The 288,358-nt window shown below is 47.6% G+C and overlaps 3 protein-coding genes and 1 long non-coding RNA gene across 9 annotated transcripts; 2 read left to right on the top strand and 2 right to left on the bottom strand.

Moving 5' to 3' along the window:
* The first annotated feature begins 116,255 nt into the window (after window positions 1–116,255).
* On the top strand, window positions 116,256–151,357 carry KDF1 (keratinocyte differentiation factor 1). 5 transcript variants are annotated; one of them, XM_073563941.1, is made up of 5 exons: window positions 116,459–116,584; window positions 127,171–128,109; window positions 129,876–129,953; window positions 138,189–138,237; window positions 150,527–151,357. In XM_073563941.1, exons 2-4 carry the CDS (start codon window positions 127,188–127,190, stop codon window positions 138,224–138,226), a joined length of 1,038 nt encoding a protein of 345 aa, XP_073420042.1. In that variant the 5' UTR covers window positions 116,459–116,584; window positions 127,171–127,187; the 3' UTR covers window positions 138,227–138,237; window positions 150,527–151,357. The 5 variants fall into 5 exon arrangements, with proteins under 5 accessions (XP_073420022.1, XP_073420042.1, XP_073420013.1 ...); XM_073563921.1 differs by lacking the exons at window positions 116,459–116,584; window positions 138,189–138,237 and adding an exon at window positions 116,256–116,452; XM_073563912.1 differs by lacking the exon at window positions 138,189–138,237.
* Window positions 151,358–151,607: 250 nt separating this feature from the next.
* On the bottom strand, window positions 151,608–225,572 carry NUDC (nuclear distribution C, dynein complex regulator). 2 transcript variants are annotated; one of them, XM_073563954.1, is made up of 9 exons: window positions 225,434–225,572; window positions 219,939–220,016; window positions 219,657–219,857; window positions 218,836–218,895; window positions 195,496–195,618; window positions 190,696–190,890; window positions 166,165–166,248; window positions 165,959–166,077; window positions 151,608–151,898 (listed from the first exon to the last, which is right to left on the bottom strand). In XM_073563954.1, exons 1-9 carry the CDS (start codon window positions 225,509–225,511, stop codon window positions 151,847–151,849), a joined length of 990 nt encoding a protein of 329 aa, XP_073420055.1. In that variant the 5' UTR covers window positions 225,512–225,572; the 3' UTR covers window positions 151,608–151,846. The 2 variants fall into 2 exon arrangements, with proteins under 2 accessions (XP_073420055.1, XP_073420062.1); XM_073563961.1 differs by lacking the exon at window positions 151,608–151,898 and having other exon boundaries at window positions 165,955–166,077.
* Window positions 225,573–225,906: 334 nt separating this feature from the next.
* Window positions 225,907–241,755, top strand: GPATCH3 (G-patch domain containing 3). Its single transcript, XM_073563899.1, has 6 exons — window positions 225,907–226,319; window positions 235,409–235,827; window positions 237,246–237,420; window positions 237,752–237,930; window positions 240,550–240,677; window positions 240,814–241,755. The coding sequence occupies exons 1-6, from the start codon at window positions 225,920–225,922 to the stop codon at window positions 240,980–240,982; spliced, it is 1,470 nt and encodes a 489-aa protein (XP_073420000.1). The 5' UTR covers window positions 225,907–225,919; the 3' UTR covers window positions 240,983–241,755.
* Window positions 241,756–266,285: 24,530 nt separating this feature from the next.
* On the bottom strand, window positions 266,286–288,147 carry LOC141076430 (uncharacterized). Its single transcript, XR_012227483.1, has 3 exons — window positions 288,091–288,147; window positions 269,981–270,116; window positions 266,286–266,448 (listed from the first exon to the last, which is right to left on the bottom strand). It is a non-coding gene; the product is annotated as an uncharacterized lncRNA (long non-coding RNA).
* Between the last annotated feature and the right edge of the window lie 211 nt (window positions 288,148–288,358).

The following is a 288,358-nucleotide window of genomic DNA, read 5'->3' as shown; positions in this document are numbered from 1 at the left end:
CACATATCCTCCTCCATGCCGCCTCTTTTCGGGCCCGGTCCGCATAATTGGCGTCCCTCTGATCCCATAGTTCTGGCCTCTCTTGGACCAGAACTATCAGCATCTCCACATTTATGTATATAGACATACTGGACTCCGTGGAGGCGTTCTTCCAGGATGTGTGGAGCGCTTTCAAAGCTAATTAGCATGGAAAGCTTCCTGATAATGGATGATTCAATTTCCTGTCACCTGGAGAAGTCTTGCGTATTTCACGCAAGTCACACATATGGTACGTGTGTAATCCATCGTTTTCTCACACCATAGACTTGTATTGAGTTTTTTGGGCGTAATATGGTGACAATCACAGCATGCTGCAATTTCCTCTGCACATATAATACGGCTGAGAAAATAGCGCATTATGCGAACTGCCCCATAGATTAACAGCGGTCCGAATGCTATGCGATTTATTCGCCCATAGCACTTGTCCGTATTTCTCACTAGTGTGACTCCGGCCTAAGGGATTAATCAGTTCTTTTGTTTTCCTTACCACAGGATTACATTACCTCACTTGAGTTAATAAGGAATTGCACTCATATGCACTATGTTTTGTTTTAATTTTCTTATTGCTGTATACGGCTGGTTTCACATTTGCGTCTGTGTGCGCAACGTTTTATCCGCAAAGAGCCGCATGCGTCATGCATACATATATTCAACATGGTGTACGCAGGGACCTGCGTTTGCATGCATTCGCATGCTTTTGCGTACGTATGCGTCATTTCGTGGTGTGCGACGGGGCACGGCTAGCGTAACATGATGCATTTTTTGTGGCGGCAAAGATCCGTCAAATATGCGCAACGATGCGCATGTGGAAGAGTGCGTAAAAAAAAACGCATTACTGTCTATGGGAACGTATGCGTACTTCAGAATGAGCAGGTCCAGGAAATGGTTTCATCCACCCCCAAAACAAAGCTGTATATAAAAAAGTGTGAAAACTGCAAGGCTATTACTTTCAAGACTCTGGATCTGACAACAACACTGGCCATGTAAGTATAGAACCTTTGATAATGTCTGTCTCTCTCACTGTAGTCTGTACTTTGTACTCATTTTTTTTCTGTTCCTTTTAGACTGGTTGTCTCCTGGTACTGGCGTCTCTACTGGTACTGGCGTCTCTCCTGGTACTGACGTCTCTCCTGGTGCAGGCGTCTCTCCTGGTGCTGGCGTCCTGGTGAGGACAACACTGTGTATGTAAATACAGAAGGTTTGAAAATGTCTGTCTCTAATTTTTTTATGTTCCTTTATGACTGGTTATTTCCTGGTGCTGCCATCTGTCCTGGTGCTGCCGTCTGTCTTGGTGCTTATCTATCAAAATGAGGAAATGGTTGCACTCAATTGCATTAAGTCATATCAATGTGAAATACAAGAAGTGTGAATGGCGTAATGACTTTTGAAATGTAGGAAAAACACATGAGATGCTTAGCAGAAAATTTGGCCAAAAAATGTGAGCCCATTCACCAACGTCAAGGTGATCTCATTGAATGGGTCCCTGACCTGACTGCCTAATGTGAACACTTACCTCCGGCTAATAACTTGGTAAAGCCTGTATATTTATAGGAAAGTCGGAACCAAATGTGATTGGATGGAATTAAAATCACACCATGGTGAAGGGTGGAGTGCTCAGTCAGAAAGCTAGTGCTGGTGCTGCCATCCTGGTGATGACAACACTTTCTATGTAAGTAGAGAAGCTTTGAAAATGTCTGTCTCTCTTAATTTTTTTTGCTCCTTTTAGACTGGTTGTCTCCCAGTGCTGCCGTACGTCCTGGTGCTGCCGTCTGTCCTGGTGCTGCCGTCTGTCCTGGTGCTGTGCTGACTGCTGTGTTGTTGGACTACTACCTGTAATGTAAGTATTGGGGTCCATTGTTCATTTTTTTGGGGCTACATTGTGTTTGGCTCTTAACAAGTTTAATTTTTGTTATCTTCTTTTTTCTGTAGTGTTTCACTTGACTGCTGCCTGCTCTTCAACCATGTCCTCAAGTGAAGAACTGACTTCTTCCCAGGGTGGACCTGACAAATATTATGTAATCACATTTGCTATACTGATTGGTGTTACGGTTCTAAGTAGGAACCAGAGAGTGGACCCTCTGGGTCGTGGCTCCAGAGCCCCCGATGGCGAGCTGCCCAGGTGATGACCACCCCCTATACAGGGAGTGTTAGGGGCAGGCCCAAGGGGGGTGAGACCACGACAGCCGGAACCAAAGGGACGACCCAGGGAGTGTACAGAGGGAAAGGCCAAAGGATACTGACTAGAGTAGACCCGGAGCAGGAGGGAACAGAATGTAGGGAACCAGGACAGATCAGGATGGAGCCAGAGCAGGAACGCTGGAAGAAAGAAGGAAGGAAGGTTAGGGGGAACTGACCTAGGGGTACAGACGGAACCCTAGCTAAGGGGCTACCGATGACAGCAGCAGGGAAGGACCAGGCGAGGGTAAGGCACGGAGGCAGCAGAGGGAACTGAGCGGGGGTCCAGACGGGGCTATGGAGCGGAGAGCAGAGCGCAGACTAGGAGAGAGGGGGGACCTGAGAGTCGGGGCGACGCTGCGCAGGAACGCTAAGCGCCACAGAGAAAGACAAACAGGCGTCTTACCATTCAAGACGCCAGACAGAAATACCCGGTGGGCGCCGCCATGTTGGGGCGGAGCCACCGGGTCACGTGCTCCCAGGATGCCCCGCGGTCAGAAACGAGCGAGTGCGCATGTGCGTGCCTCTGACGCGCCATGACCCTGCAAAGCCAGACAGGGCACGGTGCGAGGATGAAGGAGGGATGCACCGGGAGGAGGGGGACCCCAGGTGAGCATCGGGGCGCGTAATAGTACCCCCTCTCTTACTCCCCTCCTTCTTCAGGCGGGATAGAAACCTTCTCATGATATGAGGAGCATTGATGTTCTCCCGGGGCTCCCATGACCTTTCCTCAGGACCGAATCCTTCCCAATCTACCAGAAAGAAGGTTCTACCTCGGACGGTCCTCTTTGCCAGGATGTCCCTGACATCAAAGACGTCCCCAGCGGAGCTAGGTTGCGGAGCGTAGGACGAGGCTGGCTGAAAGCGATTAAACACTGTGGGTTTGAGAAGCGAGACATGGAAAGTGTTGGGGATCCGCAGGGAGGCAGGCAATTTTAGTTTATAGGTTACATCATTGATGCGAGTCAAAACCTCAAAGGGGCCAACGTAACGTGGACCTAACTTATAAGAGGGGATTTTAAGTCGGAGGAAGCGCGAGGACAGCCAGACCTTATCGCCTGGATGATAAGGAGGGGTGTCCAGGCGCCTCTTGTCGGCGTATCTTTTCATCCGATCGCTAGCTCTCTCAAGGGACCTTTTAGTCTCCTCCCAAATTTTAGAGAATTCTGAGGACAAGGAGTCCGCCGCCGGCACACCCGAGGTGGGGGACACGGGAAGGGGAATGCCCGGATGCTGCCCAAAAACTACAAAAAAGGGAGATTTGGAAGAGGACTCGTTGGGGTGATTGTTGTGAGCAAATTCCGCCCAGGGAAGCAGTGAGACCCAGTTACTTTGGTGTGCATTAGAAAAATGTCGAAGATAAGTGGTTAACACCTGATTGATCGGCTCCACTTGGCCGTTGGATTGTGGATGATAGGCGGAGGAGAAATCCAGGACTACCCCCATTGAGCTAGAGAGAGCTCTCCAGAAACGAGAGGTGAATTGAACACCACGGTCAGACACGATGTGCTGGGGAAAACCATGAAGTCGGAAAACATGATGCACGAAGATCTTCGCCAACTCGGGCGCAGAAGGCAGACCAGGTAGCGGGATGAAATGAGCCATTTTGGAAAAACGGTCTACCACCACCAAAATGACAGAGCAGCCGGAAGATGGAGGTAGATCCGTGACGAAATCCATGGCGATGTGGCTCCAGGGAACTGATGGAACCGGCAAAGGATGTAAGAGACCAGAGGGTAGCTGTCGTGGAATCTTATTCCGGGCGCAGGATGAGCAAGAAGCGGTAAATTCCAGGACGTCCTGGCGGAGTGAAGGCCACCAATAATGGCGGGAGATGAGGGATAGAGTCCTCTTGGCTCCGACATGCCCGGCGACCTTAGAAGAGTGTCCCCAGTGCAGAACCCTTACTCTGTCATGGTCCAATACCAAGGTCTTGCCTGGTGGTGGGTTGACCAAACTTAGAGGGGCTAGGGTGACGATCTTTGCTGGATCGATGATGTGAGCGGGGCTCTCCTCTTCATCGGTCGGGAGAAATGATCTTGATAGGGCATCAGCTCTGATGTTCTTATTACCCGGACGAAAGCGGAGCTCGAAATCAAAGCGTCAAAAAAATAGGGACCATCGGGCTTGCCGGGGATTGAGCCTTTGGGCAGACTGAACATAGGCTCAAGATAAACCACGACACAGGAGTAAAGGAGATCCCGAAAAATATCGTTAACGAGCTCCTGGAATACCGCTGGTGCGTTACAGAGGCCAAACGGCATCACCAGGTATTCATAGTGACCGTCACGGGTGTTGAATGCGGTCTTCCACTCATCCCCAGCGCGAATTCGGACCAAGTTATAGGCTCCTCGAAGATCAAGTTTGGTAAATATTTGCGCCCCTCTCAGGCGATCAAAGAGTTCGGGGATGAGGGGTAACGGGTACTTGTTCTTAATCGTGATGCTGTTCAGACCTCTGTAATCAATGCACGGGCGGAGCGACCCGTCCTTCTTCTTGACAAAAAAGAAGCCTGCGCCCGCAGGAGAGGAAGACTTCCGTATGAAACCCTTGGCTAAGTTCTCTTGAACGTATTCCGACATGGCTTGCGTCTCTGCCGGCGAGAGCGGATAAATCCTACCCCGCGGAGGGGTGGCTCCAGGGACGAGCTCGATGGGGCAATCATAGGGTCGGTGAGGCGGAAGGTTCTCGGCCTCCCTCTTGTCAAAAACATCCGAAAAAGAGCTGTAAGCAATGGGCAACCCGGAGGGTAAGGAGGGGGAAGGAGAACCACCCACGGGACGCACCGGCAGCAGACACCCAGACCTACAGGACTCCCCCCAGCGCAGGATATTACCCTTATGCCAGTCTAAGGTAGGGCCGTGGGCTTGTAACCAGGGAAGGCCTAGAAGGATAGGGTGAGAGATGCTCGCTAGGACATAAAAAGCAATCCTCTCCTTGTGTAGGGCCCCTACCTGGAGTTCTACCTCATGGGTGACCAAGGTAATGGTCTCTTGGAGAGGTTTACCGTCCACGGAAGCAAGGATCCGTGGAGTTTCTAAGGTCTTGACCGGGACCGAAAATTTAAGAACCTCTTTGAGCCTAATAAAATTTCCCGCTGCGCCGGAATCCACATAGGCTGCCAGAGAAAAACGTTTTCCACCAACGTGCAACAAGACAGACAGAGTGAGGGGTAGAGAGGTATCATACACACCTAGGGAGGCCTCTCTTACCTGACCTAGGCGGAGGAGTTTTCCGGACGTTCCGGGCAGGTACGGACCAGATGGGAGTCACTACCACAGTAGAAGCAGAGACCGTGAGTGCGTCTTTCCTCCCGGCGTTGTCCAGATACCTTAAGCCGGTCTACTTGCATGGGTTCAGGCATGGAAGCAGAAGCGGATATTCCGGGCCGGAGACAGGGTAGACCGCGGATGGTTGGGGGAAGCACGGGGAAGTCTCCTCTCGCGAGCACGTTCCTGGAACCGAAGGTCGATACGTGTGGCTAGCGAAATGAGATCTTCTAAGGCAGTGGGAGTATCCCGCCCAGCTAACTCATCCTTAATTCGACCCGCGAGGCCTCGCCAAAAGGCCCCTACCAAGGCCTCGTTATTCCATCCCAAATCAGAAGATAAGGTTCGGAATCGGATGGCATACTGACCCACGGTTTGGGACCCTTGGTGGAGGTTAAATAAAGATTCCGTAGTAGAGGCCAGGCGACCCGGCTCGTCGAACACTCGACGAAACGTCTCGAAGAAAGTACTTAGCTGGGAGACTACCGGATCATCACGTTCCCAGAGGGGGTTAACCCACGCTAAAGCGTCTCCCTCAAGATGGGAGACAATAAAAGCCACCTTAGCCCGCTCAGTGGGATATTGCAGGGGCAGGAGTTCGAAATGGAGGCGGCATTGATTCAGGAAACCTCGGCACAGCTTGGGATCCCCGTTATAGCGGGGCGGCTTAGCTAAACGGGGTGGCGGGTGAGGCGCCTGGGCTGGAACGGGGGCTGCAGCAGCCGACTGTAAGGAGAGTAGGCGGTCATCTATGGAGGCCATATAACTGAGGATATGGGTCTGGGTATCTCTTTGCTGGGCCAGTTCCTGCTGCAGTCCAGCCAGTTGGGAGGCATTCCCAGGGTCAGAGGACTGGAGCCCGGAAAGACGAGAATCCATGGATTTCATGAAAGCCATGATACGAGTTTGATTCTCCCGCAAAAACAGCAACTCCTTTTGAGCCGCAGCGGCTCCAGCGGGGTCCATGGCCTGTTTGTTCTGTTACGGTTCTAAGTAGGAACCAGAGAGTGGACCCTCTGGGTCGTGGCTCCAGAGCCCCCGAGGGCGAGCGGCCCAGGTGATGACCACCCCCTATACAGGGAGTGTTAGGGGCAGGCCCAAGGGGGGTGAGACCAGCCGGAACCAAAGGGACGACCCAGGGAGTGTACAGAGGGAAAGGCCAAAGGATACTGACTAGAGTAGACCCGGAGCAGGAGGGAACAGAACGTAGGGAACCAGGACCGATCAGGATGGAGCCAGAGCAGGAACGCTGGAAGAAAGAAGGAAGGAAGGTTAGGGGGAACTGACCTAGGGGTACAGACGGAACCCTAGCTAAGGGGCTACCGATGACAGCAGCAGGGAAGGACCAGGCGAGGGTCAGGCACGGAGGCAGCAGAGGGAACTGAGCGGGGGTCCAGACGGGGCTATGGAGCGGAGAGCAGAGCGCAGACTAGGAGAGAGGGGGGACCTGAGAGTCGGGGCGACGCTGCGCAGGAACGCTAAGCGCCACAGAGAAAGACAAACAGGCGTCTTACCATTCAAGACGCCAGACAGAAATACCCGGTGGGCGCCGCCATGTTGGGGCGGAGCCACCGGGTCACGTGCTCCCAGGATGCCCCACGGTCAGAAACGAGCGAGTGCGCATGTGCGTGCCTCTGACGCGCCGTGACCCTGCAAAGCCAGACAGGGCACGGCGCGAGGATGAAGGAGGGATGCACCGGGAGGAGGGGGACCCCAGGTGAGCATCGGGGCGCGTAATAATTGGTATGTAATGACTGGCAATATTATACCTGTGTTAAATCATGTAATTTCTTTACAGGTACCTTCCACTGATGAAGAGCAGGAGCAGTCAAGTGGAAATTATTCTTCCCAAGGTCGTCTGGCTCATGTGTCTCAGGAGGAAAGACGGGGTGTAAGCATTCTAAGTACTCTTTACATCAGAGTTGTAATTGATTTTTTTTTTCAGGTTTACTATATGTTCCACAATTGGAAGAAGCCAAACAGGACATTGACAACGATCAACTCATTAACCTTGTGCAAGAGTGAGTACCGTTGTGGGACACCTGTGATCGTCAGCACTCCCACACAGTTGTGATTCGACGACTCTTGGAAGAAGTGGCCAGATCGTTGTTGCATGATTGGGACCGTGCCACCCCACATACCAGAAATGATTTTTGTAAGTATTGCAATGTGGTGTGACGTGCCATTGAAACTGTAAATGGTGCATTGTTTTACAATTAATTTTTTCCTTTTTTTCACCCTTCACAGTGAAGAGAATAAGAGTCCGTTGGTGCTCGATGAAGGAGAACCAGGTTAAAAATGGTGCTGCTCAAAGGATATAAGGATATTTTTCAGCGCACGCACGGCCGGGGGTAGCTCCGCCCCCGAGCCGGCTCTCTGCCCGGCGTGCCCGCCCCTTGCTTGTAGCGCCGCCTACTAGCGGACAGCGGCGCCTGCGATCGGCGCACCCTATCTTTAGCATAGGGTGCGCAGATCGTGCGCAGGCCGTGCGCTAGTTGCGCTTTGACCTGCGCTGCGCACTTTTGACGGTGCGCCGTGCGCGCCAAAATCAGAAAAGTCCCCTCATCGACCAGACAACAAACAGACGCAGTCCCAATCATCCACCAGCGATGTAGCAACCTGTCAGGCTGAGGAACAGGCAGCCGCCGGTCCATCAGGTTTTCCCCTCTCCCAGCCCTCTGCCGCTGCTTTTGTTGGGTCTTCTCATCAGCGGCAGAGGGCCTGGGAGAGGTCACTCATGCCCGAGTTTATGCACTTAGGCTCGGTCTTCCAGGATGGGATTAAGGTGCTTGGTGACAGACAGAAGAGTGGGTTCAACCATGTGAACACACTTATACAGGATGGCAACAAATGCCTTGACTGCCTGGAAGCTGACCTTGAGAGACTGGCACAACATTTTTTTTCAGCAATAGAGTGGGAAGTGTCGGAAAACTTTACGCCTCAATTCCAGCTCAATGTAATGCAGGCCTGCCAGGCTGCTTACAGCCATGCATTGCAGCAGCAGCAGTTCCAAAGCTACAATCCACAGGCCGAAGGATATTACCAGCAGCCGAACATATGCTCTACAACTCACACGGCACCAAATTATCCTCCGCCTTCACTGCCTCCATTTCAGAGATCCACCACGCTCCCAAGTTCATCATCCCTGCAGCCAGCAGCATCCACCACGCTCCCAAGTTCAGCAGCCCTGCAGCCAGCAGCATCCACCATGCTGCCCAGTCCAGCAGCACACCAGAAGACTGCTACAGAGGCCACCACTCCCACTCAGCCAAGAAAACAAAGGACAAAAAACATTACCACCAGGACGAAGACCCGGAGGCAAAAACCCTGCCCAAATTTGACCCACCACCTCCACCCTCACCTAGCAATGTGTCTCTGTTGTCAAATGTGTCACTACCTTCCCTTGTGCCTGTACCTTCCAGTTTCTCTATCCATTTCCATGTGTAGTGAAACCTCCACCAGGGGGAGCTGGTGAGGGAAGAGAGGTTACACACTAAGCATAGTAAAATTGAGCAACCGCACAGGTGTCACAGGTAATGAGAGAATGGTCAGACGAACCGAGTCAGAAATGATCAAGAGCAGACATACCAGAATTAGCAGCAATACATGTAGTCAAAATACCAAGCCGAGGGTCTAAAAGCCAAACTTAAGCGTGGGGTCCAAAAACGTGAGACAGAAGACGTGGTCGGGGTACAAGCCGGGGAATTAAAAGCCAGACAGAGAGCATAGCAGCAGAGACAGATACCAAGAGACGGTGTCAGAGATCAGTCCGGGTCATACACGTGGATACAAGTCAAAGGCAGGAGGATCACCAAGGTACAAGGGTCAGAGGCTCTAAACTGGAAGCTTGAGCTATCACTAAGGCTACTTTCACACATCAGTTTTTTGCCGTCAGGCAGGATCCGGCTATTTTTAGAAAAAATGGATCCGGCATAAATTTTGGAGAACTGTAGAAACGGATCCGTTTTTTTGCTGGATCCGTCTAGCAGGTTATATCTGTTCCTGGGGGCTGGCCAATTGGATCTGAGCATGCGCAGACTTAAAAAAACCGTATCCGGTGGCTGGATCCGTCTTTTTCTGGATCCGGCGCATTCCGGCGCCCATAGACTTTCATTGTAGCAAAAAGCTTTTTCGCCGGAGACAAAAAACGTTACAGTAGCCGTTTTTTCCAGACGCCGGAATGAGACAAGTTGCCGGATCCGGCAAAAAACGGATGAAACGCAATGCCATCCGGCACGATCCGGCGCTAATGCAAGTCAATGGGGAAAAACTGGATCCGGCATTGCATTTTGCCGGATCCGGTTTTACAAAAAAAAGCCGGATCGCACCTGAAGGCAAAAAACTGATGTGTGAAAGAGGCCTAACACTGGTCAGCAGGCTGTGATGGACTGAAATAGCCCATCTAGCTCCAGAATGAGGCTGAGGAGATTAACCCTAACATGACCAGTCCAGAGGGAGGACAGCAGAAAATAAATTCCGGACTGGACCATGACAGTACCCCCCTTTCAATGGGGGGCCACAAGACCCCCAGTCTTCCCTGGATGACGAGCGTGAAAGGCCTAGACCAACCGATCCGTATAGACCGAACGCGCCGGCACTCATGACTGGTCCTCAGGACCGTAGCCTTTGCAATGGACCAAGTACTGAAGTGAGCGGCGGAGCATACGAGAATCCACCACCTGTTCCACTTCGTACTCGGTATGGCTAACTATCACAACAGGCGGCGAGTGTGAGGGAGACTCACCAGAGGAAGGCACCAATGTCTTCAGAAGCGCCTTATGGAACACATTGGGGATCCAAAACGATGGAGGCAAACGCAGGCGTAAGGCCACAGGATTAATCACCTTAAAATTTCATACGGACCAATAAACTTGGGACCCAACTTAGCAGAGGGAATTCTCAGCCTTATATTTTTGGTGGATAACCATATCTTATCCCCCACCGGACCCTGGTCTGAAAGTGATAGAAAACTGAAATCAGGAAAAAAAAGTGACCACCTTGCCTGTCTCGGAGATAAACATTTGGCGGATTTGATGTAAGACAGGTTCTTATGATCTGTAATGACAGTGATACGATGGACAGCCCCCTCCAAAAAATGCCTCCATTCTTCAAACGCCAATTTAATGGCCAACAACTCCCGGTTACCCACATCATAATTCCTCAAAGCAGAGGAAAATTTTTTTGAAAAAAAGGCACAGGGTCTTAAGTTAGTTAATGTGGTGGGCCCCTGGGTCAACACAGCCCCCACTCCCACCTCAGAGGTGTCCACCTCTATGATAAATGGTTTAGACAAATCAGGTTGAACCAGTACAGGGGCAGTCATTGTCACGCCATCTCTGCATACTCACCCTGCCACCGCTCCCACGCCACAGCCCCCCGCCACAGCCCCCCGCCGCACGACATCCACGGAGGTCTCCTCTGACAGGCTCGCAGCCGGCAGCGTCTCTGCATGCAATGCGCATGCACCATAGGCCGCGGCCGCGCCTCCCTCCTGCTTCTTGTGCTCCGGCTATGCCCTGACCCGGAAGCACCCTCCTGACCAATGGCAGACCAGACAGGGGCATATCAGACTGCTTCCCCCTGAGGGAGGCGCCTGATCGTTGTGCTTCCTAGCACACTGGGCCTCACTTCATCGTGTGCTCTCTGCAGTCCTGCAGTCCCGTTCTCGTCTGCTTCCTGCAGCAGCCTCTCAGTCCTGCTATCCATGTTCCCTGCTGTATCCCACAGTCCTGCCTCCGGTGTTCCTGTTCCATCCTGCTCCAGTCCTGCCATCCTACTCCAGTCCTGCCTCCAGTGTTCCTGTTCCATCCTGCTCCAGTCCTGCCATCCTACTCCAGTCCTGCCTCCAGTGTTCCTGTTCCATCCTGCTCCAGTCCTGCTGTCCTACTCCAGTCTTGCCTCCAGTGTTCCTGTTCCATACTGCTCCAGTCCTGCCGTCCTACTCCAGTCCTGCCTGCAGTGTTACTGTTCCTTCCTGCCCCAGTCCTTCCGTCCTACTCCAGTCCTGCCTCCGGTATTCCAGTTCCATCCTGCTCAAGTCCTTCCGTCCTCCTCTAATCCTGTCTCCTGTGGTCCTGCTCCAGCCATCCCTCCATGTTCCAGTCTATAGTCTTACTCCACTCCTGTCTCCTGTGTTCCAGCTCTGTTCTGTCATCTACACTTCAGTCCCACACCTACTCCAGTTCATCCTGAGCCGCCCCTCTTGGTACCGGCTACCGTGGTACTTGAACCCCTGGGCCTGCTCCTAACGGTCCCTGTATAGGGGTCGGTTCCACCTAGCAGCTCGCCCGGGGCCCCTCGGTGCCACGGTCCTGAGGGTCCACTCCTGGAGATTCCGGCTCCAGACCAGCCACGCTAACAGTCATGAAACGTTTTTTTAACGAAGAAAACACTGCCACAGCTGGAGCTGACCAGTTTTTGAGATCAGCCCCCTTTCGAGTGAGATCAGTGAGGGGTTTGTCTGTTATGAATGAGTCACCGGAGGAGGAAAAAACAAAAATGCAAGTCCAGAAAACCGGAGAGGTTGGTAGCTAGCGGATTGCAGACCCCTGATCCTATTCACAACAACTAACAGTAGCCGTGGAGCGTTCCTACGGTGGTCCTAGACGCCTCTTCACAGCCGGAGAACTAAATAAGCCTAAAGAAAGAAAGGGGAAATCTAAACTGCCCCAGAGCAGACCCCAAAGCAATAGACAGCCCCCAACATGTATTGTTGGTGAAAACAGATGAAAACACAAACACAGACAGAAAGACAGGCAGAGCAAATGATGGGGCCCAACTAACTAGATAGGAAAGGACAGAAAAGAGGCTGGCTGCAATCCGCAAAAACCCTACCAAAAATGTCCCAACGTCTGATAGGAAAAACGGCCCTGAAGTCACTAGACTTCAAAATCCCTATATCAGCACTCCGATATATTCTGAAGACAGAGCAAAAGAGATTTAACCGATCAGGGACAAAAATGGAAATTCAGCAGAGCCCCAGCCGGGGCTGGCAGAACACAAAACTAAGCAAATCAGACAAAATCTCATGGAACAATAACAGAGCAAAACTTAGCTTTAGAAGACAGGAACTGAACTGGAGGCCAGAGCTCAGAGCAGAGAAATCACCAGCAACCCTACAGGGCGTCGGCTGCCTTATATCCACTCAGAGATTCCGGATGTCCAATCGCAATCCACCTGTTCAGGTGACAGGTTTCTCCCATCCAAATGAGTTTCACCACCTCCTTTCACCAGCAGAGGGAGTTCATCGGACATCAAAGGTGAACGAGAAAATGAGCTCACAACATTTGTCCACTTGAGAAAAGCCCTTGATGAATTTCCTATAGTAATTGGCGAAACCCAGAAATCGCTGAAGACCCTTCAGATCTCTAGGTTGCACCCAATCCACAATGGCCTGTACCTTCCTAGGGTCCATACGAAACCCCGAAGCAGACAAAATGACCCCTAGAAAGAACAATTCTTGAGTAGAAAATGAACACTTCTCCAGTTTGTCAAAGAGTGAGTTTACCCTGAGCCTCTGGAAAACCGCACAAAGATGACCCATGTGACTTTGTCTATAAGATGAATATATGAGCATATCATCAAGATAGACTACCACAAAGCATCCAATAAAGTCAGAAAATACATGATTAATGAAATTCTGGAATACCGCTGGTGCGTTAGTTAAACCGAACGGCATAACCAAATTGTCAAACAGACCCTCAGAGGCGAGAAATGCAGTTTTCCACTCATCCCCCCTCCTGCATACAGATGAGATTGTATGCTCCCCTGAGGTTCAACTTAGAGAACCACCTGGCCCCTGACAATTGATATTACAAATCAGGTATCAGTGGGAGAGGATAAGTGTGTCTTTTGGTGATCTTATTCAGTCTCCAAAATCAAGACATGGGTGTAAACCACCATCCTTTTTTATTTTTACAAAAAAGAACCCCGCCACCACGGGAGAGACAGATGGCCGAATATGTCCTTTACGGAGGCTTTCAGAGATATACTCCTTCATAGCAGCCCACTCAGGGCGGAGAGATTGTACAGGCTTTGGGCAATTTGGCACCGGAAACAAGATCAATGGCACAATCGAATGGGCGGTGTGGTGGTAGAACCTCAGCCCCCTTTTCAGAGAACACATCCTCATAGTCCTTCAGGTACTCCGAAATACCCTCCAGACTGTCGGATGACATAGACACAGTAGCAAGACAATTTTCAGAACAAATAGGTCCCCATTTAACAATATCCCAGGACACCCAGTCAATAACCGGGTTATGCCGTTGCAACCAGGGAAACCCTATCACCAGGCCAGCAGGGAGGTTATCCAAAACAAAGCATGACATGTGCTCCTGGTATAGGGCCCCCACCCTGAGGGTGAATTCTTTAGAAATGAAATGGAGACCATCCTTAGTGAGAGGTGTAGAGTCAATAGCCACAATTTTTAAGGGAGTCTCCAACCTAACTGTCCCTAATCTACAGCGGGCCACCAGCTTAGAGTCAATCAGGTTCAGGAATGACCCACAGTCTACAAAAGCTGAAGTATGGAAAAAGCCGTTCTCAACACCAAGTTCCACCTTTAACAGTATCTTTGAAAATGAAGAAAAAGGTACCTGAGAGTCTGGGTGACCTCCACGATGATCACCCAGACTCAGCCACTTGTTAGTCGGTGGACTGGAGGGGCAGTCCTTTTTCCAATGTCCGGGATCTCCGCCGTAAAAACACAGCTTTTCATCACACCGCCATTTCCTCTCTTTCTCCTAGAGATTGGTAGCTCCCACCTCCATGATTTCCGACGGAAGCAAAACATCAGGATTCGCAGAGAACAACGGAATCCCTCGCTGTGTAACACCTCTCTCCTGTAGCCTTCGATCCATATGGATAGCCTGAGTCATTGCCTCCTCCAATGAGCTGGGAGGTGAATGGAAAGCCAGAGCGTCCTTCAAGCAATCCGACAGTCCCTTCCTGAACAGACATCTCAGTGCGGAGTGACCCCAGGACACCTCAATGGACCATTGACGGAATTCGGAGCTGAGTGCTTCCCCTGAACCAGACCCATAATGGTGTTCTCTGCCACCCTAAGTAAGGAGATAATAATCCCTACCTGCTGAGTCTCATCCCCAAACGAGCGGGGGTCTAAGAAAAAAACATAATTTACAACTCTCCCTGAATATGCAAAATTTATCTTTTTCGCTAGAAAACGTGTCAGGAAGTTTAACCGAGGGTTCAGGAGAGTGCAAAACAACATCTACAGAGTCACCAGGTAGACTAACAATATGAGAGGTGTTTCCCTGCACTGTCTTAATAATCTCAGTCAGTTTTTTCTGTAAGTGGGTATGAGACGTGACAAGGGACTGATCAGGGCCGGCGACAGCACCCGGGCAAGTGCCGGGGCCCTGGCGAGATGGGGGGGCCCACTCGGAACCTGAGTAAGGTTTTTCTTTTTTTATAAGTCCGGGGTCGGTCCCCCGCCCTCCGCCCTCCGCCTCACTCCGCAAGACATCAAACTCACCTCCTCCAGCGGTGCCTGCCGCTCCAATGGTCTCCAGCACCAGGATCCTCTCCCTGTGTGAGTGCGCGGTCACGTGGTACCGCTCATTAAGGTCATGAATATAGACACCACTCCACTCTCATAGGCGTGGCACCCATATTCATGACCTTAATGAGCGGTACCATGTGATCTCGCGCGCTCACTGGAAAAAGATACCGGATATGCGGCGTGCCCAGCCGGGGGGGGGGGGGAGAATGAGCCCCGGGGGGGGGAAATGAGCCGGTGTGGTGGGAGAATGAGCCGGGGGGGGAAATGAGCCGGGGATGGGGGGGGAATGAGCTGGGGGGGCAAATGAGCCAGGGGGAGAATGAGCCGGGGGTGGGGGCAAATGAGCCAGGGGTGAGGGCAAATGAGCCGGGGGTGGGGGGGAGAATGAGCCGGGGGTGGGGGGAGAATGAGTCGGGGGAGAATGAGCCCGGGGGGGAGAAATGAGCCGGGGGGTGGGGGGAGAATGAGTTGGGGGGAGAATGAGCTGGGGGGCAAATGAGTCAGAGGTGGGGGAAAGTGAGCGGGGGGCAAATGAGCCGGGGGTGGGGGAGAGAATGACCCATGGGGGCAAATGAGCCGGGGGTGGGGGAGAATGAGCCGGGGGGGAATGAGCCGGGGGCGAGAATGAGCCGGGGGCAAATGAGCCAGGGATGGGGGAGAGTGAGCCGTGGGTGGGGGGAGAGTGAGCCGGGGGGATAATGAGCCAGGGTGAGGGGAGTATGAGCCAGGGTGAATGAGCTGGGGGAGAGGGGGTGGAATGGCCCCCAACAGCCAGGCTCGGCATAAGCACCCTGCGCACCCGGTCAAGTGCCAGAGCCCTGAACAGATGGGGGGGTCCACTGGCTGTCAGGGACACCGGCATGCTATGAGTGCCTGGTGCCTGTGCCAGTGTCGGAGCCCACGAAAGGGCCACCTCCTTGCTCAGGGACCCAGCACTTGCGATACTTACTTCTCCCCGCTCTACCTCTGTGGCATCTTCCACATCTCCTGACTGCGACGTTCAGGTCAGAGGGCGCAATAATGTCAAGTCTGTACACCCTCGGCCTGAACACTCACAGTGCAGACAGCTGGAAGATGGCGGCGCTGAGGAGTCCAGACCAGCGGAAAGCGAGGAGAGCTGGGGACCATCATACACAGAGCATCATATATGTGGCCCACTATACACTGGAGCATCATACAGTATATGAGGCCTATTGTACATTGTATGGAGAAATATATGGGACTCACTATACTCTATGGGGCCCATCCTATACTATATGGCATATTATATGGGGCCTATTATATATGGGGCAATATATGGGGCTCATTATGGAGCATTATATAGGGCCCATTATACAGTCTGGAGCAATATATGGGGCTCATTATACTGTATAAAGCTTTATATGGGGTCTATATGGGGCCATTTAGTATTATATTAAAGGGAATCTGTCACCTATTTTTAGCCTTATCAGCTGTTGGCACTGCCATCAGGGGCTTATCTACAGCATTCTGTAATGCTGTAGATAAGCCCCAGATGCAACCTGAAAGAGAAGAAAAACGAGTTATATTATACTCACCCGGGGGTGGTCCGGGTCCAGTCATGGTCCGATGGGTGTTGCGGTCCGGCGCCTGTTGAGGGCAGAGCAGAGTCCTGCAGTGTGCAGGCGCCGGACCTCTCTCACCTTTCCTGGCACCTGCGCACTGCAGAACTCTGCTCTGCCCTCAACAGGGCAGAGCACTGTGCCTGTGCCAGAGCCGCGATGGGAAGCAAAGAAGAGGACATCACCGCTAGAAAATGGGAGGAGCCGGCCACAACACCCATCGGACCAAAACCGGACCCAGACTGCCCCTGGGTGAGTATAATATAATTTGTTTTTCTTCTCTTTCGGGTTACATTGGGGACTTATCTCCAGCATTACAGAATGCTGTAGATAAGCCCCTGATGGTGGTGCCGGCATCTGATAGTTGAAAAATAGGGTGACAGATTCCCTTTAAGCCCATTATTCTGTATGGAGCAATGTATGTGGTTCATGATACTGTAAGGAGCATTATATGGGGTCCATTATTCAGTATTGAGCAATTTATGGGGCTCATTATTCTGTATGAAGCAATATATAGGGCTCATTATACTGTATGGAGCACTATATGGTGCCAATAATACTGTATGGAGCAATATATGGGGCTCATCATTCTGTATGGAGCAATATATGGGGCTCATCATTCTGTATGGAGTGATATATGGGGCTCATTATACTGGATGGAGCAATTTATGGGGCTCATCATTCTGTATGGAGTAATATATGGGGCCCATTATACTGTATGGAGCACTATGTAGTGCCCATAATACTACATGGAGCAATATATGGGGCTCATTATTCTGTATGAAGCAATATATAAGGCTCATTATTCTGTATGAAGCAATTTATGGGGCCCATTTTACTGTATGGAGCATTGTAATGTATTATACCGAAAGTGAAAGTGAAAGTCCCATAAGGGACAAGGTAAAAAAAAACATTTTTAAAAAAAAATATGTAAAAAAAATAAAAAAATAATATAAAAATTCCCTAAAAAATCCCCTAAAAATTACACATTTTTATGTAAACAAATAAAATAAACAAAAAAATACACATGTTTGGTATCGCCACGTCCTTAAAAATCCCATCCATAAAAGTGTCACCCTAGTTAACCCGCTCAGTGAATGCCGTAAAAAAAAACACAAAAAAGTAGCAAATTATACTTTTTCCAAGCAGTATCATCATACCGCTTGGAAAAAGTGCAATAACACGCGATCGAAAAGATGGATATAAATAAACATGGTACCGCTGAAAACGTCATCTTGTCCCGCAAAAAACGAGCCACCATACAGCATCATCAGCAAAAAAATAAAAAAGTTATAGCTCGCAGAATAAAGTGATGCAAAAATATTTTTTCTATAAAAGTTTTTATTGTGTAAAATAACACCAAAACATAAAAAAAGATATAAATGAGGTATCGCTGTGATCGTAGTGACACGAAGAATAAAGCTGCCATACTAATTTTACCACATGCGGAACGGAGGGGGAAAAAAAAGCATTCCTAAATTGCTGGTTTTTGTTCATTCAGAAAATGAACAGAAAAATAAGAATAGAAAGCGATCAAAAAAGTTATGTGCCCGAAAATGGTACCAATAAAAACGTCAGCTCTTCCCGCAAAAATCAAGCCCACACATGACTCTGTTGGCCAAAATATGGAAAAATTATAGCTCATTGAAGATCATTTTTGTGGAAAAAATATGATTTTTTAATTTTACGGCTCTATGTTATAACCTTCTGTGAAGCCCTTGGGGGTTCAAAGTGCTCAACACACATTTAGATAAGTTCCTTGGGGGGGTCTAGTTTCCAAAATAGGGTCACTTGTGGGGGGTTTCCACTGTTTAGGTACATCAGGGGCTCTCCAAACAAGACATGGCGTCCGCTCTCGATTCCAGCCAATTTGACATTCAAAATCTCAAATGATGCTTCTTCCCTTCTGAGCACTGCCGTGCGCCTAAAGATTGGTCTTCCTCCACACATAGGGTATCAGTGTACTCAAGAGAAATGGCACAACAAATATTGTGGTTCATTTTCTCCTGATACCCTTGACAAAATAAAAAAAATTGTGTCCAAATAAAAAATTTTGGGAAAAAAAGTTAAATGTTCATTTTTTCCTTCCACATTGCTTCAATTCAAGGACTTCTTCCTTTCTAATTCTCTTAACCTCCTGGCTCTTACTGAAACCTGGATCCAGCAGTCAGATACTACCGCTGCTGCTGCTCTTTCATACGGGGGGCTACACTTCTCTCATACCCCAAGATCAGACAATAGAGCTGGTGGAGGCGTTGGTCTGCTCCTATCACCAAAATGTACCTTTCAGGTTATCCCTCAAGTACCCTCACTTGTCTTCCCTTCTTTTGAGGTCCATGCCGTCAGACTCTACACCCCCTTCTCCATGCGAGTGGCGGTGGTGTATCGTCCTCCCGGCCCCTCCCATCAGTTCCTGGATCATTTTGCCACTTGGCTTCCACATTTTCTCTCCTGTGACATCCCTACCCTCATCATGGGAGATTTCAACATCCCCATTGCTCTTCCCCTCTCCCCATCTGCTACTCACCTTTTATCTCTAACCTCCTCGTTTGGCCTTTCGCAGCTTACTAATTCTCCAACGCATGAAGACGGAAACTCCCTCGACTTGGTCTTCTCTCAGCTTTGTGCAGTGGATGATTTTGCAAACTCCCCTCTCCCGCTCTCTGACCACAATCTTCTTTCATTCTCTATAAAGAACTGCCAGGCTGCTCAGGTCACCCCCACTGTCCAGACTTATAGAAACATACAGGCCATTAACACCCAGAAACTTCTGAAGAACTTGCAGTCTTCATTGGCCCCTATCTCCTCCCTCTCATGTCCTGATTCTGCATTGAAGCATTACAATGAAACACTTCAAAGTGCCCTGGATGAATTTGCACCCCCTATAAATAGAACACCACAACGCAGACGGCGACAACCCTGGCACACGGTGCAAACACGTTTCCTGCAGCGGTGCTCCAGGTGCGCCGAACGTCTGTGGAGAAAATCCAATCTACACGAAGATTTCATCCATTTTAAGTTTATGCTTAGAACATACAACACTGCCCTTCACCTCTCCAAACAAACCTATTTCAACACCCTCATCATCTCACTGTCCAATAACCCGAAACGTCTCTTTGACACTTTTCATTCTCTACTCAATCCAAGAGTACAGGCCCCAACCACGGAGCTCCGAGCTGACGATCTGGCCAATTACTTCAAAGAAAAAATTGACCAGATCCGACAGGAAATTATCTCCAAATCCCCTCATACCATGTACTGTCCTCCCTCCCCCACTGCATCTAACTCACTCTCTGATTTTGAGCCAGTCACAGAAGAAGAAGTAAGCAGGCTCCTTGCATCTTCTCGCCCAACTACTTGCACCAGTGACCCATTTCCGTCACATCTCCTCCAGTCCCTTTCCCCTGCTGTCACCCCTCACCTAACTAAAATATTTAACCTCTCTCTCTCTTCTGGTATTTTTCCCTCCTCATTTAAGCATGCCATCATACATCCACTACTTAAAAAACCATCCCTCGACCAAAACTGTGCCGCTAACTATAGACCTGTCTCTAATCTTCCCTTCATCTCTAAACTCCTGGAACGCCTGGTCCACTCCCGTCTTATCCGCTATCTCTCAGAAAACTCTCTTCTCGACCCTCTCCAATCCGGTTTCCGCTCTTTACACTCCACTGAAACTGCCCTCACTAAAGTCTCTAATGATCTGCTAACAGCTAAATCAAATGGTCATTACTCCATGCTAATTCTCTTGGATCTCTCTGCAGCATTCGACACTGTGGATCATCAGCTCCTCCTCACTATGCTCCGTTCCATTGGCCTCAAGGACACCGTTCTCTCCTGGTTCTCCTCCTATCTCTCCGACCGCTCCTTTACTGTTTCTTTTGCCGGTTCCTCCTCCTCTCACCTTCCCCTTACTGTTGGGGTTCCTCAAGGATCGGTTCTAGGCCCCCTCCTCTTCTCCTTGTACACTGCCCCTATTGGTCAAACAATCAGTAGATTTGGTTTCCAGTACCATCTCTATGCTGATGACACCCAATTATACGCTTCTTCTCCTGACATCACGCCAGCCTTTCTAGAAAACACTGGCGATTGTCTAAACGCTGTGTCTAATATCATGTCCTCACTATATCTGAAACTGAACCTGTCAAAGACTGAACTCCTTGTGTTTCCTCCCGCTACTAATGTACCTACACCCGACATTGCCATTTCCGTGTGTGGTTCCACTATTACTCCCCAGCAACATGCCCGCTGTCTTGGGGTCATACTTGATTCCGAGCTTTCCTTTGTCCCCCACATTCGATCACTGGCTCGCTCTTGTCATCTGCACCTCAAAAACATTTCTAGAATTCGACCTTTTCTTACTTTTGACTCTGCAAAAACTCTTACTGTTTCTCTTATTCATTCTCGTCTCGACTATTGTAACTCTATTCTAATCGGTCTCCCTCTTGCCAAACTCTCCCCTCTCCAATCTGTCTTGAATGCTGCAGCCAGGATCATATTCCTCACCAATCGTTACACCGATGCCTCTACCTTGTGCCAGTCATTACACTGGCTACCCATCCACTCCAGAATTCAGTATAAACTTATTACCCTCAGCCACAAAGCCCTCCATGGCTCAGCACCACCCTACATCTCCTCCCTTGTTTCAGTATACCACCCTACCCGCGCCCTCCGTTCTGCTGATGACCTGAGGTTAGTATCCTCAATAGAACCTCCCACTCCCGTCTCCAAGACTTTACACGTGCCGCGCCAATTCTTTGGAATGCACTTCCCAGGTCAATACGATTAGTCCCCAATCCCCACAACTTTAAGCGTGTCCTGAAAACGCATTTATTCAGACTGGCCTATCGCCTCAACACATTAACCTAACCTATCCCTGTGTGGCAGAGCCAAAAGTTTTACCATAACCAGGTTCCCAGCATCATGTTCCCACATGCTTTATGCATCCATTAGCCCTCTGTGTCTGTACTGTTACACACTTAACATTATGGCTGGTCCATACAATCAGGGCAACTGTTACCACCCACCTTTCGTGTCTACCTCTTTCCTCATAGACTGTAAGCTTGCGAGCAGGGCCCTCACTCCTCTTGGTATGTTATAATCTACTGTATGTGATTATTGTTATGCTGTAATGTCTATTGTCTGTACAAATCCCCTCTGAAATGTAAAGTGCTGCGGAATATGTCGGCGCTATAAAAATAAAATTTATTATTATTATTATTTATTAATTCATTTGAAGTACCTAAACGGTTAATAAACCTCTTGAATGTGGTTTTGAACACCTTGAGGGGTGCAGTTTTTAGAATGGTGTCACTTTTGGGTATTTTCTGTTATATTGACCCCCCAAACTCACTTCAAATGTGAGGTGGTCCCTAAAAAAAAATGGTTTTGTAAATTTTGTTGGAAAAATGAGAAATCGCTGGTCAACTTCTAACCTTTATAACTTCCTAAGAAAAAAAAATTTTGGTTCCAAAATTGTGCTGATGTAAAGTACACATGTGGAAAATGTTATTTATTAACTATTTTTTGTGACATATCTCTCTGATTTAAGGGCATAAAAATTAAAAATTTGAAAATTGCAAAATTTTAAATTTTTTTGCCATATTTCCATTTTTTTCATAAATAAACGCAAGTCATATCCAAGAAATTTTACCACTAACATGAAGTACAATATATCACGAAAAAACAATCTCAGAATTAGTGGGATACATTGAAGCGTTCCAGAGTTATAACCATATAAACTGACACTGGTCCGATTTTCAAATTAAGGCCTGGTCTTTAACCTACAAAATGGCTTGGTCGTTAAGGGGTTAAGTGCCGCCGCCTCAAACACACATGTGTGTATTGTATTGTTGAGGGAACTTGTAACGGGCGTTTTATTATTTAATTCTGCAAACATTACAGGTACATTTTAACATTACAGGTACATTTTACTTAGCGGCTTAAACCATTCCGTTTTGCCATGCCACACATCCATTATCAGAAACAAAGTATGCAGCAAACTTATCCCTCATCTGGGCAACTTCCACTGTAGTTCTCAGAGGGTGATCTTGGTAATCATGCAATGTAACAGGTTCCTCAGGTTCTAAGTTGGGTCGCTCTTTTGCAAGGATGAAATTATGCATAACAACATACGCTTTCACAACCTCATAATTTTTCTTGATTTTTAGATTTATGGCTGTTCCCAAAATGTGCCATTTAGATACCAGCAAGCCAAATGCACACTCCACAGTTCTTTGTACCCTTGTCAGTCAGTAGTTGAAAATCCCTTTGGTGTGATTTAAGTCCCTACTTGAGTACGGTTTTATGAGGTTGGCACACATTTGAAAGGCCTCATCCCCAACCACAACAAACAGCATTGGTGGTCCATCAGTGTTGGGAAGAGGTTGTGGCTGTGGAAAATTGAAATTATTATGATATAAACGTTGGCCCATGTCAGAGTTTTTGAAAGTCTGAGAGTCATTTCCTAGTCCAAATGAGCCAACGTCCACGGCGACAAATCGACATTCAGCATCTGCAATTATCATTAGAACAGTCGAAAAGTATTTTTCGTAATTAAAATACTCGGTTCCACTTCCAGCAGGTTTCATTATCCAAATGTGTTTGCCGTCCACAGTCCCCACAGTGTTAGGACAATCGCAAATGTCCTTGAATTTCTCAACATTTAACAGTCAGAGTTCAACTGTGGGTTGGGGGAGGAATTCTTGACACAGAACATCACATAAAGCCCTGCAGGTGCCTCCAACAATCCCAGAAAGGGTGGACACTCCAATCCGGAACTGGAAATGGAGAGATGATAAGGTTTCTCCGGTAGCCAGGAATCTGCCAAACCGAAAATGGGAAAAAAAAAAATACATGGGTTTTTTCACAATAATACTATGAACATGTGTTTGCTTTACACAATTATGTACCTCAGGGTCACCAACAGATGTTCCTCAGCAGGAATTGCTTGCTGGAGTTGAGTGTCATGCCTGGTGATGGATCCTTAGACACATTGCAGCAAGTCATCGAAATTCCATTCGACATCCTCGTGTAGTCGAAAAATTTCTGAGGGTAGGCACGCAGCTTGGTGTACAAAGAGTGGTACCCTCCACGGCTCTCTCAGAGTTCAAGGATGGGGTGTTGCCAGTAGCGATGACGAGGTCTTCGCAGTCTTTGACTTCTTTCTTCTTGACAAGCAAAAGCAAAGGCAATAGCCAATTTCAATTGTAAATCCAGATTATCATAGAAGCTCTCCATGTCTAGATCCATCTTGCAGCACGATACAGCAGCCAAAGACGAGGATTTCCTCAGTGCAGTGTGTCTATATATATAGAAATGCCATGAGGCACACCCATTAGGTGTCTAATGTCAAGGAAAAGCTACTGCAAAACATTGGAAATATCGAACGCATGCACATTAATAATGCAAACGCATGCAAAGGCATGCACATGCAGCGTTTTTTTGCCGTCATGCGTAAGATGATGTGGATAAAAAACGCTGTGTATGCATGCGTTTTTGCATGCATTTGCGCTTGCGGCTGATACGCTGCAGACTCAAACGCAAATGTGAACCTAGCCTTAGACAGCACTTTTGGGCCCCTCCCACTTTAGAGCAACATCTCTTAGCAAATTTGCATACAGTCCTATTGTTTACAGTGGCAAGATATTCTTATTTAATGAGGGATACATTATTGTTGTATAGGATGTCTTTTGGTTATATATTATGGATAGAACGTCCCTGTGTCTCTCACACTAGAAGTACCTTATTTTAATTCCCATAATCAGTGTTTGTTATGTTCTTTATGTGCAAACAAAAATTCTATTTATAAATACTTTCTTCAAGTTGTCACTGTGTTCACCTGGTCTGTGTGGTATGACACCCTTCCAGATGATACACTCTTGATTTACATGATAGACTTAGTACAGATCCTCGCTTCAGCAACGTCGGTTTGGATGTATACGTTCCCTTGTCGATGGTTACAAAGTTCTGGGCAGTCATGTTTACCTGCATGTTCCATCAGAGCTGCACATACTGTATCAAAATAATTGAATCCATGGACACTTCAAGTCTCATAAACGCATTTTGACATTTCAATGCCATCCAAGGCTCAGTGAAGCACATTTGCTTTGATAGAGACACAAATTTTGTTGGAGCTGTAAATGAACTTCAAATTTCTTCCAACTTAAAAAAAGAAGAAAGACCAATACATATCAAATGTGCACACCTAATAGATCAATAAAAGTATGTTTTACTAACACCATTGGACAGACAGAACCATATAAAACCATTAAAAACTACATAAGGTGAATTATTGCCACACCCCTAAATGTACAAAATGATAGAGCAACCACAGTAGTATTGCAACACACGATGTTATAAATGATATAACGTAACAATACCAATCGGATAGATACTATGACAGTAACACTAGCAATGTCACGATCCAAAGAAATTCTAGAACAAATGAGAAACAAAGTAATTGAGATCTATCAGTCTGAAAAATGTTATAAAGCCATTTCTAAAGCTTTGGGACTCCAGGAACAACAGTGAGAGACATTATCCACAAATGGCAAAACCATGGAACAGTGGTGAAATTACCCCAAGAGCGCAGCGATAACTCATCCAAAAGGTCACAAAAGGCCCCACAACAACATCCATAGGACTGCAGGTGTCAAAACTCAATTGTTGGGCGACCTGCGACCAGGGGCTCCTTGCTTGTCCCTAACACTAGGGGGCGCCCTAGCTCGCCCTATTTCCCGGGTTACTTCTGAAGGTGAACATGCCGAGGCCACGTACCTTGACTTATCTCCTGAATCTGCCCTCCGTCTGTAGCTTTCCCCCATCCCGGGAAGAGGGGAGTAGTTGTGCATCGTAGTACACCAACCAGACAAACAAGGTAACATGAACAGGGGAAATGGAAAATACCAGCCATAGAAATATTCACTCACATATAACAGATGAATGCACCGGGGAGTGGAGGATGGGGTAAAATCAAAGTAGGAGAAGGAAAGGGAATTATCACACTTACTAAACCAAGCAGCAGTCACAGTTAAAACCCTCCATTTGTCTTCTCAAATAACCATTATCAACTTCCCTCCAAGCCATACAGCATAAGCTAACTCTGACAACGTGTGTCAATCAGGACCCATATTATATAGGGGATAGGAGTGGATAACAGAGCTCAGTTGAGAGCCATAGCTCCCAGAGCTCCCAACATGGCCAATTAACCTCTGTACCACAAAAAAATACTCCATTTTAAAAGAAGGTGACTAGCAGCAATCAGATGCTGCGGTCTTCTGGCTCCAATCTGTCACGGTAACCCCGTGCCAATACCCCCCCTTCTATGAGGGATCTCCGGAACCTCAGAACCGGGTTTATCTGGGTGTGTCCCATGAAAAGACTGGATTAGTCGGCTGTAAGGATGTCAGCAGCAGGTACCCACATCCTCTCTTCAGGACTGTAGCCCTTCCAATGTACCAGATACTGAAGCGAATGACAAATTCAGCAAAAATCCATGACTTTTGCTATCTGAAATTTTACATTTCCATCCACAATGACAGGAGATGGAGATAGCAGTGATGATACAGAAGACGCAACATATTTTTTGAGAAGAGATTGATAAAACACATTATGAATCCTAAAGGTAGGTGGCAAAGCAAGGCAGAATGTTACAGGACTGATGATGGCTACAATCTTATCAGGACCGATAAACCTGGGACACAGTTTCCAAGGTGGAACCTTCAACTTAATGTTCCTAGAGAACAACCACACCAAGACACAAACACACAGGTCCGGGACTCACCAATTGTCTCTGATCAGCCACACTCTTATACAGTGCTGTGTAAATTAATTGGGACAAAGCATTTTTTAAAGTAAAATCATAAGTTGGTTACCAGTCAGTGATTCAAACCAGTTTTAACTGCTTTGAACAGGTGTGAGTGCCTGTTCGAAGCAGTTAAATCTGGTTTGAATCACTGACTGGTAACCAACTTACAATATTACTTAAAAAAATGCTTTGTCCCAATTAATTTGCATAGCACTGTATTTGGAACCAATCTTCCTCAAATTATCAGCAATCCCCTGCCACACGAACATGATAGATGATGAAAACAGTTTTTCTCCAGAATAATGGTTCTTATTAAATGATCTGAATTGAGGATGCGACCCGTACCCCCTGAAGAATGGGGACTTACCAGTAGAATCATGGTAACAATTATTTACTGCGAATTCAGCTAGCGGTAAGTAGGTAACCCAATCCTCCTGATTCTCAGACACAAAACATCTAAGATAAGTCTCCAGATTCTGGTAACCTATTCACTTTGCCCATTAAACTGCGGGTGAAATTCAGAAGAGAACAACAGATAGATCCCCATACGAATGCAAATCGCCCTCGAAAACTTGGAAATAAACTGCACCTCTGGTCAGAAACAATATAGGTCGGGATGCCAAGTAATTTTACAATTTCCCTGATGAAAATCTGCACCAAGGTCTTGACGTTAGTTAAAGCTGGTAAGGCCTCTTTCACACTTCAGTTTTTTACAATCAGTCACAATCCGCCAGGTTTTGAAAAAAACGGATCCGCAATTTTCTTTTGAGGATCCGTTTTTTTCCCCATTGACTAGCATTAATGGCGGATTGTGACGGATTGCCGTCCGTTGCATCCGTTTTTTGTGAGGATCCGCCAAAAGTTGCTGTCCGTCACCATCCTCAAAGATTTCAAAACGGAGCTTGCAACGTTTTTTTCTGTGGCGGATCCTCCAGACACTTATTTAACCCGAAATTCTTTCTGGGTGCCGGAGAAAATTCTCTCTCTCTCTCTCTCTCTCTCTCTCTCAGTTCCTTTATATTTCCTCATTTTCAGGATCCGTCTGAAAAATGATCCTGCACCATCCGTTCGCATCAGTTCAGAACGGATCCGCTTGTCTGACTTTTTGGCGGATTTGAACTGATGCTAAAAAACTGAAGTGTGAAAGAGGCCTTAGCAATAAAATTAGACATCTTACTATATCTATCCACCACCACCAAAATTACAATATTCTCTGCTGACACGGGTAGATCCATGATAAAATCGACCAACAATGAGTCCAAGATCTTCTGGGAATCTTCAATGGTTGGAGAGACCCCGACGGACGAGTATGAGAGATCTTAGAACAAGCACAGACACTGCAGGCGGCTACATACTCCCGGACATCCTGATGAACCAGTGGCCACCAAAAACGCTGAGTAAGGCTAGGTTCACATTTGCATTTGATTCCACAGTGTATCATCCGCATTCCGAAACGCATGCAAGCGCATGTTTACGCAGTGTTTTTTTATCTGCATCATCTTACGCATAATGTCAAAAAACGTAGCATTCGCATGCGTTTGTATGCGTTTTTGCATGTGTTTGCGTTGTTTATGTGCGTTCGATATAACATCAGACAAAAATGAGCGTGTCTCATGGGATTTCTATTTACATATTGAAGAATGCATATGTATTAAACACATGCATATGCATGTCCTTGCGTACGCATGCATTCCCATATACAGTAATACGTTTATTTGATGCACTCATTCGCATGCGCATGAATGTGCATATTTGACGGATTTTTGCCGCTTCCAAAAATACAACATGATGCCTTTGCCTGACTCCGTCCCACACACGAAAAACGACGCATATGAACTGATGCAAATGCATGCCCCTGCGTATACCATGTTAAAGATAGGGAAACATGACGCAGACAGATTACTGTGGATGAAACGCTGCGCAAACAGACGCAAATGTGAAACCCGCCTAAGTAGATCAATGGTGGCTTTATTACCAGGATGTCCGGCCAAGATAGAATCATGATGTTCACTAAGGACTCTCAGACGAAGATTCACAGGCACAAACAGTTTACCTAACAGACAGGCAGCAGGGACGTCCCCCTGAGCGTCAACATCTTTTTCAAGATCGGATAATATAGATGCCATAACCACCCCTTTTTGTAGAATAACTACCAATTCACAATTATTTCCACACTAGGAAAACAACGAGATAAGGCATCTGCCTTAATGTTTTTGTTCCGAGCCTATATGTGACAAAAAAGTTAAACCTGGTAAAGAACAAAGCTCATTTTGCCTGTTGAGACGTTAAACGTTTTGCAGATTCTAAATATACAAAATTCTTATGATCCATGATTATCATATCCTGATGAACTGCTCCCTCCAGAAAATGATGCCACTCTTCAAAAGCCCACTTGATAGCCAAGACTTCCCTGTTACCTTATGTCATAATTTTTCTCTGCAGATGAAAGTTTTTTCAAAAAATTTGCACATGGATGCCATTTACCAGGAGATGCACCCTGTGACAATACAACCCCCACCTCAGACACGTTGTCATGATCCATGCTGGATCAGGACTGATAAAAAGCACAGGTAACCTTTTTTTTTTTTAAGCTGTGCTTAAGTTTGGTTTTTGCCCTCAGTGGCCATTAGGATTATTGCACTTTGGTGTCTTTTGTTCTAAATTTGCCCCCGGTGGTGGTGAGCGTCATTGCACTCTCTTTTCTTTAGTTAGTGCACATGACTATAATGCAGGTGTGATTGCTCTGGCTCTGCTATAAAAGAGTCACAGGTGTTGCAATCAGTGTTGGTGATAGTGTTCGTTTCAACCATCCTTAGTGGAGGAAGGAGCTGGAGAGCGTTCCTTGCAGCACTGTCTTAGCCCTGGTGTGTAAGGAGTCAGAGGGGATTTCCTTGTAGCTCTGACAGAGCTTTGTGGCACCTATACAGGAGGAGAGCTGCAATCTGGTGGTGGACTCTGTTGAAGGAGCAAGTGCAACAGAGTAAAGCTAAGTGGTGTTTCCCTGTTTGTGTTTTTCCTTAGTGTGTATTAATACAGCGGTGGGGCCAGTGCCTGCGCCACCCAGCTCCCTAGCAAGGGATAGGTGTAGGGTGTGCTAGGGCGACAGGTTCCTGATCGGCGCCCGGTGCGGAACCGGCATAGGGAACGTTAGGAGCATTAGGGACACTGACTCAGGGGAGTGGAGGAGGTCTCCACGTCCTCTTTCCCTATCGCAGGGCCCACCATTGTAACTGTTTCCCCTTTCTCCGTGTCTTGCTGTTGTAGTACCGGCCGGCTGGCCATGTCACACAGGACAGTATCACGTACCGCGTCTTGTAGTTTCAGTTACCGGCCTGCGGGTCGCGTCACACAGGACGGGTCATCGTGACATTATCACCAACCAACTTTTTTTTCTGCTGAGCCATGGACCCAGTTCAGCCCTTTGCCCAAATGCTGCAGATCCTTACTAATGAGATTAGGGGGCTGCGCGGAGAGTTGGTGTGGCAGCTGCGGCTGTTGGTAGGCTCTGGGGGCTTGGTTCAGGAACAGGCTCAGCCAGAACCCAAGATATCCCTCCCTGACAGATTTTCTGGAGGGAGAGATCAATTCTTGGTGTTTCAACAAGCCTGTAAATTATATTTCAGGCTGCGCCCTCGTTCATCATGGAGTAAAGAGCAATGGGTGGGAATCAGTATGTCCCTTCTTAAAGGGGATCCCCAATCCTGGGCCTTCACCCTACCGGATGATTCTCCATCATTGGTGTCTGTGGATGAGTTTTTAGCGGCTTTGGCGCTTGTGTATTGGGATCCTGATGGCGTCGCCCTGGCGGAATCCCGACTGCGTAGGTGTAAACAGGGAGCCCGGGTTGCTGAGGAGTACTGCTCAGAATTTAGGAGGTGGGCCACTAACACTCAGTGGAATGACCCTGCACTTAGGAGTCAATTTGTTACAGGGTTTGTCTCCAAAGTTGCAGGATACTCTGGTACAGTACGCTGCCCCCAGGTCGCTGGAGGCCGCCATATCCCTTGCCATTCGGGTAGATAGACGCCTCAGGGAAAGACATATACAAAAAGTGCCCCCTGATGTCCTCGCCAGGGAGGAGGACCCATCAGTGCGGACGGAGGAACCCAGACAGCCCGGTGTTGTTGATACAAAAAAAGGGGGTGTCTGCGGCTCGTCGTCGTGGGGGGGTATGCTTTTCCTGTGGGAAGCCTGGCCATTTTATGAGAGCCTGCCCAGTTCATGCCAAGTCTCCAGATGAACCTATGCAAGTAGGAGTAGCTAGTTTGTGTTCGGAGCTGCCTACGGTTCGGGGAATGGTGTCGGCATGTTTGTACTGTGGGCAGACTGGTCATGGCCTGAAGGCTTGCCCATTGCGCGCCAAATTTTGTGTGCCATCTGAGGAGCCGCATTCCCCTGGTCGCTTGGAGGGAGGCGACCAGGGAGTATACATTTCCTCCATTTTGCCCTCCCAAGGTACCATGTCGGCAGAGGTCTTGGCTGGCGGGGTACCGGAGGTGATACCGGTGCTTGTGGACAGCGGAGCAGGAGTCAGTCTGGTGGATGCTCGCTTTGTCCAGCCTCATAGTCTGAGGTGTAAGACGCTAGCCCAACCTATTAGCGTCCAGGCCATAAACTCTGTTCCACTGAGTCAGGGGAGCTTGACCCAAGTCATAGAGAATATCCATCTACGTATAGGACATCATGAGGAGTCCTTGTCGTGCTACGTCTTGGAGGGAATGCCAGTACCTATTGTTTTAGGCCTCCCTTGGCTGAAAAGACACAACCCGGTAATAGTTTGGCGGGCGAGGGAAGTGGTCAGCTGGGGGCAGTCGTGTGAGGGCTGCTGCCTAGGAACTACTGTCTCTGCCGTCTCTCCTCAACGGACCCCTTCCTCTCCGGTGAGAGCAGCAGATGTGCTGCAGGAGAGTAGGGGCAAGTCTCAACCCTCGCCATTCGTTAAACCCAGGGAGGCGCAGACCTCGTGGTGGAAGGGGTTGGAGGGTGGTGTACCCTTTGGTGAAGTGCAGGGGTGCGAGTGTGGTGACACAGGGGGACGCCTCTGTTGTCAATCCAATAAAGAGTTCTCCAAATGGTGACAAACGAACGAGTGGCAATAAACGTTCAGGTCTGGACCTGTGTGTGAACGAGCATTTATGGGTGGCCACCAAAAATCATCCAGTGGAAGTGTGTTGTGGAGTGTTACCAGCTCATACCAGACATACACATACACATCTCGTTCCCAAGGTCAGCGCTTCGGAGATGTGTGGTGCCTCCAGAACATACGTTGCCAATTCCAGCGGGCTCGTTTCTCATCAACCTGACGTGCAGGTAGTTGCTGGGGTGAACTCTGGGTCTGGGCGTCTCCGCTGTAGGCGGTTCCCTGATGAGGAATGGTCTTGACGGTCCCAAGGCCCCTCATTAAGGGGAGGGTACTGTCATGATCCATGCTGGATCAGGACTGATAAAAAGCACAGGTAACCTTTTTTTTTCTTAAGCTGTGCTTAAGTTTGTTTTTTGCCCCGGTGGCCATTAAGATTATTGCACTTTGGTGTCTTTTGTTCTAAATTTGCCCCCCGGTGGTGGTGAGCGTCATTGCACCCTGGTTTCTTTAGTTAGTGCACATGCTTATAATGCAGGTGTGATTGCTCTAGCTCTGCTATAAAAGAGTCACAGGTGTTGCAGGGTTTCTTTAGTTAGTCACAGGTGTTGCAGGGTTTCTTTAGTTAGTGCACATGCTTATAATGCTGGTGTGATTGCTCTAGCTCTGCTATAAAAGAGTCACAGGTGTTGCAATCAGTGTTGGTGATAGTGTTCATTTCAACCATCCTTGGTGGAGGAAGGAGCTGGAGAGCATTCCTTGCAGCACTGTCTTAGCCCTGGTGTGGAAGGAGTCAGAGGGGATTTCCTTGTAGCTCTGACAGAGCTTGGTGGCAGCGTTTCAGGAGGAGAGCTGCAATCTGGTGCTGGACTCTGTTGCCAGGAGCAAGTGCCACAGAGTAAAGCTAAGTGGTGTTTCCCTGTTTGTGTTTTTCCTTAGTGTGTATTAGTACAGCAGTGGGGCCAGTGCCTGTGCTACCCAGCTCCCTAGCAAGGGATAGGTGTAGGGTGTGCTAGGGCGACAGGTTCCTGATCAGTGCCCGGTGCGGAACCGGCATAGGGAACGTTAGGAGCATTAGGGACACTGACTCAGGGGAGTAGAGGAGGTCTCCACGTCCCCTTTCCCTATCGCAGGGCCCACCGTTGTAACTGTTTCCACTTTCCCCGTGTCTTGTTGTTGTAGTACCGGCCGACTGGCCGTGTCACACAGGACAGTATCACGTGCCGCGTCTTGTAGTTTCAGTTACCGGCCTGCGGGTCGCGTCACACAGGACAGGTCATCGTGACACACGTCAACCTCAACGATAAAAGGCTGAGTGACATCAGGCTGTATGAGAATCGTCGCAGATGCAAAACACTTCTTCAAGGTATTGAATGCCTCCCTGGCAAGACTGGACCACTTGGAAAAGTCCGTCCCCTTCCTAGTCATATCCGTCAGAGTTTTGGCTTCTACTAAAAAGTTCTTGATGAACTCGTGGTGACAGTTGGTGAAACCCAAAAACCTTTGTAACGCCTTCCAATCCTCAGGACGATCCCAATCCAGTATAGCCCGGACTTTTGCAGGATCCATGCGAAAATCGGTGGACGATAAAACATATCCTAGAAAAGGGATCTCCTCAGCTGAGAACATTTTTTCTCCAGTTTGACAAATAGCTTATTGTCTCTGAGTATTTGTAAGACCTGCCTGACATGTACCTTCTGTGACTCAAATAAATCAAACACATCCAGCCCATGAACGGCAGCGCTTCCCAGGACTCACATCCAAAGATGATATTTTCAATTTTTTCTTTTTATTATTTGATAAGAGAAGATACAACGTGTTTCAGATACAATAGATATCCCCTCTTCAGGTGTCATGATCCAGGACGGGGTTTTGTCTTTGGCCCGTCCTGGTCAGACAGGGGTTAATTGTTTCTGCCTCTCTCTGGCAGAGGGTGGCTATTTAGTTGCCACTCAACCTAGGTCCGGTGTCAGTTATACGCCTGCCCTCGGCTGAGTTAGTTGACCCCTTGCGTACGTGTGCCTTGTGCCTGATAACTTGTTGCTTCTTTGGTTTTGACCCGGTCCGTCTCTTCGTTGTGCGTTTGTCTGCTGTTTTGGTACTGTGTATTTGCCCGTTCTGCTTTACTGATTTCTTGCTACGTCCTGACTATCCGTTCTGTCTCATCCTTTGGTACTGTCATGCTATCTCGTGTTTTGACCCCGGCCTGATCTATTGACGTCTCTGTCTATGCCCCTTGGTAACTTTGCCCCGGAATTACCCTTCTAGGAGTTTTTCTACAGCTCCTAGCTCTCTGGAGCTTAGGCCATGCCCCCAGCAGTCACGTGCTTCAGGTCCTGTTGCTCTGAAGCAGGCATCTTCACCGCTGCTTCCCTGCTCCACAGGTATCTCTGAGCACAGTCTGTCTTACTCAGGACACGTGCACTGGCTCAGTGAGCAAGTGCAGTGCGGTGTCCATGACATTAGGTATCATAAAAACACAATACAATTCCTACTGGTAAAAATTCAATCACACATATATAGTGGCAAACCTTGCCTCAGGAACTTTATTGGGGTGTGGACCGGGTTCAGGAGCACACCCACTAAGTAGTCCAGCCTTTCAAACCACTTTCTGATCAACATGAATGCAAAAACACAGGAAAAAAAAAACCTTCTCAAAAAATCCCCCACCCAAAAAAAAAAATTAAAAAAAACAAAAACATTTAAACTCTCTTTATAATATCATTCAAAGATTTGGATGTAATGTTCCCAAACGATTTATCCAAAATGTTTCTTTTCGGTTTAAAAGAGCATTCCCGTTTGTAACACCAGAGGGTATCTGCTCCACGTTTAATTGGCAAATGCCTTCTGTGTCCATTAATGCGGTACCGCAATGTCTGCATGGTGCATCCCACGTATTGCAAACCGCAACTGATGACATAAACAACATAATCACTACTACATGTGAGTCTTTGTGGGATCTCAAAAACATCACCGGTGTTATTGCATGTAATAATTTTAGCCCCACGGTCTAGGATCCCACAGGTCAAACATTTTTTGGAGTTGCATTTAAAAACTCCAGTTCCTTGAAGAACACTACATAAAATTTGATTCTTATTTTTGTTTTTTCTTTTTAAATCAACGGGTTTTTCAATTTGGTAGGGGCCACCAAATTTTTCAAATTTTCCCCCTTCTATATGTAATCCCTGGTTTACCAGGGAGATGATTTCCCAAAACAGGGTCACGATTCAAAATGTACCAATATCTTGAAAGCACAGTTCTTATAACTTTATTTCCCCTATTGAATGTAGTCACAAAATTCAATTTCTAGCGGTCATTACTTTTATCTTTACCAATAGTCAAATTATCCCCTTGTGTCTTTATTTTGTTGTCCCTGCATGCACCATTTATCAAATTTTTTAGGTACCTTTTTTCCTTATATTTTCTTTTTAGGATTTTGGATTGAGACACATAATCAGATTCTCTCGTACAATTCTTTCTTATATGGGAAAATTGACTGCCGGGTATATTGACTTTACACTTTTTGTAATGTACACTATTGAAATCCAAAAAGCCATTTGAATCCACTTTTTTAAAATGGGTTTTTGTGATAATTTTTTTCCCACTATGGCTGCTCTCCAGATCAAGAAACACCATTTTTACTTTGTTGATTTGTGATGTGAAGGTGATCCCCCAGGTGTTATTATTAGGGTATGTGCACACGTTGCGGATTTGGCTGCGGATCTGCAGCAGATTTGACCCTGGGGAACCGCAGCAGTTTTCCATGCGGTGTACAGTACCATGTAAACCTTTGGAAGACCAAATCCGCTGTGCACATGCTGCGGAAAATTCCACGCAGATTTGCTGCGGTTTATTTTCCACAGCATGTCAATTCTTTGTGTGGATTCCGCAGTGTTTTTACCCCTCTTCCATTATAGGAATCTGCAGGTGTAAAAACGCAGCGAAATCCACACAAAATCTGCAGGAAATCTGCACTAAGTCCGCAGGTAAAACGCAGGTCATTTTACCTGCAGATTCAGCCAAATCCACGTGGAAAAATCCGCAGCCCAATCCGCAACGTGTGCACATACCCTAAAGCTCCTTTATTAATTGTTCTGCTTCCTCCTCTGTCCCCTTCCATATGATAATCAGATCATCTATGTAGTGCTTATAAAGCCTTATTTTGTTGTGGAAAATAGGCTTAGAGAGTGATGATGAGGACTCAAATCGCCCCATGAATAAATTTGCGAAACTTGATGCGACCTCAGTCCCCGCTGTGATGCCGAGCAACTGTAAATACAGTACTCCTTTAAAAATGAACACATTATGTTCAAGAATAAATTTCAGACCCCATAAAAAAAAAATACCTTTGTTCGGGAAGCATCTCTCTCCTTGTTAAATAAAAACCCACCGCATTTACCCCCATTTCATAATCTATGTTGGAATATAATGAATTTACATCCAATGAGATGAAAGAATAATTGTCTTCCCAATCAATATCCCTCAATTCCTCAATTAATTGTGTGGAATCTCGCAATTAAGAGGGAAGAGACTTTCCTAGATCTTGTAAAAACAAGTCAATATAATGAGAAAGATTAAAATATACTCAAGGAAACAGTGCAATACCAAGATGTTAGATCAGTATAAATAAGCACACATGGAATAAAAAGGACTCTCGGTAAAATAAGATAAAAACAACGAAAAACACCAAGAAAATGTCCACATTTTATTTATGGATAATTATATATATAAGTTAATAAAATATGTATAAAATAAAATATGGGGGCCAATGCCATGAAAGGCACTACCGGGGACCAAAATTTATGATAATACAAGAATATATATATATATACACACATATATATATATATATATATATACACACAGGTACAGTATATGAAAAAATAATTAAAATTAATAAATATAAATATATAGAGTGACCGTGTTATAATATACTCCCAAATTGATATTGATAAAGTGCATAATATATAAAAAATGCATGATATAGTTCAGCAAAAAGGTGAAGCAACAAAATATATAAAAATATAAAATATCATATATATAAAAATGAATAAATGGTGCAGCAATGCATATAATAGTGCAGCAAAAAAGATAGTGCAGCAAAATATATGTAAAGTTATATATATAAAATTAAATGATTAGTGCAACAAAGAATATAAAACATAATAGAACTATCTGTAGCTCTGGTGCACAGTAGTAACGTGGCACACAGTGAAAAATATTACAAAATCAAAAAAGTGAAAATGTACACTCAATGCTGCGTGCTGTACCTCTATACTGCAAGGGTCCCCGGGATGTGCCAGCCCCAACGTGCGTTTCGGCATACCTTCGTCAGGGGGTCAGCTTTTTCCAGCTAAAATAGAACATTTTCTTAAAAGTCGGGGGTCTTCTTATATGCCATGTGTCATCTTATATGCCGGGTGCGGGGGAGTGGTCCCGATGACAAAGGGAGGGTGTACATGCGAGACTCGGCCGTGTTTCTTGCATGTGTGATCCTGACCTAAATGTGATTACATTTTTACTAGCAGGAATTGTATTGTGTTTTTATGATACTTGAAGAAGGCTATATACTGTATCCGAAACGTGTTGTATCTCCTCTTATCAAATAATAAAAAAGAAAAAATTTAAAATATCATCTTTGGATGTGAGTCCTAGGAAGCGCTGCCGTTCATGGGCTGGATGTGTTAATTTCGATTCACTTGTCCTGTGTGAGCTCGTCTTTGGCTCTTTCACTTGGATCCATCCAATGCAAGCTGCAAGCCCTGCTACCCCCCGCGTCACACCCAGCATCCACCGCGCGCTTTTGCAATGAATGGGCGTGCGGTGGATGGTGGGTTTGACGTGGGGGATAACCCCGCCCACAGCCTCTAAGCCAGCGCGGAAGGAGGAAGAGGGACCCACGGCTGCTGCCAGCACTTGACGGGACGTCTGCGGAAGCAAAAGCCGGCTGCAGCCGGGGGTCACGTGCTGCCTGAGAGCGGCCAGCGATAGCGCAGCTCAAAGACAGTATAGGCAACATGAGGTATTTACAAAATTCATTAGGGGCCCCGCGGGGATACATTGGGGGTTAATTTAAAGTAGTGGACAACCCCTTTAATGACGCAGTCATAAGAATGATGGGGAGGAAGTTCTTGGCACCCCTGCTCCGAGAACACATCCCCAAAGTCAGACAGGTATTTAGGCACAGACTGGGTATCCACCCTAGCAAGCCGGGTACCCAAGCAGCGTCCTTGACAAAACTCACCCCACTTCCCGAGTCTACCAATCTTTCACAGGATTGTGCAGACTGAACCAAAGAAGTCCAATAACCACAGGAGAGGGAATACCCTCTAGTACATAACAGTCAAATACTTCAGAGAGCATGGCCCTTACCTGAAGATGTAACCTTCGGACGGCCTGAGTAAAATACCCCTGTCTCAAGTGAGTGAAGTCGATGGCGATTATGGGTGTGGGTCTAGACAGTGTATGTGGATTGAGGCTCTGGACCTGGACAAACCTAGCATCGGTCAAGTTAAACCAAGCCCCACTGTCCTGAAATGCAGACAGAACCACCTTAATTTCACTGAGATGAATCTCAGCTGGCAGAAAAATTGTGCCCTACCCACGGAGGTGATAAGTACACCCAAGTTGCTAACCTCCCTGCAACCCGGGCATCTTAGTTTTCCGGCGGCTGTCTTCTGTTAGATCAGGAAGGACAGGTGCCCACAAAATAGCCTTTTTTACCGCAATAAAAAAACACTCACCCCTTTGCACAAAGCAACAGACTGTTTTCCAAGATGAGATGCTGGTCACGACTGCATGGGTTCCTCAGATGACTCAGATCCGATCTCCCTTAGCCCTGGACCTCTCGCACATTGGGGTGTCTCCCTATGTCTCTGGTGAAGATGGCGATCAACACAGATAGCCAGAGACATGGCCCCTAAATGGAGACTGGAGTCACATACAGGGCTAAGGCATCCTTCACTCTTGCTGATAGTCCCTCACAGAACTGGCAACGGAATGCGGGGTCATTCCAGTTAGTGTCTGTGGACCACCTCCGAAACTCAGAACACTAGTCCTCCACTGATCAGTCTCCCTGCTGAAGCTGACACTGTATGGACTCAGACAAGGAGACATGATCAGGGTCATCGTATGTGAAACCCAACGCCAGAAAAAAATCCTCCACCATTTGAAGTGAATGGGAGTCAGATGGGAGAGAAAATGCCCATGCTTGGTGGTCCCCCTGAAGGAGCAAGATTATTATCCTCACATGGTGCTCCTCTGTTTCTGAGGAAACCAGGATGTAACCTAAAGTACAGTTTTCAGGCTCCCTGAAAACAATGAACTTGTCACGACCCCCAGAGAACCTGTCAGGCAAAGTGATCTTGGGCTCCACTAAGAGTTGCCTGGGAGTCATGATTCCAACATCTGATGGGTTGGGTGCTGCAAAATGACAGTACGTAAATCTGCCACCTCCAGGCTGTTGCAGTTGCCATGTCAGAGCAGTAATAGGATCCATAATGGATCAAAAACGGTTTTGGTCAGAGGTAATGTCACAACTCTACACTCGGGTGACCAGGGACCATGGGCTCCTTCCTTTTCCCTAACAATAGGGGGCGCCCTAGCTCACTCTGTTAGCAAGTTACTTCTGAAGGTGAACATGCCGAGGCCATGTATCTTCTTGCCTTATCTCCTCAATCTGCCCTCTGTCTGTACCCTCACCCTACCAAGGGAAGAGGCGAGTAGTTTTGCACCGTAGCACATCAACCAGACAAACAAGTTAACACGAACAGAGGAAACGGAAAATACCAGCTATACAAATATTCACTCACATGTAACAGATGAATGCACTGGGGAGTGGAGGATGGGGTAAAACCAAAGTAGAACAAGGAAAGAGAATTATCACAATTGCTAAACCAAGCAACAGTCACAGATAAACCCACCATTCGCCTTCTCAAATAACCACTATTAACTTCCCTCCAAGCCATACAGCTTAAGCAAACTCTGATGATGTGTGTCAGTGAGCACTCAGATTATATAGGGAATAGGAGTGGCTAACAGTACTTAGCTGAGAGCCCTAGCTACCAGAGCTCCCAACATGGACATGACCCCTTTTCATCGCAGGAGTAGGAGCAATCAGATTCTGCGGTCTTCTGGCTCCTCTCTGTCGAAGTAACCCCGTGACAGGGGGCCTAAATTGCCTCAGTTAAGGTCAGTGTTCATGACTTCGCCATAAGAAAGAGACTGGACAGAAATGGCCTGCACATCACCTGCTGCAGAACATCATACTTATGCACCTCGGCCGCTGCAGAACATCATAATACATCTCTGCTGCTACCGAACCTCATAATACATTTCAGCAGCTGCAGAACATCATAATACACACCTCAATGCTGCAGAACCTCATAATATACCTCAGCTGCTGAAGAATCTCAGCTTCTGCAGGACTTCAAATTACACAGCTCAGTTGCTGCATTTCAACATAAAATATAACTCAGCTGCTGTAGAATATGATACTGCACCTCGACTGCTGCTGAACCTCATAATACACACCTCAACTGCAAAAGAACCTCATGATACACCTCAGCTGCTTCAGATCCTCATAATGCACATTTCAGCTGCAGTAAAACCTCAGCACAAAGCCCTGCTAGCGCCGATGTTTACCTATCGTCGGTGGTCAGGAAGAGTTTAAAAGCTGTCCATGAACCAAGCCTCATAGTGGACTAATTGGAAAGACCGGTCTCAAGCGGCTTCTCCCAGCCTCGCTCCTTTTGAGCCTTTGAATGACCGGTATTTTCCTGCATGCATTTGTAGGGAGAGAAGCTCATAGGTCTTTCCCAACTAATCACTCATTAAACTTGGTCTCCAGTGGCTTTTAAAGTTTTTTTTTTCTCTGAAACGCTGCAGTGTTCCAGTTAAACATGATTAGCTGAAATCATACCGCCAGAGTCTGATACATGCTGTCAGCTGTCACATTCCCTTTAAATACCCATGATAGTTGGTGGTCCTGTATAAGATTTTGCAATATGGTCCACAAGGTTCATGTTATGCAACTGCCAATTAAACTATTTTCCCATAACACTTTAATCAGTATATTGACAGTATACTAAACAAAGATTTCTCCTTGCAGTGCTAATTGGCATAATAAAACTAAACAAAATCTGTTTCAGTATCTTGGTCTTGACTAAAATAAAATGGGTTCATTAAAAGCCTGATGTTCCACCCCCCGTCCGCTCAGGATTCCTTGCATGGTATTTTAGTGAGTAAGATAATTAATACTGCATATGCAACTGTGAGAGGAGCAGAGTGTTTATATTGTGCAGAATGACCCTTATATGGCTGCTCATGGATTGAATGAACAGCAGGTTTGGTATTTAATGGATAAAATTAATATTGATCTAACCTTCTAAATAAAGTTAGGTGAGACATTATTTTCATAAAAAGACTGAGTAATTTGTCACTGCTTTTATTATTTCATGCTTAAAAGTAGAACTCCAGTCAGCTTCCCCTTCTGTTTTACATTGTATTGAATATGAAGCACTTCAGAAGTATTTAGACAGCGACATAATATAATATTCTTAATGCAACTTCTGTACAGTATACCAGTACAAGGAACTTGAACCAAGGCCGTCAAGATATGAATTACGTGTTGTAGTGCAGCAGTAGCACACTAAGGCTAGTTTCACATGTGTGTCTTTGTGCGCAGCACATCGTGCGTTTTTTATGCGCATGCGTTTTCTAGGTGTCACATTTCACAGGAGAAAAATCCTTGAAAAATCCTTGAAACAGACTCCACCAATGGGACACCAGTGGGCGTGTGTCATGGGAAGGGGGTGGTTTAAACCAGTGTCTAGACATGTTTACTCTTAAAACGCATGCATACGCAAACGCAGGCGTACCCATGTCCATGCGCACGCCTGCATTCCCATAGACTGTAATGCGTTGTTTTGACGCATTCTGTGTGCAAGCGTATGCATGCGGTTTTTTTACGCCTTTGGGCGGACCCAAAAATGCAACATGTTGCATCCGGCGCGTCTAGACGCACACCTGGAAAAAACGAATGTGCATGAAAACGCAGAAGAACGCATTCAAACGCAAGACCATGCATGTGCCATGTTAAACATAGGTACGCATGACACATGCGCACGGATCCGCATGATGCGCTGTGCACAAAAACGCTATTGTAAAACCAGCCTTATGCAGTGATGAGGCAGTGACCCACAAAGTTCAAACACAAACACGAAGTATCTTTAATGTGTTACTTCACACACTAAATGTCCATTTCACACACAAGTACAAGTACACATAACGTTAGTGTCCATTTCATAGCATTACATATTACACAGCTTTAGATTGCAGTCCCTAAACACGCTGGGTCTCCCTTTGTCCAGTAACCGTGGGCGACTGCAGCGCCGTATTAAAGTCTCTTTACTCACAGCTTTCCACAACACATGATCTCCTTCAGTTTGCACAGTCACTAAACACGCTGGACCGCCCTTTTTCCAGTTTCCATGGGCGACTGCAGCTCCGTGTCTCTACTCACACAGCTTTACTCATTTAGTTTGCAATCACTACACATGCCAGTCTTTCTCTGACCAATTACCGTGGGTGACCGCACCACTGTGTCAGTGTATTTTTACTCACACAGCCATACACAGTCCTTGATATCCTGTGGGTCACAGCCGGGCACCATATCCACCTGTTTGCAGCCATTATGCACGCCAGTCCACCTCTGACAAGTTACCCTGGACGGCAGCACCACTGTGTATGCTGTGTGCCAGGCCTATTAGCTCTGCTCTGTCCTGTGTTGCCTCACACAGGCCGTGCTATGCACAGCAACAAGCACCAACTCGTTCTGGCCCTGATACTGGACCTGACACTGATACAACCATACGCTTCCCTGTGTCATGATCCCAGTGCAGGTTTTGACCTGCACATCAGGGGTTAATGTCTTGAGCCCAGTGCAGGCTTTAACCTGCACACCTGGGGTTAATTATTGTGGCCTCTCTTTGGTTCAGAGAGATCTTCTTATAGCCCTGAGAAACTCCAATCCCTGTCAGTTATACTTTTGCCTTTGGCAGAGTGTGTTGACCCCTGTGTGCCTGTGCCTGTTCGTTGTCTTCTAGCTTGCTTATATGGTTCTGACCTGGTTCTGTCCCCTGTTGTGAGTTTGCCTGTTGATTCTGTACTGCGCTACCCTCTCTGTGTATGGCTCCTTGCCTGTGACCTGACTATTCTTTGCTCACCTCTCTTGTACTTTGCAGCTATCTCCATGTATGACTCATTGGCTACGTCCTGACTCCCCGTTCTGTCTATCCTCTGGTTTTGTCGTGCTATCTCGTGCTTTGACCCCAGCCTGTCTATGCCCCTTGGTAACTTTGTCCCGTAGTTACCCTGCTAGGAGTTTTCCTGCAGCTCCTAGCTCTCTGAGGTTTAGGCCACGCTCCCCAGCAGTCACGTTCTTTAGGTCCTGCTGGTCTGAAGCACGCACCTTCTCTGCTGCTGCCCGCTCCACAGGTATTGCTGAGCACAGTTTATCTTACTCAGGACACGCGTACTGGTTCAGTGAGCAAGTGCAGTGCGGTGTTCCTGACATTATAACTGACCATGAACTTTTTTTTTTTCTTTCTCCTCACTTCTGCAGCATGGACCCAATGCTGCTTTATCTGAGCAGGTGAAATGCTTGACTCAGTCGCTGCAGAAGCTAAGTTTGGAACACCAAGCTCTGGCCCAGTCCCAACGGCATGTTGCGGACTCAGTTCAGGGGGTGCTTTCCGCAGGCTTTCAGCAGGTGGGGAATAGAGATGTCATATTAGTCCCACCCGAATCTCCAGTTAAGTTGCCAGATACGTTTGCTGGTAACAAAAATGAATTTAGAGCGTTAAAGGAGGGCTGTAAGCTCTTTTTCTCCTTGAGACCCCGCTCCTCTGGGGGTGGTTATGTCCCTGCTTAGGGGGGCCCCACAAGCCTGGGCATTTTCTCTTTCCTCTTCTGCCCCGGAGAGAATGACTGTGGATGCGTTTTTTGAGGCCTTAGGGCTTATTTACGATGAGCCCGATAGAGTGCGTTTGGCTGAGGACAAGGTGATGAGTGTCTGTCAGGGGAAGAACTCGGCCGAGTGGTTCTGTTCTGAATTTAGACATTGGACAGCTGAGATTTCTTGGAGTGATGCCGCCCTTCAGGGACTGTTCCGTAGAGGCCTGTGTGAACGTCTGAAGGATGCCCTGGCACGCCATCCTCCACCTGACTCCCTGGAGGATGCCATGACCCAAGCGGTTCGCATGGATCGCAGACTGCGGGCAAGAGGTGTTATGCAACTTGAAACCCCATTATTCTCCAGTGGAGGTGAGACCCAGACTCTTCCTGTGGCTATGGAGGTGAGCGCTGTCACCTGTGAGAAGGAAAGAAGACGCCGCCGGGAGAAGCAGTTGTGCTTCTATTGTGGGGAATCTGGACACTGGAAGCAGGACTGCCCCTCCTGTCCATCATCCTCCAAGATGGCGGGAAATGACTAGGTCTGGGTAGTAGTCGAGGAGGCTACCCAGACCTTCAGGTACAATTTTCTTCACGTGCAAAAATGGTGCTTCAGGTGGAACTGGAACTTGGCAATGGTACTGTTCAGACTACTGCTTTTGTTGACTGTGGTTCTGCTGTGAACCTGATTGATACCCGAATTGTGGCGCCCCTGAGGCTCAGTCGCCACAGAGGTACTGCACCTTCTTCTCTCCTAAGAGGTGGTACCCCACCATCCAGGTAAGTTGGGAGCTCCTGACCAACACTCGCACCCCACACAATAGAGTAGTTCAGCACAACCACATTGTGGCTCTTTGCTTAGAGAGTAGCAGAGCACCTTTGGTGGTTCCCTGCTTGGAACACTAGACGTGCTGGGAGGCGGGTGGAGTTTAGGATACATAAAAGAGTGGGATGGTTTAGGATTACAGGTCAGTCTGACAGGAGGTCAGTGAGGAAGGAAGCCACTCGGGGGGAGTGGGGATCCCTGGAGGAAGGGATGGAGCAAGGAGTGTTGCAGCTGCCTCATTGACCTGAGCCAGCTGGCACGGGAAAGGAAAGGAAAGAAGGAGAAAGACGTAGAACTGAAACCTGAGCTTCCATAGAAGGGAAAAGACAAGTACGGAATGTAGGAGTAAAAGGGAACTCAGAGGACGTGGGTTAGAGGAAGAACCCTGCCTAGAAGTTCTAAGCGCAAGGCCGGGGCCCGGTCCCCGAGGTTGTACGAACGCTAATGGTTCTGCAGCAGACACTGGTGGAGTAGCAGGCTGTAAATGCACTACTCCCATCTATGACTTGAGGGCACAACAGCAATACGGATAGAGAGCCGGGACTTAGGAGTAGAGAGTCCCCGAAGCAGGCTACAGCTGTCTGCCGTACAAGTAGAGTTCTTGGGAACATCTGTCAGGAGGAACTCCGGTGTACCACGGTACTGGAGATCTTCACACTTTAAGGCGCTATAGAGGAGACGTTCAGGAAAGGCACATAAGTTGGCGGAGTGTGGAAGGGAGCTTTCCATCTTGCCTGGAGGTTGACTGAGTCCCTGACCCGGAGGACATGGCACAGAAGCGGGCACTACAGACTGTGAGTAAAGCTTTGGAACTACATGCCCTGGTGTCCTCCATTCCTTAATGCGTCCGTCTGCCCAGCACTGCTACATCCCCTGCGCCAGACACTACATCACCTAAGTGTCTCCCCATGGCTTCAACGCCATAATCCCACCATTGATTGGGTGACAGGGGAGATCACACAATGGGGATGCACAGGTAAATGTTGTAACCTAGGACCTCTTGTTAACTCGGTTAAATCCGTATCTGTGTCGTCTGGAAGGTATTCCGGAGTACCTGAAGGATTTCTAAGACGTTTTTTCCAAAAGTGAGGCTGAGGTGCTGCCACCACATAGACCCTACTATTATGCCATTGAGTTAGTACCCGGAGCCAAGTTACCTAAGGCTCGGTTGTTCAATTTGTCCGGGCCTGAGCGCCAAGCCATGAAGGAGTACATAGCTGAGAGTCTCCACAAAGGGCATATCAGGCCTTCTGTGTAACTTGTGGCAGCAGGATTCTTCTGTGCGAAGAAGAAAGATGGTGGTTTGCGGCCGTGCCTCGACTTTCGGGAACTTAACAAGATAACGGTTAGGAATGCTTACCCGCTGCCCCTCATCCCAGACTTATGTAACCAGCTAGGTGGGGCCCAATGGTTCTCCAAGTTAGATCTCCGGGGGGCCTACAATCTGATAAGGGTACGGGAAGGGGACGAGTGGAAAACTGCGTTCCTCACATCTGAAGGACTCTTTGAAAACCTGGTAATGCCGTTTGGGTTAACTAATGCACCCGCTATCTTCCAGAACTTCATCAATGTTGTGTTTTCTGACCTGATAGGCCATTTTGTTATCATTTATTTGGATGACATTTTGGTGTATTCCCCAGACAGTCAGTCTCACTTGCAACACCTACGGACAGTTTTCCAGAGACTCAGGGAGAACCAATTGTTTGTTAAATTGGAAAAGTGTTCATTTTTCGTACAGGAACTGTCTTTTTTGGGGCTGATTGTGTCTTGTGAAGGGTTTCGTATGGATCCTAAGAAGGTGCTGGCGATCACTGACTGGGTTCAGCCTCGAGATCTCAAGGGGCTCCAGCGCTTCTTAGGATTTGCGAACTATTACCGGAGATTCATTGAAGGTTTCTCACAAGTGGTTAAACCACTCACAGATCTTACCCAGAAGGGGGCTGATGTAAAAAATTGGTCTGTACTCACTAAGGAGTCCTTCTTAGCTCTTAAGAGATGTTTCATGTCCGCCCCGGTGTTGGTCCAACCAGACCCGTCCAAACCATTCATTGTGGAGGTGAATGCTTCTGAAGTGGGGGTGGGGGCGGTGCTGTCCCAGGGTCCGGCCACTCTTACTAATCTCAAACCCTGTGCCTTCTCCATGAAGTTCTCTTCAGCTGAGAAAAACTATGATGTAGGCAATAGAGAACTTCTTGCGGTCAAGCTGGCATGCGAAGAATGGTGGCACTTTTTGGAAGGGGCGGCTCACCCTGTCACGGTTATCACGGATCACAAAAAATTGGCATACCTTGAATCTGCTAAGAGGCTTACTCCTAGACAAGCCCGTTGGTCACTTTTTTTTCACAATTTCAATTCTCCATTACTTTTCGACCAGGGGTGGTAGTGGTGGGGGTCTCATCAGAGTTGGAACAAGAAATTCTAAGGGCTCAGGCCCTAGCTCCGGCAACCAGGCCAGGGGATAAATTGTTTGTTCCAGATTTATTGCGGCCTAGACTTCTGCAGGAGTTTCATGAGTTTAGACTGAGTGCTCATCCCGGTATCATGGCCACTAGAGAGGCAGTAGCCAGGGCCGCAGCTATAATGAGGCAAGTTGAGCCAGGTGCTGAAGCGGCAGACAGCAGGGGGTGGCATTATGCGCTCCTCTACCCACAGCACCTACAATTTAGCCTTTGCATGCTGGTGCTGCGGTCGTGCAAGAGGCTGTAATTGATGAGATCACAGAAGGGAAGGAGTCAGGGCCCCCTGATCATGTGACCCCTGACTCCTCCCCTCCTGTGACCTCATCACAGGTCCTATAGTCGCTCCTCTCATCTGTAGCGTCTTCACTCCAGATATCATGTGACCCCTGACTCCTCCTCTCCTATGACCTCATCACAGGTCCTGTGCGCATCAGCCCTTGTTTTATGCAGGACTCTGCTGTCTATGCTGGCTGTCATCATCCTGGATGAGGGAAGCTTATTTGTGGGGTCAGGGGGGTTTACAGGGTGGATGTAGCAGAGCTGCGAGTGTGTAAGGTGTACAGAGCAGAGCTGCACGTGTACGAGGTTTACGGAGCAGAGATGTGTACGGAGTGGAACTGTGTGTGTGTTCGAGGTGTACGGATCAGAGATGTGTACGGAGTGGAGTTGTGTGTGTATGAGGTTTACGGAGCAGAGATGTGTACGGAGTGGAGCTGTGTGTGTGTACGAGGTGTACAGAGCAGAGATGTGTATGGAGAGGAGCTGTGTGTGTACACGGAGTGGAGCCGTGTGTGTGTACGAGGTGTACGGAGCAGAGCCGCTAGTGTGTGAGGTGTACAGAGCGGAGCAGTGTGTGTGCGAGGTGTACGGAGCAGAGCCGTGTGTGTACGAGGTGTAAGGAGCGGAGCTGCGTGTGTATGAGCTGTAAGGAGCCAAGCCGCGTGTGTACGAGGTGTAAGGAGCCGAGTCGCGTGTGTACGAGGTGTAAGGAGCCGAGCTGCGTATGTACGAGGACCGAGGTGTACGGAGCGGAGCCGCGTGTGTGGAAGGTGCACAGGGCAGAGCTGCATGTGTACGAGGTCTACGGAGTGGAGCCGTGTGTGTGGGAGGTGCACAGAGCAGAGCTGCACGTGTACGAGGTGTACAGAGCAGAGCCGCACGTGTACAAAGCCGTGTGTGTGTACAAGGTGTACAGCGCAGAGCCTCGAGTCTGTGAGGTGTAAGGAGTGGAGCCGCGTGTGTACGAGGTGTAAGGAGCGGAGCCGCATGAGTATGAGGTGTGCGGAGCGGAGCCGCGTGTGTACGAGGTGTACGGAGTGGAGCCGCGCGTGTGGGAGCTGCACGGAGCAGAGCTGCACGTGTACGAGGTGTACGGAGCAGAGATGTGTACGGAGTGGAGCTGTGTGTGTGTACGAGGTGTGTACACGGAGTGGAGCCATGTGTGTGTACGAGGTGTACAGAGCAGAGATGTGTACGGAGTGGAGCTGTGTGTGTACACGGAGTGGAGCCGTGTGTGTGTACGAGGTGTACAGCGCAGAGATGTGTACGGAGTGGAGCTGTGTGTGTACACGGAGTGGAGCTGTGTGTGTGTACGAGGTGTACGGAGCAGAGCCGCGAGTATGTGAGGTGTACAGAGCAGAGCGATGTGTGTACGAGGTGTAAGGAGCCGAGCCGCGTGTGTACGAGGTGTAAGGAGCCGAGCCGCGTGTGTACGAGGTGTAAGGAGCCGAGCCGCGTGTGTATGAGGACCGAGGTGTACGGAGCGGAGCCGCGTGTGTGGGAGGTGCACAGAGCAGAGCTGCATGTGTACGAGGTCTACGGAGTGGAGCCGTGTGTGTGGGAGGTGCACAGAGCAGAGCTGCACGTGTACGAGGTGTACAGAGTGGAGCCGGGTGTGTGTACAAGGTGTACAGAGCAGAGCCTCGAGTCTGTGAGGTGTAAGGAGCGGAGCCGTGTGTGTACGAGGTGTAAGGAGCGGAGCCGCGTGAGTATGAGGTGTACGGAGCGGAGCCGCGTGTGTACAAGGTGTACGGAGTGGAGCCGCGCGTGTGGGAGGTGCACGGAGCAGAGCTGCACGTGTACGAGGTGTACGGAGCAGAGATGTGTACGGAGTGGGGCTGTGTATGTGTTCGGAGAGGAGCCATGTGTGTGTACGGAGTAAACTGTGTGTGTACACAGAGTGGAGCTGTGTGTGTGTACGAGGTGTACGGACCAGAGCCGCGAGTATGTGAGGTGTACAGAGCAGAGCGATGTGTGTACGAGGTGTAAGGAGCCGAGCCTCGTGTGTACGAGGTGTAAGGAGCCGAGCCGCGTGTGTACGAGGTGTAAGGAGCCGAGCCGCGTGTGTATGAGGACCGAGGTGTACGGAGCAGAGCCGCGTGTGTGGGAGGTGCACAGAGCAGAGCTGCATGTGTACGAGGTCTACAGAGTGGAGCCGTGTGTGTGGGAGGTGCACAGAGCAGAGCTGCACGTGTACGAGGTGTACAGAGCAGAGCCGCACGTGTACAGAGTGGAGCCGGGTGTGTGTACAAGGTGTACAGAGCAGAGCCTCGAGTCTGTGAGGTGTAAGGAGCGGAGCCGCGTGTGTACGAGGTGTAAGGAGCGGAGCCGCGTGAGTATGAGGTGTACGGAGCGGAGCCGCGTGTGTACAAGGTGTACGGAGTGGAGCCACGCGTGTGGGAGGTGCACGGAGCAGAGCTGCACGTGTACGAGGTGTACGGAGCAGAGATGTGTACGGAGTGGGGCTGTGTATGTGTACGGAGCGGAGCCATGTGTGTGTACGGAGTAATCTGTGTGTGTACACAGAGTGGAGCCATGTGTGTGTGCGAGGTGTACCGAGCGGAGCCGCGTGTGTACGAAGTGTACGGAGCGGAGCCGTATGTGTGTACAAGGTGTACAGAGCGGAGCCGTGTGTGTACAAGGTGTACAGAGCGGAGTCGCGCGTGTGGGAGGTGCACGGAGCAGAGCTGCACGTGTACGAGGTGTACGGAGCAGAGATGTGTACGGAGTGGAGCTGTGTGTGTACGAGGTGTGTACACGGAGTGGAGCCATGTGTGTGTACGAGGTGTACAGAGCAGAGATGTGTACGGAGTGGAGCTGTGTGTGTACACGGAGTGGAGCCGTGTGTGTGTACGAGGTATACAGAGCAGAGATGTGTACGGAGTGGAGCTGTGTGTGTACACGGAGTGGAGCCCTGTGTGTGTACGAGGTGTACGGAGCAGAGCCGCGAGTGTGTGAGGTGTACAGAGCGGAGCGGTGTGTGTGTGAGGTGTACGGAGCGGAGCCTTGTGTGTACGAGGTGTAAGGAGCCGAGCCGCGTGTGTACGAGGTGTAAGGAGCCGAGCCGCGTGTGTACGAGGTGTAAGGAGCCGAGCCGCGTGTGTACGAGGACCGAGGTGTACGGAGCGGAGCCGCGTGTGTGGGAGGTGCACAGAGCAGGGCTGCATGTGTACGAGGTCTACGGAGTGGAGCCGTGTGTGTGGGAGGTGCACAGAGCAGAGCTGCACGTGTACGAGGTGTACAGAGCAGAGCCGCACGTGTACGAGTGGAGCCGTGTGTGTGTACGAGGTGTACAGAGCAAAGATGTGTACGGAGTGGAGCTGTGTGTGTACACGAAGTGGAGCCGTGTGTGTGTACGAGGTGTACGGAGCAGAGCCGCGAGTGTGGCGAGTGTGTGAGGTGTACAGAGCAGAGCGGTGTGTGTGCGAGGTGTACGGAGCGGAGCCGTGTGTGTGCGAGGTGTACGGAGCGGAGCCGTGTGTGTACGAGGTGTAAGGAGCCGAGCCGCGTGTGTACGAGGTGTAAGGAGCCGAGCCGCGTGTGTACGAGGTGTAAGGAGCCGAGCCGCGTGTGTACGAGGTGTAATGAGCCGAGCCGCGTGTGTACGAGGTGTAAGGAGCCGAGCCGCGTGTGTATGAGGTGTAAGGAGCCGAGCCGCGTGTTTACGAGGTGTAAGGAGCAGAGCCGCGTGTGTACGAGATGTAAGGAGCAGAGCCGCGTGTGTACGAGGTGTAAGAGCAGAGCCGTGTGTGTACGAGGACCGAGGTGTACGGAGCGGAGCCGCGTGTGTGGGAGGTGCACGGAGCAGAGCTGCATGTGTACGAGGTCTACGGAGTGGAGCCGTGTGTGTGTACAAGGTGTACAGAGCAGAGCCTCGAGTGTGTGAGGTGTATGGAGCGGAACCGCGTGTGTACGAGGTGTAAGGAGCGGAGCCGCGTGAGTACGAGGTGTACGGAGCGGAGCCGCGTGTATACAAGGTGTACAGAGTGGAGCCGCGCGTGTGGGAGGTGCACGGAGCAGAGCTGCATGTGTACGGAGTGGAGCTGTGTGTGTGTACGGAGTGGAGCCATGTGTGTGTATGGAGTAAACTGTGTGTGTACACGGAGCGGAGCCATGTGTGTGTACGAGGTGTACTGAGCAGAGACGCGAGTGTGTGGGGTGTACGGAGCGGAGCTGTGTGTGTGCGAGGTGTACGGAGCGGAGCCGCGTGTGTACGAAGTGTACGGAGCGGAGCCTTGTGTGTGTACAAGGTGTACAGAGCGGAGTTGCGCATGTGGGAGGTGCACGGAGCAGAGCTGCATGTGTACGAGGTGTACGGAGCAGAGATGTGTACGGAGTGGAGCTGTGTGTGTGTACGGAGCAGAGCCGTGTGTGTGTACGAGGTGTATGGAGCTGAGATGTGTACGGAGTGGAGCTGTGTGTATACGGAGCGGAGCCGTGTGTGCGTACGAGGTGTATGGAGCAGAGCCGCGAGTGTGTGGGGTGTACGGAGCGGAGCTGTGTGTGTGCGAGGTGTACGGAGCGGAGCTGCGTGTGTACGAGGTGTACGGAGCGGAGATGTGTACGGAGCGGAGCCGTGTGTGTGTACAGAGCGGAGCCGCGTGTGTACGCAGAGCGGAGCCATGTGTATGGAGCGGAGCAGCGCATGTGCGAGGTGTACAGAGCAGAGCAGCGCATGTGCGAGGTGTACGGAGCAGAGCCGCACGTGTACAAGGTGTATGGAGCAGAGCCGCACGTGTACAAGGTGTATGGAGCAGAGCCGCACGTGTACAAGATGTATGGAGCAGAGTCGTACGTGTGTGTATGGAGCTGAGCCGCGCGTGTGTGAGGTGTATGGAGCGGAACCGCATGTGTACGAGGTGTATGGAGCAAAGCCGCATGTGTACAAGGTTTATGGAGTGGAGCCATTTGTGTACAATGTTTACAGAGCGTGGCCACATGTGCACAAGGTGTATGGAGCAGAGCCGCATGTGTACGAGGCTTACAGAGTGGAGCCATGTGTGTACTGAGTGGAGCCGTGTGTGTGCGAGGTGTACAGAACGGAGCCGTGTGTGTACGAGGCATAAAAAGCGGAACCGTGTGTGTATGATGTATGCAGAGCCATACGTGTACAAGGTGTATGGTGAGGAGCATTCATACCTCCCAGCGGGACAGTCACGATTTTGAGAGAGATTCTGCCCCACTGCCCTGGCTGGGAGCTTACTTTTCCCATGGACACAGGAGTACACGGCGGAGCCCCGAGGAGCACTTTAAAATTCGCACATGACATTCCACTGGAAGTGACGTGCTAGACGCTGACTGGAAATGAGGTAATTTTGGGAGGAGATTGTGACAGAACCATGGAGGCACTAGAGGGAATGCTTCAGATCCATCACCATGTCCTCCCCCAACAGCGCGGACAGCAGGATTGTCTTGGACTCGGGGATGCCGGCCATGTGAGCGGATCATGATATGTCCTGCATCGGGAGGCTCAGGTGGGCACTACAGTGGGAGCCGGGCTGCTATAGTATCTTTATATCTTTATAGAATCTTTCTTTCTCTCTCTGTTTCTTTCCTTCTTCTTTCTTTCTCTGTTATTTCTTTCTTTCCCCTCTTTCTTTCTCTCTCTGTTCTTTATTTCTTTCTTTCTCTCTCTGTTTTCTTTTTCTCTCTGTTCTTTCTTTCTTTTCCTCAGTACCAGTCAGTGTGCCCACAGTACCAGTCGAATAAGAGGGGTAGGAAACTAGGTGGCACTGGTCACATTGAGCCTCTCATACTTTTTACTGGTGTATAATCATATGCCCTGAGCACCCCCATAAAGTGGGCCAGCGCCAGACAACAGGGTACAAACAAATCACTATTACTATCAGTCCAAGTTGACAATTATATAGGTAAAGTTATTGATGTCCCTGTGCCAAGCACTGTGGAGGATCAGAATACACTGAGGAGACCAGAACAGCAGGGTTTGGGTAGAAGAATTATATGGGGCCCATTACACTGTATGAAGTAATATATGGTGCCCATTATGCTGTATGAAGTAATATGTGGTGCCCATTATACTGTATGAAGTAATATATGGTGCCCATTATGCTGTATGAAGTAATATATGGTGCCCATTATGCTGTATGAAGTAATATATGGTGCCCATTATACTGTATGAAGTAATATATAGGGCCCATTATGCTGTATGAAATAATATTTGTGGCCCATTATACTGTATGAAGTAATATATGGTGCCCATTATACTGTATGCAGTAATATATGGTGCTCATAATACTGTATGAAGTAATATATAGGGCCCATTATACTGTATGAAGTAATATATGGGGCCCATTATAATGTATGAAGTAATATATGGGGCCCATTATACTGTATGAAATAATATATGGGGCCCATTATACTGTAAGAAGTAATATATGGGGCCCAGTATGCTGTATGAAATAATATTTGGGGCCCATTATACTGTATACAGTAATATATGGTGCTCATTATACTGTATGAAGTAATATATGGTGCCCATTATACTGTATGCAGTAATATATGGTGCCCATTATGCTGTACAAAGTAATATATGGTGCCCATTATGCTGTATGAAGTAATATATTGTGTACATTATACTGTATGAAGTCATATATGGGGCCCATTATACTGTATGAAGTAATATATGGGGCCCATTATGCTGGATGCAGTCATATATGGGGCCCATTATACTGTATGAAGTAATATATGGTGCCTATTATGCTGTATGAAGTAATATATGGGGCCCATTATACTGTATGAAGTAATATATTGGGCCCATTATACTGTATGAAGTCATATATGGGGCCCATTATACTGTTTTAAGTAATATATGGTGCCTATTATGCTGTATGAAGTAATATATGGGGCCCATTATACTGTATGAAGTAATATATGGGGCCCATTATACTGTATGAAGTCATATATGGGGCCCATTATACTGTATGAAGTCATATATGGGGCCCATTATACTGTATGAAGTCATATATGGGGCCCATTATACTGTATTAAGTAATATATGGTGCCTATTATGCTGTATGAAGCAATATATGGGGCCCATTATACTGTATGAAGTAATATATGGTGCCCATTATACTGTATGAAATAATATTTGGGGCTCAATATACTGTATGCAGTAATATATGGGGCCCATAATACTGTATGGAGCATTATATAGGGCCCATAATACTGTATAGACATTATGTGGGGATAGGGGATGACTTTCTGTTTGTTGTGGATCTGACCGCTGGGACCTCCATGATCCTAGGAAACGTAGCTTTGAAGAGCACCATGTAAATGGAGCTGTGGTCGATCATGCGCACTGTGGTGCCTTTCACATGTGGCTATTCAAATAACTCCTTAAAGAGAGTGATGAGGGGATGACAAAGTATAGCAAAAATTCACTGATCGGGGTGAGGAGTGCTATAGTTTGTGGGCTGGTGGGGTTTGTGTGGCAGGGCTGCATTTTTGTCCCAGTCCAGCCCTGTGCCAGGCCTACCATTGTCATTAATGACCCTTGTTCTGGATACTTCTGTGTTGTTCTTGTATGTGCGTGTGATGGCGCTGACATCCTTGTGTTTGGACACCTTTTTTTTCTATTTATCTAAATCAAAATGTCCACTATTGTACTCAGTTTTACAGGATAGATATGAAAATTTACTTTTTGTGCGGGGGGGGGGGGTGTCATTTTGCTGTTCGCCTCAGGCAGCAGATAGGCTAGGTTCACCCCTGCCAGTAGCCAGGGTTTTTTGGTGGCCTTCACTGAGGTCCGATGTGGAGAAATTCATTTCTGCTTGTGGTGTGTGTGCTCGTTCTAAAAGCTTGCATAACCGGCCGGCTGGGGAACTCATACCTTTACCAATTCCTGATAGGCCATGGACTCATCTCTCCATGGACTTCATTACCGACCTTCCACCTTCCAGGGGCAATACCGTGATCTGGGTGGTGGTGGATAGATTTTCTAAACAGGCCCATTTCATTCCCTTGGCAGCATTACCCTCAGCAGAAACATTGTCAAGGTTGTTTGTGCAGCATGTGGTCCGATTGCACGGGGTACCCCTGAATGTGGTGTCTGACAGAGGTGTGCAGTTTGTGGCCAAATTTTGGAGGGCATTCTGTATGAAATTGAGCATCTCGCTCTCTTTCTCGTCGGCATATCAACCGGAGAGTAATGGTCAGACGGAACGCACCAATCAATCCCTGGAACAAATTCTCAGGTGTCTGACCTCCGCTAGACAGGACGATTGGTGTGATGCGTTACCATTGGCGGAATTCGCTTTTAACAACAGGGTGAGTCAGTCCACCAACATGTCCCCATTCCTGATTAATTATGGGTTTAATTCTCATTTTGGGGAGTTTTCACATTTGGATTCCGGTTGTCCAGGGGCAGAGGGGTCCGTTCAACGGTTAAAAGACCTCTGGGCGGAAGTCCAGCGCAATATCTCTCGGGCCCAGGGGGAGAGGTACAAATATTTTGCTGACAAAAAGAGAGCCCCGGGACACATGTTTCAGGTGGGGGAGAAGGTTTGGCTTTCCACACGTAACATCAACTTGAAGGTACCATCAGCTAAATTGGGACCAAAGTTCATTGGTCCGTATGAGATTATGGAGCTAGTCAACCCAGTGGCATATAGGTTGTGTCTCCCCACCTCCTTAAAAATATCCAATGTGTTCCATAAATCCCTGTTGAAACCCGTAGGGTCTGTCAAGGATGATTCCGAGTCTGTTATCCCTCCAGTGTTGGTGGAGGGTCACTTGGAGTATGAGGTCGGGCATATTGTGGACTCTCGGCGGGTGCACCACTCTTTGCAGTACCTGGTCCACTGAAAGGGATATGGACCAGAGGATTGCTCATGGGTCCCTGCTCACTCTGTACATGCAGATCGCCTGGTTCGGGCTTTCCATACCAAATACCCGGGGAAGCCTGGGGGTCCAGAGAGGGGGGTACTGTCATGATCCCAGTGCAGGTTTTGACCTGCACATCAGGGGTTAATGTCTTGAGCCCAGTGCAGGCTTTAACCTGCACTCCTGGGGTTAATTACTGTGGCCTCTCTTTGCTTCAAGGAGAGCTTCTTATAGCCCTGAGAAACTTCAATCCCTGTCAGTTATACTTTTGCCTTTGGCCGAGTGTGTTGACCCCTGTGTGCCTGTGCCTGTTCGTTGTCTTCTAGCTTGCTTATACATTGTGGCCAAAAGTATTGACACCCCTGCAATTCTGTCACATAATACTCAGTTTCTTCCTGAAAATGATTGCAAACACAAATTCTTTGGTATTATAACCTTCATTTAATTTGTCTTAAATGAAAAAACACAAAAGAGAATGAAGCAAAAAGCAAAACATTGATCATTTCACACAAAACTCCAAAAATGGGCCAGACAAAAGTATTGGCACCCTCAGCCTAATACTTGGTTGCACAACCTTTAGCCAACATAACTGCGACCAACCGCTTCCGGTAACCATCAATGAGTTTCTTACAATGCTCTGCTGGAAATTTAGACCATTCTTCTTTGGCAAACTGCTCAAGGTCCCTGATATTTGAAGGGTGCCTTCTCCAAACTGCCATTTTTAGATCTATCCACAGGTGTTCTATGGGATTCAGGTCTGGACTCATTGCTGGCCACCTTAGAAGTCTCTAGTGCTTTCTCTCAAACCATTTTCTAGTGCTTTTTGAAGTGTGTTTTGGGTCATTGTCCTGCTGGAAGACCCATGACCTCTGAGGGAGACCCAGCTTTCTCACACTGGGCCCTACATTATGCTGCAAAATTTGTTGGTAGTCTTCAGACTTCATAATGCCATGCACACGGTCAAGCAGTCCAGTGCCAGAGGCAGAAAAGCAACCCCAAAACATCAGGGAACCTCCGCCATGTTTGACTGTAGGGACCGTGTTCATTTCTTTGAATGCCTCTTTTTTTCTCCTGTAAACTCTGTTGATGCCTTTGCCCAAAAAGCTCTACTTTTGTCTCATCTGACCAGAGAACATTCTTCCAAAACGTTTTAGGCTTTTTCAGGTAAGTTTTGGCAAACTCTAGCCTGGCTTTTTTATGTCTCGGGGTAAGAAGTGGGGTCTTCCTGGGTCTCCTACCATACAGTCCCTTTTCTTTCAGACGCCGACGGATAGTACGGGTTGACACTGTTGTACCCTCGGACTGCAGGGCAGCTTGAACTTGTTTGGATGTTAGTCGAGGTTCTTTATCCAACATCCGCACAATCTTGCATTGAAATCTCTTGTCAATTTTTCTTTTCCATCCACATCTAGAGAGGTTAGCCACAGTGCCATGGGCTTTAAACTTCTTGATGACACTGAGCACGGTAGACACAGGAACATTCAGGTCTTTGGAGATGGACTTGTAGCCTTGAGATTGCTCATGCTTCCTCACAATTTGGTTTCTCAAGTCCTCAGACAGTTCTTTGGTCTTCTTTCTTTACTCCATGCTCAATGTGGTACACACAAGGACACAGGACAGAGGTTGAGTCAACTTTAATCCATGTCAACTGGCTGCAAGTGTGATTTAGTTATTGCCAACACCTGTTAGGTGCCACAGGTAAGTTACAGGTGCTGTTAATTACACAAATTAGAGAAGCATCACATGATTTTTCGAACTGTGCCAATACTTTTGTCCACCCTCTTTTTTATGTTTGGTGTGGAATTATATCCAGTTTGGCTTTAGGACAATTCTTTTTGTGCTTTTTCATTTAAGACAAATTAAATGAAGATAATAATACCAAAGAATTTGTGTTTGCAATCATTTTCAGGAAGAAACTGAGTATTATCTGACAGAATTGCAGGGGTGTCAATACTTTTGGCCACAACTGTATGGTTCTGACCCTGTTCTGTCCCCTGTTGTGCGTTTGCCTGTTGATTCTGTACTGCGCTACCCTCTCTGTGTATGACTCCTTGCCTGTGACCTTACTATTCTTTGCTCGCCTCTCTTGTACTTTGCAGCTATCTCCGTGTATGACTCATTGGCTACATCCTGACTCCCCGTTCTGTCTATCCTCTGGTATTGTCGTGCTATCTTGTGCTTTGACCCCAGCCTGTCTGTGCCCCTTGGTAACTTTGTCCCATAGTTACCCTGTTAGGAGTTTTCCTGCAGCTCCTAGCTCTCTGAGGTTTAGGCCACGCCCCCCAGCAGTCACGTGCTTTAGGACCTGCTGGTCTGAAGCATGCACCTTCTCTGCTGCTGCCCGCTCCACAGGTATCGCTGAGCACAGTTTGTCTTACTCAGGACACGCGCACTGGTTCAGTGAGCAAGTGCAGTGCGGTGTTCCTGACACCCTGCAGGGCTTTTAACAAAAAAACCTGTAAACCTTTAGCCACATGGAAAACCTGGGCCTGGAGTGAAACGGACAGCACAACTACTATCCTGCAGGCTGCTTCACAACACAACATCCCAGAGCAGGTTTTCCCTACAACTACCTTGGAACCTAGCATGTCCAAGGCTAACACTTAGCTTATTTTTAGACTGCATTTCAGTCACCGCGATGCCCGTGACTGCCATGCACTTCTATGACCTTCATACACCTCCATGCACATCCTGGGGAGAGCATACAGTGACCCCTACCTGTGATATCAGTCACTGCTTTACCATTGCAATCACAACTCATGGCCTCAATACTATACCAAATCTCCAAACCATAGTTAATTACTTATTGGTAGCATAATTACCACATTTCTTAAGAGAAAGAAAATTACATAGCAGCAACGACTCATAGATAAATCATGAAAGTCTAAGCTAGTTTACAAAAGTACCAAATTTTATTAATCATAAAAAGTGACATAAAATGTCAATATATGCAAAAAGACACCATACACAATACATTTGTGAGCAGACAATATGAAAAGAGGGTACATGTATAATTTAAAGTGACCTCAATACCCTAGAACGTAGCATGAATAACCTACCATCACAGTTAGTACATGTGGGACAAAGAATGTGTGTATGTACTGCCACTAATCATAACAATCTCATATGAACAAAATAGTCCCAGATGTAACAAGCATGATGTTAGACCTCAGTGTCCAGGGTTCCCCCAGGTATAATCAATATTGTAGATATGTGAACCTAGTAACATCAAACAAAATGGAGGAGCACCAGACACTGCGGCATATTATAAGACTAAAGTTCAGTAATTACATGTAAAAATACATGGCAAAACAGTTGGAATAATTAAATCAGCAGAAATACATCGCTAATGTGTAATTACCCGTCATGCTTCCAGTCGTGAGGGCAGGAGAAACGGACCCCGACGTACGTTTCGATGTATTAACCTTCTTCAGGGGGCGTGGCTTTAATGTGCCTAGGTTCCCATTTAAATACCCTACTTGTTTGCCAAGTTGCCAATAAAAATCGCCATGATATAGTGACGCAGATGGGCGTCAATATATCCACCTATAAACGTCGCACTAGCCCAAATTAATCGTGCTAACCAATCCCCGAGGGCGGAAGAGACAATCCCACCAATGATAGCCCCAAACATCATCACTGATAAGCAGGAAGTAAAGGTGGCGATTTCATCTCCTGCCAGTTACCAATATGTAAGTTTGTTGACCATTACTTAAAACCATTGGCCCTGCCCTCCTATGCTCGGGACACAATGGACGTCCTGGCTAGAATTGATGGCATGACCCTTGACCATGACATGTTTCTAGTGACCGCAGATATAGAGTCACTGTACACGTGTATCCGCCATCAGGACGGCCTTGATGCATGTCGCTTCTATTTGTATAACAGCAACTGTGAGGGCCCACCTCATTTTAGAACTTTTAGATTACATATTGACTCATAACTTTCAGATCATTCATTGTGCAACACCCAAGTAGTGATCTCCGAGGCAGAGGTGATACGCATCCTAAAGGGACTTAAGGTCAAAAAGGCACCTGGCCCTGATGGTGTATCTCCAATGTGTCTGAAAGTATGTGCTACCCAGCTTGCCCCTATACTGACAAATATATACAATGTGTCACTGAAAGAGTGCGTTGTACCTCAGTGTTGGAAAAATTCCACAATTATCCCTGTCCCCAAGAAAGTGGGATCCTCTGAGTTGAACGACTATAGACCAGTAGCACTCACATCTGTAGCTATGAAAGTCTTCGAAAGAATTATGATGTCCCACCTGATAAAATTCACGCAGAAGCTATGGGACCCGCTTCAGTTTGCCTATAAGGAGAATCGTTCGGCAAACGACACTGTCAATCTGGCACTGAAGTACATTTTGGATCATACAGATGAACTGCACTCATATGTCCGGATTCTTTTCATGGACTTTAGCTCAGCGTTCAATACCATTGATCCAAATTTACTTCATAAGAAAATGGTAGCTCTTGGAGTCCCTCTTAACTGATGCTTGTGGATTTATAACTTCCTGACAGCCAGGATACAGAGTGTAAAAGTTGGACCATTCACTTCGGACACCTTGGTCACAAACATCGGGGCACCTCAGGGGTGTGTTTTGTCCCCGTTACTGTTTTCTCTCTATACGAATGATTGCATCTCTTCAGCAGACTCAGTAAAAATCTTGAAATTTGCCGATGATATGACACTGATTGGTCTCATCAGGGGAAATGCTGAAGACTTGTATCGGAGTGAGGTGGAAAGAATATGTGACTGGTGTAAAGCCAATAATCTTGTACTCAACACTAAAAAAACTGCTGAGATGGTTGTGGATTTTAGGAAAGATCAACATGAGATACTTCCAATCTACATCCATGACGAAGTGGTTCTTAAGGCCCTTTTACATTTAGCGATGCACCAGCGATCCAACCAGCGATCCGACCCGGTCAGGATCGCTGGTGCATCGCTAAATGATCGCTAGTGAGCTTTCATACAGAAAGATCTCACAGCGATGCAGCAGCGACGCAGCGCACGATACTTACCATTCACACACAGCGATCCTGCGTCCTCCCGCCCGCGTCCAGCGTCGCTCGTCGTCACAGCAGGAAGTCTCAGCAGGAAGCGCCCGACGAGAAATGGAGCCGGACATTCTCGCGCGATCAGCGATGGACAGCGGGGGAGCCGGTCGCTGGTAAGTATCACACATAGCGATATCGCTAGCAATATCGCTATAACGTCACAAAACCAGTGACGTTTTAGCGATATTGCTAGCGATATCGCTTAGTGTAAAACACCCTTAAGGGTCACAGAGACCAAATTCCTTGGTGTTATCATCTCTCATGATCTTAAATGGGGGAAAAACGTGGATGCTGTTATAAGAAAAGCACAACAGAGGATGTTCTTCCTGCGTCAGCTGAAAAGATATGGTTTGTCTAAGAATCTGCTGATCTTATTCTTTAATGCTGTCATCAGATCTGTGATTTGTTCCTCTCTGATAGTCTGGTATGGGGGAGCCACTGCGCATGACAAACTCCGCTTACAAAGGACTTTCAGAACAGCAGAGAGAATTATAGGTTCCCCCCTGCCTAAAATCCAGGATCTTTATGATGAGTATTCGATCCCACGCATTGAAAATTTCATCCGATCCCTCTCACCCGGGACACTCCTCATTCCAACTACTCCCTTCAGGACGTCGCTTCAGAGTCCCCAAATGCAGCACCAACCGCCATATGAACAGCTTCTATCCACTCTCTGTTCAACAATTAAATCGTCAAGTGTAGACTATATACTGTATCTGTCTTGTTAGATGTTACTTGTTGTATCTGTTGTTATATATTATGTTGCCTCTTTGCCACAAAGAATTCCTTGTATATACAGTGGGGAAAAAAAGTATTTAGTCAGTCAGCAATAGTGCAAGTTCCACCACTTAAAAAGATGAGAGGCGTCTGTAATTTACATCATAGGTAGACCTCAACTATGGAAGACAAACTGAGAACAAAAAATCCAGAAAATCACATTGTCTGTTTTTTTTTTCATTTTATTTGCATATTATGGTGGAAAATAAGTATTTGGTCAGAAACAAAATTTCATCTCAATACTTTGTGATATATCCTTTGTTGGCAAGGACAGAGGTCAAACTTTTTCTGTAAGTCTTCACAAGGTTGCCACACACTGTTGTTGGTATGTTGGCCCATTCCTCCATGCAGATCTCCTTTAGAGCAGTGATGTTTTTGGCTTTTCGCTTGGCAACACGGACTTTCAACTCCCTCCAAAGGTTTTCTATAGGGTTGAGATCTGGAGACTGGCTAGGCCACTCCAGGACCTTGAAATGCTTCTTACGAAGCCACTCCTTCGTTGCCCTGGCGGTGTGCTTTGGATCATTGTCATGTTGAAAGACCCAGCCACGTTTCATCTTCAATGCCCTTGCTGATGGAAGGAGGTTTGCACTCAAAATCTCACGATACATGGCCCCATTCATTCTTTCATGTACCCGGATCAGTCGTCCTGGCCCCTTTGCAGAGAAACAGCCCCAAAGCATGATGTTTCCACCACCATGCTTTACAGTAGGTATGGTGTTTGATGGATGCAACTCAGTATTCTTTTTCCTCCAAACACGACAAGTTGTGTTTCTACCAAACAGTTCCAGTTTGGTTTCATCAGACCATAGGACATTCTCCCAAAACTCCTCTGGATCATCCAAATGCTCTCTAGCAAACTTCAGACGGGCCCGGACATGTACAGGCTTAAGCAGTGGGACACGTCTGGCACTGCAGGATCTGAGTCCATGGTGGCATAGTATGTTACTTATGGTAGGCCTTGTTACATTGGTCCCAGCTCTCTGCAGTTCATTCACTAGGTCCCCCCGCGTGGTTCTGGGATTTTTGCTCACCGTTCTTGTGATCATTCTGACCCCACGGGGTGGGATTTTGCGTGGAGCACCAGATCGAGGGAGATTATCAGTGGTCTTGTATGTCTTCCATTTTCTAATTATTGCTCCCACAGTTGATTTCTTCACTCCAAGCTGGTTGGCTATTGCAGATTCAGTCTTCCCAGCCTGGTGCAGGGCTACAATTTTGTTTCTGGTGTCCTTTGACAGCTCTTTGGTCTTCACCATAGTGGAGTTTGGAGTCAGACTGTTTGAGGGTGTGCACAGGTGTCTTTTTATACTGATAACAAGTTTAAACAGGTGCCATTACTACAGGTAATGAGTGGAGGAAAGAGGAGACTCTTAAAGAAGAAGTTACAGGTCTGTGAGAGCCAGAAATCTTGATTGCTTGTTTCTGACCAAATACTTATTTTCCACCATAATATGCAAATAAAATGAAAAAAAACAGACAATGTGATTTTCTGGATTTTTTTTTTCTCAGTTTGTCTCCCATAGTTGAGGTCTACCTGTGATGTAAATTACAGACGCCTCACATCTTTTTAAGTGGTGGAACTTGCACTATTGCTGACTGACTAAATACTTTTTTTCCCCACTGTATGTAATATGTACTTGGCGATAATAAATTTGATTTGATTTGATTGATTGATTAATTGAACTTTTTCGTGTTCAGAGAATGCTTCTATTTGCAGCAGTGCGGCAATGCACTGGGTGCGGCCTGTGCGCCTTCCTTCGCCAACCTCTTTTTGGGTTTTTGGCAGAGGGAGGTTTTTTGGGGGGAGGGCGCCCAGACCGCTGACCATGTGCAGTGCTGGCTAAGATACATAGACGACGTGTTCATAGTCTGGCAGGGCACGGAACAACAACTACATGGGTTCATGGAAATGTTAAATCAAAATCCCTATAACATCAAACTGACGTACACTTACAGCAAGACCGAGGTGGATTTCCTAGATATTAAGATTCTGGTAGATGAACATCTACAGCTGCAAACTGATATATATCGAAAGCCCACCTCGGTAAATTCATTACTGCACGCCAGTTCCTGCTACCCAGAGGCCACTGTTAGGGCAATTCCTACAGGACAATTTTTAAGATTGAGAAGAGTATGCTCTTCTGACTCGAGGTTTGAAAATCAAGCCAGAGATCTTAAAAACAGATTTAAGATGCGCGGCTATAGTAATAGAAGTGTAAAACATGGATACACGAGGGCAAAGAGGAGTCAGCGTACGTCCCTTTTGCACTCCACGAATAGGATAAATAAACAAACTTAGGACCAAGTCAGATTTATTTTGAAATTCAATGGAGAATGGTTGACTATGAAACAGTGCCTACAGCGGCACTGGAATATTCTAAAAACTGACCTATCCCTAGCCCCCCTCTTACCTGAAAGGCCACTTATGACAGCTAGAAGAGGCTATAAGTTGTCAGATGCCCTTGTGCACAGTCACTATGCCCCACGGGTAAAAAATCCTTTTAATTCAAAGGGTCCACCACAAGGATGCTTCCCTTGTGGGAGCTGTGTGGCCTGCAAAAACATCATGCGAACCAATACCTTCACCTCAGCTGATGGTTCTCAGCAATTTTCAATAAGACAATATATCACCTGTACCACAACACAGGTGATATATTATGCCACTTGTGGCTGTCAGAAAATCTATATAGGCTTAACCTCTCTCCAACTTCGAACCTGTACAAGGGAGCATGTTCGTGACATCATGGCAGCAGCTGCCGTCACAGACCTCTCGACTCTAAAGACCATACCAAAACATTACAAACAATTCCACCAATGTAACCCCAAATCATTCATGGTTAGGGGCATCCAACACATTCTTAGTGGAATACAATCTGGTGACATACAAAGCCTATTAGCACAAAAAGAGTGTAGGTGGATTACCACCTTAGGAAAAATGTCCCCTCAAGGTTTAAACGAATCACAGGGATTCGCTTCTTTCCTATGAATGGTTTGGATTAACCCCTCTTGTTTGTTTTTTATAGTTCTGGTCTCTACTCATTTCCTAATGAGTTTTTTCTTCCACTTCCCACCATGATTTTAAATTGGCTTTTATTTATTTTTGTTGGTTTTTATCTTTGTTGTTCATTGTTTGTATTGTGATTTTTCCAGTGACGAACACCTTTAGCCTCGCTCAGGTGATCTCATTGATGAGTCTTCAGCATGTCCGCATAGTCTCTCCAGGTTCAGTGTCATCAAGATTCTTGGATAAGATGTCAAGATGAGGCACCTAGGATAACATGTCATCAAGGATACATTTGCATCATGAAAAATGGATCTGGACTGACTATTATATGGACTAATTTCAATTAAGCGAAGGACCAACATTTTGCCCCATGTTTGTACAAATATCATTTTTTGGCTTCTTTATAATCAATTTTCTGACAAGATATCCCCATACTCATAATGTACTGGTGTTTCATGTGTATATGTATGTGTGCATTAGTGTATGCATATGTATATATATGCATGGTATATTAATGTATCTTATCGATATATTTCCATATATGTGTTTTCATATACACATATTAGTATTTCACCAATGGTGCAGATTTATCACTATATACTGTTCTATTCTATTTTGTTCTTTTATTCAAATGTATTATTGTTACCATTGTGTTCTATTCAGGGGGATCTATTGATACATTGTATTAACATATATTTAAATGGATTTGTTTTTTTGCCAAACCCCATGATATATCCCCTATATTACTTTTCCTCCTGCCAGTCATCTCTGCAGCTGTTGCGCTTATGTGTCCCCGTTTTCCAGATGTTCTCAGTGCGTCCTCCCTGCTTTTTGTTTGGCTGCGTCGCCTGGTAATGGCTAGGCGCCGGCCGTCCCACGTGACACAGCAGCAGAGCGGTAGTGACGTGCGGGTTCATCAGAGGCAAGGGGTTAACGCCCGCCCTCCAGTACTGTCACGCTCTGTTCCACACTTAGGGTGGAAGTGACGTTTATGCACTTAACTGGCAGGAGATGAAATTGCCGCCTTTACTTCCTGCTTATCAGCGATGACGTTTGGGGCTATCATTGGTGGGATTGTCTCTTCCGCCCTCGGGGATTGGTTAGCACGATTAATTTGGGCTAGTGCGACGTTTATAGGTGGATATATTGACGCCCATCTGCGTCACTATATCATGGCAATTTTTATTGGCAACTTGGCAAACAAGTAGGGTATTTAAATGGGAACCTAGGCACATTAAAGCCACGCCCCCTGAAGAAGGTTAATACATCGAAACGTACGTCGGGGTCCGTTTCTCCTGCCCTCACGATTGGAAGCATGACGGGTAACTACACATTAGCGATGTATTTCTGCTGATTTAATTATTCCAACTGTTCTGCCATGTATTTTTACATGTAATTACTGAACTTTAGTCTTATAATATGCCGCAGTGTCTGGTGCTCCTCCATTTTGTTTGCTGTTACTAGGTTCACATATCTACAATATTGATTATACCTGGGGGAGCCCTGGACACTGAGGTCTAGCATCATGCTTGTTACATCTGGGACTATTTTGTTCATATGAGATTGTTATGATTAGTGGCAGTACATACACACATTCTTTGTCCCACATGTACTAACTGTGATGGTAGGTTATTCATGCTACGTTCTAGGGTATTGAGGTCACTTTAAATTATGCATGTACCCTCTTTTCATATTGTCTGCTCACAAATGTATTGTGTATGGTGTCTTTTTGCATATATTGACATTTTATGTCACTTTTTATGATTAATAAAATTTGGTACTTTTGTAAACTAGCTTAGACTTTATTCCTCCGGTTTTTCATCATGGCCTCAATACGCCTCTGTGCACATCCTGGGGAGAACAAACAGCGACCCCTACCTGTGACTCAGGTCACTCCCTCACATATCCCCCCTGTTCATACCTGTGGGGTTGAACACTTTTCACTCCATATGGGCGCGAGACAGGGCATCCGCATGACCCTGTGACATCCCCGCCCGACACTGTACTAAAGGAACCAAAGTAAGGACCGGAACCATCAATCTGCACATGCATCCCTTCCCTTTGTGTTTCTTCTCCATACTTCATTATGTGACCACCTACCACCCTGTTCTCCGTTGTAGACGACAGGCCCATTTGTCTGATTAACTGTACATTTGGGCCAGTTTTGGGTGATCTCGACCTTGTTTATTTTGGGTTCACTAACCCCGCAGCTCATCCTCTCACCTATGTACTTGCCTTCGAGCCCCTGGTACCGTTTCCTCCGTACCCTTACCCATGCCTCGGTGACTACGTCATGCTGAAATGCCGCATTCTGCGTCGGCAACTCCGAGGATACATCTATATTACATTGCACCCAAACCTGTGCCTCCCAACACTGCTGTCTAGCGAGCATGCTATCTATTTTAGCCTGACCCCTGGCCACATCCTTGGTCGGTGCCAGAAGGTTCCTCATGCGTACATCCCCAGTCACCTACATGACCACACACTCACAGGTTTTTCCGGCGTTCTTCTCATACCTGCGGTTTTTATTTCTGCGTTTCTGCGTAGGACCCTGGAACTGAGCTGTCCCCAACTTACCAGGGGACACCTCCAGCTCGAGGTTCAGTGGGGTCTTCATGACCTCTACTGCCACAACCTCTAGGGGGAGCCTATCAGGGTTACACTCTGTCCCTACGTTGGCGACCTCTGTGGCAGATGTCTCTGACTTGACATCTTCGGGTTCTGCGCCCGAAAGAACATTTTCATCCTCTAGGGGGGAACATATCGGGATTACACTCTTTCCCTAGGTTGGCGACCCCTATGGCAGGTATCTCAACATCTTCAGGTTCACTACTCCCACCACATGTTTAAGCCCCCACATGGTGTGGAAAATTTAACCTCCGCAGTTGGATATTTACGGATTTTCCCATTGATATCCATCACCTTCACTTTCTGTCTTTTGGGGTTGTCCCCAGCAACAAGGGACCTATGGACCAAAGTCACTTTGCTCCCCGTGTCCAGGAGAGCCTCTGTTCGGCACCTGTTCACAAGTACCTGGCACATTTGCATTTAGCTGCCGGCAGTGCCTGTAGTGGTGCTATAGCCTGCCTGAGCATAGATAGATACATGGCGAGTATTCCCGAGTCCATGGGCTCGGATGTCACAGAACAGTTAATAGCCCTGTGTCCGGGCTCTTGACCCTGCCAACACTCCACAACTGCAGCCTGACCGGACCTTGGAGCTGCTTTATGGGAAATGGGAGTTTTGTCACCCTCATTTTTAGGTCACTTCCACATCACGGGCATGGTCCTGGTTAGCCACAACAGTGATTTGTGGACTTTTCCCATGCTCTGGTACAATGTTCTGAGTGGGTTTATACCGTTCAATCAAACCTATCAGCAGGTCCAGGGTGCCTAGGTCCCTTAGCCTGACCCAACGCTGCATGGCGGCTGGCAGAGCTCGCACCATCTCTCTCTACCATCTCGGTCGGGGTCGGAAACTCAGGTCAGAGCCACTCCTCCACCAACTGCAACAAGTCATTTGCTTGAGACCTGGTGGGCCGAGACTCTACATAGGACCACTGGTACACCCACTGGTCACCCCTTACCTTTGGGGTCTCTTCATCAGACCACTGACCATCTGGTAGCAGCTGCTGCAGTGCCTATTGCTGCTGCCGCTGGAACTGCAACTGCCACGTCTCCTGCTGCTGCTGCTGCTGCCACTGCACAGCATCTTGCTCTTGCTGCTGCTGCATGAGGACCAACTCCTTCAACAGCTCCTCCATCTTTCCAGCAGACTTGCACAACAATATACAGCACACTTTGGGGTATGCCTCGGTTCACACTGCCCGCTTTCTCCACCATATGTAGTGCAGCGATAGTGTGGCGCCCCCAGGAGTATGGTCGCCACAGTGGCTTTGCCTTCCTCCAGGGGAGGGTAATGCCAGGCTTGGAGGCAATGATGGGTCTCTTTCGCAGTCAATCTATGCATGCAACACAGTTCCACTCCAGGCCAGCAGGGGGAACTCTGAACCGGGATTAAGGGGACGCGTGCTCTCTGAGGGCCAAGAGGAAGGAGTGGTCAGTTAGTCTGCGGAGGGAGAAGTGTGCAGACATGTGGAAGGAGCGCTGAGATAGAGCTGAGAGGAAGAGCTCATCTCTGGAGAGAGCGCATGGACTGGAGCCTGGTCTCCACGGTTGTACGGATACTAACGGTCCTGCAACAGACAATAGAGGAGTAGGAGGCTGTAAATACCCTACTCCCATCTAAGACTTGAGGGCATCACAGCAGCTTGGATAGTGAGCCGAGACTCAGGAGAGAGGAGTCCCCGAGATAGGCAACAGCTGTCTGCCGTGCAAGTGAGGTTCTTGAGAACATTTGACAGGAGGAACTTCAGTGTAACTTGGTACTGGAGATCCCGCAAACAAGCGCTAGTAAGGAGACTGCACAGCCCATCTGCTGAGAGAGAATCCCTGAATTGCTTTCAGGCTAGCCTGCTCCAATACTATCTGTAATCAGGACCTTGGACTGCAGTTATCAAGTAAAGGTACAGAAATTGCACCCCGCTGTGTCTTGTCTGCTTACTACCTTTCCGGCACCGCTACAGCCCCGTGCCAACCACATCTACACTGCCCTGGGACTATAGCTTCACCTGGGGGGAGCTTTTACATCGTTGCTGCACCATACCATCAGTCCCAGCGGATCTGCAAGCAGCGTCGGCTTAACACCTCCCTTGCCGAGCACCACAGGTGGCGTCACGAACTATTCATCTAATCACATTCCACCATTCACATCTTCCTATTACTTGGGCGCCCAGGGCCACGGTCCGGGTCGCTGCTGCTGAGACACATCCCACTGATACCGGCCCGATACCGAGTACCCCACAGCCCTGGGAGGGCAACCCAACTTGGCGTCACGAACAGGATTACGGAGCCCGGTACCCCCTGGGTCCTGTGTGCCATAGACTGTGTTTGTGTAAAAGACTGTGTGTGAAATTGGCGCCAATTGCCGCCATTGCCGCGCAGCTTGGTACGCGCGGGAAGAAAGAGGGGCAGGCCTTCGTGGGTGGAGCCTGCCACAGAGCACGAAGAAGTGAAGTGCCGTGCGGGAAGAGGGGACAGCGTGCGAGAAGAGGTGGAGCTGAGGCCTACAGCCCAGAGCGTCGGCCTGCGAAGCGGCCACCGGTGAGCTCACACAACCCCCCGGCCCTGGCTAACATTAACTAGGGGGAAGAGAATGTCCACGCCACACGACGATGCAGCGGCGGACGCCGCCGCCAACCCGGCCGCACCGCAAGGAGGAGCACCTGCCGCAGCGGTCCCCATAATGCCGCTGTCTATGCCCTACATACCGGGAGCGGCCTGGCTACCGCAGTACTCGGGTGAGTCACATACCCTGAGTGAATTTAAAGAGAGACTGTGCAGTTTGTTTAAAGTATACCCTCCGACTGAGAGCCAGATAGTGAATATCCTGATTGGACAGCTAACGGGTGCAGTGCAGAGAGAAGTGAAAGCCTGGCAGGACACTGATAAAGAGACTGTTGCAAAGATCCTGGCCAACCTGAGAAGCACCTTTGACACCCACACTGCAGCTGAAATTAAGATGAGGTTCTTTGGCTGTAAACAGAAGGCGCAGGACAGTATAAGGGACTATGCTCTCAACCTGCAGGAGGCACTGCGAGCAGTTAAGCAAGTTGATCCTGACAGTGTGTGAAGGAAGAAGATAAACTGTTAAAGGAGCAGTTAATTGAAGGACTCCTATCCAGTACCCACAAAGGACAGTTGCGTATCATAACCCTGCAAAACCCTGATCTGGACTTTGCTGATTTTAAGGACAGGGCTATTCGGGTACTGCAGGAATCAACTGACAGCCGTCCAGCGCTCCCTAGGTGCCCAGCGATCACCTACCATCAGGAAGCAACATCTTTCCTTCCATCCCTGTAGAGGCTGATGCACAGACTCTGGATAAAGATCCAACTGAGGAGTTGCGTCTTCAGGTCCAGGAGTTGACCAAAGGGATGGCTGCACTTACCAAAACGGTGCAGTCCCTGCAGGCGTCCTCCAAGGAAAAGATCCAGCTTGCTTCCAGTCCAGAGGATGTCCTGTTGTCGCTGCTACAAGGCCGGCCATCTTGCAAGATTTTGTCCTTTAAACGAGCAACCCCTGGGGCAGAGGGCCAACCCCCAGGAATAGGACCACAAGGCCCAGGGAACTGGCAAGCCAAGTATGTGGGAGGGAGACCAATCCTTCCTGTGGTGATTGACGGCATCCCCATGAATGCTTTGCTGGACACTGGCTCCCAGGTGACCACTATGCCGTACATTCTTTATAAGAGGTATTGGGCTGATTCAGAACTTACCCGTGGCTCAACTGATGAACTGACAGTAGTTGCCAGTAATGGTCAGTCTTTGCCGCAGATAGGATGTAAAGAAATTACTGTTAAAGTGGGTCGGGTAGAGCTAAAGTCTCAAGGTCTGATAGTTGTGGATATTGATCGACATGAATGTAATCCCATGATGACTCTTGGTACAAATGTAATTGAAAACTGTCTGTCCGAGGTTATTGTCTTGTTGCAACAGGTGGCTAAGACTGCTGGTTCCAGTGAACAATGAGTCCTGCAGAAGGAGATCAGAGCCCTGATGCAAAGACAACAGGTAGAACTCTCTGGTGGAGAAATTGGCAGTGTCAGAGTGAGTGACCCCTTCCCCATTGCAATACCCCCCAGATGTGAAATGTTGGTTTGGTGTCGGGCAGCTATAGGTCTTAGAGGGAGAGATTACCAGGCATTGGTAGAACCAGTATACTCCGATAGCAGGCCCACTGTCCTGACAGCCAGAGGGGTGGTTGATGTACGAAAGGGGAGAGTACCTGTACGCCTTTTGAATTGTGGGGAGGAGGAGGCCACGATACCCCGGTACGCCACAGTTGCTAAGCTGCTCACTGTCAATAACAACTATTTGCAGGCAGCAGAGCCTTTGGTCTCATCCGATCAGGTGGGGGACAATGGCTCTGTGAAGCAGATGGAGGAGTGGTGCCAGCAACTGCAGGTGGGAACTGACTCTACGCCCTCCTACCAGAAGAATGGGGTTTACAGAGTGACATGAGCGGGTATTCAGCAAACACCCACTAGATTTTGGGCAGGCAAAAGGGGTTCAACATCATATCCCCACTGGAGACCATCCACCCATAAAGGAGAGGTACAGACCTATACCCCCAACACAATACCAATGTGCTAAGAGTATGTTGAGGGAGATGAAGGAAGCTGGGGTTATCAGAGACAGTTGTAGCCCCTGGGCAGCTCCCATAGTTTTTGTAAAGAAAAGAAAAAGGATGGTACCATGCGAATGTGTGTTGATTACAGGAAAATTAACAGCATTACACATAAAGACACCTATCCACTACCTAGAATTGAGGAATCATTAGCTGCACTTAAAACTGCTAACTACTTTTCCACCTTAGATCTCACTAGTGGGTATTGGCAGGTTCCCGTGGCAGAGGCAGACAAGGAGAAAACAGCATTTACCACTCCAATGGGTCTCTGTGAGTTCAATTATATGCCATTCAGGCTCTGCTCAGCCCCAGGAACATTTCAACGGCTGATGGAGTGCTGCCTGGGACACATGAACTTTGAGACGGTCCTGTTGTATCTGGATGATGTCGTTGTTTTCTCCAAAACCTATGAAGATCATCTAGAACACCTGGCTGAAGTGTTTGAAGCTTTGTCCAATTTTGGCCTGAAGGTGAAGCCCTCCAAGTGCCACCTCCTGAAGCCCAAGGTGCAGTACCTCAGTCATGTGGTTAGTGCAGAAGGTGTGGCACCAGATCCTGATAAGGTCACAGTCATCCGGGACTGGCCGAAGCCCAGCAACCTTCACGAAGTCTGCCAATTCCTTGGACTGGTAGGCTACTACCGAAGATTCATCAAAGGCTTTACTGAAATAGCCACCCCTATGCAAAATCTTCTGGTGGGACAGTCCAAGAAGACCAAACAGAAAAATTTCACCTTTGAATGGACTGAAGAGTTGGAAAGGTCCTTCACCAGATTGAAGATGGCTCTCACAGGAGATGAAGTTCTGGCCTACCCAGATTATCACAAACCCTTTGTCTATCTCACTGGTGGGAGGGGTTGGGCCCTATGTAATGGAGGTTGGTAATTGTCACAGTGTGAGTGTGTTTCTGGAAGCTACAGGAACTTGTATGGACTCAGCCTGAAACTTGTATACAGGATTCCCGTGCTGCAGGACTATAGCAGCAAGACTCGGAAGAACCCCGGGAATGGCACTTGGCGGATGCCGCAGAACCTGGCAGCCGCTTAGTTACACCGGTCCCGTGCAAGGGGTGAGTCTGGGACCAGTGGTTCTCCAAGCTGGAGTATGTGTTTGATTTTTCTTATGTTTTGTTAAGCTGCTGGTTACTGAGTGACATTAAAACCACTGGAATTGTACTTTATGCTTGTGTGTTGCCTCGTTACTGCCGCCCAGCTATTGCCTACCAGAGCGAATCTCTACAATATGTACTGTTTTGCATGTGTTTCGTGAGCAATGGGAGTTATGCTTTCTCTGCTAGACAACACACACACAGTTTGCCTCACTCCCTCACTTGTCTGAAGCTAAGAGTTTTGCAGACATACCCTAACTGGGAGGGGCCAAGTTGTTGTTTCAGTAAAGAAGGAGGAAGGAGGCTCTGGAAAGCCATGCTAAGACATGCTCGATCCAGGAGTGAGAGCTAAGAAGCATCAGGGTGTCAGCCCCTAGACCATCCATGCTTCCAGAGCAGGGTGGTAAGCTGAGAGACTGTGTGGATTTATACAACCAACAGCATCGTGTTTTCCCCATGAAAACTGCAGCGAACTAGGATCAGTGAAGGATAGTGCAAGTGGGAACTTGAGCTGCTCACACACAGGATCCATGCTGCAAGTTGCCAAAGGAGAAATACACAGTGAGTAGAAGCTATACTGGAAGTTTAAGACTCCAGGAAACCTTGGTCCCAGAAGGGATTAGAATAGCAGGAAGCATACACTGAGTCACAGCAGCAGAGAGAAAGGATAACTCCCATTCTCCAGAGCAGACTGTAACCTGGTGAGAGTTGTAATATCTCCTCTGAACTGCACCTGAACTACAGTAAATGATAAAGTGACCTTCCTCGTCTCCTGCCTGATTACTCCGTGCCTTCTACTTCCATCACAATCTCTGAGGGTCTGCCCTGGTTGGAGAGGGTTTAACATCTGCAATGCCAACACCATCTACTCCCCCAGGGATCATCTGCAGTGCCGGCTATACTACAGTCGAACACTCCAACTGGCGTCACCAATCACTACATAAACTTTATCCCCATTCAATTCAACCCCTTTTACATGACTGCCACAGACCGGGTCACTGTCACTGTGACATTTCCCATTGAAGTTAATGGGCCTGGCGCCGAGTATCCCACGGCCTCTGGGGTGCGTCACATTAATTTCTCTCATGCACCCCACACCCCTCTATCTCATGCACCAACTCGCACCAATTTTTCCCACACACCCTGAACCCCCTTTCACCTATCTCAGCAGCCTGCTCCCCCCTATCTCACACATCCTGCACTTCTCTATCTCACAAAAGAAGAGAAAAAAGGAGAATACAAGTCCAAAGTGACTTAATAAAATATACAGCTTTATTAGTCAATACCATAAAAAAGTGTGGGGTAGAGGAAATGACAAGTAGAACAACGGACGCAATACCATGTGACACTCACATGCCAGAAAAATATGTATAAAATATATAAAAAAAATAGTGAACATCAAAGGATGAGAAAAATGTGTGTGGACTATCAATATGGATCAAAAGGGTATAATGAATAATGATTAAATAATCAATTTGATAAAGTGCAAAACAGTAAATATTCAATGAAATAGTAGCCACTCATCCAAGCTGAATTAAACACAGAAATATATCAATGCATATAAGTATTGTAGGAAACAGGACATATTTGTATTAGCAGCATAAATGGTTTGCTAAAGTGCATGTGCATATAAGTCCTGAAGACACAAAATGGTCACTATATAGTGGTGGATATAGGAGTAATTAGAAGTTGCAATCAGGCTATAAAAAAAATAAAGTAAGACCAAATAGAGAATGATTGCTATATACCTGTATGAGAGTGGGTCGATGGTGAGTTTGGCGAGGAAGTGTCCACCCCTTTTCTATCTCACACAACCTCTCGCACCCCTCTATCCCATGTACCCTGCACCCCCCTATCTCACACATCCTGCACTCCTTAAGACCTCTCTATCTCATGCACGTGTAAGGGGAGGCCAGGACTGTAGTCATGGCCAGAGACACTGAAGCATCTGTGTCCCGACCTTCCCTCACAGAAAACTGTATTTCACTTCTCTACGTACCTGCGTACTTCCCAGGCAGTGATGGCCTTTCTTCCAGGCGACCTCCAGTGATGTAGACACAGTCCAGGTTAACTTGAACATTTTCTTTACTTAGAACTTTTATACACACGTTATATCCACAGTTGGCACATCATGGAAATTCACATTCAACTTCACTCGTTTCCTCATCTTTTCCTACTTCGATAACGCTTCTGTGCGGCACTTGTCCGGACCTGACCGTCTTAGACTGCTCCTCAGATTCTTCCTAGCCTAAACTCGCCATGATGACAATTCCTTCTGCCTGTTTCGCCCCAGACTAGAAATCATCAGCCACCCGGTTTGGTTGCCTCTGGAAAAGCATCCAGCCCATCTGTACCTTTCCTTTTGAAGCTCCAACTTCCTTCAGTTCCTCACTCCAACCGACTCCCGCCCTAAAAGCATCCGCTCAGGCTATGAGTCACCACATCTTCCTTCTCCTGTACTGGACCACTGCAATGATGCCCAGTGGCCCATGGATAACATGGCCTGCAGCTACTTAACATTGTGTGTCAGCAGAGCCGTCCTGGGCTTAGAGCCCATGTGGACACTTCGGGCACCCTGGCTCCGTCTGACTAACTTCCCCTCTGCTCTAATCTTATCTCTCGGCAGCCCCTCCTACACTTAACACTATACTACCTTCTAATGATTCTATATGCTAGAGTGCCCCTTCTAGTGCCCAACCAAGATTACTACGCTGTCCCTATACTATACATGAAACATTACTACACTATCTACAATCAGGAACATGAAAACACAGTAATGATAATCAGGAACATGAAAACACAGTAATGATGATACCCAGAAGGGGTAGCAGTAGCATAACATGAAATAGGTAGTACATAAAACATGTAGCAATACCAGTAAGCAAAAAGACATAAATATTACAATGAACATTATTAAGCTAACCTCTTTACACACGCAGCACCTCCTCATAGCCTTCTATCTCACGCACCCTGCTATCTCATGCACACTGCACCTCCTGGCAACCCTCTATCTCACGCACCCTTCTCACCCTCGCAGCCCTCTATCTCATGTACCTTGCACCCCTTCACACCTTGTACCCCTCTATCTCACGCATTCTACACCACCTTGCACCCCTCTATCTCACGTACCCTGCACCCACCTGTCTCACGCACCCTGCACTCCCTCTATCTTACACACCCTGCACCACTTCGGACCACTCTCTCATGCACCTTGCACCTCCTTGGACCCCTCTATCTCACACACCTTGCACCCCCTTGAACCACTGTATCTCACGCACCCTTAACCTCCTTGCAGCCCTCTATCTCACGCATCCTGCACCCCTCTCTCTCACGTAACCTGTACCCCTCTATCTCTTGCATCCTGACACCCCTCGCACCCATTTTTCTTACACACCCTGCACCCCCTCGCACCTATCTCTGCGGCCTGCACCCCTCTATCTCACGCACTGTGAACCTCATCATACCCCTCTATTTCATGCAGCCTGCACCCCATCGCACCCCTCGATCTCACGCATCCTACACCTCCTCACACCCCTCTCCTATGCACCCTGCACCTCCCTATCTCACGCACCTTGCACCCTCTCTCACCCCTCTCTCATGTACCCTGCAACCCCTCGCAAACCCTCTATATGACGCAGCCTGCACCCCTCTGTTTGACACAACCTGCACCCCCTCGTATTAGTCTCTCATGCACCCTGCACCCTCTCACACTCCTCTATCTCATGCATCCAACACCCCCTCGCACCTTTCTCACACATCCTGCACCCTTCTATCTTACACACCCTGCACTCTCTTGCACCCCTCTCATGCACCCTGCAACCGCTCGCAGCCCTCTATATCATGCACCCTGCACCCTCTAGCACCCCTCTGTCTCATGCACCCTGCACGCCCTCGCACCTCTCTTTCTCATGCACTCTACACCCTCATGCACCCTTCTATCTCATGCACTCTGCACCCACTTGTACCCCTCTGTCACATGCCCCCTATACCCTTCTATTTCACATACCCTTCACCGCTTTATCTAAAACACTCTGCACCCTCTCACACCCCTTTGTATCTCACAAACCTTCAATCCAGGGCTGGGACAAAGTATTTTGGTGCCCTAGGCAGATGAAGCCAATGGCGCCCTCCTCCCCCCACTCCAAAGCAAAGTAATGCTTAGAGACTACGGTAACAGGAACACTAATGCACACCTGTAACGACACAGCATTTCTTCTTGATTATACCAGACGTAAATTGTATTCGCCCAGAATCTTAAACTGTTGTCTGATGTGTTGAATCTCCTTGTACAACGAATATTTTCCTCTAATATTATCTCCTACAGTTTATTTTCTGTTATCTTTGCAAAACAGTAATGCATGGCCACTGAACAAAGATGTTTGCTGATATGTTGATTATATACATTGCCCATGCTAGACAGTTTACTGACATTCCCAAACAGAGGAGGAAAAACTATGCAAATAGATTACATAATCAAAGAATGCAGGTTGGCCTCATTCACGTCTCTCTCTGATCTCTGGATGCTGGTAGAAGGCCAGTTGTGACCTATATAAATAGACTTTTTGTTCTGGTCCGTGTGACTCATCAGGATCTCAGATTAGGGGACTATGGCCACAGCTGGAAGAACACAGGACTGCTTCATTGGCCATCACTGAAACGCCAGAGAAGTCTTAAAAGAATCCAGGTTGGGACAATCTGGTCACCTGGCCACATACCTCACTTCTCTCTGTTAACTTCCTCCGCTTGACATTACCTCCTTGCTGTGGGGACCCGCCAAAAGCAGGGAGCCACTGGTGGGGTATTTGGCACTGGAAGCAGCTCTAATCCTGATGAGTCAGCGGAAGGCTTGGACTCTGTAGTTTGCACCATCTTGGGGATTTTCTGGGACTGTTCTGTATGCTATTGTGTGCTAATGGTTTAATAAATTAATACCACACTGTTTTACCCTTATCCTGTATTGTCTGAGTAGTGTTCTGCCCACGGGGAGAGAGCGCGGAAGTTCAGTAGTATGAGTTCTGGTCCATGTAGTCTTTCTAAAGACAGCTGGACCACGCTTGGTGGCAACAAATGGAATACTACTCAACCCATTGAAATTGGGAGAGCTTCAGAGGACTGGTGTTCGTAGACACTGTCAAGGGCTCCACAACCAGACAGGCATACAGACAGATCCAGCAGACCATTAATGAGGCATACGTACAATGGGTTTTGGAAACCAGCATGTCCAACCCCACAATAAGGGGTTTATAAAACACATCCGTGAAACCCGCGTCGGGGCGTCTGTGGTACCGTGGACAGGCATTTCACACAACATTATGGGTAAGCTATAAACATTATTTCCTTGTGTCTGGGTTCATGGCTGTTATTTTGTGACCACTATGGTCTGTACTTTATGCACTTTACTATCAGCCTGACAACTTAGGTCTTTCCATTTTGGGTCTTATTATTTAGCTACCATATAGTCTGTTACCACTCCACCCTACCACTCAGTGTACTGGAGTACTATCCTTTTTTTATTGTTTCCTCATAGATGCTTCATGTCTTCATTTTTCAATTTATGTATTTGATATTTGATGTATTGTGCTTTTAATATTAATAATAAAAATTATATTTTATTTATCTATATACTTCCTTTAGTAGAAAAAGAAAGCTTGGCCATAGTCTGAGCCCTAAAGAAATTGCAGCCCTACCGCTAAGGCAGGGGTGGGGAATCATTTTTCTGCCAAGGGCCATTTGGATATTTATACCATCCTTCAGGGGCGATACAAACTCCACCCACAAGTTACATCCTGACTCTGGCACTGGTGTCAGGACGTAATCTTTCATTGCATGCCCTTCAGTGTTCATTAGCGAACATTGGTGTGTGTGCTAACAGAGCAAGAAGAAATTAGTGAGTTTGTGGCAATCAAAATACAGCTCCCTGCCCAAGAATGCGGTCCCTGAGAATCTGCCCGAGGGCCTGATAAAAGGTCATTGAGGGCAGTAAATGGCCCTGGGGCCTGAGGTTCCCCATCCCTGCTCTAAGGCAAGGAACTCGCGGTCATAACCAACCATAATCCTTTAAGTTGGCTAAATCGGACTGCTGGGGACAATGGACGTTTACTCAGATGGAGCCTGGCTTTACAGTCCTTTAATTTTTCTGTCTCCCATAAAAAAGGCAAAGATTATGTAAATGCCTATGGACTGTCCCGACAAGTAGAGAAGGATGATCTATCACATCTGGAACCCCCGTCAACAGCGACCCACTACAGGATCCAACAGGCTAATTAAGAAGGTGGAGGAATGTGACGACACAGCAATTCTTCTTAATTATGCCAGACTTAAATTGTGTAGGCCCAGAATCTTAAACTGTTATCTGAAGTATTGACTCTTCTTGTAGGACGAATATTTACCTCAAATATTATCTCCTACAGTTTATTTTCGGTTATCTTTGCAAAACAGTAATGCATGGCCACTGAACAATGATGTTTGCTGATATGTTGATTACATACATTATCCATGCTAGACAGTTTGTTGGCATTCCCAAACAGAGGAGGAAAAACTATGCAAATAAGTTACATAATCAAACAATGCAGGTTGGCCTCATTCACTTTCTGACCTCTGGATGCTGGTTGAAGGTGTCACGGACATGGTTTGTGGAAACACTGTGCCCCGGACCGCAGAGAACCTGGAGGTGCATGACTAAGCAAGCACCTGACTGTCCATTAGAGCCTCTGATGGTGAGGTTAGACTTGGCTCCCGATGAATGCCAGGTGCCACTCCAGGACAGACCAATTGACGTGCAGCAGCTGGACCCAGAGGACAGACTGTATGGAGCAGCAGGCAGAGTTTGCATCAGAGTGCAGTAGGCAGAGTTTGAATCAGAGTGCAGCAGGCAGAGTTCACATCAGAGTGCAGCAGAGTTCACACCAGAGTGCAGTAGGCAGTCTTTGTATCAGAGTGCAGCAGGCAGGGTCTGCATCAGAGTGCAACAGGCAGGATTTGCACCAGAGTGCAGCAGGGACTGGTATGCAACCTTGCACAACATAAATTGCAAAACAGGAAGGTTGCTCAGGAAGCAATAGATACATAATGTCCCACAGCTATTGGCTTGGGAGGAAATAGCAAGTGCATGCTCTGGCCCTTTAAAAGGGCAGGAGCGTGTGTGTGCATGTCCTAAGGACATGGCTAGAAGCCCAGCTGGAAGCACACAGAGCATGGGGAAGGGAAGAACTGGCCGCAGTACGGGTGAGTGAAGTGACAAGCCGGAGACCCTGCCTGTCAGAGCAGGGATCTGGCGTCATGCTAACAGTACCCGCCATTTACGTCCTCTCCTCTTCAGGCCATCTAGAAAATTCTGTAGGAGAATCAGAGTGTGAATATTCTGTGGCGCCCCTGAGGGTTCAGTTGCCACAGAGGTACTGCACCTCCTCCTGAGGTGTGGTACCCCACCATCCAGGTGAGTTGGAGGCTCCTAACCACGCTCCAACACTCGCATCCCACACAACACGGTAGTTCAGCAAAGCCACATTGCAGCTCCCTGCTTGGAGTGTAGCAGAGCACCTTTGGTGGCTCCCTGCTTGGAACACGAAACGTGCTGGGAGGCGGGGGGAGTTTAGAATACATAAAAGAGGGGGAAGGTTTAGAATTTCAGTCAGTCAGGCAGTCGGAGAGTCACTCAGAGAGGAGTGAGGAAAGAAGATCCCTGGGAGAGGGATGGAGGAAGGAGGTGCTGCAGCAGATCTCAGTGACCTGGGTCTGCTGGCACGGGAAAGGAAAGAAAGAGAAGAAGGACATTGAACAGAAACCTGATCTTCCATAAGAAGGAAAGACTAGTACGGAACGTAGGAGTAAAAGGGAACAGAGGACGTGGGTTAGAGGAAGAACCCTGCCTAGAAGTTCTAAGCGCAAGGCCGGGGCCTGGTCCCAGAGGTTGTATGGACGCTAATGGTTCTGCAGCAGACACCGGTGGAGTAGTGGGCTGTAAATGCACTACTCCCATCTAAGACTTGGGGGCACAACAGCAACATTGATAGTGAGCCGGGATTCAAGAGAAGGAGTCCCCGAAGCAGGCTACAGCTGTCTGCCATACAAGTATAGTTCTTGGGAACATCTGTCAGGAGGAACTCCAGTGTAACTCAGTACTAGGAGATCTTCACACTTAAAGGCACTATAGAGGAGACGTTCAGAAAGGCACATGTTGGCGGAGTGTTGGAAGGGAGCGTCCTATCTTGCCTGGAGGTCAACTGAGTCCCTGACCCGGAGGACACAGCACGGAGGCAGGCAAAGTTTTGGAACTACAAGCCCTGGTGTCCTCCATTAATTCCCACGCCAACACACCTGGTACCACTGCATCTGGGTACCAGCTTCTACACTGCCTATGCCTCTCAGCTACCCCTCCATCTACACTGCCCTGGGACTACAGCTCCACCTGTGGGAGCTTCACCATCTTGGCTGCAACACATCACCAGTCCCAGAGGATCTGCATGCAGCGTCGGCTTAACATCTCCCTTGCCAAACACCACAGGTGGCGTCACGAACTATTCATCAATTCTATTTCATTGTTCTTTCACCCCCTTTTGCCATGGAGCCCCAGGGCCACGGACCGGGTCACAGCTTCCGTGACAACTCCCATTGAGATCAACAGGCCCGGTGCAGAGTACCCTGATAGCCCTGGCCGGGCGCTCCAATTCTCCTTAGGCTCCCAGGATCTCTCTTCGGGACCAAATCCCTTCCAGTCGACCAGGAAGGAGGTCTTGCCTCTCACCCTCTTCATGGCCTAGATGTTCTCCACTTCAAAAACATCATCTGAGGCAGTTGGCACGGGCTTGGTACTGGGATCCTTGAAGAAGGAGCTCAGGATGACCGGATTCAGCAGAGATAGATGGAAAGAATTCAGAATCTGTAATGTAGGAGACAACTTCAGTTTGTAGGAGACCTCGTTGATCCACTTCAGCACCTTGAAAAGCCTGATAAAATGAGGACCCAACTTGTAAGAGGGAACCTTCAGTTGTACGTACAGTCATGGCCAAAAGTATTGACACCCCTGCAATTCTGTCAGATAATATTCAGTTTCTTCCTGAAAATGATTGCAAACACAAATTCTTTGGTATTATTATCTTCATTTAATTTGTCTTAAATGAAAAAACACAAAAGAGAATGAAGCAAAAAGCAAAACATTGATCATTTCACACAAAACTCCAAAAATGGGCCGGACAAAAGTATTGGCACCCTCAGCCTAATACTTGGTTGCACAACCTTTAGCCAAAATAACTGCGACCAACCGCTTCCGGTAACCATCAATGAGTTTCTTACAATGCTCTGCTGGAATTTTAGACCATTCTTCTTTGGCAAACTACTCCAGGTCCCTGATATTTGAAGGGTGCCTTCTCCAAACTGCCATTTTTAGATCTCTCCACAGGTGTTCTATGGGATTCAGGTCTGGACTCATTGCTGGCCACCTTAGAAGTCTCCAGTGCCTTCTCTCAAACCATTTTCTAGTGCTTTTTGAAGTGTGTTTTGGCTTATTGTCCTGCTGGAAGACCCATGACCTCTGAGGTAGACCCAGCTTTCTCACACTGGGCCCTAAATTATGCTGCAAAATTTGTTGGTAGTCTTCTGACTTCATAATGCCATGCACACGGTCAAGCAGTCCAGTGCCAGAGGCAGAAAAGCAACCCCAAAACATCAGGGAACCTCCGCCATGTTTGACTGTAGGGACCGTGTACTTTTCTTTGAATGCCTCATTTTTCTCCTGTAAACTCTATGTTGATGCTTTTGCCCTAAAAGCTCTACTTTTGTCTCATCTGACCAAAGAACATTCTTCCAAAATGTTTTAGGCTTTTTCAGGTAAGTTTTGGCAAACTCCAGCCTGGCTTTTTTATGTCTCGGGGTAAGAAGTGGAGTCTTCCTGGGTCTCCTACCATACAGTCCCTTTTCATTCAGATGCCGACGGATAGTACGGGTTGACACCGTTGTACCCTCGGACTGCAGGGCAGCTTGAACTTGTTTGGATGTTACTGGAGGTTCTTTATCCAACATCTGCACAATCTTGCGTTGAAATCTCTTGTCAATTTTTCTTTTCCGGCCACATCTAGGGAAGTTAGCCACAGTTCCGTGGGCTTTAAACTTCTTGATGACACTGCGCACGGTAGACACAGGAACATTCAGGTCTTTGGAGATGGACTTGTAGCCTTGAGATTGCTCATGCTTCCTCACAATTTGGTTTCTCAAGTCCTCAGACAGTTCTTTGGTCTTCTTTCTTTTCTCCATGCTCAATGTGGTACACACAAGGACACAGGACAGAAGTAGATTCAACTTTAATCCATGTCAACTGGCTGCAAGTGTGATTTAGTTATTGCCAACACCTGTTAGGTGCCACAGGTAAGTTACAGGTGCTGTTAATTACACAAATTAGAGAAGCATCACATGATTTTTCGCACAGTGCCAATACTTTTGTCCACCCTCTTTTTTATGTTTGGTGTGGAATTATATCCAGTTTGGCTTTAGGACAATTCTTTTTGTGTTTTTTCATTTAAGACAAATTAAATGAAGATAATAATACCAAAGAATTTGTGTTTGCAATCATTTTCAGGAAGAAACTGAGTATTATCTGACAGAATTGCAGGGGTGTCAATACTTTTGGCCATGACTGTACCTGGACCAAGAGCCATACCTTGTCACCAGGGCGGAAGCACGGAGGATCCAGGTGCCTTTTGTCTGCATGTCTCTTCATACGGGCGGAGGACGCTTCTAAAGTGGCTGTGGTATCCTCCCACAACTTTACAAAATCCTTGGAGAGGACATCTGCCGCAGGAACATCACAAGGAACCGTCACCGGGGGTGGAACCTCGGGTTGCCGACGAAACACAATGTAGAACAGAGACTCTCCCAAGGCTTCACCAACGTGATTGTTGTATGAGAAATCAGCCCAGGGAAGTAATTTCAACTAATCATTATGGTGGGCATTGACAAAGTGTCGCAGGTAGTTGTCCAGGACCTGGTTGACACGCTCCACTTGCCCATTGGACTGAGGGTGATAGGCCGAGGAGAAATCCAAGACGATATCCAGATGTTTAGAGAGCTCGCCAGAATCTGGAAGTGAACTGCAATCCTCGATCGGACACAATGTGACAAGGAAATCCGTGCAGGTGGAAAATATGTCTGATGAAGACAACGGGGTAAAATGCGCCATTTTGCAGAAGTGATCCACGACTACCCAGATGACAGTGCCATCCTGGGATACTGGCAAATCTGTAATGAATTCCATTGCTATGTGCTACCATGGACCAGATGGTACGGGTAACAGCAGGAGAGAACTGGTAGGAAGTCGTCTGGGGACTCTATTGTGGGCACAAAACGGACAGGCAGCCACGTAAGCATAGATCTCCCTCCTCATGGATGGCCACCAGTATTGGCGAGAAATCAATTGTAATGTAAGGTTCTCAGTCTTTTTTTACATGTTTTTTGAAATTCACTTTTTTCCATCAGCCATTTTGCTTTCTGTCCTGCTGCAGCTATCTTGCCCTCAGCTAAGATGGAGTTTCCAGCTTTCATGTTCCCGCCCTGATTCTCTCCCTCTTGCCTCTTAAGCAGCCTCAGCTGATAAATCTGTGCATCAGAATCAAGTCTGCAGTTAGCCTGTGACCTGGCTCCTGAAGTCTTGGACTTGGTACTTCAGCCATCTCCTGCTGATGAACTTGGGAACACTTGTGGACACTGGAAACCTGCTGCCTGCTAAATCCACAGTTGCAAGGGAAGTAACAGAGAGAGACCATGAACCTGTTGTGGAAGTTCTGCTGTGCTTAAAGTTTACTCTGGCCTGCTGTGTCTCCTGCCTTGTATCTGCAAACTGTGTGAACTCTTTTGCTTGCTTGTATGAAATAATATAAGTCCTTCCTAATCACACCTGTGTATCCTGTGTTTTTCCTCGCACCCAAGCACAAGACGCTATATGAATCGTACACAGTACATCACAAGATTCTGAAGCCAACGTTGGTTTCTGCTGGGTCTGGGAAGGCTGTGTCTGCCGTGACAGTGGATGTCAGATATCCGTTTAAATCTTCTGTGATGACAGTGGTTGTGACTTCTCACAACCATTCCAGGTGAGCCCATTCCCTTCTTTTTACACTGGAGTGTTACCTCAGGTAAACACTAGTGTGCTTTTTTTTCCTTCCAGTACTTCTGCCTTAAAGGATCTGGAAGATGGAAGCTCGCATAAAGGAGCTGTGCGGAGTGACTGATACAATTCTTGCAGATATACAGACTTTAAAAACCCACTTTGCAAGCATGCAGGACCTTACTAATCACAATTTGCAGGTTTTTGGACAAACTACTCAGGATTTACGAGTCAGCATTGAGGCTCTAGAGGAACGAGTCCAGGCTCCAGCCATAACCCCGAGTTCTGGGATCCCCAAGCTACCCCCTTTTCATTTTGGCAGTGAACGTGAAAAAATCAGGGGATTTATTAACCAATGCAACCTGTTTTTCTCTGCACATGCTTCAAAATTTCCCACTGAACGATCCAAAGTGCTTACTATAATCATGCTGCTTACCAACAAGGCTCTGATATGGGCAAATCCTCTGATTGAGACTGAGGATGAATGTTTGAATCATCTTGATGCTTTCATTTCAGCCATGGGGCAGGTGTTTGATGACTCCAACCGAGGTGCAACAGCTGAAGCAGCCATGTTAACTTTGCGCCAATGTAAGCGCTCAGTAGCCGAATATGCCTTGGATTTCAGGAGATGGGCTCTCGATACCACTTGGGACAGTTCCGACAAAAAATCTATTTTTCGGAAAGGGTTGTCTCCTCTGATTAAGGATGAACTTGCTCAAGCAGACCCTCCCACTGTGTTAGGTGACTTTATTAACTACTGCATCCATATCGATGCTAGTCTTACTGAACGCAGACAGGAGAGATGGTTCGAAAGTAATCGCACTAACTTTTTCATATCTTCCTCCCCAGCTAAGGAACCTCTGAGTAGAATCACACGGGAACCAGAACCTGAACCCATGCAGGTGGACTCCGTACAGAGACTGGTTAGTGATGCACGCAAAGATCATCACCTAAAAGAAAATCCATATTTCTACTGCGGTAAGTCAGGGCACTTTATTATAAACTGTCCCAGCCGTTCTCGCAAGACTACTGCAGCAGTCATTCACTGTGAGTGTTGCGAAAGGAGGTCTGTCATGTCCAAGCCTCAGGCTCCAGAGAGATCGGCAGCCATAGATATTGATTTCTCGGACTTAAACTCCATTAGTTCTGAGGCCGATGACTGTGTAAACGCAGCAATTTTTCAAGTTTCCTCAGTGGTGTCCCAGCTGAGCTGTAAGAAGAACAATTCTCATTGCTTCCTTTCCATCAAACTCTGGTTTGACTCTGTCTGGGTGTCCAGCTCTGCTATGATCGACTCAGGGGCAAGCGGCAATTTTATGGATATTTCCTTTGCTCTGAAACACGGGAAACATTCAGTGAAGAAGGCTACTTCAGTACAGATGGAGACTGTGGATGGCTCCCTGCTGACTGCTGGACCAGTGGATCAGGAAAGGGAGCCTTTGGAGGTCCTTATGGGCAAAGATCAGCAGGAGAAACTGTCTTTTATGCTTATCTCTTCACCCCACTTTCCCATTATTCTAGGGCTACCATTGCTGCAGGCTCAGAACCCTACAATTAACTGGGAGACCAAGGAAATACACTTTCCGGAGAAACAGATGAGTCCAGAAGTTTCAGCTTGCTCTGTATCTAAAGTAACCATGTCAGTCCTGGAACTACCAGCTGTATACCAGGACTATGCGGATATGTGTGACAAGAAGAATGTTGACCAGCTTCCCCCTCACCGTCCATATGATTGTCCAATTGAATTATTGCCTGGAGCAGAGATACCTTTTGGTAAGATCTTCTCCCTGGCGGGGCCCGAGCTAAAGGCTTTGAAGGACTATATAGATGAAAATCTAGCCAAGGGCTTCATACGCCACTCTTTATCTCCTGCAGATCCTGGCTACACTACAGGGAACTCAATAAGGTTACAAACCGTTATCCATTGCCTTTGATCCCGGAGTTATTGGAGAGAGTGCCACAGATCAGTACAGCAGCACCCCCTGGCGCCTTGCTTACCCTCTGTTCCTTTTTTCTTATTATCTCTCCCTTTTTTTTTTTTTTTTTCCCCACAGCCCTTACTTTGGGACTCTGAAAAATTGTCCTCTTTCCATATACCTTGACACTCCTATTGAGGTTAGTATCTCATGTTTGCTATACTTTCCTGAGCCAGCCGCTCTCTCCACCCAGTGGCGTATCTAGGGGGGGGCAGCCGGGGCAGTTGCCCTGGGCGCAGCCAGCAGGGGGGCGCAGTCGGGCCGCCTAATGCAGCGGTCCGCAGTGTCCTCCCTGGCGGCTGCGTTCTGCCGCCCCCCGCCTGAGAGTCGGCGGTTCTCTGTCAGCTGTCAAGCTGACAGCCGGCGCAGAGAAGGAGCGTGTGCCGGCTCCCAGGGAACAATTGTACTGGCGTCTATACAGACGCCTGTACAATTGAAGCTCTTACCGCCGGGCCAGAGCGACGTCAGCAGCGTGATCAGGTCATGTGATCACGCTGCTGACGTCACTCCCCGGCGCCCAAAGCAAACGCTGGTGGTAAGTGTGCTCCACTGTGGAGCTGAAGAACCACCGAAGATGGGAGATGAGGGGGAGTTAATGAGTGGAGATGGGGGGGATTTGTAGAGGGGATGGCGGTTAATGTGTGGGGGTATTTAGAGTGGGGATGGGGGTTAATGAGTGGGGATGCCATGGGGTTAATGTGTGGGGGTATTTAGAGTGGGGATGGGGGTTAATGAGTGGGGATGCCATGGGGTTAATGTGTGGGGGTATTTAGAGTGGGGATGGGGGTTAATGAGTGGGGATGCCATGGCGTTAATGTGTGGGGGTATTTAGAGTGGGGATGGGGGTTAATGAGTGGGGATGCCATGGGGTTAATGTGTGGGGGTATTTAGAGTGGGGATGGGGGTTAATGAGTGGGGATGCCATGGGGTTAATGTGTGGGGGGATTTGGAGTGGAGATGGGGGTTATTTAATGTGATGGGGGTTAATGAGTGGGGATTGGGTTAATGTATGCGGGGGTTAATGAGTGGGGATTGGGTTAATGTGTGCGGGGGTTAATGAGTGGGGATTGGGTTAATGTGTGCGGGGGTTAATGAATGGGGATGGGGATTAATGTGTGGGGGTGTTAATGAGTGGGGATGGGGGTTAATGTGTGTGTGGGTTAATGAATGGGGATGGGGTTAATGTGTGGGGGTATTAGAGTGCAGATGGTTATTTAATGTGTGGGGGGATTTGGAGTGGGGATTGGGTTAATGTGTGCGGGGGTTAATGAATGGGGATGGGGGTTAATGTATGGGGGCGTTAATGAGTGGGGTTGGGGTTAATGTGTGGGGGTATTTGGAGTGCTGATGGGGGTTAATGAGTGGGGATTGGGTTATTGTGTGGGGGGATTTGGAATGGGGATGGGGGTACTTAATGTATGTGGGGGATTGGGGATGGGGGGATTTAATGTGTGGGGAGATTTGAGGACACAAAATAAAGAGTATGTATGAGGAAACAGTATGGGGGATTGGTGCAGACAGTATGGGGAACGAATGGGTTAATGTAAGTGGACACAGTATGGGGAGTCGGGGATATGTGTGAGCAGACAGTATAGAGAGTGAGGGGGTAAATATATGAGGAGACAGTATGGTGAACAGGTGGGATGTTAGAGGAGACAGTATGAGGAGGGAGGGGAATAGTGTGAGGGGACAGTATATTGCAGACATTTTTTATTTAGGAGCATTATAATGACACTTCTATCTTTAAGGGCGTCGTGTGGAGATTTGCTGCAGAAGACCGGAGAAGATGGAAGTCTACAGAGACAGCTGTGGATGAGAAAACTCATCATGGGGTCTAGAAGAAAAGGAGACTGACTGCAGAGACGACGTCATCTATAAGGTACCTGGATGTAAATGTTATTTGTGCTACTGACTAATTCTCATGTTTTTATTTGTTAGGAGCATTAAAGTGGTTGTCCAGGTTTGTGCTGAGTCTGCAGTCATTCTATGTGACTGCAGACTTCTGAATTCTCACAGTGCTCACTGCACGCTGTTAGGATTCTCTCATGCTGGTAATTTACATCCATGCGGTCACATGCTGACTAGACATGTGTGGCCTCACTCAATGAAAGTGAACGGAGCGAGGCCGGGCACGTCTAGTCGGAATGTGGCCAGAAGTATATAAATCACATACTTGTGCTGACATGACTGTACATCGGCAAGGGAGAATCCTAAATGTGTGCAGTGCATTCGTTGTGAGAATTCAGAAGCTGCAATGTCAGGATTCAGCGCTGCAGGTTCCAGTAGTCATCACACGGACACTTCACTCATATGCGATTTTCATACTTGACAACGAGCTTCTCTTCCTGCTTCTCTCAGTTTTTTACTGAACATTGAGAGCATTAGGGAGAGCAGCTCGTAGGTACATGGCTAAGTGTGCAAGTCGCATATGTACTTGGGGAGGGGGGGCGCCGAACCGGATTCTTGCCCCGGGTGCCAGAGAGCCTAGATACGCCTCTGTCTCCACCACCCAGCTTCACTTTCCATTTATCCAAGCACATTATGATTAGTATTGTATATTTGTTTGCCAATAGTCTGCAATATCTCCTATGACCATCTTCTTGTCTTACACTGCATTCCTGTTATTGCGCAGATCCATGTGTAGTCCTATGTGTGCTTACATAGATGTTTATATATTTTGTATCTATAGGGTTTTTCAGCATACACCCTTTTTAAATTTTATTAATTTTGTATATATTTATGTCCACTATGTCTCTAGCCTTTTGTACATTATCTTGATCACTTTGTTTAGTGTGGTAAATAATTTTTCTTTGCATTTTTATCTTGCAGTATGGTTTGAGAAAAACCTAGGTATAGGTCGAAACGTAACCGTGTAATACTCATGTTTGGAATCTGATCTCTGTTTGCGGTGTTTTTTCACTTTTCTTGATTTATTGAAAAAAATTAATAAAAATCATAATTCCTTTAATGACTCTGATGCAAGTGACATTCAATTTTGAGTGCGACTGTCTACCCGTTGACCATTGGAGAGAGTGTGGCATGCCAAAAATTTTTCTAAACTGGATCTCCGTGGGGCCTATAACTTGGTCCGTATTAGACCTGGGGATGAATGGAAGACTGCATTCAGGTCACGCTACGGACACTTTGAATATCTAGTCATGCCTTTTGGTCTGTGTAACGCCCCAGCCACTTTCCAACACTTGGTGAATGACATCTTCAGGGATCTCCTAGATACATTCGTGGTGATTTATCTGGATGATATTTTAATTTTTTTCTAACTCCACAGAGGAACACCATGGACATGTGAGAATGGTCTTAGAACGCCTAAGACAGAACTATCTTTACATCAAACTTAAAAAGTGTGAATTCCATAGGACCGAAATTCAATTTCTGGGGTATGTAATGTCTACACAAGGAATTAGTATGGATGGAAGCAAAACGCAAGCCATCAAAGATTGGCCAGTTCCTAGGTGTCACGTGGACCCGTCCTGTGTGACGTGACCCACAGGCCGGTAACTGTAAACAACAAGACACGGCACGTGATACAGTCCTGTGTGATACGGCCCGCAGGCGGGTAACTGTAAACAACAAGACAAGGGGAAGGGAAAACAGTTACAACGGTGGGCCCTGTGATAGGGAAAAGGGGACATGGAGACCTCCTGCACTCCCCTGAGTCAGTGTCCCTAACGCTTCTAACGTTCCTTATGTGGGTTCCGCACCAGGCGCCGCTCAGGATACCTGTCGCCCTAGCACACCCTACAGCTATCCCTTGCTAGGGAGCTGGGTGGCGCAGGCACTGGCCCCACCTCTGTACTAATACACACGAAGGAAAAACACAAACAGGGGAACACCACTTAGCTTTACTCCGTTGCATTTGCTCCTGGCAACAGAGTCCACCACCAGAATGCAGGTCTCCTCCTGAAACGTTGCCACCAAGCTCTGTCAGAGCTACAAGAAATCCCCTATGACTCCTTTCACACCAGGGCTAAGACAGTGCTGCAAGGAACGTTCTCCAGCTCCTTCCTCCACCAAGGATGGTTGAAATGAATACTATCACCAATGCTGATTGCAACACCTGTGACTCTTTTATAGCAGAGCCAGCAATCACACCTGCATTATAAATGTGCATTTAACTAAAGAAACAGAGTGCAATGATGCTCACCACCACCGGGGGGCAAACTTAGAAAAAATGACACCACAGTGCAATAATCCAAATGGCCACCGGGGGCAAAAACATCTCTAAGCACAGCTTGAGAAAAAAAAGGTTATCTGTGCTTTTATCTGTCCTGATCCCGCATGGATCATGACAGTACCCTCCCCTTAATGAGGGGCCTCTGGACCCTCAAGACCGCTCCCCATCAGGGAACCACCTACAGCGGGGACGCCCAGACCCAGAGTTCACCCCAGCAACTACCTGCATGTCAGGTTGATGACAAACGAGCCCGCTGGTATTGGCAACGTATGTTCTGGAGGCATCACACATCTCCGAAGCGCTGACCTGGGGAACGAGTTGTGTATGTGTATGTTTGGTATGAGCTGGTAACATTCCACAACACACTTCCACTGGATGTTTTTTGGTGGCCACCCATACACGCTCGTTCACACACAGGTCCGGACCTGAACGTTTATTGCCACTCGTTCGTTTGTCACCATTTGGAGAACTCTTTCTGGGATTGACAAACAGAGGTGTCCCCCTGTGTCACCACACTCACACTCCCGCACTTCACCAAGGGGTACACCACCCTCCAACCCCTTCCACCACGAGGTCTGCACCTCCCAGGGTTGGCCAATGGCGAGGGTTGAGATTTGCCCCTACTCTACTGCAGCACATCTGCTGCTCTCACCGGAGAGGAGGGGTCCGTGGAAGAGAGACGGCAGAGACAGTATTTCCTAGGCAGCAGCCCTTACACGAGTGCCCCCAGCTGACCACTTCCCTCGCCCGCCAATCCATCACCTCCGGTACGCCGCCAGCCAACACTTCTGCTGACATAGTACCTTGGGAGGGCAAAATGGAGGAAATGTATACTCCCTGGTCGCCTCCCTCCAAGCGATCAGGGGCATGCGGCATCTCAGATGGCACAGATAATTGGGCGCGCAATTGGCAAGCCTTCAAGACATGACCAGTCTGCCCACAGTACAAACATGCCGACACCACTCCCCAAGCCGTAGGCAGCTCCGAATACAACCTAGCTACTCCTACTTGCATGGGTTCGTCAGGAGACTTGGCATGAACTGGGCAGGCTCTCATAAAATGGCCAGGCTTCCCACAGGAAAAGCATACCCCACCACCACGACGAGCCGCAGACACCCCCTTTTTTGTATCAACAACACCGGGCTGTCTGGTTTCCTCCATCCGCACTGGTGGGTCCTCCTCCCTAGCGAGGACATCAGGGGGCACTTTTTGTATATGTCTTTCCCTACGGCGTCTATCCACCCGGATGGCAAGGGACATGGCGGCCTCCAGCAACCCTGGGGGGCGGCGTACTGCACCAGAGTATCCTGCAACTTTGGAGACAAACCCTGCACAAATTGACTCCTAAGTGCAGGGTCATTCCACTGAGTATTAGTGGACTCTGAGCAGTACTCCTCAGCAACCTGGGCTCCCTGTTTACACCTACGGAGTCGAGATTCCGCCAGGGCGATGCCATCAGGATCCCCATACACAAGCGCCAAAGCCGCAAAGAACTCGTCCACGGACACCAATGATGGAGAATCGTCCGGTAGGGAGAAGGCCCAGGATTGGGGATCCCCTTTAAGAAGGGACATAATGATTCCCACCCGTTGCTCCTCACTCCCTGATGAACGAGGACGCAGCCTGAAATACAATTTACAGGCTTGCTGGAATACTAAGAATTGATCTCTCCCTCCAGTAAATCTGTCAGGGAGGGATATCTTGGGTTCTGGCTGAGCCTGTCTCTGAACCAAGCCCCCAAAGCCCACCAACTGCTGCAGTTGCTGCACCAACTCACCGCGCAGCCCCCTAATCTCATCAGTAAGGGTCTGCAGCATTTGGGCAAAGATCTGAACTGGGTCCATGGCTCAGCAGGAAAAAAAAAAGTTATGGGTTGGTGATAATGTCACGTGGACCTGTCCTGTGTGACGCGACCCGCAGGCCGGTAACTGTAAACAACAAGACGTGGCACGTGATACAGTCCTGTGTGACATGGCCCGTAGGCCGGTAACTGTAAACAAGACAAGGAGAAGGGAAAACAGTTACAACGGTGGGCCCTGTGATAGGGAAAAGGGGACGTGGAGACCTCCTGCACTCCCCTGAGTCAGTGTCCCTAACGCTCCTAACGTTCCCTATGCCGGTTCCACACCGGACGCCGCTCAGGGTACCTGTCGCCCTAGCACACCCTACACCTATCCCCTACTAGGGAGCTGGGTGGTGCAGGCACTGGCCCCACCGCTGTACCAATACACACGAAGGAAAAACACAAACAGGGGAACACCACTTAGCTTTACTCCGTTGCACTTGCTCCTGGCAACAGAGTCCACCACCAGAATGCAGGTCTCCTCCTGAAACGCTGCCACCAAGCTCTGTCAGAGCTACAAGGAATTCCCCATTGACTCCTTCCAGGGCTAAGACAGTGCTGCAAGGAACGTTCTCCAGCTCCTTCCTCCACCAAGGATGGTTGAAATGAATACTATCACCAACGCTGATTGCAACATCTGTGACTCTTTTATAGCAGAGCCAGCAATCACACCTGCATTATAAATGTGCATTTAACTAAAGAAACAGAGTGCAATGACGCTCACCACCACCGGGGGGCAAACTTAGAAAAAACGACAACACAGTGCAATAATCCAAATGGCCACCGGGAGCAAAAACATCTCTAAGCACAGCTTGAGAAAAAAAAAGGTTACCTGTGCTTTTATCTGTCCTGATAACGCATGGATCATGACACTAGGAATGTGAAGGAGGTGCAGCGCTTCATCGGGTTTGCCAATTTCTACAGACGTTTTATTAGGAATTTCTCTGAGGTAGTGTCACCTATCACACAACTTACCCGGAAGGAGTCTAGGTTCTCCTGGACCCCTCAATACCAAGAAGCATTTTCCCATCTAAAGGATAAATTTACCACCGCACCTATCCTAGTGCATCCCAACCCCAACTTGCCTTCATAGTAGAGGTGGATGCTTCAGACTGTGCCATCGGAGCTATACTCTCTCAGAGAACAGGTGAGAAGAATGTCTTGCGTCCTTGTGCTTTCTTTTCCCAGCAGTTGTCTTGGCTGAGAGGAACTACGATGTGGGCAATAGAGAATTGTTGGCCATTATTGCCGCCTTCAAGGAATGGAAACCTTCTTCAGGGTGCTGCACAGCAAATAGTCGTCCTGACAGACCATCGCAACCTTGAATTTATGAGGTCGGCTGAGTGCCTGACTCCTCGCCAGGCTCGTTGGAAGCTTTTCCTAAACCAATTTAATTTTGTAATTTCTTATAGGCCAGGATCGCGCAATGGAAAGGCTGATGCACTCTCTAGGATTCATTCCACAGAGACCCGTCCACTTACTCCTCCTAAGACTATTCCTGACTCTAGATTCCTGGGAGTGATTCATAATCAAGACCTACTTAAGGACATTGTAAGCATCGTTCCTATTCTGCTGTGTTCCGGACCTTGCCCTTACTGTTGCCCTTAAGCCTGGCTTCGTTCGGCCATACTGGTTCCTGTGACATCACCGCCTGTTGGTCCCGCCCGCCGGGTTTAAATAGCTTTCCTGGACGTGACTACCTTGCTTGTATATCTCGTCCTGTACCTGATCTGCTAGCTGGGAGTTGCACGCTGTGCTACCTCCTTCCTTCCTGCTGAATCCACCTGGATTACCTGCTGCCTAACTGCCGCTGCCTGGACCTTCTGACGGGGTCGGCCTGAAGGCTCCTTCCAGCCCTGCCTCCACCGCTCACCGCTACTACAGCACTCACGGTATGCGCTGAAGATCTTGACTGCTGTGTGCGTTCCACCTGAGAGACTATCCCTGCTACCTTTGCACATCCAGTATCAATTACCTAGTGACTTTCTCTGCCACTGCACTGTGCCCGAAGATTCCCCTCCCGCAAGGGAGAGGGCTAAGTGACTGTCCTTGCCTGCATTCTTCAGACTGTGTCTGCTTACATCTACACAGTGCCGGTGTACAACTTGCTATCTACTGGACTGAGTTCTGCTGCTGTTACCACTGCTGTCATTATCTGGCTCCGCCAGCACCTGTGCTGTTCTGTGCTGCTTGTTTAATACAAACTACTTTCACGTATACCTGTGTCTGTGACTCTATCATCTAGCCACTGTCTTCATAGAAACCTACTATACATCATTACAGGATATACAAGCCACCAATATGGAGACCGCAGGTGTAGAGTCCCTGGAGAAACGTGTAAGCAAGCAGCTTGCTTTGATACGGCAGGATGTGGCAGGCATTAGGACCCAGCTGGACACGCTGGAGCAACGTATCGAACACAACGCCGGGGCAGCAGAGGCACAGTTGCAACGACTGGCAAATCGGATTACGGCGCTGGAACAAGCAGCTCCTCTTCAGGGTGATCGTGTTCTGGCGTTGGAGCAAGCGATTCCTATGCAGCTCGATCGGATTGCTGCTCTGGAACAGGCCCCAGCCGCGCAGGTAGCAGGTGTTGCCCGGGATACTACACCGACCTTCCCGAAGCTTCCACCCTTCCGGTTCGCTGGTGAGAGGGATAAATTCCGAGGATTTTTGAACCAGTGTCGGATCTTCTTTGCTGCTCATGCCCCACAGTTCACTACGGAACGCTCCAAAGTTCTGACCATAGTCATGCTGCTGTCTGGTAAGGCGCTCGCGTGGGCCAACCCTTTGATTGAGACCGACGACCCTCTGCTTAACTCTATGGACAATTTCATTGCCGCAATGACGCAGATGTTTGATGACCCGAACCGAGCTAATACTGCTGAGACAACGCTGCTGACCCTTCGGCAGGGGAAGCGTTCGGTGCTGGAGTATGCATTGGACTTCCGTAGATGGGCTTTAGACACCACCTGGAACGGGGCAGCCAAGCAGGCCATCTTCCGCAGGGGATTGTCTACGGCAGTTAAGGATGAACTGGCACGCGGGGACTCGCCCGTGCTTCTTGGGGACTTCATCAACCACTGCATCCGCATTGACAATCGACTCTCTGAGCGCAGACAGGAGCGCTGGTCTGATCTACGGTTTAATAACACTGTTCCGTTCTCTTCTCCCTCCAGAGATGTCACCAGCAGGAGGAATCCCGAGCCCGAGCCCGAACCGATGCAGGTGGATGCCGTACGTAGAAATCCTCCTGATGCCCGCAAGGAGCATCGCTTTAAGGAAAACCTGTGCTTCTACTGCGGGGGGACCGGTCACTTCATCTCCGAGTGTCCAGTCAGGAGACGTAAGACGGCTGCAGCTATCATTGATTGTAACTCTGAGGCGGGGGAGTCCTGCGTCCTAGATCTGAACAATTCGGGGGGCAGAGACAATCAGAGAGACCTGGACTTTGCCGATATGAATTCGCTGGCATCTCTTCCATTGAACGCAGTGGTGATCTCGATGACATCCGTCGTTTCCTCCTTCGCTACTAAGAAGAATTCCCACTATTACCTATCCTTGAGGGTCTGCTTCCAGGGTCGGTGTGTCGAGAGCGCCGCCATGTTGGACTCCGGGGCCAGTGGAAACTTCATGGATATCGCGTTTGCAAGGAAGCATGGAATCAGGGCAGTGAAGAGGGAGTCGTCAGTCTTGATGGAGACAGTAGACGGGTCACCACTTACATCGGGACCGGTAACCATGGAGACTGAGTCGGTGAAGGTATGCATTGGAGAGGAACATGTGGAACATTTGTCCTTTTTACTAATATCTTCTCCTCACTTTCCTATTATCCTGGGGTTACCTTGGCTCCAGGTTCAGAATCCTCGCATCAACTGGGAGACCAGGGAAGTGCAGTTCCCTCCAAGTTCTAACAGCAACCCCGCTATTCCTAAGGTCGCTGCTATCCCCAAGGTAGTAGCTACGACTGAGGGACAATTACCAATGGAGTATCAGGATCTGGCAGAGGTATGTGATAAGAAGAGGGCAGATATGTTACCTCCCCACCGGCCTTATGATTGCCCGATAGAACTGATATCTGGGGCGGAGATCCCATTCGGGCGTATTTACCCTTTGTCTGGTCCTGAATTAAAGGCCTTGAAGGACTTCATCGACGAGAATCTCGCCAAGGGCTTCATCCGACCGTCTACTTCTCCTGCGGGTGCACCAATCTTCTTCGTGAAGAAAAAGGACGGGGGTCTGCGTCCTTGCATGGACTACCGTGATTTAAACAAGGTAACGGTCATGAATCGGCACCCGCTACCCTTAATCTCTGAACTACTGGAGAGGGTGAAGCAGGCTAAGATATTCACCAAACTGGATCTTCGGGGAGCCTACAATCTCGTGAGAATTCGGTCTGGAGATGAGTGGAAGACGGCCTTCCGCTGCCGTTATGGACACTTCGAATCACGGGTCATGCCGTTCGGACTACGAAATGCTCCTGCAACCTTTCAGCATTTTGTTAATGACATTTTCCGAGATGTGCTTGATGTATTTATGGTTGTGTATCTCGATGACATTTTAATCTTTTCCAGTGATCTCGAGGAACATCGGCTCCACGTGAGGACAGTGCTGCAACGCCTGCTGCATAACCATCTTTACATCAAATTGGAGAAATGCGAGTTCCACAGGGCAACAGTGCAGTTCCTCGGTTATGTCATCTCTCCACAGGGTCTCCAGATGGACGATCAAAAGACCAGAGCGATCCAGGAGTGGCCAGCGCCAGGATCGGTGAAGGAAGTTCAGAGGTTTGTGGGATTCGCCAACTTCTATAGGCGCTTCATCCGTAACTTCTCTGAGATTGTGGCTCCCATCATCCAACTGACCAAGAAGGGGGTACCGTTCCGGTGGACTCCGCAAGCCCAGGAGGCGTTCACACGGCTGAAGGACAAATTTGTGTCGGCTCCCATCTTAAGACATCCAGACCCAGACCTGAGCTTTACTCTTGAGGTGGACGCATCGGATGTCGCCATCGGCGCAGTGTTGTCACAGAGAGGAGGTGAGAAGGCAGTTCTTCATCCTTGTGCCTTTCTTTCTCAGAAGCTATCCCCGGCGCAGAAGAACTATGACGTAGGGAACAAGGAGTTACTGGCGATTGTGACGGCATTCAAGGAGTGGAGACACTTGCTGCTGGGGTCCTCAACTCCGATTACAGTTCTTACCGACCACCGAAACCTGGAATTCATGCAGTCCGTAAGATGTTTGAACCCACGTCAGGCACGTTGGAGCTTGTTTCTAAACCAATTCAACTTCATCATCTCCTACAGGTCGGGGGCACGGAATGGTAAGGCAGATGCGCTATCTAGGATTGCTGCTCCTGAGGAAGTGATTAAGTCGTCTCCTAGTACTGTTGTGTCTCCCGCTCATTTCATCTCTGCAATCCATCATCAGGATCTTCTGTCTGAGATCAAAGCAGCATACGCAGCAGATCCGTTGCTAAGGCAACCTACCCCCGAAGTAAGCCTAAATTACAATGGAGGAGTGTGGTTACAGGAGAATCGGCTGTATGTACCAGAGGTGACAAGACTTGAAGTCCTCCGACTGATCCATGATTCTAAGATTGGGGGACATCGTGGAATAACGAAGACCCAAGAGTTCCTGGCTCGGTACTTCTGGTGGCCTTCGTACCGGAAGGACGTGGAGGGATACGTGTCATCCTGCGAGGTATGTGCTCGGTTCAAGACGCCTCGTGCGTCGCCTTCCGGGTTGTTACAACCCTTGCCTATACCATCTCGTCCCTGGAGATCCATCTCAATGGACTTTATTGTTGAACTACCGGTCTCCAAGGGTAAGAACACCATTCTAGTGGTCGTGGACCGCCTCACTAAGGCAGCACACTTTATCCCTTGCGCTGGATTACCCACAGCAAAACAGACTGCAGACTTGTTGATTCAAGAGGTGGTCCGTCTGCACGGAGTCCCGGATGAGGTGATCTCGGATCGTGGGGTGCAGTTCACGTCTAGGTTCTGGAGGTGTTTCTGCGCGGCTCTGGATATTAGAGTAAGTCTGTCTTCGGCTTACCATCCACAGACTAATGGACAGACGGAACGTACGAATCAGACCCTGGAGCAGTACCTCCGTTGCTACTTAAGTCATCTGCAGGACGATTGGGTAGATCTGCTTCCCCTGGCAGAGTTCACATATAACAACTCGCAGCACTCCTCGACTAAGCAGTCACCGTTCTTTGCTAATCAGGGTTACCACCCAAGCATCTTGCCGCAGTTCCCCAAGGAGGCTGCAGTGCCTGCTGTGTCTGACCATCTTTCTTTCTTACAGCAGAATTTGGAAGCTCTGAAGACCACCTTGACGACTGCGCAGGAAAGGTATAAGAGAGCAGCAGATCGTACCAGGAGGCCGGCTCCGGTGTATAGGGTGGGAGATACGGTCTGGTTGTCTACCAAGAATCTGAGGGTGAGGGCACCGACTGTCAAGCTGGGGCAGAAGTTTGTAGGGCCATACAAGATCGTGGCTCTAGTGAATTCGGTAGCGGTGCGTCTGAAATTACCCCCTGCCTGGAAGGTTCACCCGGTGTTCCATGTTTCCCTACTAAAGCCAGTTGTACCAAATTCTTTCCCAGGGCGTACTTCCTCTCCTCCAGCTCCAGTGCTCATTGATGGACATGAACAATATGTCGTGGAGAAGATTCTGGATTCACGGATCTTCAGAAGGAAGTTGCAATATCTGGTCAAGTGGCAAGGATACTCTGTCGAGGAGAATTCCTGGGAACCGGTGGAGAATATCTGTGCTCCGCGGCTGCTGGAGCAGTTTCATCTAAGGTACCCGGACAAGCCTGGTCGAAGATTGTCCGGAGGACATTCTTTAAGGGGGGAATAATGTAAGCATCGTTCCTATTCTGCTGTGTTCCGGACCTTGCCCTTACTGTTGCCCTTAAGCCTGGCTTCGTTCGGCCATACTGGTTCCTGTGACATCACCGCCTGTTGGTCCCGCCCGCCGGGTTTAAATAGCTTTCCTGGACGTGACTACCTTGCTTGTATATCTCGTCCTGTACCTGATCTGCTAGCTGGGAGTTGCACGCTGTGCTACCTCCTTCCTTCCTGCTGAATCCACCTGGATTACCTGCTGCCTAACTGCCGCTGCCTGGACCTTCTGACGGGGTCGGCCTGAAGGCTCCTTCCAGCCCTGCCTCCACCGCTCACCGCTACTACAGCACTCACGGTATGCGCTGAAGATCTTGACTGCTGTGTGCGTTCCACCTGAGAGACTATCCCTGCTACCTTTGCACATCCAGTATCAATTACCTAGTGACTTTCTCTGCCACTGCACTGTGCCCGAAGATTCCCCTCCCGCAAGGGAGAGGGCTAAGTGACTGTCCTTGCCTGCATTCTTCAGACTGTGTCTGCTTACATCTACACAGTGCCGGTGTACAACTTGCTATCTACTGGACTGAGTTCTGCTGCTGTTACCACTGCTGTCATTATCTGGCTCCGCCAGCACCTGTGCTGTTCTGTGCTGCTTGTTTAATACAAACTACTTTCACGTATACCTGTGTCTGTGACTCTATCATCTAGCCACTGTCTTCATAGAAACCTACTATACATCATTACAGACATCAAGGAAGCATACCATTCGGATTCTTTGTTGGCGCAACCTCCAAGGGATGTAAGTCTTGTCAGAATACGGTCAGATTGAGAGTATTGCAACTTATCCATGATTCTAAGATAGCTGTGCATAGAGGAGTTCTAAAGACACAAGAATTTCTTTCTCGTTTCTTTTGGTAGCCCACTTACAGAAAGAACGTTTTAAACTATGTCACTTCATGTGAAGTCTGTGCAAGATGCAAGACACCACGCTCCTCTCCAACAGGTCTATTGCAACCCCTTCCCACCCCGTCCCGCCCGTGGGGATCCATTTCTATGGACTTCATTGTGGAATTACCAATCTCTCAAGGGAAGTACACCATTCTAGTGGTGGTGGATCGGTTAACAAAGGCAGCTCATTTTATTCCCTGTGTCGGCTTAGGCTACTTTCACACTTGCGTTTTTTTGCGCTGCGTGCGCAGTGCAAACGCACATAAAGCGCATCATGCCTTTTTATGCGTTTTTTGTCTTTTTGCGCATGTTTTTTTTAAAAAAACACATGTTTTTTTGCGCTGACGTGCGCATTACCATGCGCACGTCAGCGCTCCCATAGACTATAATGTGTTTTGGGGTGAATTTTGTGCTTATTGCGTGCGCATGCGTCTTTTTGAGCCAGGTCGGACGCACAAAAAATGTAACAGGATGCATTTTTTGCGCACACTACAAAAAACGCATGCGCATACAAACGCGTACAAACGCATGTCTTTGCGCACCCATGTTAAGTATAGGGGGAAAAACGCATGCTTTTTTGCGCAAAAGCACAGCGCAAAAAACGCAAGTGTGAAACCAGCCTTACCCACTGCAAAAAAAGACATCAGATATGATGATTCAGAAAGTGTTTCGCTTGCATGGAGTACCAGATGAGGTCATTTCAGATAGAGTGGTGCAATTCACTTCAAGGTTTTGGCAGAATTTCTGTGCCGCATTGGACATTAAAGTAAACCTTTCTTCTGCTTTTCATCCCCAGACTAATGGACAGACAGAATGGACCAATCAGACCCTGGAGCAGTATCTCCATTGCTTTATCTGCCACCTACAGGATGATTGGGTGGATCTACTTCCACTGGCTGAGTTCTCTTGTAACAACCCTCAGAGAGCCTCCACTAAGCAGTCTCCTTTTTACGCCAATCTAGGCTATCATCCTAACATTCTGCCTCGATTTCCCATAGATACGCCCTTGCCGGCAGTGGCTGAAAGAATCACATCTTTACAAAAGAATATTGATCTTCTAAAGGAAAATCTGGAATTGGCTCAGGAAAGGTACAAGAAAGCAGCAGATAAATTTCGTAAACCTGCACCAGCTTTCAAGGTAGGAGACTTGGTCTGGCTGACAACCAGAAATCTTAAGTTAAAAATTCCATCATCTAAATTGGGACACAAGTACATTGGACCCTATATAATCAATAAAATTATAAGTGCCGTTGCTTGTCTTCAGCTGCCCAGATCTATGAGAATCCACCCTGTCTTTCATGTTTCCCTACTAAAGGCTGCAACACCTAATACATTTCCTGGACGTTCTTCTCCTCGCCCTGACCCACTGCTGGTTGATGGTCAGGAAGAATTTGTGGTGGAAAGGATTCTAGATTCCAGGTTGTACAGAAATCAGTTACAATACTTGATTAAATGGCAGGGCTACCCAGTGGAGGACAACTCATGGGAACCAGTCAATAACATTAATGCTCCTCGCTTACTCCACCAGTTTCATCAGAGGTACCCAGACACGCCTGGTCTGAGGTCAAACGGAGGCTGTCCCTAAGGGGACAGTTTTTTCTGTTGGCCATTTTGCTTTCTGTCCTGCTGCAGCTATCTTGCCCTCACCTAAGATGGAGTTTCCAGCTTCCATGTTCCCGCCCTGATTCGTTCCCTCTTGCCTCTTAAGCAGCCTCAGCTGAGCAATCAGTGCTTCAGAATCAAGTCTTCAGTTAGCCAGTGGCCTGGCTCCTGGAAGTCTTGGACTTGGTACTCCAGCCATCTCCTGCTGATGAACTTGGGAACACTTGTGGACACTGGAAACCTGCTGCCTGCTAAATCCACAGTTGCAAGGGAAGTAACAGAGAGAGACCATGAACCTGTTGTGGAAGTTCTGCTGTGCTTAAAGTTTACTCTGGCCTGCTGTGTCTCCTGCCTTGTATCTGCAAACTGTGTGAACCCTTTTGCTTGCTTGTATGAAGTAATACAAGTCCTTCCTAATCACACCTGTGTCCTGTGTTTTTCCTCGCACCCAAGCACAAGATGCTATATGAATCGTACACAGTACATCACATGTAGTGTCTTCCTTTGTCCCGCGTGACCAGCCACCTTGGATGTGTGTCCCCATAACAAAACTCGCTCCTTCTTGGATACAGCCACAAGGGTCTTTCGTGGGGAAATTTGCGACTTGCTGAGTGGAGTGACAGTAACCATCTTGGACGGTTCGATGATAAATTGAGGGTCCTCCTCTTGGTCCACGGACAGAAATGAGCGAGCGAGGGCATCAGCTCTGACATTCTTGTCACCGGACCTGAAATGTAAAAGAAAGTTAAAGTGGGCAAAAAAAAGACAACCTAGCTTGGCGTGGATTAAGTCTCTGGGCAGACTGGAGATTCGCCAGGTTCTTATGGTCCGTGTACATAACCACTGGATAGACTGCACCCCCCAGCAGGTATCGCCACTCCTCCAAAGCCATCTTAATGGCGAGTAACTCCCAGTCCTCGATGAAGTAGATATCTGGAGTCGAGAAGGTCTTAGAGAAAAAAACACAGGACACACGAGGAGGATTTGTGAGTGAGCACAGCTCCAGCCCATAAAGAGGATGCGTCCACCTCTAGGAAGAACTTTGTTCAAATCCGGTCGATGCAGAATGGGAGCGGTAGAGAAGGACCGTTTAAGAGAGTGGAAGGCTTCTTCAGCCTCGAAGGACCAGTTCTTTGGATCGGCTCCCTTTTGGGTCATAGCTGAGATGGGAGAAATCAGAGTGGAGAAGTGAGGAATGAATTGTCGGTAATAGCAAAGCCAATGAATCGCTGTATTGCTTTGACTCCCATGGGCAGCGGCCATTTAAAGATGGAAGAGACTTTCTCAGGATCCAGCCTGAGTCTGGTGTCTGAGATAATGTAACCCAAAAAGGGAAGGGCAGACTGTTCAAAAACGCATTTCTCATACTTGGCGTAGAGTCGATTCTCCCTACGTCACTGAAGAACTTGCTGAACTGCTCGTCTGTAGGAGGCCAGATACTGGGAAAATACCAAAATATTGCCCAGATACACAATAACGCAGGAGTAATGCAGGTCCCGGAAGATATCATTGACGAACTCTTGAAAAACTGTTCAACCCCTTTTTAAACACTTAGATGCTGCTGTCACGATTGACAGCGATATTTAAAGGGTTAATTGGCCCTGATTGGTTCCAAAACCAGGAGGGTGCCAATGCTGAAGGTTGCCAGCTGTCATATACAGCTGTCTCCAGTGGGATATTCGCCTGCTGGGGGGAGCTACACATTTAATCTTCAGCGCCATAAAAAAGCAGCGCTGAGGATTAAGGCCCCTTAATGGCCACCATTAAAAGACATAACGGCAGTCATTATGGGGTAAACCAAACACTCAATATTTCTATTTTTAAAGACTTCTGCAATTCGCCCTGACATGCTGGATATCGGCTTCTGGGCCAAATCCTGACTGATGACAACTAGTGATGAGCGAATGTGTTCAGATAACGTCTTATTAGAGCACAATTGGGTATTATCTGAGCATCTGGGAGGGCTCATATATTAAGTTCGAGTCCCTGCGGCTGCATGATTTGCGGATGTTAGCCTCAACACATGCGGGGATTGCCTGTTTGTTAGGCACTCAAAAACAGAGCGTGCCCAGATGCTCAGATAACACCCGAGCATTCTCGGATAAGACATTATCCCAGCACATTCGATCAGAGTCATCACTAATGACAACCCATTTTTGCTTAATCATTCCTTGTAGGGCATAACAATTCTGTGTTTTTGTTTGCTCACCTTTTCGAGGATTGATCACAGATTATGAAAGGGATTAAGATCTGTGGAGTTTCCTATCCAAGTACCTAAAATTTCAATGTTTTTTCACCAATCCACTTTGTTGTCACTTTTTCCTTGTGATATGGTGCGCCATCATTCTAGGAAAAGCATTGTTCATCACCAAATTGCTCCAGAATGATGGGGAGAAGTTGCTCTAGGATGCCATTCTTTATTCAGGACAGTGTTCTTAAATACAATTGTGAGTGAGTTCACTCCCCTGGATGAAAGCCAACCCCACTCATGAATGGTCTTAGGATACTTTACTGTTGGAATGGCACCGGACTCATGCTAGTGTCCACCTTTTCTTCTCGGGACAATCCATTCCTCCAGATATCCCAAATTGTCTGAAAGGAGAGTGACAGGTCCATTTTAAAGGGCACATATACCTCATCCAAAACATGAAAAAAGCATTGTCTGTGTGCCCTCAATTCCCACATGTTAAGACTGCTTATGGTTCACATATCAGTCTAATATGTCAAGAAATTATCACGACTGTCATGCTCTGTAACTTACGATTTACTCTACTTAAGTGGGCAGTTTCTTTTTGCTAGGATCCTATCGGTACTATACGTCTTGGAACTTCCTTTCCCTCACCTCACCGTATGCCTTGCTCCTGTCAAAGTCATGTGACATGACTGCCTCTGTCATGCTTGTGTAGTTTGTAAACAGGAGAGCAGGAGAAAAGAAATATTGATTGGCAATGACTTCTTGGAATCTGTCTCGGCATTTCTGCTCAGGGCCGGCAAACTAGGCAGCTGCCTAGGACCCCCGCTCTCCGAAGGGTCCTCAGTGAGCTACTAGCGGCACACCACGCTGCCACTGTGGGGCGTGAGTCAGGAGGGACCGGCACCAGTACCACCACCCTCCCCCGCATTCAATTGTATCCGCATCATAGATACAGTTGAAAGAATAATGGTGGAGAGCGTCATATGACTCTCCCTCCCCCATCATTCCGCTCTGCTTCTGACACTGCCGATGCGTGATGATGTCATTTCATCACGCGCCATCCTGGTGTGTCGGGCAGACGGGAGTGCAGCTGCTGAGACCGGAGCAGAGCCGGGATCAGCGGGGAGCAAGGAGGAGAGGTGTATATTGTGTTTTGTACTTTCATATATTGGTGAGTACTGCTACATATTCTATGGGGGGGCTGCATTATACCCTATGAAGGGACTACATTGTATTCTATGGGTGGCTGCATTATATTCTATGAGGGCTACATTATATTTTATGGGGGGCTGCTTACTATATGACGGGGCTTTTATACCCTATGAGGAAGCTGCATTATACCCTATGAGGAGGCTACATTATATTCTATGGGGGGCTGCATTATACCCCATTAGGAGGCTGCATTATATTTTATTGGGTAGCTGCATTATACCCTATTAGGAGGCTGCATTATATTTTATTGGGTAGCTGCATTATAGCCTATGAGGGGCTACATTATATTCTATGGAGAGGCTGCTTTATACCCTATGAAGGGGCTACATTATACTCTATGAGGGGGCAACATTATATTCTATGGTGTGCTGTATTATACTATATGAAGGGGCTACATTATATTCTATAGGGGGGCAGCATTATACCCTTGAGGGGGCTACATTATATTCTATGTGTGGCTGCATTATATTCTAGGGGGGCTACATTATATTTTATGGGGGGCTGCATTATAATCTCTAAGGCTACTTTCACACTTGTGCTTCCTGGAGCTGCAGAGGGATGCAGACGGCCGCCGTGAAGATCCGCCCACGGCTGCACCTCCTCTGGTCAGCTCCGCCTATGGGTGCATGACGCTGCATGCGACCTGTGTACCCTATCTTTAGCATTGGGTATGCAGGCCGTGCGCAGGTATGCATTTGCCGGCGCATGCGTCCTTTTGACAGTGCGCCGACCTGAGCCAAACGCACCTTGTCGCATTTTGGTGCGCTCTGAGCACCGTTAAAAGGACGCATGTGCCGGCAAACGCATACCTGCGCACGGCCTTCTTACCCAATGAGAAAAAGTGGGGCGGAGCTTCTCAGCGGCCGTACGTATCCCTCCGCAGCTCCAGGAAATGCTAGTGTGAAAGTAGCCTAAGAAGGGGCTATTATATTCTATGGGGGGCTGCATTATACTCTATGGGGGTAGGCTACATTATATTCTATGAGGGTGCTGCATTATACCCTATGAGGTTACATTATACCCTATGAGGGGGCTGCATTATACCCTATGAGGCTACATTATATCCTATGAGGAGGCTACATTATATTCTGTGGATAGGCTGCATTATACCCTATGAGGTGCTAAATTATATTCTATGGGGGCTGCATTATACAGTATGAGGCTAGACACTAGACAGGCAGTTGATAGCAAGGTAGATAGATAGAAGGGAGACACCCAGTGGCCAGAAATTGGGCATGATTTGAAATCCTGTAAAAAAAAAAGTCTTCCACTATTGAGAGTATCCAGACCTTCTTGCCTCTGATAAATCGCTATAATTTGTTGCTCTGGAATCTCCATCTCTTGCACTTATGTCTCCCCTTTCTTTGGCTTTTTCAGGCCCAGCTCCTAACATTAATAAGGTTTGTATGAATTGATTTTCTTTTAAAGTAATATTGATATATGTTATGTACTGTATATCGGTACTATTTCATTTTTTAGTTTAAAAATTAGATGACAATTTATTGTTAATCGTCTTTACTCTTCCTGCTACAGTATAACGAATGTGTATAAATTAGTGATGAGCACGTGTTCTCGTTACTCGTTTGCCTAGGGTGCTCGGGTGTGCACCAAGTATAGCGGTGCATGTTCAAGTCCTCGCGGCCGCATGTTTCATGGCTGTTAGATTTTTTTAAAAAAACATGCGGGGATTGCCTGACAAACACGAGCAATCCCCGCGTGTTTTGTGGCCGTCTAGCCGCTTTGAAACATGTGGCCGCGAGGACTCGAACATGTCAACCACGATATTTAGTGCATACCTGAGCACCCTAGTAACAAGTACTTGCGCTCATCACTAGCAGAAATGAATAAAATTAATTTATAAAGAGCGTAAATAATGTATATGTCAAAGTGCATATGCAATATAGAATTGTACTTAACAAAAAATGGTAAAATGTATTAGAAGTGCTGATCTAGGGGAGTGGCACTCATTTCACAAAGCGTGTAGAAAACTAGTCTAATGTTGGACACAACTCTAATAAGATGTCCTACATTGCGTCTTCTATACACAAATGATTACACACCCGCAGAATGCAGACGGTAGTGGCCATGCGCAAGCAGCTTTCTTCTTTCCATCCTTGTCACTGGTCCCCAACAGTTGTAAGCCCCCAAGGACAGGCAGGGTCCTCTCTCCCGGTGTAGCAGGCTCTCAGCATTAGCTGGTATTTATTGTACTTTATGTTGTGTATGTAAATATACAACACATACAATTGATGGTGCTTTAAAATACGGTAGATAAGAAATACAAGAAGGAATTTCCTGTGTTAAATGCCAAATAAATAACATTTAAAACACATTGCATTAGATACGGTATATACAAACACATTAATAAGAAACACTTGTGAATAGCAAAATAAAACTTTATTGTAAGACTGCAACTCAGCAAAATCAATGATTTACAATATCTCCAAAATTCCTCTGTACATACATTCATATATTGTTATATTCATTACCATGGTCAGGAAAGTAGAAGCACCCTGAAATGTGGGCAGCTTACTTGGGCTGGCATATCCGAATATTCAAGTGGTTTAGAATTATCAGGCTGGAAAATGCATTTGTTTTGGAGAGTTATAACGCCATTTCCCACTGGCATAAATGGCTTTTTGTCACAACTAACAAAACACCATGGAAATAGATTTAGGTTCCAATTAAGAATGGTAAGAAAAAGAGATGCACAGCCTGAATCTCACCATAGGCCTCAGGATCCAGTTTGGATGTGAGTGCATTCGCTGTTCTGAATACCAGACTGATTTTGTCCTCCATAATTAGGTCAGTGTCATGATCTGAAGTGGATCTGACAGTTTTAAAAGCAGAGTGAACTTTTTTTTCCTTTTGGCAAGTTGCCAAAGTGACTTGACTGTCCCCGGTGGTGGTTAGTGGTATCGCACTTTAGGTTTAATGCGCACATAATTATGAATCAGGTTTGGGGCTCTATAAATGAGTCTCAGGGTGTGCAATCACTGGTGGTGATATTGATTCATTCATTGATTCTGAGTTTGTGAGAGACTGGTGGAAGGATGGAGCTGAAGAGGAGTCCTGCACAGTCAGCCAGAGGAGACGAGTGGCAGCTAATGGTGTCTGCAGGAATTGCTGGCATGGCGTGGAGGAGTCGCAGTTTATGGTGTCGGCGGGAAGTGCGTGCGTGGCTTGGTGGAATGGCGACTATGGAGAGAGTTGCACTCGGCATGCTCGACTTGGTTGCCGAGAGCTGGACTCAAGCATGCTTAGATTCTTGGCAGAGGCTGACTCATCCTTGGGACTCTGTGACTGGACTGCTGCAACTGGTGATGGACTCTGCTCCAAGGCTGCACTATGGTGTAGGATCCAGGATGGTGATGGATCCGGGTGGAGGAGAAGACGCACGCAGGTGGTGGGGCTCTGTTGCAGGAGCATAAGCACAGAGCATCAAGCTAAGTGGTGCTTCCCCTGTATTGTCTTCTTTCCTTTTGTGTCTCTAGTGCAGTGGTGGGATTAGTCTCCGCACCGACCGATTCCCTAGTGAGGGTTTAGGGTCAGGGCGAGCAATGGTTTAAGGTTCGCGTGCGGCGACAGGTGCGGAGCCTGCATAGGGAATGTGAGGAGTGCAGGGACACTGGCTCAGGGGAGTGCAGGAGGTCTCCATGTCCCCATTCCCTATCGCAGGGCCCACCATTGTTAATGTTTCCTAGGTTCCCCCTTATTATTTAAATTCACCACTGGAGGCACTGTATCCAGGGTCACGTGTGTTATGGGTTCGCCTTGCGGTAACCGCTGCATCCAGACACACGTTGACCGTGACATTCAGCCTATGTTCACACTTCGGTTCGGATATTCTGTGTGTCTTCAACTAGGGGAACCCCAATGATTATTATGAGTCCAGTTATGTCTCAGTTTTTAGAGAAAAGAAAACGTTTTCCATAATGCATTTCTAAAAATGGACACATATTGGAACCCAGATGAATTCCATGATCAACAGGGCCCCTTTGCTTTTATTTGCAAGTTATTCAACAGATGCATTTATAATGGATAGGAATTCTGTTTGTCTGTTCCGTTTTGAAAACCTGACCAGACGTTAGTGTGAACCAAGCCCAAGAGAGGTTCAAGACACAGAGTATCCGAACAGTGATTCCTCCTGTAAACTAGGCATTAGCTGAAGCCAACAGTATTAAGGGGACCCTGTCATGTTGAGACTGGCGTCTGCTCTGCAGGCAGGATGGTAAAGAGCTGGAGAAGCTGATCTGAAAGATAGACATTTTGGGGGATAATTTTCAGTAAAATTTGCATTTTATTCATTGAAATCGATGGTGTTTGTTTGCATAAAAAGACAAACATTTCTAACTAACCTATATTATATATATTCTGTTCAGCTTCTTCTCTATACCATGCTGTCGGCAGATCGGACTGCATGTGCACCGTGACAGGCTCCTTCAACACAACAGAATATAGCAATGAATAATGGATATCTTCGTGTATTGACTTTCAAATGAGCTGTTTTAGCCTATTCAGGAGAAAGCCACTTGATGAAAATATTGCAATGTTTTCTGTTGGGAGCATAACTGATACATTTTATACTAATAAAATGTAAGTGAGTACTGGGGTGCAATTACTTCCACAGATGTACCCAAAGCTGACCGGTTACAGCATGTGTGCTGCTTATACCCTGTCATGAAAGTAACCTTTATGCACATAAAGTAACCATCCCCATCTGGATGTATTGGATCTGCGTCCATTTACAACAAACCATTTCTATATGACTGATGTGTACGAGACACTGTTCCTACAGAAGTGATAGAATGCATTCTTACATTCTTATATTGGTGTAACTGGGAGAACAAGTCCCTCAACTTTGTGGAAACATCCGGTCTCCTTATTCACATTACGGTGGTTTTCCACAAGGTCCCTTAAGTTATAATAGTCCATACATAACCTGGGAGACACCATTTATATAGATTTTTTTATCAGTTTAAATGAAGATGTTTTAGTTTTATAGACCTAAAGATAAATATGAAAATGCTCATTACAGCACTGTAAAAAAAAAAAATCAATAAATGCCCTAGGTTCAGCAAATGTTTGTATACATAATTCATACTAGTGTCTATTAGCTCTACATTTCTGCTTTTGTATTATTTGTCTCCTTGCATCAGATTTTGGTTTCTACTTTCAACTGATTTGCACATTAGCCTCATTCACTTAAAGGAAACCGGACAGCCATTTCATGATGCCCAAACCCCAAGCAACATGACATCCAGAGAGGATCTGTCATTACAGAAAGCTAGGTTTTATTCTGAAAGGGGTTTTCCAAACTCGGCAAGTTATCACATTTCCATAAAGAAGGTGATAGTTTGCAGATCACTGGGAATCCAAATGGTAGGACCTCTACTGATCACAAGAACGGAGTCTGTGAAATGGTGCACATGCCTGACACCACTCCATGAGGTGTAGAAATGTTTTTACCTGTGTTACTTCATATGAAACAGTCCTAAAATCTGTCAGCAGGTGAGCAGAGAAGTGCACCAAACACAAGCATGTCTACTGCGCTAACAACAAACTCCATGTCAACAAATATCGGATCACTCATTACTTGTGGAGGGGTCAATTTCCATAACAACACTTAAGGGCTTTCTAGGACTTCTGATAGCCTAATGATTCTTCAAATTTATCATGGGAAGATTGTTGCCTTACGTGGTCTCTTTTTAACCCGATCTTAGTTTTAGCTTACAAAAACTGATGCAAAATACTGACAATATTTTTTACAAGAGTACTGATAAATTGAGCATTATCTCTTTCTTTACATACAAGCTTTCTCAGGTGGCACTTTATCTATAAGGTACTCCAAGTGCCTAGCTGATCAGAAGCGAGCAATGTTACATACCAACAAATTGCCTTCTTTACAAGCATTCTGTAAACTTTAACCATTCAGTTTTATGCCAGAGTCCCAGTGATCATCAGCAAGTGAGTAACAATGGAAGATACAGTGTAATAGATAACTCATTCTAAACGTATTATCGTCATGCAATGGATAAACATTCAAAGTACATCAGAGGAGCCTGAAACGCGTGGCTTTACCTGATTCTGTCAGGCATCTTTTTTAGTGTCAGGCAAATGGAAAGGTTAAACTAGTGAGATCGGTGTGTACATCAAAGACAGCTCACTCGTAAAGAGTATACAGCTTTAGTATCCTTCATAAGTCCTTGTTACTGACCATGTTTAATGCAGGGCTGAAGAAATCCCAAAATGCTTGCAGCCGGCTTTCTATAATCCCTTCTATCAAGGTGAATAAGCTTCCCTCACTCATCTTGGCTTCTAGGTATGACTTTTGGCCTCCAGGTTTCTACATTACCTAATACATTCAGATTTGTTGTGCCAGAGCTTTGTTTTTACTATAGAAATATATCAAGTTTCTAATATACTGGATCTATTCAGAGAGGCTGCTATAGAAAATATTGAACATTTGTAAGAGGATGAAATTGATTTGTATCTAATAACAGTAATGTAAATAATATTCTTGTATTTGAAAATAATGTTAAATAAGCCCACTCTGTGTATCTCGTTTGTTACTGTAGCTAGGTAAGAAAGTAGGAATAGCTGACTCTGGCGTGATATATAGACGCTTAAGCTCACTAAATACTATATATAGAGAGATCAATAGGCCTGAAATGCAGATTACAGACATTTTCCACATTTCCTGTTGCCTGCGTAGCTGCTAGTAAGCCAAATTGCTAACATAATTGTTTCCAGTACTAAAAAAAAAACTCTCATCTTTATAGTTCCTGGTACCAAAAAAAAAACCTAAAATGCAAGCAAACATGATGTAAATGAAAATATGGTATATCAACTATAAAGGTGTCCTGAAAATACCACAAAGAGAATGACATTTGAATTCCTAGTTTCCTTTCTTCTAAAGACATCGCACACTTCTTTATAGCCTGATCTTGTCATAAGAAATAAACATTTGTGCGGTAAAACAAGGTATCTAAGGCAAGTGAGAACTTGTTGATCAGTGAGTGTTAACCACTGGGACCCGCACTCATCAGAGGCAAGGGCACTTTTATACCTGATAGAATGGAGTGGCAGTGTGCACGCCCGACCACTGCTCCATTCATTTCTTATAGAGCTGCCAAGCACTGCACTTGGTCTTTTCTAGCAGCCCCATAGAGAATGAATGGGGCATTTGTCGAGCATCAGACATGCTGGCCCATCAGTGCGGGTCCCAGCGGTGGGACACCCATAGATCGGCAAGTTATCACCTATCCTACGCACAGGTGATTTAGAGGACAACCCCTTTAATGTTAGCCAAGAGGTAATCCTGATATGATAACACCCTTCCCCCATATCATTCTCCCAGGAAAAACAGTTGATAGTTGTTACACACCTGTCCCAGATCTGCGCTCTGCCCCCTACACCTCAGTCCGCAGACCGTTCTTGTGCTCCACGTCGGGCTTTACAAGTAGCCTGGCATGCTGCCATGTGTTAACCTAACTAGGCCTATATGAGGCCTCCCAAGACACACACCTGTGTCTTGTAATTAATACTTTCTAATAAGACTTAGTTTGTCTGTGCACAGTTCCTGTCTTCAGTCTCCAGGATGTCTCCTGTGGTTTACAATCCCTGAGTTACCCGTCTGTGGCTTTCAGTACCATTGCTACTTGTCTGTGATCTCCAGGACACCTCCTGTCTGCCTTCGGCTTACAGTTCCTCAGTTACTCGCCTGCCTGCGGCCATCACTACCTCTGATGATGCTCTCCGGTCTGCTAGCCGTGTCCTGCGTGCCTCACTCATCTGCGGTACTGATGCCAGGGTGCCCACCCAGACCTTGGGTTTAGAGGACCCACCTCACCTAGTGAGCCTCTTTTTTATGACAATAGTAAGCTTGGTTAATGGCATATGTGAGACATCAACAAAGTATTTAGTAAAAGCCTGCATGCAAATGCCCAAAGTGCAATGTTTCTAGTTAAAAAAATATACACAGTGCCCACTTCCCACTTCTCGGGTGGCTTGTGGAACCACACAATAGTAAATAAGACAACTAATGCAGAGTTGTTTTTTTTGCAAAAGAATGGAGATGATGTAAAACAAGCCCTGGAGCGGAGAAGCAATATTCTAGTGTCCAACTATTCCTGTAAGCAAGGTTCCACAAAGGCTGTTCTAGTGTTTATAGTAAGTACGGTAGGCAAAGGTGATAATATCTAGAGCTACAAGAGAAATATATTTTACTAATCCCTTGTCCCTAGTTCCTCTCCACTAACACATGCTCTAAGCACTTGACTTCTACCCTGAAAAAGAGCACATCGTGGATGTCTTGGATGCTGTCCACCACGTCGCTCCTGTTTACTAGGCCACGGAACACACAAAGCACAAGCTAAAAGTCGTGGTTTCTGGCGCCGAAGTACTCTTCGGATTCTCTGCCCATGAACTGCAGCTTGCACTTCTGCCCGACCGGCAGCCTCCACCAATCTTGCCAAACCTTCTTTTTGCCTCGCCACTCTAAGCTCAGCTTGTAGGAATACACAATGTACCTGTTGTATCCGCATCTCTAATGCACATAGTGCCCTTCTGCGACCTTCTACTGCCAGTAACCGGCGCCGAGCCTCTATTATCTCTGACCAAGGGGGGCTTGGAGTTACAGGAAGCTGTTCACCTTGAGTAGAGGCTCTTCGGGATGAGGGTGGGGGGGACGATTTCAGTGGGGACTGAGCAGGGGATGAGTTATGTGAGGAGCATGATGACGATGAACGCTTACGGGGGGTGGTTTGAGATCCATTTGATTTTAAAGATAATAATGATTTGGGAAGGGATGGACTGATCGCAGTATTAAAAAGATTATCATCAAATGCTGTATTAACAGACTGGCTCTTACTGCTTAGTTGTGGGGAGGGCAATTTTGGAAGTAATGGTTTTAGGTCAAAAACAGCTTGCAAATCAGAAAGTGTTGGTAAAGGATCTCCTGGGTTTATAAGAGGCTCACCAGGAGATGCTTTTGGGGCAGGAGGATCTGAGGTGAGAGGGTTAGGAGGATGAGATAATGACATGTCACTCTGTGAAGAAGCAAGTGTACTGCTAGAAAGGACATCATGTAGGGACGTATTACTGTTCTTATGTAATTGAATGGCATTTGGCTTCAAAGTGAATGTGTGAGGGACTGAAATGGACTTACTTATGCTCTTTTCCTGAGTACTGTCCTGTCTTCTAGAAGATGAAGGTTTAGGAGAAGTAGAAGACTTTAAAGGTATATCACGCATACCTTGGGGGGCAGATGCTGAGCGCTTGGGGGACGCACAGGGTGCAGAGGAAAGTCTTCTAAGGAAAACAAAGGGGCCACTGGATGACTTCCAGAAGGAAGAGGCTTGAGAAGGCACAGACTTGGATTCTTTGGTCTGAGGCTTCTTGGAAGACCTTGGATGGTTGAAAACCCGCTGAAGACTCCACAAAGCACTGCCCTGCACTAAAGGCATTGCAAGACACAAACGAGTAGTGAAAGGCAAGAATGAGAAAGCCTTAGAACCTCAGGGAGAGATGTTTCAGCGAAGACGCAGCCTCCTCGGTGATGTAAAAGTCATTGTCCTATAAACACTCTACTCACAGCAATCTCGCCGGAGCAACTGAAATCCTGAAGATGCCGAGATGCTATGATCCAGAGATGCTGAGATCCAGATATACTGAGATCCTGGGGATGCTGAGATGCTGGGATCCTGGGGATGCTGAGATCCTGGGGATGCTGAGATGCTTGGATCCTGGGGATGCTGTGATGCTGGGATGCTGATTATGCTGAGATCCTGGGGATGCTGAGATGCTGGGATCCTGGGGATGCTGAGATCCTGGGGATGCTGAGATGCTTGGATCCTGATTATGCTGGGATCCTGGGGATGCTGAGATCCTGGGGATGCTGAGATGCTGGGATCCTCAGAGCCTGCAGTGCTCACAGTGTGATGATCTCACTTGGAAGCCATTGGTGTACTGCTGCTAATTACTTGCAGGTTAATGTCTACTTGAGGCCTCTTTCCCAGAGTCTGTGCTGTTATTCCTGCATGACCATGAACAATCTCCTCTCCTTCCCCGTACATCTGCTGCAGCTAGCTATTAGCAAAATGTGACGTACTCGCCCGACTAGAAGGAGGGGGTGATGATGCGAAGGGGAATCCAGCCACTAGAGGTCGTGCTGCGACAGTTAAGTACTCCAGTCACGCCTCATACAGGTATAGCGAGCAGCCATCTTTCCGGAGACTGATAGTTACTTGCACCATGTAGCGCTTCACAAGACCCGTATTACATTCTGGTGCATACATAATGAGGTACAAATAAAAGCCGCAGGACCTGCGTGTACCTGACTCACCGGACGTTGTATGAGCATTTCCACTGTCTGGAGATGCGCTGCTCGCTGTGATGTGTAGCAACCAGTCAGTTCAGTATATTTCTAGGCTGCAGATACCTGTAGGTCAGCGGTAGGTGGAGTACGAGCACAGGGGAAGCCTGATGTAAGCGAGCAGGTAAGGGGCGTGGCCGAAAGGTTTACCTGGTCTACAGGTAGAGGCGGTGGTGCCGGAAACGGAAGCTGGCGGCTGCGGGGAACCCGGAAAATTCCGGAACCGACCCCCTTACTCTTTGTGAAGTTAATCAATGTAAGTAGTATTAGGAGTGAGGAGAGGACGACGGGGCAGAGCAGCGCGGACAGGGTAAGAGCTCACCACAGCGGGACGGGGGCGAGAGAAGCGCACAGCGAGCTAGAGGGACGGGAGAGAGGAGCGCACCACAGCCTGAGCTAGAGGGACGGGAGAGAGGAGCGCACCACAGCCTGAGCTAGAGGGACGGGAGAGAGGAGCGCACCACAGCCTGAGCTAGAGGGACGGGAGAGGAGAGCGCACCACAGCCTGAGCTAGAGGGACGGGAGAGAGGAGCGCACCACAGCCTGAGCTAGAGGGACGGGAGAGAGGAGCGCACCACAGCCTGAGCTAGAGGGACGGGAGAGAGGAGCGCACCACAGCCTGAGCAAGAGGGACGGGAGAGAGGAGCGCACCACAGCCTGAGCTAGAGGGACGGGAGAGAGGAGCGCACCACAGCCTGAGCTAGAGGGACGGGAGAGAGGAGCGCACCACAGCCTGAGCTAGAGGGACGGGAGAGAGGAGCGCACCACAGCCTGAGCTAGAGGGACGGGAGAGAGGAGCGCACCACAGCCTGAGCAAGAGGGACGGGAGAGAGGAGCGCACCACAGCCTGAGCAAGAGGGACGGGAGAGAGGAGCGCACCACAGCCTGAGCAAGAGGGACGGGAGAGAGGAGCGCACCACAGCCTGAGCTAGGGGGACGGGAGAGAGGAGCGCACCACAGCCTGAGCTAGAGGGACGGGAGAGAGGAGCGCACCACAGCCTGAGCTAGAGGGACGGGAGAGAGGAGCGCACCACAGCCTGAGCTAGAGGGACGGGAGAGAGGAGCGCACCACAGCCTGAGCTAGAGGGACGGGAGAGAGGAGCGCACCACAGCCTGAGCAAGAGGGACGGGAGAGAGGAGCGCACCACAGCCTGAGCTAGAGGGACGGGAGAGAGGAGCGCACCACAGCCTGAGCTAGAGGGACGGGAGAGAGGAGCGCACCACAGCCTGAGCTAGGGGGACGGGAGAGAGGAGCGCACCACAGCCTGAGCTAGAGGGACGGGAGAGAGGAGCGCACCACAGCCTGAGCTAGAGGGACGGGAGAGAGGAGCGCACCACAGCCTGAGCTAGAGGGACGGGAGAGAGGAGCGCACCACAGCCTGAGCTAGAGGGACGGGAGAGAGGAGCGCACCACAGCCTGAGCTAGAGGGACGGGAGAGAGGAGCGCACCACAGCCTGAGCTAGAGGGACGGGAGAGAGGAGCGCACCACAGCCTGAGCTAGAGGGACGGGAGAGAGGAGCTCACCACAGCCTGAGCTAGAGGGACGGGAGAGAGGAGCGCACCACAGCCTGAGCTAGAGGGACGGGAGAGAGGAGCGCACCACAGCCTGAGCTAGAGGGACGGGAGAGAGGAGCGCACCACAGCCTGAGCTAGAGGGACGGGAGAGAGGAGCGCACCACAGCCTGAGCTAGAGGGACGGGAGAGAGGAGCGCACCACAGCCTGAGCTAGAGGGACGGGAGAGAGGAGCGCACCACAGCCTGAGCTAGAGGGACGGGAGAGAGGAGCGCACCACAGCCTGAGCTAGAGGGACGGGAGAGAGGAGCGCACCACAGCCTGAGCTAGAGGGACGGGAGAGAGGAGCGCACCACAGCCTGAGCTAGAGGGACGGGAGAGAGGAGCGCACCACAGCCTGAGCTAGAGGGACGGGAGAGAGGAGCGCACCACAGCCTGAGCTAGAGGGACGGGAGAGAGGAGCGCACCACAGCCTGAGCTAGAGGGACGGGAGAGAGGAGCGCACCACAGCCTGAGCTAGGGGGACGGGAGAGAGGAGCGCACCACAGCCTGAGCTAGGGGGACGGGAGAGAGGAGCGCACCACAGCCTGAGCTAGGGGGACGGGAGAGAGGAGCGCACCACAGCCTGAGCTAGGGGGACGGGAGAGAGGAGCGCACCACAGCCTGAGCTAGGGGGACGGGAGAGAGGAGCGCACCACAGCCTGAGCTAGGGGGACGGGAGAGAGGAGCGCACCACAGCCTGAGCTAGAGGGACGGGAGAGAGGAGCGCACCACAGCCTGAGCTAGAGGGACGGGAGAGAGGAGCGCACCACAGCCTGAGCTAGAGGGACGGGAGAGAGGAGCGCACCACAGCCTGAGCTAGAGGGACGGGAGAGAGGAGCGCACCACAGCCTGAGCTAGAGGGACGGGAGAGAGGAGCTCACCACAGCCTGAGCTAGAGGGACGGGAGAGAGGAGCGCACCACAGCCTGAGCTAGAGGGACGGGAGAGAGGAGCGCACCACAGCCTGAGCTAGAGGGACGGGAGAGAGGAGCGCACCACAGCCTGAGCTAGAGGGACGGGAGAGAGGAGCGCACCACAGCCTGAGCTAGAGGGACGGGAGAGAGGAGCTCACCACAGCCTGAGCTAGAGGGACGGGAGAGAGGAGCGCACCACAGCCTGAGCTAGAGGGACGGGAGAGAGGAGCGCACCACAGCCTGAGCTAGAGGGACGGGAGAGAGGAGCGCACCACAGCCTGAGCTAGAGGGACGGGAGAGAGGAGCGCACCACAGCCTGAGCTAGAGGGACGGGAGAGAGGAGCGCACCACAGCCTGAGCTAGAGGGACGGGAGAGAGGAGCGCACCACAGCCTGAGCTAGAGGGACGGGAGAGAGGAGCGCACCACAGCCTGAGCTAGAGGGACGGGAGAGAGGAGCTCACCGCAGCCTGAGCAAGAGGGACGGGAGAGAGGAGCTCACCGCAGCCTGAGCAAGAGGGACGGGAGAGAGGAGCTCACCGCAGCCTGAGCAAGAGGGACGGGAGAGAGGAGCTCACCGCAGCCTGAGCAAGAGGGACGGGAGAGAGGAGCGCACCGCAGCCTGAGCTAGAGGGACGGGAGAGAGGAGCGCACCGCAGCCTGAGCTAGAGGGACGGGAGAGAGGAGCGCACCGCAGCCTGAGCAAGAGGGATAGGAGAGAGGAGCGCACCGCAGCCTGAGCAAGAGGGATGGGAGAGAGAGAAGCGCACCACAGTGGGACGGGGGAGAGAGGAGCGCACCGCAGCCTGAGCAAGAGGGACGGGAGAGAGGAGCGCACCACAGCCTGAGCAAGAGGGACGGGAGAGAGGAGCGCACCACAGCCTGAGCAAGAGGGACGGGAGAGAGGAGCGCACCATAGCCTGAGCAAGAGGGACGGGAGAGAGGAGCACACCACAGCCTGAGCTAGAGGGGTGGGAGAGAGAGGAGCGCACCACAGCCTGAGCTAGAGGGGTGGGAGAGAGAGGAGCGCACCACAGCCTCAGCTAGAGGGGTGGGAGAGAGAGGAGCGCACCACAGCCTGAGCTAGAGGGGTGGGAGAGAGAGGAGCGCACCACAGCCTGAGCTAGAGGGGTGGGAGAGAGAGGAGCGCACCACAGCCTGAGCTAGAGGGACGGGAGAGAGGAGCGCACCACAGCCTGAGCTAGAGGGACGGGAGAGAGGAGCGCACCACAGTCTGAGCTAGACGGACGGGAAAGAGGAGCGCACCACAGCCTGAACAAGAGGTATGGGAAAGAGAGAAGCGCACCACAGTGGGACGGGGGAGAGAGGAGCGCACCGCAGCCTGAGCAAGAGGGATAGGAGAGAGGAGCGCACCGCAGCCTGAGCAAGAGGGATGGGAGAGAGAGAAGCGCACCACAGTGGGACGGGGGGGAGAGGAGCGCACCGCAGCCTGAGCAAGAGGGGACAGGAGAGAGGAGCGCACCGCAGCCTGAGCAAGAGGGATGGGAGAGAGAGAAGCGCACCACAGTGGGACGGGGGAGAGAGGAGCGCACCACAGCCTGAGCAAGAGGGACGGGAGAGAGAGGAGTGCACCGCAGCCTGAGCAAGAGGGATGGGAGAGAGAGAGAAGCGCACCACAGTGGGACGGGGGAGAGAGGAGCGCACCACAGTGGGACGGGGGAGAGAGGAGCGCACCACAGCCTGAGCAAGAGGGACAGGAGAGAGGAGCGCCCCACAGTGGGATGGGGGAGAGAGGAGCGCACCACAGCCTGGGCAAGAGGGACGGGAGAGAGAGGAGCGCACCTCTGCCTGGGCAAAAGGGATGGGGGGGAGAGAGGAGCGCACCACAGCCTGAGCAAGAGGGATGGGAGAGAGGAGCACACCACAGCCTTAGCAAGAGGGACGAGGGAGAGAGGAGCGCACCACAGCCTGAGCAAGAGGGACAGAAAAAATGGAGCGCACCACAGCGGGACGGAGGAGAGAGGAGGCACCGCAGCCTGAGCAAGAGGGACGGGGGAGAGAGGAGCGCACCTCTGCCTGGGCAAAAGGGACGGGGGAGAGAGAGGCGCGAACCTCTGCCTGGGCAAAAGGGATGGAGGAGAGAGGGACGCGAGAGAGGAGTGCACCACAGCCTGAGAAAGAGGGACGGGAGAGAGGAGCGCAGCACAGTCTGAGCTAGACGGACGGGAAAGAGGAGCGCACCACAGCCTGAACAAGAGGTATGGGAAAGAGAGAAGCGCACCACAGTGGGACGGGGGAGAGAGGAGCGCACCGCAGCCTGAGCAAGAGGGATAGGAGAGAGGAGCGCACCGCAGCCTGAGCAAGAGGGATGGGAGAGAGAGAAGCGCACCACAGTGGGACGGGGGAGAGAGGAGCGCACCGCAGCCTGAGCAAGAGGGGACAGGAGAGAGGAGCGCACCGCAGCCTGAGCAAGAGGGATGGGAGAGAGAAGCGCACCACAGTGGGACGGGGGAGAGAGGAGCGCACCACAGCCTGAGCAAGAGGGACGGGAGAGAGAGGAGTGCCCCGCAGCCTGAGCAAGAGGGATGGGAGAGAGAGAGAAGCGCACCACAGTGGGACGGGGGAGAGAGGAGCGCACCACAGTGGGACGGGGGAGAGAGGAGCGCACCACAGCCTGAGCAAGAGGGACAGGAGAGAGGAGCGCCCCACAGTGGGATGGGGGAGAGAGGAGCGCACCACAGCCTGGGCAAGAGGGACGGGAGAGAGAGGAGCGCACCTCTGCCTGGGCAAAAGGGATGGGGGGGAGAGAGGAGCGCACCACAGCCTGAGCAAGAGGGATGGGAGAGAGGAGCACACCACAGCCTTAGCAAGAGGGACGAGGGAGAGAGGAGCGCACCACAGCCTGAGCAAGAGGGACAGAAAAAATGGAGCGCACCACAGCGGGACGGAGGAGAGAGGAGGCACCGCAGCCTGAGCAAGAGGGACGGGGGAGAGAGGAGCGCACCTCTGCCTGGGCAAAAGGGACGGGGGAGAGAGAGGCGCGAACCTCTGCCTGGGCAAAAGGGATGGAGGAGAGAGGGACGCGAGAGAGGAGTGCACCACAGCCTGAGAAAGAGGGACGGGAGAGAGGAGCGCAGCACAGTCTGAGCTAGACGGACGGGAAAGAGGAGCGCACCACAGCCTGAACAAGAGGTATGGGAAAGAGAGAAGCGCACCACAGTGGGACGGGGGAGAGAGGAGCGCACCGCAGCCTGAGCAAGAGGGATAGGAGAGAGGAGCGCACCGCAGCCTGAGCAAGAGGGATGGGAGAGAGAGAAGCGCACCACAGTGGGACGGGGGAGAGAGGAGCGCACCGCAGCCTGAGCAAGAGGGGACAGGAGAGAGGAGCGCACCGCAGCCTGAGCAAGAGGGATGGGAGAGAGAGAAGCGCACCACAGTGGGACGGGGGAGAGAGGAGCGCACCACAGCCTGAGCAAGAGGGACGGGAGAGAGAGGAGTGCACCGCAGCCTGAGCAAGAGGGATGGGAGAGAGAGAGAAGCGCACCACAGTGGGACGGGGGAGAGAGAAGCGCACCACAGTGGGACGGGGGAGAGAGAAGCGCACCACAGTGGGACGGGGGAGAGAGGAGCGCACCACAGTGGGACGGGGGAGAGAGGAGCGCACCACAGCCTGAGCAAGAGGGACAGGAGAGAGGAGCGCCCCACAGTGGGATGGGGGAGAGAGGAGCGCACCACAGCCTGGGCAAGAGGGACGGGAGAGAGAGGAGCGCACCTCTGCCTGGGCAAAAGGGATGGGGGAGAGGAGCACACCACAGCCTTAGCAAGAGGGACGAGGGAGAGAGGAGCGCACCACAGCCTGAGCAAGAGGGACAGAAAAAATGGAGCGCACCACAGCGGGACGGAGGAAAGAGGAGGCACCGCAGCCTGAGCAAGAGGGACGGGGGAGAGAGGAGCGCACCTCTGCCTGGGCAAAAGGGACGGGGGAGAGAGAGGCGCGAACCTCTGCCTGGGCAAAAGGGATGGAGGAGAGAGGGACGCGAGAGAGGAGTGCACCACAGCCTGAGAAAGAGGGACGGGAGAGAGGAGCGCAGCACAGCCTGAGCAAAAGAGACGGGGGGGGGGGGGGGGGGTAAGGGGAGCGCACCACAGTCTTAGCAAGAGGGACGGTGGAGGGAGGAGCGCACAGCAAGCTAGAGGGACGGGGGAGAGGAGCGCACAACGAGTTAGAGGGACGAGGCACTGCCATGTGAGCCCGTACTATGGCGTTATCATTGAGAGCAGATGCTGGAGTCTGCCATGGGTACCAAAAGGTTCCCTGAGCGGACAGGTCAGAACCCTTGGAAGTCCCCGCAATCGTCCGTGGAGTGTGAGGACACCAGGGACAATAGGCAGGGTCTGTAAGAGCCCGGGCACAGAATGGAGCAGTACGCAGGGAATGGGCCCATTGCCAACAGAGCATTTGTCAGCTCTGGTACCGCAGTAGTTATACTCCTGTACAGATATTGCCCTTCCTGTATATGTTTTTTCCTCTTTCTTTGAGGTTTTCTTCATTTTACTAACCTGCAGTTTTACCCTTGATCTGTCTTAGTAGGAAGCTGAGGTTGATGTCTTGTGGTGGTCCTGGGGTATACAGGTGCATCTCACAAAATTAGAATATCATCAACAAGTTATAATAATTTTTTTTCAGTTCTTCAATACAAAAAGTGAAACTCGTATATAGTGTCATTACAAACAGAGTGAGCTATTTCAGGAATTTATTTCTGTTAATGTTGATGATTATGGCTTAAAGCCAATGAAAACCCAAAAGTCATTATCTCAGTAAATTAGAATGCTTTATAACACCAGCTTGAAAAAATGATTTTGAAATCTAAAATGTATGTTCAGTCAATTCACTCAATACTTGGTCGAAGCTCCTTTCGCATCAATTACTGCATCAATGCAGCGTGGCATGGACGCGATCAGCCAGTAGCACTGCTGAGATGTTATGGAAGCCCAGGTTGCTTTTATAACAGCCTTCAGCTTGTCTGCATTGTTGGGTCTGGTGTCTCTCATCTTCCTCTTGACAATACCCCATAGATTATGGGGATACGGCGAGGCGAGTTTGCTGGCCAATCAAGCACAATGATACTGTTGTTTTTACACCAGGTTTTGCTACTTTTGGCAGTGTGGACAGGTGCCAAGTACTGTTGGAGAATGAAATTTCCATCTCCAAAAAGCTTGTCGGCAGAGGGAAGCATGAAGTGCTCTAAAATTTCCTGGTAGACGGCTGCGCTGACTTTGGTCTTGATAAGACACAGTGGACCTACACCAGCAGATGACATGACTCCCAAAACCATCATTGATTGTTGATACTTCACACTCTGCCGACAAGCTTTTTGGAGTTGGAAATTTCATTCTCCAGCAGGAGAAACTGTCCACACTGCCAAAAGTACCAATACCTGGTGTAAAAACAACAGTATCACTGTGCTTCATTGGCCAGCAAACTCGCCTGACCTTAACCCCATAGAGAATCAATGGGGTATAGTCAAGAGGAAGATGAGACACCAGACCCCACAATGCAGACAAGATGAAGGCCGCTATCAAAGCACCCTGGGCTTCCATAACACCTCAGCAGTGCCACAGGTTGATTGCCTCCATGCCATGCCGCATTGATGCAGTAATTGATGCAAAAGGAGCCCCAGCCAAGTTTGAGTGAATTGACTGAACATACATTTCAGTAGGCCAACATTTCAGATTTCAAAATCATTTTTTCAAGCTGGTGTTATAAAGTATTCTAATTTACTAAGATAATGACTTATGGGTTTTCATTGGTTGTAAGCCATAATCATCAATATTAACAGAAATAAACACTTGAAATACAGTTGTGGCCAAAAGTATTGACACCCCTGCAATTCTGTCAGATAATACTCAGTTTCTTCCTGAAAATGATTGCAAACACATTCTTTGGCATTATCTTCATTTAATTTGTCTTAAATGAAAAAACACAAAAGAGAATGAAGCAAAACATTGATCATTTCACACAAAACTCCAAAAATGGGCCAGTCAAAAATATTGGCACCCTCAGCCTAATACTTGGTTACACAACCTTTAGCCAAAATAACTGTGACCAACCGCTTCCGGTAACCATCAATGAGTTTCTTACAATGCTCTGCTGGAATTTTAGACCATTCTTCTTTGGCAAACTGCTCCAGGTCCCTGATATTTGAAGGGGCCTTCTCCAAACTGCCATTTTTAGATCTCTCTACAGGTGTTCTATGGGATTCAGGTCTGGACTCATTGCTGGCCACCTTAGAAGTCTTCAGTGCTTTCTCTCAAACCATTTTCTAGTGCTTTTTGAAGTGTGTTTTGGGTCATTGTCCTGCTGGAAGACCCATGACCTCTGAGGGAGACCCAGCTTTCTCACACTGGGCACTACATTATGCTGCAAAATTTGTTGGTAGTTTTCAGACTTCATAATGCCATGCACACGGTCAAGCAGTTCAGTGCCAGAGGCAGCAAAGCAACCCCAAAACATCAGGGAACCTCCGCCATGTTGGACTGTAGGGACTGTGTTCTTTTCTTTGAATGCCTCTTTTTTTCTCCTGTAAACTCTATGTTGATGCCTTTGCCCAAAAAGCTCTACTTTTGTCTCATCTGACCAGAGAACATTCTCCCAAAATGTTTTAGGCTTTTTCAGGTAAATTTTGGCAAACTCCAGCCTGGCTTTATGTCTCGGGGTAAGAAGTGGGGTCTTCCTGGGTCTCCTACCACACAGTCCCTTTTCATTCAGACGCCGACGGATAGTACGTGTTGACACTGTTTTACCCTCGGACTGCAGGGCAGCTTGAACTTGTTTGGATGTTAGTCGAGGTTCTTTATCCAAAATCTGCACAATCTTGCGTTGAAATCTCTTGTCAATTTTTCTTTTCCGTCCACATCTAGGGAGGTTAGCCACAGTGCCATGGGCTTTAAACTTCTTGATGACACTGCGCATGGTAGACACAGGAACATTCAGGTCTTTGGAGATGGACTTGTAGCCTTGAGATTGCTCATGCTTCCTCACAATTTGGTTTCTCAAGTCCTCAGACAGTTCTTTGGTCTTCTTTCTTTTCTCCATGCTCAATGTGGTACACACAAGGACACAGGAGAGAGGTTGAGTCAACTTTAATCCATGTCAACTGGCTGCAAGTGTGATTTAGCTATTGCCAACACCTGTTAGGTGCCACAGGTAAGTTACAGGTGCTGTTAATTACACAAATTAGAGAAGCATCACATGATTTTTCGAACAGTACCAATACTTTTGTCCACCCTCTTTTTGTTTGGTGTGGAATTATATCCAATTTGGCTTTAGGACAATTCTTTTTGTTTTTTTTCATTTAAGACAAATTAAATGAAGATAATAATACCAAAGAATTTGTGTTTGCAATCATTTTCAGGAAGAAACTGAGTATTATCTGACAGAATTGCAGGGGTGTCAATACTTTTGGCACAACTGTAGATCACTCTGTTTATATTGACTCTATGTAATGAGTTTCACTTTTTTATATTGAACTGAAATTAACTTTTTGATATTCTAATTTTGTGAGATGCAACTGTATGTGCGGTGCAGGCAGTGATGGGGAGCATGGAACTTCAGATGGATGCAACAAGCTATGTTATGGAGAAACTAGGAGCATGATGGCACAGATATCTAAGTAAAATAAATGAAATCCAGTCATGTTAACCTGGTAAGGTTGTGCTCACACAAACATGTAGAGAAATAGAGACACAGCTGCTGGAGATCCAGTTTCACTCCATTTTCAAAGCCATGTTGGTAGCCCCTAATCTAAGCTCCCACCTGAGCCTGCCAATGCCAGGTGCCTTTCTGCGCCCGTCTGCACCATTCAGTGTTAGAGTTGAGCGACTTTGGTCGGATCGGGTTTCGTGAAACCCGACTGAAACAAAACTTGAGTCGGATGAAACTGGTCCGACTAGGGCAAAAAAAGTTGGAGTTTTCGTCCGAAACCCGACCCCAAAGCAAGTCAATGGGGAATAAAAGTCGGCATTGAGTGGATGAATGTCATCCGCTCAATGCCGACTTTCGTTTCCTATTGACTTGCATTGGGGTCGGGTTTCGGACGAATCTCCGACTTTTTTTTGCCCTAGTCGGACCAGTTTCATCCGGGTTTCACGAAACCCGATCCGACCAAAGTCTCTCAACTCTATTCAGTATGATTGGAACTGACACTCTCCACTCAGACAAGTCTAGTCAGTGTTGTGTTTTTTCGTCTATTCATGGGCTTAATCAGTGTGCCATCCATTGGGCATACAAACCGGAATTACTCTCTTCTAAACTGGTTGTATGGGCAATTATCTCTTCTTGTTTGCCATTTGAAAATGTAATATTGAAAGCTTGAGAATGTTGTACATCTGATTTGTATTTTGTTTTTCCTTAGGACTTATTCATGAAGCGATGCCCCGACCCCATCCTGTGACTGTTCCTCCTGGTCGGGTATCCCACCCAGCCCATCCTCCTACACATGAGACATCAGGTCATCCAAATTCCCGGCGTAGAAGTCCTCCAGAAGACATAACACTTATTTCGGGGTCCGCTGAGACCCCACCAGAGGAGCCACCATGCTGTCCTACTCTCTATCGGGCATGGGCGACTTCCAAAGCTGTACTGTGCTATGTGGTGTCCTGCAGTTGTTGCCCAGAGAAAGACCCTGACATATATCTTCCTTGCCCTGTAGAGAACACATCTGGTCCCCCTGTGAATGGGCATCCTGCTATTAGCCCCCGTCCTCGTGTTACTGTTAGAGACAAGAAAACAGCCCTTGGCAATAGTTTTAGTTACCCAGATCTTAAATTAATGGGTGTGCCTGTGTATAATAGGCCGACTGGTGCCACTGATGTAGAACCCATTAAAGAACCCCCGGTTCCACTGCAACCACTAGTGTCCCGCAGTTCTACCAAGGACGACTACTACTCATTGCGGGACTCTGATCCAGAGTTGCCTAGGTTGAGTGGTTCTATGTCCAGTGCAGAGATTGATGAACTTATCTGGCACAAGCTAACAGAATTGTTTAGCCTCCATCAGATTGATGAACTGGCAAGATGCACCTCTGAGACGGTTTTCCTGGAAAAGAGCAGCAAAATTACAGAATTAATCAGCAGCCTGACACAGGACTACCAACTGGAAGAGCAAGATGCAGAGTGTCGGCTAGTGCGGGGTATTATACGCATTAGCACCCGTAAGGCACGAAAACGTGGACATGCTGGCCGCGGTGGTGAAAAAGGAGGCAATGGGCAACAGCATAACAGCCAGAATGGTGTCAAAACCCCAGACAGTGGCAATGAAAGCATGCAGGAGTCTGTACTGACCAGCCAGGATGGTGCGGATAATTGGGAAATGGGTGGGATGTATCTTTAGTGTGAAGTGAATGGAAACATTTGCCTCATTTTTTCATCTGCATATATTCTGCTAAAATAGGAACTGACCCCACAAAGATAAAAATGTTCCTATTTTAGAAAAGAAACATGTAGATGAAACATGCCATGAAAATATTTTATGATAGTGCCCTTATCATTTATAGGGGAAGCACTGCCCCCAATGGTGCGCTGGAGGTTTAAACATACTGCCTCCATATGTCATCTTGGGCATGTGTTTAACGTGTGCTATAAGATCACCTTGAGTATGTGCACACAGCATCCTATTCTGGCGGGTGAGCTCAGTACGTCTTTCAACATGTGCAGGGAAGTTATGGGGATTTTTGTTTTGTTCCAAAGCTCCCCCCCCCCCCCCCCTTTTTTTTTCTCTTCACTTCCTGAGTGTATTCTCAGCATGTTCGGCTGCCGGCCATTATTTATTTATTTTTATTTTTTTTAGCTTTTTTTTCTGTGGCAGCATTTTTTTTCTTTTTAAGACTCAGTTCAACAATGAAAGAACTGAAAGTGAATTTTCAAACATTACCACTCAGATGTCCAAGGTGTCTTTTGAGCCTTGCCGTTAACTTGTATTGTACATTATAGAGCGGTTTCAGAGAAGAAAACACCAGAATTGTCAGGTCACTATTTAACCTCTTGGCATCTTTGAATACCTGAAACAATTTACACACTCAAATGACCAAACATATGAAGAGCAATTTTTTTTTTTTTTTTTTACATAGTAATGCTTATTTTTGTTTGCATGTTTTCTGTTAACTTTATCAGGAGGGTTTCAGTGCAGACCCGCCTGAAAAAGCAGCCTTGTACACATACCCATTAGATGGATGTCTTCAAAAGGGTAATGAGTTTTTCAGCTAGTGCTAGATTGATAGGAGTTGCCACTTCCCCAACCACAAATCTGCAGGAAGAAGTAGTTTGAGTGGAGCGGCGGTCAAGTGGCTGCCCTGCTCATCGCAGTTATAACCATACAAAGCACACACGTTGGAAGCGAAGTCATTTATAGCCATGTTACTAGCCAGCTGTCCAGCCTAATTGCACTGAAAATATGGCATGGTTTTACTGTGGATGTGAATTGTGCTCAGTGTACTTCACTAGCTGCTTTAGCTTCCTTAACTGCATTGCCAGTTTTCATGGTCAGTGAAGAAAATCACATTAACATTAGGGATAGGGAGTTCTGTGATTTAAAGGGAAAAAAGTAGCATGCCTTAGGACCATTTTGCAGCCATCTTGTGTGAGCAATGGTATTTTGTTATATGTTTTTTAATAGAACGCAGCATTGGTAGTTAGCGACATTTCTGAAATGATACATGGGTCAACCTAATTTATTTTAGGGTAAATGTTTATTTTAAATATGTGCCACATATCCAGTTGAAGTAATGAAACGTTTCCTCCCCCTATTTGGACATTGTTGAAGATCCGCAGCCCAGGGAATTGTGCATTTGTACAGCACATGCAACATATGGATTATGTGCAACGTACTGCACAGGATCCAGTACTGCAGTGTCAGAATCAAAGTGCAAAGAGACGCAAATGTTTAATCCCTCTGATTTGGTAGTGGCATAGGATTTCTACATGTAATAACCAGCTGGTCATTGCACCCTGTGAGGTATTGGAGTGTTATGTGGAAACAATGGCCGCCTTTGCAGTTATGCATGTGTCTTCATTTTCTTAACACTATACTTGATCTTTGTTCCACTATTGTTTTATCTTTTAGAATTTCTGGACGTAAAGATTTCACACGAGACGACTGCAGATCTCATAGCAAGAAACATGAGGCGGTACAGTGCACCAGGTATATAAGTGCTGTATATTTTGTATGGTATAACCATTTACTTTGTTTTGTAATTGGTCATGTTTCAAGATGGGAAAACAACTCCCAAAAAACTAAAGACTTTGAGATGAGATCGGTGGTGAAGAGTGTAAATGTGAAGGGCCTTTTACATGGGTGAATAATGTAAAAAAAAAAAAAAAATCAAACAAGGGTTCCCAACATCCAAGGTGTACATGTGCCACCACTAAATGATTTCTGAGAATTTACTTTATTCATTTATGACTTAACAAATAGTTTGTCAGTTATATACAGTATTTTCTCCTATAACGAGATGTGCTAATACCCAGCAGGTGGTAGGAGCCCACTTACTATGTATTAAAGGAGGGCTTGATATTTTAGGCCAGTTTTACACAACTGCAATTCAGTAACCCGAACTCTACAGCCTGATATATGCCTATGAGGATGATACACATAGCCAGTCCACACATGGCAGTTTGTAGATGGGCCATAAATTTTGACTTGTTATATGAAGCTGGCCTGAGGTAGTTGTTTTTTTTTTTTTTCTCCCTACTTTCCTTTTTTCAGCATGTAGTAGGCACAGGACGTGTTATGATCTTTCAATACTGTTTCCTGCTTCAAGTACTAAAGACTAGCCGTATGTTTAATTAGCGGATTTGCTACCCAAATGCTAGGCTCACAAAGTCCAGATGAGTTACTGTTGCACTACATTTACACACTACATTGATAAAAAAAGGCATGTTTTTTTTCCAAATGTGTGGTGGTGTATTTTTTTTGGCTTGCTGCATATGCTTAATTGTGACTATGATGGGCAGCCGTTACTCAAGCTAAGGCAACCCCTTCTTGATTTAACTGTTTGGCCCCAATAAAATAAAACAGCCCAAGCTCTCTTCCTGTGTCCGTGAAATAATAAGAATCACCTTTATTTTTATATAGCGCTAACATATTCCGCAGCGCTTTACAGTTTGCACACATTATCATCACTGTCCCCAATGGGGCTCACAATCTAAATTCCCTATCCGTATGTTTATTGGAATGTGGGAGGAAACCCATGCAAACATGGGGAGCCTTTCCAGCGGTGTTGGCACTCGCTCCCCCGGGACTCAAATGCCGTTTTTATGACGTGTGCGCGCCCAATCAGCGATGACATCACTGTCTCCGCCTTTGTACGGTTAAGTAATTAACAGGAAGTCAGGACTGCGGCTGCCGCTCACTTTTTGTTAATCACTTAACTGTATGAAGGTGGAGACAATGATGTCATCGCTGATTGGGCGCCAAGCTCACGTGTCATAACCGCACTTGAGCCCTGGGAGAGCGATTGTCAACACCGCTGACATGTTGCTGTCATGGGAGGCGAGTATAGATTTTATTTTTTGGGGGCCAAACATTTAGATCAAGAAGAGGTTGTCCTTATAGTGGATGTCCAAATTGATAAGTCTGCAATCACTCTGACTACAGAGTTATGAATCCCCCCCAGCGCACGCACTGTGTGCTGGAGGATTCGCTGGTTTTTGAGCAGGGACTGGAGGATATGTATGATACATACTCCCAGCCAGAGCTCGACTAATGGGTGCAGCCTCACTCCTTACACTTCTATTGAGCGGGGCCGTGCCCCGAATACAAGCACGGCCATCCAGTGAGCGCAGCCGACCTAGAGAGGAAAGCCACGTCCTTTGGCCAGGAGTATGTATAACGAATGCATACCCTCCGGTCCAGGCTCTGAAACCGGCGAATCCCCTCAATGGTGCACTGGGGGATTCATAAGTGTGCTGCAACACAGTGACTACAGACTTATCGATTTGGATCGGACAACCCCTATAATATGAAAGGTTCCTTATTCTTCAATCAAATGTTATATATTTTAGTCATGTTTCTTTTCTTAAAGCATCAACATTGAAATTACAAGCATTAAGACACTAATATCTAAAAATGTAGAGCCTTTTATGTGTCGGCCATTTCTTGGAGTAAATGTCAATCCAGATGTTTCCAAAATGCATGTTTTTGTGTAAGAAGTGTTTTATCTTCTACAGAGCACTATTAGTAACAGAAAATAATATATAATATAAAATCCCCAAGCAAATGTGTAGAGAAAGGTAGAACAGCATTTCAGTCTTACAGGTTTGGTTTAAACCATAAAATTATTGAAATATTCTACACCCAACAAAAACACGCTTCTGTAATTCTTATTCATTGCATACGTTTAGGGTCTCTTCGGGCAGGGTGCGTCAAGAAGTTATGAGGATACTGTCGAGAAGGCACTGAGGGTGGTGTGCCTTGTGTTATGGACCTGACAGAATGTAGAATATTAGTGGTTTTTTTCGTGCAATACACTAGCATACTGTTGAGTCCACACAAGGCACACCACCCTCGGTGCCTTCTCAGCAGTATCCTCATAACCTCTAGTGAAAATGGGGAACTGGAAAAAATAAAAGTGCAATAGTGTCTTAACCGATATAAACAGTAATGTGTAAAGGAAGAGAATCCACTCACCTAGTGAGGTTGCTACAAAGCAACGTAGTATCTGGCATGTATATATACAGTATATCACAGCTGCTTCAAGGACACCGGTCTTGGACCAAGTGGGGCAAGGAAACCAAAAAGGAGGTGTCGCTCATGCGCTGCTGATGATGATGAATCCACAGTATATCCAACGGGATATGTTGAATTATTTATTGCATATGTTTGCAGAGTCCACATTTTGAGGTCACACAGGACCGCTTCATCAGGACAGAAACCTGGACAGAAGGTTTTGTCCCGATGAAGAGGTCCTGCATGACCTCGACACATGTGGACTCTGCAAACATATGCAATAAATAATTCAGCATATCCCGCTGGGTATACTGTGGATTCATCATCGGCAGTGCATGAGTGACACCTCCTGTATGGTTTCCTTCTCATAACCTCTCGACGAATCCTGCCTGAAGAGACCCAAAACTTATATTATGAATAAGAATTAGGCCGGAGTCACACTAGAGAGGAATACGGACGAGTGAGAGGCGTTAAATGCACGCATTACACACGGACCAATGATTCTCTATGGGTTTGCTCCCAACAGCCGTATATTTCTCGTCCGTATTCTACGGTCCGTGCCAATCGCAGCATGCTGCGATTGTCAGCGTACTACGCCGGTAATACACCAATGCAAGTCTATGGGTGCGCAAAAAATACGGATTACACACGGACCACACGTGTGACTTGCGAGAAATACGCAGGTCTTTTGGCTGGTGACAGGAAATGGCGCAATCCATCATCAGGAAGCCTAGACATGCAAATGAGCTCAAAAAGCGCTCCAGACGTCCAGGAAGTACGCCTCCACGGAGTACAGCAGCGTCATGGCGCCATATTTCCTAAATGTGGAGATGCTCATCGTACTGGTGCAGGAGCGGCCAGAACTCTGGGACCAACGTGATGCCCATTATGCGAACCGGGCAAGAAAGGAGGCGTCATGGAGGCGCATATGTCGCCAGATGCTCCATGATTTTGGTGATCGGCCATGTGAGGAGCAGCAGAAATTGAGTAAGTACAAGCCAAAAAATTATTACCTCACATCAAAAAATGCATACAGAATCAGCCCCCCCCCCTTCCTGTGCTTGTACTTTTTTCCTCATAAGGCGGGTAGATTTTGATGTGACACATGGTTTGACACTGCCATAATTTGGCCCAGGCCACAAGCTCCTCATCCTCTTAGCCAACCAAGTTATTAAGTGTAGTTACTTGATACATGAACTATTCTGTCCCTGTGTATCTGGCCTGGATGCCCCAATTAGATATGCCACCCTGGGTAGAAAGCACACCCTAGAAGGCCACATGCCTAGACAACTGGTAGCAAATTTGACCGATCAAATATGTTAAATTGAGAATATTTCCTGTCACATTGCAGTGGATGATGTGATGACATGCTGGCGCAGCATCCGTGATCAGTACAGGCGGGAACGTCAGCAGTGGTCCAGGAGTGGTGATGCGGGCTACGTCAAACGAAAATACATCTATTATGACCGCCTCTCCTTCCTCGCCCCTATTCTGGATCTGAGACCGTAAGTAGATACCTCACACCACATTACACCGATACTTTACAGGGCCAAAAATATTAATGTATTTTTGGCTCTGTTCTATTTCATAACAGAACTCAGTCCAACCTTACGGATAGAGGAACGGGCTCAGATACAGAGCCCATCATTGATCCTGTAGGGGATGAGGTGGCTTGCCCATCTTCTCCCCCTACAAGAAGCATGGGTGAAGAATCCTCTCAGGAGAACCTATTGCCTGCGCCACAAACCCCACCACCAGGACCGTCTGCTGCTGCACAATCAGCCATACTGGAGGAGCAGGGCAACATGAGCAGCAGCCCAACTGCCCAGATCCGGGGCTCCCCACAGCCTGCTGTAACATCCCGGCGAGGACGAAGAAGGCGCCAGATCCCTGCCCAAGACACCCGGACCAATGTGGATACAGGGGTCCTCAACTATCTGGCTAGAGTGAATACAGATGATGGGGAGGATGCATGCTCACGTAGCCTGGCCCTTTATCTACGTGCCCTTTCCCGTGAGGTGAGGCTCTGTATTCGAGGATGTTTTCAGATCCTGCTTGATGCAAGCACACCCCCCAATACCCCATATGAGCTGTTTAAATATCTGGAGAGGTGGCAGCTTTCCCCCCGAAATCTAATGCGCATGAGACCACCCACACAGATGCTTGCTCAAGCAGGCACTGAGGATCCTCAAATACGTGGGCCTACACCTCACCCCCTTCCTCCCCCTACCCAACCTTTACAACAGCAGCAACATATGTCTGCCTCAAGCCAACCCCACCAATATGGCCACTTTTTCCCACCCAGTGTTGGAGACTGGTCCCAACCTGGTTGGGGACGACATGGCTATATTGGTGGGTATGAGACACGGGCCTACCCGAGCCAACAAGATGCCCCTCATCATTATTACTCTGGCCAGTACCCCCAACAATCCCAGGAGGAAGGACACTACCACATCATGGGCAACAGTATGCCCCCACACAGGGCGATGTTGGGCAAAGTAGCCAGCAGCAACCACAGGCTGCTCTTCCGCCTTCTCCTTCCCCAACTTTCCACAATTTATAAGAGCATAAAAACATGCAAATTCTTTACGCATACCGTACATCAGTGTCCATAAGCGGTCTGATGCCAGGAGATGTCCAGTGTGGTTCAACTGGTGCTCTAAATCCCAATCCAAAGGAAAAAAGAGGTGGTCTCCATCATCAAAATTATATAAAAAAGATAAAACACACATTTATTAGGAAGGTTTGCAAATCATATTAATAAGCCACCATGACAGGCAAGGCTACCTTGCGTGTTTCTGACACACATTACATGTCTGTAAAAAAGACAAGATTTCACCAAGCTATACTGGGAAAGTCAAAGGATCAAAATAGACTACTCACTTGATAATGCCTAGAAAAGGCGTGCTGCCCTTATTAAATTAGTCACTTTTTTGGCAGCTAAATATATTCCCAAATCAAGGCGAAAAGCCTCAGGAACATCACGCGCTCTCTATGTATTAGTGAGTAGTCTATTTTGATCCTTTGACTTTCCCAGTATAGCTTGGTGAAATATTGTCTTTTTACAGACATGTACTATGTGTCAGAAACGCGTAAGGTAGCCTTGCCTGTCATGGTGGCTTATTAATATGATTTGAAAACCTTCCTAATAAATGTGAGTTTTATCTTTTTTGTATAATTTTGTTGATGGAGACAGCTCATTTTTTCCTTTGGATTCAAAATGTCTAATGTAGCAATTTTGTTCTTACATTTTGTTTTGTTTGGATATGTGTGAAAATTGTATTTTTCTAAAATGTTCACATCTGCAAAAAGGCCAATTTGGCCCATTGCCCCAGTTATCATATGGCAATAATGTTTGCCTTTTAAAAAAAAAAAACAAAAAAAAGGCAAGAGTAAAAATTTGTCTACTACAGTTTACGTCTCTGTCTCAATTCTCAAAAACCGTGTCAGCATACTAACATACGCTTACCAATGCAATTAAACAGTCATAGAATCAGGAGGGGGAGAAATGTGTATATATTTAGACACACATAAAACCAAAAATTATAACCTAGATACAGCATGCTCTTGCCAAGAAGTTTCCCCCTCAGGTGACATAAAGTAATTAGTGAAAATATCACGCACTTTGAGCCCAGAGAGCGGTCTACGTTGAGGGTTGATAGGTGGTCTCACCCTACGCACATTGTCCGGCCTACGCACAACACCTGCAGAGGAGGAACAATCATGTATCCTGGTGAAGTTATGAAGAACCACACAGGCTTTCACTACTTCATTAACATTTTGTTCACTCAGCTGAATGGCAGACTGGAGTACCCGCCATTTGGCACAAAGAATGCCAAAGGAACACTCCACCAGTCGCCGAGCACTTGATAGGCGCAAGTTAAAAATTTTGCGCCTGTGGTCAAGGTTGCGCCGGGGATATGGCCTCATGACATTGCGTGTTAACGGAAACGCCTCATCTGCCACAAGGACATAAGGGACTGATTCTTGAGTGGAGCCTGGTAGCTGGCGTGGTGGTAGATCCAACTAGTTGGTGCGTAGCCGCCGAGCCATAATGGAAGTATTGAAGACTCGAGAGTCTCCCGTCCTTCCATAGGCCCCAATGTCAACAATTATAAACTTGTATTGAGGGTCGGCCAGAGCCAACAATACAACAGAAAAGTATTGTTTATAATTAAAGAATTGGGAGCTATAGTTCGGCAGCTTACGCACCCGGATATGTTTGCCATCAAGGGCCCCAGTACAATTTGGAAACTGGCATTCCTCCTCAAAGTCCCTTGATATCCTCAACCAGTCTTCCATCCTGGGCTCGGGCATGACGACTTGATGTAGTCTTGTCCAGATTTCAATACATGTTGACCTGACTATGCCAGAAATGGTAGATCTTCCAATGAGAAAACTCATGGTGGAGGGCGGCATAAGACAGGCCAGTGGACAGGAAGCTGAAGAACAACAGAAAAGGAAGATTTTAGAATGCACAAATTCCCAAAAAAGCAGGTACATACATACCAAACTTGTTAGGAATTCAGAGCGACTAACACACACATATTTGGTTGCACAATTACTAAGTGAGATTCAGTACATATTACACATAACATTCTGGTCTGTAAGTTGAAACATATGTGGACTAAGATGAGGGCATTAAACTTAGGCCAATAAGCCAAAAATACATACTTTGGCCAACACATTATGAACATAGAGAATGTGGTTGTGTAGTACATACCGTATTGTGAGTAGAAGTCGCTCCTCTGCAGATATAGCTTTGCGCATCCTTGTGTCCTGAAAGGTTATCCCAGGGCGCACTGAGTAGATCAAATGTTGCAAGGCTCATGCGACAGAATTGGTAGAATTTTACAGGATGCTCCCACAGAGAAGAATAGAGGCGGTGAAAATGACCTCTTGTGAGTCGTTGCCTCAAAAGTGGATGGACCCACATGCGTCTCCTCCGCGGATCCACGATCACTGGGTATGGTTGGCCAAAGCGGCGTGACCAAAGCCAGTTGAAGAGAACCTGCTCAGTTGTGTTGAAACTCAGACTGTTTGCCATGTTGCACATACAACAGCAACACACCTAGTGAAGGCAAGGTCACAAATGGACAGAATGGAGGCAGCCACCTGTTCCTGAGGCAATAAATAGGGTGCAGGCTAATGATTTAAATAGTTAGCAGGCCTCAAAACCGTTAAATGTCCATTTTGCAAGGCTGCGAGAAAATCTCGCCATACGGATTACATACGGATGCAGACATGCGTCAAATACGCAACAACACCTTGCTTACAGATGACATACGGAGCACTATTTAGGGGTCATTCATCCGTATAACGCATGTAAACTACAGACCGTATTTTGCGTCGGTTAGTGTGACCCCGGCCTTATAGAAACGTGTTTTTATTGGGTCTAGAATATTTCAGTACATTTATGGTTGAGGCAAACCTGTAGGCTTTGGAGTGATGAACTTCTTTTCTCTACAGGTATGGATGCGGGGTGGCCAGCTCACATAAAACAAGCACACTCACTCCATAAAGCAGTTGTGCTTTCTGAACTTGTTGTAACGCATTGTATTCCCTGGAAATGACCACCGTGTAGTTGGTAGTGAATGCTGTTATTTTTTCCAGACGAATCCACTTTGAAAGTATCTGTAATTCTGTGCGCATGTATTATGTTAAAACCAAATTCTGAACTGTTTTTTTTTTTTTTCTATCCTCCATGAGAGGTAACCAGACATGTGCCCCGTCTACGTTCTTTTTGATGATCTAAAAGGTGATCTAAAGTGTTGTGTGAACATATCTGTCACATGGTGTTTTAGTGGTTGGGTGGCATGCTTTTCTGAGGCACTGGGTGACTGTCATAATTGTTTAATTTTTTATATTCAGTAAGGAGTTTTGTGTGAAATGTTAAAGCACCTCTAGTTTCACAAGAAAATGATTATTGCGCAGATCTGCAGTATGCGTGTTACTGTAAACTAAGCAGTGGCCAGCTTGTCACTTTTAGCTGCCGCTTTCAGTGCAAGAGCGAGCACTATAAAATCCTATGACGCTCACTGCCACACTAAAGATGCTGTGCTAGCAGCAGGATGCTGCTTAATTTACTGCAGCCAGCAGCACACACTTGGGTGGTCTGTGATTTGGATTGTCAGGTATTGCTAATAGTCATTCAAGTTCAGCATCCTGCACTATAATCTACTTCTTGTAAAACTGGAGATAGGCTTGGGTCATATATAATCAGTAGCCAGCCTACAGTAGACCATTTAGCAGAATTAACTTAATTGGGGGGGAGTCAAGTTAAAATGATCTAATGGGCTGAAGAAATGTAATCAAATTACAATGGTGATGTCCACTCAACTCTCCACACCCCAAAAAAAAAAAAATCCAAATCCAGTAAAGTACTTGAAGTCTCATAGATGGTAAGCTTGCAAGCAGGGACCTATTGGTATACAGGGGGTGGAATAAGTATTGAATAATACATTTTTAAAGGTGCTATTGACATGAAATTCTCACCAGATGTCTGTAACAACCCATCCAAGCCACACAGGCAGAGAAATCATACCATAGATGTCCATTACTTAAGTTATGCGTAATAATGAGAAAGTATTAAGTTACGTACCGGTAACGGTATTTTTCGGAAGCCCATGACAGCACCACGAGAGAGAGGGGATCCGCCCTTCAGGAACAGGAAACCTACAGATACAAAAGGGCGGCACCTCTCCCACTCATCAGTTGGAGTACAGAGCTTGAGAGACTACCATGGTTAGTACACAGCATATACACAATATCTACAACCTATCTATCCTATTTACAATTTTTTTATACCATCTCCCACATAAGCTAAATTCGTGAAACAATCTTCTAAAGGAGTGCATCCCTATACGTGAACAAGGGAGGGAACTAAGGGTGCTGTTATGGGCTTCCGAAAAATACCGTTACCGGTACGTAACTTAATACTTTATTCGGACTCCCATGACAGCACCACGAGAGAATTACAGAGATGTAAACTAACTTAGGGAGGGACTACAGCCTGCAGCACCCTTAGCCCAAAGGTGAGATCTGAGGAGGCACCCATGTCTAACCGATAGTGGTTTAAAAAGGTGGAAGGAGATGACCAGGTGGCCACCTTACATATCTGGTCAACTGACACTCCAGATATCTCTGCCCAAGATGATGCCATGGCACGAGTGGAGTGCGCCCTCAAATTCTGTGGAGCCGGTCCGCCACCTGCTGAGTAGGCAAGAGAGAGAGCCTCCCTAATCCACCTTGCTAACGTGCGTTTTGATACTCTACATCCTTTCCTGGGAGCTTGGAAGGATAGAAATAATGCATTCTCCTTCTTCCAAGGATCCGTGGCTGACAAATATTTAAGTAGGCATCTCTTAACATCTAACGCCTGAAGTTTTTGCTCCTTAGGATTGGTCGGATTAGGGAGGAAAGAAGGCAGAACTATCTCCTGTGTCCTGTGAAGGTGTGATGCTACTTTGGGATGGTATGCCGGGTCCGGCCTTAGGATTACTCTATCCTGTAAGAATTCTGTGTAAGGGGGCAATCTGGAAAGTGCCTGTATGTCGCTTATTCTACGTGCGGATGTTATCGCTACCAGAAAGGCTGCCTTAAGTGATATAACCTTTAGTGAGGCTGAATCTAGAGGTTCAAATGGTCTGTCTGTCATGGCTGTAAGGACTAAATTTAAGTCCCAAGGTACACATCTGTCCTTGTGTATGGGTCTCGATCTAGCAGCTGCTTTGATAAACCTCGCCATCCAATAGTTGCTGGCAATATCACATGCAAATAGGGCCCCTAAGGCTGAAACCTGTACTTTTAGTGTACTTGTGGAGAGAACCCTCTGGAGGAATTCCAGAATCTGTTTTGTGGGAATTCCTTCCCTGACATCAAACTGAAAGGTGGACAGGAATCGCCTCCAGGTTCTAGCGTAGATATTTGTGGTAGTTTGTTTTCTGCTTTTCAGGAGGGTATCAATAAAATTTTTGGAGAACCCTCTATCCTTTAATAGTGTCCTCTCAAACACCACGCCTCAAATGAAGTTCCGCTACCTGTGGGTGGCTGACTGGCCCCTGGTAGAGGAGATCCGGACGGTTCGGCAGTACCCAGGGATCGCATACAGACATGTCCTTAACCATGCGAACCAGGTCCTTCTGGGCCAGAAAGGGGCAATTAATATGACCCTTGCCCGATCTTCCCTGATCTTCCTTACTACCAGAGGTAGGAGGTTTAATGGCGGAAAGGCATATGCCAGAGAGAAGTCCCATCTTATCATGAGGGCGTCCACTGCCAGTGGATCTTCCCTGGGATTCAGAGAGCAGAATGCTTTTTCCTTTGTTTTCTTTGGTGGCAAAGAGGTCTACCTCCGGCTGACCCCACTTCCGGACAATCTGGTTGTAAATGTCCGTGTTTAAAGCTCATTCTCCTAGCCTTAGGGCCCTGCGGCTTAGAAAATCTGCCTTCATGTTGTCTTTTCCCCTGATGTGGAGCGCAGTTAAAGATCGAAAATTTTTCTCCGCTATCTGAAGGAGACGTTCCGTTATCCGCATCAGGGCCTCGGAGCGAGTTCTACCTTGCTGGTTGACATAGGCTACTGCTACCTGGTTGTCCGAGAGTATCCTCACATGATGACCCTGTAGGTACATAATGAGTTCTTTAACTGCCAACTCAATCGCCAACAGCTCCCTCTGGTTAGATGAGGTCTCCGCATCGGAGTCCCAATGTCCCTGTACCACTATGTCCCCCATATGGGCCCCCCAACCCAAAGGGCTAGCGTCTGTGGTTATTATGCGGGTTATCTGCGTCACCCAGGGGACCCCTGAGGATAAGTTTCTGTCATCGAGCCACCACCTAAGAGATGTAAGAGTCAAAGGGCTTAGCGATACCTGACCCTGTAGGGAGCCCTTTAAGGCCCTGCTATTAACTAGGACATCTTTCTGAAGGGCTCTAGTGTGGAATTGTGCCCACCTGACTGCTGGGATACATGAGGTTAGAGAGCCTAACAGAGACATGGCCTGCCTGAGGGTCATGGAGGGTTTATTAAATGCCCGAAGAACCTGCTGCTGTATATGTTGTAATTTATCTAATGGCAACAGACACTGCTGAGTTTCTGAATTTAACAGAAAGCCTAGAAACTTCTGGACCCTTAAGGGCTGAAATCGGGATTTCTCGTAATTTATTATCCATCCGAGGCTCTCTAATCTGGACTTAGCCTTCTTTATCTGTGATAGACAATGGTCCACCGAATTCCCCACAATCAAAAAATCGTCTAAATATGGGACAATTAAGATATCAACCTCCCGCAAATGAGCCATAATTTCGGCCACTATTTTCGTACATACCCGAGGCGCTGCTGAGAGACCAAAGGGAAGGGCTCTATACTGAAAATGATGGATTATACCGTCTATCGGAACTGCCACTCTTGGGAACTGCTGGAAATCTGCGTGATACATGATAGTACGCGTCTTTCAAGTCCACGACTGCCATAAAACACCCTTCAAACAACATTTTTATTGTTGAATTGATGGATTCCATTTTAAAGGTGCGATTATCCAAAAACTCATTAAGGAAACGTAAATCAATAATCGTTCTAAATGTCTTATCCGGTTTTTGGATTAGGAATAAGGGAGAGTAGAAACCTCTACCTCTCTCAGATTCCGGAACTTCTACCAGGACGTCTTTCAGGCACAAGCTCAAGACCTCCGCTTATAAAGCAGCTTGTTCGAGGGGCGAAGATCTTAAGGGAGTTGGTTTAAAGGTATCCCGTGGAACATAACTGAAGTCCAACCTGAGCCCGGTGGATATTACATTCCGCACCCAGTCACTATTGGTGATCTGTAACCATGCCGGGAGGAAGGATGATAGTCTACCTCCCACAGGAATTGCTAGTCACGGTTTCTTGTTTGACCTGCCGAAGGTCATCCAGGGGCGGCAGTGATGACTGTCGCTGCTACCGCCGTTGCTGCTGCTCCTGATCGCTCTCCATTACTGCGTGCAATAATGTGGCCAAGGCACGGCACCCATCTAGGGTCCTGCCTATATACCCCTACTCCGGACAGCAGATTTCCTCCTGCCGCGCCCCCCCCCAATAGGGCCCCGCTCCCCAGCTGGTACCGCTACTGGCAGGTGAACCGGTGCTTCTCCGATGGGCGCCGCCATCTTGGGTCCTCGCGCCTGCGCAGTGGCGCCGCCGACCCGGTAGCGGTCCCAGGCTCCGCCCCTTGACGTCACCGCTACTCCGTCACGAAGTGACGCGGGATGCCCGGGCGCTCCAATATGCTGCGCTCTCCGGCCTTAGCACCCGTCAGCCGCGCCGGCCCCCCTGACGACCGCGCCGCCGGAGCCGGGAGCCCCCGGGGGCATACTTACCGGCGGCTTCTTCTATGGAGACGGACATCCTCCGGACACACACGCCACTGCCATGCCACCGTGGCGTCCTCCAGGAGCTCTGCACCAGGCCGAGGTAGGAGACAACCTTGCTACCTGCGCCGGCCGGCCGGCCTGGGATCCAGCATTTCGTCTGTAGGAGCCCGTCCCTTCAGGAACAGGAAACCAACTGATCTCAGCGTGGGAGAGGTGCTGCCCTTTTGTATCTGTAGGTTTCCTGTTCCTGAAGGGCAGATCCCCTCTCTCGTGGTGCTGTCATGGGAGTCCGAATAAATGACAGAGGGAAAAGTATTGAACACTTACTGAAATGTAACACTTCGTACAACAGCTGTTGTTGGCGATGAATGCCTCAAGACACCTTCTGTATGGAGACACTAGTCCCATGCATTGCTCCTTTAGGCTACTTTCAGACTAGCGTGCTAAGGCGCAGTGCAGGGCCGCCGCTAAGCTCCGCCCCCATGTTGCATTTCCAAAAGGGCGCAAGCGCTGGCAAAACATACCAGCGCATGGCCAGCGTACCCAACACTAAATATAGGGTACGCTGATCGCATGCAGCGTCATGGGATCATAGGAGGAGCTGACTGGAGGAGGTGCGGCCGGGAGCGGAGCTTAGCGGCGGCCCTGCGCTGCGCCTCAGAACGCTAGTCTGAAAGTATCCTTAGACTGGGGTCCCACTGTCAAATCCGATGTAATATTCTAATGACGCTCCGCTCTACTGTGAGCATGAGACGAGTGTCAGTGCTCTGTGCTTCAATCCTCTCTCACATTGCAGAATTGCATCACACCTGCGGAGGAGACTGAGAAAATAATTGCTCCGTCTCTTATGCCGCTGACATCGGCCGGAATTGCGCTGCACTCGGGTGATATCTGAGTGCAGTGCGATGTTTCACACACTCATAGGCTTAATTCAGCATGGAATCACTGCGATTTTTAATTTTATTTTTTTTCCCCTTTCTGATTGTGATCTGATCGAAGCAGGAAAAAAACACAATTGAGAACTGAACAATAATATTAAATTGGTGCAAATGCAATCAGATTTTGAATCGGATTGCATTAGTCCGATTTAATCGCAAGTAGGAGGGAGCCATTGGAAATACATTTATTATTTCATCCACTTTAATTGTTACTTTGTAATATCTGATATTGTGTGCTCATATTCCCTCTGAATTGTAAAGTGGTGTGGCATATATTGGCGCTATAGAAATTGATCATTTAAAAGGGGTTGCCCAACAAAGTACACTTTTTAATCAATAGATCTTGAAATAAACACAAGTTTCACAATGGATGTTGGGGAAAAAACCCCATAAAAAATAATGTCTCGGTGCTGTGTAATAGCTGTGTCTAAACAGAACACATCTCTTGGCCAGGGAAGGAAGCAAAAGAGGGTATACAAACATTACAGCATGGGATCATAGTTTCTGGTTTCTAGAAGGAAAAATGTTTCCCTGCCTGTTTAGAAACTTATTGTAACTCACAGAATCAGTTGTGATCTCCTACTGTTCGTTCTGTGTCCTCCTCTGTGCTGTGGCAAATCCAACAACGTTTCTGTTTGTTCAGACACAGACATTACACAGGGGCACATTTATTAGATTATCTTGGGTCAGGAATTTTTTTTTTTTTTTTTTAATACCTCCAATTGTTAAACGTATTTTAATTCCATGATCTATCGATTTAACGTGTACTTTGTTCGTGGGATGACCCCTTTAGTACCTGTCTGGTCACATTGACGAATACCAGTGTTCAGCTTATATACACTACAAATTTGACGTGCACATGTGTAACTTAAGTCTACAGGTGTGAAGATTGTTTTTGAATGGTATGCAACAACATGCCATGTTATTTTTTTTGTATGCATGTATATAATATATAATTACTGCTAACTTTCCAATTAATTTCAGTATACAGATGTTGTTGCCATATCTGAGGTTGGTGCTTAAATTAATAAAGGGAATCGGCTGTTTTTTGCTTTGTAAAATGACAACAGGGTTGAGACTCTGATTTCAGTAATCTATCACTTAGTTTACTGGATGCAGTCCGTTTTCTTTGCTGCAGAGCTCAGTTGTTGAGCTGTCTAGTCTGTTCACACCACAGCTTTATTTGTACTTGAATACTGACAGAACGCGGCCAATCTGTGCTGGTGGCGTTGTTGGACTAGGATGCACAAGGCCAATTATCCTATAGTTCATCTGCTTATAAAACATTGAGTTGAAACAGCAAAACAGCCCAGAAAGTGGCAGATCGCTGGGACGGGGTCTATACTTCTACATTATGGTGCTTTCAGATTACATAGCAAAAACCTGGTGAGTGATTTCCTTTAAGCTGGCTGATAATTGGATAACTGACAGTCATCATTTATTTGTTAGTGATTACGTTATGGTAAGAAATGCCTAGAGACCTTGTTAAACGTGGCAGTAAAAACAATTATTTCCTTTGAGAGACCTTTAACCTCCCTTTTAATAAATGGTTACTGATGTTTATTTTTAAAGCACCATTGATTCCATGGTGTTGTAAGAAGTGGTTACATACAAAATAGTTTACTCACCGTAATTTACATTTCTAATAATGAGGGACTGGTACAAAAAGGAGAGGGGCCCTGCCTTTGGGGCTTCCATTCTACAGAATAATGGGGAAGGAGACCTTAAGTTAGGGGATATCAACAGCTTCATAGGTGGTGAGGTGGCAGAAGGTCATTGCAGGTTGTAATCTTTCTTGAAGAGATGGGGGCTTTCAAGTTCTCTGAAGATTCTGACAGAGTGTGGCAGATAATCTGATGTGTTGCAGCATAGAATTCCAGAAGATGGGGATACTCGTGAGACTTCTTGGAGGTGATTGGGTGAGGAACATATGGGTTTTGGAGGAGAGGAGGTCTTGTGAGGACAAAAGGTTGCGTGTTGAAGATATTGGGAGAGTAGTTTGGAGATGTATAGAGGAGACAGATTATGAACGGCTTTGTAGGTCAGTGTTAGCAGTTTGAACTAGATATGTTGGGGAATTGGGATCCAATAAAGGGATTTGCAGAGGCGAGAAATGGAGTAGTAGTATGGGCTGAGGTGGATTAAATGGACATCAGATTTAAGGACAGACTGGAGAAGTGCTAGAAGTGATATCAGGGAGGCTACAGCGGAGGACATTGCAGTAGTCAAGTGAAAAAAGAGGATGAATGAACTCATGGAGATCAACATCCAACACAGCGGAGACACCACCACATGTTTCTCAACGCAGTGATTCTAGAGCAATGCCCCCATCCCTTATGGGAACACAAGCCGCAGAGACACCATCACATGTTTCTCAATGCAAGCAATGACTAGCCAGGTCTTTCCCCGGGAAGGAACAACCACGGGAAGGGCAGTCTCCAATGAAGAAAACCACCTATGCCAAAACACTGTATCCATCCACAGACAGCTGTTTCAGGGTATTGCCCCTCATCAGTGTGGAGTAGGAAACTGGCTAGTAGGAGCAATGCCTAGTAAAAGACTGTGAAAAATGAGGAGGAATGAACTCATGGAGATCAACATCCAACACTGCGGAGACACCATCACGTTTCTCAACGCAGTGGGGGCATTGCTCTAGAATCACTATGTGTCTGTCTGTAGATGGATACCATGTTTTGGCATAGGTGGTTTCCTTCATTGGAGACTGCCCTTCCCGTGGTTGTTCCTTCCCGGGGAAAGACCTGGCTAGTCATTGCTTGCGTTGAGAAACGTGATGGTGTCTCCGCGGCTTGTGTTTTGCATGTTATTGCAGTAGTCAAGGCAGGAGATTATGAGAGCATGCACGAATATCTTAGATTGAGGTAAAAACAGATAATGGAAATATTTTGGAGCCTGCAGAAGGTGGCGAGAGCTTGGATGTGCAGTTTGAAGAACAGGGCAGAGTCAAGAGTTATTCCTGTACTGTGGAGAGTGTGGTGTCATTGATAGATCGGGTAGGGTGGTTAGGTGAGATGGAGGGAAAGATGAGTTTAGTTTTGTCCACATTGAGTTTTAGAAAGCAAGAGGAGGAGATGACTGACACGCTTGGATTTTTCATAGCAGAGAGGTAGATCTGAGTGTCATCAACGTACAAGTGGTAATGGAAGCCATTAGACTTTGAGCTGCCCCAGGCCAAAGATATAGATTAAGAGTAGGAGTCCCAGAACAGTGCCTTGAGGGACACCAATAGAGAAGGGGGCCTATGAGGAGGTAGTTTGGGATACGCTAAATGTACGTTTAGAAAGGTATTAGATCAGCCAGGAGGGAGTAAGGTCTTTGACGCCAAGGGAAGAGGATTTGTTGTAGGAGGGAGTGTTAGACTGGCTAAGACAGAACACGTCTAAAAGGAGGAATATAAATTGTGTGTTAATTTTGGAAGTAAGTCGTTGGTAATTTTTGTTGGTGGAGTGATGAGGATGGAAGCCAGATTGTAGTTTGTCAAAGAGTGAGTTAGGTGAGAGGTGGGAAGAAAGTTGCTGTTTGAGGAGTTTGGAGACAAACCGGAGCAGCGATATCCAATAATAGCTGAATGTAGAGGTCGGGTCAAGGGATGGATTCTTCAGGATAGATGTGATTGTGGCATGTTTGAAGGCAGAAGGGAAGGTATCAGATGTTAGCAATAGGTTAAAGAGATCGATTAGGGCCGGGATAAGCATGGTGATGAAGAGGTGGGGTGGGGTTAAGTGGGATTTTGGAGGAGGAAGGATATGGGGGAGGGGCAGTGGTCTTACATGGGGGTTGTGTCGTAAAGGCTTGTCTTGATTGGTCGATCTTTATTTTTGAAATATGCGGTGGTGGGCGGAGGAGCGAGTTATGTGTTGAATAACTGTTTGGGGTTGTGGGATAAAGAATATACAAGTTTTGTGAAATTGACCTGTTTAGCAAACGTGAGGGCCGGCTTGAATGTGAAAGTTGCTGTTTTGAATGCAGTGAAGTGTTCTTGCGAGTATTTTCTTCCAGTGCCACTTTGCAACCCTTGACACTTGGCAAAGCTTTTTTTGTGAGGTTGTTGTGCCAGGGTTGTCTATTGATTCGTCGCAATCTGCCTTGCACTAGAGGGACAACTGAGTCAATAGCTGAAACAAGTGTGGTGTTATAGAAAATGGTGGTCCTGTCTGTCTTGCGGTGAAAATATGGAGGACGGGTAGAATAGTCAGTGTGGGTGAATGTCTAGTTGTGCAAGGTTTGTTCCGATGGTGTGCTAGACATGGACAGCTAGTTAGGAGGACTGGGATCAGAAATTGAAGATATGGTCAGATAGGGGGAGAGGTCGGGTTAGATGGGGGAGCAGAGGCTTGTGAAGATAAGGTCTAATGTATGTCCGTCTGTGTGGGTGGTTGCGGAGGACCACTGAGCAAGACTAAAGGATGATGCCACAGGAGTTGGGAGGCTGCAGAATGGTGGGTGTCAGACGGGATGTTGAAGTCATCCATGATGGTGGGAATGTCAGCAGAGGGGAAGTTTAGAAAGCTGGTTGAGAAGTGGTCAATAAAGGCAGTGGCCAGGCTTGGAGGTGGGTATAAAATGGCCACTTGTAAGTTGGAGAGTAGATGTGGATAGAGAAAGAAGGGAGGGTAGAGGTGGGATGTGGTTGAAGGTGCAGTTAAGAAAGGAGGCGACCTACTCTGTCTATTGCAATGGCGAGGTGTGTGACTGAATTGAAGGCCACCATAACACAATGCAGCAGGTGAGGCCATGTTTCCTAGGGCGGTGTTTAAACATTGTGAAGTGTTGATTTCTGAAATCACTCATGCAGCGATTTTAGAAAATTGCAGCAAACAGAAAATATATACACTGGCTGCAATAAGAACACAAATACTTACTACAGACATGTGAATCTTCAGTGTGTTCACTATGAGGATTGTCTTGGGCCAGGAGCAGTGGGCGCATATGCATGCATGTGGCGATTTGCATTTGAGGTCATGTACCAACTAGACATGTGTGGGCTTCTCAATGCAAGTGTATTGAGCAAAGCTGGATATGTCTTGTCGGAATGTGGCAGTAAGTATGCAAATTGCATATTTATGGTCACATAACCACCCACTCTAAGGACTGGAGAATCCTCGCAGTGTGTGTGCTGTGAGAATTCATAAGTTTGTAGTCAATGACTACAGGCTTGTACCCCAAGGCCAGACAACCCCTTTAAGATTGATGTGCACTCCAGTCTTAATGAATCACTCGCTGGAGTATAATGTGCCAAATTCATTAAATGCCACACAATGCTTAATGAATCTGGTGCCTCGTCAGCATTTCTGGCATAAAAACCATCAATATTTTTGCAGAAATTGAGCGGACGTAGCCCCAATCAATTTGGCGGACCCTCTTTAACCTGGAATGATCCAAAAATTTTACAGCTTACAAAGCGTTTCTTGCCAGAATTCTGCTTTGATGAATGGCACTGTCCTTTTATGAACAGTTTACAGCTGACTCCTCTTCACAGGCAAGATTACAATGACAAGACTAGAGTGTTATCAGCTGTGTAACCTGTCTATTACTGCTTGAATTTCTTGAAATGGGAAGTATAAAAGCCTAAAGTAGTCTGCGTCCATAGTACAAATTGTAAGACTTACATTTATTTTCCATTTGACAATGATTAAAAATTGTAATACTGATTTAAACAATAGGTACGGTAATTTTCTGATCACATTCCCTTAACTGTTGCCAATGCTTGCATTTGATCACTTTGTAGTTCTGTAGATATTACCCCTATAGGTATAGGCTGCACATTTTGGTGGACAGAGGATGATCCATTAAAATCTGTGCTAGTGTAGTTCTCATTAGCACTCCATTTCCTTTTGCAGAACACTTGAACATATCGCTACAGTGAGAATTGGTATTACAGGAGATAAAATCTTGGGTATGTAGAATCCCATGCTTAGGGTACGTGCACACGCTGTGGATTGCAGCGCGGATTTTGTAAAATCCGCAGGTAAATCTGCAGGTCAAAAGACCTGCGGATTGCTCTGCAGTTCTGCCCTGCGGTTTTTCATCGAGGAGATGGCAAACCGCAGCGGAATCCGCAGAAAGAATTGACATCAATTCTTTCTGCGGATTGAAAACCGCAGCAAAACCGCGTGGAAAAATCCACACCGTCTGCACTGCGGTTTTCGTTTTCCATAAGCTATAAAGGTACTGTACACAGCAGCAAAAACTGCTGCGGTTCCGCAGCGGCCAAATCCGCTGCAAAATCCGCAGCGTGTGCACACACCCTTACTGTCTTATCTGGGCCAAGCATCTCTGGAATCTTTAGTATGGCCTGGCCATATGGGTAGTTGCATGATGGAGCATTCATCACATACGGTACAGGCCTGAACATATTATAGTGGAGGAATACTACTACCTAGACATTGTGTACCTAGGATTAGGTATGCAAATTTCACTAAAGGCGAGTCAGAATATTTGTATTAGGAGATGCCATGCAAGTGACCCAATACTTAAATAAAAAACATTAGTGTTAACTTTAAGCTGTCATTATGGCTAGGCAGAGTCATTCTTTAAAGGTTAGGTAATAAGCACTCACTAAATACCAATGTATTGAAACTACTAGCTGCGCTTTAGTTGGTATTGATGAACCTGGCATACCATGCTAAAGCGGATGTTAGTTTTTCACCTTCTGAGTGTATACACATCTACGTCTTGAATGTTCTAAGGCTAAAGATTTCTCTGTTGTAGATTTTTAACAATGTAATACAACTTTTTCAGGAACTACCTTCCAGAAAGATGATTCCCTTCCAGACACAGAAACAGACTCTTCAGGTACCCCTCTACTGAAGGTTTACTGTTGACAGAAGAACAAATCCCTGAAGATCACGAGGAAATGTCAAAGCGTTTGTGGCTAGTCCAAGTTATATACCGTACATATGTCACCCATGCTATTTTCTCAAGTTGAAATCCTAGAGGAACTATTTAGGTTCTTTCCAACAATGGCTTTGGTCAGGTCTATGTAATGTAAATGGTGAAACTGTAGATAATCATTTAATGCCTAGTTGGTTTCCACTTCTGAAATGTTACATGAAAACAGCATAGTGTCTAGCTGTGAGTTATCTACTTATGTATATAATTGTATAATACGTGTAATTAGAAGATGCTGTTGCGTAAGACATCAGGTTAGACTTGCATGTATCCATCTACATGTCGGTCAGGAAAACGTTAGTTGAACTATTTGACTTTAAAATCCCTGAGTTAGTTATTCACAACTTTCTAAGACCATTTTAAGTTAGCTAATCCCTTACCATCACAGATGCCAAGGGTTGGATTCATAGTGTGGCCTAATTTTAGTAATTACTGTAGCTTCTGTTCTCAATTTTAGTCCTTGATGAAAAACACTTTTAAAAAGAAAAAAACATGGCTGCTTTTTCCTTAAACACCAGCATTTCTGACATTTTCCCAGTTGCTTTGGGGACTGGAATTGAGAAATCCAGCTGCTTGGTACTCTACAAAAGGCTGTGAGGGGACGTTTAGGGTTTGTATGGTAATTTGTGTCAATATGTAAATGTAGCTATGAATTACACAATAAAACGTTATTGTCATGTACTCAGTCTGGCGCCTCATCCACACATGGGTATTTAGCATCAGTATCTAAAGCGAAACTAAAACAGGATGGAGAAATGGGTGTCTGCTGTTTTAGGTTTCATCCAGGTTTTGGCTTACACAATAATGACCAAAGCGCATGTACTAGGTGCATTATGTCTAAAGCTTTTATAGAATGTCCTTCTTGTGTAAGATTGGCCATAAGCATTGTGGCCATTCACAAAGACTGGACCAAAACAAACACTACAATGAGTAATGATATATAGTCTTTATTTAACTCAGCATGCCTCTTCATGTCCCAGCATTGGACCTCACTTCACCCACACGGTAGAAACTTAGTCGCCTGTATATGGAGCACATTGGATAATGTTCTTGATGAAACACTGCTTCAGTTCGCTGCTGGAAATGTTGCACAGGTATATGGATCGCTGCTGTAGGTTTGCTTTGCATACACACTGCCAAAGTGACTTCATATGAACTTCTGTATGAGGATTAACTAAATTTGGCTTTAGAGAAATCCATTTCTGGATGCTGTTCCATGAACCTTAAGGGAGACAAGAAAATCATGAACTGCAGTGTGTGGATAATGTCATATTGATTAAATGTGTAACTACAGTATTATCTGAGTAGTCTCTTCCAGCTGCCAACATCGATGGATTATTGCTACACTCCATAAATGAATCCTACTCCCAGAAGGATAAAGATTTTTAATAGTTCCATCCATGTAGCAATTTTGAGGGGCAACTTTTTTTTTTTTTTTAAATGGCACAGTTTTAGAGGTACATTTCTCTTCCATTCAATGTATGTTGTAGATGACACCTCAGTTTTTTTTCTTATACTAATTAACAGAATAAATTGGCATAGGGAGACTCGACACAGGCAAATACTTCTGTTTTTAACCTTTTGAGCACCTATGGGTATGTGCACACGCTGCGGATTCGCCTGCGGGCTTCCCCTGCGTTTTGACACCTGGAAAATGGAACAGGTGTCAAAACGCAGCAGAATCCACAAAGAATTGACATGCTGTGGATTTGAACCCGCGGAAAAATCTGCTTCGTACACTGCAGTTTTCAAAATTCATAGGATTGCACTGTACATTGCTTGCGGATCGGCAGCGTCAGATCCACAGCGTATGTGCACACGCTGCGGATTCACCAGCGGACTTTTCTGTGCGGATCCGCAGGTAAATTGACCTGCGGTTTTACACCTGGACAATGGAATAGATGGCAATCCGCAGCAAGAACTGACATGTCAATTTCTGCGGATTTAAAACCGCAGCTTTTCCGCAGTGAAAAACTGCAGCAAGTGCACTGCGGATTGTAAATCCCATAGACTTACATTGTACTGTACACTGTCTGCAGAACTACTGCGGATCCACAGAGGCCGAATCCGCAGCGTGTGCACATACCCTTATACACATTAAACTGCTCAGCCAACAGTCTAATGGACAGATGATAGTCAATGTTCCTTTTGTGTTCTCAGATATGCTACCACCACAGATGTCTAGCAGCAGCTCACACTGGCACACTCAGCAGAGTGAGCATTCCTGTGTATGGGGCAGACTATTGTTTGGCTAGCAGCTAAGGCCTCTTTCACACTTCCGTTTTTTACAGTCAAAATTCGCCAGGTTTTGAAAAAAACAGATCCGCAATTTTTTTTTGCAGATCCGTTTTTTTCCCCATTGACTTTCATTATAGGTGGATCTTGACGGATTGCCGTCCGTTGCATCCGTTTTTGTGCGGATTCACCATAATGTTGCTGCCCGTTAACATCCTCAAAGATATGCAAACAGAGCGTGCAACGTTTTTTTGGCCGGCGGATCCTCCAGACACTGAATTAACCCAAAATTCTGTCTGAGTGCCGGACAAAAAAAAAAAAAAAAAATTCTCTCTCGCTCTTTCTCTCTCCTCATTTTGCGGATCCGTACAAAAACGGATCCTATGGCATCAGTTAATAACAGATCCGCTTGTCCGCCTTTTTGGCAGATTTTAACTGACACTAAAAACTGAAGTGTGAAAGAGGCCTAAGGGGTATGGGAAGGGAGCAGGCTTTAAAGACCAAGCCTCAGGCCACATTCAGTCTTTGTTCCACTCCTGGCTTTGGTTTACACTCAGAGGAAAAGAATAACAGAAACCCGTCACCACTTCTGTATTTATCACCCACTCCTGGTTTTGGCTTACACATACTGATGTAAAAATACTGAACGTGGCCTAGCAGGACATTAATGATAGGCATTTTTCCTGGCTTGGCAGCATGACACTTAATTTTATTCAGGGAAAAAAAAAATTGTATTTTGTGGCAGGGTCATGTTTAAACAAATCACCATAGTTTTGGGTCTATAGAAGACTTTAGGCACATTTTTTTTTTCTTCCCATTGTGCAAGATGAGGCTTCCTATGATTGGGAAGGATGTGGTGGCAGCATACTCCTCAATCACAGAAACCAGCTCTCTTCTACCACACCCTGATCAGCCTACCGCAGGAGAGTAACGACCAGTAGATCTCTAGAGTTGCACAGATGTTGCAGGTCCTAGCTAGCTGAACTTTTTAGGTCATGTGCTTAGTTACCGTACATGCCTAGACTGTGGTAATGTAGATGTGCTGACTGTGCTCTGCAGAGTGTACGTAATGGATCTCTGCAGAACAGTAGATCATGGTCCACTCACTGCCTCAGCTTCCATCTCACAGACAGCCAGTGTTGGAATACTGTTTCAATACAGCAAGGTTGTGAGCTGCTAAACATTTTTTATAAGAAAAAGTTGCGGTCTAATGTTCTGTGCTAGATACATCTCACCCCAGTAACTCCCCCCTTTCATTTAAAACCAGTTCTGGAGACAGTCCTGTGCATATCCAGTCTGACCATACCCCCTATACAGCTTATTTACATATCAGGAAAACTTGGATTTCTCTAGAATAAGGGTAAGTGCACACGCTGCGGATTGTGCTGCGGATTCTGCAAAATCCGCAGGTAAAAAGACCTGCAGATTAGCCTGCGGTTTGACACCTGTACAATGGAGCAGGTATAAAACCGCTGCAGAATCCGCACAAAGAATTGACATGCTGCGGATTAGAAACCGCAGCATGTGCACAGCGTATTTGTTTTTCATTTATTTTAACCTATTTCAACCTATTTCTGCCATCTGACGTACTATCCCGTCCATGGGACCCAGGCCTCTATGCCCATGGACTGAATAGTACGTCTAGCGTGATAAGCGGCGCTCATGGGGGGGAGCGCAGCTGATTGAGGCCAGGTGTCAGCTGATTATCACAGCGGACACCCGGCACTGTGTGTCAGGGTCGGTCACGGACCACCCCAGACACGGTAACCCCTGGCACACTGCGATCAAACACGATCGCAGTGTACCGGGGGTTTAGGGAAGCATCGGCAGGGAGGGGGCTCCCTCTGTGCTTCCCTGAGACCCCCGCAGCAGCAGCACGATGTGCAGCGCTGCTGCGGGGGCCTCCTTCCTTGCAGGTCCCTGGATCTAAAATGGCAGCGGGAGCCGGCTTCCTCATGCCTGCAAAGCGCCGGCATGAGGAAGCCTCCAGCACTGCCTGTGACAGATCGCTGATCTGTCACGTGACAGTGATGTCCCCCCTGGGACAGTATAATAAAGTTTAAAAAAAAATAATTTATTTAAAAAAAAAAAAAAATATTCCCTAATAAATTCATTTTTTGGAAATAAAACGAGTACACTTAGTATCGCCGCGTCCATAACGACCCGCCCTAACTGTCCCATTCGTTAACCCCTTTAGCAAACCCCTTAAAAAAATAAACAAAGCAAGAAATAATGCAATAAGTGCAATAACGCGCGATCAAAAAGACGGATATAAATAACCATGGTACCGCTGAAAACATCTTGTCCCTCAAAAAAACGAGCCGCCACAGTGTCATGAGCGAAAAAATAAAGTTATAGCTCGCAGAATAAAGCGATGCAAAAATAATTGTTTATATAAAATTGTTTTTATTGTATAAAAGCACCAAAACATAAAAAAAAACAACAAATGAGGTATCGCTGTAATCGTACGGACCCGAAGAATAAAACCGCCTTATCAATTTTACCGCACGCGGAACGGTGTAAACGCACCCCCAAAAGAAATTCTTGAAATGCTGGTTTTTGTTCATTGTGCGTCCCAAAAATCGGAATAAAAAGCGATCAAAAAAATGTCACGTGCCCGAAAATGATACCAATAAAAACGTCAACTCGTCCCGCAAAAGGGCTAGGGTTAGGCCGGCGTCACACTAGAGAGGAATACAGACGAGTAAGAGGCATTTAAAAAACGCTTTGCACACGGACCAATGATTCTCTATGGGGCAGCTCCCATCAGCCGTATATTTTACGGTCCGTGCCAATCGCAGCATGCTGCGATTGTCAGCGTACTACGCCCGTAGTATGCCAATGCAAGTCTATGGGTGTGCTAAAAATACGCATTACACACGGACCACACGTGTGACTTGCAAGAAATACGCACCCGGTGTCTTTTAGAAAAGCCGGCAATTCAGTGCGCTATACAGTAAACTCACACTGACAGGTTTAATAACGAAAGGATATATATATATATATATATATATATATACACACACACACACACACACACTGAAATATATATATTTCAGAGTTCTTCATAGCAGAATAGCCGCTAATTCAATTGCCGGCTTCTGTCAAATCATTCCCCAACACGACATGAAATGACACATGGTTTACATAAAAAAAAAAACATAAAATGGTTTACTGTTTTTATATGTCCCTGACTAATAATTAGATAAGGGTTTGTGTGCAAAATTTGGGAGGTGTAGGTGTTAAAGCAGGTGAGTGAGGGCAGATTTTAATAGCCATGAGAGGGACCATTGTTTTTGCCCCCCCCCGGCTACAAAAATCTGCCCCCAGACACCCCAGAAATGGCGCATCTATAAGATGTGCCAATTCTGGCACTTATCCTCTCTATTCCCCTCTATTCCCATTGCCCTGTAGCGGTGGCGAATGGATTAACAAAGGGTTAATGTCACCATTCGATTGTAAGGTGACATTAAGCCGATTAATAAGGGAGAGGTGTCAATAAGACACCGATCCATTATTAACCCTATACCAAGAAAGGGTTAAAAACCACACACAGACATTAAAAAGTCTTTTAATGAAAAATACACCAAGTTTTTGACAAATTTTTATTAGTCTGGTAATCCCCAAAAAACCACGACCTGCAACAAAAACATAAATCACCAATATCCTTATCTCTCCGCCTTTCTGTCATGTCCCACGCTGCAATCCATCAGAAGGGGTTAAATAGTTTACAATGAGGACCGATGCTAATGCGACCAGCCTCACTGTAATCTACTACAAAATGAGTTGATTCAGCTCTGCGCAGCCTCAATGGCTGCCTGTAGATGATCTAATTACAGTGGGAAAATTTCTGACTTTTTTCCCACAGTCATTAGTTCATTCACAGATCAGCTGGGGACTCCCCACAGCCTCATATATTCTATGTGTCTAGATCTATTCTTTCATTTGGATTTGAAAACCTGTCATTGGGCTCCATTATATGTCCGTTTTGCAAGCCTGCGAGAAAAAAAAAATGGTATACGGATGCTTACATGAGAAAAATACGTGGCCACACCCTGACAACGGATGACATACGGAGCACTATTTAGGGACCATTTATGCGTATTACGGCCATACAATACGGTCCGTATTTTTCAACATTGTGTGACTCCAGCCTTAGGGGTGTGTTGGGGTTAGAATTGGGGCGTTTCCACTCTTTGGGCACACCAGGTGCTCTCCAAACGCAACATGGCGTCTGATCTAAATTCCAGCCAGTTCTGCGTTGAGAAAGTCAAACGGTGCTCCTTCCCTTCCAAGTTCTGCCATGCGCCCAAACAGTGTTTTACCCCCACATATGGGGTATCAGCCTACTCAGGACAAATTGCAAAACAACTTTTGGGGTCCAGTTTCTCCTGTTATCCTTAGGAAAATAAAAAATTGGGGGCAAATTATCATTTTTGTGGAAAAAAATATTTTTTTTTTATTTTCACGCCCGATGCGTTATAAACTTCTGTGAAGCACTTGGGGTTTAAAGTGCTCACCACACATCTAAAGTTCCGTGGGGGGGGGGGGGGGTTTAGTTTCCAAAATGGTGTCACTTGGGAGTTTCAACAGTTTAGACACATCAGAGGCTCTCCAGACGCGACATGACACCCGCAGACCATTCCATCAGTCTGCATTCCAAAACGTCATTACTTCCCTTCAGAGCCCCAACGTGTGCCCATACGGTAGTTTTCTCCCACATATGGGGTATCCGTGTACTCAGGACAAATTGGACAACAACTTTTGGGGTCCAATTTCTCCTGTTACCCTTGGGAAAATAAAAATTGGGGGTGAAAAGATCATTTTTGTGGAAAAAATGATTTTTTTAAATTGTATGGCTGTACGTTATAAACTTCTGTGAAGTCCTTGTGGGTTCAAGGTTCTCACCACATATCTAGATAAGTTCCTTGGGGGGGTCTAGTTTCCAAAATGGGGTCACTTGTGGGGGGGTTTCCACTGTTTAGGCACATCAGGGGCTCTCCAAACGTGACATGGCGTCCGATCTGAATTCCAGCCAATTTTGCATTGAAAGAGTCAAACTGCGCTCCTTCCCTTCTGAGCTCTGCCATGCGGCAAAACAGTGTGCTGTAGATAAGCCCCCCAATGTAAATTTTTTTGCTGCATGTCGTGGCTCCTGCGCAGGCGCACTGCTCTGTCCTGTTGAGGGCAGAGCAGAGTCCTGGAGTGCACAGGCACCAGGAGAGGTCCAGCACCTGCACATTGCAGTATTCTGCTCTGCAGTCAACAGGGCATTGCAGTGCGCCTGCGCAGGAGCCACGACAGGCAGCAAAAAAAGAGGACGTCACTGTTAGAAGATGGGAGGCACTGGACCGCTACCCCATCAGACCAAGACCAGACCCCCCCCCCCCCCCCCAAGGTGAGTATAATGTAACTCATCTTTCAGGTTACATCAGGGGCTTATCTACAGCATTACAGAATTCCCATTAAAATGCTCACTACACCCCTAGACAAATTCCTCAAGAAGTGTAGTTTCCAAAACTACAATTTTGGGGGGGAAGCTTCTATTTTGTCATCTGTTGTGACATGGTATCCACAATCTATTCTAGCACAAAAGTATTGCACTCCTCCCCTTCAGTTTATCCAAACAGTTGTTTTCCCCCATATCTTGGGTATCTGTTTACTCAGGAGAAAATGGACAACCTAATTTTTGTGCAATTTCTTCTGTTACCCTTGTAAGGCCAGGGTTACACTTGAGTGTGATGCGCGAATCTCTCACATCACACTCAACTTAATTTTAACCCTTCTAACTTCATGACAAAATAAAAAAAAAAAAGGTTAAAAAATGATGCTAACATAAGCATTCATATTTTCCAACATTGTCAAATTTTGGATATTTTCATGAATAAACACATCATGTCAAACTAACTTTACTAGTGTCATGACGTACAATGTGTCACGAAAAAAAAACTCAGTCAGTGGGATACATTGAAGCGTTCCAGAGTTATTACTACAAAGTGACACTGGTCAGTATTATAAAATGGGGTTTTATCAGGAAGGTGAAAGGGTGCTGAGGGGTCAAGGAGTTAAAGAGAGGAGAGAATCAATATCATGAATTTTAACATCTTCAGGGAAGTTTTCTGCTGCTAAACCTAGTATATACGATATTATACGTTTATATATACAGTGGGGAAAAAAGTATTTAGTCAGCCACCAATTGTGCAAGTGCTCCCACTTAAAAAGATGAGAGAGGCCTGTAATTGACATCATAGGTAGACAACAACTGTGAGAGTCAAAATGAGAAAACAAATCCAGAAAATCACCTTGTCTGATTTGAAAAGATTTATTTTTCACATTATGGTGGAAAATAAGTATTTGGTCACCATGCAAAATTTCTGGGTTTCACAGACCTGTAACTTCTTCTTTAAGAGACTCCTCTGTCCTCCACTCACCTGTAGTAATGGCACCTGTTTGAACGTGTTATCAGTATAAAAGACACCTGTCCACAACCTCAAACAGTCACATCCAAACTCCACAATGGTGAAGACCAAAGAGATGTCAAAGGACACCAGAAACAAAATTGTAGTCCTGCACCAGGCTGTGAAGAATGAATCAGTAATAGACAAGCATCTTGGTGTGAAGACATACAAGACCACTGATCATCTCCCTCGATCTGGGGCTCCACGCAAGATCTCACCCCTTGGGGTCAAAATGATCACAAGAACAGTGAGCAAAACTCCCAGAACCACACGGGGGACCTAGTGAATGACCTGCATAGAGCTGGGACTACCGTAACAAAGACTACCATCAGTAACACACTACGCTGCCACGGACTCAGATCCTGCAGTGCCAGACGTGTCCCACTACTTAAGCCAGTACATGTCCGGGCCCGTCTGAAGTTTGGTAGAGAGCAATTGGATTATCGAGAAGAGTATTGGGAGAATGTCATATGGTCTGATGAAATCAAAGTAGAATTGTTTGGTAGAAACAAAACTCGTCGTGTTTGGAGGAGATAGATTGCATCCAAAGAACACCAAACGTACTGTGAAGCATGGGGGGGGGTGGCAACATCATGCTTTGGGGCTGTTTCTCTGCAAAGGGACCAGGACGACTGATCCGTGTACATGACAGAATGAATGGGGCCATGTAGCATGAGATTTTTTAGAGCAAACCTCCTTCCATCAGCAAGATCATGAAAGATGAAACGTGGATGGGTCTTTCAGCAAGATAGTGATCCCAAGCACACCGCCAGGGCAACGAAAGAGTGGCTTCGTAAGAAGCATATGAAGGTTTTGGAGTGGCCTAGCCAGTCTCCAGATCTCAAACCCATAGAAAACCTTTGGAGAAATTTGAAAGTAATAATTTGCAAAATAAATCTTGCCAAAATCAGACAAAGTGATTTTCTGGATTTGTTTTCTCATTTTGACTCTCATAGTTGTGGTCTACCTATGCTGTCAATTACAGACCTCATCTTTTTAAGTGGGAGAACTTTCACAATTGGTGGCTGACTAAATACTTTTTTTCCCACTGTAGTATGTAGGGTGCACCATGTAGTCCGAAAAGTATGGGATATAGATATATATCATGCATCTCACGAAATTAGAATATCACCAAAAATACAAATTAAATGAAATACAATACAATACAAAAAAAATGAAACTCATTATAGAGAGTCATTACAAACAGAGTGATCTATTTTAAGTGTTTATTTCTATTAATGTTGATGATTATGGGTTACAGCCAATGAAAACCCAAAAGTCATTATCTCAGTAAATTAGAATACTTTATAACACCAGCTTAAAAAAAAAATGATTTTAAAATCAGAAATGTTGGCCTACTGAAATGTGGTTCTCCAGGTGCGGTGATAAATGCGCATGGACATGGACTTCCCAGCACTAATCATGGTGGAGATCACCGAGGCCAATCCGGCACGACTAGGATCACTGGTACCCCCTCTGCTCTGATTTTCTTGATGACCCTTGGAAGCAAGGGAAGAGGGCGGGGGGGGGGGAATGTACGGGAGTCTAAACCGGTGCCACGGCAGAACTAGAGCGTCTGCTCCGATGGCGCATGGATCGGGCAATGAACCAGGGAACCTTGTTTAGTCTTGAGGCCATGAGATCCACATCCGGAGTCCCCCAGCGATGGCAAATTTGCTCAAAGACTTCCGGATGAAGAGACCACTCTCCTGAGGCGAGGCCCTGGCGACTGAGAAAATACGCCGCCCAATTTTTTTTTAACCCCTGGGATGTGGATCGCCGAGATGGGCAAATGGTTGATCTCAGCCAAACGGAGGATGTGACTTACATGGCAATCCTGCTGCGATCCTGCTGCGGGTACCACCCTGACTGTTTACATATGCCACAGCCATGGCGTTGTTGGATTGGATCCTGATGGGGTGACCTGCAAAGAGATGGTGGAAACTCAGTAGGGCTAGCCTGATCGCTTGTATCTCCAAGATGTTGATGGGAAGGCGTGACTCTCGACTGGACCAACGACCCTGTGCCGTGTGGTGGCGGAAAACTGCACCCCAGCCAAGAGACTGGTGTTGGTGGTCACCACCAGCCAACTTACTGGGAGAAAGGACTTTCCTTCATTCAGGGAGGATTTCAGAGTCCACCACCTGAGGGTCTGTCTGACCGGCAGGGGCAGAAGGAACCGACGGTCTAGGGAGAACGGGTTCATGTCCCAAGCAGACAGCAGCGCATGTTGCAAAGGGCGGAGATGGAACTGTGCGAATGGGAGCGCTTCAATCGCTACCATCTTTCCGGGAATCCCCATGCTGAAACGTATGGAGTGAGGAACTGGTCGGGAAAGACTCTGTGCTCCCTGTTGTAAGGCTCAGGCCTTTTCTGGAGGGAGAATGCCCAACCCGCGGGAGGTTTCCAAGATCATTCCCAAGAAGGAAATCTGCTGAGCCGGTGCTGGAGAAGACTTTTCAAAGTTTATCTTCCAACCCAGGCGAGAGTGTATTTACTGTGATACTTATGGATTCTTCGCAGGCTGGAAGGGATGGGCCCTTGATCAGTAGGTTGTCCAGATACGGAAGTACCACCACTCCTTGAGCGTGAAGAATGGCCATGACAGCCGCCATGACCTTGGTAAAGACTCTGGGGGCGGTGGCGAGTCCGAAAGGCAAGGCAACAAACTGGAAGTGTTCGTCGTGAATTGCAGGAAAATTGGTATGTGAAGGTAAGCATCCTTGATATCGATGGATGCTAGGAACTCTCCTCTTTCCATTGCGGCAACGACTGAACGGAGAGATTCCATCCTGAATCGCCGTACCCTGACAAACGGATTTAACAGCTTGAGGTCCAGTATGGGAAGCATCGTTCCGTCCTTCTTCGGAACCACAAAAAGGTTTGAGTAAAACCCCTTGAACCTTTCGTCTTGAGGAACCGGAATAATAACTCCGTCCCTTTGCAGCGCATGTACGGCCATAAGGAAAGCTGTTGTCTTTGTTTGGGGGAGGGGGGGGTGAGAAACTTTTGTATCCGGAGGACTCCAGCTCTCTCACCCACTCGTCGTGGACGACCGCGAGCCAGACCCGACTGAATGAACGTAGACGACCGCCTACGAGTCGGTTGTTGATTAAGAAACGGCCGGACGGGTCTTTGTTGGGGAAGGAATTTGCTCCTCCCCCCCGGTAGCGTCAGAAATGAGCTGATCCAGTTTCTCTCCAAATAGGCGACCAGTTTGTCAAGGCAGAGAAGTCAAAGATCTTTTGGAAGCGGAATCTGCCCGCCAGTCGCGGAGCCATAGGGCCCTTCTAATGGAGAAAGCATTTGCGGTTGCCTGTGCAGCGCAATTGGCGGCATCTATAGAAGCGTCCAGTACAAAGTCTAGTGCGTGAACTGACTGGCGAGGCTGGCTGCCTCCGGAGGAAGGTTGCTATCCTGAATGGCTGTGACTAACACCTCTGCCCAAGCGGTCATAGCCTTAGCCACCCAAGTCGCCACGAAAGATGGAAAGAGAGCCACTCCTGAAGCCTCAAAAACTGAGTGAGCAAGGTAGTCAATTTGACGGTCAGAGGGGTTTTTGACTGAAGAACCGTCAGAAACGGATAGAAGCGTTTTGGAAGCAAGACGCGATATAGGAGGACCCACAGAAGGGGACTGTAACCAATCCTTCATTAGATGTTGAGCAAAAGTGTATTTAGCCTCAATAGGCTTTTGACCTGAGAACCATTCATGTGGCCGGTCCCTATGTCTCTGGACAATGCCCTTAAACTCAGGATGGCTGGCAAATACCCTGCACACACGTTTAGTCTTCTTAAAGGACACGTGTTCCGGAGCGGAAATATTTTCCTCGTCCAACCTCAGAATCTTGTTGACTGACTCTATAAAAGAATCAAGCGATTCTTGGTCATTCGGGGGGGTCCTAAGGTAATGACGTGTCAGACTCGTATTCAGAGTCATGTTCCCTGCGAACGTAAGGAGAGGGAGAACGAGAGACAGAACTCGCAGATGCCGAAGCACGAGCGTGATCAAGGGACGCGTCATGGGTCCGCTTTCTAGAAACCTGACCATCCCCTGACCGATTACGGCCCCTGCTGGTGGACGGTTCCCGATCATCGCCAGGGCCTTCCACGGGCGGCAAAGAGACGTTTTGACTTAAGGGGGAGTCCCGGAGGGAGTCTATAGCCTTGGTCAGGGACTCCACGGACAGTGACAGGGTTGCAGCTCAATCAGGGGGACTAAACTCAGATGGTACGGTGGCAGCGATGGCGGATGGCGTTTGAGCATGGGCCAGGTCGCAATCCGTGCATAATGGAGTAGTTTGAGCACTGGGCAAGGCAGTCTTGCAAGTGGCACAAGAGGTAAAGAACGCAGTGTGCTTCTTGGTAGCCTTTTTGGCTTCCTTAGATTGAGACATAGTGACCCCAAAAGGGTTGCAGCCAGAGCCTGGGCTGCAGATAGTGTAAGCGTGCAGAGAAGGGGGTATCTTCCTGAGGCAGATGCAGCTTACCCAAAGTCCTGATGCTGTGTCCCCAGGAGAGCGGTAGGTAGCGCTGCGGCATCGCTTGGCGCTGTCAGTGAGCTCTCCCTCGCAGCCCTCACAGAGCAGGCTGGTGAGAAAGAAAAAAAAAAAAAAAAAAGATATAGCCCCCGAGACTAACAGGGCGCTACTCGTTCAGAGCGAGAAGTGCCAGGGACGTGGGCGGCGCCATGTAAATTGCAATCTAGTCTGGCTGAAAAGCCGGGGACTAAATTTCTGGGCCTGGCGGCGCTAAGCGCCAACTGAAAACAAAACCGGGGGACCGTGACGGGGCACCGATCTACCGCTGCTGGCACTAGGTCAGCGCTTCTCCTAGGGACCAGGACCCGACCCCGTACCTCCATTGTGGGTGCTCATGCAGGGACGCGCTGTCCGTGGCCCAGCTGCCAGATCCCCCCCCCCCCCCCGGCGATGCAGCAGAGCCGGAGGACTTAAAAGGTATATACCTCGATCCATCCTCCCTATAGATAGGGAGATGGAGAGGCCATGAGGCTGAAGCAGGCCATCAGGTAGGGTCTCTGCCGTATGCGAGACGCTCCGTGCGCTCGCCTTCTTTGTCAGTGTGGGGAGATCGGAACCGTCGCCCCAGAGAATCAGATATGCCCCAGTCGTCGCAGGAGAGGGTACGGGGAGGTATACTCCGAGTTCCCGCCTGTTGTTGGTTCGGGGGAGAACGGACCCTTGAAAGGAATTCGTCGCCCCTTCGCTCTGTTAATTAAAAAATAAAAATTTACAGAAAAAGATTCCAAAATTGAAAATAAAACAGTGGGCACTGAAACCGGACCCAAGTGCCTCCTACAGACACTAAGCAAGAACTGGGAAAAATTCAGCCAGCGTAAGGGTGTATACTGCAGAGGAGGAGCTAATTTTTTCTGTGTCCTCCTAGTGGCAAGCAGCATAACACCCATGGTCCTGTGTCCCCCAATGAGGCGTAGGAGAAATATAATGTATTTGTGTCATCAATTCAGTGTTTGCGACATTTCGATGTTAATGACCTTCATCGGACATAAATTGATGGAAGATGTTTTCCCTTGTAAGGTTGATGGCAACAGTACGACAGGAAGGTGGTGTGTGAAAACAGAGTAACATTAGGATCAATGGAAATACATCCACAGGTGCTTATAGTGAAAAAATTGTGATATACCTGATCGTGAACATGCTCATGGCACTAGTAGGCGATGTTAACGGTGCTGTGTCCTTTTGCTCAAAGTAGATACAGGAGCTTGGTTATCAATGAGATTGTGGAGGTTCAATTGCTGACACCCTGACCCATCTGTTGTCTATTTCTAGCTGTGTAGCAGCTGCTGTGTGCAATATAGTGCTACTAGGCAACCCCTTTAAATAATTGTATAGTCCCAGTTTCACAGTCTTGGGTCTGAAAAAGTATGATTGTCTATGCTGCACACGGGGTTGTCTGCTTTGGAGAATATTTTTGTTGAGGGGGGGGGCTTAGCAATAATCTATAACCTCTGCCACCACCATCACGTTCTCCTGAGCAGGAGTTGATGTAGTCACTACTCTGCTCAGACTAAGGCCTCGTTCACACATTCATATAATACCGTTGTAAATCAGTGTCATCCGTGTGCCATTTTTTTTTCCTTTACGGAACAGATTTAGAAAAATCAATTCCAAAATTTCTCCTATACTTTGCAATGTTAATCATATCCGGATGCCATTCGTGTGTTGTACATGTTTTACATGGACCCATAGACTTGGATTGGCCCTTGTCATCCATGCTGCTGGTAAAAAAAACAACCTATGTCTCTGTGTGGTTTGCACATACGGTCCTTGCAAACACACGGACATGTGTAGCAGAATAGGTTATAATGGGTACGTATGACATCATGAAAAAACCGGATGCCACACGTACATGTGAACGGGGCCCTAATAGAGGATGTGCAGAACATATCATTGGTTTACAAAATCCATTTTCAAATAACCTGAAACCCTCTTTAATATAACAGGCAAAACTAACATTTCAAATACAGAATAACTTTTTACCATCTCTGAATGATCACAAAAAGTGGAAATCACGAAAAAACATTTGCTTTTAGCTCCAATGTAACTCACTTTTTCAAGATATCTTGCTTTTTCTGTTCATCTGAAGTAGGAAGACCCATTGATTTCTGCCTCTGATCGTACATCATTTTTTCTACCATACTGCGTGTTTCTCCATCTAAATCAGAGAGCTAGAATGTACATACATCTGGTGAGTGGAGATCTGAAACATTACAAAGGATTCAGTTTATGTCTGGGTTTTAAGTTTTCGTTGTCACCTTAGAGTTTTCAGGATTAATTTTCTTAGTATTAATTTCTGGCTCGGTCTTGATGACACGACTCCACCATTCCATAGTGTTGATCTGCAAAACATTAGTTGTTAGCAAAAACAAAGAAAAACTATGCTTTTCCAACCATGGGCTGCCCTGTATAGAGCAGAAGTTGAACTGAGTCATTAGGAGTACAGATGAAGGGGCCAATTTACCAAGCAGGTAATGAATCTTACTTCAGCAAACACGTCATCATAACTGAACAAAAAAAGGCCAATCTTAATAAACGGAGTCATGATCTTTAATGTGACATTTTCCTTCCAAAACCTAGGCTAAAAACAAAATGAGCACATACCCATTGTACATGTAAATAACATGGCATTTGCTTAACACTAATTTGATAAAAAAAAACGCAAGAGCCATCCCACCACAAGCTGTACCCACTCAGGATGGTGCTACCTTGCTCATTTTATTATCCTAGGTTGTGTGTTAATGACCAAAAATACCAAACAAATAGCTTTTCACATTTTATTGTGGGAAGAAAATAAAAATAAATTGTTTTGTGTTGTCATTTTCTAAGGCCCATAACTAATAATGAGCGCAAGTGATCGTTACTCAAGTTTGCCTAGGGTGCTCGGGTATGCAGAGTATCATGGGTGCTCGAGTGACATATTCAATTCCCCGCAAGACAGCAACAAAACATGCGATGATTGCCTGACAAACACTGGCAATCCCCACATTTTGTTGCTGTCTAACAGTCGCGAAACATGCAGCCGGGTGGAATCAAACACTCATACTAGAGAGCCCTAGGAAAACTTGAGCTCATCACTACCTATAACGTATTTCTCAGTCTGTTTTTTTGCATGGTGGGTTGCAGATTCTATTACTACCATTTGGGGGTACATATAATGTTTTCATTGCTTTTTTTGGGGGGTGGGGTAGGTACAGTGACTGAAAAGTGACAATTCTGACATTCATGTTTTTATTGTATGGGCTAAATAATTAGGGATTAATAGGTCCAAGATTTTTCCTAAGCATCCCCCATCCTCAAATTCAGTGCCTCAGAATGTCTGATCATCCACATTTGGGACCTTCAGAAATAGCCTGAAAATGAAGAATTTTAAATTTAATACTTAGGGTGTGTGCATAAGCTGCGGATTCTGCTGCGGAATTTTCCGCGTGGATTTGTCTAAATCCACAAGTAAAACCGCAAGGTTAAAAGACGCGAGCGTTTTTTTGCACAAAAACCACGCGATTTCGATGCGTATTTATCCGCGAGTCTTCTGGACTCATAGGAAACAGCTAAAAACGTGGACTAATGGCAAGGAGGTCAGTTTGTCAAGGAGATATGAGGTGACCAAACTATAGGGCTTAGGGAGTATAAAGCGTGGTGTATCTGATCAATGGTCTAAGATACCACAGACAAAGGACTCCAACTGACTGAGGTCTACTCTATATGTTTGTGATCAGCTAGCTGAAAGGGAGCAATCATCCTCCAGCAGGAAATACTGGAGTCGGACTATCTGGACTTAGCAGGTCTGACTCATTCATGGAAGATGTCAGAGAGCTATATGGATCACTTCTGCAATGTGCCACCTTACCTGTTGTAAGAGGTGGTCAAATAGTTGCTGGGATCCAGGTTTATCTGTGGAATGCGCCTGCCCCTTTGAGGTCTCAATTGAAGGATCTGACTCACCATGTAGTGGTCAGAATTACAGCTGGATTGCGCAGTAATCATTGAGATTCTCCTGACTGTGGCATCAGCTGGTGGGTCTGACAAGCTCTAGGAGGTGGTGAGAATAACATCTGGGTCACAGGGTCAACTACTGGATCCACTCGGTTGCGAGGTCTCAGCTGGGGTAGTCAAAATAGCATCTGATTGTAGAGTCCTATCGGCTTCACAGCCTCAGTTGGCAAGTCTGATTCACTCTGGGAGGTGCAGTGAATTGCCATCTACAGTATTCCAGGGTTATACACCTGACTTCACCAGCACCTTTAACCACCCAACTGAGTACACACCAACCAGGTGGTCAGAGAACCAAGGACAGAAAATAGAAAGATGCTTTACAACCATAACTAAAGATAATGTGAACTTGGCAAACTCAGCCCTCTGACTTCAACAGGGGTGTGTTCTCAACTTCTGTGGCTTCTGAGCGAGCATCAACAGAGAAGCTTATAATCACTCACCAACAAGCTAGTTTAGCAGGGAGGGTAGATCATCCAACATTGTGAGCAACACTGGTTTCCACCTATCCTATAATCACATACTCCTGCCTCCACCACTTGAGGGTCTTGGGCATGTGCCATTAGTGTAAATAACCACGAATTAAACCGCTGAAACCTGTACTTACATAAGGCAATCAGGGAAGGCTGGCGAATGCAATCTTTAATACACTGCTCAAAAAAATAAAGGGAACACTAAAATCCCACATCCTAGACATCACTGAATCTTTATTCACTACATAGTGAAATGCATTGAGAATAATAAAACATAAAAATGATCAAGGTAAATTGAAATTAATATCCCATGGAGGTCTGGATTTGGTATGATACTCAAAATCAAAGTGGAAAATCAAAATACAGGTTGATCCAACTTCAGCGGAAATGCCTCCAGACACAAGGAAATAAGGATATGTGCACACGCTGCAGATTCTGCTGTGGAGCCGCAGCGGATTTGGCCCTGAGGCTCTGCAGCAGATCCGCAAATAATGTACAGTACCATGTTAGCCAATGGGATTTCAAAACCGAAATGCCTACGGTGCAGATTTTTTCCGCACGGATTTGCTGCGGTTTTTAATTAGCAGCATGTCAATTCTTTCTTCGGATTCCGCAGTGGTTTGACACCTGTTCCATTGTCCAGGTGTCAAACCGCAGGGGAAAACCGCTGGCAAATCTACAGGAAAACCGCAAGTCACTTTACCTGCGTTTTTACCTGCAAATCCGCGCTGAAAAATCCGCAGGTGAATCCGAACTGTGTGCACCCTAATGCTCAGTAGTGTGTGTGGCCTCCATGTGTCTGTATGACCTCCCTACAACGCCTGGGCACGCTCCTGTTTAGTTGGCAGGTGTTTTCCTGAGGGATCTCATCTCCTCCCAGGCCTGGATTAAACCAACAGTGAACTGGACAGTCTGTGGTGCAATGTGGGGTTGGTGGATGGAATGAGACATGATGTCCCAAATGTGCTCAACTGGATTCAGGTCTGGGGAACGGGCAGGCCAGTCCATAGCATCAATGCCTTCATCATGCAGGAAATTCTGATACAGTTCAGCCACGAGGCCTAGCATGGTCATGCATTAGTAGGAACCCAGGGCCCCACTGCACATGCATATGGTCTCACAATAGGTCTCAGGATCTCATCCCGATACCTAATGGCAGTCTGGGTACCTCTGGCCAGCACATGGATGGTTGTGCGGCCCTCCAAAGAAATGCTCCCCAACACTTTTACTAATCTACTGCCAAACCGGACATGCTGGAGGATGTTGCAGGCAGCACAACGTTCTCTACAGCGTCTCCAGACTATCACATGTTCTCAGTGTAAACCTGCTCTCACCTGGGAAGAGCACAGGGCGCCAATATCGAATCTGTCAATCTTGGTGTTCTCTGGCAAATGCTAATCACCGTGCACGGTGTTGGGCTGTAAGCTCAACACCCATTTGTGGATGTTGGGGCCTCATAACACCCTCATGGTGTCTGTTTCTGACAGTCTGAGCACACGCATAAATGTTAGTGGCCTGCTGGAGGTCATTTTGCAGGGCTCTGGCGGTGCTCCTCCTGTTAGAGTGTAGGGGAGATGGACTGACGTACGGACCTGTCTGCAGTGGGAAGGTAAAGGTATAGTGTGCTTTAGGTGGACTGTTGCATTTATAGATGGGAGACAGCTGAAATAGTGAGAAGGGTGCAATACTACAGTTTGGCCACAAGATGGGAGTAGAGAGAGTTGTGAGAAATGGACTTATCAGCTTATGGCTACGAAACCGCAGTCATGGGGGGACGGGATTACCAGAACTCTGGGAGGAATCCTCGAGGGGGATAAAAGGCAGGTAGAGAGTTCTATAAGCAGTCAGTCCAGGGAGAGAAGCTGAGGAGAAGAGTAGACTCGAGGAAGTAGAAGTACAGTGGTGAAGCTCCAGGAAGGACTGTTGAGGAAGACTGTCAGGGGGGTGACCCTGACAGGAGAAGCTGCAGACGGAGAGACCAGAGAAGCTGCATACGGAGAGAGAGCCGCAGACAGAGAGCCCGGGGGGTACCACAAGACGGACAGACTCGGGCAGGCAAAGTGCTGTAGTGGTAGGCCTAGGGCAGCTTCAGAGAAAGAGCCCCGAGGGCAGTCATACCAAAGTAAGAAGGAAGCGAAGGTACCCGGGCCTGTGTGCGGAGAGTGGCTAGCTGCTGCTGTATGTTGCTGCGGTCGTCAAGAGGACAGCCAATAAAGAGGACCTGTTGGACGCACTTCAGTCTCCGTCTCAGTCTGTATGCGGCGAGAAAAGGGGTCACCCCCCAGTCGGCTCACCTACCTACACCTCCTTGCACAAAGGCTGAGGTAGCGGTCCTGCAGCTGGGTTGTTGCCATCCTATGACCCCCTTCACGTCTCCTGGTGTACTGGCCTGTCTCCTGGTAGCGCCTCCAGCCTCTGGACACTACGCTGACAGATACAGCAAATCTTCTTGCCACAGCTCGCATTGATGTGCCATCCTGGATGAGCTGCACTACCTGAGCCACTTGTGTGGGTTGTAGAGTCCAGCTCATGCTACCACAAGTGTGAAAGCACAACCAACATTCAAAAGAGACCAAAACATCAGCCAGAAAGCATTGGTACTGAGATGTGGTCCGTGGTCCCCACCTGCAGAACCACTCCTTTAGGCCTCTTTCACACATCAGTATTTTTGATCAGTATTTCATCAGTATTTGTATTCCAAAACCAGGAATGTCTCCAAAATAAGGAACAGGAGTCAGTCTTTCAATTATATTTTTTTCTCGGTAAGTTCCATTCCTAGCTTTGGCATACAAACACTGATGCAAAACACTGCCGTGTGAATGAGCCTTTATTGAGTGTGTCTTGATAATTGACAATAATTTCCATCTGTTGTCTATTCCATTTGCACAACAGCATGTGAAATTGATTGTCAATCAGTGTTGCTTCCTAAGTGGACAGTTTGATTTCACAGAAGTCTGATTTACTTGGAGTTATATTCTGTTGTTTAAGTGTTCCCTTTATTTTTTTGAGCAGTGTAGGTTTGGACTTGATAGGAGATAGAGATGATGAGGCACCACTAGAGTCAGTCGTTTGGCCAACCAACAGCCTACCTGATTCAGGAAGATGCATAGCTGCAGTAGGCCAATTGTAAGACAGTGGCGTTAAGTGATGCTGTGACATCATGCTGTATGGCAGCCTGGAGAGGGCCATCTCAGGCCCGGTGAAAGAGTCGTAAAGAGGCTGGGTGTCTTCCTACCTGGCAAGATCGGAATGATAGGCTGCAATTCTGGCTGCAATTCTGCCCACAAATCAGCAGTTATAGGTCCTGATGTCAACAAGTCCGCTCAGAGTCACAATATTGTTGCTGAGCTTAGAGTACATAGCTAATTCACACAACATATGGTGGACAAGAACTCCCAAACGCAAGTGATCCAACAGCCAATCTCCCTATATCAGCAAGGATTACAGGTGCATACCACAATACTCAGCTGCGCAGATAGGAAAGTCCGCAACTGTGGGGATGCTGGCAGCGAGGTGCCCCCAAAAAACACCAGGTGTCCAAAGAAGTATGGCCCAATGGCGGTGTGGTACAACCACCGCCGAACAAAGTACATAGTCATGGCGACATTATCTGCATCCAGAGCACACCTCCCTGATCACAGACTCTGGAAAAATAGCAACGCCCAGTCCACAGGAAGTGATAGAGTATCCGGTTAGTGGGAACACATCGGCCATGCTGATTGGCCACCAAACAAAAGCTTGATGGCCACGTGATTGGTTGGCAGTAGCTCGCAGGTCACTTAGATGGTGGGTGAAAGCTTGTTGTTCGCTCTAATTGACCACTGGAAAAGGGTTGTGGCCTGCCATGATTTGGCTGAGCCTCAGAAGCCTAGAGTCCCAGTCCAACAGGAAGACCTCGAAAACTGCAGAGAAAACCCAAGGGACCGGAAGGGAAACCTTAATCCAGAGCCTTAGACCGCTTGACCATGCTACCACCAATCACCCCCAAACATGAGGCCAGGTGAAGCAAAGACCTTGGGGAGAGGAATGGAAGAAAGGGGACCACAGTGAAACTATTGGGAGGCGTGCAACCCAGAGGTAGATCACCCACAAGTGCCTGGCCAGGAAGCCAAAAAAATTCAGCAACAGCCACAGGGGAGCAGGTGCAATGCAGAGCCGGAGAAAGAAACCTATTTAACTGTCCTGAAAAGGCTTGATCTGGCTAGGTGTTATGAAGTTTGGGCACCATCTTCCTCTCCATGCAAGTGCACCACGATAGAGTGCGTTCGGGCAACAGTCAAAGGCAAAAGGACCAACTGCAACAGGTACCTGATCACCTACTGCATCAAGGTACATGGTCCTGCAATCCTGACAATAAAGGATACAGGCTGACAAGTACAGGCTGTACTTGCCGCTTTTCTGTGGGGTGAAACAGAATGGCATCATTCCGCACTTATGTGTAATCCATCATAATGAAAATCTGAGCTACTGGAAAACAAAAAATACAGAAAAAATTAGTTTTTAATCTAACCAAGACCAAGCCAGATTTGAGACTTACACTCATGTCTCCATCAGAATTATACTAAGCTAAAAAGAATTGCTGGGTGTCCTGTGTAGCCTGGTGGGGAGAAATCAGCTTTTTTCTAAGCTGCATTCTTAGGGTCTGCCTCCAGGTTGTAGGATATAACCCAATGAAGCATAGAAACATACTTCAAAAAAAAAAAAACATAAAAGGCCTAGAATATTCCCCTTCAACCATTCGATCTACTGTCTCCTTGCCCATTACCCTGAAGATTGCAAGCCTGTGTGGGTAGTGTTTTCTGCCACTCCATAGGAGTTTTTTATGTAAACCCTTTCCACATGTACAGAACCATGGAATCGACAAACCTTTAGGCTAAGTGCACACGTTGTAGAAAATTTCTGCTCAAAAACCTGAATCCCTTCCCAGAAAACGCACCTATTTTTCCGCGGCGGTTTTTGCGCGGTTTTGATGCGGTTTTTTCCGCAGCGGTTTCAAACCGTATGGAAGAAGCCAAAACCAAATTAATGAGCATGCTGCGTTTTTTACCGCGATGCGGTTTTTTCGCGGTAAGAAAACGCATCAATGTGCACAAAAAGTGCAAAATGCATAGAAATGACTGTGAAGCTTATTTTTAGCAGTTTTATAGTGAAAACCGCGGGAAAAACCGCTAAAAAAAAACACTGTGAACACAGCCTTAAAAATAAATAATAGTGCAGAATTTTAAAAATGCAGCAATATCAAATCTGTTTTTTTTTTTACCTTTAAATGGGTTGGTAAAAGTTGGGTGATTTATTTAACCCCCTTAGTGACCACCAATACGTCTTTTTACTGATCTGAGATAAAAGAGACTAGCATCCCTCGACAGGTGACAATCCAGCATCTGTCAGCTGTACACTACAGCTGACAACTTGCTGCATCAGCCACGATCAGTGTTGGCAACGATTATGGTTGTTTAACCCCTTAAAAATGCTGCTGTCAATAGTGACTACGGCACCAAGATGGTTACCAGAGTGTGGGGGCTCCTTCTTTAACCCCATCGGCTTTAAAATCTTCCATTTATAGTGGCCTGTTCAAGAGTTATAAAAATTTAGGTGGTAAAAAAATAGAACTTCACTTACCGGTAGTTGGGTTTCTAAGACCCTTCATGACAGCACACAGGAGGTTGCCTCCCAATCCTAATTAGGGACAGGAAACAAGAGGTTAAATAGCCCTCCCCTTCCTCTAATCCCCAGTGTTTTCCAAGGACCACAGAGTGAATGCTTGAAATATTTATTCATGCAAGTCAAATGAACAAAAATTGTTAGGGGGGGGAAATTACCGTGCTGTTGTGGAGGGTCTTAGAAACCCAAATACCAGTAACTGTAGTTGTATTTTCTCTAATCCCCTCCATGACAGCACACAGGAGGTATACCAAAGAATAATGGTTTAGGGAGGGACCACGGCTTGCAGGACATTCCTGTCAAAGGCTAGATCTCGTACTTACATAAGATCTAATCTATAATGCCTATTGAAGGTATGGACTGAAGACCAGGTCGCAGCCTTGCAGATCTGCTCGATGGATGCATTAGCCTTTTCTGCCCAGGAGACAGAGACAGCTCTAGTGGCGTGGGCCTTCCAGGATTCCAGAGAAGGTAGATCCTGTTTTTTTTTTTTATAAGCGGCCGTGATTGCTTTCTTGATCCAGTTAGCTAGGGAGCTTTTGGACGCTTTGTTTGGTCCGCCATACTGAACAAAAAGATTCTGATCTTTCCTCCAGATTTTTGTTTCTTCCAAATAGGCCAGGACTGCTCGCTGTACGTCCAGAGAATGGAATCCCACTTCTCGCTCATCCTTCGGTTAATCACAGAAGGAGGGCAGTATTATTTCCTGGGACCTGTGGAAATCAGACGACACTTTTGGTACAAAGGAAGGGTCTAGCCAGAAAATTAATCTATCATCCAGAATTCTTAGATAAGGCTCTCAGATGGGCAGAGCCTGAATTTCACCCACCCTTCTTGCTGTTGTAAGGACTACGAGTAGTGCTATTTTCCAGGATAGTTTATCTATCTGGGTCTGGTCGATAGGTTCAAATGGAGGGCTCGTTAGACCCTTTAGTACTATATTCACGTCCCAAGCTGGGACCATCCTGGATTTGTTTGGACGGATTCTGGAAGTTGCTGACATAAATCTGATCCATCGATGCTCTGCTCGGTTTTGGTCGAAGTAGGAACTTAGGGCTGACACTTGGATCCTCAAGGTACTTGGTTTTAGTCCCTTGGATAAGCCGTCTTGGAGGAAATCTAGGATCTTTGCCAAGTCTGGGTGGAAAGGATCAATGGGAATGGATCCATACCATGCCGAAAAAGTCCTCCATATTTTGGAGTATATGTCGTTTGTGATTGGCTTCCTACTCTTTTGTAAGGTGGATATCACCGCATCTGAGAGGCCTCTGGCTTTCAGGATTGTGGTTTCAGAAGCCAGGCTGCCAAGCTTAAGCTGTGGGGAGCCGGGTGAAGGATGGGATCTTGATGTAGAAGGTCGCGGTCCAAAGGTAGGATCAGAGGACCCTCGAGTTCATTAGTCTTAGGGCTCCAAACCAGCTTCTTTTTGTCCAGAGAGGGGCGATCAGGATAGTTTTGACCCAGTCTGTCCTGACCTTTTGCAGAGTTCTTGGTATTAGGGGAATTGGTGGAAAGGCGTATGCCAGTCCGAAGTTCCACGGGTGAACGAAGGCATCCACCCTTGAATGTTTTTCGTTTGGATCTATGGAGAAGTACTGCTTTGTTTTGGCGTTCTCACAGTTCGCGAATAGGTCTACCTCTGGGAGACCCCATTTTTTGGTTATGGTGTGGAATACTCTCATATTGAGGTTCCATCCTCCCGGATCTATGTCTGTCCTGCTTAGGAAGTCTGCCTCGATGTTGTCAGATCCTTTCAGGTGGACAGCTGATAGGGACTGGAGATGGCGTCCTGCCCAGCCAAATATCCGTGCAGAAAGGTTTTGCAGGCTTCCGTATTTTGTGCTGCCCTGATGACGTAGATGGGCCACAGGGGTCATATTGTCGGAGTAAATCCAGACATGAGTTCCCTGGATTGATGTTTCCGCTGCCTTTAGGGCTTCTTTTACCGCTCTCAGGTCTCTGTAATTGGATGATTGTTTTTCCATGTCTTTGGGCAAGAGTCCCTGGAAGACTCCCTGCGATGATATTGCTCTCCAACCACGCTTGCTGGCGTCTGTTGTGATTGAAGTCATGGGATATTATATCCAGGGTGTCCCTCTTGCTAGTTTTCCCTGGTTGATCCACCAGTTGAGAGATAGCTTTACGTGTTGGGGTAGGGAGATTCTCGTATTGAGGGTCTCTGGGTTTTTGTTCCAGCGGGATAGGATATATCTCTGAAGTATCCTTGAGTGGGCCTGGGCCCAGGGGACTGCCTGGATGCAAGACGTCATTGAGCCTAATGTTGAAGTGGAAAACCTTATATTATAGTCACTGTTTTTGACTTTTTAGAATCTGAACCATCCAGCCTAGGGATGCCAGGGTCTGCAGGACTGATTGCAGGTGTTCTCAGAGTGGTGTTGGAGGGAGCCATGACCAGGAGGTCGTTTAGGTAAGGGACGATACATATGTCCTTCCCTCTGAAGAATGCTACCACTTCTGCCGTAATTTTTGTAAACGTTCGGGGTGCCGATGATATGCCGAAGGGCAGAATCTTGAACTGGAAGTGGTGAACTTCTTCATCTAGAGCAGGGGTCTCAAACTCGGCAGAGTAAATGGGCCGCACATAATTTTTTTTTTTTTTAAGCTGGTGGGCCACATTCCTTTCAAACTTAATAGTCACAATTGATAGTGGTATCTAAGGGGGTAAACGTATTAGTACCGATCGCGGCTGTTCAAATAGGTTGTCAGCTGCGATGTACAGCTTACCTCAGCGGATAATCTGCATGTGAGACGGCGCTATCATCTCGCTGTACACGCACAGCCGAGTCACCTGCAAAACCCACCAAGGGGGAGGGGGGGGGGGATTGGGAAGTCACGCCTCCACTCTCCGTGCGCTGGCGGGCGTGGTGTCACTACACAGCGCCAGAGGGATGTCATCACGCAGGACCACAGCCTCTCCTAGCGTGAGCAGTGGCGTATCTACAAAGTTATGGGCCCTGGTGCGAACTTTCAAATGGGGCCCCCCCATGCCAAAAAACACACACATCTCCACTCAGCACACCTCGTGCACACGCGCGGCTCCGTTCTGTACTCCTCGCACACACGCGGCTCTGCTACATCCACACTGTAAACCCCTCCTGACCCCACACAGACTTAGCCGCATCCAGCACCATGACAACCAGCATAGACAGCAGCGTCCTGCATACACTGAGGCCCCTGATCATGTGACCTCTGACTCCTGCGACCTCATCCCAGGTCCTGTGCACACTGAACACAGCCATCACGCGCGCCTTCCCCCTTCTACTTGCCTCAGGGAGTGAGACATGTGGTGCACCGCGGGCCGCCCGCGGGTTTGAGACCTCTGGTCTAGAGTGACTGCGAACATTAAGTATCACCAATGAGACGGATAGATGGGTACTTGGTAATAGGCCTCTTGGAGATCTATGGTGGCCATGGCAAAATCTTCTCCGATCAATGGTATTGTGGTCTTTATCGTTTCCATCTTGAAGCGGACATGTTGGTTCAGCTTCTATAGGTTGATGATGACCTGGCATTTCCCATTTTGCTTTTTCACTAAGAACAGCCGGGAGTAGTGGCCTTGACCCTGTTCCAGTTCTGGAACTGGTGAGATTACCGCCGATGATTGCATCTTTTGGAGTTCTGAATGCCGATCTTTTTGAAGTCTCGCTGAAGGAAGGTGTGTTACTTCCAGGTTTTGAGGGGGGCTGGAGGAGAATTCTATTTTTACTCCCCATCTGACCGAGTCTAGGATTCTTCGATCTGTAGTTATCTTCTCGAGGCTCGGGAAGTAGTTTGCGATTCTGCCCCCTACCTGCTTGGCGTCATTTCCTATCTCTGTCTGAACGAGAGTCTTGAAAAATATTCCTGCCTTTTCCGCCTTTTGGGTAGCTCCATCGCCCTGTTTTTCCTTCCCCCTGTATTGAGGGGTTTGAGCCTGGGGTGGGCGAAAGGGCTTTTCCTTGGGCGGTTTCGGTTCGGGAAGATTTTTCTTCTTGTCGGTCACCTTTTCTAATAGTTCGTCCAGTGCTGGACCAAATACATAATCGCCCTTGAATAGAATAAAGCACAATTTAGATTTTGATAGGATATCTCCACTCCACCTTTTCAGTCATGAGGCCCTTCAGGTGGTGTTGAAAAGTACGGATGTTCTTGCCGCAATACGGATCGATTCTGCCGAGGAGTCCGCTAAAAAGCCTGCTGCCTTCTGTAGAAGTGCAACACGAGAAAAGAACAAAAATCGACCATAAGTCCCAGATTATAAAAATATATATATGTTTTATTAAGATACCAAGGTTAAAATAATGCAACAATGTACAGTACAGACCAAAAGTTTGAATGAGAAGGTGTGTCCAAAGAGTTTTCTTTATTTTCATGACTATAAAAGTTATAGATTCACTCTGAAGGCATCAAATCTATGAATTAACACATGTGGAATTTTATAATTAACAAAAAAGTGTGAAACAACTGAAAATGTCTTATATTCTAGGTTCTTCAAAAAGTAGCCACCTTTTGCTTTGATTACTGCTTTGCACACTCTTGGCATTCTCTTGATGAGCTTCAAGAGGTAGTCACCAGAAATGGTCTAACAACAGTCTTGAAGGATTTCCCAGAGATGCTTAGCACTTGTTGGCCCTTTTGCCTTCACTCTGCGGTCCAGCTCACCCCAAACCATCTCGATTGGATTCAGGTCTTGTGACTGTGGAGGCCAGGTCATCTGGCGTAGCACCCCATGACTCTCGTTCTTGGACGAATAGCCCTTACACAGCCTGGAGGTGTGTTTGGGGTCATTGTCCTGTTGAAAAATAAATGATGGTCCAACTAAACGCAAACCGGATGGAATAGCATGCCGCTGCAAGATGCTGTGGTAGCCATGCTGGTTCAGTATGCCTTCAATTTAGAATAAATCCCCAACAGTGTCACCAGCAAAGCACCCCCACACCTCCTCCTCCATGCTTCACGGTGGGAACCAGGCATGTAGAGCCCGTTTACCTTTTCTTCGTCGCACAAAGACATGGTGGTTGGAACCAAAGACCTCAAATTTGGACTCATCAGACCAAAGCACAGATTTCCACTGGTCTAATGTCCATTCTTAGTGTTCTTTAGCGCAAACAAGTCTCTTCTGCTTGTTGCCTGTCCTTAGCAATGGTTTCCTAGCAGCTATTTTACCATGAAGGCCTGCTGCACAAAGTCTTCTCTTAACAGTTGTTGTAGAGATGTGTCTGATGCTAGAACTCTGTGTGGCATTGATCTGGTCTCTAATCCGAGCTGCTGTTAACCTGCGATTTCTGAGGCTGGTGACTCGGATGTACTTATCCTCCGCAGCAGAGGTGACTCTTGGTCTTCCTTTCCTGGGGCGGTCCTCATGTGAGCCAGTTTCTTTGTAGCGCTTAATGGTTTTTTTCAATGCACTTGGGGACACTTTCAAAGTTTCCCCAATTTTTCAGACTGACTGACCTTCATTTCTTAAAGTAATGATGGCCACTCGTTTTTCTTTACTTAGAATTTGTATTATGGCAAGAAAAAAGCAGCTAACAGTCTATTCAGTAGGACTATCAGCTGTGTATCCACCAGACTTCTGCACAACACAACTGATGGTCCCAACCCCATTTGTAAGGCAAGGATTCCCACTAATTAAACCTGACAGGGCACACCTGTGAAGTGAAAACCATTTCCAGTGACTACCTCTTGAAGCTCATCAAGAGAATGCCCAGAGTGTGCAAAGCAGTATCAAAGCAAAAGCTACTTTGGCTACTTTGAAGAACCTAGAATATAAGACATATTTTCAGTTGTTTCACACTATTTTGTTAATTATATAATTTGTTAAATATATATATAAAATTGTGAATCTACAATTGTCATAGTCATGAAAATAAAGAAAAATCTTTGAATGAGGGGTGTCCAAACTTTTGGTCTGTTCTGTAAGAGATAAAAAATGATGTAATATATGCTTTATATATACACATAGAAAAAGGGGCAATTACTATCCAGATGTGAGGCATACCATACCATAGTGCTAAAAAAATATAATTCATATAAAATAGTGTATTAAAAGTGCATTTAAAACATCCATGTTATTCAAAAAAGTATTAAGTTACGTACCGGTAACGGTATTTTTCGGAGGCCCATGACAGCACCACGAGAGAGGGGATCCGCCCTATAGGAAGAGGAAACCTACAGATACAAAAGGGCGGCACCTCTCCCACGCATCAGTTGTATTACAGAGCTTGAGAGGCTACCATGGTTAGTACACAACATATGATATATACAACCTATCTACCCTATTTAACAGAATTATTTCATACCATCTCCCACATAAGGTGATTCTATGAACAATCTTCTAAGGAGTGCACCCCTATATGTGAACAAGGGAGGGAACTAAGGGTGCTGTCATGGGCCTCCGAAAAATACAGTTACCGGTACGTAACTTAATACTTTATTCGGACTCCCATGACAGCACCACGAGAGAATTACAGAGATGTAAACTAACTTAGGGAGGGACTACAGCCTGCAGCACCCTTAGCCCGAAGGTGAGGTCTGAGGAGGCACCCATGTCTAACCGATAGTGGTTAAAAAAGGTGGAAGGAGATGACCAGGTGGCCGCCTTACATATTTGATCAATTGATACTCCAGATCTCTCCACCCAGGATGATGCCATGGCCCGAGTGGAATGTGCCCTCAGGTTCTGTGGAGCCGGACCGCCACCTGCTGTGTAGGCAAGAGAGATAGCCTCCCTAATCCACCCTGCTAATGTGCGTTTTGATACTCTGTATCCTTTCCTGGAACCTTGGAAGGATAGGAATAATGCGTTCTCCTTCTTCCAAGGATCCGTGGCTGCTAAATATGTCAGTAAGCATCTTCTAATATCTAACGCCTGGAGTTTCTGCTCTTTAGGGTTGGTTGGGTTAGGGAGGAAGGAAGGCAGAACTATCTCCTGTGTCCTGTGGAATTGTGTTGCTACCTTGGGAAGGTATGCTGGATCTGGCCTTAGGATTACTCTATCCTGTAAGAACTCTGTGTAAGGAGGCAATCTGGAAAGTGCCTGTATATCGCTCACCCTACGCGCGGATGTTATTGCTACCAGGAATGCTGTCTTAAGAGATATAATCTTTAGTGAGGCGGAATCTAAAGGTTCAAACGGACTTTCTGTCATGGCTGTAAGGACCAAGTTTAAGTCCCACGGGACGCATCTGTCTTTGTGTATAGGTCTCGATCTGGCCGCTGCTCTGATGAACCTTGCTACCCAATAATCTTTTGCAATATCAGCTGCAAACAGGGCCCCTAAGGCTGAAACTTGTACTTTTAGCGTACTTGTGGAGAGACCCAATTCGAAACCTTTCTAGAGAAATTCCAGAATATGTTTCGTGGGAATTCCATCTCTGATGTCAAAGTGAAAGGTGGACAGGAAGCGTTTCCAGGTCCTAGCATAGATATTAGTGGTGGTTAATTTTCTGCTTCTTAGGAGGGTGTCAATTAAGTTCTTGGAGAACCCTCTATTTTTTTAATAGTGACCTTTCAAATACCACGCCGTCAAATGAAGTCCCGCTACTTGTGGGTGGCTGACTGGCCCCTGGTAGAGGAGATCCGGAAGGTTCGGCAGTACCCAGGGATCGCCTACCGACATGGTCCTCAACCACGCGAACCAGGTCCTCCTGGGCCAAAAGGGGGCAATCAGTATGACTCTTGCCTGATCCTCTCTGATCTTCCTGACTACCAGAGGAAGAAGATTCAATGGTGGGAAGGCGTATGCCAGAGAAAAGTCCCATCTTATCAGTAGGGCATCCACCGCCAGGGGATTTTCCCTGGGGTTCAGAGAGCAGAACAATCTTTCTTTTCTGTTTTTTCTGGTGGCAAAGAGGTCTACCTCTGGCTGGCCCCATCTGCGGACAATCTGGCGGTAAATATCTTTGTTCAAAGCCCATTCTCCTTGTCTTAGAGCCTTGCGGCTTAAAAAGTCTGCTCTTACATTGTCCTTTCCGCTGATGTGGAGCGCGGTCAAAGATAGACAATTTCTCTCTGCTATCTGGAGGAGCCGTTCTGTTATCTGCATCAGAGCGCTGGAGCGGGTTCCACCTTGGTGGTTGACATATGCTACCGCTACCTGGTTGTCCGAGTGTATCCTCACATGATGGCCCTGCAGGTAGATAATGAGTTTCTTGACTGCCCGCTCTATCGCCAATAGTTCTCTCTGGTTGGATGAGATTTCAGAATTAGAATCCCACTGGCCCTGTACCACTATGTCCCCCATATGGGCTCCCCAACCAAAGGAACTTGCGTCTGTGGTTATAATACGGGTTATCTGTGTTATCCAGGGCACCCCTGACGCTAGGTTCTCGCTCTCAAGCCACCATCTCAGTGATGTAACAGTTGAGGGGCTTAGACACATCCGACCCTGTAAGGAGCCTCCAAGGGCCCTGCTATTAATCAAGACGTCGTTTTGAAGGGTTCTGGTATGGAACTGTGCCCACCTTACTGCTGGGATGCATGAAGTTAGAGAACCTAACAGGGACATGGCCTGTCTGAGGGTCATAGATGGATTATCCATTGCCCGAAGAACCTGCTCCTGTATCTTTTGTAATTTATCTAGTGGTAGCAGGCACCGCTGAGTGTCTGAATTTAGTATCAACCCTAAAAATTTCTGTATTTTTAAGGGCTGGAGTCGGGATTTCTCGTAGTTTAAAATCCATCCCAGGTTTTCTAACCTGGATCTAGCTTTTTCTATCTGGGATTTACAATGACCCACCGATTTTCCTACAATCAAGAAATCGTCTAAATATGGAATGATTAAGACGTCAACCTCTCGTAAGTGAGCCATAACTTCGGCCACTAGCTTTGTAAAAACCCTGGGTGCTGCTGAGAGACCAAAGGGAAGGGCTCTATACTGAAAATGACGTACTGTGCCCTCTACTGAAACTGCCACCCTCAGGAACTGCTGGAAGTCTGTATGGATAGGTACATGATAGTACGCGTCTTTCAAATCTATGACTGCCATAAAACAACCTTTAAACAATATTTTTATTGTTGTATTAATGGACTCCATTTTGAATGTATGATTAATCAAAAACTCGTTAAGGGAACGAAGGTTTATAATCGTTCTGAATGTGTTATCAGGTTTCTGGATTAGAAACAGGGGAGAGTAAAACCCTCTTCCCCTTTCAGCCTCTGGAACATTACCAGGACATTTTTCTGACATAGGCTCAAGACTTCCGCTTCTAAAGCCGCTTGTTCGAGATGAGAAGATCTTAAGGGGGTCAGTTTAAAGGTGTCCCGCGGGATCTGGGTAAATTCCAACCTAAGCCCGGTGGATATTACCTTACGCGCCCAGTCACTATTCGTAATCTGTGACCATGCCGGGAAGAAGGATGACAGTCTACCCCCCCACGGGAACCGCTAGTCATTGATTTGGTTTCTTTTGATCTCTCGACGAGCGTGTAAACATATAGCCCGTACCTCGTCTCCTTCTGTCTTCCCATCTGGGTCGATCTCTAACAGGCGAAGAGTTGCGCCTTCTCCCCTGGCCAAATCTCCTTCTACCAAATGGGCGACGGTAGGACGCTGATGAAAGGTTTGGGAATTTTTTCTTGTCGTCCCCCGCCTTTTCAAGCAGCTCGTCTAGGACAGTTCCAAACAAATATTCGTCCTCACATGGAATCGCACAGAGCTTTGCTCTGGACTGGATGTCTCCCTGCCAGCACTTTAGCCACAGGGCTCCGCGAGCTGCATTAGAGAGACCTGCTGCTCTGGCGGCCATTCTCACTGCATCCGCTGAGGCATCTGCCAGGAAGGCTGCTCCCTCTTGGATGGTCGGTAGGGCCCCAAGAATTGTCTGTCTTGATGTACCCTGTTTTAGTTGTGACTCCAACTGGTCCAACCAGACCATCATGGACCTGGCCGTGCACGTTGAAGCCACTGCTGGTCTTAAGGACCCGGCCGCCATCTCCCAGGTGTTTTTCAGGAAAGTATCAGCTTTCCTGTCTAAGGGATCTTTAAGGGATCCCATGTCCTCAAAGGGGAGCGAGGATTTTTTTGATGCCTTCGCAATGGCAGCGTCTAATTTGGGGGCTCTGTCCCAAGAACTTACTGCCGGATCGTCGAAGGGGTATCTCCTTTTGAGGGCTGGTGGTAGCGACCCTCTTTTGTCCGTTTTTTTCCACTCTCTGTGGATCAGATCCTGTATCTTTTGATTTAACGGAAAGACTCTCCGCTTCCTCTGTTCCAGCCCACAGAACATGACATCCTGCATGGATAAATGGGGCTCCATTGTCCCTCTGACTGCTTTGACCAGCTTGTCTACCCGGTCAAGAGGCAGACAAAATCGCCCCGAGTCCTCTTCTCCTGAGGAGGATGAGGGAGATGAAGCCTGGGAGTCTCTGCTTTTTCTCCACTCTACCGAGGAATCAGACTCCGCCGGGACCTCGCCCCTTAGACTTTGCGGCTGAGACAAGGACTTTAGGGTTTCCCTCATTTCTACCCTGACAATGTCTCTCAAACTCGCCGCTACTGCGGGCGACTCTTCTGCCACCGTCTGCTGAATACAGGGGGGGCACAATCTTTTGAGGCACGCGTCGGGTAATGGGCATGCACAGAGTGCGCATTCCCTATGCTTATTTTTACTTGTAGCTTTTTTTCCCTAGAAAAAGAAAAACACAGAAGGGGGGTCCCGTCACTGAGTGAACTTTCACGAAGATCACTTTCCAGTGCCACAATCAAGTACCGGAGAACGAGGGGGATTTCTTTCGGTCGATGCTCCTGTCTGCCTGGAGGAGCTCTTACGAGTGGACTGGTCACTTCGTCCCGCATTACTGTCACGGGACCCTTTCTTTTTCTGTTTGACCTGCCGAAGGTCATCCAGGGGCGGCAGTGATGTTTGCCGCTGCTGCCCTTGCTTCTGCCGCTGCTGCTCTCGATCGCTTTCCATTACCACTGCTGCTGCTGCACACTGCTGCATGTAGTAATGTGGCCAAGGCAAGGTACCCTGCCCGGGTCCCGCCTAAATACCCCTCCTCCGGTCAGCAGTATCCATGCCGCGCCCCTCCCCCCCCCCTTAACGGAGCTCCCTACCCCAGCTGGCGCCCGACCCCGCGCCATCGGTGTTTCCGATGGGCGCCGCCATCTTGGAATCGCCGCGCATGCGCAGTGGCGCGCTGACCCGGAAGCGCCTCCTCCGCCCGCCCCCTGACGTCACCGCTACCCCGGAAACGCCGGAAGCCCCGCGGGACGCCAGGGAGCTCCGGAGCAGCGCCCGGTCGCAGCCCCCTGCACAGCGCTGCCAACATATCTGCGCCGCCGGAGCCGGGAATCCCCGGGGGGGTATACTTACCGGCGGCGGCTTAATTCCGGAGACGGACATCCTCCGGACGCCGCTCCCTGCTGTCCACGCCACCGCCGTGACACCCATCCTGGGCCACCGTGGCGCCTTCCAGGAGATCCGAACCAGGCCGAGGTAGGAGACCCCCTCGCTACCGGTGTCGGCTGGCCGGCCTGGGATCCAATTCTTCTGTAGGATCCCGTCCCCTCAGGAACAGGAAACCAACTGATGCGTGGGAGAGGTGCCGCCCTTTTGTATCTGTAGGTTTCCTGTTCCTATAGGGCGGATCCCCTCTCTCGTGGTGCTGTCATGGGAGTCCGAATAAAATATAAATAAATGTGCATCATATGAAAAAGTGCATCACGAGGCAAAAAAATGCAGTGCAATTGTATAAACAACCAGTAGGTGTCACTAAATTGGTATGCCAGACAGACAAGGCAATAGTGATGGAAGACACTGAATGTGTCAATATGTAATTTGCAAGTCAGAAGACCAGGAAGCAATGACAGTGCAACATAAGTAAATAGTAAAGTGAGGATGCCGGAAGTGACTTACAATGTATATTGCTCCTGGGCTCCTAGGATAGACGCCCTCCCCAACGCACATTTCGGCCTGTTGCCTTTGTGTATCCTATCCATTTTTAACACTAGTTCTGCTGGCTTTCCCACTCATTCTTTTTTGTGGTTGTTTATTTCTTCTGTAGAAGTGGTAGAGAAGATAGAAGATCTTCCCTCGGAGTTCCCCTCTAACTGCTTAAGCCAGAGGTATAGGGTTCTAGTTACACAGGCTGATGTGATATTTGTTTTTAAGGAAGCTGCTGAAGCTTCCCAGGACTTCCTCAGTAGACTATCCATCTTTCGGTCAAGCGGGTCCTTGAGCTGAGAGGAGTCCTCGAAGGGTAGCGCAGTTTTTTTTAGCTACTCTAGCTACCTGGATATCTACTTTAGGAACCTCAGTCCACAGCTTCGCCGCTTCTTCATCCAGGGGAAACCGATCTTTCATTTCGCCCGGTATACTTAGCTTCTTTTCTGGGAATTCCCATTCTTCCAAGATTAGATTCTGGACATTATCATGGATAAGGAAAACCATTTCCTTCCTAGACTTCAGGCCGCCAAATAGATCATCCTGCACCAAGCGGGGTGGTCTTTCTTCTACTCCCACTGTGTTCCTGACCGCCGAGAGTAGTTCTTCCATATCAGAGGAAAAGAACCATTTCCTATCATCTTCTGTCTGGGTTGGGGTTAATTCACCCTCTTCCCTCCAATCCGCTGAAACTGATGACTCTGGTTCGGAATCTGAGATGTCCTCAGTGGCATATTTTCTCTTCTTTGAGGTTGAGCCCCCCCGAATGACTGGGAAAATGTAGCCAGGGACGGACTAGATCTCTTATCGCACCATCCCTCTTACTTCATCCATCAGGGATGGTTGTTCCTCCCGGACGATTTTTCCCGTGCATTGCTGGCACAAGGTTTTTTTTGTAATCAGAGGGGAGCTTTTTCCTACAGATGGCGCATTTGCGGCTTATAGGCTTTTCTTCCGTTTTTGGTGCAGGATCCTTGTCTCTGAAAGAGAAAAGGAGAGAGGCCCCTAAGAATTGGTCCTGAACCAAAAACCTTTTCCAAGTATACTCACTGGGCCAGGGTTTGCGCTGGGCTCTGCAGAAGCAGCTTTCAGGGAAGACGCATCCATCATGCAGACGTTAGTCCTACCTTATGGAGTCTTCCATCGGGGTCCTTAAATAAGAACAGAGATCCAGCGCTTCTTTACCTCATCCAATCGGATGAGATCATTCCCCCCTCAGTTCCTGGCGCCGTCCTGTTTTCTTATTTTTGAATTTCAAATTTCCCACCAAGATGGCGGTGCGTTCCACTGTGGAACGCAAGGCGGAAGTGACGTCGCGCCTTCAGACCCGGCGGTGAACGTCACTTCCGGTGCATGCCACTCTGTTAGAAGCGAGCATGCAGCGCGCGGGGGGGAGGGAGCAGATCCTGGGCTGGGGAGCTACGGGAGGCCCCCAACCCAACTACAACCATCCAGCATTGCCGAGGCGCCGGTGGATGGTGCCGGTCCCGCCAGCGGCAGGAGCAGCGTCCAGGGAGGAAGGTCCGGGACGATCGACCCCGGCTGCCCGGCTTCCAGGTAGGACTCCAGGATCTGCCGGCCCCATCCACGGAGCACACAGAACCTCTTCATCCCGATTAGGGACAGGAAAACACTAGGGATTAGAGGAAGGGGAGGGCTATTTAACATCTTGTTTCCTGTCCCTAATTAAGATGGGGAGGCAACCTCCTGTGTGCTGTCATGGAGGGGATTAGAGAAATAAACTCATTCCTGTCATGCCACTTTGCATTCATTCCTGAAAAGCATCTGAAGAATTAATGAACTACCCGAAAGCAATTTTGAATACGCTGAGTGGTGCAGATTTTAAAGTGGTACAACTTTGGGGGGGTTCCAGTATATAGGATGGATCCCAAATTCACTTCAAACCTGAACAGGTCCTTTTAAAAAAAAAATAAAAAAAAATATATTATATATATATATATATATATACACACATACATACATACATACATACACACACATATTGGAAATTTCCTTGTAAAAAAGAAAAGTTACTGCTACATTTTTAAACCTTCTAAAATGTTAACACAATAAAACTACCGTACATATTCGTGTTTAAGCCAACCCCCCCCAAATTTGCCACAAAAAAACTTATTGACTCGCGTATAAGGCTTGGTGTGGAAAATGCAGCAGCTACTGGTAAGTTTCAAAAATAAAAAATACCAATAAAAGTAAAATTAATTGAGACTTCAGTAGGTTAAATGTTTTTGAATATCAATATTGAATCAGGAGCCCCATATAATGCGCCATACAGTCCATGATGGCCCCACAAGATGCTCCATACAAAATACACCCCATATAATGCTGCACAAAGGTTAATAATGCCCCCATAAGATGCTCCATAGAATAATATGTCCCATATGCTGCCAATAAAGACACATGACACTCCCCTCTCGTCGCTGGGGGCCCGATGCCGGTGTCCTGAGCAGGCAGGGACAGGTGCCGGTGTCACCGCTGGCTAAGAGTCCCGGCACTGGCGATATTTACCGATCCCCGCTCCATGGCTGCGCGTCGCTCTGTCTTCCGGGTTCTCTGTCAGCGACTGTCCAGGCAAGGCAAAAGGCGCGGTGTGCACTAACTAAGTCACCGCACCCTCTGACCTGAACATCACAGACAGAGGACGCAGAGGAGAGCACAGCAGCGTGCAGCGATGGAGCAGGGACAGGTGAATATAGCTTATACTTACATTTATTTATGTTTTTGTGTGGTATGACTTTCTGGATTAACCCCTTAACGACCAGGGGTATTTTCCCTCCCCTTCTTTCCAGAGCCATAACTTTTTTATTTTTCCGTCTATATGGCCATGTGAGGGCTTAATTTTTGCGGGACGAGTTGTACTTTTAAATGACACCATTGGTTTTACCATGTCGTGTACTCGAAAACGGGAAAAAAAAATCCAAGTGCGGTGAAATTGCCAAAAAAGTGCAATCCCACACTTGTTTTTTGCTTGGCTTTTTTGCTAGGTTCACTAGATGCTAAATCTGACCTGCCATTATGAGTTCATAGACACCAAACATGTCTAGGTTCTCTTATCTAAGTGGTGAAAAAAATTTCCAAAGTCTGCTAAAAAAAAAAAAAATTTGCGCAATTTTCAGAGACCCGTAGCGTCTCCATTTTTCATGATCTGTGGTCGGGTGAGGGCTTATTTTTTCCGTGCCAGGCTGACGTTTTTAATGATACCACTTTTGTGCAGATACGTTCTTTTGATCGCCCGTTATTGCATTTTAATGCAATGTCTTGGCGACCAAAAAAAACGTAATTCTGGCGTTTTGAATTTTTTTCTCACTACGCTGTTTAGTGATCGGGTTAATGCTTTTTTTTATTGATAGATCGGGCGATTCTGAACGCGGCGATACCTAATATGTGTATGTGGGATTTTTTTTTTACTGTTTTATTTTGATTGGGGTGAAAGGGGGGTGATTTGAACTTTTAGGTTTTTTTTAATTTTTTTTCTTTTTAAAAACATTTTTCTTCTTTTTTACTTTTGGCATGCTTCAATAGCCTCCATAGGAGGTTAGAAGCATGCGCAACCCGATCGGCTCTGCTACATATGGGCGATGAGCAGATCGCCCATATGTAGCAGATTTACTGCTGTGCTTTCAGCGCCGACCACCGGGTGGCGCTGAAAGCCGTATGCCTGGAACAACCGTAGAGGTCTCAGAGACCTCTGGTTGTCCAGGCAACATGATGCCGACCCCCGATCACGTGACGGGGGTCGGCGATGATATCATTTCCGGCCCGGCGGCTGGAAATGCTATTTAAATGCCCACTGTCAGCTTTGACAGTGGGATTTAACTAGTTAATAGGCGCGGGCGGACGGCGATTCCACTGGCGCCTATTGCGGAAACATGTCAGCTGTTCATAACAGCTGACATGTCCCGGCTTTGATGCGGGCTCAGCGCCGGAGCCCTCATCAAAGTAGGGGAGATGTCTGATGACGGACTGTGTCCGTCATTGGACATTAAGGGGTTAAAGGGATAATCATTCAAATTTTAAAAATTGTATATTTTTACAAATTTGTCAGATTTCTGATATTTGTATAAATAAATGCAAGACATAGCGACCTAAATTTACCATGATCATAAAGTACAATGTGTCATTCACACAAACAAAAAAAAAACAAAACAAACAAACAAACACAATTTCAAAATCAATGGGATATGTTGAAGCGTTCCAGAGTTATTGCTACATAAAGTTACAAAGATAATATTTAAAAAAAAAAAAATAATAATAGCTCGGTCACTAAGGGGTTACAGATTTATTCCTCCTAGGGAATTTGAACCTGTTGACCATTTAATTTCTGCTACTATATAATGCAATACTTTAATATTGGAGGGGGGTGGTGATGGGCGCTCAAACAGATTCTACCACAGTTACAACCACTTCAATGCTGCTGTTAGGGACTCACAGTCATCTGCTTGGTTAAACAATAGCAATCAGAGCTGTAACCCCACTTATATCCACAGCTGACGCTCTTCCCTATAAGGCCCTATAGTGCCTAAAGAAAGAGGTCCTTAAGTCCAGTAATAAGTAAAGAAAAATCTCTGGAATGTATCTAAAGGGACCATGTATGGACCATTTAAGTTCACCTCAAATCTATAAAGTGCAGAATCGTGAAAAAACAAAACCTTAGGAAGGAACTAGGATTAGATGCAGGGTCCCAACTATGCTAGGAAGGTACATAAGAATGCAGATCAGTCCATTTTGTGAATCATTACATGTAACAGCTTGCTCACCTTTTCCAGATGCACAGTCACCACCTTCCCATCTTCTATTAACCATGAACACTCTTCTACTTTGACGTCATTGTAAAGCTCACCATCAAGCACTGGCTTCTGACCTTTAAGCCCAATACTAAACTTCCTCCGCCGAATATCCACTAGCACATCCTTACTTTTCAGACGGAATGAAATAGGGAATGGGATAACCAACTGTAAAACAAGAAACCCAGACAAATTAAATTACTCAAAGATATTGGAATACCAGGAAATGGACTACTTGAAGGGAACAAGTGATTATCTGACTGCAGAATTGGGACAGTGTGTGCAGCAGACGCTGCTGCAATTCCCCAGTATTCCCAAAGCAGCAGTCACCTTACGCAATGTATACAATTACCATATTTGTGCTCACGAGCCCAGAATTTAGAGAAGCCACATTAGTCTACTCAGCAGGTGACCACAAGCATGCAATTCACATACAAGCGGTCATGTGACCACCGTCTCACATCGGTAAATCATGATAGCATGAGCTCTGCAAGCTGTCACAATTCGGCAGTCTGTAGTCACATAGTGAGTGTAGACTTGTCTCAAGCCCAGACAAACCCATAAATCCTGTATAGTCATCTTGCTGACACAGCGGCTAGAGAAAAATTTTATTTTTTCCATACATCCGCTCCCTTCCAGTTATTGGATCACTGAAGAGAGTGGAGACAGTCACCCTGTCACCATTCAGTGAACACGCTATAAATCACTCCCTGCCTCATTGGTGGACAGCCTGCTCTGAACACCTATGCTGCTGAGCAGACTGTCAAAATGCCAGGGAGTGACGACAGCCTATGTAGTGAACAGTAACTGTAAACTAGCTCCCTACCCAGATGACTGGAAGAGAGAGGATGCAGAGAGGATAAAACTTCATTTTCTTCCTGAAGCCGCTGCTCCAGTATGTAGGCTATGCAGGATTTAAATACTGTTTACCTGCAGATGACTGATATATCTCCAGGTGAATAGCATTGCTAGAAGTGAAAGCTTTAAATTTAAAGCACAGTGCTTTTTTTGTTCTTAAAGCACAGAACAATCTCGTCCAAATGGATGGCACAATTCAACTGTATTTTACTGCAGATTGTCTCTTCAGACAGGAAGAGGACTAGTACTCGTGCCACAAATAGGAAGTCGCAATCCTAAAAGTCAATGTCGACTCTAACGAGCCTTGTCACATGACCTCAGATAAAAGCCAAAACCAAATCTGACACTGTTTCGGTGTACTGCCCCTCATCAGTGCAAAGTGTGAGATGAGGTTTGAATGTGAGAGGCGTCTGATTGGGATCCAAGGGGTAACGTTTCTCCTTGAGGAGAGTGACACTCGACTTCAGGCAAAAGACAGAAAATCTCAGCTGGCTCACTCATATAAGTCAATGAAAATGCTAAGATGTATTATACTTCACATTTAAAGTGACCTACACATTCGAAAACCTCCAAACAAGACACCACAGTAAAAACAGCAACTTTCACTGTATTGAAAAAATTTGGACCCGAGTGGGGATTTGTTTTTCTTGTTGGTTGAGGTGAAGCTTTTATTGGTGGCATTTTGGGATACACAACATTTTCAATCAACTCACATATATCCTGTGCTCCAGTGGCGTATACAGGGGGGGGGGGGTTAATGACAGGCTGGGCATGTGCTCCCGCCACAGCTCCCAGACACGAGTACAATTGAAGCCCGGTCAGGGCAACGCCAGCAGTGTGATCACGTTGGGGTGTGTGCCCGTCCATCAAACAGTGAGAGTGCAGGGAACAATGTAAGTGCACAGTCAGGAGGGGGCACAGTGTAGAGACTGGGCCCCATAGTGGGGACACAATGTGGCAGGACAGTGTGAAGAGGGGCCCAAGTCTGGAACGGAGAGGGCAGTGTGGAGGGCATGTACGATCAGAGGGGGTGGGGTGGGTGTCATTTTGTGCAGGTAATATAGTGAGGGGCAATTTATTCAGGGGCTCAGCGCAGGGCAGATATTTTTTTTATTTAGGAGTATTATGACACTGCTATTTTTAAGAGCATTGTGTAGGGACGTGCTGCACAAGACTGGAGAGGATAGGAGTCTGCAGAGACGAGCTGTGGATGAGAAAAGTCATCATTGTGTTTGGACAAGATGAAGAAAAGAACGAACAACTCCAATCAAAGACAACGTCATCTATAAGGTACCTGGATGTACATGTTTATTTGTGATATACTGACCGATTCTCATGTTTATTTATGTTAGGAGCATAAGGCTAAGTGCACACGTTGCAGAAAATTTCTGCACAAAAACCTGAATCCCTTCCCAGAAACTGCACCTATTTTTCCACGGTGGTTTTTGTGCGTTTTTTGCGCGGTTTTGATGCGTTTTTTACCGCAGCGGTTTCTAAAAGCATGGGAGAAGCCTAAACTGCGGAAAAAAACGCAAAATTAATGTGCATGCTGCGGTTTTTACCGCGATGCGTTTTTTTTGCGGTAAAAAACTCATCAATGTGCACACAAAGTGCAAAATGCATAGAAATGACTGTGCAGCTTATTTTTAGCGGTTTTATAGTGAAAACCGCGGTAAAAAACGCTAAAAAAAACGCTGTGTGTGAACACAGCCTTAAAGGGTTGCCCAAGTTTTTGACGAGTCTGCAGATATTCTGTGACTGCAGATTTCTGAACACTCAGTGTGCACTGTACACGGTCAGGATTTACATACATATGGTCACTTGCAGGATAGACATGCGCGACCTTCCTCCATGAAAATTAATTGAGCGAGGCAGGACACGTCTAGTCAGAATGTGGCCAGAAGTGTACAAATTGCATACTTGTGCTGACATGACCATGCAGTCTAGCCACCGGCAAAAGGAGAATCCTGAAAGCCTGCACTGCATTATAGCTGTTAGTGTTAAGGTACTGTCACACTAAGCAATATCGCTAGGAATATCACTATAACTTGTGACGTTATAGCGATATTGCTAGCGATATCGCTGTGTCTGATACTTGCCAACGACCTGCTCCCCCGCTGGTTATCGCTGATCGCGCGAGAACGTTCAGGACCGCTTCTCGTCGTCAGCTTCCTGTGGAGCCGGGCGGGAGGACGCAGGATCGCCTAGTGTGACAGGTAAGTAGCGACCCCCGTCCCCAGCGATGTCGCTGGTGAGATCTGCCTGTGTGGCAGCTCACTAGTGACCACTTAGAGATGTACCAGCGATCCTGACCGCGTCATATCGCTGGTCGGGATCGCTGGTACATCGCTAAGTGTGACAGTACCTTAACACTGACAGAATACCTCTTAAACCATGCTCCTGGCCTGGTCTAAGAGGCCACCGCAGCTGGCAGACCTGGAGGATCATTATTTGACCTCCAGTTGCCATGTCTACAATACGTAGCCCGCAACTGCGTCACGGGGGTGCCGATTGCCTGGGAGAGCCCGCTTCCTACCATTCAAAATACTGCAATCTCTACCGACTGCAGCATTTAAGGGGTTAAACAACCAAGGCTCGGCTATCACTTAAGCCGAGCTCCCAGCAGCAATCGCATGGGCACACCTTATGTGCTTGCACAATCGCTATGATGTAACTGTTCGACTGTTCGTCAATTTGCAGGAACCCCTTCCCAAACATGATGTACAGTTACGTAAATGTCGGGAAGGGTGGAAGGGTCCCTCCCCCCAAAGTGCCCTGTAATCAATTGATCTTAGAATAAAAATAATTTGCACAACAGAATGTTAAAAAAAAATATTCCTGTTTGTGAGATAATATTCCTGTTTGTGAGATAAATGTGCCCCTGCTGTGTAATGTGTAATGGCCGTGTCTGATCGTGCAGGAACATGGTCTGATCATGCCACAGCTCCTGGGCAGGGGAGGAAGTAAAAGAGTATACAGACAGGACAGCAGCTGATCACAGCTGATTCTTTCATATGTTCAGCAAGAAGCAATTTGTACATCGCAATGTGTTGGATTGCATGATGTAAAGCACGCCAACACTGCACTCTGGAGCAACGGAAACATGTTCTGTGGAGTGATGAATCACACTTCTCTTTCTGGCAGTCTGATGGACAAATTTGGGTTTCATGAATGCCAGGAGAACGTTAACCATCTCAGTGCATTGTGCCAACTGTAAAATGTGGTGAGAAGGGATAATACTATGGGGTCTGTCAAAGATTTGCTTAGGCCCTTTCAGTTCCAGGTAAGCAAAATCTTAATTCTTCAGTAAACCAGAACATTTTGGACAATTGTATTTTTCAACATTTGTGGGAACAGTTTAGGGAAGGCCCTTTTCTGTTTAGTATGACTGCACCCCAGTGCACAGAGAAAATTCCATAGATAAAGGCACGGAGATCACTCCAATTAAACACCATTGTACTAGAGAGACTCTCATTCAACATCAATACCTGACCTCACAAATGCTCCAGTGGTTGATAAGTTTTGAACAGTCATTCTGTGCTGACAAGAGTGCCTTTAAGAGTATTCTATTGAAACCCCAACTTCAATACCTGCTGGATGATTTCCATCTTGTAAAGGGATGGTCTCCCTCTAGGTGAGGCCAATTCCTTATGATCAATAGACATTTGAAAACTTCCTGCATGGTGAGTAACCAAGGTGCTGCTATACAGGGAACTGTACGATAGTGCCATTCAAGTGAATCAGACCATGCTGCAGTTACTACACTGCCAGGTGCCTATGGGGACCATTGTTAGCGCTAAACAAGTACTGTTGTCTTCTCATTCTGAAAACTAGTGGGTTCCAGAAGTGGACCCTGACCAAATAAAAAAAACAAAAAAAAAAAAAAAAAAAAAAAAAAACACCTCTTCAACTTACATCTACTTCAGAAAGGGTTTGTGTCCAACGATAGCTGGGAAGGTCTGCTCCATTGCCTGAATTGGGCTTGATCTTGTCTTTATCTTTTTCATCTTCTTCCTCCTCATTCTCCTCATCAGCACCCTGAATGGTAATACATGAAGTGTAAAGGGCAGATTGAGACAGGTAACTTTGTTCCAGAATTTAATTTCAAAGAATGGTTACTAGTTAAGTGACAATTAACACCACACAGTACCTAATTAAAACGATATTAACATAGAAAAGGCATAAAAATACCCACCACTTCATCCTTCATCTCCACCTATCTACCAATCATCTTTTGTTTCATATTGCAATATAAACTGAGATATATAAATAATCCTGTAATTCACCCATCAACTATTCTGTATGTGTGGCTTTAGGACAACTGGCTGCAGCAGGAGCCTCCCTCTGTACACCATCTGCATTAAGTAACAAATGTTGCTTTGCCAAAGTTGGTTGACTGATCACCTGAAAACACGGATATTACTTACCAGTAATGTATTTTTTCGTAACCCATGACTCCACCAAGAGAGGGATCCGCCCTTAAAGGGAATCTGTCACCCTTTTTTTCGGCTTGCAGCTGCCGGCATAGACATCGGGGGCTTATCTACAGCATTCTGTAGTGCTTTAGCTAAGCCTCCGATGTAACCTGAAAGATAAGAAAAACACGTTATATTATACTCACCGGGGTGGTCGGTCCGGTGGGCATTGCGGTCCAGTCCGATGCCTTCCTTCTTCATGCGATGACGTCCTCTTCTCCCATCCTGTAATGGCTCCGGTGCAGGCGCACTGCTCTGCTCTGTTGAGGGCAGAGCAGAATTCTGCAGTGCGCAGGCGCCGGACCTCTCACACACAATGCCGTCTATGGACAATACTATAGCGTGCTATACTTATATATACACAGATTTGCAATTGTAACTTATGTAATATTTTTATCCTATGTAAATTTGTCACTGATATCTGTTTTTATCCCGGTGTGAACATATTGATGAATCTTTCTTTCTTACAGCGACGTATTGAATAAGACCTGGGACAGGTCAAAACGTCACTTGAATATAGTCGCTCTAGCAATTTCTCCTGCACTTTACCATTTTTTACTTTTTTGTTCTCACCAATTGTAATAAACATTTTCTTGCATCACCTCAAAACTACAGTGTGTGGTGAATTTATACTGTATGGACTAAGGGTCATCTGGCCCCTTACACCGGCACCTCACCACACGACAGAGTGCAGGCCAATTACTCTTTCTACTTTTCTATTTTACAAATCTGACTGACGGAGACATTTGCCTTCTCAGCCCAGGATGCTGCCATGGGTCTTGTAGAATGGGCATTCAGACTTTCAGGAATGGCCCTACCTTCACTGACAAAGATGATAGCCTCTCTGACCCATCTCGCTAAGGTTCGTTTAGATACCTTAAGGCCTTTTCTAGATCCCAGGAAGGATACAAATAGGGGCCCTCTGTTTCCTCCAAGATTCTGTCACCTCTAAATACCGCAGCAAGTACCTTCTAACATCTAGAGTGTGTAATTTCTCCTCCTTATGAATCGATGGCTGAGGTTGGGACAAAAAGATGGTAATACTATTTACTGTGACCTGTGAAATTTTGCAACCACCTTAGGGAGATATGCAGAGTTTAATCTTAAAACTACTTTATCTTCCAGGACCACCTGAATGTAAGGGAGGGTCTGCTGATAAAACATCCAGGATGAGCGATATCCATGCTTTAAGTTTAGGGCTCTCCATCTATGCAGGCAACACTAAATTTAAGTCCCAAGGAGGGGTTCCACAGATGGGGACCGATCTGGCTCTACTACAGGCTTTGATGAACCTGGCGATCCATCCATTACCTGCTAGGTCACAACTGTATAGTGCCCCAAGGGCTGAGACCTGCACCTTAAGCGTGCCAACTGAAAGGCCGAGCTCTAGCCCCTTCTGAAGAAACTCCAGGATAGATGTTAATGGGACTTCTCCCCCCCCAGCCTCGCTCCTGAAAAGGATAAGAACTTTCTCCAGGTCCTCCTGTAGATCATAGTGGTTACCGGCTTCCTGCTACTAAAGAAGGGTAGAAATTAATTTAGCCGAGAAACCCTTTCCCTCTAAAATTGACCTCAAATTCCAGGCTGTTAAATGCAGCCCGGACATCTGAGAAAGGAAAAAAGGCCCTTGGGATAGAATATCCTGGTCCTCCGGAAAGACCCACAGATCTCAACCAGAAGAACCAAAGTCTCTTTGGCCAAAAGGGAGCTATAAAGGATAACTCTTGCCCTGTGTTCTCTGATCTTCCTCAAGACTAACAGGATCAGGCACACCAGGGGAAAGGCAGAGTAGTGCAGAGGTCCATTCCATCCTGAAGGCATCCATCATATGTGGGGTCTGTCCCGGGATCAAAGAGCAGAAGTTTTGGACCTTCCTATTGTCCTTGGAGGCGAAAAGATCTACTTGAGGAAGACCCCACATGTCTATAATCTGATTGAATACTGTCCTCGTCAGGGTCCATTCTCCCTGCCTTAGTTGATTGCGGCTTAGGAAGTCTGCCTTGATATTTTCTGCTCCTTTGATATGCAAGGCCTATAATGAGGAGGTGTTCTTTTGCCAGCATAAATACCAGTTTTGCAACAGACAGTAGTGGACGGGAACGAGCACCTCCTTGGTGGTTTATATAGGCTACAGTAGTTCGGTTGTCGGAGAACACCCTCACATGGTGGCCCCACAGTAAACACAGCAGCCTGTCTAATGCCCTTTCCACTGCGAGGAGCTCCCAGTTGTTTGAGGAAGCTAACCTCTCCTCTTGCGGCCAGGTCCCCTGTATCCAGTGGTAGTCTAGGTGCACCACCAGGGACAGGCATCTGTCGTGACCACTCTGGATATTTTGTTTACACAGGAAACTCCCCTGGGTGCTGAGTCTATCCCTAGCCACCATTGGAGAGAATGGATCACTGCCTCTGGAAGGATCAGCTTGCCTTCCAACCGTCCCTGCAAGATCGCTTTGTTCTCCAAGACACACCCACTGAAGGTCTCGTGTATGGAACTGTGCCCATTTGACTGCTGGTATACATGCGGTCAGAGAGCCCAGTAAGGACGTCGCTTTCCAGAGGGACATCTTCAGATTCGCTACCTTCAATGAGATGAGGCTTTTGATATTCCTTTTGTTCTCCGGTAGGCGGCATTCTTGTCTCACCAAACCATCACAAACCATTGTGAGGAGACTGTTGCACAGGGGTTTCCATGTATAGCTCGAGATGGGACTTGATATCCTAACTTTAGGCCTGACCCTATGATCTGAAGGATCCAGGCACGAGATAAAAATTTTTTCTCAGGCCAGGAGGACGGGAGAAAACTTCCCTCCCACCTGGGAAGTCGAGTCATTGAGGGGGCTTTTTGGTCTTCTGGGAGGGTCTTCCGAAGAAGAATCTTCTGCCTCCGCTAGTTCGTCCTTCCGGTTTGTCCTGCTCTTTGGGCAGTTTCTTGCGGAAATAGCGACCCTTCCGAAAGGAACACCGATATGATGGAAAAGGTGCTCTGGGGAATCTCTTCTTCCCATCTCCTGCTTTCTCAAGAATCTTGTCGAAGGCCAGCCCGAACAGGAATTTCCCTTCACAGGGGAGAGAACAAAGCCTAAATCTTCACCTGCATGTCCCCTGGCCAACATTTTAGTCGGACCACCCTACGACCTGCATATAACAGAAAGGCTGATCTGGCTGCCAACCTAGCTGAGTCTGCGGAGGCATACGATGGGAATGCCGATGCCCCCTTAATGGTTGGAATCGACACCAAGATGGTATCCCTCGGGATTTTCTGCTCCAACTGGTACTCCAAGTTGTCTAGCCAGACCTTCAGACATCTGGCCATGCAAGTTGCTGCAATGGCCAGTCTTAGGGTCCCTGCTGAGGACCCCCAGACTGCCTTAAGGAAACGGTCAGTCTTCCTGTCCAATGGGTCTTAACAATCCCAAATCCTCAAATGGCAGGGAGAATCTTCTTGAGATTTTGGAAACTGCTACGACCAGTTTAGGGCCTTATCCCAAAAAGAAGTTGCTTCTTCTTCAAAAGGATATTTCCTTTTAAAAGAAAGCCATACCTTGTCCTTTTGTAAGCGGCTTTTCCCATTCTCTCTTAATGAGGTTCTGTACCTGCTAATTTACTTGGAAGTTTCGGTGCTTTCTCTGGTCAAAGCCTTCGAACTTGAAGTCTTGAGCCGATCTCTTAGCTTTTTGGTCTACCAGACCTATTATGGACTTCAGTGTTTTCCCTTAGAAGGAACTGAAACTGGTGACGGTCCTTCACGCTACTATCAGATGAGATGGAAGTCTGGTCAGATCCCCACAGGCCCTCTTCCTCTGACCCGGTAGACTGCTCAGGTGTTGAAGAGGACAGTCTGGATTTCTTCTTTCCTCAATGCGTCTATGCTGTGAATGGGACAGTGAGTTAACAGGTTTCTGTACCTCTTATTTAATTAAGAACCTCATGCTGGCAGTGAAATTAGGAGATTCCTCTGAAATGGTCAGGCATGCATAGAGCAGACTAAGCCTTTTTGTCCATGTCCTTAACAACTGCTGTCCACAGAGGGGGCACTCCCTATAGTTTGACTTTGCCTAAAGGGCCTGTCACACTAAGCGATATTGCTAGCAATATCGCTATAACATCACTGGTTTTTGTGACGTTATAGCGATATTGCTAGCGATATCGCTATGTCTGATACTTACCTCCGACCGCTCCCCCGCTGGTTATCGCTGATCGCGCGAGAACGTCCTGGATCGTTTCTCGTCATCAGTTTCCTGCTGGGCTTCCTGTTGTGGAGACGAGCAACGCGTGGACGCGGGAAGGAGTACGTCAGGATCGCCTCGTCTGACAGGTAAGTAGCGACCCCCTACCCCTGCGATGTCGCTGGCGAGATCTGCCTGTGTGGCAGCTCACTAGAATCATAGAATCGTAGAGTTGGAAGGGACCTCCTGGGCCATCTGGTACAACCCCCTGCTCAAAGCAGGATTCGCTAAATCATCCCAGTCAGATGTCTGTCCAGCCTCTGTTTGAAGACATCCATTGAAGGAGAACTCACCACTTCTCGTGGCAGCTTGTTCCACTCATTGATCACTCTGTCAAAAAGTTTTTTCTAATATCTAATCTGTGTCTCCTCCCATTCAGTTTCATCCCATTGCTTCTAGTCTTTCCTTGTGCAAATGAGAATAAAGTTGATCCTTCTACAATGTGACAGCCCTTTAGATATTTGTAGACTGCTATTAAGTCTCCTCTCAGTCTTCTCTTTTGCAAACTAAACAATCCCAAATCCTGCAGCCTTTCCTCATAAGACAGGGTTTGCAGACCGGTCACCATTCTGGTTGCTCTTTTCTGAACTTGCTCCAGTTTGTTGATGTCTTTTTTAAAATGTGGTGCCCAAAACTGGACACAATATTCCAGATGAGGTCTGACCAAAGAGGAGTAGAGGGAAATAATGACTTCACGTGATCTAGACTGTATGCTTCTGTTAATACATCCTAGAATTGCATTTGCTTTTTTGGCTGCTGCATCACACTGTTGACTCATATTCAGTCTGTGATCTATTAGTATACCCAAGTCTTTTTCACATGTGCTGTTGCTTAGGCCTATTCCTCCCATTCTGTATATGCTTTTTTCATTTTTATTGCCCAGATGTAGTACTTTGCATTTTTCCCTGTTAAAAACCATTCTGTTAGTTGCTGCCCACTTCTCCAGTTTATTTATATCTTTTTGAATCCTCTCTCTCTTCTCTAGTATTAGCTATCCCTCCTAGCTTTGTGTCATCAGCAAATTTAATCAGTTTACCCTCAATTCCTTCATCTAAATCGTTGATAAAGATGTTGAGCAATACAGGGCCCAGGACAGAGCCCTGTGGTACCCCACTTGAGACATTCTTCCAACTGGATGTGCAGCCATTTACGACCACTCTTTGGGTCCGATCACTAAGCCAGTTATGAATCCACCTAACAGTTGCCTTGTCCATTCCATACTTAGTCATTTTTTCAATAAGGATTGTATGAGATACTTTGTCAAATGCTTTGCTGAAGTCAAGATATACTATATCTACAGCATTTCCTTGATCCACCCAATCAGTGATTCTGTCATAGAAGGAAATTAAGTTAGTCTGACATGACTTACTAGTTACAAACCCATGCTGACTCTGTTTAATCACTTCATTCTTATCCAGGTACTGACATACATGTTGTTTAATAATTTGTTCAAAGATCTTTCCTGGTATAGAAGTCAGACTCACCGGCCTATAGTTGCCTGGGTCCACCTTCTTCCCCTTTTTGAAGATAGGAACAACATTTGCTCTTCTCCAGTCTTCTGGGACTTCTCCTGTTCTCCAAGAATTTTCAAAGATTATGGAGAGGGGTTCAAAAATTTCTTCTGCTATCTCCTTCAGTACTCTGGGGTGTAATTCATCTGGACCTGGAGACTTGAATTCATTTAGGTTAGCTAAGTGTTTCCTCACTATCTTTCTGTTTATAGATATCCTGGATTCTTCTATTCCCTTAATAGGTAACTCACTCCGTGATCCAGAAATCCAATTCGTTGCTGACGGCACCATCGACGTAGCCAGTTGTTCACCTGCAGAATCTTATTCCACCTCCTTGTTCCATGGCCATCCACTAGGAGGATGGAAGAGAAGACCACCTGCGCTCCCAGTTCTTTCACTTTCTTGCCCAAGTCTTCAAAGTCTCTGCAGATGGTTTCCAGGTCGTTTCTTGCGGTGTCATTTGTCCCCACATGTAGTAGCAGGAATGGGTAGTCATCTGTGTGTCATCTGACACATCTTTAATTTTTGCACCTGGAAGACAGCACATTTCTCTTGAAGTTATATCCGGTCTGCGACCACTTAGCGATGCACCAGCAATCCTGACCGCGTCATATCGCTGGTCGGGATCGCTGGTGCATCGCTAAGTGTGACAGTACCTTTACACTTCTTAGGGATCTCCTATCTCCCGCCCCAAATAAAAAAGGCAGAGAGAGACATGGAGGAGAGACAAAAAAAGAAAGAAAAAACGGCCATTAGCCTGCTGAACCCTGCTGAACTTTCTCGAACATCACTCGCCACTTGGACGCTTTATACAGGTACTGGATCAGGAGGCTGGAAGACGTCCGAAAGATCTCCCTTGGAGACTGCAGACTCCATCCTAGCACTGTGACGGCTGCCGGCTCCTGCTGTACCCCATCTTCTGCCCGAGTGACCTCCACTGCTACTGCCCCGGTAAGGCTGCTGGGGTGCTTGTTTTCTATGGGGACATGAAGGATGTCTCTTCAGCAGCTCCTGCTGCTGAAGAGGCTCTGACTACTGCTCAAGTGGTTGCTGAGCCTCCATCTTTGTCGACAAGTTTGCCTGCTAGTGGTCCCCTTACATACTCACATGGGATCGCCAGCCGGCACACGCACAGCCATATCCGGTACAGCCCATTCCCCCAGAAGTTGTCAACAAGAGTGTCATCCGGACACGACTTTCAGTCCGCACATCTGTGTCACCTGCTGCTGTGACCTAAGCCCAGGAGAGGAAGCTGTCCACTTTAGATGCCGTAGCCAGCCTCCTCTTCTCCCCAGCATGCCCATGCGCTCCCGGAGAATTGTGGCTGCAGGCACCGGCAAACAGCTGCTGGTGTCTCACTCATGCCCACTCAGAGAGGGCACCCCACCGGGACCTCCGTGACGCAAAGGGTACCTGGCGACGGCCGCAGCAGACCCATGCCTGCAAAACCTGGGCTGACCCAGGTCCAGGCATCCTCTTCCTTCTCTTTATTCCCCGGTGCGCCAATGCGCTCCTGGGCACTGTGGGCAGCATGGTTTACAGGCACCGGTAGCTGCCACTGACCTGCTCACGCTTGCTCAGGGAGGGCATCCCACTGGGACCTCCGTGGCACTAGAGGTACCTGGAGACGGCCATAGGAGACCTGTGCCTGCCAAATCCCAGCCGCCCAAGGGCAAGGCATCCTCTTCTCCATCTTCACCGCTGATTGAACTGAAGGTTTCCCATCAAGGACAGGAAAACAACTGATGCGGAGAGAGGAGCTGCCCTTTTTAATCTTTGTTTCCTGTCCTTGAAGGGCAGATCTCCTCTCTCGTGGTGCCGTCATGGGTGACTGAAAAAATGGAAGTACATCTACAAATCTGCTTAATGTGGTTAATATTGTCTGTTCTAGGTTTAGTGTTCCTTCACGACAAAAGGTATGAACAACTCACAACAATAACATACGACTAAGGAGCTTCTATGCTTTTAGATCATTTTCATAATTTCACAGAAGTCAAATCCAGCCAAATTTACATTAGCCTGGAGTCACACTAGTTAGAAAATCGTCCAAGTGCAAATGCGCTAAAAAAAAAAAAAAAAAGCGCATTGCACTCGTCCCAATGTTAATCTATGGGGCAGCTCCCAGCATCCGATTTTTTTCTCGCCCGTTTAAAACGAAATTTTAACCCTGCGCATTCCAATTCACCAAACAATTTTGCCCCTATCTACATAATGGGGAAAAAGTGAAAAGGAAAAGTGTTGGAGGCAAATTGACAGCTGCCAGATGTGAACAAGGGGGACTTAAAGAATGAAAGCGATGGCGCCAAACAGTATATACCGTACAGTTGCTAAGGTGGGGCCCTGACATTGGATACTCACCACACACGGAGATATGAAAACACACACAAAATGCGCCACATGCTACCACGTGCTTCAACACATATACCACCCTCAGCACACATTTCACCACACATACACCAACCTCGCCACATAAAAGTCGAAACACAAAAGTCGCCACGCTGTCCCAGAGCTGTTTAAAAGATGAAAATAGGCATTAGACCTACCGGTAATTATGTTTCCAGGAGTCCATCCTGACAGCACCAGGGAGGACGTTCCTCGCCTCCTTGCAGGTACAGGAAGACCACACAAGAGGTTAAAAACAGTCTCCACCCCCATTCCCTCAGTTTTTCCAAATACCACACCGTGGCTGATGCAACTGAAAACTTTATTTACAGAATCATATTACGACATATGACATCATTAATTCGGGAAGGGAACTATCCGTGCTGTCAGGATGGACTCCTGGAAACATAATTACCGGTAGGTCTAATGCCTATTTTCCAGGACGTCCCTTCCTGACAGCACCAGGGAGAATACCAAAGTATCCCCTTAGGGTGGGATGACTGCCTGGAGAACCATTCTCCCGAAAGCAGTCTGTTGGTTAGATAATACATCCAATTTGTAATGCTTACAGAATGTGTCTAACCTGGACCAGGTTGCGGCCCTACAGATTTGGTTTACTGAAGCCCCTGACACTGATAAAGCTCGTGTTGAATGAGCTTTTAACCCTTCTGGGGGGAGGAAACCCCTGAGAGACATAGGCTAAACTAATTAGCGATGTTATCCATCTTGCGATGGAGGCTTTTCTTCCTTTGTTTTTCCCCCCAAAGAGTAAAAATAGGTTATGGTCCTGTCTCCAACCCTGTGTGGCCCTGATGTAATCAATCACTGCCTGGCGTACGTCTAATTCGTGCAGGGCCCTTTCTTTATCATTTCAGGGGTTCTCACAAAAGGAAGGTAAAACTATTTCCTGGTTTAGGTTTTGGACTGACGCAACTTTGGGCAAAAAGGTGGGGTCTAATCTCATGATTATTCGATCCTCCCAGATTCGGAGATATGGGTCTCGGATAAATAGCGCCTGTATCTCACTTATCCGTTTTGCAGTGGTGATCGCCACTAAGAATGCTACCTTCATGGTTCAATGTGAGATGGGCATCTCCTGACTCTGGATAAAGGGATCTGAGCAAAGGGACCGCAGGACAAGACTAAGATCCCATGGGGAGACTGACCTCCTGACTGTGGGACGTAACCTCTGAGTTGCCCTGATAAATCTTATTACCCAGGGATGGGAGGCCAAGGGGTAGTCCAGAAAGGCGCTTAATGCCGAGACCTGAACCTTCAGCATGCTAGGCCTAAGACCTTTATTAAAACCTGCCTGAAGAAAATCCAGTATCTTTGGGATATCTGGCTTTCCTTCCGCTGAGTCGGGCCTGCCACAATCCAGACAATCTTTTCCAAATTTTGTGTTATATTGCAGAAGTTACGGGTTTTCTGCTGGCCTGAATAGTCAATATGACCTGGTCTGACAGGCCTCGAGCCCTCAGGATCTGCCGTTCAGGATCCAGGCTGACAGGTGAAGTCTCCCCGGATGTTGGTAGATGATGTCCTCCCTCTGTGGAAGCAGGAGTGGTCGATCTTCTGCCATTATCCCCAGGATTGGAAACCAGCTCCTCTTCGGCCAATGAGGTGCTTGCTATCAGTAGCACTCTTGCTTGATCCTCCTGAATCTTCCTGAGGATGGCTGGAATGAGAGCTATCGGGGGGGGGGGATGCATATGAGAGAGTATGCCCCCACTTTTGGCTTAGGGCGTCTACCCCTTCTGGATTGTCCAATGGATTCAGAGAGAAAAACCTGTATGTCTTCGTATTCTTTCTGGTGCGAAGAGGTCTATCTGTGGTCTTCCCCAGCGCTGGCAAAACTTCTGAAAGACCTCTGTGTTCAGCTTCCACTCTGTGGTATAGATCTTCTGCCTGCTTAAATAATCTGCCATTGTGTTTTGCGACCCTTCGAGGTGGACGGCTGTTACTGACAGAACCATATTTTCTGCCCAGGAAAAGATCTTTTTTTCCAGGTCCTGGAGTGCCCAATGCCTTGTTCCTCCTTGATGCCGGAGGAAGAAAACCGCCGTCACGTTGTCCGAAAGAATCTTGACGTGTTGATTTCTTAGCTTGTCCTGATTTCTCCTTAGGGCCTCCCATGTGGCATAAAGTTCCTTGTAGTTGGAGGAGGTGGATCGCATGTTTTGCCGGCCATTCTCCCTGAAGAATTCTGCCTTCTAGGTGAGCCCCCCAGCCCCATTTGCTGGCGTCTGTAGTGATTATGACGCATGGGGAGGTGATCCAGGGAACACCCTTCCTTAGGTTTTGTCGCTGCATCCACCACACCAGGGATCTTTTTGCTGCTGGAGACAAGGCAATTTTCTTGTCTAGGGAAGTGTGGTGACGATCCCAGGCAGCCAATACTTCTTTTTGAAGGGTTCTTGCATGGAACTGTGCCAATCGCACACAAGGGATGCAGGATGTCATGAGGCCCAGGGCGTGCATGACTATTCTGATGGAAACGCGGCCTTTATGAAGTTTCTTCATGCTGTCCCGTATCCTTGTCTGTTTTTCTGGTGGTAAGAAGGATGTTCTGCTTCTGGAATCCAGTAGTACCCCCCTCAAATAAAAAAAAAAAAAAAAAAAAAATATGTATCTTCCTTCTTTCTGGTACTAGGTTCGATTTTTATTTATGATCCAGCGCAGACACTCTAGAACCTCTATTGTCTTCTCCTTGTGTCGCCATAGTTCTTCTGCCGAACTTGCCACCAGGAGGAAGTCGTCTAGGTATGGAACGATGATTATTCAGCGATTTCTTAGGAACGCCACTACTTCCGCAATCAACTTCGTGAAGACTTGAGGCGCTGAGGCCAGACCAAAGGGAAGACACTGAAATTGAAAGTGGCAGGTCCGATTCTGAAGTCTTACTGCAAACCTCAGGAATCTCTGATCTTGGGTGAATTGGCACCTGATAGTAGGCACTTTTCAGGTCCAGGGTACACATCAGGGCATTCTTGTCTATCAAATGGACTGTGGACTTGATTGATTAAATTGGGAAGCTTTTGTACATGACCCAGGCATTTAAGGGTTTCAGATTTATAGTGGTACGGGATTCTCCGGACGGTTTTGCGATGGAAAATAGGGACGAATAGTGGCCCGTCCCAATTTCTGCCCGGGGAACTGGAATTACCACCCCTAAGTTTGCCAGTTCTGTCACATCGGCCCACATCTGGGAGTCGTCTTTTATTCTGCGAGGAGAGATGTACCTTTCGGGGGGAGGGGGAGGGGATGAAAATTCTATTTGGTAACCCTCTGCTATTGTTCTCAGTACCCACTGATTTTTTGTGATCTGAGACCACTGGGAACTGAATTCTCTGAGTCGACCCCCTATGTTGGTATAGTCATGTTCTCCTGGATCTAGTACGTGATCCCGAAGTGGGGGCTCTAGATCTTCCAGCTCTAGAGTGGGTGCTACCGTAGGAACCCCTCTGAGAGCTCCCGTTACCTATGGTACTGCTGCCTTCTATATCCGCCGGGTCTACGAAAGGGCTGATCCCTAGGTTTCTTTTCCTCAGGGAACCCTTTCTTTTCATCGGATGCTTTTTCTAATATATCATCCAATGCAGGGCCAAAAACTTTTAATCCAGAGAAGGGAAGGGCACAGAGCTTATTTTTAGATGCTCCGTCACCCGTCCAGGTCTTCAACCAGATGGCTCTGCGTGCTGAATTTGACAAAGAGCCATTTCGGACGTCAATTCTAACAGATTCCGCCAATGCATCGGCTAGGAAGGCTGTGGCCGACTTCATGATTGGAAGAGAATCTATAATTTCTTTCCTTCGGGTTTTGTTAGTTAAATTTTCCTCTAACTGGCCCAACCATAAACACATAGACCTTGCTACTGAAGTAGCTGCTACGTTTGTTTTAATTAAGGCCGCTGATGTTTCCCAGGCCCGCCTTAGTAGGTTATCCGCCTTCCTATCCATGGGGTCCCTCAGACTAGACGCGTCCTCAAAGGGGATCATTGTTTTCTTAGCTACTTTTGCCACAGGGACATCAATCTTGGGAACTACCTCCCATTCTTTTTTGTCCTCGGGGTCGAAGGGGAGCCGTCTCTTAACCCCTTTCTGCCATCCGACGTACTATCCCGTCCATGTGCCCTGGGCCCCTATGCCCATGGACGGGATAGTACGTCGGCGCAATCAGCGGCGCCCATGTGGTGAGCGCCGCTGATCGCGGCCGGGTGTCAGCTGATTATCACAGCTGACACCCGGCACAATGTGTCAGGGGCGGTCACGGACCGCCCCCGACATGTTAACCCCTTGCACACCACGATCAAACATGATCGCGGTGTACCGGGGGTTAAAGGGAAGCATCGGCAGGGAGGGGGCTCCCTCCGTGCTTCCTTGAGCCCCCCACGGCAGCGCAATGTGCAGCGCTGCTGCGGGGGGCTCCTTTCCTCCAGGCCCCCGAATCCAAGATGGCGACGGGGGCCTTCGGGGGCCTGAGGAAGCTGGCTTCCTCAGTGCCTGCAAAGCGCAGGCATGAGGAAGCCTTCTGCAGTGCCTGTGTCAGATCGCTGATCTGTCACAGTGATCTGTGATGTGACAGATCAGCGATCTGTCACAGGACAGTGATGTCCCACCTGGGACTATTTAATAAAGTAAAAAAAAAAAAATAAAAAGAAGTGTTAAAATAATTTAAAAAAAAAAAATAAAAATCGCCAAATAAATTAGAAAAAAAAAAAAAAAAAAAAAATATTCCCCCAATAAATCCATTTTTTGTAAATAATAAAAAAAACACAACAATAAAAGTACACATATTAGGTATCGCCGCGTCCGTAATGACCCGCCCTATAAAACTGTCCCATTAGTTAACCCCTTTAGCGAACCCCTTAAAAAATAAAAATAAAAAACGAAGCAAAAAATAATGATTTATTATCATACCGCCAAACAAAAAGTGTAATAACGCGCGATCAAAAAGACGCATATAAATATCCATGGTACCGCTGAAAACATCATCTTGTCCCGCAAAAAACGAGCCGCCACACAGCATCATCAGCGAAAAAATAAAAAAGTTATAGCTCGCAGAATAAAGCGATGCAAAAATAATTATTTTTTATATAAAATAGTTTTCATTGCATAAAACCGACAAAAACATAAAAAAACGACCTAAATGAGGTATCGCTGTAACCGTACTGACCCGAAGAATAAAACCGCTTTATCAATTTTACCGCACGCGGAACGGTGTAAACGCACCCCCCCCAAAAGAAATTCATGAAACGCTGGTTTTTGTTCATTCTGCGTCCCAAAAATAGGAATAAAAAGCGATCAAAAAATGTCACGTGCCCGAAAATGGTACCAATAAAAACGTCAACTCGTCCCGCAAAAAATAAGACCTAACATGACTCGGTGGGTCAAAATACGGAAAAATTATAGCTCTCAATATGTGGTGATGCAAAAACTATTTTTACAATAAAAAGCGTCTTTTAGCGTGCGACAGCCGCCAAACATAAAAACCGCCATAAATAGTAAATCAAACCCCCCGATATCACCCCCTTAGTTAGGGAAAAATAATAAAATTTAAAAAAAAGTATATATCTCCATTTTCCCATTAGGGCTAGGGTTAGGGGTGTGTTGGGGTTAGGGTAGGAGTTATAATTGGGGGGTTTCCACTGTTTGGGCACATCAGGGGCTCTCCAAATGCAACATGGCGTCTGATCTCAATTCCAGCCAATTCTGAGTTGAAAAAGTCAAATGGTGCTCCTTCCCTTCCAAGTTCTGCCATGCGCCCAAACAGTGTTTTACCCCCACATGTAGGGTATCAGCCTACTCAGGACAAATTGCAAAACAATTTTTGGGGTCCAATTTCTCCTGTTACCCTTAGGAAAATAAAAAATTGGGGGCAAAAATATCATTTTTGTGGAAAAAAATGATTTTTATTTTCACGTCCGAGTGTTATAAACTTCTGTGAAGCACTTGGAGGTTCAAAGTGCTCACCACACATCTAGATAAGTTCCGTGGAGGGTCTAGTGTCCAAAATGGGGTCACTTGTGGGGAGTTTCAATAGTTTAGGTACATCAGGGGCTCTCCAAACGCACATGACACCCACAGACCATTCCATCAAAGTCTGCATTCCAAAACGTCACTGCTTCCCTTCCGAGCCCCGACGTGTGTACATACAGTAGTTTTCTCCCACATATGGGGTGTCAGCGTACTCAGGCCAAATTGGACAACTTTTGGGGTCCATTTTCTCCTGGTACCCTTGGGAAAATAAAAAAATGGTGACTAAAAGATCATGTTTGTGGAAAAAATACAAATTTTTTATTTTCACGCCCGGGCATTATAAACTTCTGTGAAGCACTGGGGGGGGGGGTCAAAGTGCTCACCGCACATCTAGATAAGTTCCTTAGGGGGTCTAGTTTCCAAAATGGTGTCATTTGTGGGGGGTTTCCACTGTTTTGGTACATCAGGAGTTTTCCAAACGCGACATGGTGTCCGATCTCAATTCCAGCCAAAAACGTCAAATGGCGCTGCTTCCCTTCCGAGCTCTGCCATGCGCCCAAATAGCGGTTTACCCCCACATGTGGGGTCTCAGCGTACTCAGGACAAATTGCACAATAACTTTTATGGTCCTGTTACCCTTGGGAAAATAAGAATTGAGGGTGAAAAGATCATTTTTGTGGAAAAAATATGATTTTTTAATTGTATGGCTTTATGTTATAAACTTCTGTGAAGCCCATGGGGGTTCAAAGTTCTCACCACACATCTAGATAAGTTCCTTAGGGGGTCTAGTTTCCAAAATGGTGTCATATGTGGGGGGTTTCCACTGTTTTGGTACATCAGGGGTTTTCGAAACGCAACATGGTGTCCGATCTCAATTCCAGCCAAAAACGTCAAATGGTGCTGCTTCCCTTCCGAGCTCTGCCATGCGCCCAAATAGTGGTTTACCCCCACATGTGGGGTATCAGCGTACTCAGGACAAATTGCACAATAACTTTTAGGGTCCTGTTACCCTTGGGAAAATAAAAATTGGGGTGAAAAGATCATTTTTGTGGAAAAAATATGATTTTTTAATTGTACCGCTGTACGTTATAAACTTCTGTAAAGCCCTTGTGGGTTCAAAGTTCTCACCACATATCTAGATAAGTTCCTTGGGGGGTCTAGTTTCCAAAATGGGGTCACTTGTAGGGGGTTTCCACTGTTTAGGTACATCAGGGACTCTCCAAACGTGACATGGCGTCCGATCTGAATTCCAGACAATTTTGCATTGAAAAAGTCAAACGGTGCTCCTTCCATTCTGAGCTCTGCCATGCGCCGAAACAGTGGTTCCCCCCCCACATATCAGGTATCTGCGTACTCAGGACAAATTGCACAATAACTTTTGCAGTCCAATTTCTCCTGTTACCCTTGGTAAAATAAAAAAAATTGAACCTGAAGTATTTTTTTTATGAAAAAAAATTTAGATGTTCATTTTTTTTTAAATATTCAAAAAAATTCCTGTGACGCACCTAAAGGGTTAATAAACTTCTTGAATGTGGTTTTGAGCACTTTAAGGGGTGCAGTTTTTAGAATGGTGTCACTTTTGGGTATTTTCTATCATATAGACCCCTCAAAGTGGCTTCAAATGTGATGTGGTCCTGAAAATAAAATGGTGTTGTAAAAATGAGAAATCGCTGGTCAACTTTTAACCCTTATAACTTCCTAACAAAAAAAAATTTTGGTTCCAAAATTGTGCTGATGTAAAGTAAACATGTGGGAAATGTTAGTTATCAAGTTTTTTGTGTGCCGTATCTCTGTGATTTAAGGGCATAAAAATTCAAAGTTGGAAAATTGCGAAATTTTCAAAATTTTCGCCAAATTTCCGTTTTTCTCACAAATAAACGCAAGTTATTTGAATGAAATTTTACCACTAACATGAAGTACAATATGTCACAAGAAAACAATGTCAGAATCACCGGGATCCATGGAAGCGTTCCAGAGTTATGACCTCATAAAGGTACAGTGGTCAGAATTGTAAAAATTGGCCCAGTCATGAACGTGCAAACCACCCTTGGGGGTGAAGGGGTTAAAGTCCCGGGATATCACGAGACGTTTTTCTGCCTCCTCCCATTCCTCCAGGACAATAGCTCGCACATGGTCGTTCACGGGAAATACCACTTTCCTCTGCGCCCTAAGGCCCCCGAACATCATATCCTGCCTGGACTGAGGTTTCTGGACCTCCTCAATCTGCATTGTGTCTCTGACCGCCTGAACCAGATTGTCAGTATCATCCGAGGAAAAGAGATATCTTTTCCCATACTCCGGTTCGCTAGTGCCCAGCTCACCTTCTTCCTGATCCGACTCCGAGGAGTAGGACCCTTCCTGCGAACTAAGCTCCATCTCCTGCCTAGATCGCTTAGCACTGGGGCCTGGACTGGCTGGGACAGGGTGGCCACGGAAGCCTGGACCTCCTCTTGAATCAGCGCTCTCATCTCTGATAGGAGGGACGGCTGTTCGCCCTTCATAACTTTGGCCGTACAGGTGTCGCACAGCAACTTCTTGTGCTTGCTGGGGAGCTTAACCCTGCATACGCCCCGTATTTATTGGGCTTCCCTGGGTCTTTCTCCGCCTGCTTGGTCGTGGGAGTGGGTGCTGTCGGTTGTGCCTTTTCCTGCATAGTGCAAGAGAGGGACAGTCAGGCTCTGATCTGGGCAATCCGGTCTCCGTCGGTCGGTCTGCGCTATGCGCACTTACCCCATCCGCGTCGATTCTGCCCTGGTTCTCCATTGCTGTTTGAGAGCCTCTGCGAGGTCAGGACAGGAGGATGCTGCCTGACTCGCTGGAACCACGCTCTGCTCCTTTAGAGCGCTCGCCGGCGGCCTGTATTTCAGGCGCTCTGACGTCACCGGGAGTGCGTCGCGGCCCCTCTGCACGCGACTTCCAGTCCCCGCGCTGCAGCCGGCGTCGGAGCCGAGAGCCTCCGCTGCGGGAGGAAGCAGCTCTACCCAGGGGGCTTGTCCTCCCCTGGTCTCTGCGGATGAGGGATCCCCACCGAGGAGGGTTTCAGCGCCGGGGTCACTTCGCAGGAGGAAGGATTGGCCGGGCCGCCCGATCCCCCTGGACCCCTCGGGTAAGCCGACTCCTCTTGTGCGTTCCTCCGTGCAGGGACAGGAAAAAACACTGAGGGAATGGGGGTGGAGACTGTTTTTAACCTCTTGTGTGCGGCTTCCTGTCCCTGCAAGGAGGCGAGGGACGTCCTCCCTGGTGCTGTCAGGAGGCACGTCCTGGAAAAATGAGCTGTGATTGGTTGCCATCAGCAACAGTTTTCTTTGTAGACAGTTGTAGTAACTGAGGCCTATTATTCTTATCATTTCTATGGTGTTATCGTCCTTCTGTAAAGCTGGAAATAACAATTTATTACCCTGCCAACACAGACCACCCTCTGACACAGACTGCAGGGGGAGCTCAGTATCACACAGGATAGGATTAGATACACGGCTCAGCAGTCAGTATAACACAGGATAGGATTACCGTATATACTTGTGTATAAGCCGAGATTTTCAGCCCATTTTTTTGGGCTGAAAGTCCCCCCCCCCCCCCTCAGCTTCTACACGGGTCATATATCTGGGTGTCGGCGGGGGAGCGGGGGTGTCAGAGATCATACTTACCTGTCCTGCCGTGGTCTCTGCAGCCTCGCTTGCTTCTCCGCTGTCTCCCTTCCGGTCTCCAGCTGTCACATGGTGCCGCTCATTACCACTCATGAATATGCGCATATTCATGAGTGGTAATGAGCGGTACCACGTGACCGCTGAAGACAGGAAGGGAGACAGTGGAGAAGCGAGCGAGGCTGCAGAGACCGCGGAAGGATGGATGAGTATAGCGATATTCACCTGTCCCCCGCTCCATCGCTGCTCACCGCTGTCTCTGCTGCATCCTGTGTCAGTGACGTTTAGGCAGCAGGGGGCGCGGTGACGTGATTAGTGCGCGCCGTCCCTCTGCTGGCTGAACAGTCACTGACAAGAAGCGGCAGACAGCGGCGATGGACCCAGGAGAGGAGAGTATGGCTTTTTTTTTTTGCAGCATATGGGGGCATAGACTATGGGGCAGCATATGGGGGCATAGACTATGGAGCAGCATATGGTGGCATAGACTATGGAGCAGCATATGGGGGCATGTCGGCTTATACACGAGTATATACGGTAGATACACACCTCAGCAGTCAGTATCACACAGGAGAGGATTAGACACACGGCTCAGCAGACAGTATCACACAGGACAGGTATAGATAAACAGCTCAGCACACAGTATCACACAGAATAGTATTTATTACACGGCTCAGCAGTCAGTATCACACAGGATAGGATTAGAAGCACGGTTTTTATGTGCAATATAATCACTATAATTTGTTATAACTAACCACAGTTGGTTACTATGCACAGGCAACGCCGGGCTCTTCAGCTAGTAAGTGTGTGTATATATATATATATATATATATATATATATATATATATATATATATACACACACATATACACACACACACATACATATACATATAGCCGGAATCAGGAAGATGGTAGACGAAGGCCAGGAGAGGTATGTAAGTGACTGGAAGAACGACATCATCAGCTCACAAAAAACTGACCATGTACCGGAGTCTACAGAGAGACTACAGACTGGCCCCATATCGGGAGAAACTCCCGGACCCCAGAGACCGCAAGATCCTGAGCCGATATAGACTCAGTGCCCACAGTCTGGCCATCGAATCCGGCCGACACAGGCAGAGCTACAAGCCCAGGGAGGAAAGACTGTGCCAAAACTGTGACCAGGAGGCCCTGGAGGATGAGACCCACTTCCTGCTACACTGCTCCAAGTACTCAGCAGTGAGGGACACTCACTTCAGGAGACTCTCACATCTCTTCCTGGATTTCATCACCATGAAGGAGGAAGAGAAAACATATATCCTGCTGGGGGAAGAAGAGAGGGGAGGGGAGATAGCAGCGCAATATGTGAGCGAATGTCATAGACTGCGAGAAAGAGAACTATGATATGCCATGGACTTCTATGGCACCCACCCTGGATATGCCCCAATCCCCCATCCACCTTCCCTATGCCATGGACTTCTATAGCATCATCCTGGATCTGCCCCCATCCACCTTCCCTATGCCATGGACTTCTATAGCCCCATCCTGGATCTGCCCCATCCACCTATCCTACAGCCCCTTCCCAACATCCCTACAGTCCCTATCCCTATTCCCTTCTGTACACCTGCTTTGGCAAAACTAATGTGTATTTAGTCCTGCCAATAAAGCTTCTCTGAATTATATATATATATAATTGATTTAGCGGCTACTTTGCTGTGTATATATATATATATATATATATATATATATATATATATATATATATATATATATACACACATATACACATATATACATATACACATATATACATATACACAGCAAAGTAGCCGCTAAATCAATTGCTGGCTTCCCCGCAGCCTCAATTACGTCAGCGGAGTCCCCTGCTGACCTGAGGTGAACTGATGAGTGGGAAAAAAGTCAGAAACTTTCCCACACTTATTAGTTCATCTCCGGGCAGCCAGGGGGGCTGCGCAGAGGTGAACTAATTCATTCTGCATTAGTTTACAGAGGGGCTGGTCGCATTAACACCGGTCCTCATTGTAAACTATTTAACCCCTTGTGAAGGATTACAGCGTGGGACATAACTGAACAACGGAGAGGTAAGGATATTGTTGCTTTTTCATGTTATTTTTTTGCAGATCATGGTTTAATTTTGGAATGGCAGAGTAATAAAATTGGTCAAAAACTTGGTGTCTTTATTTCATTAAAATAATTTTTAATTAATGTCTGTGTGTGTTTTTTAACCCTTTCATAGTCTAGGGTTAATAATGGATCGGCGTCTTATTGACACCTCTCCATTATTAATCGGCTTAATGTCACCTTCCAATGGCAAGATGACAATAACCCTTTGTTATTAACCCATTCGCCACCGCTACAGGGCAATGGGAATAGAGAGGATAAGTGCCAGAAAAGGCACATCTTATTTATGTGTCTTTTCTGGGGTGTCTGGGGGCAAAAACAATTGTCTGCCCTGCTTTACCTCTCTGGTTGACAAATTACCGCGGGAGCCCACGCAATTTTTTACAACGAACTAACCCCTTAAATTAACACGTACACCTCCCAAATTTTACACACAAACCCTCATCTAATTACTAGTGAAAGACATATAAAAAAAAAAAACATGAAATGGTGTTCCGTATGTAAACCATGTGTAATTTCATGACGGGTTTTGGAATGATTTTAATGAAGCAGGCAAATGTTTCAGCGGCTATGTAGAACTATATGATTGAGATATATCTCAATCTATCTATCAAGGGCCGCATTACCAAAATTATACAATTGGTGCAAAGCCTATTCAGCAGTGTCCAAACAGCCAAGTTAAGTAAAAAAAAAAAAAAATATAAAATATAATTATATATATATATATATATATACACACATACATACATACATGCAGCACTTTAAATTAAATGTGAAAAAAAGTGGATACTTTACTGATCCTCAGGTGGCAACGTTTCAACGGTGACCCGTCTTTATCAAGCCATAAAGACGGGTCACTGTTGAAACGTTGCCAACTGAGGATCAGTAAAGTATCCAAATTAAATGTGAAAAAAAAGTGGAGTGCTGCCTAATTTTATTATATACATATATATACACACACACACACACACACACACACACACACACACACACACACACACGGTGTTCCAAATTATTATGCAAAAAGAGTTTAGGAGTGATAAGTTTAGAATTTTTTTGTTTGTCATTTAAACTCATTGATGGTGATGTGTGTCAGGGCTCTTTATATCACTGAAAGCAATTGCAGATACCTGTGCAAATTAGTTTGGCAGGTGTGTCCAAACAAAGGCAAGACTACTTAAGAAGGCTGTTCCACATTATTAAGCAGCCTACATTTTTTGCCAAAATGGGAAAGAAAAAGGATGTGTCGGCTGCTGAGAAGCAACAAATTGTGGAGTATTTAGGTCAAGGCATGACTGCAATCAACATTGCCAAGACACTTCATCGTGATCATCGCACAATCAAGAAGTATGTAGCTGATTCCCGGCACACACGTGTGCGTGCTGATAAGGAAAAATTGAGGACTCTTTCCAACAGGCAATTGCATCAGGTTAAAAAAGAGCAGCTGCAAAAATGCCTTGTCATAGCAGCAGACACGTTTTTGAAGCTGCTGGTGCCTCCAACGTCCCCCGAACAACAAGATGCAGGGTCCTTCAGAGGTTTGCAGCTGTGCGTAAGCCATCCTGTCGACCACCTCTATCCACTGCACACAAGCAGAAACAGCTCCAGTGGGCCAAACGATACATGAAGACTGACTTCCAAACTGTTTTGTTCACCGATGAGTGCCGTGCAACGCTCGATGGTCCAGATGGATGGAGTAGAGGATGGCTGTTGATGGACACCCCATGAAAACACGGCTAAGGCGCCAGCAAGGAGGAGATGGAGTAATGTTTTGGGCTGGAATCATGGGGAGAGAGATTGTTGGCCCCTTTAGGATCCCTGAAGGGGTAAAGATGAATTCCATAATCTATGTGGAGTTTCTAAAACAGCACTTCCTGCCATGGTTCAAGAGGAAGAACCGTGCTTTCCGCAGCAAGATCATTTTCATGCATGATAATGCACCGTCTCATGCTGCAAATAACACATCTGCATCTCTGGCTGCTATGGGCATAAAAGAGGACAAACTTATGGTGTGGCCACCATCTTCCCCTGACCTCAACCCCATTGAGAACCTCTGGAGCATCATCAAAAGGAGTGACTATGATGGCGGGAGGCAGTTCACATCTAAGAAACAGCTCTGGGAGGGTATTCTGTCCACATGCAAAACAATTGAAGCACAAACCATTCAAAAACTGACAAATTCAATGGACGAGAGAGTTCAGAAGCTTCTTTCGAACAAGGGGTCCTATGTGCAATGTAACATCACCTAGAATAAAGTTTTGACTTGAAAACTGTTTGATTTCATTTTGTAATAAGCTGATAATGCTTATAATTTCACAATTGACCATTTTTTTGTTCAAAATTAAAATAAAAAGGTTGAAAACTCTGCTGTGCATAATAATTTGGAACATGCATTTTGAGTGTTTCTTACTTTTAAAAATATACTGTTTTCATAGGCAGTTTGTTCAAAAACATTGCAATTATACTAGAATATTAGATGACTGGAAAATAACAATGACTGCAAATCATATAGGTAATGTAGAGAAAATATGAGGAAATATTTTTTGCATAATTTGTAACAGTGTGTATAATAAATATATATATATATATATATATATATATATATATATATATATACACACACACACATACATACACACACACGCATGCTATGTGTTTATATCTATCGTTTCGTTTGTATTTGCAAACCTGTCATAGGGTTCCATTATATGTCCATTTTGCAAGCTTGGGGGAAAATCTCAGCATACGGACGGATGCTTACATGCGCAAAATACACAGCCACACCTTGATTACGGATGACATATGGTGCACTATTCGGGGGACACTTCTCCGTGTTACCCATGTAAAATACGGACCATATTTCTCGTCGGTTAGTGTGACCCCAGCCTTACTTGTCATGTACAACAGTCCTTCACTTTACCTTCTGTTTTACAGCATTTTCAGCCTGCATCTTCTCTTGTTCTTTCTCTTTAGCTTTATTCTAGACATAAAAGCAAACACTGCGTGACACAAACACTAAAAAACTGAAAAATATAAAACCAGCATTTTTAGTCTCTAAAGACATTCTCTGAAAGACAAAGAAAATTAAATACAGGAAAAAAAACAATGCTACATTCGTATGTAGCTTCAATTATTTACAAGCATTTTTCTTTTCATATGCAGGTCTCGAGATCTGTCCTGCTGAGTGTTTCAGCTTATTTTGTGCCTACTTAAGGATAATCTCTCAGAATGGTCAAACTGCCCCAATTTGTTTGTGGTCAGTAAGCAACACATTGCTGGAATCAGGGTATCTGCCCCTACACTCTAAAAAGTGTACCATAAAGGTGTGTGGGTGGAAACCTTCTTTAAAACAGGTTGTCCGCCAATAATTAGGCATGGATTGATTAAAAATAATGAGAGGAAGCATGCTCGCCTTACAGCGGTGTCTGCCACTCAGAAGTCACAGCACCGCTGCAGCTGTCAGGTAGACGACAAGTGCACCTCATTGGATGTTTCTCCGATTATCTGCTTTGCTACTGATTAGTGACCGACTGCAGCGGTGCTGGGACTAGTGAATGGAATAGATAACGCTTCCAAAGTCAGCTCAGACCTCCCGAGCGGCCTGCATTGGATCAATGGGAGTGCTGGAAGGAGAGTAAGAAACTGTACTTTTAAATTATGCATAAAATGGAATAAGCAATTTTACTGTAGAACAATTAATGTAAGGCAATCCATGGCAATTCACAGCCCCATACACAGCACCTGGTCAATTTCTTTCTGAAGCTTGTCAGCCTCTTCTTCAGTGAGCTCGGTGATTCGCGGCTCGCCAGGTTCCATCGCTTTCTGTTTGGCTGCTTGCTCAGGTTCCCGTTTTGCAGCAGTACGCTCCCGCTGCTCAGCCGCCTTCTGTTCTCTGGCGACACCGGCTAGCTTGTTGTGGTATTTGAAAGCATTATTCACAAGCTGGAATGAGAACAAACCATGCATATGGATATCCTACGAGAGACTGAAGGTCATCATGCCCATCAAAGGAACCGCTCTCACCTTCTCAGCGGCTCCACTATCCCCGCCAACAAAGAAATCGGTTTTTCTTCTCAGAAAACCAAAGAAAGTATTTATCAACTGTAAAAGGGAAGAAGATATAGGTTTAGATAATCAGAGGGAAAATTATCAAATAAGGATCTATTGTTTAAATCAGGTTTTATTCCAGGTATTGAGGTTTTCTTTTTTGTTTTTTAAATATTTGGTCATGTGGTTTTATTTTCTTCTTTTTCTATGTCATTATCCATTTTAAAATAATCCTGAAAGCTTGCAGTTTTTACTAAAAACTGAAATGGCAGTAAAATACTTCCAGGACATAGTTGACGGGTGCATGCACACTAATGCTTCTCGGCTTTGCCAGCAGTTGGGCAAAGCATACTGCGCACGGGCGATTGCAATATCCAATGCGCACGAGCGTAATCTGGACGCCAACTACGGAAATTCCAAGAAAGATTGCGTACAGCGGCCAAGGAGGGGGTGGAGGGAAGGAGCCTCAACACGGCCCATCGGACCAGACGCAACTCATTTACATACCTCACCAAACTGAGGTGACAGATTCCCTTTAATGGGTAGGGTGTGGGGTCCATCGTGTGTGTGTGTTGGGTCCAACGTACAGAGCGTGCATGTCTGGTCCATAATAATTTTATTTCTATAGCGCCGACATATTCCGCAGCACTTTACATTATAGAGGGGACTTGTACAGACAATAGACATTACAGCATAACAATCACATAGATTTTAACAAATACCAAGAGGAATGAGGGCCCTGCTCGCAAGCTTACAGCCTATGAGGAAAAAGGGGAGACACGAAAGGTGGGTGGTAACAGTTGCTTTTATTGTTTGGACCAGCCATAGTGTAAGAATCGGGGGTTCCTGTTGCTGCATGAACCGGTTATCAGCCAGAATATGTAACACTACAGTCACAGAGGGTTATTAAATGCATAAAGCATGTGAGAACATGATGTGGGGAACCTGGTTATGGTAAAAATTTTGAAATGAGACACCCAGGGATAGTTAGGTTAATGTGTTGAGGCGGTAGGCCAGTCTGAAGAAATGCGTTTTTAGGGAACGCTTAAAACTGTGGAGATTGGGGATTAATCGTATTAACATGGGTAGTGCATTCCAAAGGATTGGCACAGCATGTGTAAAGTCTTGGAGACGGGAGGTTCTGATTATTGAAGATGCTAACCTCAGGTCATTAGCAGAACGGAGGGCGTGGGTAGGGTGGTATACCGAGATGAGGGAGGAGATGTAGGGTGGTGCTGAGCCATGGAGGGCTTTGTGGAGGGGAAGAGAGAGAGAGAGAGAGAGAGAGAGAGAGAGAGAGAGAGAGAGAGAGAGAGAGAGAGAGAGAGAGAGAGAGAGAGAGAGAGAGAGAGAGAGAGAGAGAGAGAGAGAGACTGACTCTCAGGGGCTGTCGGACCCATCACAAGGTGCTTGATGCCAGTTCCAATTCCCGGAACCCATTTGGGCCAGGCTGGAGTGACCTGAATTTGATTTGGGGGTGTTGAGAAGAGCCTTAAGATCAAATACTTAATTAACCTCAAGACATAAGAGATTGAGAGGAACTACCTACAAAAGTGTGTTATTTCACCTTACATGAGCTTTTCCAGATCAAAACCATACTCTGGAACTCTCTGCCGCAACACATCAGACTCTCACCAACAACAGAAACCTTCAAGAAGAACCTGAAGACCCACCTGTTCCGACAAGCCGACAGCCTGCAATGATCCTCAGTCTACTGAACCACCGCACGACCTGCTCTACCCTCTCCTACTGTATCCTCACCCATCCCTGTAGACTGTGAGCCCTCGCAGGCAGGGTCCCCTCTCCTTATGTACTTGTGTGTCCCTTGTCTTACATATGTTTATTGTACATGTCTATATTTCCCCTTTTCACATGTAAAGCGCCATGGAATAAATGGCGCTATATAAATGCATAATAATAATAATCAAAGTGTGACACTAAAGATGGCTGACATTTCCTGTTTCACCACACACTATGTGCTGGTATCCAAGATGACACCCACTCTGACGACATCATGGACCAACCCAGCCTGATGACCTCATGGATCCGCCCACGGACTAGCTCACTGCCCAACCCACTAACCAATGGAATACATCTGATCTCTCCCATTTTAGAGATAACCGAGCCCCCTTACAGGAGATATATAAACCCATGTTCAGATTAATAAAGCTCTCTTGGAGCTGTGCTATAGATTGATCAAAGAGGTTACATGCGACTGTCTCTGGTGTGATTTCTTTAGTGCGCACTGATCAATATCCATTGGGCCAGGAGCAGGCAACTAGTGAACATTTCTTATTGTTCAACCTAAGGCCTGTTTCACACTTGCGGATTTTGACTGACGTGAAAAAACGTCAGTTTTTGAAAAAAAATGAATCCGCCTTTTTTGGCAGATCTGTTTTTTCCCCCCATAGATTTGCATTAGCGGCGGATTTTGACTGACGGTCGTCCGCTGCATCCGTTTTTGGACGGATCCGTTTGAATTGTAGCGGTTCCCGGGCAGAGCAGACGGACTCTGAAGCGTTTTTTGTAGCGACGGTCAGCTTTTTGCAAGTGCACATGCCCGGAACATTTGCTCAGACAAGCATTTTAACCCTGAATATCGCTCTGGCGGCGTACAAAAGTCTCTCTCAAGTGTGAAGCAGGCCTTACAGGGGGGCTGTTGTGTTCATCATAGCGTGAGGAGAGGCCACACCAGCCCCCCACCCCACCATCAGCGTGAGGAGAGGCCACACCAGCCCCCCACCCCACCATCAGCGTGAGGAGAGGCCACACCAGCCCCCCACCCCACCATCAGCGTGAGGAGAGGCCACACCAGCCCCCCACCCCACCATCAGCGTGAGGAGAGGCCACACCAGCCCCCCACCCCACCATCAGCGTGAGGAGAGGCCACACCAGCCCCCCACCCCACCATCAGCGTGAGGAGAGGCCACACCAGCCCCCCACCCCACCATCAGCGTGAGGAGAGGCCACACCAGCCCCCCACCCCACCATCAGCGTGAGGAGAGGCCACACCAGCCCCCCACCCCACCATCAGCGTGAGGAGAGGCCACACCAGCCCCCCACCCCACCATCAGCGTGAGGAGAGGCCACACCAGCCCCCCACCCCACCATCAGCGTGAGGAGAGGCCACACCAGCCCCCCACCCCACCATCAGCGTGAGGAGAGGCCACACCAGAGCCCCCCACCCCACCATCAGCGTGAGGAGAGGCCACACCAGAGCCCCCCACCCCACCATCAGCGTGAGGAGAGGCCACACCAGAGCCCCCCACCCCACCATCAGCGTGAGGAGAGGCCACACCAGCGCCCCCCACCCCACCATCAGCGTGAGGAGAGGCCACACCAGCGCCCCCCACCCCACCATCAGCGTGAGGAGAGGCCACACCAGCCCCCCACCCCACCATCAGCGTGAGGAGAGGCCACACCAGCCCCCCACCCCACCATCAGCGTGAGGAGAGGCCACACCAGCCCCCCACCCCACCATCAGCGTGAGGAGAGGCCACACCAGCCCCCCACCCCACCATCAGCGTGAGGAGAGGCCACACCAGCCCCCCACCCCACCATCAGCGTGAGGAGAGGCCACACCAGCCCCCCACCCCACCATCAGCGTGAGGAGAGGCCACACCAGCCCCCCACCCCACCATCAGCGTGAGGAGAGGCCACACCAGCCCCCCACCCCACCATCAGCGTGAGGAGAGGCCACACCAGCCCCCCACCCCACCATCAGCGTGAGGAGAGGCCACACCAGCCCCCCACCCCACCATCAGCGTGAGGAGAGGCCACACCAGCCCCCCACCCCACCATCAGCGTGAGGAGAGGCCACACCAGCCCCCCACCCCACCATCAGCGTGAGGAGAGGCCACACCAGCCCCCCACCCCACCATCAGCGTGAGGAGAGGCCACACCAGCCCCCCACCCCACCATCAGCGTGAGGAGAGGCCACACCAGCCCCCCACCCCACCATCAGCGTGAGGAGAGGCCACACCAGCCCCCCACCCCACCATCAGCGTGAGGAGAGGCCACACCAGCCCCCCACCCCACCATCAGCGTGAGGAGAGGCCACACCAGCCCCCCACCCCACCATCAGCGTGAGGAGAGGCCACACCAGCCCCCCACCCCACCATCAGCGTGAGGAGAGGCCACACCAGCCCCCCACCCCACCATCAGCGTGAGGAGAGGCCACACCAGCCCCCCACCCCACCATCAGCGTGAGGAGAGGCCACACCAGCCCCCCACCCCACCATCAGCGTGAGGAGAGGCCACACCAGCCCCCCACCCCACCATCAGCGTGAGGAGAGGCCACACCAGCCCCCCACCCCACCATCAGCGTGAGGAGAGGCCACACCAGCCCCCCACCCCACCATCAGCGTGAGGAGAGGCCACACCAGCCCCCCACCCCACCATCAGCGTGAGGAGAGGCCACACCAGCCCCCCACCCCACCATCAGCGTGAGGAGAGGCCACACCAGCCCCCCACCCCACCATCAGCGTGAGGAGAGGCCACACCAGCCCCCCACCCCACCATCAGCGTGAGGAGAGGCCACACCAGCCCCCCACCCCACCATCAGCGTGAGGAGAGGCCACACCAGCCCCCCACCCCACCATCAGCGTGAGGAGAGGCCACACCAGCCCCCCACCCCACCATCAGCGTGAGGAGAGGCCACACCAGCCCCCCACCCCACCATCAGCGTGAGGAGAGGCCACACCAGCCCCCCACCCCACCATCAGCGTGAGGAGAGGCCACACCAGCCCCCCACCCCACCATCAGCGTGAGGAGAGGCCACACCAGCCCCCCACCCCACCATCAGCGTGAGGAGAGGCCACACCAGCCCCCCACCCCACCATCAGCGTGAGGAGAGGCCACACCAGCCCCCCACCCCACCATCAGCGTGAGGAGAGGCCACACCAGCCCCCCACCCCACCATCAGCGTGAGGAGAGGCCACACCAGCCCCCCACCCCACCATCAGCGTGAGGAGAGGCCACACCAGCCCCCCACCCCACCATCAGCGTGAGGAGAGGCCACACCAGCCCCCCACCCCACCATCAGCGTGAGGAGAGGCCACACCAGCCCCCCACCCCACCATCAGCGTGAGGAGAGGCCACACCAGCCCCCCACCCCACCATCAGCGTGAGGAGAGGCCACACCAGCCCCCCACCCCACCATCAGCGTGAGGAGAGGCCACACCAGCCCCCCACCCCACCATCAGCGTGAGGAGAGGCCACACCAGCCCCCACCCCACCATCAGCGTGAGGAGAGGCCACACCAGCCCCCACCCACCATCAGTGTGAGGAAAGGCCACACCAGCCCCCACCCACCATCAGTGTGAGGAAAGGCCACACCAGCACCCCCTGTCAGCGAGAGGAGCTGCCCTGCTGTGGTTACCCAGACACGTCTGCATTGAGGTCTTCTGGCTGAGCCCAGACCCCTGGCGGGTACCGGCTGCCGGTAAGAGCCGGTGGATGAAGCCGCTCACCTCCTGCACGCCTCCCTCATGCTGTTGAGCCATAGCCAGCAACATCCCGTCAAAGCGCTCATCCTCCGCAGCCGCCATCCTGCCCCGCACACGCCGCGATGTTCTCTCCACGGAGCCGGAGCGCTTCCTGCCAGACCTGCAGAGCTGAGCCAATCAGCACACAAGACACACTACACTGACCCCATTGCTATGGCGACCCAACCGACCCCGAGGGCGCTCTGTATTAGAAGATTTGTAGCTAGCGCTCTATGGTTGTAGGCTACACGGGATTGGTTAACGACGGACTTGCTGGCGCTGCCCAATCAGAGAGCAACTCTGGAAAGTTCTGCGGTAGCGCTGAAGGAACTTGGGAAGCTGGAACTACACTGAGTGGTCAGAAGGCTGTGTATAATGTATCACATGTCCGTCCATGTGGACGCGCTGAGTCTGCACCGATTATGAGATGGCGGATTACCACGTGATCGGATTCCAAGCTCTTCCATTAAGATGGTTGATGTTCCCCAACCAACATGGCGGCAATTTCCCACCGTCGCCAAGATGGCGAATAGTCACATGACTGCGCCTGGAAAGATGGCGGAAGCCAGTGCCCTGGTGGTGTTCCTAGTCAGCGGCATACCCCGCAGCTTTCGCTCTGTTGATCTGCGACATTATTTCAGTCAGTTCACAGAAAGCGATGGGTTCGTGTGTTTCCACTACCGCCACCGCCCGGAGCGGAGGGGATCCGCGGCTGAGAACTGCTCCACCTTCTGCTGCCCGGTCACCACAAGGCCGCACCGCGCCGGCAGCTTCGTGAAAATGTATCATGGGAAGCCATGGCTGGACCCGGGAGGGAATCAGGCTCCTGGGAGGTGTCTGATCCACAGAGTGCGCGACACTCCTGGCGAGGGTAAGTGAGGGTGGCTACTGGTGCGTGGGAGCAGTGGCGCGCGCGAGGGGGGAGTATGGAGAGAGCGGAGGGCAGTGGCGAGGGGGGAGTATGGAGAGAGCGGAGGGCAGTGGCGAGGGGGGAGTATGGAGAGAGCGGAGGGCAGTGGCGAGGGGGGAGTATGGAGAGAGCGGAGGGCAGTGGCGAGGGGGGAGTATGGAGAGAGCGGAGGGCAGTGGCGAGGGGGGAGTATGGAGAGAGCGGAGGGCAGTGGCGAGGGGGGAGTATGGAGAGAGCGGAGGGCAGTGGCGAGGGGGGAGTATGGAGAGAGCGGAGGGCAGTGGCGAGGGGGGAGTATGGAGAGAGCGGAGGGCAGTGGCGAGGGGGAGTATGGAGAGAGCGGAGGGCAGTGGCGAGGGGGAGTATGGAGAGAGCGGAGGGCAGTGGCGAGGGGGAGTATGGAGAGAGCGGAGGGCAGTGGCGAGGGGGGAGTATGGAGAGAGCGGAGGGCAGTGGCGAGGGGGGAGTATGGAGAGAGCGGAGGGCAGTGGCGAGGGGGGGAGTATGGAGAGAGCGGAGGGCAGTGGCGAGGGGGGGAGTATGGAGAGAGCGGAGGGCAGTGGCGAGGGGGAGTATGGAGAGAGCGGAGGGCAGTGGCGAGGGGGAGTATGGAGAGAGCGGAGGGCAGTGGCGAGGGGGAGTATGGAGAGAGCGTAGGGCAGTGGCGCGCGCGAGGGAGGGGGGAGTATGGAGAGAGCGTAGGGCAGTGGCGCGCGCGAGGGAGGGGGGAGTATGGAGAGAGCGTAGGGCAGTGGCGCGCGCGAGGGAGGGGGGAGTATGGAGAGAGCGTAGGGCAGTGGCGCGCGCGAGGGAGGGGGGAGTATGGAGAGAGCGTAGGGCAGTGGCGCGCGCGAGGGAGGGGGAGTATGGAGAGAGCGTAGGGCAGTGGCGCGCGCGAGGGAGGGGGAGTATGGAGAGAGCGTAGGGCAGTGGCGCGCGCGAGGGAGGGGGAGTATGGAGAGAGCGTAGGGCAGTGGCGCGCGCGAGGGAGGGGGGAGTATGGAGAGAGCGTAGGGCAGTGGCGCGCGCGAGGGAGGGGGAGTATGGAGAGAGCGTAGGGCAGTGGCGCGCGCGAGGGAGGGGGAGTATGGAGAGAGCGTAGGGCAGTGGCGCGCGCGAGGGAGGGGGAGTATGGAGAGAGCGTAGGGCAGTGGCGCGCGCGAGGGAGGGGGAGTATGGAGAGAGCGTAGGGCAGTGGCGCGCGCGAGGGAGGGGGAGTATGGAGAGAGCGTAGGGCAGTGGCGCGCGCGAGGGAGGGGGAGTATGGAGAGAGCGGAGGGCAGTGGCACGCGCGAGGGAGGGGGAGTATGGAGAGAGCGGAGGGCAGTGGCGCGCGCGAGGGGGGAGTATGGAGAGAGCGGAGGGCAGTGGCGTGCGAGGGGGGAGTATGGAGAGAGAGTGGGGGGGGAGTATGGAGAGAGAGTGGAGGGCAGTGGCGCGCGCGAGGGGGGAGTATGGAGAGAGTGGAGGGCAGTGGCGCGCGCGAGGGGGGAGTATGGAGAGAGTGGAGGGCAGTGGCGCGCGCGAGGGGGGAGTATGGAGAGAGTGGAGGGCAGTGGCGCGCGCGAGGGGGGAGTATGGAGAGAGTGGAGGGCAGTGGCGCGCGCGAGGGGGGAGTATGGAGAGAGTGGAGGGCAGTGGCGCGCGCGAGGGGGGAGTATGGAGAGAGTGGAGGGCAGTGGCGCGCGCGAGGGGGGAGTATGGAGAGAGTGGAGGGCAGTGGCGCGCGTGAGGGGGGAGTATGGAGAGAGTGGAGGGCAGTGGCGCGCGTGAGGGGGGAGTATGGAGAGAGTGGAGGGCAGTGGCGTGCGAGGGGGGAGTATGGAGAGAGAGTGGAGGGCAGTGGCGCGCGCGAGGGGGGAGTATGGAGAGAGTGGAGGGCAGTGGCGCGCGCGAGGGGGGAGTATGGAGAGAGTGGAGGGCAGTGGCGCGTGCGAGGGGGGAGTATGGAGAGAGTGGAGGGCAGTGGCGCGCACGCGCGAGGGGGGAGTATGGAGAGAGTAGAGGGCAGTGGCGCGCACGCGCGAGGGGGCAGTATGGAGAGAGTAGAGGGCAGTGGCGCGCACGTGCGAGGGGGGAGTATGGAGAGAGTGGAGGGCAGTGGCGCGCGCGCGAGGGGGGGAGTATGGAGAGAGTGGAGGGCAGTGGCGCGCGCGCGCGAGGGGGGGAGTATGGAGAGAGTGGAGGGCAGTGGCGCGCGCGAGGGGGTAGTATGGAGAGAGTGGAGGGCAGTGGCGCGCGCGAGGGGGTAGTATGGAGAGAGTGGAGGGCAGTGGCGCTCGCGCGAGGGGGGAGTATGGAGAGAGTGGAGGGCAGTGGTGCTCGCGCGAGGGGGGAGTATGGAGAGAGAGTGGGGGGAGTATGGAGAGAGAGTGGAGGGCAGTGGCGCGTGCGAGGGGGGAGTATGGAGAGAGTGGAGGGCAGTGGCGCGCGCGAGGGGGGAGTATGGAGAGAGTGGAGGGCAGTGGCGCGCGCGAGGGGGAGTATGGAGAGAGTGGAGGGCAGTGGCGCGCGCGAGGGGGGAGTATGGAGAGAGTGGAGGGCAGTGGCGCGCGCGAGGGGGGAGTATGGAGAGAGTGGAGGGCAGTGGCGCACGCGCGAGGGGTGAGTATGGAGAGAGTGGAGGGCAGTGGTGCGTGCGCGAGGGGGGAGTATGGAGAGAGTGGAGGGCAGTGGCGCGCGCACGCGTGAGGGGGGAGTATGGAGAGAGTGGAGGGCAGTGGTGCGCACGCGCGAGGGGGGGAGTATGGAGAGAGTGGAGGGCAGTGGCACGCGCGAGGGGGGGAGTATGGAGAGAGTGGAGGGCAGTGGCGCGCGCGAGGGGGGAGTATGGAGAGAGTGGAGGGCAGTGGCGCGCGCGAGGGGGGAGTATGGAGAGAGTGGAGGGCAGTGGCGCGTGCACGAGGGGGGAGAATGGAGAGAGTGGAGGGCAGTGGCGCGCGCAAGGGGGGAGTATGGAGAGAGTGGAGGGCAGTGGCGCGCGCGAGGGGGGAGTATGGAGAGAGTGGAGGGCAGTGGCGCGCGCGCGAGGGGGGAGTATGGAGAGAGTGGAGGGCAGTGGCGCGCGCGCGAGGGGGGAGTATGGAGAGAGTGGGGGGGAATATGGAGAGAGTGGAGGGCAGTGGCGCGCGCGAGGGGGGAGTATGGAGAGAGTGGAGGGCAGTGGCGCGCGCGAGGGGGGAGTGTGGAGGGCAGTGGCGCGAGGGGGGAGTATGGAGAGAGTGGAGGGCAGTGCGCGAGGGGGGAGTGTGGAGGGCAGTGGCGCGAGGGGGGAGTATGGAGAGAGTGGAGGGCAGTGCGCGAGGGGGGAGTGTGGAGGGCAGTGCGCGAGGGGGGAGTATGGAGAGAGTGTAGGGCAGTGGCGCGCGCGCGAGGGGGGGGGAGTATGGAGAGAGTGGAGGGCAGTGGCGCGCGCGAGGGGGGGGAGTATGGAGAGAGTGGAGGGCAGTGGCGCGCGCGAGGGGGGAGTATGGAGAGAGTGGAGGGCAGTGGCGCGCGCGAGGGGGGAGTATGGAGAGGGTGAAGGGCAGTGGCGCGCGAGGGGGGAGTATGGAGAGAGTGGAGGGCAGTGGCGCGCGGGGGAGTATGGAGAGCAGGGCTGGGGAGTCTGAGTCGGTGCTCATTTTGGTGGAGTCGGTATAAAATGGACCGACTCCTAAAATATACACTCACTGGCCACTTTATTAGGTACACCTGTCCAACTGTGTGTTAAGACTTAATTTCTAATCAGCCAATCACATGGCGGCAACTCAGTGCATTTAGGCATGTAGACATGGTCAAGACAATCTCCTGCAGTTCAAACCGAGCATCAGTATGGGGAAGAAAGGTGATTTGAGTGCCTTTGAACGTGGCATGATTGTTGGTGCCAGAAGGGCTGGTCTGAGTATTTCAGAAACTGCTGATCTACTGGGATTTTCACGCACAACCATCTCTAGGGTTTACAGAGAATGGTCCGAAAAAGAAAAAAAATCCAGTGAGCGGCAGTTCTGTGGCCGGAAATGCCTTGTTGATGCCAGAGGTCAGAGGAGAATGGGCAGACTGGTTCGAGCTGATAGAAAGGCAACAGTGACTCAAATTGCCACCCGTTACAACCAAGGTATGCAGAAGAGCATCTCTGAACGCACAGTGCGTCGAACTTTGAGGCAGATGGGCTACAGCAGCAGAAGACCACACTGGGTACCACTCCTCTCAGCTAAGAACAGGAAACTGAGGCTACAATTTGCACAAGCTCATCGAAATTGGACAGTAGAAGATTGGAAAAACGTTGCCTGGTCTGATGAGTCTCGATTTCTGCTGCGACATTCGGATGGTAGGGTCAGAATTTGGCGTAAACAACATGAAAGCATGGATCCATCCTGCCTTGTATCAACGGTTCAGGCTGGTGGTGGTGGTGTCATGGTGTGGGGAATTTTTTCTTGACACTCTTTGGGCCCCTTGGTACCAATTGAGCATCGTTGCAACGCCACAGCCTACCTGAGTATTGTTGCTGACCATGTCCATCCCTTTATGACCACAATGTACCCAACATCTGATGGCTACTTTCAGCAGGATAATGCGCCATGTCATAAAGCTCGAATCATCTCAGATTGGTTTCTTGAACATGACAATGAGTTCACTGTACTCAAATGGCCTCCTCAGTCACCAGATCTCAATCCAATAGAGCATCTTTGGGATGTGGTGGAACGGGAGATTCGCATCAGGGATGTGCAGCCGACAAATCTGCGCCAACTGTGTGATGCCATCATGGCAATATGGTCCAAAATCTCTGAGGAATGCTTCCAGCACCTTGTTGAATCTCTGCCACGAAGAATTGAGGCAGTTCTGAAGGCAAAAGGGGGTCCAACCCGTTACTAGCATGGTGTACCTAATAAAGTGGCCAGTGAGTGTATAATAAATTGGGTACAGTAGTTCAGTGCAGAATATGCTGAATATTTTTTCATAGGAATTTGGGAAAGTTATGAAATGTCCTATAAATGACTGTTCTATTCCTGATCTAAGGCTACATTCACACACAGCGTTTTTCCTGCGTTTTTTGAGGATACGTTTTTCAGCTGCAAAAGCAGATCAGCTTTTTAAAAAACCGCATCACCTGAGAGGTTTTTGAGCTCATAGATGTTTTCAATAGCAAAAGCAGATTAGAAATCTGCTCTTTCCATTTATCCAACATGTGAAGAAAGAGAAAAACGCGGACGGCACCGCTGTTACCATATAACTTCTGGTGGTGTGCGGTATCCGGAGCACTTAATGCTGGCAGCTTCGGTTGCTGGTCTGGAGAGCCACAATGCTGAATATATCCAAAAGGAAAGAGAGACCGCACTCCGTAAGCTGGTGAAGATATCGCTTGATTTATTGGCACATGTGGTACATGTCGGCCGGGGGAGTGATATCAGGAGGGGAAAAACAGCTTCCTTTTGGATCTATCCATTTTTCCATATCTGTCTATCCATATCTTATCTGTACCAAAAAGAATGAAAGCCGGGTAGCACACAGACTTTTTAGCACCAGTCAGGTACACCTCATAACTGCCCAAAAGGATGCCCAGGACAGGCATTGCTCATCTTCAGTAACACATCAACAGCAACTGATAGTTGGAATAAATAGACTACATTCATCACCAAATCTTCTTAAGGTGCAGGCTTCATTTTCAAGTGTAGGGGTGTGCAGTATGAGGTTCTGCAGCAGCTGAGGTGTGCAGTATGAGGTTCTGCGGAACAATATGAGGTTCTGCCCCCTCCTAGGTTTGATCCTGGCTTCGCCTATGGTGTGAATGTATCCTGAGGATCTAGGCTTTGTCTTAGCGGAGATAAGTCATAGTGTTTTTTATATGTGTGTGTATATATATATATATATATGTGTGTGTGTATATATATATATGTATGTATAGTACAGACTAAAAGTTTGGACACACCTCATTCAAAGAGCTTTCTTTATTTTCATGACTATGAAAATTGTAGATTCACTCTGAAGGCATCAAAACTGAATTAACATGTGGAATTATATAATTAACAAAAAAGTGTGAATGTCTTATATGCTAGGTTCTTCAAAGTAGCCACATTTTGCTTTGATTACTGCTTTGCACACTCTTGGCATTCTCTTGATGAGCTTCAAGAGGTAGTCACCGGAAATGGTTTTCACTTCACAGGTGTGCCCTGTCAGGTTTAATAAGTGGGATTTCTTGCCTTATAAATGGGGTTGGGACCATCAGTTGTGTTGTGCAGAAGTCTGGTGGATACACAGCTGATAGTCCTACTGAATAGACTGTTAGAATTTGTATTATGGCAAGAAAAAAGCAGCTAAGTAAAGAAAAACGAGTGGCCATCATTACTTTAAGAAATGAAGGTCAGTCAGTCCGAAAAATTGGGAAAACTTTAAAAGGGTCCCCAAGTGCAGTGGCAAAAACCATCAAGCGCTACAAAGAAACTGGCTCACATGAGGACCGCCCCAGGAAAGGAAGACCAAGAGTCACCTCTGCTGCGGAGGATAAGTTCATCCGAGTCACCAGCCTCAGAAATCGCAGGTTAACAGCAGCTCAGATTAGAGACCAGGTCAATGCCACACAGAGTTGTAGCAGCAGACACATCTCTACAACAACTGTTAAGAGGAGACTTTGTGCAGCAGGCCTTCATGGTAAAACAGCTGCTAGGAAACCACTGCTAAGGACAGGCAACAAGCAGAAGAGACTTGTTTGGGCTAGAGAACACAAGGAATGGACTTTAGACCAGTGGAAATCTGTACTTTGGTCTGATGAGTCCAAATTTGAGATCTTTGGTTCCAACCACCATGTCTTTGTGCGACGCAGAAAAGGTGAACGGATGGGCTCTACATGTCTGGTTCCCACTGTGAAGCATGGAGGAGGAGGTGTGATGGTGTGGGGGTGCTTTGCTGGTGACACTGTAGGGGATTTATTCAAAATTGAAGGCATACTGAACCAGCATGGCTACCACAGCATCTTGCAGCGGCATGCTGTTCCATCCGGTTTGCGTTTAGTTGGACCATCATTTATTTTTCAACAGGACAATGACCCCAAACACACCTCCAGACTGTGTAAGGGCTATTTGACCAAGAAGGAGAGTGATGGGGTGCTACGCCAGATGACCTGGTCCCCAGACCTGAACCCAATCGAGATGGTTTGGGGTGAGGTGGACCGCAGAGTGAAGGCAAAAGGGCCAAGTGCTAAGCATCTCTGGGAACTGCTTCAAGACTGTTGGAAGACCATTTCTGGTGACTACCACTTGAAGCTCATCAAGAGAATGCCAAGAGTGTACAAAGCAGTAATCAAATCAAAAGGTGGCTACTTTGAAGAACCTAGAATATAAGATATATTTTCAGTTGTTTCACACTTTTTTGTTAATTACATAATTCCACATGTGTTAATTCATAGTTTTGATGCCTTCAGAGTGAATCTACAATTTTCATAGTCATGAAAATAAAGAAAACTCTTTGAATGAGAAGGCGTGTCCAAACTTTTGGTCTGTACTGATTTTATATGTGTGTGTATATATGTATATGGATAGAGAGAGAGTGTGGAGGGCAGTGGCACGCGAGTGGGAGTATGGAAAGAGTGTAGGGCAGTGGCGCGCGTGTGAGGGGGAGTATGGAGAGAGCGTAGGGCAGTGGCGCACGTGAGGGGGGGTATGGAGAGAGTGTAGGGCAGTGGCGCACGCACGAGGGAGAGTGTGGAGGGGAGTGTAGGGTAGTGGCCCTAATATATATTAGATGTGGACCCGATGCTATCGCATCGGGAGGGCAGTTTGTGGGGTGTGTCCCGCCGCTGCCTGCCCACCCACGTACGTGCAGTCACAGCCGGCAGGAAAGACGGTGGTTTGAGGCCTGTGCTGGAAATGGGCTGCGGCAGCCACCAGAGGGCGCCCTCACCCCATCTCCAGCACAGGCTGCAAGCCGCAGTCTTTCCTGACGGCTGTGACTGCACGAAGTTGGGTGGGCTGGCGGGGGTCCAGCAGCGGGGAAGGGGGTCCAGCGTGGGTGTCCTGCTGGTGGTACTGTAGAAGGGCCTGGTACCACCAGCGGGTGCCATATTGGAATACCCATCACTTGGGTATTCCAATATGGCGGTCGGTGTACTTCCGGTGCGGAGCGGGGGATTTTTGGATTCGAGGGCGTCCGTACGGAAGTGGATGACGGACAATTTTATTCATGTTTCTTCTGCAGGGTGCAAGCTGGGTAATGTGGGGTGTCTGGCCTGTGCACATATGGTATAGGCAGCCCACCTGATGTAATAAGCTGTTATAGAGAGAGGCGCATCTCGTGTAATGGTGTGAATGGCACCCTATGCAAGCCTGTATGCATCTTGAATGCTAGGTAAAGCCACCCCTCGGATGTTTGGTGGGTTATATTAACTGGTTGTTTTATCAGTATGTTACACATGTGCTTCACCCTCTTGATCATGGGGGACTTGCTGCATCCTGCTGTGCATGTGTGTGTGGACATGGCTGCTTTTTTCTTTCAATGATGTCCGGATACAAAAAGGAAGTGGTGGAGGCTGGAGTCTATCTCGGGAACAGAGAGGCCTCTTTAATAGATCTCTGGTTCTGGAAATTGGTGGAAGTCCATGCAGCTGGTCGCCGCAACTTACATTTTTGCCTCAAGTGATTTCCTTTCTAAGCTCAGAATTGTTAATTGTAATGGTGGCCCCCGTTAGATTAAGATGGACAAACATGTCATTTTCAACACGACTGGGTGACTATCTAACGTGTGAAGAAAAGGGCCAAGCATGATAAATTGTGTCCCTGTGGGAAATAGTCCAGTGTTAGATGTGTCTACCAGTCTTTTTAATCCACATTCCCCATTAAAAATACATGAGCATTTGACCAACAGCTGTCCAATATGTGTGGGACAGATTCATATTAAGAAATTGTTTTGCCAGTTACAAAGCTTCACTTCTATCTATTCCTAGTACTTCATCGAGGCAGGTCCTTGTGAGACATTGATTTTACACTTCATTCAGTTGGGTAAAGGTTTATGGGGAAAACATGGATTTAAATGTGTTTTGTAATATATGTTACAATAATTGTTTGATTTTTCTCCCTCAGACCCCCTGATCTTCCCCTACAAGACTCGACGTGAGTTGCTGGGTGCCCGATGTTCAGTGGATGGAGAGAAGCATGTAACGTCAGCAGAGTTGCTCAGCATGTCGGAGCTTAATCCTCCAGCGCTCATGCCCCAAGGAAATGTTGGCACCCCCATGGGTGTATTCATGCAGCTAATACGAACATGCCGCTTGCCACCCAAGCTCATAACTCGACTGGGTCTGAAGTTTCGTCGCTCAGGTCGACGTTATAGCAGCGTCCCTTATGTTTATGCTTGCATGAAGATCTCAGAAAAGGAAGAGGGTGTGTACACTGCTAATGGGCATGAGATCAGTGAAGAAGGCAGTATTGGATCCAATGTGCTCGAATCAGACATTCCTAGACAAGAGAATGACCATGAGGAGCAATCTCACTCAGAAGATGTAAGTCCTGGAACTGCTGGCTCAAATGTCAAAAATAGTCTTTACTTGTTTAAATGAGAAATGCAACCATGCCGGAGACTGGGCCTTGCTCTGATTTTAAAACATCTGTCCACCTTTATTTTAGAAAAGGATCCAGCATGGTATTGAAAAAGACCTATAGATATATTTATTTACTGCCCCTCCGTACTACTGCCTGGGTCCTAGGCCAGTCTACCTACCTCCCCTTCCAATGGGATCTACTTTGGAATAGCCACAGCTGTGACCAATGTATCAGTACCGTGGCTAGTGATTGGCTGCAGCGGTCCTGCTAATATATGATTTTAGACCCATTTGCCATCAGGTGAATCTTAGTTTAGTACTAAACGATGTTCAGTTTAAAAGGTTTGATTAAAGGGGTTATCGGTAACATAACTGAAGATTTCCTTGTACTACAAGGCACAGCTCTCTGTACGGGTAAGCCACTTGCCGTGTTTAAGACGATTGTTATATTCAGGTGGATGGGACATGCAGTATTGAGCACAGTGCCCTCTGATTGTGGGTGTTCCAGATGCCTAACTTTAAAAGATGAAGGCATCGTCTAAGATTCATCAGTTGTCTTGAGAGCTGCTCTCTAAAGTTCATATATGATGATTTCATTTTGGTCACAAAGGAAAGATGTACTCCATGGACATGCTGGGTCTACCAGGAGAGACAGGTGCAGTCCTTAGTCACTAGTTATGAGCAGAGATGGAAGAATTGATTGGCAGGACTTCAGTCCACGTCAAGAACTAGTGACAGCTGGATGGGAGGCCTGCGAATCTCCTAGTCTCCTGCCATTCTCAGCTCTTCTTTTGATTAGCTGATCTGGCACAACGTGTGCATCACACCGCAAGTGATGACATTACGTCAGTCCAGCTAATCAAAGGAAGAGCTGGCAATGCCAGAGGAGGTAAGGGAATTTGGGGTCTCCTGCCCAGCAGTCACCAGTTACTGACCTGGCCAATGGACCGGAAATTGATTCTCACATCTTTAGTTATGAGACAAAGAATTGCTTTATGATTTTGGAAATCATTTGAGGTCAGTGGTCACAGACCACCAATGTAATCTTGTATTTACCTTTTAATAGCAAAAAGTGGCCACCACCACATCTATAACCTTAGAGTGCAATATCTGTCCAAACACTCGGTGTTACAAACAGAATATACACACGGAATGGAATTTGTATACACCTTGGGGGTATATTCAATAATTATACTAAAATCTTTATTACAACACTGACAAAGGCACCCACCATGATAAGAGTCTAACCAGCAAGAAAAGTAATGTTTGGAAAAGCTGATCCTCAATAAGGTTCTCCCCGTACAAGGTGTATCTCTAGCATATGGGAAGTTAATGTTCATTACATTTATGTAATCTATAGGGCTTTTTGTCATGAATAGGACAACGACACCTGTGAAGAATGGGAGCGTCATGAAGCTATACATGAAGATGTCACTTCACAAGAAAGGTCTAAAGAACGTTTGTATGAGGAAGAGATTGAACTTAAGTGGGAGAAGGGTGGCTCAGGACTGGTGTTTTACACAGATGCCCAGCTATGGCAGGAGCAGGAAGGCGGTAAGTTGAGGGCCTCGTCAAGCATAAAGGCAGAGTCTTGGTTTTCTTTTTGTTTTTTAGAATAATATAATTATATTCTGTCCTATATGAGTTATTTTCTGTCTATACTTTTCCTAAAAGCTTCTTAAATTCTGTCATCTACTACTAAAATGATTCCAGACTAGTTGCACAGATTCCACTACAAAGTGACACATTGCCAAATAAAGGTCCGCATTAACTGCTAGCTTTACAGATTTTCTTTTAGCTCACTGGGGCAAATTTACCAAAAATCTTCACCAAAAAAATGCCCTTCACCTTGTCACCATTCCCTTCTTCTTGTACATCTTCCCAGATTTTGATGAGCAGACGGCTGACGATTGGGATGTGGACATGAGTGAGTATTATGATCCTGGGACTGGAGATAAGGATGCTAAAGATTTTTTGAAGATGCGACTAGAGACGAGAAGACGAGAAGGCTTGAATACAGATGGGGAGAAACTTGACTTGGGTGGCTTTGAACGGTATACAAAGGTGAGAGCATCTTTCTGTTTGTGATAATTACTGCTGTAATGACGGCCGCAGTTTTTGAAAGACTTTCAAAAAACGGCACGTGTCATCCAGCTGACTGCTTAGTTTCCGCTTTTTCATTCAACTTTTTCTTTTCATTAGCTGTTAGTGATCAATGGGAAAATTACGTTTTAGAGGCGACCTTTAAAGGGGTTTTCCCACAAACAAGGTACATTTGAATCAATAGATCTTGGAATAATAATAATTTCAACAATTGGGGGTTTTGTTTTGTTTTTTAATGTTCCTGTGCTGAGATAATCTTATAAATATGCCCCTGCTGTATACTGTGTAATGGCCGTGTCTGACCATACAGGAACATGGTCTGATCATACCACAGCTCCTGGGCAGGGGAGGACACAAAAGAGAGGATACAGAGAGGACAGCATGGGATCACAGCTGATACCTTCTGTGAGGTAAAACATTAAAAAAAAAAAAACAAGCAGGGAAATGTTTTCCCTTACAAAAACAAATCAGCTGTGATCTCCTGCTGTCCTCTCTGTATACTCTCTTTTGCTTCCTCCCCTACCCAGGAGCTGTGGTATCATCAGACCATGTTCCTGCACAGATTAGACAAAGTCCACACAGAAGTGGATAATCCATATATATGTGTATGGCCAATAGTTGTCGATCCACAAGCATATTTGTAGCAAAAGGAAAACAGGAGTTTTAGAACAAAAACATAATAATTTTCATTGTCCTTTCTAAATATACGTAAGTATCATATAATTGAATAAAGTCATGAACGAAGATGACAAAAGACCTGGAGGTGACTGGTAGTGTAATTAGTGCAATCAATATAATGAAATCTGCCAAGCGCAGGCAAGAGATTTGATAGGCCAAATTAAACATAATAGTGCTAGGCTAAAGTTGCCCAAATGGCTGCCATAAACTTAAGCACAACGCATTGCTCAGACAAGTGTCAAAGAAAGTGCTTGTGCAAATTAAAGAGGTAGATTAAATTATTGCACCCTTACCCATGTTGGCAAGTCAGATGTCCCCAGGACCCCGACGCACGTCGTGTGTCTAGTATACAGCTTCCTCGAAGGGATGTTCCTGCAAAGTTGGACACGGCCATTACACAGCAGGGAACATTTATAAGATTATCTCAGCACAGGAATGTTTTATTTTAAACACATCTAATTGTGGAAGTTATTAGTAGTCCAAGATGTAATGAGTAAAATAAACGTTGAAAATTTTGTTCATGGAAAAAACCCTTCTAAGTCTATGTTCTACATAAACATTGTACCAGAATCTCTACATGTTAGCCTCTCTGCCCTGACTTAGTCTCAAAGCGGTATGAAGCATAACTATCATGCCTCAGGTCTATCAGCGGATAAAAGATGTACCTCTTTTGTGGTGACTTCATCTGCATGTAAACTGCCCACAATCTACCTCCATTTAAATGGAAGCTTTGTTTTGCCCTTCCTATGACAGCAGATCTTTTGGAGAATGAGGATACTTCCTTTTAGGACCTGCTGCAGTTCCAACTGCAAATTGGTGGTGCAAACCAGGGTGCCATCAGACTTCTACTGGAAAAATGCACTGTGTTAACACTCTTAGGGTACGTGCACACGCTGCGGAATCCGATGCGGATTAATCCGCACGGATTTTGCAAAAACCGCAGATAATCCGCAGGTCCAAAGACCTGCGGATTATCTGCGGTTTTGCCTGCGGTTTGGTCCTGCGGATTCACTATCTCCACAATGGTGGAGATAGGAACCCGCAGCGGTTTCCGCAGAAAGAATTGACATGCAATTCTTTCTGCGGATTCAAAACCGCAGCAAATCTGCGCGGTTTTTTCCGCAGCGTCGGCACAGCGTTTTTTTTTTCCCATTCAAATGAATGGTACTGTACACCGCAGCTAAAACTGCTGCGTGTCCGCGGAATCCGCAGCGTGTGCACACAGCCTTACAGTACTGTTCTCCACACATAATGATGACCTATCCTCATTCAAAGACCTCAAGCAGAGATCTTTACCACCATCAGATTAGCATGCCTGACTAGGGCTGAGCGTCAAATATTATTGGTTTGTTTGTATGTTAAGAAAATGAAACATGGCCACCTAGTATAGTCTGATCCTGCTGTAATACACCCAATTATCTGCAGGATGTGTGTAGGGACAAGAAGGGGCACAACAAAGTTTGGTCTGTTAGGCTGGTTTCACATTAGCGCATTTTATGCGCGCGCACGGCCGGGGGTAGCTCCGCCCCCGAGCCGGCTCTCTGCCCGGCGTGCCCGCCCCTTCCTTGTAGCGCCGCCTCCTAGCGGACGGCGGCGCCTGCGATCGGCGCACCCTATCTTTAGCATAGGGTGCGCCGATCGTGCGCAGGTCGTGCGCTAGTTGCGCTTTGACCTGCGCTGCGCACTTATGACGGTGCGCCGTGCGCGCCAAAATCCGAAAAGTTGGATTTTAGATACATTGGAGCAATAGAAAAAACTGTGCGCAAAAGTTGACCTGGCCTTTCAAAGGGTTTACATGTACCTCCTCACTCCAATACTGTGACTGGTTACAACAAATTCAGGGTTGGTGAACAGAAGATCTGAATTTTACTTAATCTTTCCGTATTGTGTATGTAATTTCAGGGAGTTGGGCGAAAGTTAATGGAGCGTCAAGGCTGGACTGATGGAGCAGGACTTGGTTCTCGTGGAGCAGGAATGCCAGAGGCATTGGAGAATGAAGGACAGCATCCAAAATGCAAATATGGCTTGGGGTAAGAGCCTAGTTTAGACGTGTCCCTCGCACTGCTTATCATGGTTCCCCACTTCTGCTATTCTGTAACTCCATTCAGAATTATTTGTGTTTACAACAGTTTGCTGATTTCTAGTTTGAAATTACTGTTTTTCTAGGTACCATGGAGAGAAATTATCAACTTTTTGTCCAAAACCAAAGAAACCAAAATATTGCATATCTACAGCGTACGATGACCCACGACAGGAAGACCTGGGGGACACATTATTGCAACGTCAGCCTTCTACGACTCTGAAACACCACAACTATAAGACAAGCTCGCTTTAGAAGTTAATGGCCAATGAATAGACTTTTCAATAAAGACTTAAGCCAGTATAACCTCTTTAAGATGGCCACCTCAAACTGGAGTATTGTGGGGTGTGAACAGTGCCTCGTTTAACTGCCGCATATTGTGGTAATAGGTTTCCTGCACTGTTAGACTCAACCCAGCCAAGACCTATTGTGCCATTTGGTTAACAGCAACTAGAACCATATGCAGTGAACTCAGAGGGAGTCTGCTGTGTTCATGAAGAGATTGATCCTTCATGCTCCCTTACCTGACAGGTACTGTATATCTGCCTGTGATCACAGTGGCCATCACTGATGAGGGGGATGTGCGGATTCAGGCTGACGCCGTCGTAAGTTTATTGCAGTCTGTCTTTGCTATTAACAGAAAACATTATTGGACCATTTAGTCTGATATTACAGCAGATCTGTATTTGAATGGGGCAGCACATCGTCATGACAGATCCACGTCACATGCTGCCTGGATTTTAGCAATGGAAAGAGAAGTACGGCTGATTAGGGCGCTCAGACCAAGACACACACTTGTTTTGGATGGAAGAGAAACTTCTTTACTTGGTCATTATGTCCTCACAAACTTTTCGGCAGTGAATGCACCTTCATCTCCTAATTTGTTTCTGGATTTTAGCAATGGACACTACTGTTTTTGAGAGATATATATTTATAAATGTGTATTCTGATAATTTATACAGTTTTGTGTTTATACACTACATTAGTTTTGTAGAAGCTGTTACTTAAAGAGAATCTGTTATGACCTTTTTGATATCTAATGTATGAGCAGCATTATACACAGTGTACACAGACAGCTGTCACTTAGTGGTATGGGCAGGGTTATACAGGGCTCATCATTTAGAGAGCTGCTAGATCTGCAGCGCGCAAAACTGATTTTATCAAAACGACAGCAAGCAGCTCAGTAAGTGACACATTGCTGAAATCAGAGTCTCAGCCCCTGTTATGCAAGTAGTTCTCTGGGATGATCAGCTAAGTTTTCCCCTGTTTGTCTCACCTTACCGTCTTTAGTTTATCGGAGACTGCCTAGTGCGCATCTCCCTCCCGTTCCTGATTCAGGGCTTCAGGTTCCGGCTCGGCGATTGGTGAGGAACCAATATAAGGACTCGGTAGGAGCTCTAGGGAGAGATTAGATCTAGCCTAGGGGTCTCCAAATTCCTTCCTTAGTGTCTGGGCCCCCTTCCCCATTTCCCTTTAGTTACACTTAGTTTTCCCTCACCGTGCTTGACATTATTACCTGCCTCACTGTTTAGAGAGAAAAAAAAACTGACGCGGTTCATTTGTGCATGTGTTTTGTGGGATTTTTTTTTTTTTCTTTCTCTCTCCCTTTGGAGATGGATGCAGTCACTGAGTTGGCTGAGCGACTACGCTGTCTGTCTCTGGAAGTGACTGATCTTCGTCGGGAGGTTCTGCAGCAGGTGCAAGTCGCCAGTGTTGGGGCCTCTGCTGCTGGGCTGGGTTGGCCTGAACCTAAGATTGCTCTCCCTGACAGATTTTCAGGAGGCAGGGACAAGTTTTTTGTGTTTAAAGAGGCCTGCAAATTGTATTTCAAACTTCGTCCCTACTCATCTGGCAGTGAAGAGCAAAAAGTAGGGATTGTGATTTCTTTATTGCAAGGAGATCAACAATCCTGGGCTTTTTCCTTACCACAGGACTTTGTTTGTCTCCAGTCTGTGGAGGGATTTTTTGGGGCCCTGGCACTCATTTATGACGACCCTGACCGAGTTACCCTGGCGGAGTCTAGACTTCGCCGCCTCCTGCAGGGAAAACCGGTCAGTAGAGTCATATAGCTCTGAATTCCGTAGGTGGGCAACTGACACAAAATGGAATGATGCGGCTCTTAAGAGCCAATTTTGTAAGGGTCTTTCTGAAAAATTAAAAGATGTTCTGGGTATGTATGAGGCTCCTGTGTCGTTGGAGGCGGCTATTTCACTTGCTATACGTGTGGATAGACGCCTTCGGGATCGGTGCGTAAGACCACTTTCCCCAGGTCCCTCTGGTGGGAGTCGTTCCCCTGTGTCCGGGGATCAGCCTGGCGGTGAACCTGTGTTGGGGAAGGAGGTAGAATCCAAGTAGTTAGGAGGGGCCGCCACCCCGTACTTCTCCGCTGAGAGTCGCAGGAAAAAAGGTGTTTGTTTTTTCCCTTCACCCATGACAGCACACCTGAGAGAGGGATCCGCCCCGCCAGGACAGGAACCTACTGAGATAAAAGGGGCGGCACCTCTCCCCCGCTTCAGTTGGGTTCCTGTCCTGGAAGGAAGCCCACTGTCGGTGATGCCTGTCATGGTTGAAGAAGAAAAAAAAAAAAGAGACCCAGGCCCGTCCCAGGGAAGAACAGGTGCCTTACCTGTAGCGCCGGCCGTCGGGTGCTGGAGGCACAGTCCCCGGTGTCCCCCTGGGCTCCGGGTTCGTGTGGGTGCAGGTGGGATCCCGGTGGCTCCTGGAAGCCCCCACCGCGCCGCCCTCACCTCACGCGCCCCCGCATCTCGATCCCCCAGGCGTCTGGCAGGGGAGAGACGCGGGCGTCTTCCAGCCACTGACGTCAGTGGCACAGAGGATTGTGGGTGCACCGGCTGACGTCAGCACAAGGCGACAGTGTCATGGCGCCAGGTGCGACGCTGGCTTTCTGAAGCGGTCGGTCGGCGGTCGCAGGGGGAGGGGAGGGAGACACCCACCAGGACGGAGGCCACATTTAAACGGCGACCAACGGCAGGCGGTGCAAAATGGAGTCAGAGCAGGAGAGGTCCTTGGTCCAGGAGAGGTCCTCACAACCTTCTGGCCGCAAACATGGAAGCCGATCAAGCAGCAGCCACTCTAGCCGCAGGTCGGGAGATTCCTCAAGGTCCAGAGAGCACAGGTCTCGTGCTCCGATGCAGCCTCCAAGTCCGGTACCCTTGATTACGGGTGGTGAGTGATCTTCCTGAATGCTAGCATTTATGTTAATAGGGATTCTGTTGTATGTTTGACCCCGTAGGAAAAGCCCAAAAAAGCGGGAAGTAAGAAGAATAATAGGGACTGCGCCTTATGTAAAACGGCCCTAGCAAGAGACTGGCAGAAAGACCTCTGCGCCAGTTGCATTCAGCGGACAATGGCACAGGAAGCGCCTAGTTTCGCAGCTAACCTGATATCGACCCTGAGGTCAGAAATGGAGGGTTCAATTAAGACCCTACTGAAAAAAGGGAGGAAAGGTAGAAAAAATCCCCCTAGTTCTCCCTCAAATTCCTCATCGGCCTCGTCTCAAACAGAACAGGCCTCCTCAGACAGTGACACGGGGTAAGCCATGTTTCCCTGTAGAGGACACGGATGCTCTCCTGAAGGCCATTAGAACAACAATGGGCCTGCAGGAAGAGAAAGCGGCTAAAACCCTAGAGGACCTTATGTTTGGGGGGGCCTCAAGACAGGAGGAAACGGACCTTTCCAGTGAACGAAAAGATCCAAGCGCTTATTGAGAGAGTGGAGGAAACCCGAAAGATCAGGGGCCCTTCCCTCCACCTCTAAAAGACGATACCCCTTTGAGCACAAAGATGAGGAAATATGGGACAAGGTCCCAAAGATAGACGCAGCAGTATCCAGGGTTTCTAAAAAATCTGCCCTGCTGCTGGAAGACTCAGGGGTTCTTAGGGACCCGCTAGACAAGAAAGCGGATTCATATTTAAGGCATGCATGGGAAGCGACAGCAGGAGGATTAAAGCCGGCGATAGCAGGCACCTGCACGGCACGCTCCCTGATGATCTGGCTGCAGCAGTTAGAAGAGAAGCTAGCATCAAAAGTCCCAAGAGAGAAGATATTAGCAGATATGTATCTCTTGCATGGGGCAGCAGCTTTTTTGGCAGATACCTCGGCGGATTCTATGAGGTTAACCGCTAGGGCGGCAGGATTATAAAATGCTGCCAGACGTGCGTTATGGCTTAAAGGCTGTCCAGGTGACCTGCAGTCTAAGGCTAAACTGTGCTCTCTCCCCTGTGATGGTCGGTTCTTATTTGGGAAAAACTTAGACAATATCCTTGAGAAGGCAAGCGATAGGAAAAAAGGCTTCCCCAGGTTCCCAACAGAACAGACAAGACAGCCCTTTCGGAGGGGAAGATTCAATAGGGGGCGTCCTCCGGCCGACAGGAGAAGATGGGATGAAAAAAGAGTCGGGATTTATGTTTGGTGGGGGCACCTCCACCTCAAAGAAATCGCCACAGTTACGCCAGTATTCCAGTGGGGGGGAGATTGGCGCTCTTTTCCCAGGCCTGGTAAAAGATCTCCTCCAATACCTGGATCCTCATCTTAAGAGAAGGCCTGAGAATCCCCTTTGTCCGCCAGCCAAAAAGCGTGTTTGTCGTTACCCCTATCAGAAAGGCGACCGAAGAACAGTTGGCCTTGGAAGCAGAGATCCTGAACCTGATAGACAGGTTCTTTACGAAGTCCCAGACACACAGGAGGGAAGAGGGTTCTATTCCCCCCTTTTTCTGATAAAGAAACCAGATCAATCGTTCAGGACAATTATAAACCTCAGAGGGCTCAATCGGTGGATAAAGAATCAGACTTTCAAGATGGAGTCAGTGGCTACGGCCATAAAGCTACTATTTCGATTTGAAGGATGCGTATTATCACATCCCTATCCATCCAGATTACCAAAAATACTTGAAGGTAGCTCTTTATATCCAAGGCGTACTGAGACATTTCCAGAGCTCTTCCATTTGGCATATCTATAGCCCCAAGGGTTATCACCAAAGTCATAGCGGAGGTAACGGTTTTCCTCCGGATTCACGATACGGTCATAGTACCCTACCTGGACAATTTCCTTATAGTGGGCAGCTCAGAGAACCACTGCACGGCGCAGTTGAACCGTGTGACCGACACATTACAAGAACTAGGGTGGATAATAAATTTCAAAAAGTCAAAACTACGAACCCTAAAAAAACTGACCTTCCTGGGATTTATCCTGGATTCAGAACAGCAGGTGTGTCTGCTTCCGGATACCAAAGTAGAGAAGGTACAGAACATGGCTTTGGCTGCCCGAAACCAACCATATATGACATTGAGGAATGCGATGTCTCTACTAGGTACCCTGACGTCCTGCATTCCGGCGGTCAGGTGGGCTCAATTTCACACCCGTCAGCTCCAGTGGGAGATACTACCAGCACAAAGATCGCTAAGAGGGCGTTTAGAAGGAAGGCTGGAGCTTTCCTTAGAGACCAGAGCTCTCTCAACTGGTGGCTGGACAGTACAAACTTGGCCTCATAAATACCTTGGGACAAACAGACGACAGACGTGATTCTAACAGACGCAAGCTCCTCGGGGTGGGGGGCACACCTAAGGGGTCACGTAGGTCAGGGTTCCTGGACGCCTCAAGAAATGGGGGCATCTTCCAACCTGAGAGAACTATGGGCAGTGAGCAAAGCCCTGAGCCACTTCATTCCACTACTCAGGGGTCGCAATGTCCGCATCATGTCGGACAACAAAGTAACAGTGGCGTACATCAACCACCAAGGGGGGACAAGATCGCACTCCTTAATGAAGGCAGCAGACGACATTCTTGGCAGAGCGGAGCAACACCTACACTCCTTAACAGCCTTACACATAAAAGGGGCAGAAAACATAGAGGCCGACTTCCTGAGCCGCAATACTCTGAGGCAAGGAGAATGGGCTCTAAATCGGTCCGTTTTTCAAAAAATAACGCAGCTTTGGGGGACGCCAGTGATAGACCTCTTTGCCAACAAGCACAACAGGCAAACAAAGGTTTTGCTCACTAAACCCGAGGGAAAATCCATGGGCAGTGGTCTCATTGCACATTCAGTGGAACTTCAGGCTAGCTTATGCGTTCCCCCCCCCCCCCCCAGTGGCTCTGATCCCAACAGTTGTCAAGAAGATCAGGAACGATCAAGCCAGGGTGATTCTAATAGCCTCATTTTGGCCAAAAAGGCCCTGGCTTGCTCTACTGCGAAAAATGTCCCTCTCCGATCCATGGGTTCTGCCAGAAATCCCGGACTTACTAGCTCAATGCCCAATATTCCACGCTCAGGTCAAAGGATTCCATCTAACGGCGTGGAATTTGAAAGGTCGCTTTTAATGGATAGAGGGTTCTCCCCCGGGTTAGTGGCCACCCTGCTTAAGAGTAGGAAACCAGTGACGACTAATATCTACGGCAGAACATGGAATAAATTCCTACAGTTCCTAGGTAAGCCGTTAGAACAAGAGCCTCCGATTAGTGCCATCTTGGAGTTTTTACAGTCGGGGTTGCAGCTGGGGTTAGTGGTGAACACTCTTAAAGTCCAGGTATCGGCACTAGGAGTGCTCTATAACTGCAACTTAGCAGCAAATAGATGGGTAGCCAGATTCATCAAATCCTGCCATAGGGCTAGGCCTATCCCAATACCCAGAATAGCCCCCTGGGATTTAAACCTAGTACTAGAGGCCCTTACAAAGGAACCATATGAGCCGTTACACCAGCTCCCCATAAAATTTCTGACCCTAAAGACGATCGTTTTAGTGGCCCTTACATCGGCCCGTAGAATAAGTGACTTGCAGGCTCTCTCGGTAAACCCACCCTAGATAGAATAAATTTGTAAGGCCGCTACCTGGGCCTCACCTTCAACCTTCTTTATGCACTATAGATTAAATCTATCCTCCTCTGCTGACTTAACCTTTGGTAGAAGGGTGCTACCAGCGGTGGTCCCTCCCTAAGGTGTTTTGAAGTCTCCAAAAATCTCTCAGGTGTGCTGTCATGGGTGAAGGGAAAACCACCATGGTTACTTACCGGTAGCCGGTTTTTCTGGAACCCATGACCGCACCCATGTATTCCCCCCCCCCCTTTTTCACCGTATGGGTGTGCACGATTAGTAGGGTGCTTTTGTGTGATGTGGTGTTGGATTAACATGTAACTAACCGGGAAGTCCTCAATGCTCTGTAACCCAACTGAAGCGGGGAAAGGTGCTGCCCCTTATATCTCAGTAGGTTCCTGTCCTTGCGGGGCGGATCCCTTTCTCAGGTGTGCTGTCATGGGTTCCGGAAAAACGTCTACCGGTAAGTAACGATGGTGGTTTTCTACGGGGGGGGGGGGGGGTCAATTTATTGGAGCCTGCCCTTTGATACCAAGGCAAAAGGGTGCTCGGCTAACCCTTGGTGGTCTGGTGTTAGATAAGCAGGTCGTGCATTTTTCTTTTGCTTGCAGTTTCCGATTTGTCCTGTCAGCAGAGGTGGTGCTAGAGAGCAAGGCTGAGAACATTTCTGTGTTTGTTGATAGTGGCGCTGGAGTCAGTATGGTGGACGCCGAGTTTGTGAGAACTCATGGTCTTGCTTGCTGTACATTAGCTAAGCCTGTTCCCATTTTCGCCATTGATTCAGCTCCACTTGCACAGAAGACTCACACAAATTGTTCATAATATAAAACTGAGGGTGGGGCCGACTCATTCTGATATAGTTCCATGCTATGTTTTTGAGGGACTCCCCACTAAAATTCTTTTGGGCCTACCCTGGTTAGTCAGACATAATCTGGTGGTGGATTGGCAAGCCAGGGAAATCATTGAATGGGGAGATTACTGTCAGGAAAACTGTCTCAATGTTTCCCTCTCTGCAGTCTCTGCTGAAATCTTGCCGGGATTTCTGAAGGGCTTTGAGGATGTCTTTTCGGAGAGGGGGAGTCAGGAGCAACCCCGCATTGTGCATACGATTGTCCTGTTAACCTGATCCCCGGAGCTATACTGCCCAAACCCAGACTGTATAATCTTTCTGGCCCTGAGAGACAGGCTATGAAGGAATTCATTGCCGTAAGTCTGGAGAAGGGACACATCAGACCCTCATCTTCGCCCGTTGCGGCGGGGTTCTTTGTGAAGAAGGATGGTGGCTTACGTCCCTGTGTAGATTACCGGGAATTAAATCAAATCGCCATCCGAGACCCATATCCTCTGCCTCTGATTCCAGATTTGTTCAGTCAGGTGGTGGGAGCTAAATTGTTCTCCAAGTTGGACTTAAAGGGGTTGTCCGGGCTTTTCACATAATCTCAGTGCATATCTGGGCTGCAGAATGCTGACAATAAGTAATTTACCTTCTGTGGCCAGTTTGCAGGGTTTGCTAGATATCAGCTCTTGTAAGAAAAACGTCTAGGGGGGGTGTTCTGGCATTGAAATGAGAGCTGGTCATTTCCTCCTACTCTACTAAAAACATGCCCTCTATAGCAACAACCCCACCCTCCATAGCAACAGGCCCTCCCCTACCACATGAACAAGCCCTCCTCACACAGTAACAAATCCTCCCCCTCTAGCAGCCTCAGTGCAGAGAGCAGCTGCTCCTCCCCCAGACACACACTGAACAGTGATCTATGGAATGTGAAACTATTGAGGAGGAAACGACCAGTTCTCATTTCAATGCCAGAACACACCCCCCCTGGACATTTTTCTTACAAGCAAGAGATGATATCTAGCAAATGCTGCAAACTGGCCACAGAAGGTAAATTACTTATTGTCAGCATTCTGCAGCCCAGATATGCACTGAGATTGTGAAAAGCCTGGACAACCCCTTTAAGGGGGGGCTTACAATCTGGTTAGGATCAGAGAGGGGGACGAATGGAAAACTACCTTCAGCACCCCTGAGGGGCATTTTGAGGGCCTGGTTATGCCATTCAGTCTCACTACTGCCACTGCAGTTTTCCAGCACTTCATCAACGACATATTTCATCACTTGGTGGGCAGGTTTGTGGTGGTCTATTTAGATGACATTTTGATTTATTCGCCGGATTTTGAGACCCATCATGGGCATGTTGAACAGGTTTTACAGATCTTAAGAGATAACAAACTGTACGCCAAACTGGAGAAATGTGTTTTTGCTGTACAGGAGATACAGTTTTTGGGATATTTGTTGTCATGTTCAGGGTTTCGGATGGATCCGGAGAAGGTCCGTGCTGTTCTGGACTGGGACCGTCCTGAGAACCTGAAGGCCTTACAGCGTTTTCTGGGCTTTACGGATTTTTACCGAAAATTCATTTGCAATTACTCTGCAATTGTTAAACCCCTTACTGACATGACAAGGAAGGGGTTGGATTTTTCTAATTAGTCAGAGGCCACTTTGAATTATTCTTCCTCCCTAAAAAACGTTTTTGCCAAGGCACCTGTCACGTTTCCGCCAGACTTAGGGCCTGCTGTTCCGGTCGCGGCCTCTAGGAGGCGCCGGACCGCCACTTTATCGTCAGACTCAGGGACGGCTGTTCCTACCTCGGCCACCGGACAGGGCCGTGGTTCTGTCACGTCAGGCTCAGAGCCTACTGTCCCGGCTTTAGCCTCTAGGAGGCGCCGGTCTGTCACGTCGCCGTTAAATTCTGGGTCTGCTGCTCCTGTCGCGGTCACTAGGAGGCGCCATGGCTCGCCCGGGAGTTATGGTGCTGACAGAGTAAGGGCACCTGCGCAGGCATCTGGTGGACGCAGGCTCCACCCCTCTGTCAGTCATCAAGAGGTTACTGCATCTCCATCTGGCCTGGTCCTGGGGGCGGTACTGATGACATCATCAGTCCAGGAACCTATGAGGGGTGACCTGATCCCTGAAATACCTTGGGACTGGTCTTGGAAGCCGCCGGATATATTCTTGGTTCCCCTGTGTGTTACTGTGTGAATTGCTTTCTGACTGACTGACTTTGGCCTGGACTTCTGACTCTCCTTCTGCCTAACGATTCTGTACCTCTGCGACTCTCCTGGTTTATGACTTTCGGCCTGAATCTGACTCTGCTTCTGCCTAACGATTCTGTACCTCTGCTACTCTCCTGGTTTATGACTCTCGGCCTGAATCTGACTCTTCTTCTGCCTAACGATTCTGTACCTCTGCTACTCTCCTGGTTTATGACTCTTGGCCTGAATCTGACTCTGCTTCTGTCTACCGTTTTTGTACCATTGCTGCCCGACTGGTTTAGACTCGCATATCTCCACGTTTGTGTCCTGTATTGGAACACCTTTCTGGCGACCGTCCTGCTCTGGTCACTGCTCCTATTCAGACAGCGCCTCCTGGGCTCTGCTATAAATCCAGATCCCTGTATAGGGGTAAAGGGTATCAGTGTTTCTCGGGGTGTTGCCTGGCTGCAGCCCAGACCCGCAGGCGGACGTCACAGCACCCATACTCAGTCAACCCGATGCCTCTCAGCCATTTATTGTAGAGGTTGATGCATGGGAGGTGGGGGTGGGGGCTGTGTTGTTGTCTCAGGGTCCGTCTCCTGGTAAATGGCACCCATGTGCATTCTTTTCTAAAAAAAATTGTCGGCCGAGAGGAGCTATGACGTGGGCAACAGGGAGCTGTTGGCAATTAAATTGGCATTGGAAGAATGGCGACATTGGCTGGAGGGGGCTGCCCATCATATTACAGTTATTACTGATCACAAAAATCTCGCGCATGCAGTCGGCCAAGCGTCTGAACCCGAGACAAGCTAGGTGGTCGTTTTTTAAGAGGTTCAATTTCGTGGTCACTTTTCGCCCCGGGGTCAAAAATGTTAAGGCGGATGCTCTGTCTAGGAGCTTCCCGGGTGGTGGAGACCAAGACAGTCCAGTACCGGTATTGCAAGAGGGGGTAGTTGTTTCGGCACTATATCCCGAACTGGAGGCTGAGGTGTTGGAGGCACAGGGGGACGCCCCTGTCTTCTGTCCTTCAGGGAAGCTATTTGTACCACCCAATCTGCGCCGCAAGGTTATTAACGAACACCACAACTCTGTGCTAGCAGGGCATCCAGGGGGTAAAGCAACTGCAGACCTTCTCGTCGTTTTTGGTGGCCGGGGTTGCAGTGGGATGTGGTGAAACAGGTGTCCGTATGCAGTACTTGCGCCTGCTGTAAGGTATCGCGTACTCACCCATCTAGTACTCTCCTCCCATTACCCATTCCCTTCAGGCCTTAGACATATCTATCCATGGATTTCTTCACGTCCCTACCAGTATCTGCGGGTAAAACGGTGGTGTTGTGGTCGTGGATAGATTTAGTAAAATGATCCGTTTCGTCGCATTACCAGCACTTCCTAAAGCCAAGACTCTGGCCCAGGTTTTCATTAATGAGATCGTAAAACTTCACGGGGTTCCCTCCGAGGTCGTGTCTGATCGGGGAACCCAATTTGTTTCCACGTTCTGGAGGGCATTCTGTTCTCGTCTGGGGGTACAGCTGTCCTCTTCAGCCTTTCATCCCCAGTGGAACAGGCAGACAGAGCGGGTCAACCAGAATTTGGAGACATATCTCAGATGTTTCATCTCTGAAAACCAAGAGGATTGGTCATCTTACCATTAGCTGAATTTGCAATTAATAATCACCGTCAAGAGTCCACTGGCAGGTCACCGATTTTCGGTGCATTTGGTTATTATCCAAAGATTGGTACCTTTAATGGGGGAGGGGCTTCAGGAGTTCCGGAGGAGGAGCGTTTCGTGTCGTCGCTCCCTTCCGTGTGGCAGGGTGTTCTGAAGAATTTGAGAATTATGGTAGACAGGTACAAACGTATGGCTGACAGGAGATGTGTGCCAGGTCCGGACCTGAATGTTAATGACGTTGTGTGGTTGTCCACTAGGAATATTAAGTTGAAGGTTCCTTCTTGGAAGTTGGGACCCAGGTTTATTGGTCCTCATAGAATGTTTGCTGTCATAAACCCAGCAGCGTTTCATCTGGAACTTCCTCAAGCTCTCAAAATCCACAATGTTTTTCATTGATCTCTTCTTAAGAAATGTGTGAACCCCATTGAGTCCCCATCAAACCCCCCCACCACCACTACAATTTTGGTAGATGGCAATTTGGAGTTTGAGATTTCGAGGATTGTTGATTCTTGTCTCCGTCGTCGTCCCTTGCAGTACTTGGTGCACTGGAGGGGTTATGGACCAGAGGAAAGGACGTGGGTGTCAGCGTCAGAGGTGAATGCCCCCAGGTTGGTTAGGGCATTCCATACCTCACATCCTGAGAAACCGGGTCCTGAGTGTCCGGAGGCCACTCGTGGGGGGGGGGGGGGGGGGGATACTGTCACGAGCGCTTCGGAGGTGACAGGCTATCATCCTGCGTCAGGCCTCAGAAGGTCTGAGCGGCTGTCCATACAGACTGGTCCCTGAGCCATCTGCCTCTAGGACCCAGCGTCGACCTCCTCCTGCCCTGAGAAGGATCTATTTAGTTAGTGACTCTGTTGTGAGCCACTTCATTTCCACTTTTGCTTGCTAGAGTGTTGGACCTTCTCAGAGTGCTCCAGTTTGGTGTCTGGAATCCCTCATCTGGTATCCATATCTGGCGATTCAGCTAAGTGTTCCCCTGTTTGTCTCACCTTACCGTCTTTAGTTTAGCGGAGACTACCTAGCGCACATCTCCCTCCTGTTCCCTATTCAGGACTAGGCCTCAGGTTCCGGCTTGGCAATTGTTGAGGAACCAATATAGGGACTCGGTAGGAGTTCTAGGGAGAGATTATATCTAGCCTAGGGGCCTTCAAATCCCTTCCTTAGTGTCTGGGCCCCCTTCCCCATTTCCCTTTATGTTACACTTGGTTTTCCCTCACCGTGTGTGACAGTGGCTCAGTCCCCGGCGGCTATTAAATTATACTTTTCTCAGAAGCACTGCAGCATTTCAGGGTTAAACACATGTGGCTGAAATCATGCAGCTACGGTCTGATACACGCTGCCTGTGGTACGGACCGCATGTACCAGCTGTCAGTCTGCCTTTTAAAAATTAGTTCTGCTCCCTGGCTGTGTTTGCCCTCTTCTGGGCTATATAGTTACAGATCTATAAGATTTTAATATTTGATAATTGTTTGTTTTTTATATTTAAAATAAAAAACACAAACTGCAGCCAGATAGTTTCTGGTAGATTTACGAACACACACACATTGCTGAAACCTTTCTCAGACTTGATTCAGACTTCAAAACCAAAGACCTGAGCCGGACTATAAGCTGGTATACGTGCAAAGTATAAGGGCACGTTCACACTGTGGCATTTTCACAGACAAAATCCAAGAGAAAAGCAAAGTGAGCATATGCCCTAATTCAAGTAAATAGTAATGGGGTACATGTGAATGACATAGGGAACTTGCTTAGTGCTATTTTGATCAAAAAGACTTAAAAGCCATCTCGCCTCGTTATGGTGTACCCAACCTAACAGCAGCTCCTAACCTGTCTAGTATTTAACCCCTTACCTACAATGGACGTAATATTCCGTCCATGTGACCCTGGACCTAATTACCATGGACGGAATATTACGTCCCAGCGATCAGCGGCGCCCACGTGGTGAGCGCCGCTGATCGCGGCTGGGTGTCAGCTGATTATCACAGCTGACACCCGGCACAATGTGTCAGGGGCGGTCACGGACCGCCCCCGACATGTTAACCCCTTGTACACCGCGATCAAACGCGATCGCAGTGTACCGGGGATTAAAGGGAAGCATCGGCAGGGAGGGGGCTCCCTCCGTGCTTCCCTGAGCCCCCCACGGGCGCAATGTGCAGCGCTGCTGCGGGGGGCTCTTTCCCTACAGGCCCCCGGATCCAAGATGGCGACGGGGGCCTGTAGGGAACTGACTTCCTCACTGCCTGCAAAGCGCAGGCATGAGGAAGTCTGCAGAACTGCCTGTGACAGATTGCTGATCTGTCACAGTGATCTGTGATGTGACAGATCAGCGATCTGTCACAGGACAGTGATGTCCCACCTGGGACAAGGTAATAAAGTAAAAAAAAAGTGTTAAAAATAATTTTAAAAAAATCGCTAAATAAATTAGTAAAAAAAAAAAAAAAATATTCCCCAATAAATCCATTTTTTCAAAATAAAAAAAAACAAAACAATAAAAGTACACATATTTGGTATCGCCGCGTCCGTAGCGACCCGCCCTATAAAACTGTCCCATTAGTTAACCCCTTTAGCGCACCCCTTAAAAAATAAAAATAAACGAAGCAAAAAATAATGATTTATTATCATACCACCGAACAAAAAGTGCAATAACGCGCGATCAAAAAGACGCATATAAATATCCATGGTACCGATGAATACGTCATCTTGTCCCGCAAAAAACGAGCCGCCATACAGCATCATCCGCAAAAAAAAAAAAGTTATAGCTCGCAGAATAAAGCGATACAAAAATAATTATTTTTAATGTAAAATTGTTTTCATTGCAAAAAACCGACAAAACATAAGAAAACAACCTAAATGAGGTATCGATGTAACCGTACCGACCTGAAGAATAAAACCGCTTTATCAATTTTACCGCACGCGGAACGGTGTAAACGCACCCCTCCAAAAGAAATTCATGAAACGCTGGTTTTTGTTCATTCTGCGTCCCAAAAATCGGAATAAAAAGCGATTAAAAAATGTCACGTGCCCGAAAATGGTACCAATGAAAACGTCAACTCGTCCCGCAAAAAATAAGACCTCACATGACTCGGTGGGTCAAAATACGGAAAAATTATAGCTCACAATATGTAGTGATGCAAAAACTATTTTTGCAATAAAAAGCGTCTTTTAGCGTGTGACAGCCGCCAAACATAAAAACCGCCATGAATAGTAAATCAAACCCCCCGTTATCACCCCCTTAGTTAGGGAAAAATAATAAAACTAAAAGAAAGTATTTATTTCCATTTTCCCATTAGGGTTAGGGCTCAGATTAGGGTTAGGGGTGTGTTGGGGTTAGGGTTGGAGTTATAATTGGGGGGTTTCCACTGTTTGGGCACATCAGTTGCTCTCCAAATGCAACATGGCGTCTGATCTCAATTCCAGCCAATTCTGCGTTGAAAAAGTCAAATGGTGCTCCTTCCCTTCCAAGCTCTGCCATGCGCCCAAACAGTGTTTTACCCCCACATATGGGGTATCAGCCTACTCAGGACAAATTACAAAACAACTTTTGGGGTCCAATTTCTCCTGTTACCCTTAGGAAAATAAAAAATTGGGGGCAAAAATATCAATGATTTTTTTATTTTCTCGCCCAGGCGTTATAAACTTCTGTGAAGCACTTGGGGGTTCAAAGTGCTCACCACACATCTAGATAAGTTCATTAGGGGGTCTAGTTTACAAAATGGGGTCACTTGTGGGGAGTTTCAATAGTTTAGGTACATCAGGGGCTCTCCAAACGCACATGACACCCGCAGACCAATCCATCAAAGTCTGCATTCCAAAACGTCACTACTTCCCTTCCGAGCCCCGACGTGTGCCCATACAGTAGTTTTCTCCCACATATGAGGTATCAGCGTACTCAGGACAAATTGGACAACAACTTTTGGGGTCCAATTTCTCCTGTTACCCTTGGGAAAATAAAAAAATTGGAGACTAATTGATCATGTTTGTGGAAAAAATACGATTTTTTTTTATTTTCATGCCTGGGCATTATAAACTTCTGTGAAGCCCTTGGGGGTTCAAAGTGCTCACCACACATCTAGATAAGTTCCTTGGGGGGGTCTAGTTTCCAAAATGGTGTCATTTGTGGGGGGGTTCTACTGTTTTGGTACATCAGGGGATTTCCAAACGCGACATGGTGTCCGATCTCAATTCCAGCCAAAAACGTCAAATGGCGTTGCTTCCCTTCCGAGCTCTGCCATGCGCCCAAATAGTGGTTTACCCCCACATGTGGGGTATCAGCGCACTCAGGACAAATTGCACAATAACTTTTAGGGTCCTGTTACCCTTGGAAAAATAAAAATTGGGAGTGAAAAGATCATTTTTGTGGAAAAAATATGATTTTTTAATTGTACCGCTGTACGTTATAAACTTCGGTGAAGCCCTTGTGGGTTCAAAGTTCTCACCACATATCTAGATAAGTTTCTTGGGGGGTCTAGTTCCCAAAATGGGGTCACTTGGGGGGGTTTCCACTGTTTAGGTACATCAGGGGCTCTCCAAACGCGACATGGCGTCCGATCTGAATTCCAGCCAATTTTGCATTGAAAAAGTCAAACGGCGCTCCTTCCCTACTGAGGTCTGCCATGCGCCGAAACAGTGGTTCCCCCCCACATGTCAGGTATCAGCGTACTCAGGACAAATTGCACATTAACTTTTGCAGTCCAATTTCTCCTGTTACCCTTGGTAAAATAAAGAAAATTGAACCTGAAGTATTTTTTTTGTGAAAAAAAGTTAAATGTTCATTTTTTTTAAAATATTCAAAAAATTCCTGTGACGCACCTAAAGGGTTAATAAACTTCTTGAATGTGGTTTTAAGCACCTTAAGGGGTGCAGTTTTTAGAATGGTGTCACTTTTGGGTATTTTCTATCATATAGACCCCTCAAAGTGGCTTCAAATGTGATGTGGTCCCTAAAAATAAAATGGTATTGCAAAAATGAGAAATCGCTGGTCAATTTTTAAACCTTATAACTTCCTAACAAAAAAAAAATGTTGGTTCCAAAATTGTGCTGATGTAAAGTAAACATGTGGGAAATGTTTTTTATTAAGTTTTTTGTGTGCCGTATCGCTGTGATTTAAGGGCATAAAAATTAAAAGTTGGAAAATTGCGAAATTTTCAAAATTTTCGCCAAATTTCCGTTTTTTTCACAAATAAACGCAAGTTATTTGAATTAAATTTTACCACTAACATGAAGTACAATATGTCACGAGAAAACAATGTCAGAATCACCGGGATCCATGGAAGCGTTTCAGAGTTATGACCTCATAAAGGGACAGTGGTCAGAATTGTAAAAATTGGCCCGGGAGTTAACGTGCAAACCACCCTTGGTAGTGAAGGGGTTAAACCTTACCATGTGTCATACGACAATGTGAATAAGGGCAGACGAGGATAGAGCCCCGAATAGGACACCCATCCGTGGGAAACTTGATTTAGACTTCAGATGAACATTGCATGAAACAAGTTGGGGGGGGGGGTGTCATGGTGCAAATTGGGGTGTTTGTGTGTATGTATAAGTATTTTTAGACTTCTAATACAATGGTAAAGACATACCGGTAAACAACATTTCAGATGCTTTGTGTAGATGTTAGTTTAGGGTCTAATAACCTGCTGAAATCTTACATTCAACTATCTGGTCACAGACGTGCCTGACAGTGTCTAGTGCAATGTTCCCCAACTCCGGTCCTCAAGAGCCACCAATGGTTCATGTTTTCAGTATTTTCTTAGTATGGCCCGGGTGATAATTTCAGTACCTGGACAGGCAATAATTCCATCACCTGGGCAATACTAATGAAATCCTGAAAACATGACCTGTTGGTGGCTCTTGAGGACCTGAGTTGGAGACCACTGGTCTAGTGGCTGTACATGTGTATTTGCCATACAGAAAGCACTGGAAAGCTGAATGCATGATCTCAGCTTTGTGAACGGAAGAGAAGAGGACCTCTTTCCTACCGATAGATGCTGATTTCATTTTTAGGACTCCGACCTAGTATTTGTATTGTGATGTTTTATTGTGGTTTATTGGGTTGGTTCAATCTGACAATGTGAACCTCAGACTGAAAAAAGTCGTGCACACCTGCTATAGTTGGACATTGTCAGCAGTGGCTGCGGTGTCTGATTGTGTAAGATGCAAAGGACAAAATTTGTTTGTGTTTTTTTAAATCGTTTTATTGAAGAGGTATAATATCACACAGAGCATTTTAACGATCGATTCTAAAGGTTCACACATTTAATAAAAATGTGTTTATAAAGAGATTGTCCACTACTCAAAGGATAGGTCTTCAATGTCTGGTCAGTCGGGGTCCGACACCTGGCACCCCTTGTGATCAGTTGTGCTCCCTGTCGGCGGCAGCAGCTGCTCACTTGCAGAGATGTTCCGTTTTCTAGGGGCCAGGTACTATACATCCGCCTCCTATTGATTTGAATAAGAGGTAGATATGCAGTACCCTATCAGAAGACATTAGCTCCACAATTTAGCATTTCCGGCCGCTGACACCGAGAACAGCTGATTGGCGGTGGTGCCGGGTGTCGACCCTGGCGGATCAGACATGGATGACCCAACCTAAGGATAGTTCATCAATGACAAAGTAGTGGACAACCTCTTTAAAAATGAATCAGCCTTCATATATTTCATATTTCAAGAGTTCTACATTACAAAGCCACTCAAAGTGAAGAGGAAAATTCTTGCAAAATAACCTAAAGATGAACAAGACTTACTTGACTCAGACTAGTTTAATAAATGAATGTATATTAAACCATATTATTATTATAACCTAAAGGGGTTGTCTGGCCTTGGAGTACAAGTCTTGGGATACTCTGTGACTGCTTACTTGTATGAGATTTACATACTTCTGGCCACATTCTGACTAGTTATGTCCATCCTCACTCAATTCACTTGCATTGAGCTAGGCTACGCACATCTCGTCAGCACATAACTGCAAGTATGCGATCTGTATACTTACAGCCACGTTGTGACTCGACATGTCCAGTCTCAATTCACTTCCACTGTGCGAGGTTGTGCACATCTAGTCAGAAAAGTGATCACTTGTATGCAAAACACCTATGGTACATGTCACGAGCCTGCTGCTCCTGGCACCAATACTAAAACATCCTCACAGCACTAGAGAATCCTCGGGTGCCAGCAAGCTTTGCAAATCTAGGTCGATATCCAAGAAGTATTGTTTCTCCTTGCGGAGATTGACATGCTAAGCATGCCAAGATTAGGAGACTTAAAGCTGCAATGCTCCTCTGGGAAATATGCAAATTGTCTCTTCAGAGAGGAGAACTAGAACTCTAGTGCCAGCTATTGGAAGTAGCAATCCTAAAAGTCAATGTTTAGGTCGCATACTTGTGGTCACGCATCCTCTGCTCCCAGCGTCCGCACTGGAGAATCCTCACAGTACAAGTCTGCAGTCACTCTAAGATTGGATAACCACTTTTACCCTCTATTTCAAGCAGGGTCCTGGATGTTATCCATAAATGTTTGAGTATAACCTCTTGTTTGTGGAGATATAGAGTAGTGATCATAATACTAGCAGTCCAATATGACTAACCAGATTAATCACTGTTTTTGGTATAAATTATATTATCATATGTCAAACAATTTACCAGTTGGCGCAGTAGATTCCAAAAAAACCAACAGACTCCGCATTCATGATCTGCAGGTTTTTGAATCTGTGTATTAGAATAATTAATTGTAAGGTGGTGTGCTAAAATTAATAGCAGCGTGGTGTCCAATTAGTGAGGTCAATCATTCTGTGAAGAGACAGCTGTGAATCAGGTGGCCCTTATTTAAGGGTGAAGCAGGACATGTTGTACAGTACATGCATTTCTCCTTGAAAGCCTGAGAATATGTATTCATTTTTATGGATACACCTAAATAAAATGGGAATGGTTGGTGATATCCACTTCCTGTTTGTGGCACATTAGTATATGGGAGGGGGGAAACTTTTCAAGATGTGTGGTGACCATGGCGGCCATTTTGAAGTCAGTCATTTTGGCTCCAACTTTATTTTTTCCAATGGGAAGAGGGTCATGCGACACATCAAACATACTGAGAATTTCACAAGAAAAACAATGGTGTGCTTGGTTTTAACATAACTTTATTTTTTCATGTTATTTACAAGTTTATGACCACTTATAAAATGTGTTCAAAGTGCTGCCCATTGTGTTGGATTGTCAATGCAACCCTCTTGTTCCACAAACAGGAAGTTGATATCACCAACCATTCCCATTTTATTTAGGTGTATCCATATAAATGGCCAACCCTGTAGTATAAAGATTTGGTGATTAACTCATGTTTTTGAACACACTGCTATTATTTTGAATACTATAATAATCATCTTTATTTATATAGCTCCAACATATTCCGCAGCGCTTTACAGTTTAACAGTTCATATACAACAGTCATAAGTAACAACTTTTAAAATAATACAATAATTAAAGCAAAATAAGATGACCCTGCTCATGAGAGCTTGCAATCTACAATGATGTGGGGGAGACACAAAGTACAGGTGCTTACTTACAATGATGGTCCAGCCATCTTGAGGGTGTGGAGGATAGATAAAGGACGCATGAGCTAGTCACCAGCCAGTATTTGTGGTGCTGTTGGGTGTGGTGGAGTTTGATGGAGGGTTATTCTCAGATAGATAGTGAATAGGCCACACACAAACACACACACATGAAAGGACTTTGATTAGGGAACTGGATAGGCCGCTCTGAACAGATGTGTTTTTAAGGAGTGTCTAAAACTGTGTAAGTTCTGGATAGTCCTAATTTCTTGGGGTAGAGCATTCCAGAGGATTGGCGCAATGCGAGAAAAGTCTTGGGTGAGAGGTACGGATGTGTGCAGAGGTTAGTCGAAAGTGGTTTGCAGAGCGTAATGAGCGGGTAGGCCAATAAATTGAACGAGGGAGGAGATGTAGGGGAGTGCCGCAATGTGGAGAGCTTTGTGGATGAGAACAAGCCGTTTGAATTGGATCCTATAATGAATGGGCAAATGGACAACCCTGGCTGCTTCATTAAGGATGGACTCGAGAGGGGAAAGTTGAGTGATGGGAAAGCCAATTAATAGAGCATTACAGTAGTCCAGGCGGGAGTGGATCAGGGCAGTAGTGAGAGTTTTTGTTTCCATGATGAGAAAGGGGCGGATTCTAGAGATGTTCTTTAGGTGTAAGCCGCAAGAGACTGTACATGGGAGGTGAAGGAAAGATTGGTGTCAAACATAACACCCAGACAGCACGCCTGCTGCCGGTGTGTTATTATGGTGCCACCCACAAAGTTGGAGATGTCAGATTTAGGGAGGTTAGTAGATGGCGGGAGAAGAAGTTCAGTTTTGGACAGGTTGAGTTTCAGATAGAGAGCGGACAAGATATTGGAATATTGGAGACTGTGGACAGACAGTCACTGGCGTTCTGTAGTACAGCGGGGGTAAGGTCGGGATGACATGTATAGTTGCGTGTCATCAGCATAAAGATAGTACTGAAAGCCAAATCTGCTGATGGTCTGTCAAATTGGGGCTGTGTATAGAGAAGAAAAGGGGGCCAAAGACTGAGCCCTGATAGACCCCAACAGTGAGAGGAAGAGAAGTGGAGCCAGCGAATGATACACTAAAGGATTTATGTAGTAATGGGGTGCTCACTGTATACAGTTGGTGCTCAGGAGTGAAAACTTACAAAAATTCAAAATACTCTGGCAATCAGTGTGAAAAATTATTTCTCTTTAACAAAAAATAGATGAACAGTCCAAATTATTTCTCTTTAACAAAAAATAGATGAACAGTCCATCAGACCAAAACTGAAAGCAAATAATTTGTTGTCAACGTTTCGGCTCAAAACGCCTTTTTCAAGACATCTGTAAGGGAAAGGGTCCTAAATTCTATACTGGGGACTTCATCAAATTTGCCACTCCTTTCTGCCGCGAGCCACAAGCAGATCCCGTAGCAGGAGACTCTGGACTCCTTTTCATTAAAGATGGTGGCATCTCCGTATGGGAACTAAATGGAAATTTGGTGAAGTCCACAGTATAGAATTTAGGACCCTGTCCCTTACAGATATGTCTTGAAAAAGGTGTTTTGAGCCAAAACGGATACACTGAAGGAGCGGTCAGAAAGATAGGAAGAGAACCAGGAGAGAGCAGTGTCCTTTATGCCTAGTGACTAGAGCATAGAGAGTAGGAGGTGGTCAACAGTGTCGAAAGCTGCAGAGAGGTTGAGAAGAATGAGCAGAGAGTGATCATTGTTATGTTTTGCTTTCAGAAGGTCATTAGTCACTTTGATGAGTGCAGTTTCTGTAGAATGTAGGGGGTGGAAGCCAAACTGCAATGGATCTAGGAGAAAATGAGTGGAGAGGTAACAGGTAAGGCAGGAGTAGACCAGGTGCTCCAAGAGTTTAGAGATGAAGGGGAGATTGGAGACTAGTCTGTAGTTGTTTGTGCAGGATGGGTCAAGAGCGGGTTTCTTTAATAATGGAGTAATGATAGAGTATTTGAAGGAGGGGAAAATGCCAGAGGAGAGGGAGAGATTGAAGATTGTAGTTAGGTGAGTACTGGAGAGAGAGACTGGAGAAGATGTGAGGGAATGGGGTCGGTCGTGCATGTAGTCGGATGAGAAGAAGAGAGGAGCCTGGAGACTTCTTTGATGGATTCAAATATGGAGAGTGAGCCAGGGGATATGTGGGGAGGGATGAGGGTCACAGCACTTAGTGGCTGGGAGCAGATTTCCTGACTGATAATCTCTATTTTCTCTTTAAAGTGGGAGGCCAGGTCATCAGCACAGATGTCTGTGATTGGAACCTGTGTTTTCGGACTGAGGAGGGAGTGAAAGGTGTCAAAAAATGTTTGGGGTTTTTAGATAGTGAGATCAGGGTGGTGAAGTAGGTCTGTTTGGCGAGGTGAAGGGCAGAGTCATAGGTCCTTAGCATAAACTGTAACTACTGTACTGTAAACTGTAAATACTAGTAACTACTAATTACTTAGCACTACTGTAACGCATAGCCACCTCACCTTTTCAAATTTGTAGGGAGATGTTCTATACTTATATATAAAATGCTCATATAAAAGCACCGTGTTTACCATTTTTATCCACATCCACATGGATAGATTGGAAGTCCGTCTTATCCAGCCATCATATTGCTATCGTTTTCCTAGCTACGAATAGATGTACAAAAGTAATGGGGCCACATTTCCTCATCCAAAATACAAAAACATATTGCAAAGGTTGTATGGAAATAGTAATATTTAGAATTACAGATAAAAATTCTAGTATTTCTTCCCAAAAGAAACTAATAACTGGATATTCCAATATCATGTGCCAAAACTCTGCATTTTGGGTACCACACTTTGAGCAAATGGCAACCTTAGATTGACCCAATGCAACTTATTATTTATTGCAGGGACCCATATAAGTGGGATTCAAGTAAATTTACACCTAACTCTTCATTCAGTGATGGAATCTTGGATTCCCATATATCCAATAATGTTAGTGGAGGGCTCAGTGATTAATCATGTATGAGCAAGGAGTATAGCCTAGAAAACAATCCACGTGGACCTTGAGATTTGATAATACCAATTAAAGAAAAAGGAAAAAAAATCTTGTCTCGTACAGAAAACTGTGAATGAAATGTTTTCATTTTATGAAAACTTCATAAGGTGAGTTTTAAACAACCACCGAGTGGATCCCTTCACATCAGGTATCATATTAATCAGCATCACAGCATCAGTATGGCCATGCCTGCAGTTTATAGGGCTCAATCCTGCTAAAAAGTTCTCGTTAATATACCCTCTCCCCCCATAATTCAAGATTCTGTAGTATTTCAAAATGGTGTAATCCAGGGTTATGCCACAGAGTGATTTCCAATGGTATATCCCTGAAACTCTATACTTTTTTGGCATCCCCATCCTACTGGCCAATCTATAAATGGGAAGTCACATGCTGCTTGAACTGTTCTGGTTTTCTAATATAGGCCATAAGAGTCTAGAATCCAGATCGTCCCCCGAGTAGCTTTCAGGAGTTATATCAGCCTGAACTCATGGCCCTAAATATTTAAGCTGACTTAATAAACAATATAAGAACATGTTAAGGAGTACCATACCAGCACACGTGTTGGGTCTTTGTAATTTTGCAAATTGAATCTAGAAGACCTCCCACACACACCACACACACACCCACTTGGTGCAGCCTTGGCATTGTGAAACAATTAAGTGCACTTTCCCACCTATCATGTCCTTGCCTGGCTCCTGTAAAGTCAGAGTTGTTGATCAAAAGCCAGGAGGGTGTATGGAAAACATGTAGGTGGGAAGGTGCACTGAGTGCCTCTGCTAGGTTTCAACAGTCATTTTGTGCTGACAGACTGCTGACTCTCTCTGTAGAATGGTATTGGACCGCTACATGCTAATGTGATAGCAGTAGAATTTTGGTTTGTATAGTGTTAGCATATAAGTGTAGCATGTTTACTTGTTTACTGATTCTATGTTCTTCTTACATAAAAAGCAGAACACGTGGCTAGTAACCAACTTTATCAGATATTCTGCAAAACTGTGAGGATTCCGATTGTCCAGTTTCCTTAGAGCATATTCCATGTACTCCTTACGAAAATAAACTCCACACATAATTGAAGAGTAATAACTGATATCCATTGGGTCCACGCATGGCTTTCTCCGCATTCCGTAGTTCCTGGATTAAATTCCATTCAATCCGTTAAAACTGGCACATCTGTAGTTTTCATTTCTTGTTGAGGTGATATATCCACTCTGTGTCAAGTATAGCGTGGCACTACCACAAGGTGCACAAGTAGGTTACCCAGACCCAAGTGAATGATAATAAAGTAACTTGGCACTCAACGGAATTGTCCTTTTTAAGTGAAGTTTTTATTTATGTGCAGTCCTACAAAAAGACGTTTCGGCCTACACTTGGCCTTCGTCAGTCCGACTGCTGTCTATATAGTATGAGCAAACGTATGTCCACAACCAAAATAATTTTTTTTGTAAGTTCTTGCTTCCAAATATGGTGTAGGCATATAGCAGGCTTCCAGCTACCCTTAAGGTGTGCTGTGCTGGTAATTCAATTAGAGGCAATATATTCCATAAGGAAATTAGGAGAGGTTCCCGCTGGATTGCTGAAGCAATTTGCCTGTGGAAAATGTCTGTACTGAGACCGGTGTAAAAATATACCTGTAGAAAACGTCTGTACTGAGACTGGTAGCAAAAGGCCCGTATGGGGCATATAATAGTAGCTTGCAGGTGTGCAGGTGAGACCGGCAGCCTAAGACTAATAAGGGGCTTATAGAAGTAGGTTGCAAGTGTGCAGGGCTGAACACGGTATCCACCGCCGTTTGGAACATTTTGCTACCGGTCTCAGTACAGACATTTTCTACAGGTATATTTTTACACCGGTCTCAATACAGACATCTTCCACAGGCAAATTGCTTCAGCTTCAGTATATAAACTCCTGCATTGCATGCTTGTATCATGCCCTGATGAAGTGAGCTGGGACAGCTCAGGAAACGCATAGGCACCAATAAAGTTCCTTGAATTATACCTACAGCAGCGCAGTGTATCATTGCACCTTAAAGCCATCTTCACTTACAAGTCCTTGGACCCTGTGCAGACTGCAGCAGCTGTTTCATGCGTTTGTAGGTGTTGTGACCGAAGTTTCACAACCCTATCAGGTGAGTCTCTCCTTGCCTCACCATTACAATTGTGTTTTAAAGGTTTCACACAGTGGATGCGCCCTGTTTTGTTTCTTTTATAAGCGTTGGGAGATGACAGACAACAGTCCATAGAGTCCGTACAAGGTCCAAAGCCAGTTAACACGAGATCATCTCCATGGAACCAGGCGACCGGCAGGTCCCAAAACCTGGCTTTCTCCAAACATATCCATGGTTAAGAGATGGTCACTGGTTCAGGTCTGTGTCCTTCCAACCGGAGCCGACAACCCCTAGGTTGATTCCTATAGATAATAGATCCGTGTCCCTCGTAACAGTGCCATGAAGAATTGGCTGCCGTCCTCTCGTCCGTTTAGTGCTTTGCAGAATGTCCAACTAGTAGCTCTGTGAGATGAGAGCTGCTCTCTCAGTCTCTTGAGTCTTTTTATACCGGAGGCATGTGATCTATTTTTAGATTTACCCAGTGTCCTTCAGTCCATCCTCACAGCCTTTTCCTATCTACCTTCAAAGAGAATAAGCTGGTTATAGAATACAATACACAATTAGCATATGAGCACACAATAAACAAAGATAAACACACACTATGTAGAAGTCACTATTACAGACTTACGTAGTATGTTAAATGGTATGCACGTCTATCTTCTTGACCCACCAGAGATAAACACTTAAATCCACAAGCCAATATACAGATTAAAAGTAATTTCTTCTTGGTTTGAAAAAACATAGTCGTCTGGGTAATTAAGATATACTCCGGTGTCTTCACATTTGTCCATTGTTCACAAGTATGTGTTATATCTTGCGTGAAGCAGCGGTCAATGTCACAGATAGGAGTCACTGTGTGTTCTCCCCAGGATGTGCATGGAGGCGTATGAAGGCCATAGGAATGCATGGCAGTCACGGGCGTAGCGGTGACTGCAATGCAGACTAGAAATAATAAAAATAAGTGTAGTCTTGGACATGCTAGTGTCCAAGGCAGATGTAGGGAAAACCTGCCCTGGGATGTTGTGTTGTGAAACAGTCTGCAGGATGATAGTCGTGCAGTTCCTTTCATTCCAGGCCTGGGTTTTCCATGTGGCTGAAGGCCACAGGTTTCATTGTTAAAAGCCGTGCAGTGATGGGTTTGGGTGTGTCAGGGTCAGTCAGTGTCAGTCTGGTGTTTGGAGGAGGACAGAGCAGTCGGCTCTGCAGCGCTCCAACTGTGGGAGGCAACACAGGCCAGCGGAGCCAAACAGCCAAGGGAACTGAGATGCCTGGCACCCACAACTTGCAAAGTGGTGCAGTCGGCCATGGCACCTGGTCAGAGGAGGACTAGCGTGTTTAGTGATTGTAAACTGGAGGATAGCGTGGCCTATGTAATGCTATGAGTAGCACATTGACACGGCAGTGCAGTTGCACACAGCAACTGGTCAAAAGAGGACTAGCGTGTTTAGTGACTGTAAACTGAAGGATGTCGTGTCCTGTGAAAAGCTGATAACACGGTGGTGCAGTCGCCCACGGTAACAGGTCAGAGGAGGACTAGCTTGTTTAGTGACTGTAAACTGGAAGATATCATTGTGAAATGCTGTGAGTAAAGAGACATGAACACAGCGGTGCAGTCACCCATGGTAACAGGTCAGAGGAGGACTAGTGTGTTTAGTGACTGTAATCAAGGATATGCACCCGGCTGCGATCCGGAGGATATCGTGTCCTGTGTTTATGTGAACTGGACATTAATGCTATGCATTTATATGAGTTGGACAATAATATTGTGTAGTGACTTTAGCTTTGAACTTTGCTGGGTCACTGCCTCCTCACTGCACAAGTGTGCTACCGCTGCACTACACTTGATATACAACATTGACCAGTATTCTGCTATTTGGAGGTTCCCTGTCCTTTTTTGATAGGTTGTAATGTTATATACTTGCACTTTTTTGCTTCATAATTATTATATGTCACCGGGGAAGTATGGTTCTCAATCATCCTTTTTTCACTTATATTACATTGTATGTCATTTTTATGCTAAATTAATAAAGTGTAATCACATTTTTGCTATAAAACGTCTTTGTTTCTGGTTGCTTCATATGTTAACAGCGAGAGCAGGCGGTGGCTGATGGTAGTATTCATCAGCCGCCGCCTGCGCTATAAATAAATAAATGAATGATGTGGGGTTACCCTGTATTTTTGACAACCAGCCAGGCAACACTCACAGCTGCGGGCTGGAACCCTCAGTTGTCAGCTCTAGCAAAGCTGGCTATCAAGAATAGAGGTGTGCTCATGCCGTATTTTATAATTATTTAAATAATTTTAAAAATCGACGTGGGGTCCCCCCTTATTTTCGACATCCAGCAAGGCTAAAACAGACAGCTGGGGGCTGGTATTCTCAGTTTGGTAAGGGGCCATGGATGTTGCCCCCTCCCTTCCCAACCTAAAAATAGCAGCCCAGAGGCGCATCTATTAGATGCACCAATTCTGCCGCTTTTCCCAGCTCTTCCCACTTGCCCTGTAGCGGTGACAAGTGGGGTTCATATTTGTGGGGATGATGCCACCTTTTGTATTGTCTGGTGACATTAAGCCCATGAATTAATAAAGGAGAGGCATCTCTGTAAGACGCCATTCCATTACTAATCCTATAGTCATATGGTAAATAAGAACACACCCAGAATAAAGTCCTTAATTTGAAATAAAACAAAACACACTTTTCCTTTTTTTATCTAAAAATAACAAACACAGTTATACTCACCTAACGCCCATTCCATTAAAGACTTGTCTCCTGTAATAAAAGAAAATTAAAAAACAACATTATCCCTCACCTGTCCGTTGTTCACCTGTCAAGGTTACTGCAGGTGAGTGAGGCTGCATTCCCAGCAAGGGACCTGAACTGCAGTGACCTCAGCACGTGAGAAAAAGTCAGTGACTTCACAGCTGTTCAGCTCAGTGAGTTCACCACAAGAAACTAGTGAACTCACTGTCAACTGTGGTGAATTCACTGACTTTTTCTCACAGTGCTGAAGTCACCGCAGTTCAGGTTCCTGGCTGGGAACGCAGCCTCAGTCATCAGCTGTAACATTGATGGCGTCACCACTGGTTACTGACGCTGCACTTGCAGCACCTCATTCCTCAGTGGTTCTCAGCCTGGAAGGTCGCATTTTGGCACTGTCCAGGTTGAAAAATATTTATCCACAGACATGGATTACGGCATGGGACAGAACTATGAAGGTAAAGGATGTGGTTGTTTTTATTTTTGTTTTATTATAGGAGACGAGGGCTTCAATGGAATTAGGTGTTAGGTAAGTATAACTTGGTTGTTATTTTTAAACACAAAAGTAAAGGTGTTTTGTTGCTATTTCAAATAAAGGACTTTATTCTGGCTGTCTTATTTTTTCTCATGTAACTATAGGATTAGTAATGGATGGGTATCTTATAGATGCCTCTCCATTACTAAGCCATGGTCTTGATGTCACCTAACAACATCAACCCCTCAAATATGAACTTAATTTGCCACCACCACAGGCCAAGTGGGAAAATGAGGGCAAAACGCCAGAATTGGCGCATCTAATATATGCATTTTTCTGGGCAGTTGCGGGCTGCTGTTTTAAGGCTGGTAGACCAATATCCATGGCCCCTTACCACCACCCTGAGGATACCAGCCGCCCCCAAACAATAGACCATAAGTTCACACCCCAGGTTTGCAAGATATACATTCAAAAGACTATTAGATCAAGTACATATGTTGTGTGAACTTATGGTCTATTGTTTGATTGTTCATGCATGTTTAAATTTATTCTAAGAAAACCTTGTTTCTAGCACACTGGAGGAGGACGGGTCAAGGTCTTGACATGGACCCTGAGGGGTGTTTTCACGTGGGCAACTTTTTGCCTTTTTTAATTGTTTTTAATTTTCTCTAGACTTTGTTGTGTGTCTTTTTGCATTTACAATAAAAATTATTACTTTTCTAATATATATAGTCATTATTATTTGTTATTGTGGCATTGATAAATGGTGTCCTTGCGTATTCCCCTTTTTGTAAAACACTCGGTACCTTTTTTGCAGCTTACCTCTTTTTCCAGTTTGCAGGACCTCCCCCGGGAAATGCTGTCCTGGTACAATACGAGCACCTGCAGTTCTGGAAGTACTGGGGTCTGCTCTTTCCTGAGTGCCAAACATCAGGGCCTTAACCACTAGCTCCTGGAACTAAAAGTACGATGTATCGGTGTGGTGACAGCAGAAAAGCGTTAAAGCGTTGAGCATTGCCATTTGTACGATGTGCACGGCCAGCTTTTTTGTACCACACCCTGGCCTTTCTCAAAGCACTGTAAGGTTGGAGGAGTTGATCGGAGAGATCAACGCCCTCCATGTTTTTGTTGTACCCCACTACACAGTCCAGTTTGCAGACCTGTGTAGAGGTACCTCGTACAGTGCTGAGGGCGCTGCTATCACCGTGTATGGTGATCTAGAGAAGGACATCCCTCTTGTCTGTCACGGAGTGACTGGACAAGTGTGACACGACCCACCAATCAGTCGGTCTGTAAACGGCAAAACAAAAAACACCAGGAAACACCAGGGAAAACTTTAACAACAGTGGGCCCTGCAATAGGGAACGGGGAAATGAACACCTCTTGCACTCACTTGAGGATGTGCCCTGTTCTTACTAACATCACTATATGGGTTTTTTCAACCCGTCGCCGAGCAGGATACCTAAACCCTCACTTGCCCTGCTCCTATCTCTAAGTAGGGAATTGGCAAGTGAAGACACTGGTACCACCACTGCACTAAGACAACACAAGGTAAGGAAAGACAAACACCACAGGGAAAAGGAAACACAAAAACAACACTTAGCTTTTTCTGCTGTAATGCCCCGCACAGCAGAGTAAGGCACCAGATAACAGCATTCAGCTGATGCACCACTGCACCAGCAACCTCCTGTCTTCAGCATGGTTAGTGTCCAAAAAGACCTGTATAACCAACAATCTGCTGATTGCATCAAGTGACCTTTTGAAGGAAGGTGGGAGTGGCACCATAGACATCAGCAAACCCAATAGCAATGTAATTACACCAGCAGGCCACCGGGGGGAAACTGACAACCCCCCCCCCCCCCGATGACCTGAAAGAAAGAAAGTTTTAATATGAAAAGCCAAGTCTGCCACAGATCCAAAAATGGATCGTGACATTATCCTTGTACTTGACCACCAGCAGATGGTCGAGATATTGGGCTCTGCTGTCACCCCTTCTGAGCATCTGCCCAAGTAGCGTCTTCAGGAAGCCTCTCTGATTTTTGCAGACAGTACTGCAGGCTGCGGTACCACGCACAGAGAGGGATTTTTAGAGTGGGATGCTGGTATAAAAGTTATCGGTGTAGAGGTGATAACCTTTTTCCAGCAGTGGGTGCACCAAATCCCACACAATTTTCCCACTCACTCTCAGGACAGGAGGACACTCAGGGGGTTCAATCCTGGTGTCCTTTCCTTCGTAAACTCTAAACCTATGGGTATACCCTGAGGTACTCTCACACAGTTTATAGAGTTTGATTCCGTATCTGGCCCTCTTGCTGGGCAGGTACTGACGAAATCTGAGCCTTCCCTTAAAATGGATTAAGAACTCATCCATGCAGATCTCCTTTTTTGGCACGTACACTTCAGCAAACTTTTTGTTGAAGTGTTCGATGACCGGCCAAACTTTGAACAGACAGTCAAAGTTGGGGTCATCTCGTGTGGGCACTGTGCATTATCAGTATAATGCAGGAATTTGTGGATGGCCTCAAAACGTGTCCAGGCCATGACCATTCGGAACACTATAGTGTTGTATAAAATATCAACACTCCAATATTGCTGAAGTTCTGGCTTCTTCAGGATCCCCATGTGGAGGACCAGGCCCCAAAACTACATCATTTCAACTGCGCCTACAGGAGACCAGTTAGAATATGATGAACCGGAGTTTTGTTTCAAAAATTTGCAAGCGTACAAATTATTCTGCTCCACCAAGAGGTTAATAAAATTCTCAGAGAAAAAGACTTGGAAAAAGTCTATTTCTGTGAGGCTGGTGATTCTTGATTCTACCACAAAATCAGGAATCAGTGGCTTGTAATTTTCGGAGGGCGAGGTCCACACAGGGTCCGCAATGGGGTGCACTGGTTCAGCTTTTAGAATGGCCGGCGCTGCCTCATCTTCTGTCATGGGGCGTCTGCATGGCGGTTCCGCAGGACCCGAGGAGGAAGATGAGGAGGAGGAAGAGCAAGTGAGGAGGAGGAAGAATCCGAAAAGTATAGAAATGTGGGATCCTCTCCCTCGCTATCAGTGTCGGAGGCAAGGAAAGCATATGCCTCCTCCAATGAATAGCATTGTTGGGACGAACGTGACGGGCAAGACTTTTTTTGTGAATATGGTGCACTTTATTTATAACTCTGTTTATGTGTGGGGGGACAGTGCTTGGTGCAAACTATTCTGAAAAGAAAAAGCTAAAAGGAAAACAGCAAATAGGGAGAAAAAAAAATGCCTGTGAAAAGAAAAGTCTAAAACAGCAGGCCCTAGCTCTCATAAGAGAACTGCGTCACTTATCAAAATTTGGCGGCTGCTGGATGTGCGCACGGGGGTGGCGCAAGGGCGGGTGAAAAAGAAAAATGGAAAACAGCCGGCACGAGCTCTGATAAGTGAATTGCATCACCAATCAACACTCGGCGGCTGCTAAATGTGCACAAGGAGGCGGCGCAAAGGGGGGGTGGAGGGGGGAAAAAGAGGGGGAAGGGGGTGTGGTGCAGTGACCCCTGTGATAGCTAGGGGGCGCTATGTGGGCATCCCAGGACATGCATGCAGGCATTTCCATTATTGTGATGGAGAAATGATAAGCGGCAGGTTTGTAAATGACCGATATGTATCACAGGGTGGGTGGCCCTGTGATGGAAGCTGGAACGTGTATTGATCAGCAGAGGTACTGCTGATGGTTTCTGTTTACAATAGGGAAGCTTCCAGATGACTTGGTGAGATGGGTGGGACCAGTCACCTACAAACCCACCCAGGGGCGTGTATCTGAACTCCCAAAGTAAAGTCTATGTGTGTATGGCTGTGTGGAATAGGACCTTTAGTGAGGTCATGACCATGTGATCCATACCTCACCTGTGGGCGTGGTTATGGACCATATAATGTGACTGGGGGGGGTCACAAGCAGAGAGTGTGTGTACCTGAATGGTGCAGAATGCAAGGTCCTCTAAGGTATGTGCTGGGAGATCCTGGAAGGAGGATCGGATCCCTGGAGCACGTGGCAAGACTTTGGACCCGGTGAGGCCTGTGTGTGTTGGACGGTCCCCAAGAGGGGACAGACGTCCTGAATAAGGAGCAACTAAGAGGTAACTCCAGACAGGGGGAAATAACTGTGTTTAGGCTATAGAGCCTGCGTGCTGGACATAGCACAGCCTGTGTGACCACAGGGCTAAGACAGCGGAGCTCTATTATGAACATTCATCTGTCTGATATAAGACTGTTACTTATCTTCCTGCTTCCATGGTTTATGCCGTATAAAAATAAACCATATGGACGATTTATGTGAAAAAACCGTGCCGGACCCTGTTAATTGGCTGCCGAGTGTCCCCAACACAAACATTAAGCGCTACATTACAGGGGGTATTGGGGTGGATGAAGAGAGATCGGGCAGAGTTCAGGGATCAACACTTTTGGTTTTAGTCAGGTGGTGCAAAAGGGGGTGAAAAAAAAGGAAAACGGCAGGTCCTAGTGCTGATAAGTGAACTTCGTCACTTACCAAAGTTTGGTGGCTGCGGGATGTGCTGAGGGAAAAATGCAAGCACGAGTGTTGATCGGTGAACTGCGTCACCAATCAACGCTCGGCAGCTGCACGGAGGTGGCGCAAAGGGGGGGTGGAGGGGTGCAAAAAGAGGGGGAAAGGAGGGGGGATGGGGGGACCGGGGTGGATGAAGAAAGATTGGGCAGGGATCAGGTATCAACACATACAGTTGTAGTCTCTCTTTTTTTTTTCTTTCTTCAGCAGGAATTTTGGTGTCACAGGCTGCTGTGGCACCACAAATCTCAGCACAGGAGGCTCTGGCAGTGTGGCCACTCTGCAGGAATCCTCAGCTAGTGTGAGGACCCCTGCAGTATGGTCACAGGCAGGTGACAGACAGGTCACAGAGCGGTCATACCGCTGCTGTGACCTGTCATTGATGGGATCGATCATAACATTGATCCCACCAATCAGAGCTTTCCCTGGTGACCCTGGCAACAGCCTAGGATCGGAGCTCACAGCTCCGATCCAAGACAGGTCACCAGCAGGGCACAGCGCTGTCACACTGCAGCTGTGCCCTGTGATTGTTGCAATCGATGATGACATCAATCGCACCAATCAGCAGCTGCAGGGCCTGTTCTAGGCACCAGCATAGAATCAGTGCTATTACAGCACCGATCCTATGCAGGTATCGGTAACACCGCTGCTGTGCCCTGCGATTGGCGCAATCGATGCGGTACTTGATCCTAGCCTGGGACCTCATTACTTCAGATGATCTCATTGGCTGAAACAATGAGAAAGGCTGTGATTGGCTGTTTAGAATTGAACAGCCAATCACAGCGATCGGGAGGCTTAAGTTGCGATGTTGCATTAAAGGGCGTGACGTACTATTCCGTCCATGGGAATTAAGTCTCAGGTCACATTGATGGAATAGTATGTCCAATGGCAGAGAGGGGTTAAATAATTATTAAATACGGCGTGAGGACCCCTCTGTTCTTGATAACCGGCCTTGCTGAAGCTGACAGCTGACGGTTGCAGCCCACAGCTGTCAGTTTTGCCTGCCTGTTTATCAAAAACACAGGGCAACCCAAGTCAGTTTGTTTCAAAATGTATTAACTTATAGTGCAGGCGGTTGGTGATGAATACTCCCATCAAACGCCGCCTGCTATCGCTGTTATCAGTTAAATACAACTCTCAACATTGCCACCTGCTAGCGCTGAGCAGGGGACAATGATGAAAGCCGTCTTCAGCACCCGGGAACAGCGCTAACGGTACGTGTGATACTGATGCGGCACACGGTTCCTAAACATGCATACAGGGGCGCACCTATAATGAGGCAAGCTGAGACTGTTGCCTTAGGTGGCAGGAAGCTGCTGTGCACAGGGAGCGGCATATGCGCTCTGCTACCCACAGCACATACAATTTAGCCTCTTTACGCTGGTGCTGCTTTTAGCATGCAGAGGCTAAATTGTAATTGATGAGGTCACAGGGGAGGAGTCAGGGCCCCTTGATAATGTGACCCCTGACTTCTCCCTTCATGTGACCTCATCACAGGTCCTGTGCACACAGGCCTCGGTGTATGCAGGACTCTGTGTCACGCCACCCGCTGCCACGCTCCTCGCTGCTCCCACTGTGCCGCTCGCAGCCGCATCCTCTGTCCCGCCTCCCGAACACCGGCTCGCCCACCTCACCCGGCGCGCTCCCGGAAGGCGCACGCATCATCCTGCGTCTTCTCCACCGCCGCCGCAGCAGGCCTTCCGTGCCAGTCGGGTGCGCCTGCGCACTGCGTGCCAGTAGTCCTGTTCCCACTGCTCCACCTCCTGGCCCCTCCTGACCCGGAAGCGCTGCCTGTAGCCCTATATCTGGTAGTCTCGCCTCCTGCCCGGTGCCTGACTATCAATTGTGTCTAGCACGGCTGATTCAGGTCCACTCTGCCCTGCACTCCTCCAGCCTAGCGCTCTGTCCTGTTCTCTCTGTGTCCCAGTGTCTTCTTGTGATTGCTCCCTCTGTTCTCTCCTAGTGTCTGCCTCGTCCCCGGTCTCCAGCCCGTCGCCGCAGTGTCTACCTCTGTCTGCCTGGATCCGTTCCTGCCTAGCATAACCCTCTGCTGTCCTCCCGCAACCCTTGTGGTTATCTCTGGTCTCTCTCTACTGTGTCCCCGGGTATCAGCTTCCGCGGCGATAGTCTCTCTGAGGCTTGCCCCAGACGCTCCCTGTATAGGGGGTGGTCCACTTGGCCCGCTCGCCTCGAGGAGGTTCGTCGTCGCGGTCCTGCGGGTTCACTTCCGGTTCCCCTCAGTCCTACAGTATAACAGTATAGTCAGGCCATGGACCCCGCTGGTACCCCGACCCCAACCCAAAAGGAGCTCCTATTCCTAAGGGAGAATCAAGCAAGGATAATGTCTTTCCTTAAGTCCATGGAGTCCCGCTTGTCGTCTCTACAGGCCTCTGATCCTGGGACCGCCTCCCAGCTGGGCAGTCTCCAACAGGAGCTGGCTCAGCAGCGAGACACCCAGGCCCATATATTGAATTATATGGCTTCCATAGATAATCGTCTCCTTGCCCTGCAATCTGTGGCCTCGACCCCGGCCCAGGCGGCGGTATCCCATCCGCCGCCCCGTTTGGCAAAACCCCCGCGTTATGGTGGCGATTCTAAGTCGTGCAGGGGTTTTTTAAATCAGTGACAGCTCCATTTTGAGCTATTGCCTCAACAGTACCCCACCGACAGAGCCAAGGTGGCCTTTGTCGTGTCCCATTTGGAGGGTGAGGCTTTAGCCTGGGTAAACCCCCTCTGGGAGCGTGATGACCCCTTGGTCTCCCAACTCTCCACCTTCCTCGACTCTTTTCGCAAGGTGTTCGACGAGCCGGGTCGCGTAGCCTCTGCCACAGAGTCACTTTTTAACCTGCAACAGGGCACGCTCTCCGTGGATCAATACGCCATTCGCTTCCGTACCCTGGCCTCCGAGGTTGGATGGAACAATGAGGCCTTGGTAGGAGCTTTTTGGCGGGGCCTCTCAGGTCGAATTAAAGACGAATTGGCGGGACGGGACACTCCAACCTCGTTGGAGGATATAATTTCCCTGGCTATCCGCATCGACTTGCGCTTCCAGGAGCGTTCTCGAGAGGCCGCCAGGGAAAGGAGGTTTCCTCGTGTCCCATCCGCTGCCCGCAGTCCACCTCGCTCACGCCCTGCTCTGGCGTCGGCATCTCCCGCACCTGAGCCCATGCAAGTAGATCGCCTCAAGCCGGTGGAGCAACGCCTACAGGAGAGGTTCACTCAGGGTCTTTGTCTGTATTGTGGGAGTGCATCACACTTCTTGCGTTCCTGCCCTGTGCGTCCGGGAAACGCCTCCGCCTAGGACAGGTAAGAGAGGCCTCCCTAGGTACCAATGACTCCTCTCTACCCTTGACTCTTTCTGTTCTCTTGCATCTAGGTCCCAAGCGTTCCTCCGAGTGGGCTTACATAGATTCTGGTGCGGCTGGAAATTTTATTCAGCTAGAGGCAGTCAGGAGGCTTCGTATTCCGGTCAGATCCCTGAAGACTCCTCGGCAGATTGCGTCGGTTGACGGTCAACCCCTGCGGGTGTCCGTTACACAGGTCACCGAAGAATTGGACCTTCAGGTCGGAGCCTTGCATCTAGAGAAGATTGCCTTCTATGTGCTGCCGACCCTATCACACACTATCCTGTTGGGTCTTCCTTGGCTAAGAAAACACGAGCCAACCTTGGACTGGCGGTCTGGTGACGTTGTGCGGTGGGGACAGTTCTGTCACAGAGGGTGTTTGCTTTCCGTCCAGCCAAGTAACTCCCCTCGTCCAACATCGGTATCCCCAGATTTACCTTCGGCCTATTGGGCCTATGCGGATGTCTTCAGTAAGAAAGAAGCAGAGACTCTGCCCCCTCACCGTCCCTACGACTGCCCTATCGATCTCGTTCCTGACTCTACTCCACCCCGAGGTCGGATTTATCCGCTGTCGTCATCAGAGACCCAAGCCATGTCCGAATATGTTCATAAAAACTTGGCCAAAGGCTTCATTCGCCCGTCTTCCTCGCCCGCGGGTGCGGGTTTCTTCTTCGTCAAGAAGAAGGACGGGACCCTTCATCCCTGCATTGACTATCGGGGACTCAACGATATTACAATTAAAAACAAATATCCGCTCCCTCTCATCCCGGAGCTATTTGACCGTCTCCGAGGGGCGCAAATCTTTACCAAATTGGATTTGCGTGGAGCCTACAACCTAATCCGCATCCGTCCTGGAGATGAGTGGAAAACGGCTTTCAACACTCGCGATGGCCACTATGAATATCTGGTTATGCCTTTTGGCTTATGCAACGCACCCGCCGTGTTTCAAGAATTTGTCAATGATGTCTTCCGAGACCTTCTCTATTCTTGTGTGGTGGTGTACCTGGATGATATTCTGGTATTTTCCTCGGACCTGTCTACTCACAGAAAGGACGTCCGTCAAGTCTTGTCGCGCCTGAGAGAGCATCGTCTCTATGCCAAACTTGAAAAATGCGCCTTTGAACAGTCTTCTCTACCGTTTTTGGGCTACATCATTTCTAATACTGGTCTACGGATGGATCCGGGAAAATTGTCGGCCGTACTAAACTGGCCGCGTCCCCAGGGAGTGAAGGCCATCCAACGATTCCTGGGGTTCGCCAATTATTACCGGCAGTTTATTCCACACTTTTCCTCCCTGACCAGCCCTATCTCCGCTCTGATCCGTAAGGGGGCTAATCCCCACTTCTGGTCACCTGAGGCCGAAGACGCATTCCACTCCCTGAAACAAGCTTTTGCAGCGGCTCCCGTACTCCATCGCCCAGAGGCCAACAAACCCTTCACCCTGGAAGTAGATGCCTCTGCCATCGGAGCCGGTGCAGTACTTTCCCAGTCGGCACCCTCTGGACGACTGGTCACCTGTGGCTTCTTTTCAAAGTCGTTCTCCACCCCGGAGAGAAACTATACCATTGGTGATAGAGAACTGCTCGCCATCAAGTTGGCCTTGGAGGAATGGTGGTACCTCCTCGAGGGAGCGGTCCACCCCGTCAGGATCTACACTGACCACAAGAACCTGGCGTACATCCGGACAGCGCAAAGACTCAATCCCCGACAAGCCAGGTGGTCTCTGTTCTTCGCTCGGTTCGATTTCGAACTCCATTTTCGCCCCAGCGATAAGAACCTCAAGGCAGATGCCCTATCCAGATCCTTTTTGGTTACCGACTGTGAGGAAGAGCCTTCGCACATCGTGGATCCTAGCAAGGTCATGGTGGTTGCTCCTGTAAACCTGACTTCATTGCCCCCGGGTAAGACGTTTGTTCAAGAGGACAATAGGAAGCGAGTCTTACAGTGGGGTCATACCTCCAAGCTAGCTGGCCACGGCGGTCTCAAGAAAACCCTCTCCTTCATCTCTCGTTATTATTGGTGGCCCTCTCTTGCTCAAGATGTTCGAAGTTTTGTCGCCTCTTGTCCGTCTTGTGCCAAGAATAAAGTTCCCCGACACCTACCCGCTGGTCTTCTTCACCCGCTCCCGGTTCCTTCGGCTCACTGGCAGCACATTGCGTTGGATTTTATTACCGATCTACCTCGGTCTTCGGGTCACACAGTCATCCTCGTGGTTGTAGATCGATTTTCCAAAATGGCCCATTTCATCTCCCTGCCTGGGTTACCCTCCGCTCCTGAACTGGCGAGAATTTTCATTACCCATGTTTTCCGGATTCACGGTTTTCCTCAGCATATCGTTTCGGATAGAGGAGTTCAGTTCACCTCACACTTCTGGCGAGCTCTGTGTAAACGCATGGATGTCACTTTGGACTTCTCAGCCTACCACCCCCAAACTAATGGTCAGGCTGAGCGCACGAATCAAATTTTGATAACCTATCTCCGCCACTTCTCCAACGCTTACCACAACGACTGGTCCCACCTGCTCCCGTGGGCTGAATTTGCCTACAACAACCACACCAACGAGTCTTCGTCTAAGTCACCTTTCTTCATCGTCTACGGGCAACATCCCAGTGTACCTCTGCCGGTACCCCCTGTCTCGGGTGTGCCGGCAGCCGACCTTCTGACCGAGAAGTTCTCCAGGGTCTGGCAGGAAACCAAGTCTGCACTTGAACTAGCGCGGGATAGAATAAAGAGGCACGCAGACAAAAGGCGTCTGGATTCTCCGTTGTACCATCCCGGAGATAAAGTGTGGCTGTCCTCCAAGTTTGTTCGTCTCAAAGTCCCCTCATATAAGCTAGGCCCTCGGTATATCGGGCCTTTTGAGGTCATAGCCCGCATCAATAACGTTGCCTACAAGCTAAAACTCCCTGCCTCTCTACGAATCCCCAATTCTTTTCACGTGTCCCTCCTGAAACCTGTCATTTTTAACCAGTTTCATGCCTCTGTTGGTCACTCTCCCCAGCCAGTCTCTGGCCAGGATGTCTTTGAGGTCCAGAACATCCTGGCCGTAAAGAGATCTAGAGGGAAGACCCTCTTCTTAGTTGATTGGAAGGGTTTTGGTCCCGAGGAGAGGTCTTGGGAGCCCCGGCAGAACATCCAGGCCCCCCGCATTCTAGCTAGGTTCCTTGCCAGTCTCAAGAAGAGGGGGCGTAAGGAGGGGGGTACTGTCACGCCACCCGCTGCCACGCTCCTCGCTGCTCCCACTGTGCCGCTCGCAGCCGCATCCTCTGTCCCGCCTCCCGAACACCGGCTCGCCCACCTCACCCGGCGCGCTCCCGGAAGGCGCACGCATCATCCTGCGTCTTCTCCACCGCCGCCGCAGCAGGCCTTCCGTGCCCATCGGGTGCGCCTGCGCACTGCGCGCCAGTAGTCCTGTTCCCACTGCTCCACCTCCTGGCCCCTCCTGACCCGGAAGCGCTGCCTGCAGCCCTATATCTGGTAGTCTCGCCTCCTGCCCGGTGCCTGACTATCAATTGTGTCTAGCACGGCTGATTCAGGTCCACTCTGCCCTGCACTCCTCCAGCCTAGCGCTCTGTCCTGTTCTCTCTGTGTCCCAGTGTCTTCTTGTGATTGCTCCCTCTGTTCTCTCCTAGTGTCTGCCTCGTCCCCGGTCTCCAGCCCGTCGCCGCAGTGTCTACCTCTGTCTGCCTGGATCCGTTCCTGCCTATCATAACCCTCTGCTGTCCTCCCGCAACCCTTGTGGTTATCTCTGGTCTCTCTCTACTGTGTCCCCGGGTATCAGCTTCCGCGGCGATAGTCTCTCTGAGGCTTGCCCCAGACGCTCCCTGTATAGGGGGTGGTCCACTTGGCCCGCTCGCCTCGAGGAGGTTCGTCGTCGCGGTCCTGCGGGTTCACTTCCGGTTCCCCTCAGTCCTACAGTATAACACTCTGCTGTGCTGGTTGTCATCGTGCAGGATAAGGGAAGTTTATGTGTGGGGTCAGGAGGGGTTTACAGGGTGGATGTAGTAGAACCGCGCGTATGCAAGGTGTACGGAGCGGAGCCGCGCGTGTACGAGGTGTACGGAGCGGAGCCGCGCGTGTACGAGGTGTACGGAGCGGAGCCGCGCGTGTACGAGGTGTACGGAGCGGAGCCGCGCGTGTACGAGGTGTACGGAGCGGAGCCGCGCGTGTACGAGGTGTACGGAGCGGAGCCGCGCGTGTACGAGGTGTACGGAGCGGAGCCGCGCGTGTACGAGGTGTACGGAGCGGAGCCGCGCGTGTACGAGGTGTACGGAGCGGAGCCGCGCGTGTACGAGGTGTACGGAGCGGAGCCACAGGTTTGTGGAGCCGCGCGTGTACGAGGTGTATGGAGCGGAGCCGCGTGTGTACGAAGCGGAGATGTGTATGGAGCAGAGCCATGTGTGTACGGAGCGGGGATGAGTGCGGAGCCGCATGTGTACGAGGTGTACGGAGCAGAGCCACGTGTGTACAGGGTGTTCAGAGCGGAGCCGTGTGTGTACAAGGTGTACGGAACGGAGCCGTGTGTGTACGAGGTGTACACAGCGGAGCCGCGTGTGTACGGGGTGTGCAGAGCGGAGCCGTGTGTGTACGAGGTGTACGGAGCGGAGATGTGTACAAGGTGTACAGAGCGGAGCGGTGGGTGTGTGTACAAGATCTATGGAATGGAGCCGTGTGTGTACGAGGTGAACAGAGCGGAGCCGCGTGTGTACGGAGCAGAGGCGCATGTGTACGAAGCGGAGCCACGTGTGTACGGGGTGTATGGAGTGGAACTGCGTGTGTATGGGGCGTAGAAAATGGAGTCCTGTGTGTACAAAGTGTACGGAGCTGAGCCGTGTGTGTACGGAGTAGAGCAGAGCCGTTTGTGTATGGAGTGGAGCCGCGTGTGTATGGAGCGGAGCCGCTTGTGTACGAGGTGTATGGAGCGGAACAGCTTGTGTACGATGTGTATGGAGCAAAACCGCATGTGTACAAGGTTTACGGAGTGGAGCCATGTGTGTACAATGTGTACAGAGCGTAGCCGTGTGTGTACAAGCTGTACGGAGCAGAGCCGCATGTGTACGAGGTTTACGGAGTGGAGCCGTGTGTGCAAGGTGTACGGAGCGGAGCCACAGGTTTGTGGAGCCGCGCGTGTACGAGGTGTATGGAGCGGAGCCGCGTGTGTACGAAGCGGAGATGTGTATGGAGCAGAGCCATGTGTGTACGGAGCGGGGATGAGTGCGGAGCCGCATGTGTACGAGGTGTACGGAGCAGAGCCACGTGTGTACAGGGTGTTCAGAGCGGAGCCGTGTGTGTACAAGGTGTACGGAACGGAGCCGTGTGTGTACGAGGTGTACACAGCGGAGCCGCGTGTGTACGGGGTGTGCAGAGCGGAGCCGTGTGTGTACGAGGTGTACGGAGCGGAGATGTGTACAAGGTGTACAGAGCGGAGCGGTGGGTGTGTGTACAAGATCTATGGAATGGAGCCGTGTGTGTACGAGGTGAACAGAGCGGAGCCGCGTGTGTACGGAGCAGAGGCGCATGTGTACGAAGCGGAGCCACGTGTGTACGGGGTGTATGGAGTGGAACTGCATGTGTATGGGGCGTAGAAAATGGAGTCCTGTGTGTACAAAGTGTACGGAGCTGAGCCGTGTGTGTACGGAGTAGAGCAGAGCCGTTTGTGTATGGAGTGGAGCCGCGTGTGTATGGAGCGGAGCCGCTTGTGTACGAGGTCTATGGAGCAAAACCGCATGTGTACAAGGTTTACGGAGTGGAGCCATGTGTGTACAATGTGTACAGAGCGTAGCCGTGTGTGTACAAGCTGTACGGAGCAGAGCCGCATGTGTACGAGGTTTACGGAGTGGAGCCGTGTGTGCAAGGTGTACGGAGCGGAGCCGTGTGTGTACGAGGCATACAAAGCGGAGCCATGTGTGTACGAGGCATACAAAGGCGAACCGTGTGTGTATGAGGTGTGCAGAGCCATACGTGTACAAGGTGTATGGTGGGGAGCATTCATACCTCCCAACCGTTCCGGATCTAGCGGGACAGTCCCAGTTTTGAGAGTCTGCCCCACTGCCCCGGCCAGGAGCTTTTTTTCCCGCGGATAGAGAAGTGCATGGCGGAGCCCCGAGGAGCACTTTAAAATTTGCACGTAATGTTCCACCGGAAGTGACGTGCTAAAAGCTGACCGGAAATGAGGTAATTTTGGGAGGAGATTGTGACGGAGCCATGGAGACACTTCATGGAATGCTTCAGATCCATCACTGTGTCCTCCGACAGCGCGGACAGCGGGATCGCCTTGGACTCGGGGAAGTCGGCCATGTGAGCGGATCATGATATGTCCTGCATCGGGAGGCTCAGGTGGGCACTACAATGGGAGCCGGGCTGCTATAGTATCTTTATAGAATCTTTCTTTCTCTCTCTGTTTCTCTCTCTCTCTGTTCTTTCTTTCTCTCTCTAATCTTTCTTTTTTCTTTCTCTCTCTGTTCTCTTTTTTCTCTCTCTTCTTTCTCTCTGTTCTTTCTTTCCCCTCTTCCTTTCTCTGTTCTTTCTTTCGCCCTGTTCTTTCTTTCCCTAATTTTTCTCTCTCTCTCTCTCTGTTCTTTCTTTCCTCTCTTTCTCTCTCTGTTCTTTTTCTCTCTCTCAGATCTTTCTTTCCCCTCTTTCTTTCTCTGTTCTTTCTTTTTCTCTCTGTTCTTTCTTTCTTTCCCATCTTTCTTTCTCTCACTCTGTTCTTTCTTTCCCCACTTTCTTTCTCTCTCTGCTTTTTATTTCTTTCCTCTCTTTTTCTCTCTCCCTCTCTGTTCTTTCTTTCCCCTCTTTCTTTTTATCTCTCTCTCTGTTCTTTTCTTCTGCCCACTCTTTCTTTCTCTTTGTTCTTTTTCTTTCTTCTTTATTTCTCTCTGTTCTTTCTTTCCCCTTTTTCTTTATTTCTTTCTGTTCTTTTTTCTGTCCCCTCTTTCGTTCTCTCTCTGTTCTTTCTTTCCCCTCTTTCTTTCTCTCTCTGTTCTTTCTTTCCCTTCTTTCTTTCTCTCTCTGTTTTCTTTTTTCTCTCTCTCTGTTCTTTCTTTCTTTTCCTCAGTACCAGTCAGTGTGCCCACAGTACCAGCCACTGTGCCCATAATGACAGCCACTGTGCCCTCCGTACCAGTCAGTGTGATCAGCAGTGCTAAATGTGTGTGGTTGGGTCGTGGACATGGGTTTGACTAGTTGTGAAATGGATGTGGTCGGGGGCGTGGCCTAAAATTTTCATATATTCCTACAAACAAACGGAAGCAAATGCCAAATATTTTTGTTAAAAATAGATAAATCTTTATTGAACAAAAAAATTACATAAAATTTAAAATTTCAATGGGAAAATTAAGTTACAAAACAGATCTGCAAACAAAGAGGTAGCTACAGTCATGGCCAAAAGTATTGACACCCCTGCAATTCTGTCAGATAATATTCAGTTTCTTCCTGAAAATGATTGCAAACACAAATTCTTTGGTATTATTATCTTCATTTAATTTGTCTTAAATTAAAAAACACAAAAGAGAATGAAGCAAAAAGCAAAACATTGATCATTTCACACAAAACTCCAAAAATGGGCCGGACAAAAGTATTGGCACCCTCAGCCTAATACTTGGTTGCACAACCTTTAGCCAAAATAATTGCGACCAACCGCTTCCGGTAACCATCAATGAGTTTCTTACAATGCTCTGCTGGAATTTTAGACCATTCTTCTTTGGCAAACTACTCCAGGTCCCTGATATTTGAAAGGTGCCTTCTCCAAACTGCCATTTTTAGATCTCTCCACAGGTGTTCTATGGGATTCAGGTCTGGACTCATTGCTGGCCACCTTAGAAGTCTCCAGTGCTTTCTCTCAAACGATTTTCTAGTGCTTTTTGAAGTGTGTTTTGGGTTATTGTCCTGCTGGAAGACCTATGACCTCTGAGGTAGACCCAGCTTTCTCACACTGGGCCCTAAATTATGCTGCAAAATTTGTTGGTAGTCTTCTGACTTCATAATGCCATGCACACGGTCAAGCAGTCCAGTGCCAGAGGCAGCAAAGCAACCCCAAAACATCAGGGAACCTCCGCCATGTTTGACTGTAGGGACCGTGTACTTTTCTTTGAATGCCTCTTTTTTCTCCTGTAAACTCTATGTTGATGCTTTTGCCCTAAAAGCTCTACTTTTGTCTCATCTGACCAAAGACCATTCTTCCAAAATGTTTTAGGCTTTTTCAGGTAAGTTTTGGCAAACTCCAGCCTGGCTTTTTTATGTCTCGGGGTAAGAAGTGGAGTCTTCCTGGGTCTCCTACCATACAGTCCCTTTTCATTCAGATGCCGACGGATAGTACGGGTTGACACCGTTGTACCCTCGGACTGCAGGGCAGCTTGAACTTGTTTGGATGTTAGTGGAGGTTCTTTATCCAACATCCGCACAATCTTGCGTTGAAATCTCTTGTCAATTTTTCTTTTCCGACCACATCTAGGGAGGTTAGCCACAGTGCCATGGGCTTTAAACTTCTTGATGACACTGCGCACGGTAGACACAGGAACATTCAGGTCTTTGGAGATGGACTTGTAGCCTTGAGATTGCTCATGCTTCCTCACAATTTGGTTTCTCAAGTCCTCAGACAGTTCTTTGGTCTTCTTTCTTTTCTCCATGCTCAATGTGGTACACACAAGGACACAGGACAGAGGTTGAGTCAACTTTAATCCATGTCAACTGGCTGCAAGTGTGATTTAGTTATTGCCAACACCTGTTAGGTGCCACAGGTAAGTTACAGGTGCTGTTAATTACACAAATTAGAGAAGCATCACATGATTTTTCGCACAGTGCCAATACTTTTGTCCACCCTCTTTTTTATGTTTGGTGTGGAATTATATCCAATTTGGCTTTAGGACAATTATTTTTGTGTTTTTTCATTTAATACAAATTAAATGAAGATAATAATACCAAAGAATTTGTGTTTGCAATCATTTTCAGGAAGAAACTGAGTATTATCTGACAGAATTGCAGGGGTGTCAATACTTTTGGCCATGACTGTATACCTAAAGTATATGGTATGTTTGGTATCACTTTTTAGAAGTAATTAAAATCTTTTTATATAAAGGATGAAAAGGTGGTAAAAAATGATCAAAAAAGTACTTCCCTTATGTAAATTTAACCCATATTCATTACATCAAGAAAAGGGGTTAAACTCTCTCAGGACATATATTTGCACGGTTAGTGCTTGTGAGAGTCAATGTACAAAAACCAAGTACTAGAAAAAAAGAGATTTTCGGATATGGTCAGATTAAATTTTTAAGGCCTAATAGCAGTCATTGGAAGTCCAAAGATTGCTATATGTTGAACAGCAGTTAGTATATATCCAAATGGACACAAATTGAGTGCAATAATGTGGAGGTCTAATTTAGGGAGGACACTAGTGTGAAATTCAGCACCAAGAAATAAAAATGGGTATTCAATCAGACATATTTGATATCATGGTTAGTGCTCACAAAATTGATGTATAGAGCAACCTACTCCTCACTGAAAGTACTGCACACAGACCTTATACATCCAATAGGTAAAGTATACTAGAAGGTACAATTTACAATGCTCAAAGCTTCCAAATGAAGTTAATGGCAGTAAATAGTATCTGGGATGAGTCCCATAGTATCAAGAGTATACATAGTGCTAAGCAGGGGCGTACATAGAAATCATGGGGCCCCATAGCAAAAGTCTGAATGGGCCCCCCCCCAAAAAAAAAAAAAAAAAAAAAAATCAACAGGTGCTCTTAACTCCAGGCATGCATGTTATAGGTCAAACAATTAATTTTATAGCTAGTCTTTGATTTTTTGAGTAAAAGAAAAGGTAAAACACTTACATCCAATTTGATATATTCCTTGTAAAAGTCAAAATGGAAGGAGCTCATATATACTGCATAGGGGCCCAAATACTGTCCAGGAGCTCATATATACTGCACAGGGGCCCAAATACTGTCCAGGAGCCCATATATACTGCACAGGGGCCCAAATACTGTCCAGGAGCCCATATATACTGCACAGGGGCCCAAATACTGTCCAGGAGCCCATATATACTGCACAGGGGCCCAAATACTGTCCAGGAGCCCATATATACTGCACAGGGGCCCAAATACTGTCCAGGAGCCCATATATACTGCACAGGGGCCCAAATACTGTCCAGGAGCCCATATATACTGCACAGGGGCCCAAATACTGTCCAGGAACTCATATATACTGCACAGGGGCCCAAATACTGTCCAGGAGCCCATATATACTGCACAGGGGCCCAAATACTGTCCAGGAGCCCATATATACTGCACAGGGGCCCAAATACTGTCCAGGAGCCCATATATACTGCACAGGGGCCCAAATACTGTCCAGGAACTCATATATACTGCACAGGGGCCCAAATACTGTCCAGGAGCCCATATATACTGCACAGGGGCCCAAATACTGTCCAGGAGCCCATATATACTGCACAGGGGCCCAAATACTGTCCAGGAGCCCATATATACTGCACAGGGGCCCAAATACTGTCCAGGAGCCCATATATACTGCACAGGGGCCCAAATACTGTCCAGGAGCCCATATATACTGCACAGGGGCCCAAATACTGTCCAGGAGCCCATATATACTGCACTAAAATGATTTTCAATCTGGTTTAAAAATAATCCCACTCAGTAACACATCCTTCTTTGTAACCAGTATGTGCTGCTGAGAACAAAAATAATCTATGCACACAAAAAAATCTGTACTGATCATCCTGTGAGCATAAGAAATGCCAAAATGGGCTATCAGCTATTGGCCAACAAGTAGCTGATTGATTGTCAATATATATCACAGACATTTAGCAAGGCAGAATAAATCATTGGTGGCTCAGTGGTGTGTGTGTATATATATATATATACACACACACACCTGCAGGGCCCCCTCCACAGTGCGTGCAGCCGGGCCCCCCTCCCTAAGGTGCAAAGTGCAGCCAGAGCCATTGCAAATGTAAAGTGCCAGGCTGCCAGCACAGTGAGGGGACACATTTAACAAAAAAAATCCACCCCCAGCCGGGCTCACCGTCTTGAGTGAGAGAGGCTCATAAATGTTTTCTGCTTTCGGCTTTCTGCAATGCACGTGTGCTGCTCTCTGGCTGCCAGGAGGCGTGGCGTTCTTATGCAAATCCAGCCAGAGACTTCAGCCAACTGCTGACCAGGAAACAAGGAAAGGGGAGCTTCAAGGGGGTATACAGCGGCCGGTGCTTACATTTAATTAAAGGAGATAGTACTGTGTCAGCACAGCTGCCAAACCGCAGCGGCCGTCGCGGGCCCCCTCACCCATCCGGGCC

Source organism: Dendrobates tinctorius, unplaced genomic scaffold (genome assembly GCF_039654945.1).
Source record: "Dendrobates tinctorius isolate UK_male_01 unplaced genomic scaffold, ASM3965494v1 ptg000015l, whole genome shotgun sequence".
NCBI lineage: Eukaryota > Metazoa > Chordata > Amphibia > Anura > Dendrobatidae > Dendrobates > Dendrobates tinctorius.
Note: the sequence above shows the minus strand (reverse complement) of the source record. Positions and strands in the feature narration are given on the sequence as shown.

What these genes read in the sequence shown, in the direction of transcription:
- GPATCH3 (XM_073563899.1), top strand. Translation starts at nt 225,920, where the DNA reads ATGGTTGATGTTCCCCAACCAACATGGCGGCAATTTCCCACCGTCGCC. An exon ending in GCGCGACACTCCTGGCGAGG is followed by an intron (nt 226,320 to 235,408) that starts GTAAGTGAGGGT and finishes TTTCTCCCTCAG; the next exon opens with ACCCCCTGATCTTCCCCTAC. An exon ending in ATGGCAGGAGCAGGAAGGCG is followed by an intron (nt 237,421 to 237,751) that starts GTAAGTTGAGGG and finishes ACATCTTCCCAG; the next exon opens with ATTTTGATGAGCAGACGGCT.
- KDF1 (XM_073563921.1), top strand. Translation starts at nt 127,188, where the DNA reads ATGCCCCGACCCCATCCTGTGACTGTTCCTCCTGGTCGGGTATCCCAC. An exon ending in TGTACTGACCAGCCAGGATG is followed by an intron (nt 128,110 to 129,875) that starts GTGCGGATAATT and finishes TTTATCTTTTAG; the next exon opens with AATTTCTGGACGTAAAGATT. An exon ending in GAGGCGGTACAGTGCACCAG is followed by an intron (nt 129,954 to 150,526) that starts GTATATAAGTGC and finishes CAACTTTTTCAG; the next exon opens with GAACTACCTTCCAGAAAGAT.
- NUDC (XM_073563954.1), bottom strand. Translation starts at nt 225,511, where the DNA reads ATGGCGGCTGCGGAGGATGAGCGCTTTGACGGGATGTTGCTGGCTATG. An exon ending in ATGAGGGAGGCGTGCAGGAG is followed by an intron (nt 220,017 to 225,433) that starts GTGAGCGGCTTC and finishes TCCCTTTTACAG; the next exon opens with TTGATAAATACTTTCTTTGG. An exon ending in ATAGTGGAGCCGCTGAGAAG is followed by an intron (nt 219,858 to 219,938) that starts GTGAGAGCGGTT and finishes TTCTCATTCCAG; the next exon opens with CTTGTGAATAATGCTTTCAA.